This window comes from Amphiura filiformis, chromosome 11 (genome assembly GCF_039555335.1).
Source record: "Amphiura filiformis chromosome 11, Afil_fr2py, whole genome shotgun sequence".
NCBI lineage: Eukaryota > Metazoa > Echinodermata > Ophiuroidea > Amphilepidida > Amphiuridae > Amphiura > Amphiura filiformis.
Genome location: NC_092638.1, coordinates 14,175,888 through 14,464,245, shown reverse-complemented (window position 1 = coordinate 14,464,245; position 288,358 = coordinate 14,175,888). Strand labels below are relative to the sequence as shown.

General features: G+C 37.2%; 7 protein-coding genes across 8 annotated transcripts in view; 3 read left to right on the top strand and 4 right to left on the bottom strand.

Moving 5' to 3' along the window:
- LOC140163496 (chitinase-3-like protein 1) overlaps nt 1–5,619 on the top strand; it is a 24,551-nt gene extending 18,932 nt beyond the window's left edge. Inside the window, exons 8-10 of the mRNA XM_072186809.1 lie at nt 278–410; nt 4,569–4,751; nt 5,396–5,619. Coding sequence (XP_072042910.1) covers nt 278–410; nt 4,569–4,751; nt 5,396–5,619 — 540 coding nt within the window. The remainder of the gene's footprint in view (nt 1–277; nt 411–4,568; nt 4,752–5,395) is intronic.
- A 9,778-nt stretch (nt 5,620–15,397) lies between these two features.
- On the top strand, nt 15,398–37,667 carry LOC140163937 (probable tubulin polyglutamylase ttll-15). Its single transcript, XM_072187240.1, has 12 exons — nt 15,398–15,633; nt 21,979–22,155; nt 24,231–24,356; nt 27,064–27,145; nt 28,797–29,041; nt 30,812–30,890; nt 32,061–32,157; nt 34,100–34,169; nt 34,920–35,053; nt 36,210–36,294; nt 36,804–36,917; nt 37,032–37,667. The coding sequence occupies exons 1-12, from the start codon at nt 15,421–15,423 to the stop codon at nt 37,161–37,163; spliced, it is 1,554 nt and encodes a 517-aa protein (XP_072043341.1). The 5' UTR covers nt 15,398–15,420; the 3' UTR covers nt 37,164–37,667.
- Nucleotides 37,668–97,199: 59,532 nt separating this feature from the next.
- Nucleotides 97,200–135,045, bottom strand: LOC140164393 (uncharacterized). The gene is made up of 25 exons (XM_072187672.1): nt 134,879–135,045; nt 128,428–128,616; nt 127,382–127,699; nt 126,627–126,731; nt 124,557–124,637; nt 122,682–122,933; nt 120,276–120,407; nt 118,390–118,644; nt 116,223–116,327; nt 114,826–115,059; nt 113,564–113,668; nt 111,844–112,071; nt 110,555–110,665; nt 109,786–110,010; nt 108,832–108,933; nt 107,823–108,059; nt 106,756–106,869; nt 106,230–106,466; nt 104,909–105,016; nt 103,602–103,835; nt 102,408–102,515; nt 100,964–101,191; nt 99,924–100,052; nt 98,889–99,125; nt 97,200–98,525 (listed from the first exon to the last, which is right to left on the bottom strand). The coding sequence occupies exons 1-25, from the start codon at nt 134,958–134,960 to the stop codon at nt 98,299–98,301; spliced, it is 4,383 nt and encodes a 1,460-aa protein (XP_072043773.1). The 5' UTR covers nt 134,961–135,045; the 3' UTR covers nt 97,200–98,298.
- A 12,398-nt stretch (nt 135,046–147,443) lies between these two features.
- On the bottom strand, nt 147,444–228,075 carry LOC140164392 (chromosome transmission fidelity protein 18 homolog). The gene is made up of 22 exons (XM_072187671.1): nt 227,952–228,075; nt 222,885–223,214; nt 221,490–221,863; nt 220,622–220,708; nt 219,839–219,888; nt 216,097–216,226; nt 214,582–214,740; nt 213,315–213,445; nt 208,444–208,567; nt 201,780–201,895; nt 201,123–201,216; nt 200,100–200,198; nt 198,944–199,071; nt 197,391–197,566; nt 195,203–195,255; nt 193,136–193,456; nt 185,428–185,558; nt 183,244–183,328; nt 160,706–160,758; nt 157,113–157,233; nt 151,505–151,565; nt 147,444–149,960 (listed from the first exon to the last, which is right to left on the bottom strand). The coding sequence occupies exons 1-22, from the start codon at nt 228,013–228,015 to the stop codon at nt 149,827–149,829; spliced, it is 3,021 nt and encodes a 1,006-aa protein (XP_072043772.1). The 5' UTR covers nt 228,016–228,075; the 3' UTR covers nt 147,444–149,826.
- A 3,945-nt stretch (nt 228,076–232,020) lies between these two features.
- LOC140164390 (RNA pseudouridylate synthase domain-containing protein 1-like) lies at nt 232,021–249,194 on the top strand. Its single transcript, XM_072187669.1, has 9 exons — nt 232,021–232,155; nt 237,698–237,912; nt 239,759–239,882; nt 240,834–241,041; nt 241,792–242,004; nt 247,707–247,738; nt 248,160–248,699; nt 248,825–248,893; nt 249,019–249,194. The coding sequence occupies exons 1-8, from the start codon at nt 232,066–232,068 to the stop codon at nt 248,888–248,890; spliced, it is 1,488 nt and encodes a 495-aa protein (XP_072043770.1). The 5' UTR covers nt 232,021–232,065; the 3' UTR covers nt 248,891–248,893; nt 249,019–249,194.
- Nucleotides 249,195–252,399: 3,205 nt separating this feature from the next.
- On the bottom strand, nt 252,400–269,433 carry LOC140164391 (gamma-glutamyl hydrolase-like). Its single transcript, XM_072187670.1, has 8 exons — nt 269,254–269,433; nt 263,728–263,893; nt 262,816–262,903; nt 262,076–262,214; nt 257,911–258,017; nt 257,452–257,545; nt 256,256–256,399; nt 252,400–254,304 (listed from the first exon to the last, which is right to left on the bottom strand). The coding sequence occupies exons 1-8, from the start codon at nt 269,360–269,362 to the stop codon at nt 254,165–254,167; spliced, it is 987 nt and encodes a 328-aa protein (XP_072043771.1). The 5' UTR covers nt 269,363–269,433; the 3' UTR covers nt 252,400–254,164.
- A 6,280-nt stretch (nt 269,434–275,713) lies between these two features.
- On the bottom strand, nt 275,714–286,446 carry LOC140164389 (enoyl-CoA delta isomerase 1, mitochondrial-like). 2 transcript variants are annotated; one of them, XM_072187667.1, is made up of 8 exons: nt 286,021–286,440; nt 283,944–284,105; nt 282,776–282,903; nt 280,534–280,680; nt 279,321–279,419; nt 278,903–278,984; nt 277,673–277,789; nt 275,717–276,305 (listed from the first exon to the last, which is right to left on the bottom strand). In XM_072187667.1, exons 1-8 carry the CDS (start codon nt 286,028–286,030, stop codon nt 276,118–276,120), a joined length of 933 nt encoding a protein of 310 aa, XP_072043768.1. In that variant the 5' UTR covers nt 286,031–286,440; the 3' UTR covers nt 275,717–276,117. The 2 variants fall into 2 exon arrangements, with proteins under 2 accessions (XP_072043769.1, XP_072043768.1); XM_072187668.1 differs by lacking the exon at nt 283,944–284,105 and having other exon boundaries at nt 275,714–276,305; nt 286,021–286,446.
- Between the last annotated feature and the right edge of the window lie 1,912 nt (nt 286,447–288,358).

Below are 288,358 nucleotides of genomic sequence, written 5' to 3'. Positions count from 1 at the left end.
GTTATTTCACAGAGCAGTTCACAGGCATTAAGAGCAAGCAATTACTACTTTTTAGTAATATCGGCAAACCTGTCGTATGCTGAAGACGTCATTGAGTGCAAAGTCTTTTCACAGAGAACTTTTTATAAACCATAATGATGTTGTTCGCACGCGATGAGAGGTATCAAAATATCGCACTGCTCGGATGGTGGCGTAAAATTTTTACCAATGAAATGCCAGATTACGTCATAATTTATGGTGTATACTTAGTAGTAATTTGAATTCTTCTTTATTATAGGGTGTTATCATTTCTCAGTTGGGACTTCGTGGTGGTATGGTCTGGGCTTTGGATCTTGATGACTTCAAAGGAACATTCTGTGAACAAGGAACATGGCCATTGATGAAGAAAATGAACACTATGGTACTGGGAGGTAAATATCGCACATTATGTTTTTAACGTAAACGTTTTAGTTTGTAAAACACAATGTTGATAATTCAGTGGTGGCGGAAGCATTAACGTCTAGGGACGCATCGGCGGATCTAAACGAGTTTAGGGGGTCCGACTGGATAATGATCACCAAATCTGTCAGTGTGGCTGCAAAGCAACCATCGGGGGTGTCATAAAAACAATTGATGACCAAAATGTAGGGAGTCACAAGATGATTACAGATAGTATGATTATTTTATACCTGTTGTGGGGGTGGGGGGTCATAAACTTTTTGCTGCCGAAATAGGGGAGGTCGCAATTTTATTGAAGCCGACTTTTTGTAAATTTGGGACCCCCCTCCGAAGAAAATGATAGCATTATTTTTTGTTATTTTTGTCATGTTTTCAAAGATGTTCACCATGGAGGGCCTACGTATAAAATGCTATATAGAGCTAAGTCTACTTTAACATGGGACTACTTTGTCAAACTAAAAATAATAATAATAATAATAATAATAATAATAATAATAATAATAATAACAATAATAATAATAATAATAATAACAACACTAATAATAATAATTTTTCTTACATGACATAGGCCTACCTACCGTATTGTCTGTAATTTTTCCTAAAGAGGGACGTTTATTGGAAGTGAATTTTCAGTGAAAAAAACTTTAAAATCGGGTTAAATTTCCTGATGGTGCTCCTGTAGAAAGGAGAGATTTATGACCGGTAATAGGCTTGTCGGACATAAACACGTCGGACATAGCGCTATTTGCCGACTAATGTGGACGCGCTAAGGGATTAGCGGACAATATTTAATTCGATCGGACATAAGCCTAGATAAAATAAAACACAGCTTGAATTTCATCATTTGAAATGCCGGCAGAGATGGATTTTTCATAAAAGTATAGAGAAGATCGGTCCTTGAGTGCCATAGCATGTATGTCCACAGTATATTGGCAAACCCACAGCTACGTACCGGAGAAGATTAACATTTACTGCGGGGGATCATTAAAGAAGTTATATCCTCTGTAATCCTCTGTAATAATGACATTTTTGGGTAAAAATTGTGGTAAAAATCACATAAAAAGTACTTTTCAACCTATGACCTGAAGCCATATTGAAATGTTTTCGTTAATCCCACATCAAGAATATCCAGCGTTGTAAGCTCTATATACATCTGCAGTCCCAGAACAACGCCAAATATGGATTAAAAGACCTTTGACCTTGGATGTACAACAGCATGTTATGATCTAATGGGAAACTGTGCACATTTTGAATTTTTGAATTTTTACAAAATGTATGTGTTTCTGGCAAAAAAAACAAACATTTCCCCAAGATGTTCTTATTACATACCGTATGTTGGGAGTAAGGTATGGTCTACCAATAACCATAACGACAAAATCCTAGTTGAGCGCAAATATTTTTCCGTATCGCCAAAATCCGTAAAAACGGCATTTTTCACATTTGAAAAACTTGCAGTGTTGCCAGGTCCAAAATCAACATTTAAAAAACAAATCTCTAAACACAACTTCGTTAATAGATAGAACAAGGATAAGGCGTTTTTATGATATAATTTATTTATAATACCAACTTCTATATTAAGGCAACGACGCGCTCTTTTAAGGGCAATTTTCACTTTTTTAGCTCCAAAATAGGCGTAAAAAACACAAATTGGGCCGTTGTCAAAATGCATTTTTGTAACCTGCAACCAAAGTCCTTGCACCTCAGCAAGAAATTTTTTTCTGACTGTGGCCATCCCTACTAAATAGGCCTAAATATCTGATATTGCAGTTAATAACATTAAATGTCGGGTTATATAAAGATCATGGAAACGTTTTATAACGTTTTGTATGAAAAATACAACAATATTTTTCTAATGTTTTGAAAATGTTATTGTAAAATATTTTTTGCAAACATTTTTTGCCAAATATTTGTCAACCTTTTAATAACATTATGTTAGAAGTAGGTTATTAACAAAAAATTTGAATGTTATGAAAACGTTTTATACCCATTCTATGTCTTTTATATAACCCGACATTTCAACGTTTTCTGGCAACCTTTTCAAACCTTTCGCGAATGATGTTGTATAAAACGTTTTGTGTTTGCTGGGTCCATTATTATGGTTAAAGGAAGAAACAAACAGCGCTCACTTACACTTACACTTACGGTTTAATGGGAGGTGGATAGGCTAAAGTGCCTTTATAACCCCATATCTCTTCCAATGACTATCAAGTGCATTTTTGAAGGAGTTCATATTTTCTGCACTTATGACTTGCTGTGGGAGATTGTTCCATCCATTTACAGTTCTCTGGGAGGAAAAGTCCTGTCTACACTTGAGTGATTTGGTTAATCTTGGCTTGAATATTTTCATACTGTGCCCTCTTGTGTTGCTCTCATCAACAACTTGAAAGAATCTATCCTTGTCTGTATTTTCTAGACTTGTGAGGATTTTGAATGTCTCAATTAGATCTCCGCGGATTCTTCTCTGCTCCAGACTATATAGATTCAGCTCCTCCCGTCTCTCCTCGTAGCTCAGGTCTCTTAGTTCTGGCACTAGTTTTGTGGCACGTCTTTGCACTTTCTCCAAGGTTATGATGTCTTTCTTCAGCGTTGGGCTCCAAGCTTGTATGCAATACTCCAAGTGGGGTCTAATATATGTTTTGTAGAGTGTGGCGAAGCCTTCCTTGTCAATATACTTAAACGTTCTCCTGATGACCCTTAGACTGTTCATTGCCTTCTGCGATGCCTTGGCGCACTGCAAGCTTGATTTGCAGTCACTCGTAATGTAGACCCCCAGGTCTTTTTCTTGATCAATAACTTCCAAGCTTTGGTTTCCCATTATGTAATCAATCCTTGGATTGTTGCTTCCCATATGCATTACTTTGCCTTTGCTGGCATTAAATTTGAGTAACCACATTTCTGACCACTTCTGTAACTTGTCTACATCTGTCTGTAATTTAACTGCCTCTTCTGGTGAGCTGACAGAGGTGAACATCTTTGTATCATCCGCGAATAGCTGAATGCTGGACTCAACATGTTGGGGCAAGTCGTTTATATAGAGAATAAACAGGAGCGGCCCCATCACCGATCCTTGGGGAACACCACTCTCGACACTCTGCTTGTGATGAGTTACCATTACGTACTGAGACTGTCTGTGTTCTCTCTGTCAGAAATCCTTCTATCCACTTGAGCACTTTCCCCTCAAAGCCGTATGCCTGCAGCTTGCTTAGCAGCCTTTTATGTGGTACGGAGTCAAACGCCTTCTGGTAGTCTAGGAATATAATGTCTACACCTTCTTCTTGGGGTTTAGACACTTAAATTAACCTATACCACTTACACCAAACCGTAATGGATATATATATTGAAGAAAACAATCTATAGATAATGTTAAAAAATGTGCACAAAGAAACTCAGTTTTGTGATATGTTGAAGGTTCAGACAGTTGTCATGTTTAAAACTAGGCGGAACGATTCATAAACGGTTGGAGGACGGAATCTAGCTCACTGACGCACAGTGTCATCGCCCCGATATCTTCATGGTGGAAATCGCCATGGTAGGTTGAATCCACAGCCACGCATGGCCATTTTATTCCGACCTTATGAGACGCATAATTAGCCAAGTGACCTGACTAAGGCTACTGACAATAGCCGGGGTAATTTATTTCTCGCTGTGTGAGTAAGCTTGTATACGACATTGCGGTCAATGGTCATACTGCCTCCACTGGAGTAGTGAGTGCAGCTATAGCCTGCGCGCTGTAGTCCATACAGGACCAACGCAATATAAAATTAGAATTTTGGTCAGATTTTGAGTTCAAGACGCACGGCCTTTTCTCAAGACGCAAGCTAACGACTATCATATCTGTTCAATTACGTATTTTCAAGTGTATGAGACCAGATCTGGTTTCTTGAGACGAAATCATTTACGGGAGATATTCATCATTTTCTACCCCGGTATCCGAAGATTTTCGTCTGATATCAAAATCGTGCATAGCAATTCTCGTGTATCGATCCCGGGTATTTATTTTAGTATCTCTGCTGCACCAAATAATTATTAGCCAGGCGATGTCGGTGTGTGACGTACGCTGTAGTCATATAGCCTGGTTTAAAATAAACCCTATTAAAATACGCTGTTTCTTATTTTTCTGTTTCTTCTAGGTGGCCCCTGCTACGGCATTCCCGATGGTACAACGATTGAGTCAGCAAATTGCAACCCAGAATACTATCAATGCGATGGCGGAGTGATCAACCAGCTTCTACATTGCGCATCCCCTCTTGTTTTCAATGAGGAATCTAGCCGTTGCGACACCAAGGAGGACACACCATCATGTCAGCTAGAAGGTGGTTATAACAACACTCACATACGAAATTAAAAATCTGTTGATGAAATAATTAATTTGTCACCAATCAGGAAGGGGTATTGATAATCATTAAGGGCACACGATGTATTAGTGGTCGAGCAGCCTAAAAAAAATTTCATTATCCAAATCAATATATTAATGAAAAGTAACACTTTTGATGTTTGGCAAAAGGTCATTCTACAAATCATATACTTTGAAAACTTGCTTAATGTATTGTTTGTACGTTTTACAAAAGTCTTCTACACATTTACTATTAAATGATCAATGCAAATTTTGCCAAAGCTCACTACCATTCGCAAGATGCTTTGAACTACCAAATCAAATCGCAACAGTTGAAAATAGTTGCTAACCTTACAGAGATCCCGGTTAAAGGAAGAAACAAACAGCGCGCGTATATTGAAGAAAACAATCTATAGAAAATGTTAAAAAATTTGCACAAAGAAACTCGTGATAATATGTTGAAGGTTCTGACAGTTGACTGCAACATGTTTAGAACTAGGCGGAACGATTCATAAACGGTTGGAGGACGGAATCTAGCTCACTGACGTACGCTGTAGTCATATAGTCTGGTTTAAAATAAACCCTATTAAAATACGCTGTTTCTTATTTTTCTGTTTCTTCTAGGTGGCCCCTGCTACGGCATTCCCGATGGTGCAACGATTGAGTCAGCAAATTGCAACACAAAATACTATCAATGCTATGGCGGAGTGATCAACCAGCTTCTATATTGCGCATCCCCTCTTGTTTTCAATGAGGAATCTAGCCGTTGCGACACCAAGGAGGACACGCCATCATGTCAGCTAGGTGGTTATTTTAACACCCACACACATAAATTAAAAATCTGTTGATGAAATAATTAATTTGTCACCAATCAGGAGAGGGTACTTATAATCATCAAGGGCACACGATGTATTAGTGGTCGAGCAGCCTAAAAATCGATTTTCATTATCCAAATCAATATATTAATGAAAAATAACACTTTTCATGTTTGGCAAAAGTTCATTCTACAAATCATATACTTTGAAAACTTGCTTAATTTATTGTTGTTTGTACTTTTTACAAATGTGTTGTTGTTTCAGCCCTCTTTACAACATAACTCAAGAACCACATGCCCTACAAAGGTATATCTGTGATATTTTTGCATTCTTCTACACATTCGCTATAAAATAATCAATGCAAATTTTGCCAAAGCTCACTACCATTCGCAAGATGCTTTGAACTACCAAATCAAATCGCAACAGTTTAAAATAGTTGTTAACCTTAAATAGACCTATTTATAGCGATCCATGGCGATATTATGGTTAATGCGCCTGTCACACTACACCGAATAGGTCTTCCGTACAAGAAACGGATGGTATTTTAGTAAATCCGTTGTTGTTCGTCAATGATCGTTTTATGTTCTTTTTATGTCCTGCTATCATCCGCCAAATGCGTTTCGTGTTAGGTGATGTTCCATGTATGTACATGATCCACCAGTGGAGCTTCTGCGACCCCTACGCAGAACTTCCGATAGTGGATTATCTGCGCACGGTGGACGCAAGGAATCCACAGTCGGATTTTCTGCGCACGTGCACAGAAAATCCCCTCCGTTTATTACAATTCATGAGATGATTAAAACGTGCGCCGAAAATCCGACTGTGGATTCCCTGCGACCGTGCGCAGAATTAATCCACCGGAACTATATACGGAGGGGAGTTTCAGCGCACGTGCGCCAAAAATCCGTCAGTGGATTTCCTGCGACCGTGCGCAGAATTACTCCACCGGAACTATATATACGGAGGGGATTTTCAGTGCACGTGCGCAGACAATCCGACTGTGGATTCCTTGCGTCCATCGTGCGCAGATAATCCACTATCGGAAGTTCTGCGTAGGGGTCGCAGAAGCTCCACTGGTGGATAGCTTACATAACTCGTTAAGTCCGTCGGCAAGTTTTGTGCTTGCACAAAACTTGAAACGGAGTGTACCGAATACACATGTTCGGTATTTATCCGATGTGTGTTCGTTCATATTCGTTCTTTGTTCGTTGCACTCAGCCCGTGTTCGTTGCAAATACGTTCCTGTGAGGCCTTCACCACCGGATAGCATATTTTTGCATTCGGTGATGTACGTTGACCCAGACCATGTTAGTGTCACACTACACCGGATCGGTCTTCCGTATAAGAAACGGATGGTATTTTAGCAAATCCGTTAGTGTTCGTCAATGTTCGTTTTATGTTCTTCATATGTCCTGTTATTATCCGCCAAATGCGTTTCGTGTTAGGTGATGTTTGTTTAGTCCGTCGACAATACGTTTACCCTCTCCTGATTGGTGACAAATAAGTTTTGTAACTTGAAACGGAGTGTGCCGAATACACATGTTCGGAAGTTGTCCGATGTGTGTTCGTACTGTTCTGTATATATACCCTGGGTTTGTTCGTTATACTTTCGTTTATATACCGCAGGTGTTTGCAAGGTTTCGCAGGCGTTTGTGCCGGATGTAAGCCTATGGCGAACATGTGCATCGATCATGGGGGGGGGGGGGCTTTCTGAAGGGTGTGTGACGCAATATCATATTTCCCCAGTACTTTAGTGACTGACAAGTAGAAAAAAGGGGAAAGGAGAGAAAAAGAAAAGAAAGTGAGAAAAATTGAAGAGAGAAGAGAAGAGAAAAAGTTAAATTGCACTTAATTTAGTAGGCCTATGCATGTAAGTAGTATTGAGGGAGGGGCACTTTCTGAAGGGTAGAGGACGCAATATCAAATTCCTACCAGTTTTAGTGATTGACAAGAAAGAAAAGAGAAGAGAAAACATGGAAAAGGTTAAATTGTACGTTATTGAGTAGGCCCAGGATAGTATATAGCAAGCCCCCGAGTAAGCCTAAGTATAGGCATGTGATTATTATAGGCAGTGCTTAAATGTGGTTCCTTGGCCCAATAGCCTGTGAAAATTAATGCCGGCCCGTCGATATGTAGGGCCCGTGACATTTTGTCACCAAAGTCAATATTTAAGACGGACTTAGGTCTATTACTGACTTTAACATATCAATCCATGCATGCTGTACCTGAAATTACGAGTCTGAAGTCTTATATCTATAAGTGTCAGTGGATCAGTGTAACATTTTAAATTTTGCAAATTCAGTTCGGGCCTTCTTTGTTTTTTGTTTAAGGCAATAATAGTGTAAAAATGATGCACCAAAAACAATTTTCCAAATTTTCCATTTTTACACAATAGGACTAGGCCTAATAATGTAAATAGGCCCTACAATCCCCATGCAAATGGCTTCAATTGGACCTTCATTTTGAAAAATGGACAAGTCTTCCTTTTTGCTTCTGCTATGGACATCCACGTGTTATTTTTAAAACAATTGTTTATATTATACAATAATGGTGAAAACTTTTCAATGGCTTCAATTAGGCTTTCGTTTCACCAATTTGCGGCTGTTTCAAACTAAAATAGTACCCAATAATAGTGCTAAAATTGATCCAAAAATGACAAATGGCTTCAATTGGGCCTTCATTGTCCAAAGGTTTCTCACCTCTATTGCCCCCGGACGCTGGTTGCCCTGATATATCAGATTTGTAGCCCTTTTGTACTAGTACTTATTAGCCAATATTTGACCATTTTCGTCAAAGTTTTCCCCCTTAAAAGTTGTCTTTCCCCACTTTGTTCACCCTCTGAAAAAGTGCTTGCTACGTCACTGCCTCTAAATCCCTCTCATACACCCTCTCCTCCCCCACTTTTCTGATAGGGTGGACGTCCCTGTTGGTGCCACATGCCACGGATTCGCCGGTCATTTGTCGGACGTTGAACGATTGAATATAAAACGCCTGCAGGATTATTAGCGGCCACAACGCATAGAGAGACGAACGGGAATCGGACCCCCAAATCCGGACATTTGTCGGACGATGACCCCAAATCCGGTCATTTGTCGGACGTTGAACGATCGAATATAAGACGCCTGCAGGATTATTAGCGGCCACAACGCATAGAGAAACGAACGGGAATCGGACCCCAAATCCGGTCATTTGTCGGACGTTGAACGATCGGATATAAGACGCCTGCAGGATTATTAGCGGCCACAACGCATAGAGAGACGAACGGGAATCGGACCCAAAATCCCACCGAATCTTCTGCCGGACTGGTGATTTTTCCACCGAATGAAATATTTTTGTATTCGATGATGTACGTTGATCCAGTCCGTCGTAGTGTGACAGACCTATAAAGGAAGAAACAAACAGCGCGCGTATATTGAAGAAAACAATCTATAAATAATGTTAAAAATGTGCACAAAGAAAATCAGTTTTGTGATATGTTGACGGTTCTGACAGTTGACTGCAACATGTTTAAAAATAGGCGGAACGATTCATAAGCGGTTGGAGGACGGAATCTAGCTCACTGACGTACGCTGTAGTCATATAGCCTGGTCTAATATAATCCCTATTAAAATACGCTGTTTCTTATTTTTCTGTTTCTTCCAGGTGGCCCCTGCCACGGCAGACCCGATTTTGCAACGATTGAGTCAGCAAATTGCAACCCAGAATACTATCAATGCTATGGCGGAGTGATCAACCAGCTTCTATATTGCGCATCCCCTCTTGTTTTCAATGAGGAATCTAGCCGTTGCGACAGCAAGGAGGACACACCATCATGTCAGCTAGAAGGTGGTTATAACAACACTCACATACATAAATTAAAAATCTGTTGATGAAATAATTAATTTGTCACCAATCAGGAAGGGGTATTGATAATCATTAAGGGCACACGATGTATTAGTGGTCGAGCAGCCTAAAAATCGATTTTCATTATCCAAATCAATATATTAATGAAAAATAACACTTTTGATGTTTGGCAAAAGGTCATTCTACAAATCATATACTTTGAAAACTTGCTCAATTTATTGTTGTTTGTATGTTTTACATAGGTGTTGTTGTTTCAGCCCTCTTTACAACATAACTCAAGAACCACATGGCCTACAAAAGTATATCTGTGATATTTTTGCATTCTTCTACACATTTGCTATAAAATGATCAATGCAAATTTTGCCAAAGCTCACTACCATTCGCAAGATGCTTTGAACTACCAAATCAAAACCCAACAGTTTAAAATAGTTGCTAACCTTAAGGGGCTGTGCAACAAATATGAGCCCTGGGGAGGTTCAAATTGGGGGGGGAGAATTGTTTAGCGAGCCGGAAGGGGGGGCAAGCAATTTTTGGCAAGCCGAGAGGGGGGGGCAAGCGATTTTGGCACATATTCTTGGGCCGCCTTTTTAATAAAACGGTCTAAAAAGGCTTAGGAAAACAGTAAGGAAACGCTTAAATATGCAAATTTTCCTGCTCGCTGCGCTCGCAACGTACATCTAGACCATTCAAGATTTGCAAATTGGGATCCCAAAAATTTGGCATGTTCAAGGGGGGGCAAAGAAGTTTTGGCGGGCCGAGCGGGGGGGGCAAGCGATTTTTGGCGGGCCGGGGGAGCGATTTTTGGCGAGCCGTTTGAAAATTTTACCCCCGGTGGGGGGCTCATAATTATTGCACAGCCACAAAATAGACCTAATAGTATTCATAGAGATCCGTTAGTATGATTAAACAGGAAGAAACAAACAGCGCGCGTATATTGAAGAAAACAATCTATAGATAATGTTACAAAAAATTGCACAAAGAAACTCAGTTTTGTGATATGTTGAAGGTTCTGATAGTTGACTGCAACATGTTTAAAACTAGGCGGAACGATTCATAAACGGTTTCTAACGGACGGAATCTAGCCTACTGACGTACGCGGTAGTCATATAGCCCGGTCTAAAATAAACCCTATTAAAATACGCTGCTTCTTATTTTGCTGTTTCTTCTAGGTGGCCCCTGCTACGGCATTCCCGATGGTACAACGATTGAGTCAGCAAATTGCAACCCAAAATACTATCAATGCGATGGCGGAGCGATCAACCGGGTTCTACATTGCGCATCCCCTCTTGTTTTCAATGAGGAATCTAGCCGTTGCGACACCAAGGAGGACACACCATCATGTCAGCTAGAAGGTGGTTATTTCAACACTCACGCACATAAATTAAAAATCTGTTGATGAAATAATTAATTTGCCACCAATCAGGAAGGGGTATTGATAATCATATATTAATGGTCGAGCAGCCTAAAAATCGATTTTCATTATCCAAATCAATATATAAATAAAAAATAACACTTTTGATGTTTGGCAAAACAGTTAGGACGCTGGACAACCGATTGTTATTGTTCTGCAAGGCTCACTCTGTCATTTAATAAGGCAATACAAACGATCGAATTTGGTATTCAAATGAACAAAATTTTGAGTTACACCTTTTCAGTGTAAAATTTTTTTTCTCGGCCAAATGAAAAGCAATAATTTTCATTTTTTCTGTAAATGTCAGGAAAAACTGTAATGCTTGATACTATATATTTTTTCAAATCTTAGTGTTAAACTTAGTCGTGAAATTCAGTCATTTAGTGTAAGATTTTCGATTTTGATAGGCTTCAACTCTGCCCGCGAGCCTTTTTTTGGTTTTACATTTTAGCTTTTCAAAGTAATATAGTTCGCTAAAGAAGGATTTTTCCCAACTTTCTAACGCACATCACCGTGAGCGATATATCATAGTTTTGTCAGAATTTCCGTTTTGATTCCATAATTTTTGACTACCAGCTGAAAAATTTTCAAATCCACGCGTGATTTTTCATCTTCCTTTTCATTATATCCAAATGCCCCCTTCCAGGTCAAAAGCCAATGTACAACTTTCAGTAATTAGTATAACACAAATAACAATACTACATCCATTAGACCACCAAAAGGCTATTCAAATAATGTCTTTCCCTTCGACCCAGAATTGATGGTAAAGTGTCAAGTAACATTTGTAATCTTATAATCCCCTAGTTCAACTATTGTTATCTCTTTAGTAAGATGTACCGACCAATATTAGATCAATGAGGGAAACCTCAAAAGAGTATATATAGAGGCGAAAGTCAAGACAAATAATTCATTCTTCATTCTAGTTTCATCATTTTCACATCTGTATAATATATATAATGATCATGCAGTGCTAATAAACTTGTCGGAGCCAGAGTGGCCGTCATTAGATATTATTATTTCCAGCAGAACTTTGTCTACATGTCTTTTATTCGTCTTGTCTTCTAGTCTTCAAGTTTACCACAACTCAATCACTCAACTATATTTATGAAGTAACCCATAAATATATGAGTTACAGCGTCATATTCAGTAATAAATTTTACAGTTATCGAAAATCCAATCGAAAATAGAAATAACCTCAGAAACTAACAGTGTATCCCCAAAAATCCAGTTGGTGTTGTAACACAATTCTCGAAAATGTAGAGGAGACACAAAATGGTAACAGAAATGGTGAGCTCTCTAATTTCTCATACCTTGTGTGAAACGTTCATCAGATTCGGTTCACTATATTTTGAATTTTTCTACTATACCTCCCAGACGACATTTTTAGGACACAATAGACATCTTGTTTGTGGTTGATTATTTCAAATGTTCCATGTAAAGTATGACTAATCGGGGAACCAAATTTCACATTAAACCGTAGGTTATATTTAATTTGAATACTAGCCCAGTGTATTTCGGATTCGGACTAGCGGAGTGTCGGACTGAAAACTGTGTTTTCAGATTCGGACTAGCGGCGTGTCGGACTGTTGCAGTGGTTTTCATTATCGGACTAGCGCATGCTTTTTTCGGACTAGCGCCGTGCTTTTCATTTTCGGACTGACGTACCTCTAAGCATAGGGAATCTGTGTTGTCGGACTAGCGGCGTGTCGTACTAGCGGCGTGTCGGACTAGCGGTATGTCGGAGTGAGCGGTGCACCCCGAATTGATATTCAGGCGATAAATCTTTGGATACCGGGGTAGAAAATGATGAATATCTCCAGTAATTTTTTTGTTCTAAAGAAGCCATATTTATTTCCTTGCATTTAAACATACGTGTTGAAAGGATATGATAGTCGTTAGCTATTTTCCTAATTTCTATAATTGCACCGATTTTGCACACTTTGATAAACTTTTGCCGGAAACACTTCACAGGCGGATTTAGTGGTATGAACCCTAAACACATTCTTGCCTTCACCTGTTTTTGCAGTGAGTGTAGAGATTAAACACATAACAGCACTAGGCAGCCATTCGATAATGTAAATACCTTTATGCCTTACGTAATTGATACGCCCAGTCTGATGTACCGGTATTTCACACCTGCCAAACACAAGTCACCCTATTATGAAAACTGGACGTTGAATGTACACACTCATGAATATTGATTGGCAACATTTTCCAATATGTCAGCTCTCAAATCAGACATAATAGAACAATAAACCATTCAGTTCGCTGGCTGCTGACAATTTCACTCGCAAACCACCAACATTCGTAATAATTTTGCGTTGGAAAAGAAACCACGTGAATAGAGTGCCTTCACAAGAATATCTACTTTCTGGGAATATACCACTCCTCTCTACGTCATACATAAAATCGTCCTGTCCCATTTCCCTAATATGAAATTTAAAACAAAAAATGGAATCTCAGTTCGACAGAGGTGAGGTGGGCCTCGAACCCACGTCGCTGGATGCTGCTACATACAGAATACTCAAGTCCAGCGCGCTAATCCACTGGATCTCATTACGTATTGGTACATTGTAGCCGAATTTAATTTTAAACAATAAACATATAGGCTATAGGCAACTCCAACATCGATCCGGTATAGAATAGAAATACCACTATACATTATACATACATCGATTTTGAATTCGTGTATAGGTCCCCAAAGTTTCTTTCAGATATTAAAAGATTAGATTCAAGACGAAACAGTTTAGTTGGGACCAATGTAATTTTTTTTATAGATTTTTCATAATCTTTTCGGCATTTATTTTTGCTAAATTCAGAAAATATTTTGGCGTATTATAAAATTGAAATAAAATTCTCTGCCTTCTAAACGACACCAACTGTACCACAATTGGGTATCACGAATCGTTATGTAATTACCTATGTTGTGCAGTTAATATTCATGTATTGCTTTATACATAGGATGCTTCCGTTTTTACACAAAAAATATCTCATCGACCTCCCCCCACTCGGCTATTTCAAAAATGATAATCAGACTTCCTCAGAATATGCAATAATTAGCATTCATAACCTCATTAATAAACGCGATGCGTGCGATCCAATCATATTTTATTATTTGTGAAAACGCGAACGCAAATCGAGGTCATTAATTAGAGGTTAATAACTGCGCATCAGTTATTTGGAGGGCATTGTGGACAATCTAAACATTTTGCCTTTGGAACCGAGGAATATCCCGAGGGGCGTAGCCCCGAGAGATATTCCGAGGTCCAAAGCAAAATGTTTAGATTTTTCACAATGCCCGACATATAACCGATGCAAAGTTATTAACCTCATTCATAACTGTCACTTTGATCTTTTAACTTTACAAAATAACACAAAATGTCCTCAAAAGTTTGTAAAAAAAAACAATTTTTACATCTTCCCTTTCCCAAAATCGATCAGGCTAAAACAAAACGACCAATAACAAAAGTGCGTATCAGAATCTGTGCAAATATGGTAGCGCGCAATCCAAATACGCAGCCAGCGCGCGCGCAGTTCGTTGGACGCACAATACGGCGCACGCAGAAGTCAATTGTGTGCGACATTGGAACAATTACGCATTTTGCGGTCAATTGTGAGATATTAATGACCTCGATTTGCGTTCGCGTTTTCACAAATAATAAAATATGATTGGATCGCACGCATCGCGTTTATTAATGAGGTCATTAATATCTCACAATTGACCGCAAAATGCGTAATTGTTCCAATGTCGCACACAATTGACTTCTGCGTGCGCCGTATTGTGCGTCCAACGAACTGCGCGCGCGCTGGCTGCCGTATTTGGATTGCGCGCTACCATATTTGCACAGATTCTGATATGCACTTTTGTTATTGGTCGTTTTGTTTTAGCCTGATCGATTTGGGGAAAGGGAAGATGTAAAAATTGTTTATTTTTACAAACTTTTGAGGAAAAATTTGTGTTATTTTGTAAAGTTAAAAGATAAAAGTGACGATTATGAATGAGGTTAATAACTTTGCATCGGTTATATGTCGGGCATTATGAAAAATCTAAACATTTTGCTTTGGACCTCGGAATATCCTCGGGGCTGCGCCCTCGATATTCCTCGGTTCCAAAGGCAAAATGTTTAGATTTTTCACAATGCCTCCAAATAACCGATGCGCAGTTATTAACCTCTAATTAAATCAAGTGGGTTTTTACGCATTGTAAAAACCATTGGTCCGGTGAATTCCCAGTATTCCTTTTTGTGATGGATTTGTGTCTCGTTGCGCTCAAATGAGTTTTGTATATCCAAAATAATCGCATTATTGTATGGCGATAAAGTTCCGTATGATACATCCACTATAAACACGCCTGCCAATGAGATTCTATCTATTCGCACTTGCACGGTTCCGCCATTATGCACTATATGCAGGAGAGCCTCGAACTGGCAGCATACATGAAAGGAAGAATTACGTAACCTTACACAGAATGTTATATGACTGGTTCAATTTCCATCCATGTATGCTGCCAGTTCCAGGCTCTCCCCGCACCTCGTGCATAATGGCGGAACCGTGCAAGTGGCGAATAGACACTGTTTTGAATGCTCGGCCTACTGAATATCACTGCCATGAAAGACTCTGCAAAGTTGTTTCCTCTGCTCATCTGCATTGAGATCATTTTAATCATCTCTATGAACTTATTCTTGTACCGATGTTCACATGATCATGATGACGAGATAAGTCTTCCAGCAATCAACGACCCAGGCTACAAATATGGCCAACCGCTCTTCAGTTGGAAAATGAACAAGAACTACGTGAGTAGGCCTATACCACAAAAATGCCGTGCCAAGACAGTCTGAGCTTTGCTCGAGAACTCTAGCTTCGAATTTGAATATTTGTGACTAAAAGGGATCAGATATCAACGTTTGTGCAGTATTTTGTCATGTTTGTGGGACATGAGTGCACATCAGGCATATCGAATTGCATTCTGAATACGAGTAATCATTTAGATTTTTCGAAATTTGCGATATAAAATCTTTTAAATACAAAATATTAAAAATTGATATTTTTTATATATTTTTTATATTTAAGAGTCCTCGAAGTAAAATGTATAAATGTACTGAAAGTGTATGTAGGTGGGCGAAAAGACGACGATCATTTGAAAATGTTGACCTTTTGTATCATTTAGGATACACTTTTTCCCCCGAAAAACCTACATTTTTTAGGTTTTTTTTGGAAAAACTGTTTATTATCAATACGAAAGGTCAATTCCCAATTGATCGCCGGCTTTTCATCCCAGCTACATACACTTTAAGTACTTCTCATTAGATTTATAAAGGTCACTTTATCAATTTTCAATCATTTGCTATAAAATGTGTACTATTAGGTCTATATGAGTTTCAAAAAGCAAAATTATTTGATATCCGAAAGGGCATTCTTCGTATTTAAAATGCAATTCGATATGTCTGATGCGCTCTCATGTCCTACAAAAAATACTGTCCAAATGTTGCTACCAGAGCCCTTCAAGTGTTTTATTATTATTATTTTTATTTATTTTTATTTCCGCCATCTAAAATATCCGCTTATCCCTTTCCCGAAAAATCTAATTACCGTACCGGCGCACACCGACATCGCCTGGCTAATAATTACTTTGTCAGCAGAGACACTAAAATAAATACCCGGGATCGATACACGTGAATTTGCTATGCACGAGTTTGATATGAGAAGAAAATCTTTGGATACCGGGGTAGAAAATGATGAATATCTCCCGTAAATGATTTCGTATAAAGAAACCAGATGTGGTCCCTTGCACTTGAATATATATTTTGAACAGATATGATAGTCGTTAGCTTGCGTCTTGAGAAAGAACCGTGCGTCTTGAGTCAAAAACTGACAATAATTCTGATTTATATGTGCCGAATTATATAGCGCAGTGTATAGGCCAATCGTTGAGGTAGTCTAAGAGAATATGACCTATGGCGTACCAGTCGACCCACACATCAGCGAGGTCAGTAACCGGCTAATCGGGGCTATTGTCAGTAGCCTTAGTCAGATGTCCTTCGGCCCATTATGCGACTCAAAACTATTAAACAGGTCGATACAAAATGGCCATGCGTGGCGGTGGATTCAACCTACCATGGTGATTTCTGCCATGAAGATATCGGGGCGATGACACTGTGCGGCGTCGGAGACCCAGTTTAAAAATTAAAACACTTCTGATCCTAAACAAGAAGTGTGCGATTTCGCCAATTACAACAATTCGTTAGCGCTATAACTTGAATATTTTTTTCTGTACATCATTCTTGTTGCTTGACCTCAATTCTATGAAAAATACAAATTGTATGCCGTTTGAATGTTCTGATAGTGGTGGGGAGTATAATCCACAATACACTCTAGAAGTTATTTGCCGACCATTTGTTACAATGCACCAACTGTGACATCTTTACAGTGAAAGCATTTATAGAGGTTATCCACGTTACTCATGTGTGACTTCTAAGAAAAGGCGCTGATTCCCGTAGTATTCCTAATTCAAACCAATTCAATAGAGTACCGAAGTGTGACGGCATAAATTTTTTTTTTTTTTTTGCATTTCAGCATTTTCATGACCATAATTCAGTAGAACATGATGAAAAACATCCACAGTCCAAATTTGGTGGGAATCGGATCATGAGGGCCCGAGATATAGCCGCATGAATACCTAATTAGCCCCATTGAAATCAGTGTAAATTGGCCTGGTTCCAGTTATGAACCAGGTATTGTAAACTGTCATCATTCTTTTGTATACGTGTAACACGGGTGATAGAATGCAGTTTATACCCTTCAAGGCCGCATCATCCCACATTTAATTTTGGTGGGATAGTTGGGTAACCGTCGCGGCTAATGACTGCCATTGAGGAGCAGGAATGCGTGAAATTGGATTCGTCTATAGAGCACGGATAACCTCTATTAGAATTGCATCGATGATAAGGAACTCTGATGAGGAACAAAGAAAAACAATCTATCGTGTTCAAATACCCCTTACTGTAAATAGAAATCCCATCAAAAGTTTCAAGTCATTAGGAAAATGTGCCTGTAGACTCCGATGTCTTGCTGTAAATCAATAAAAATTAAATAAAAGTAGACATGGACAAATACATTTTCATCTCTTTACTAACAATTTTGTTAGGTCTGAGAGTGTTTAGCAATTTTTCTTTCTTGACTTTTAAAAAACAGGGTCCCTGGGTTTAATAATTGGGCAGACAGTAGCCATGGTATAGCTCAACTTACCGTACTTTGCCTAACCAGACAGTCCATGCCAAAATTGTTACTACACCTTTACATTTCATCGAATCTCTTTTTGATGTCTGTCATTTTGAACATCACACTTGAAAGATGTATGCTATGTAGAAACTTTATTTTGCAATTTCATGATTTGCATATTATTAGCATATTTGCAAGAAAAAACATGAAAATCAATAAATACCTATATTTTTCACAATTTCAATATTTTATTAGAAATTAAGCATGTAGGCCGTTTGTTATGACTTGATGAATGAAGCTGTTAAACAGATTTTGATATTTTTGCTTGTTTTTCCTTTTTTGCACAAAAAAGTAAAAAAATCAACATTATTTGGATGACCTATATTTTCTTTGAATATTTATCAAATTTCTTAATTTAGGTATAATACAGTGCAGAAAAAGATGTCAAAAAATCTGTTAAAACAGATTTCAATAAATTGTTCCATTTTCCATTTTGGGTTAAATACTCAATTTTCATGCGCGGGATATTTGAAACATAAAATGAAAACATGTCCATTGCACTTTTTCCTCGAGATGTACTATAATATCAAGGTCACGGATGTATTATAATCCTTCTTATCTTCACTGATCCATCAGATACCTATTGTTATGAATGATCAATGAAAAGGTTCAGAACTGGGCTACTAATGGTCTGTCAAGTATCTATAGTTATTTTCATGACTGTGTCAACTCAAAAATCATGCAAGGTCGAATGTAGGAAAAGTATGATCAGTTGAGCTGTATAGCTTCGAATTTGCACACGATATAGTACGCATATTTAGCATTCAAACTGACTAATTAATCGGACTGAATGACTAACTTATTTTTACACTGTACATTAGATAAATATCAGTATTGATTTATTATATATTCTATTCAGCAATATCTTCGGGCGACAAGAAAGAATTCGAAGGAGCCTATAATACACTGAGAACTTTACAGTGTTGTGAGTAAGACATAAAAACTGATTGGAATCAGCAATTTTCTCGGGTTATTTTCTCAGAACCATGACAACGAAGAGAGGTAGTAATCTGATATTATCATGTACCGAGGTGGGTGGACAGGATATGAAGACACATGAATAAAAAATAAATCGAGAAGCAAAAAAAAAAAGAGGAAAAAATAGAAGAAAAAAAACCACCATCCCAGAGCCCAGAAGCCTCGAACCGAGGCTAACCGCGAATGTGAAGTTATCGGTGAGCAAATTCGAAGCTAGGCTTTTCGAGCAAAATGCTACCCACGAATTTGTTCAACAAGGTCACCCTGCGAACATAGATGGAGAGATGATTCATCTTCATGTTTTGTTGAGAAGCGATGTTTTCAAACATGTAAACGAATGCAGCAATGCTGCAACACTCTAAGAAAAAAAGATTTTTGGGTGTCCTATATCAAGAGAACGAAGAAAGAACCCCAAAATGGCTCTTTCTGCCCTTCGCATTGAATTTTAAGATATTTGAAAAAATACAAAATTGTGGCCAAATTCATCAAAGAAAAGTTATTCTGAGCATTATTTTTTCCTAAACAATGACATTAAAATTATGAATTTCGTTCTTATTTCAACTGGTTTACAATGTAATTTGAATTTTGTTTAATACCATCATTCCTTCCCAAGAATATCAGCATTTGCTTGACATTTTCAGATACAGTGACTTTACAAGAATTGTTTTCTGTAACCTGATTGTTTTAAATAATATTTTCTTGTACAAAAGTTCTTTTGTTTCACAGTTTTTTCAGTTTGTATTCAACAAACAAAACGAAATAACAAATTGAAAATAAATGTGTAGTTTTATAATAGACCTATAGGCCTACACCTTCTCAGACCCATTCTCAGACCCATTCGCACAATCAATCAATCAATCAATCAATAAATAAATAAATAAATAAATAAATAAATAAATAAATAAATAAATAAATAAATAAATAAATAAATAAATAAATAAATAAATAAATAAATAAATAAATAAATAATAAATAAATAAATAAATACGCAAGGAATGTATTTATATAAGCTGGGCCTATTTTTGAAAACCTTAGTTCATAAATAATAGTGCATTGTGCCATTCGTCCCCATTGCTCTAAATGGATTGATTCAAAAAAGTTTATGGTACCCAACGTTCTACGGCTTTTTATAAAAAATATCGCGGGAAAAGACCAAAATTGAAAAGAAATGGTTTTTTGAATTTGAAAAGTATAAATCACGTTGGGTCTATTAAGGCTGTGCTAACACTATTCTTCGATGACTTTGACCACAATTTTTTATTTCTCCAAATATCTTAAAAATTCAAGAATCTAAGCTAATTGAACAGAATAGGCTACGTAAATCGCGTATTTATATAAGGACTTATTTTTGTCACTATCCTCACGTCGCGTCGGTGAACGGAGTCTCAAGTCCATCGCACTAGGTGCTCTATATTATTCGTCCATGGTAGAACCATTTCTGGTTCCACACATCCGTCCCTTCTCTCACCTATCATGCTTATTGTCGGAATTGTTCTGCCGGGAGGAGGAGCCAGTTAATTTTAGGATAAAAGTACTAATAGTGACAGATGTTGATTTTTGTCATTTTTATGAAAATTGCCCAATGTATTTTAAATAGTGAGTAGTATAATATTACCAAGATTTGAAGCTCAAGTTTGCATAATTAATTAGTTAATTAATTATGCAATTGACGGATGTTTATATATGACATTACCCGACGTTTTACATAGTGACGTATCCAAGATCCGTCACTATGTAAAACGCCGTTTACTCGGAAAAACAACTAAATTGTATGGCGTTTCCCCAGCATCCGTCACTATGCAAAAACATGATTTTTCAATCTGAACGTACGTAATTCAATATTGTTCATTGAAACCTGCGGGATATTCAATGGATCATTATTTTACTAAAAAATCATTTAAATACATTTTGAATGGTTCGAGTTGATTCGACAATTATTTAGAGACATTATTTCAAAACTTTCCAATATAAAAGGGATGGTTAAGTAATAAAAAATGGAAATATGATCCTTTTTAATGAGTAGGTTATTGAAAGATGATCAAAAGATGTTAAGAGGCGTTTAGAAGCGACTCCAAGTTGACAGATAATACAGTGTAAATTGGTAACAACTGAATACAACCAATGGTGTTTTGTAAAAAGACGTTACTTGTGTGACTAGCTATATCATGAGAGTGAGAACTAGTAACATCAGGAGTAAATAATCAAATACAATATGTCATGTATGTCGTGGGCACTCGTGGTGAGTCGGTTTTGAAAAAAAGCGTTTAATAAAAAGCGTAATGAACCAACGGATGTTTCGAAGCCCTTCCTTGATCCGACTTTCATGCGCAAGACATACTGACGGATGTGTGACGGATTCCCGTAGATCAACACAAGAGACCAGATTAACGTGCACGATATCGGCGCAAGTCATAGTGACGGATTTGTGACGGATGTTAGGGTGCAACATATTCACGTTTTTACACAGTGACGTATAACTTTGCAATCATTTTACTGATTTAAAAGCGAATAATTCTTCATGTGATAGATGTTTCAAGATACTTTAGATACTAGTTTTTTATAATACAGCAACCTTTGGAGGATTTTACTTGTTATTGTTCTATGGTTGATCACAAATTGGCATACACTTTGATAACTCAAAATTTTCTGGCGGAGTCCAACATCCGTTACAATGTATTGTGTAAAGTCAGTTGGGGACTAAGAGTCTGCTTCCCCTCATGAAACCCAGCCCGGAAAGAGGGGGGTAAACGTCTGACCGTATAAAAAGAGGAATTTTATTTAAGACCGTAGAATGGGGAGGCCCGGTTGGAGGAAGGGGTCAAAACAAATTGCGTCCAAAACGGTACATGGCTCATTTTGTTTGTCTGTTTGTTTGTTTTAAGCCTACAAGTTACAATATTATCAGTGATCGTCTTGGATATAAGATCAGAGAGGCAAATGGAAGGTTTTTTCAATGTAACGAGACGGCGAATACTGGGAGCCGGCCCGACTTTTGGTGTAGAAGATACCGACACTTTGTTCACTACCGAATCAGTAACTTCGAAGATGCGGATGTCAAGGTAAGCATACGGGCCGATTGTCTGATGTCTCTGCGTACTTGTGTATGGGCCGATATGTTGTTTGTCTCGGTCCCAGCCGGTTTGTGTTCCTGTTTAGTGACGAAGGAGCACAAATCGGCTGGGACCGAGACTAATATGTTGTCTGCGTACCCCGGCTGCGTACTTGTAATTTCCCGTTGTAGCCAAAGGCTGCGCTGCGTTTCCTGTGAGGCATTTGGGCTTTTTTCTTAGCTCAATTCTTTCCGGGGGTACTCACACATTTTGGGTGTGTGCAAATAAATACCAACACAACGCATTGAGCTCACGATTCGCTGTGACCGGTGCAAATAAATAACACAACGCAAATCTCACTATTAAAAGTGTTTTATTGGCGGGCACTGGTGTCGTTCTTTCATGACCTTTCACGCACATTTTAAGCTGTAAATCGCGTATGATAAAGGCTTTTGAACTGTTTTTTAAAATTTAAAATTGTTTTTTTTTTAATGTTTTTTTTTCTTTTTGTTTTGCCACTAGAAAAACGCCTTATGATAATTATGTAAGTTAAAATTACCATGATTTTGAAGCACTCATAAACATTGATACAAGTTTGGGACTTTGATAATTTAGCTTACATTGCAGAAAGTTAAAGACATAATTCCCACGCGATTTTAAGCGTCAATGCCTACTTATACAAATTATTTATTTTCCATGTTTAAAGGATCTGGAATGAGCGTTTCGACAGTATTTTTTGTGGGACATGAGAGCACATCAGACATATCAAATTGCATTCTGAATACGAAGAATATCTTTCTGATATCAAATAATTTTCATTTCTTGAAATTCACGATATAATAGTACAAATTTTAAAAGTAACAAAATTATTAAAATTTGATATTTTTCACATTACCCGGTATGTTATCATTATTGTTGTCCACTGTGCTGAGATACTATAGTCTCAGCCTTTGTCATTAATTAACCATTGCTGTGACATCACTAACCGTAGATTATTATTGGGCTATTTATTAAATAGGCGAGGTGATGTCCTAGATTTGTATCTAGGATTCAAACAAATTACAAGATGTTAATGATATTGAGACCATTTTTTATCAAACTTCCTGTTTTGACCCCCATAATTTGATGTCCAAAATATTCACTTTTGAATCCACTTGAATTCTGAAGCGTAAAAAATTGAACATTTCTTGCTTTTATTAAAGCAAAAAAAACAAACAAAAAACAAAAACAAAACAAAAACAGCTAAAATATCATACTGGCTCATACCGTAAATGGTTTGATCAAAACCCTGTACACTTTTGTGGATGGGGCTCTTCATATTTGCATGTTTTAAAAACGCTCGATAGTAAGCACTTATGCTAACTATCGAGTTTTGACGGTATGTGCTTTTTACAGTGCAGACATAATTCCCACGCGATTTTAAGCGTCAATGCCTACTTATACAAATTATTTATTTTCCATGTTTAAAGGATCTGGAATGAGCGTTTCGACAGTATTTTTTGTGGGACATGAGAGCACATCAGACATATCAAATTGCATTCTGAATACGAAGAATATCTTTCTGATATCAAATAATCATTTTTTGAAATTCACGATATAATACAAATTTTATGACAAATTATTAAAATTTGATATTTTTCACATTTTTTATATATAACAGTCCTCGAAGTAAATTTTCTAAATCTAATGATATATTCTTAAAGTGTATGTAGCTGGGAGGAAAAGCCGACGATCAATTGAAAATTTTGACCTATCATAATTGAAGATATGGATTTTTTTCCAAAAAGACCTATTTTTTTGGTGTTTTGGGGAAAATCCATATCTTCAATTCGAAAGGTCAAAATTTTCAATTGATCGTCAACCTTCCTCCCAGTTTACTTGGTACTGTTAAATATCAAAAATATCAATTTTAATCATTTGCCATAAAATTTGTATTACATTGCAAATTTCAAAAAATCAAAATTATTTGATATCACAAGGACATTCTTCATATTTAGAATGCAATTCGATATGTCTGATGTGCTCTAATGTCCCACAATAAATACTGTCCAAACGTTCATACCCCATCCCTTAATGTGATATAGTTTACAGATTACATACCTGGATTATACGAGCACGTGGGATATAAAGCAAACTTGGTATCGCGGGGCGGAAAATACATACCAAAAGGGTTCCATTTACCACGCCAGATCAAGGAGTTCTTGAAATACGTAAGTTATATTTTACCATTTTTTCCTTTTATATTAAGGTGGTTTTTATATTGAAAACTGCATTGTTCTAAGTTTTAGCACACTCAAAGAATATAAAATTAGGCATAAAATGATGCATCAACCAGTCTAATAGGACAAGGAGGGGGGGGGGGGAGGGGACTCCCACTTGTATTTCAAGTTGTATATCACCCTCGTCCAAAAAAAAAAAAAAAAAAAGGGTCTTCTTTTTCACGAGTTGGGCGCGATGCACGAGTATATCGCTCAAAACAGCAAAAATTGGGGAAAAAAGGTCACCTTGGAATTATGGCAACATTTGGGCCTCATAACCACTATATTGTTGGTCTAGAGTATATTAAGAGTATACATATTTAGAACGGCACATACTTGATAAATTCATATGTGAGGTCAAATTTGGGCCAAAACGGGGTTTTTTAACCCACATTTTTTCGGTCAACGTAACAAAAAAATTCTTGGGCCAAATTTTTTTAATTAATTTTTTAAAATATGATAAAAATATCTAGGAACGGTTTTTTTAAAATTTTGACCAAATTTACCAAAAACATTTGAAATTTGGGCGAAAATCAGGTTTTTTAAATTTTGTTTGAAAATTGAGCAATTTGTGAACTTGTCAACAAATTAATAATCGATCGATAAATCAATAATAGATAGACAAATCAATTAGGTCAAATACGAATTTAATATAGGGGGCACAGCAAATAATATAAATATATCTGCATATTCATGAAGGGTGTATGACGAACTAACGTCATAAAGTGGGTACTCAAAAAAGGTAGGGATTTCATTCTTCCTAAAGTTTCCGTAAAAAGTTTGATTGACATTTCGCAACTCCTTGTCCTATTAGACTGGTTGATGCATCACTTTATGCCTTAATTTTATATTCTTTCAGTGTGCTAAAACTTAGAACAATGCAGTTTTCAATATAAAAACCATCTTAATATAAGTAAAAAATGTCAGGGGTGGAGGAGCAGGAGGGCTGAGGATGATGCGGTAATGGTGCCTTTTGGCAAATGTTTTAAGCGTATATCTTCCTTACTATAGTCGTATGGCATTGGGCTGGTTTATATATGATATTGTTAATATTATACCTGAGCATAATTTAATAACAAACAAAAAATACAATATGGTATGTTCATGTCTTTTGGCACCGGTTGTGTCAAGTAAACATTCATAGAGACTAGTTTACTACTCACACACTCTAGCCCAGTCAAATTGAGACAATAAAAATCCAGACAGTGTAAAAGTGCATAATGTGCATAAATCCAAAATGGCCGCTTATGCAGGAGTGAAAGTGAAAGTTGGTCAAATCTTGTTAAAACCATACCAATGTATAGCTCTCATATTAAAGGATTCAGAAAAAAGTATATAAGAAAATACGCTTCTTAAGTTATAGGCAAAAAGATCAAAGGTCAAATTTTCGTGTCCACATGCGTCTACAAAAAAAAATGCTCCAATTCTAATCCAATTGGTCTAAAATTGTTCTTTGGCAAAATAAATCAAAAGGAGAAAGGTTGCATTGTTGGGATGTTTTGTTACATAGGTAACATCACAAAATTGGTCAAGGTAAACAGAGCACAATGGATTTAGATCGTTTTTGCCATGTTACCAAACCACCTGAGATATGGCAAACTGTTTTTTTAATGCTTTTGCAAGCGGAACAATCTGAGACCATTTTGTTTATCAAAATCAGAGAATATTTCAAGCGTTGCCTCTGTGGAATCCAAATTTTGACATTTGACCTTTCCCTATAACTCAAGAACTGTGCATCGGGGATGGGTCAAACTATACTTTTTATATACTTTATACTTTAAACTATACTTATTCTTTTCTAAATCATTATGATGAGGGGAATACATTGGTAAGGTTGTAACAAGATTTTACCAAAGCTTTGAAATTCAATCTCTGCGTAAGCGGCCATTTTGGATTTATGCAAATTGTTCTACTACTTGGAGTTTTGGGGACTTTTGATATATTTTTGTGTGAGTTTTTGGGAGATGGACACATGTGAAATGAATTCTGTTGCAATATGTGGTGGATGATTTCATAATTTGTCTGGGTTATTCATTGTGCACCTTTTATATAAACGCTATAAAAACGATCTAAATTTTATAAAGGATAACAAATTATACGGAAATGCTTAAATGTGCAAAATGTTCTTGCCCCTTGCGCTCTCCAAGCGGGTGTCGACTACAGAGGACAATTTCCAAATATTCTTTAAAAATTCCAAAATTTCAAGAATGTACAGTTTGAAAGAATTTTTGGTAGGCCGAGAGGGGGCAAACAATTTTTGGCAGGCAGAGAGTGAAGCAATTTTAGGCAAGCCGTTTGGGAATTTACCCCCACCCGCTCATAATTATTGCCTAATAATTGGTATCAAGATGGGTCCTCGTCGTGGTCTAATTTTGCGCAAAATGTTTAATTGTTGCCCCCCCCCTGAAATTCATGTTCCCCCCTCCAGAGAAAAAAATCCTAGTGCCGCAACTGGTGCACGTTTTTTTATTCCAAACATGTCGGCAGCACCAACCGCCCTTATACCACTATGCAAAGCAAACTTGAATACCCAGTCCAGGGGACAGGGTAGAGTGAATTGAAGCTGACCAATGGCGTGGCATTCGCTCAATCCGCCTTTCGCCATTGGGTTATATCATAATGCATTGCCTGTATAGTTCTCCATGATTTTCTTTTACAGTCATTATTGCCTGAGAACAAGGATAAAAGATGGGTTCAAAAACACCCATTGCACCGCGGAAACAGAGTGAAAGAATTTCACGGTATGTTATCATTATTGTTGTCCACTGTGCTGAGATACTATAGTCTCAGCCTTTGTCATTAATTAACCATTGCTGTGACATCACTAACCGTAGATTATTATTGGGCTATTTATTAAATAGGCAAGGTGATGTCCTAGATTTGTATCTAGGATTCAAACAAATTACAAGACGTTAATGATATTGAGACCATTTTTATTAAACTTCCTGTTTTGACCCCCATAATTTGATGTCCAAAATATTCACTTTTTAATCCACTTGGATTCTGAAGCGTAAAAAAATTGAACATTTCTCAAACAAACAAACAAACAAACAAAACAAAAACAGCTAAAATATCATACTGGCTCATACCGTAAAAACTCGATAGTTACTAATCGAGCGCGAAAACATGAAATTGTACCAAAGTCCGGCGCTTTACCAACTAAGCTAATTGGGCTAATGTATCGATGGTTTGATCAAAACCCTTTACACTTTTGTGGATGGGGCTCTTCATATTTGCATGTTTTAAAAACGCTCGATAGTAAGCACTTATGCTAACTATCGAGTTTTGACGGTATGTGCTTTTTGCAGTGCCAATTGGTAAAAAAGTCACCTATAATACGCCGTTTATCATAAATAGTTGGGAATAATGAAATGTGAGGCACAGCGTCCACACTAGGTAAATAGTTATTTTTTACAAAGGTATGTCCATTAATTAGGGCTCCAAAAGTTTGACAATGACCCAAAATTTCAAAATGGCTTCAAACTTATTTACAGGGTGTTTTCAGATAAAGCATTGTCTAAAAATGCTAAAAAGTAAATAGGAAACTCACAGGTCCTAATTCAGACCCAACATAAAAATGACCAACATAGCTGGGACATCAACGTAATATTTTTCCTTTATTTTCAGAAATAAGATGACTTAAAAATCATATTTGAATGTGATTTAATATCCTTGAAAAATGAAAAAAGTTGGAAAGAGTTCTTTATAATTTTAACAAACTTGCATTTTTATTTTTTCAACGCTGCAAAAAAAGTACCAAAATTCAACTTTCAATTTTTAAGATATTTGGTACAATATTGGATGTTTTTCAATTTAAAATAATTAATTTTTGAAATGTCCTTGTGTGATACCTTTAGATATATATCAGACTTGAATATTGGCAACTTTGTAATATTTATACTCAATTTTGCACTGTCTCACGTAATTTTGGTGACTCTTTGGTGTCCTAGTTACACGCGACATGTCAAAGTCTTTACTTTTAACTTTAAAATGTTGAATTGGCCAGGAAGAAATAAAACATAACATTAAACACTGTTTGCAGTGTTAAATCAATGTCAAAAGTCACATTTTCAACAAAATGATGTTGTTTATACACCGAAAATGACCAACATAACAATGTCAGCATGGCGGGACACCAAAATTGCCCATCAGCAAAAGCAAAATCATGAAACACAACAAAAATTATTATGACACCGACAACAATTATTAGAATACCAACGACAACAACTAAAGAAAAACATCATCATTATCATCATCACCATAATCACCATCATCATCATCATCATCATCATCATCATCATCATTAAGTCAAACAATAAGCTAGAATTTAATACATCTTTCCTTTAAACGTGTTTGTTCATTAAAAAAAAACACATATTCTTTATATTTCAGAACTAGATCTTCGCCCAGAAAGTATAATTCAGAAATTCATTGGGAATCCGTTTCTTATCGAAGGCCGCAAATTTAGCATTGGCGTTCATGTAGCGTTCTCTTCGGCCAGACCTTTAAGGGCATACGTACTCGATTCTGTTGTGAACTTACGATTTTGTCGTGAAGTATATACTCCTAATAATTTCACCGATTTTCGAAGTTATATAAGCGATGGATTGGAATTTGGTGTCAAATTGATCAGGCAGGTAAGCAAAGAGAGTATAAAAGCCATATATGTGACCGTACACGACGAATGAGCCGTAAATTCCTCCTCGGTCAATTTTGTTTTATATCGTGTTTTGAAAATATATATCATAAGCTTTAACATGGTATATCATTGGACTTCAAACAATATCTAGAAGCGGGGTTATAGTGTTGAACTTTGCTCCTTCAACAAAATGGTCGTTTTTTCGTTTCTACCCGTGTCTCTTTTTCCTCATTGCCGGTAATAATATCAAACAGTCATAATTGGCGGTCATTTCAAATCATCCCCAAGTCAACGAGGTTCAGGATTGTCCTTTCATTGTTAATTGTTGGTTATATATACATACCTGGACAAAATACAATGCTTTAACCGACCACTTGAACAGGATTTAGCCAAAGCAAACAAACACCAGAGCTGTTAAGAATGCTTATTATCTTCTTCAGCAATAGGATTATTGATTGGTGTTTGACTATCAAAATGAGATAGATGTCGCGCCAACTTTAGGTACCGATGAATACGACCTTCGTGTACATTTTACACTATAACTCAGAATACAATCTAGGACATGTACGGCTCATTCGTGCTGCACGGTTACATATAACGCTGGTTATTTATATGGTCGACAGTTGGTTGTACAAAGTTTGGCACAGCGCCTGATAATAATTTAAAATACATTAAATTACACGACGTTTCGGGTCTAAACCTTTTGCAAGTGTGAGCAAATGCAATGATACCTTACAGAAGCACAAAAATGTGTGTGACCATGAACAAAGGGAAGAAAAAAACATTGATAATGACCAAACACTTACATAATGAGATAAAGAAAGAACATGATGCAGTCATGTCTACAGTAGAATTCACCGCGACCTTTGCAGGACTTAAACCTCATTAAAAGCTATTAAACCAAGATAACACTCATTGAAAACAGCTCAACTGATTAAATCAGATCTTCTCTGGTTGTGCACATGTGTCTGTTTTATATGTGCGGTATCGCAATGAGCTGGTATTTATAGCTTCAGTTGGGTAACCGATTATAAAGGAAACGCAAGGAAACAATGGTATGTGGACCTTTGTTCACGAAATGAGACAATGGCCTGCTTTTTGTTAACCAGCATTCTTGAAAATGAGCAACATAATGATTGTTGACTTAACACGGTTTGGAAATAATTTCTTCATATTTTTGGTGTTATCTGTCGTTTACATATCCTTCCTGAAACACCAAAGTACGAATATTTCCAAACATCTAAATTAGCTAAAATTTAGGACATGTTACAAAACTATATTTTCTAGAATTTTAGAAGAGTACTTTTAATATTGGCCAGTTATTTTTCACACAGCGACGTTAACTAGGCAATGGACTATTACCTATAACATACACTAAAACACCAAAGTACGCATATTTCCAAACATCTAAATTAGCTAAAAATTTAGGACATGTTACAAAACTATATTTTCTAGAATTTTAGAAGAGTACTTTTAATATCGGCCGGTTATTTTTCACACAGCGACGTTAACTAGGCAAATCCCCATACTTCTAACGTAGGCTATTTGTAGAGGTCACGCGTCAATGGGAAGAGCACTGTGTATTGTGTATAGGAAAACGGACAGTAACTGCAGTATGACAAACCAAGCAAAAAGGTGAAGAACCCAGACTTTGTGCCTGACAGAACAGGCATATGTATAACAAAAGGCTCATTTTATGACCGTGCATGGCATGATGTCAAGAGTTGGGCTTTTCCCTCTAAACATATCACTTTTATTCTGGTTTCAGATGGATTCTTTGAAGAACTATAGCTTAAAGCAACAGTATTCAGCTAAGCAATCACTTGACGCATATTTTCATTTAGTAGGTACGTAGGATAAAATATTTACATTTTTTTTTTTTTTTTTTAATAATTACCGCGGATATTTACAGTCACATACAAGATTCCCGCACGAAATTACTTCAAAACATGTTTCTACTGAACCAACATTATTACCAGTTTTAGTAGCGCAAGCGTGAAGCGGATTTCGAGTTATCTTCACCTATCTTTCCTTTACTCTCTCTAAGTGTACAAGGGTAAAATGTCAATCTTTTATGGATTGCCTAAAGTGACCACTCCAATAGAGTGCGGAAATTTACTATTTTGAGAGTGAATTTCACTCCTTGCTCACTCTTGAATTTCACTCTTTCCAGAGTGGATTTTACTCTTTTAAGAGTGGATTTCACTCTGCAAAGAGCAAAATTCACTCTGGAAACAGTGAAATTCACTCTGGAAAGAGTGAATTTAACTCTTTTCAGAGTGAATTTCTTTCTTTCCAAAATGAATTTTACTCTTTCCAGAGTAAATTTCACTCTTTCCAGAGTGAATTTCACTGTTTCCAGAGTGAATTTTGCTCTTTGCAGAGTGATTTGCACTCTTTCCAGAGTGAATTTCATTCTTTCCAGAGTGAATTTCACTCTTTCCAGAGTGAATTTCACTCTTTCAAGAGTGAATTTTATTCTTACCAGAGTGAATTGCTCTCTTGTCAGAATGAATTTCATTCTTTCAAAAGTGAATTGCACTCTTTCCAGAGTGCATTGCACTCTCATACTGATACTGACAATCATCTCATTTCCGCATGATTACTCTTGCCATCGTTATTGGATAACTTTACCACCAAGTGCTTGCCGAAATATTTCAAGTTTGTTATTTTTCTTACAGTTTGATGAGCCCGTAATCGGCGGGCCTTATCACATCGCGTATTAATATCAATATATTCAATTTGGAGAATTGTCTTGTAGTCATCGCGCCAGAACTATTACAAATTATTAATTGAAGTCGTGTATTTTGTCTATTCTTTAACACGCAAAATATAGACCAGGCAGATCAACTATACAAAGGGTGTTTTGGCTTGAATCATAAGCGACTCGTAACAATGCAAAGAACATTGCCATCTTCCTATCTACCACGTAATGTGAAATCGACAGAATATTGGATCAATGTTCAACTTACAGGTTCTCAAATTGTTTTTCTGGTTCTTTTTTTCTTTTCTTCTAGGCGTCGACTCATCTACTATCAACATTCAGATTAGAGATGCTATACAAGATGTATTGGCCACCAAGAATGATCTTATTGGACAAAATGTTGATTTACGGTAGTATTCTTTTTTTGGTATTATTTTTTGGAATCCACCGTACAACCAATCGATTGATGGATCAAGGAATCAACCAATTAACTTTAATCAATTGAAACTCGCAGTTAACATGATTCATGGCGCCCCCGTGCAACAAATGTTATTTTAGTAACGGAAGTCTACCAGTGTTCACATTAACAAATAAGTACAGGGTGTCCCAAAATAAAGAGGCCCCTCATTGCGCCCTCTTATTCTCCTATTTCTGAAAAATTTAATCAAATATATTTTGGTATGTAAAAAAACCTTGAGTCGTTAGCTTTAATAAACCAAAACAATTTTATCAATCGGTTCACAACTTTTGAAGATATGCTCTTTTAAAGAAATGTACCCGTTTTTCACTCTGTCCACGGAGAAGGTTTGGCTACTTCAAAGATTGAAAAAGAGTACACATACCATGCATGAATATCAAACATTCCTCAATGATAACTTTATAAAATAACTTTATTTATGGAATGGGCTTTACCGGTGGGTTTATGGGCAATGGATTTTGTTGTTAATAGTGTCATTAATTTGTGGGTAAAATGGATGCCGAATGGGACTTCTTTTGCTTTACTTGCAATTACTTATTTTTTCTTGGTTATTTATGCCTTTTTGTTTTATTATGTTATTACTTTCTTACTTTGTTGTTTCTTGATTTCTTTTTTTATTTACAACATAAGTCATTTCTCTTTTTAGCCCTAAAAGGCTGTTTGGTTTGTCTTTGGTTCTTCTGAACTGAGTTTACTGTGCTGCTCTGCCCTCTACCTGGTTGCCTCCTTGGCGAATACAGGTTTCAGCCCCGGTCCTCATTGCATCCATTGCGTTGCGTACCATCCTTTGCGCCGGATACTTGCGAATGCACTCAGTAATACGTCTACGAAGATCTTAGATTTTGCCACAAAGGAAAAAAAGTGGTGTGAGGTCTGGTGATCATGCATGCCACTCCACAGCATGAGCCATCCCAACCACTCTGTTTGCTATCCGTGGACAGAGTGAAAAACGGGTACTTTTATTCAAAAGGGCATATCTTCAAAAGTTTTGAGCCGATTGAAATAATTGTTTTGGTTTATTAAAGCTAAAGATTTATGGTTTCTTTACATACCAAAATATATTTAATCAACTTTTCAGAAATAGGAGAAAAAGAGGGCGCAATGAGGGGCCTCTTTTTTTGGGACAACCTGTATAAATGCTTTAATGAGAGTTCTGTTGGCCAAATCGTAAGAGTTTAAATTGTGACCGTACACTACGAATCAGCCGTTAAGTCGTTATTTCGTGTTTAGAAAATATATATTATAAGTTTTAAAATGGTATAATTATCATTTGACTTCAAACGATATCCAGAAGCGGGGTTATGGTTTGCTGAACTCTGCTCCTTCAACAAAATGGTATACCTTCTTAGGTTCTACATGTGTCTCTTTTTCCACATTGCTGGTAATAAATATCAAACAGTCATAATTGGTAGTCACTTCAAATCATCCCCAAGTCAACGAGGTTCAGGAATGTCCTCTCATTGTTAATTGTTGGTAATACATACCTCGACAAAATACAACGCATTGTAACTTAAAACATGAACAAGATTTAGCCAAAGCAAACAAAGACTAGAGCTAATTAAGGATTCTATAGAAATAGGTAGAAGACTATTATCCTCTTCAGAAATAGAATTATTGATTGGTTTAAACGTTGTTTGACTCGCGCTATTAAATGAGAAACTTTTCGCACCAAATTGAGGTACCTATGCATATGAATACGACCTTCACGCACATTTTACACTGTAACTCAGAATACAATTTGCCGACTTTACGGGTCCCTCGTAGTGTACGGCCACAAATGTCTATATTGCATTTATGTTGTAGTCTAGTTATTTAATTTACTATGCATATTAACTGTTCTATCTTATTTGTTTCTCTGATTATTTTTCTATTAGATCTAGGTATTTTCAGTGGACAAGGTGGGACTTCATTTTAGACAGTGATTTGAAAATTCATCTTATGGAGGTAGTGTATAGAAATTTATTTTAACGTGGCTAATGTACCACTTTTTGGCTTCTACCTTTAAAAGTATGTAAGCTACATTGATACCGATGCCACTAATAGAACGAGAAGATTTGCCCCTTCATTTTGCATTCCACTTTTTTTCCATTTCTTCATAAAATGCAAAAAAAACCACAAAAAAATGCAATGGTTGTAGTACTCCCTTAAGGTATATTTTCTTTATTTTTTTACATGCACACTAGAGGTCTCTTTCCTTCTTTTTGCGGGCCCATGGTAACTTTTCTTAGCTTTTTACGGGCCTACTGTGGTCTTTGCTTTTACGGGTCCCTATCCGGTCTCTTTTCTCTACAAATTTCTTGAGGAATCAAGAACCTGTCTACATGTTGCATTAATCCTGGGGTAGTCCGCGCCATCACCTCAGTGTTATGCAAATAAATATTTCAAGGCTTATAATGGTTTCGACAAATTACAAATTTACGCACGCTTTTTTCGCATTGGCCCTTCAATGTTCATATTGATCATTGAGTTTTTCTAGCAGTTTAATCTGGAAGCAAAAGTTACTACTTTCAAGTTGCAGCTTCAATGTTCATACTTGCCGTTTTTATCTTGAAATTTGAAAATTTTCTACGCTTCGCGTGAGATTTGTTCAGAAAAACCTAATCAGAGAGCAAAAGACGCCACTTTCAAATTGCAAATTTTATCCACGCTATATATTCAAATAATACATTTAATAGCTTACCTTTGTCCTTGCAGGCCAATATTAACCCAGATATGAGTTGTAAAGGAATTCGCGCTGACCAACTTGATGGACAATTTTGCAATAATATAGTATATAATTTATTCCGTGCATTGGGCATCGCCAGCTTTTACGACTTCCACAAGGCAAGGTAAGAATTGGGCACTTGTGTAGTTTAGTCATGTAGCGCTATCGATGCCCGACAGGCACCAATGGTTCCTTCTATCATACCCTGCAGATGTAATATGCATTGAGTGCAATAATTAGAGGTTAGTAACTGCGCATCGGTTATTAGAGGGCATTGTGATAAATCTAAACATTTTGCCTTTGGAACCGAGGAATATACCAAGCAAAATAGACAATTAGATCTGTTCTATTTTGGAAAAATCGCGTTCCTAGCGACACGTTTGCGTAAAAGTTGGCAATCAGCATTTTTTTTTTTCAATTTGGGTATGCTGAACGCGAATCTGTTGTCTGTCAAACAAGATTTTGAGACCATGACCTTCAAAAAGACCCATAGGATCGCATAGGGGGCAATAACACTTTCAAACATGTCAAATTATGCGTCTGGCCCCACGGATACCAGAAATACAAAAATGTAATGTTTGTTCGTGTACGACCTACTCCAAAAGTAGTCGAAAGCGCTCAACCATTATAAATAGTGGGTCGCGATATAAGAAGTATTAGGATAAAACGTCACAGGTCAATTTTCTTGTTGTGTATGGGTCAAAAGTCAAAGTTGCTAAATTTACGTAAAAGATGAGGCAAGTTGTTCGCCTAGCTAAGAGGATTCAGAAAAAGAATAGTTTGCACTATCTGCGATCTCTAATTAGCATGTTACACAGCAAAGAGTCAAATGTCAAAAGATGGAATTTGTATTTCTTTTTCATCTATCTTCTGAACTTGACATCACAGATAGTAAAAAAAAATATTCTTTTCCAGAATCCTTGAACTTGAGGAACAGTTTGCATCCATTTTTACGAAAATCGGAGCAACTTAATTCTTCTTTCCTGTATAGCATACACATTGCCCTTGGGCCTGTTGAGCCTCATAACTTGGTTTACGTGTCCTACGTGCAATGTTACATTTATGTGATTCTTAGGTCATTATTATCTCAAATAGCAGTAATGAATGACAATAATAACTTTACACCATCTGTTTAATGGTCATTGTATGAAATCGTCTGGGTTTGTGTTGGGCCTCGGTATTTTTGTTTATCTCGGCCCAAAACAAACCCTCCGACTATCCGCAATGACCTCAAAACCGATAGCGCGCATTTTAACATTCTTTATGATTAATATTTCCAGCATTCCGTATGTGATAAGGAATAGTGATATATACGTAGAAAAAGACGTCTGCTATACATCCGTATGCAACTTATGCAAATCAAAGGTAGGCCTAATTAGCATAATTATTCGCTGGCGTAAACTGGGCGTACGCACAAAATACATACTTGCACGTATTCCCACGTACCCACAACGTGCACTGACATCTGCAATGTCACATCACATACCTATAACCCACTAACACATACGATATATGAGTAATGGCTATCTTAAATGTTAAAGCATTCCTTTTCCCAATTTTGAATTAAATATTGCTTTTGGTGTTTGAAGGGCCAGTGAATCCAAAGCGCACAAACTTGAGCAATTTTGGCCCATGATTTTGATCCGAAGCTCGCTGCTTTTCGCCCCCAAAAGGAGGATACACAGGACACTATTGCTTTATTTATCTAATTAGAATTTTCAAGGGGGACGTTCCCCTGGTAAAATTTATGGGGGAGGGGCGTGTCCCTTCCACCCTCTCCGCTTCCGCCGCCTATGTTTGACATTTAATTGGAAAACATGCACCCTATCAACATTGAGTGCATCAACATTCTTTGATTTGATTTCCTTATATAGGAATGTCAGCTTTGTTCTAAATGTCTATCAGACACCGAAAGAGACATCTTGAAGTCAGTGCTTTGGGAGCATTTAAGACGAGGGCAAACAAGACGCGTGTATCCTATTGCAACAGTAAGTATAAAGGATATAACTATTTTAGATAAACTGCGGTCCTCTTTAATTTATTTTGTCCATTATAAGACAAAATTGGCAAGCTAACATATTTTACATTTGACATTGTTTTAGGAACAACCCACTAAACCTGATGGAGATTCTCAAACATACAACTCTTCAAGGACAGATGACAATGCTCTAACGAGGGAGTGGCTACGACTGAAATGTGTACGAGATGTTCAATGGTGTAATAATATCAATTAATACGACAGGGGTATCTATTAAATAATTCACTTTCCATCTATCCAACCGTCCATTCGTCCATTATATTCCTCTATTAAAATTGCATCGTTTTTTAACTTCCATAACCACATGATATAAAGTTCGCATAAAGAGAATTTCAAGAATGAACCTTGATCGATGTTAAGTGATCTTAGATCCGTATTGTGACTGATTGATAACCACAAGATGATCTTAAAATCGGATAAATGGTTCAATTATCACGACCAATGCGTACATGGCAAAATAGTAAATGCCCGCTTTGGACCAAAATCCCCAGTACGAACTATGGCCGCCATCTTAACTGCTAAACAAACTTCATTTAAAGATTGCTGATGGCGTTTAATTCCCTGATATATATACTCAGGTAGAAATATAACGGCGTAACCCAATATAGCGACACAGCACATAACGTAAAGGGGGTACTCCCCTGCCCAATTTTGTGCCTATTTTTGCCTATTTTTGCATTTTCTCAAAAATTATAGCGTATTGGTGACAAGTAAGATATGCATATTATAGGGGCAACGACTACAACTACTGCACTGGAAATTTTATTTCAACACAGACAACAGTTGTGGAGTTACAGTCAAAATGAGGAAAACCAATATTTGATCAATAAATCAATAACTACTTGCCTTGAGTTGCTGAATTTTCAGTGCAGTATTTGTAGTCCTTGCGCCTATAATATACATATCTTACCTGTCACCAATGCGCTATCATTTTTGAGAAAAAGGCATAAAATTGGCCAGGGGTGTAGTACCCCCTTAACTGCTAAAAATAAAACAATTGCATAATACATTCCTGAAAAGGATCTAATGATTTGATTGACGTTTAATAAATACACCACATTTCGCCATACTGCATTTTAGAAACGCTTGCTGTTAGAATAAGAAAAATTTGGAATTTGGAATTAAGTGAAAATTAATTTTGTAAAAACTGTATTTTTTTAATGTAATTTTCACATTAGACCCGACAAAAGATTACCGTTTTGTTGTTATGATAATCTAATCTTTTGATTTCGTAAATAAAATTAGGGTCTAATGTGGATTTTGGATGCAAACTGGAACAATCCAATGCCTTGTCAAAAGCATTTGCTTCAAAATGGAGTTCGGATGCACTTCGCATAACAACTTCCGCCACTACGGGAAAGCACATGCACAATAGAGCACGCGGCCGATATCAAAATCGATTTTATGTATTGTGTATGTAGACCTATTCATAAGACCCTCGTATTAATTATCTCCATGCGATTGAGAATTCAACAATTTAAATAATGGTAGCTTTATTATAAATACACATTAATGTTTTAAGCAAATAAAATTCCAAAATATGATGTAGTAATGAAGTAGCGATTTATTAATATTATATGTTTAAATTTTCACGATGACACCATCAAGTCCTTCGTGGTCGAGCGGTCTAAGGCGCTGGTCGTTTGGTATACGTGATAGCCAAAGCGGTGGGGCCGTGAGTTCGAACCCCGCCTCTGCCAAACTTTAAAAGAAGTGAAATTAAAATTTTCTTTTTAAAAATTTCATATTGGGGAAATGTGACTGGGAGAATTTATGTATGGCGTGGAGTGGTGTGTTTAATAAAGTCATGAAAGTACGATTCTTCATTATCACCATCTTGATAATTATGTGAAGAAAGAAAAACGTTGAAGAAATTAAGGAAGTCCTCTAGGATCGACACCGATACGTCTGATGGCAGATCTGTGTCCGACGTTGATTCGATTCGACCTACGGGATCTATGTCCCCGGGGGGGGTACTCAGTACAAATGACCATACGGGGACGTGCCGGAAATATGGGTAGCATTTTCAGCCTTTTGGTATATCAATGACCCCTTTTCAAAGCCTATTTTGGAATATGAATGGGTCCTTTTTCAAAATTTTCAAAATTTTCGGAAAATAGCCCAATTTTTCCTTAATCTAGCCAAAATTGTCAAAATGTTCCCAAAATTTTGGGGAAATGTGTAAAAACTAAGACAATTTGGGTTAAATTCGGCCGAAAATTTTGACTTTTGGTATATCAATGGGTCCAAATTTCTTGAAAAATTGGTATATTTATGGGTCCACTTTCAAATTCTCAGCGGCACGTCCCTACCAAAACCAAACTTGAGTACCCCCCCCCCCCCGGCCTAGGTCCTGAAAAGTAATTCGATTATTGAATGGAAGTACGATGTACGCGTTCATAGACATTTGAATTCCTACTCAGAATTAGACTCGTTAACAGTGAAAAATCCAATTATTTTGGATGGTGTGTTATCCAATCTTTTTGGGCTATTCCATTTAAAATCCACATTCCCCCTGTGGAAGATTTTGGAAATATCTGCCATAGAGGAAGTATGAATTTCAGATGGAATGTACACATTAGCAGCTCCATTTGTAACTTACCCTCCCTCAGTGGAAGATTCAGGTTGAATCTTATTCAGAGGGTGTATGAAATTCAAATGGAGTTGCCTAATGTGCTCATTCCATTTGATATTCATACTCCCCCTGTTGAAGATATTTCCAAAATCTTCCACAGGGGAGTGTGGATTTTAAATGGAATAGCCCAATGGGCTAAAAGGTCTTAGTAATAACACTTTGTCTGTCAATACTGGTAAGAGTATATGGATTCCCGCTTGAAGTCTTTAGTTGTCGTATGGGAGTCTCCGAACTCGGGCTTGCCGACCCTGCAACCTTGATGTTTTTGTTGATACTGGGCCTCGGTATCAACAAAAACATCAAGGCCGCATGGCCGGCTATAGGCCCGAGGTCGGAGACTCCCATGCGGGAACTAAATACTGAATAATTCATGAATTAGAGAGACCAAGTTGGTCTACATGTATAGCGAAGGTAGTATCTTGAACTTTGATCAAGTTAGCGATTAACCGTAATATGGTGAGATTCGGCAGAAAATGTAACTGTAATTAAGCTTATTGTAAAGACATCTGTGGATTAAATTTATTATTAGCGAGATATTCAATAAACTTAACCGTGAACATTTGTCATAAATAATTGTACACTGAAACTGCATACCGTCTGTACCGTCTGGTGCGAATTGGAGCAAAGAATTAAAAGTACTAACCAAGTCAACAGATCAGAGAAATGGGGTTCCAAAGCACAAACCTCAAAGTCTAGGGGATTATAAAGGATTATCTATTCAAAACCACTCTGTCATGAAAGCCTCTTTGAAGTCGAAGTGAACGCGAAAATCTATAGTGAGAAATAGGCTGCTGAATTCAAGCGAGGGAGGGAGAGTTTGGAAGATGATCCAAGGTCCGAAACCCAAGATCTTCAACAACAGCAGATCAAGTGGACGCCATTCACTCTGTCATGAAAGCCTCTTTGAAGTCGAAGTGAACGCGAAAATCTATAGGGAGAAATGGGCTGCTGAATTCAAGCGAGGGAGGGAGAGTTTGGAAGATGATCCAAGGTCCGGAAACCCAAGATCTTCAACAACAGCAGATCAAGTGGACGCCATTCACTCTGTCATGAAAGCCTCTTTGAAGTCGAAGTGAACGCGAAAATCTATAGGGAGAAATGGGCTGCTGAATTCAAGCGAGGGAGGGAGAGTTTGGAAGATGATCCAAGGTCCGAAACCCAAGATCTTCAACTACAGCCGATCACGTGGCCGCGATCCACCCTGTCATGAAAGAGTCTTTGAAGTCGAAGTGAACGCGAAAATCTATAGGGAGAAATGGGCTGCTGAATTCAAGCGAGGGAGGGAGAGTTTGGAAGATGATCCAAGGTCCGGAAACCCAAGATCTTCAACAACAGCAGATCAAGTGGACGCCATTCACTCTGTCATGAAAGCCTCTTTGAAGTCGAAGTGAACGCGAAAATCTATGGGGAGAAATGGGCTGCTGAATTCAAGCGAGGGAGGAGAGTTTGGAAGATGATCCAAGGTCCGAAACCCAAGATCTTCAACAACAGCAGATCAAGTGGACGCCATTCACTCTGTCATGAAAGCCTCTTTGAAGTCGAAGTGAACGCGAGAATCTATAGGGAGAAATGGGCTGCTGAATTCAAGCGAGGTAGGGAGAGTTTGGAAGATGATCCAAGGTCCGGAAACCCAAGATCTTCAACAACAGCAGATCAAGTGGACGCCATTCACTATGTCATGAAAGCCTCTTTGAAGTCGAAGTGAACGCGAGAATCTATAGGGAGAAATGGGCTGCTGAATTCAAGCGAGGGAGGAGAGTTTGGAAGATGATCCAAGGTCCGGAAACCCAAGATCTTCAACAACAGCAGATCAAGTGGACGCCATTCACTCTGTCATGAAAGCCTCTTTGAAGTCGAAGTGAACGCGAAAATCTATAGGGAGAAATGGGCTGCTGAAATCATCCCGGTTTTTTTTTATTGGAGTGCCGCCATTACATCAATTCAAAGCTTAATCCTTTTGGAAATACTGGTTACCCAGTGGGCACAGGTTAGGATTTCGACGTTGAATCAACGTTGATATATAGTCGAAGCTTCAACCTAACCTGATTTCAACCTGATTTCAACCTAGAGGTTAGTTGAAATCAGGTGGAAATTTCGACTTTGATATCGATACAACGTTGAAATTTCAACCTGATTTCAACTAACCTCTAGGTTAAACTCAGGTTGAAGTCCATCAGGTTGAAGCCCATTTGCAAATACAACGTGATTGCAACCTGATAAACGTATAAATTGATTTTGACGTCGAAATTTCAACGTGATTTCAACGTCATTTCAACGTTGGGTGTGCCCACTGGGTTACCAGCGATTTAAATTTATGTACTATAACTTCAAAACTTGAGCTCACCCAGCATCGTGAGGAAAAATTGAATATATGAATACAAAACCCACCAAAGTCCATACTTTGGCCAAATTGAGTTAAGCATGGGAAATTGTTGCTATACATATGCCTGTTATATGTATGAAAGAACAACTCAAATTCATCCTCTGTGTCTATTGAGCATGTGAAAAATACCATGTATGAAAGAATCACCCAAGTCCATGATTTGAGTCTTGTAACACATTGATTGAAATCCAGTATGTATAAAAGTCCACTTGTAACGCATTCATTGCTGGAGAGTGACTTTTGAAAAAAAAATGGGCTTAATCAAGGAAAATGTATGGTTTATATTACATGGCAGTATGCTTATCAACATTATACATACCAGTGTGCTTTATTTTGTATTATCTTACTAGTGGTAATCTCATTCCAACATTGTTGTCTTTGATTATGATTCAAAAAACCACCCAAGTCCAGCATTTAAAATGAACTCCCGAATTCCCTGAAATGCTATATCGTCATACCTGATACAGTTTAACCCACTCATTTGCACGTAAAACTTACCATATTAACCATGTAAATCTAACTGAAGGAATTAAAATGATACACCGTTTTTTTTCTCAAAATCACTTCCCATGGACTTGGGTGGGTTTTGTATTCATGTATTCAATTGTTTGTTTGGTTTATCTTGATCATTGACCGTGTTTATAGTGAGACATCTTTCCGTTATTTAGATAAACTGCCGCGTAGTCTAGACTTGCAATGGTTAGTAATACATAAACAAATCAGTCCGGCTAGATACCGGTTAATCTGGCTCACTATAACCACGCTCAAAGGTCTATGGTGACAAGAAATATCAAAGTCTGCACAAAAAGTAACTCAGCTGTTATAAATACGCCTATAGCTTCAGAACTGCATTGTGCAACAAGCATTATGCATCCAGATCATAACAAATTAATAATTCCACTTCAACGCGTTCGTATGCAAGCCTTGTTGAACGCGTAGTTGAACGCGCAGTCGGCCGCGTTGTTGTACCACGGGCGCTCGCGCCTTAAAGTCAATGAACTTTACGATCAAAGGACTTTGGTGACGGAGTACCTCGCGGGTGAGTACCTTCACTGCTACTTCACTGCTGACACATGGGTACACCATGGATGCGGTTACTGTGCAGGTACTTCCGCTGAAGGGCCATTGAAGTACCCCCGACTATGGTGTGCCTATAAGTCACCTTCTCGGTACATCGCAGTTGACTCTTAGGTGACGCATATAAAACCAAATTTCTTCAAACAATTTTATAAGCTAAAAAAACATAGGAGAGTGACGGTATGTGCACACATGAATTATGTTTACCTAATGTATATTATTTTTTTATTTAGGGTCAAAGGTCATTAAGGGGTCACTTCCGGTCCAAGACGAAAAACATTCAAAATGTCCCTTCTGTCACAAATAACACGGCAGAGTGATACTATGTGCACACATGCATTGACATAAGCCAATGCCTATGGGATTTTCGTAGATTTTGGGGTCAAAGGTCATTAAGGGGTCACAACACGGCTGTGTTCGTGGTCTTAGACCACAGCTAAGTCTAGTTGTTTTGTGTCTCTGCTGTACCAAGTGAGGGGGATGTCATTTTCTTCGGCAGGGGTGTCATGAATATAACGGTGACCGGAGTCAATTTTTTACGAGCCCCCTATCGCGGGCTAATTTTTTACGACCCCCTGTCGCGGATCGAAAAATTTTATGACCCCCTTCCGCCTATAGAGACTCTCAAGACAAATTTATTTCCCGAAGTAAGGGGTGGTGCAATAATTATGTATACCCCGGGGTGAATTCTCAAAATGGTCTGCCAAAAATCGCTTGCCCCCCTTTGGCCGTGCCAAAAACCTTTGCCCCCCCTTTCGACGTGCCAAAAACCTTTGCCCCCCTTTTGACGTGCCAAAAATCTTTGCCCTCCCTTACACATGCAAGATTTTGGGGAACCAGAATTTAAAACCTTTATTTGTCTTAACATATAATGCGAGCGCAGCGAGCATGAAATTTTGCATATTTGAACGTGTTCGTAACGTTTTCCTGCGCCTTTTAGGGCGTAATATAGAAACAGGTGCCCAAAATATCTGTGCCAAAATTGCTTGCCCCCTTTGACCTGCCAAAAATCGCTTGACCCCCCTTTCGACCTGCCAAAAATGCTTGCCCCCCCTTTTGGCCTGCCAAAAATCTTTGCCCCCTATAATTCACCCCCCGGGCTACACATAATTATTGCACCACCCTAAGGCGCGGAGCGCGCCAAAAGTTTAGAGCGGAGTGCGCGAAACGCGTAAAAAATTGTGAGTCATCATCCCTTAATAATTCTATAACCCCCTATTTTGGTTGTTACAAAATTATAACCACCCACCCTATTTTTGGTCTCAAAATTCTATGACCCCCAGTATATTCATGACCCCCCTTCCGAAGAAATGACAGCCCCCTAATTATTAACCAGATGTCGGTGCACAGTGTCGACGTCCTATACGATAAATATAAATTTAATACTCCGTTGGTGAGCGACGGGCGAGTGGTATTTCACCGAACGCAAGAAAAGGAGTTCTATCTGATTGGCTAGCAATCGATCGCTTAGGTCGCTTAGTAGTCAACTACAAACTCAAAACTGAGCAATGTGTTCAATTCGATTGAAATCGATATTCTATTATTGCCGTAGATAAAGAGAGTGATAGTGTGTCAATAATGTGCATTGTATTGCAGCTGGATTCTACATGCATTCCTTTATATTATTATTTTCTCAAAGAGTTGAATATGATCACAATTTTTACCCAGGATTTCAATTTTTTACCCGCAAATTGCAGTTAAACATATCCACAGCAAAATACCGGTCCTCACTAATTAGTGTATTTAATTTCCAGTTAGTGTATTTAAGATAAAACCTGACAACAAATAAAATTTTCTTGCAATAGAAATATCATATGGGATACTGATATGGTAGGCCGCAACCGCCACAACGTGGAGCTGCTACGCGTAGCTGACTTTTTGCTCCGTGGAGCCAAATTGACCAATCATGATCATGTTAGAGTTTTTCATTACTCGGAGGTAAAACTGACCAATTAAGTACGACTTACTCATTACGTGAAGCGAATTTATTCATTAAGAATTTGCCTCGGACGAGCGTCACGTAGTTGCAAGATATCCTCGGTCACGAAAAATATAAAAAAAAAAGTAGTTTATGAAAAGTACGAACTGACTTATTATTAAGATGGACATGCACTCATAAGAAACTCATACAGTATTGTACATAACTATATAGCTAGGCAGAGTGGTGGTAAACTATGCACACAGTTCTGCGATCTGCAGTGTGTCGCCGGGAGCTAATTTGTATAACTTGCGCGGTGTCCCTGCGGAATTCGACCTTCAGCAAACTGCAAACCATCAGTTCGGATTTACTTTATATACTAGTAGTAGGCCATACATAGTTTTTACTGTAGTTACTGTCCGTTTTCCTATACACAATACTCAGTGCGCTCACCATTGACGCGTGACCTCTACAAATAGTGCATGTTAGAAGTATAGGTCATTGCCTAGTTGACGTCACTGTGTAAAAAATAACCGGCCAATATTTAAAGTATTCTCTGAAATTCTAGAAAATATAGTTTTGTAACATGTCCTAAATTTTTAGCTAATTTAGGTGTTTGGAAATATTGGTACTTTAGTGTTTTAGAAGGATATGTAAACGACAGATAACACCAAAAAATATGAAGAAATTATTTCTAAACCGTGTTAAGTCATTAAGCTTCTCATTTTCAAGAACGCTGGTTAACAATAAGCAGACTATTGTCTCATTTCGTAAACAAAAGCCCACAGTATTGTTACCTTGCGTTCGCTTTATAATCGTTCACCCAACTGAAACTCTAATACCAGCTCATTGCTCATTGCACAGGTAAAACAGACACAAGTGCAGTGTGTATTTAACCAGAGAAGATCTGATGTAACATAGTTGAGCTGTTTTCATTGAGTGTTATCTTGGTTTAATAGCTTTTAATGGGGTTTAAGTCCTTCAAAGGTCGTGGTGAATTCTACTGTAGACATGACTGCATCATGATTATTTTAATGTCATTAACATTCAACAATATGATCACCGTGAGAGTATGACAGTATCAGTACCGTGGGTGTCAGTGATCCTGGCCTGACACAGTAGACAAACAAACAAACACGCCACACACATGACACATGCATGCAAGGTAACATTGACTATTGTTACGAGTCGTACTTGACTCAAGGCCAAAATCACCTTTTTCCCGAACTCACACGAATGCACAACACAAATACACTGTTTGTTTAAGCTAACAAAATCTAAGTCTTTAATTGAAAACAGAGTATGATTGGTACATATAATAACAATATCGCATATACAATAATATCACACAATGACAGTTTTACTATATCAGTACTTAACCAGCTGTCTTCTTGTTGGTGATCCTAGAGTTCTTGCAATGTTCTGGACGACTGATGTAATATATCCTTATTCACTTGTCCTGCGAAAATCAGCGAAGTCCATAGTACACTTGCATTTATAAATCCTTGCGTATAAAATCCTCATACGAAAATGATGATGCTTCCTCCAATCTCCTTTGCGCTGCTATCTCCACAAATATATCTCCTTGCGATGCTTTCTCCACAAATATATCTCCTTGCACTGCTTTCTCCAAAAATGGTGTTTCTTTCACCAATCACTCTTTTCCCAGGGAACAGGTTTCTTTAACACAGCTCCGCTGTTTTTTGACAGATGCGTGGCCTTCACAAACCCAGCAAACTCCAGCAATTTGACAGAAGAACTTTTAATCCTTTGATGAGGAAGAGCACTTTTGTGTGCTCGCTGTCTTCTTCGTTGCTGTATTAAATTTAGCTCAATTATTGGCTATATAAACTGGTTAAAATGTACTTGTTTTTTTGAAGCACGAAGACCATCACACACATGTGGAATATCTCAATCTCCCATGGCATTCTGTCGCACATTTTCAGTCATAATAAAGGCTATGACCGCCTGTCAGATCTGTATCCAGATAATAATAATCGTAACATTCTTCGTAAAGTCCTTCACAATCCGCAGAAGACCCTCTATGTCTTACTTTGGTCAATTTTCGTAGCTTTGAAATAACCATATTTCCAGCTTGTCGGTGAAAATATCCAACCATCGCTCAGAGGCTGTTTTAAATAGCACTGTCGGAAACTCATGATCTCCCTGGCCACACTCAGTAATACTCCTTGAGTATCCTGATTTTAATTGGTTAACATTAAATACTCTCTTTTTGAGAGCTGTAGCTACATCCATTCACATTACAATCATATCGATACAGGTCTGCCTAGAATTATTGCAAACATGATGTTTTGAAGCAAATCTGGGATTTTCCCAATGTTCTAATAATAGACATTCACCTTTAACATTACATCAATTCCTGTGGGTTTTTCCCGTGATGTCATTCTTTCTTTATACAATCTCAGGGTTTTCCCCTTGACATAAATAGTCTTCATAAATGATGTTGTTATTGCATTCATCTGGGTTTTCCCCTAGATGTCATAATAAACAAACTATTGCATGATTAGAATGGTAACTTCCCCTATTTCATGAAATACAATTATACAGGGTGCATCACACTATACACTAATTAAACAATGGTATTGATCCTGTACAACTGGTCGTGGTTTATTTACAATCGATTCATTTAAAATCCCCATAGTAAACATTAATTTTGGCAAGAGTTTTCTCTCTCTGGAACGAGGATGCATCCACTGGCTCCGCGTAATGAAAAAATCTAACATGATTGGTCAATTTAGCTCCGCGAAGCGAAAAGTAAGCTACGCGTAGCAGCTCCCTGTTGTGGCGGTTACGGCCAGCCATATACTGATCATGCGAAAATCGTAAAACATAGAATAGAAACAGTGTGGCAGGCTCTCAAAATCTCAAATTGTATGCTTAGCCTGAGTCGCACGGCCTATCTCGAACAAAATCACCATGCGTAGCTGTTGAAAACGTGAGGATTCATCGTACTATCACGGCAATTTTAACACGAAGATATAGGGATGATGACGGTGTGCGGTGTGTACCATTGAGCGTGTTTATACTTCAAAGTGGCTGTATACGGAAAGATTATACTGCAAAAACAATTGATTTCGCAGTACTTGTAGGCTAAATACCGGATAATCTAGCTCACTATGAGCGTGTTTATTGTGAGCCAGATTATGCGGTATTTAGCTGGACTGCCACGCAGTCTATATTTGTTTATGTTTTACTAACCATTGCAAATCTAGACTACGCGGTAGTTTAGATAAATAACGGAAAGATTGTCTCACTATAAACACGCTCAATGAACCAGATTACCCGGTATTTAGCGTATTAGCGTATAAGTAGTGCGAAATCAATTGTTATTGCAGTATAATCTTCCCACATACATCCACTATATATACGCTCCATATTACACGCTCCTTGTGCCATGAAATGTATCTCATTTTACCCATGATCACTTTCCTCCTTGATTTTTAAACAGAATATTCACCCAACTATGAAATCAGGGTGTCCTTGTCAATTGTTACCGAATAATGAATGTGTATTTCTACAGAAATGAAATTCTATCTGTCATGTCTGTATACACTGTTTGGAATGCTCGGCCTAAATATCACCATGAAAATCTTAGCAAAGTTGTTTCGTCTGATCATCTGCATTGAGATCATTTCCATTATCGCTATGAAATTACTCTTGTATCGATATTCACATGATGAGACAAGTCTTTCAGCAATCAACTATCCAGGTTACAAAATTGGCCGACCGCACTTCAGTTGGAAAACAAAGATAATCGTGAGTATACACCACAAGGGTTACGGATCATGTCAGAAATTAATATTTTGTTCTGGGTCTGATTATTCGGACTGCACAAGGGTGAGCTATAGCTCGAGATACTTTATCTAAAATACATGTTTACATTACTATCTTACATTATTTTGCTGTATTTGGCCAGCTATATCATATTCATAGACACGTAATCTCTTAAATTAGCCGATTGAAATATGTCAATCTTTTCACAATTGATGATAGGAATCAATCTAGATAGATTGAAAAAATAGATTGAAATGTGTTTTTTGTTCCTTTGATTTTCACTTTAACTCTCTTTGTAGACTGATTTCAATATCTAATCAAGTGTTAAGACCGGTTCAAAGTGTATATTCGAAGCTTCGAATTCTTTTTGGTCGTCAAAATATATGCGGCTTCGAATATAAAACTATGAACCGGAGAAAGATATATTTCTACAGTTCACAGCGTTGCCCGACTGTTAACAAGTATTGCCCGTTGACCAAGGTAAGCAAAATTTAGAGAATTTCTTTAACAATTAGTGGGTTTTTAGCCTATCCCACAATTTTTTTAACGAAGTTAATAAAATCATAATACTAAAACTCAATTGAACTATTGTCATGATTTAATGTCTGTAATGGGTCTAAATAGGAGTCAAACTGATTTGCTTTTCGGGCATTTACGACGACCTGCCTGTAACCGGCGCGGAGGTTGACCCATACCTTCTTGCAGGTTTCAACTACAAAGCAAATCAAGAAATGAATGCGTCAATAGATGAATAAGTAAATAAATAAATAAATAAATATGTCAATAAATAAGTCAATGACTAACTAACTAACTAACTAACTAACTAACTAACTAACTAACTAACTAACTAACTAACTAACCAACCAACTAACCAACCAACCAACTAACCAACCAACCAACCAACCAACCAACCAACCAACCAACCAACCAACCAACCAACCAACCAACCAACCAACCAACCAACCAACCAACCAACCAACCAACCAACCAACCAACCAACCAACCAACTAACAACTAACCAACCAACCAACCAACCAACCAACCAACCAACCAACCAACCAACCAACCAACCAACCAACCCAACTAACCAACTAACCAACCAACCAACTAACCAACCAACTAACTAACTAACTAACTAACTAACTAACCAACTAACTAACTAACTAACTAACTAACTAACTAACTAACTAACTAACTAACTAACTAACTAACTAACTAACTAACTAACTAACTAACTAACTAACTAACTAACTAACTAACTAACTAACTAACTAACTAAGACATGATTGAAGCGACGACAAATATGACAGCCCTCACAAGTGTTATCTATGAGACCACCCACGGTGACCCACCAAATATATATCTATCGAGTTCAACAAAATTGAACTGAAGCAAATATATTTCTGGCTAATACTTTTTTCATTGGCTGATACCCACTTGAGATCAGTATCATCAAAGCAGCGTCAAAAGATACTTGTGTAGGCCCGCATTGCTATAGGGCCTAAGTGTGTTTTAATGTCTGATTCACAAATTATAGAAATAAACAATAATTCTTTTTAAAAGAACACACAATAGGGTACCAACGTTCGTGGTTTTGGTTGTTCTGCATAATTTATGAAGAGATTCATTGCAACGCGCTATATTTCCATTCCTACATGTTACTTATTTTGCATCCTTAATTATTAATTATAATTATATATTTGACTGATAACAACGCATTTCATCTTTATTCCGCCCAAAATAACATCATTTATAGGTGCCAAAAACGTCAAGAATTCCGCTATTGCGGAAAAGATGACAAAAATGGGTGAACCTCCGTGGCAAACGCATTTTTATATCAATAACCAATAACCCCCCCGCGACCCTCCCACATCCTCTGCCAGGGGCAGATGCATGGGGACCTGGATCAGGGGCCAAACATTATTTATGTCCGACAAACCGGGGTGGAGGCATAAATCTGAATTTTGAGTTCTGCATCAGTCGATTTACATAGAGCTACGTTAATATGGAAACATTCACTTGTACATTTTGTGGTTTATGTTTGTAAGCCTAAATATCATATTATTTGCATTACTTACCATCACTACAGCATTGGAATGCTATTGCCTGCCAGGCATTTTCCTTTTTCTGGACGTCTTTATATAGTCCCTTACTTTTATGTCATATTCGCTGTCGTAGTGCACGTTACAATATGACCGTTGCTAGGCCAACTGGATCACGCTTTCTTTGTTACGAACCACTGATCGAAATGATCACAACACAAAGCCTATGACATATCAAAATTCGGAACAGGTGTATGAGCCCAGGCTTGGAGCAGTAACCAATGGTTACTAACGTGCACTACGACAGCGAATAAAAATTTTATCAGCCATTTTGGAACTATCCAGGCGTATTTTGACAACTGTGCAGGTTAATTTTCATTGGGGATTTTTGAAATCATCGTTCGTCGAACGATATTCAGGTGACCTCAAGCCTTTCATATCTCACTATCAGTTGCGCGATATTTAATCCGATTCAACTCGGCGTGTCATCATATTTTATTCGTTGCCGTATATATTTTGACGTCACAAGAAGTTTTCGAAGCCGAATATTCGCCTTCGAATATTCACTATGAACCGACCCTTACTCCTAATGTACTGCCAAATGACATGCGTTGCATATGTTTGGCATGAGATTTAAAGCTGTTTTAGAGTGATTATCTTCAATCTTTTTTCAACTGGAAAGGACTTGTCCCTATTTTGGGACGGCAATAGATTAAAAAACAATGAAAATCAATCATATCTACTAAAAATTCAATCAAAACCCTAACTTTAATCGCTAAAAGATTGTAAAAGATTGAGAATCCCTCCTTTTGATTGAAAAAAAGTTTGAAACATCCAAATCACCCGACCGAACGATTTGTTCCTAATTCGGGACGGCGAGATTGAAAATTCAATATTTGTGATTGAATATTCAATCGGGCAATTTAAGAGAATACGGAGTATTATTATTTCCAATATATATTTGCCTGCCAACCTGTAGGCCTCATTTGAAATTCTAAGTCAAGCGGGAGGTGGGGGGGGAACTTATTTAAAAAATGAGTTGAGTAAAGATATAAAAAAAAAAGGCCTAGAAAACTTAAATATCAGGGAGGTATGTGGGGGACGGGGGACTTCGCGATAGCAAAGTTTGTACTGGAGACTGGGGTATCGATTTAAAATTCAGGATAATGACTCGAGAATTCTATAAAGGCCCTCATATCAGCTTTTGAATTTGCATACGATAGTCCACTGCATTTTTCGGATAAGCTCGTTTGATAGGTCAACTGTATCTTTGGAGCAAACTTGCTTATTTTGAATTTTGTACAGTTTAAAATTTAGTGAAGTGCGAGGAAATAGCAACATTTTTGATGCGATCACCACTTACTATTGTACTAGATTTCGATGTACTCTAGCCTCGAATGTGAAGCTATCGGTAAGCAAATAAAGGATAAGGATAATAGGCGGTACTAACATAAAAACACCCATTTTTTCATCATTTTCTTTACAATTCTCACCTTTTTCCTGTCACCTTTTTTTTTCAACAACGCCTTCCGTCTACCGACGGCCTTACATGAACCGACGGCTATGACGAGCGGGGGGGGGGGGGGCACCGGGCCCCCTGGCCCCCCCTGGCTACGCCCCCGTTTTGAAAAATGTAAACGAATGCTGCAATATGTGATGCGATCAGTCTGAAGTAAGCCCGGGTAAATTTTGGGTTTCTTAAATTGTCATGTTTAGCGTATCTAAGTCAAGCGGGGGGGGACTTGTTTAAAAATGGGTTGAGTAAAGATATTAAAAAAAGGCCTAGAAATCTTAAATATCAGGGAGGCCCTTCATCGGGGGGCATGTGGGGGGGGGGACCATTATCCACATTTTTAGTGAAAACCCCACGTTAAGACGACCTTTGGTTACAAAGTTAAACAATTTGAAAACCCCACGTCAACACGACCTTTGGTTATGAAGTTAAACAATTTGAAAGTTTAAAGTTAGAGTACTCTAATTGAGTCATTTGAGAAACCGACGTGTGGCCATATTTCTGCTTAATCAGCGTAAAATTTGCCAAATCTCGCGTGGGAGGGGGTGGGGCACTCTTCCACTGAAACACCCTTCTGTGTCGCGCATCCACCCATTCTCCGCCGCTCAAGTGATCTAACCGTGGCTCACCACTGTCGAAATTGTTCGTCCATGACGGGGAAGGCGGGGGAATTGGAGCCAGTAAATTTTAGGATAAGTAGATAGATACAGGAGAAATTGTGTGAAATAATAGACTAACAGACTGTTTTTCTTTATGAAATCCACTGGCAGGAGGCGGGGTGGGGTGGGGGTTGTTGGGGGTAAAGTCAGACCGGAAAAATAGTTGTAAAGCCAATGAGGGGGGATCAAAACAAATTACGTCGAACACATCAATTTGTAAGCGGTCTTTAGCAAAGTCATAGTTCATATCATAACCGTATGACAAACAGGCAGGATTTGCAATTTAAAGAAAATTGGCCATTGCTCATTCTAATGACGCTAGTATATGGACAATATATTAAGTGTGCTTTTTCATTTCATGACATAAAATTGGTAAGGAACACTTTAGGTTTTGACCTTTAAAACCTACATTTTGGTCAAAAATTATGCTGGGATAGGTCGTTTTCAACAGATTTGCCACATTCGCCTTGCTATAAACATTGAATTGCGTTACTGTTGACCTAATGACAGAAAGTGTTTTTAGGGAGAAATTTTAGCTTTCGTTCGATTTAAAATAAATTCTGATTGGATGAAGGAACACTTGAGGTGTTGACAAAATCCAATCACAGATGCCCATTTTCCAGCTAGAAGCTTCTCAGCTCTTACAATGCTATGCACTCAACCGTGTAATGTAATCAAATACTGTGCTCTTGGACGGAAATGTGTGCTCAGGTGTATCGAGGTGGAAACTTTGCATAGATGGTTTATAAGACAATCGTTTTTGTATATAAACATTTCCATGTTTCAAAAGCTCATTCTGTTCGTTTGTTTGTTTGCTTTAAGCCTACACATTTACTTGAATATAATATTATCAGTGATCGTCTTGGATATAAGATCAGAGAGGCAAATGGATCGTTTTTTCAATGTAACGAGACAGAGAACAGTGGGAGCCGGCCCGACTTTTGGTGCAGCATATACCGACTGAATGTACCCTACCGAATCAGTAACTTCGAAGATGCGGATATCAAGGTAAGCGTACGGGCCGATATGTTGCCTAACGTCTATGCGTGTTTTCCCGTTGAGCATGTTGAGTAAAAAAAGGCTTTACGGCTCTTTTCTTTCATGTCTTTCAGGGGGCACTCAACTTAAACTTTTGGGTGTTCGCCGCGCTTTGGGAACTAAGAACTGATTTTAGTGCAAAATGGCGGCTTATACTGAAATGTCAACATTTTTGGGGGTGTAGTGAACTAAAATTGAACCAAATCATAGGCTGCGGAGAGTCGAGCTAAAAAAATTCCAAATTTTCCAAATTTGAGCTAAAGAGCTACAATTCTCGTGTTTCACGATACGATGCGCCGCCAGCGGTTGCTTTTGGCAGTCAAATTTTCGACTCCAGAGTCGACATCGCCGTTTTAGCTGCTATTGAATTTTCATGCGAGTGTGATAATAAATATGTTGAAAACAGCTACACGAAGGATTCCCTGTGATCAATAGATAGAAAATAGATCTACTATAGTTGTAAATTGTTGTTTTAGTGTGCATTCGCATGTAATATCATTATAATGACATTTAAACCCACAATGATGCATGTTCCTGTATTGTATTCGTATTACGCGGGCTTTGGATGTCGACTCATTTTCCCATGATGCACTGCGTATTTTGGCCTCGAACAGGCAACCGCTGGAGGCGCATCGTATTGTGAAACGCGAGAATTAACGTGAACATCTATAATACAGGCTGAAAGTGTCTTCGTCATCACCGAAGTAATACCTTCCAGGGAAACAAAATCATCATCGGAGGTCATTAAAATTCATTATATATTTGTTTTCATTTACCATTCATTTATCATTTGTTTAACTTAGTTTTAACTTTATAAAAATAAATAAATAACTATTTCTATGAGTGTTTCGTCTTTAACTTCTTTGTCCCTTTTCATTTCTGTTTCTCGATAATTGAATAATTAACTATGTTTAAGTTATAAGTTTTTAATGCGATATAGGGATTAATCTAAGAGAATTAAGAAACATTCAAAAACATGCACTTTTTGAAGGAAAATAATGTGTTTCACATTCAACATGTTCAAGCTCAATAATTTTTAAAGTGTACACTGTTTACCGCGTTGTATTCACTCAATACAGTGTTTAGTTCTACACTGGTACACTGTTATAATGTACAGGTTTACATTCTAGTACAGCTGCTAAGCTTCCAAAACTGGAAATATTGTGCACTTTGTGCTAAAAGCATGGACATTTCCACATGTCTAGTAGTGCATGGCCCAATATTAAATTTGATACGTGTAGGCATTTTCGATTTGACCCTATTGACCGCCAGAGGTCAATGACCTTTTCGGTCAAAATAAAATCGTATTTTCGGATCATTATACAACTTTAATCCTGAAATACAAAACTAACATTATTTGGCCTATTATGCCCCTGTGACTTATCACACGAGGTTCATTTGTTTATCAATAGGTAAGTTAAACATGTTAAAATTCATGATTCTTTTGGAATTTCATACAAAGTTGGGACTTTGATAATTTAGCTTGCAATACCGAATGTTAAAGACAGAATTCTCACGCGCTTTTAGACGTTAATGCCAACTGCATTATGCAGCATCTAGCAAAAATTATTTAAAAAAAAACGAGTGACCATTGAAGATTTATTTTCCATGCTTGTGATTGTAGTTTACAGATTACATACCTGGATTATACGAGCACGTGGCATATAAAGAAAACTTGGTATCGCGGGGCGGAAAATACATACCAAAAGGATTTCATATACCAGAAGAGATCAAGGAGTTCTTGAAATACGTAAGTGCTGAAATAAAAATGCTATTAGTTCTCAAAACCTATTAACGGGGTGCCGGGAGAAATGTCCAAAGGGGCACAATTATTTACAAACCGTTCTGCTGACTGGCCGGCTCCCAGAAAGACTTAACCGCTTATGCAGGGGTGAAAGTTCAAAGCTGATCAAAACCATTCCAATGTATAGTCTGTCCATATAGAAGTACAAAGTAAATAGACTTCGGAAACTGGGGGTATGAGTATAATTATTTCAGTGCAATACTTCTTTGGCGCGCCAACTGCTGCGCGATTTGAGCACCACGCTCTTTACGCGTCGCGTCGCGCTCGCGTGTGACGCAAAGCATCGACCCCCGATGCCACAGGTTTGGTTTGTACTTCTAAGTGGACAGACTGTAGTGCTGTATATTTTGACCTGTCTTGACATATGGTTCTTGAGTTATAGGCAAAAAGTTAAAGGTCAAATTTTGGGGTCCACATGCGTCTACAAAAATGCTCCAATTTTAGTCCAACTGGTCTAAATTGTTCTTTGGCAAAAATAAATCAAAATGTGAAAATTGAACTGTTTTTGTATGTTTTGTTACATAGGTAATCTCACAAAATAGGTAAAGGTCACAATTTTTCAAGGTTTGTCCTTGTGGAATCTAAATTTTGACATTTTACCTTTTCCCCTATAATTCAAAATCTGTGTATCGGAGATAGGTCAAACTATACTTTTTCTCAAAAAAAATCTTCTGGAGAGAGGTATACATTGGTAAGGTTTTTAAGAAGATTTTGCCTCTGCATAAGGGGCCTACGTGGTCTTTGATATATTTTTGTGTGAGCTTTTGGGAAATGGACACATGTGAAATGGGTTCTGTTTGTTGCAATAAGTAGTGGGTGATTTCATAATTTTACTGGGCTAAAGAGGTTCTATAAGCTGCATATCCTATCAGCGACTGCTATACCTTGTTTAGGACTTTCAAAAGAAGTACCTGCATGTGCAACCATGACTGTTTCAAAATAGCCCGCCAAAGTCATGCAGGTAACTCCGAGGTCGTGCATTGAATTGGTTTGAATGAGGAATACTACGGGAACTAGCGCCTTTTGTTATAAGTCATGTCAGGCCCATTCTCCCATAAAGCGTCCAAGTTTGGTCTCGCAAATTGCAAAATTCCAACCACGAAGAATTCATGAAAATCATTCAGAATCGTAAACTTTAATAGTTTCAGAGCACAAAACAACGCATGGGTGATTTTTCAACAATACTTAATTTTGGAGCAATATTACTTGTACGCATTGTTGGTAACGTATCAGTGGTAACGTATCTGTGAAGCCTTTTCACACTTTTGTCTTAATCGTGCAAGTGTAAAAACTTACCGACTTAATACTCATACTTGATCAGTCATCACCCAAAGTACTAAAGTCTGGTATGGTATCTGGCTTCATTTATCACAGCGTTTTTTCCGAGGGGAGTAGAATTTAGGTAACGTATCTGTGACGACATGAACGTAACGTCAGGATTTTTTGCCATTAATAGACCTGATTTTTTTACTTTGAAACCATTGTGTTATGTACCACATATATAATATAACTATGGAGCCTGCTTGATCCATCACATATGAGAACATTCATATAGCTAGTTATTTTGACAGATTGATATCCATTAGAAATATGGTAACGTATCTGTGAACAATATTGGCGACATAGTCTCAAAGACCTGTTGGAAAAATTTAATAACCTGCGTTGTGATGTTTTATACTTTATAATTAGGGCATGATACCAGCCAATGAAAAGTACCTATAATCCATTATTATGCGCGCATGTATAGCGAACAGGGACACATTATACGGAACGCACCTTGGCTGGCGACATGGAGGAAAACAATGGATATGCATAATCAGCTTTATTGTTTCATACTTTCTAGGCATGTTAGAACCTCTAGCCCCACACATTTTAGAAAGCAACTCCTAAGTATTAGTTATATTAAAAAAAGTCATTTCTTTCTGACGAACACTTTTTGAACACTTTATCGGAGAATGTGCCCACACATGAGTAAAGTGGATAACCTCTATTCATGGGGCACCTTTCAGATAAAACCTTTAAAAACGCTCTACAATGTATAAAGAAAAGCAATACAGAAATGCGAAAAATTTTCTTGCTCGCTGCAGAGGACAAGTTCCAGTTTTCTTTAAAAAATAAGAAATTTGAGGAATGCACATTTTGAAAGAGTTTTTGGTAGGCTGGGAGGGGGCAAGTAATTTTGGCAGACGGGGGCACGTCGTTTGAGAATTTACCTCCCGGGCTCATAATTGTTGCACAGCTCCATATTTTATTGAAAAATTGGTATCGAGATGGGTCCACGTCCGGTGTCCACGTCCAGGACATGTCGGCGACACCTCCCTTAAAGTATACCACCATGCAAAGGAAACTTGAGTACCCTGTGGACAGGTTGGCCTGAAAGTGCCCAATGGCGCGCGATCGTTCAATCCGCCTTTCACAATGGGGATATATCATTGCGTGTACAGTTTTCCATGATTTTCTTTTATAGTCATTATTGCCCGAGAACAAGGATAAAAGATGGGTTCAAAAAAAACCACTGCACCGGGGAAACAGAGTGAAAGAATTTGACGGTATGTTATCATTATTGTTGTCCACTGTGCTGAGATACTATAGTCTCAGCATAATAAATTATTGCTGTGACATCACTAACAGTAGATTATTATCGGGCTAGTTTGGCGATTATCTTAGGAAATGTCCCAGATTTTTTTCTAGGGCATACTGCAGTTACTGTCCATTTTCCTATACACAATACACAGTGCTCTCACCATTGTCGTGTGACCCCTACAAACAGTGTATGTTAGAGGTATAGGGTATTGCCTAGTTAACGTCACTGTGTAAAAACTAACCGGCCAATATTTTTTGAACTCTCTGAAATTCTAGAAAATATAGTTTTGTAACATGTCCTAAATTTTTAGCTAATTTAGATGTTTGAAAATATTCGCAATTTTGTGTTTTAACAAGGAAGGGCACGGCATGGCCTGCAAAATTCCCTGTGTAAATGGAATGCAAATTTTAGTGACCATCACTCAATTTGTGGACCACTCTCTTCCGAAGGGCATTAAAACTAAACCACTTGACGGATATTTTTTGTACTTGCTGTCAATCAAGAATAATACATTACATGTAGGCTAAAAACTGAGTAGGTGGGGCATCTGCAAATGGTCATACCTCCTTGATATGTAAATTACAGATAACAGCAAAAACAACTCCAAATCTGTCCATAACTTTGGTCAGTGGGGAGAGTCAGGTGATTTTAAGAGGAACTATCTGTTATTTTTGAGAATAGTTTTGCCACGGTCAAAAATGGATTTTCTTTATACTTTTATATTTGATGGACCTTGACCTAAAACTAACACACATGGGAAAAATTCCCGAAAAATATCACCGTTGCCATGGTAACAGGCAAATTTCAATTTTAGGCCTATTTTCACAATTTTTGCATTTTTCAGCAGTCAAATTGTCAAGTTTTGAAACCAGTGTTACTAATATACACAATATATATATATACTGTTTTCTTTATAAGGTATGAATAGGTCAAACCTTAGATGCCGCATTGAAAGTATACAAATATTCACCAGATGTCAGGGTGGGTTATACCATTTATTTGAAATAGGGGTGTTTTTCAATTTTTTCAAAGTATGAAAATATACCAACTTTGTATAGCTCATAAACCATATGGTAGTGTTCTGATTTCAACATCGACCACAGCATGTTGAGATGATAGATTGGTCTTATGAAAAAGTTACATTTGAGCTTGGGGAAAACACATCTGTATATACAGTGTTGCCAGACATTTTCCTATTTTTCGAAATTCAACACAAATCTCACCTTAAGTTAAATGATGTGAAAATGAAACTTCACCCTTTCAAGGAACATTTATTAGAAAGAGAGTTTTTTTTTTTTTTTTTTGATCAGTTATAATGGTCAGTGTTGTTCTAAACCACATGGGTGTTGCCACAATTGGGGTTTAACTGTGAGGTGTGGATATTTTCAACTTTTTACAAGTCATAAAAATACCAAAATGCATTTCTATAATAAAGAAAGAAACATCGACCTCGTTATGTTGAGATGATATATTGGCCTTATGAAAAAGTTATTTTGATCTGGGGTGGGGGGTAAGACATCAGTTTATTCAGTGTTGCCAGATAAACAACATGGGTGTTGCCATAATTGGGGTTTAATTGTGAGGTGTGGATATTTTCAAATTTTTTACAAGTCATAAAAATGCCAAAATGCATTTCTATAATAAATAAAGAAACATCGACCTCGTCATGTTGAGATGATACATTGGCCTTATGAAAAAGTTATTTTGATCTGGGGGGTAAAACATCAGTTTATACAGTGTTGCCAGATATTTTCCTATTTTTTCAAAATTCAACACAAGTCTCACCCTAAGTTAAAAGATATGAAAATGAAACTTCACCTCAATACGGAACATATCTTTTTAGAAAGAAAGTTAATTTCATATTCAATTTGATCATCTGGGATGGCCAGTGTTATTCTAAGCCATATGGGTATTGCCATAGCTGGCGTTTAATATGACAATTTAGATATTTCCAGCTTTTTACAAGTCTTAAAAATAGTACACATCCTTAAAATTGTTGTGGAATGAACGCAATGTATTAAGGTTAAAAATTAACCTAAGAACACTTAGTATGTGAATTTAAATCAGTCTATGCCAGATATTATCACATATATTCAAAATTCAACGTATGTCTCACTTTAGGATTTATATTGTTTAAACCGCTGCCATGAATAAACCACATTGGATGATGCCACTATAAATGGAGTTAATAGTGAAATGTGGATACATTTTCAATTTTAAAATGACACGTTATTAAAGTTATAGCTATAGTATTCCAATTTTTCACAAAAAAACACCCAAAAAGCACCCAAATTTGTCCTAATTGGGCGCTGTTATGGGTACTTTTGCCCAAATGCGCCCAATTTGGCGTATTGTCTGCACTGAAAACCCACTAATCGATATACCAAAATTGCTAAGGTACCCCCAAAACAGTGGCACATCCCTGTATACCTATAATCAGGGAGAACCCCCTCTGGGGTCATGTCAGAGGTATACTGTGCCCAGTAGTCCCCTTTTTCTACTTGAAACGGATATTTCCTCAGACAACTTTGGTGATTTTTTATTTTGTTTTAACCCTGCAAGTTTCTGCAAAAGTGTTCATATAAATCTCCTTCAGTCTTGAAAGCTTAAAGGAAGTGTCCGGTAATCACAACATTAAGCCTTATTTGTTAGAAAAATAATTATCAAGCACGAATCACATGGTTTTATTTCAAACAAACTCATATTGACCATAAAAACAGCCGTCTCTGAACACGCGATATTCAAATTTCCCGCGTCGAAATGTTCTAGAGCAGTGACGTCATGGTTATTTTTGCTCATTTGTCGACAGGCTTCATTGACCTATTGGGACGTCATTGTTCTATACAATTTCGGAGCGGGAATTTTGAATATCGCGTGTTGAGAGATGGCTGTTTTTATTCGTTTTTATGGTTAATATGAGTTTGTTTGAAATAAAACCATGTGATTCGTGCTTGATAATTATTTTTCTAACAAATAAGGCTTAATGTTGTGATTACCGGACACTTCCTTTAATTTTAGTTAGCTGCTTCCTTTTCACAAGCTCACACAAATTCATGTCATCAATGAGCAGGGGATGCTTGAATGACAGAGAATTAGCAACAATATCATGCAACATTTCAATGGTAATTTCTTCTTCAGCATGACATTAAATGTCATACTTTCTATTCTCCTGCGAGCTCCTCTCGGGAAAAGTAACTGGACATTAATTTGTCTGGCTGTGAAAAGGTTCTGTGCATTATTGTCTTTGACTATTCTCATATCTTTCGAGATATTTGCTGGATCTAGTTTAATTGCCCATTTCTTCCCATATTTTTATAGTTGGTTTGTGTGCTTTAATAATATGGGGTAGGAGTAATTTAAACATTATCTTACTCGTATATGCATCTTTTTGTAATGTAACAATCTTATGTTATTTTAATTTATTTTAGCCTAGCTAGTATGTGTATATTGGTAAAAAATTATGGCTTTTATGTATATTTTAAAGTATACATGTTTGTTGTTTTCTGTGTTGCATTTCAAGGGTTGATCACCCACCTTTGCACAGTATTTTTTGTCGGACCTGAGAGCACATCAGACATACCAAATTGCATTTGAATACGAGGAATGTCCTTCTGATATAAAATAATTTTGATTTTTTGCGATACAATAAAAATTTTAGGGTAAATTATATATATTGAATTTATTTTATATTTTTTGACATATTACAATCCTCAAAGTTAACTTAATAAATCTAATGATGTGTATTTAAAGTGTATGTAGCTGGGATGAAATGCCGACCACTAATCAATTAATTAATGTTAATGGAAAAATTTGACCTTTCATAGTGAAGATATAGATTTTTTCCCAAAAGACCCACATTTTTAGGTGTTTTGGTGAAAATATCTATATCTTCAATACGAAAGGTCAAATTTTCATATGATGGACGGCTTTTCATTCCAGCTACATACACTTTAAGTACATATCACTAGATTTATACAATTTACTTTTGAGATCTTCAAAATATAAATTTTAATCATTTGCCATAAAATTTGTATTATATCGCAAATTTCAATATATGTCTGATGTCTCAGGTCCACAAAAAATATGTGAAAACGTCGGTATTTGAGCCCTTAAGACTTATAAAAATTTGAAAATATCCACATCTCACTATTAAACCCTAATTATGACAACACCCATTTATACAACTGATCAAATTTGAAAGTAAATTTCATTGTAATACACTTTCTTTGTGAAGGTGAAGTTTCATTTTTGCGTCATTTAACTTAAGGTGAGACTTGTGTTATATTTCGAAAAAATAGGAAAATATCTGGCAACACTGTATAAACATAAGTTTTCCCAAGCATAAGTGTAAATTTTTCATAAGACCAAATATGTATCATTTCAACATGGTGAAGTTGATGTTTCTCTTTCACATACTTTTTAAGGAATGCATGCCATGGTATTTTGGTATTTTTAAAACTTGTAAAAAGTTGAAAATATCCACATCTCGCTATTTAACCCTAATTATGGCAACACCCATGTGGTTTGGAACAACACTGACCATTTATACAACTGATCAAATTTAAGATGAAAGTAAATTTCTTTCTAATAAACTTAAATGTTCAACCTAAGGTGAGACTAGTGCTGAATTTCGAAAAAATAGGAAAATGTCTGGCAACACTGTATAAACAGATGTTTTCCCCCAAGCTCAAATGTAAATTTTTCATAAGACCGATGTATCATCTCAACATGATGAGGTTGATGTTTCATTTTCACATCTTTATTTTAGGAATGTATGCCATTGTATTTTGGTATTTTTAAGACCGAAAAATAGCTGAAAAAGCTGAAAAATATTCACATCTTACAATTAAACCCCAATTTTGGCAACACCCATGTGGTTTGGAACAACACTGACATAATAACTGATCAAATTTGATGTGAAATTTACTTTCTTTCTAATAAATGTTCCTCGAAAGGGTGAAAATTCATTTTCACATCATTTAACTTAAGGTGAGACTTATGCCGAATTTCGAAAAAATAGGAAAATGTCTGGCAACACTGTATAAACAGATGTTTTTTCCCCAAGCTCAAATGTAAATTTTTCATAAGACCAATGTATCATCTCAACATGCTGTGGTCGATGTTGAAATCAGAACACTACCATATGGTTTATGAGCTATACAAAGTTGGTATATTTTCATACTTTGAAAAATTGAAAAACACCCTATTTCAAATAAATGGTATAACCCACCCTGACATCTGGTGATTATTTTTATACTTTCAATGCGGCATCTAAGGTTTGACCTATTCATACCTTATAAAGAAAACAGTATATGGTCAATTCCAGCGAAAGCGGGACAAAATTCTCCCTATGTTAACTTTCCACTTTAAAATGTCATTAATAAAGGAAATCACGTTATTGATGGAGCATATCATGTCACGTCCAATGTGCTCTCTTTGTGCATATAGGCCTTTACTAGCAAGTCATACCAGGGGACAAGTTATGATAGCTTAAATGAATTGGCGTTACCCACGAATTCAAAGATAAAGCACCATATATGTCATTGAATGTCCTTCAATCAAAATGAAATTATTACCGTTAGAAAGACGTTTGCATGATCTCTCATCATATGTAAAACGATTGAATTCCACCAAAGTTTGTGGACTCTAGAGGCCATTAAGTCAATTTGGCTAATAATTTTGTTACCCGCGTATCAAAAATAAAATGATCGTTCTGAAAAATGTTAAGTGAATATGCCATAAATGACTATATCATGAAACGAAGTTTCGTTCTATAATTCTGAGGTCCAAGTGATTATTTTATGCAAATACGTTTTACCCATAAAATTCCATAAAATCAAATTTGACGTTACCCACGTATCAACTGTTACCCACGAGTCCAGCAAATATAATTGCCATAACTTAAATTAACATTTAATGACTTTGGACACTGAATTTAGTTTGACAAGCGCTTAAAATTGTAAATCGTAAAAATACGTTCACCGCTTTAAAAAGAATCTACGACGGTTTAAACTTTTGTTACCCACGAATCCCGAATAGATGCTAACCTTGAAAAATAAGGAGATTGTTTATTTTAAGTTTAAATCAGCACATATTCAAGCCATGGGTATGCTATAATTTTGACAGTACTTACAGTTTATACACCTAAGAAACGCAAACCCCAAACGGTACTATAGTACTTATAGCTTTACCCACGAATTCGGCGTTACCCACGAATCCAAAGATTTACTCGTAAATTATATGTTTCTTATGCATCTGAACATTTTGAAAACATGCGAAATAGGTTCCAAAACAGTCCTGTTTAATAGCGTCCTCTTGAAGGTATACTGAAGCTGCATCATGAAGTTTTGATTGATTATCCTAAATTACCATTTTTGGGTAAATGCAATTGGTTAGAGAAACGGGAATCATTGAAACACAATGGAGGAATAACCGCATGGTGGTTTCCAACCTTCTGTAATATTTTCTATTTGGCCGCTTAACAATACATACCTTCAAATATGTGTTACCCACGAAAATGTTGGTTACCCACGAATCCCTACTTAAATAATAGTTAACAGTGTATTGATAGTGTTTTAGTTCATAGGAACTGTCAAACACGAGTTAATAGAATATTGCTGCATGAAAATGTGGAATGATTTTACTAAAATAATAATATAAAACTGTTTGCTCTGTCTATTTGAATTTGGCAACTTCATTATTCTCAAAATTTTTATACCCAAAATGCCATAATGATCCATTCTAAATATTCCATGTAGTCTGTATTTTGATTAAAATTCATTTTAGTGCCATTGCAGCCTGAATTATTGACATACGGAAAAGTATTTTTTATTTTTATTTAAAAAAATTAATAGTAATTGCTATTTTCCAGACGCTGTTACCCACGAATCCATCCGAGATCAGCATTTATTCTAATCTTTCGAAATAATACAGTAATGTCAAATGACAGCCACTTTGGAAAGAGTTCGAAGAATTGACACAATCTTAACTGTACACCTGGTTCTTTCTTAAAATTTGTAATAACCAAAATATTTCTTTGTAGATATATGTAATAAAATTCTATTTTACGTTCAAAGTCTTCACCGATTTCTAGTGTATATGAGTCACACATAAAATATTGAAAGATATTAAAGAAAGTGAAATTTTATGGCGTACAACAGGTGAAAAATGCTTGAATTCGTGGGTAACATGCATATGCGCATTTAACACTTTATTTGGTCTAGCAAGAAAAGTTATTTTTCAATCCGATGGCACTTCCACCTGATGATTCACTAGACATGATCGTCTCATTTGATAAGTCTAGAATTGAAAAGGAAAACATTTTCAAAATGGCCCCCAGAGAGAATTTTGGCCCGCTTTGGCTGGAATTGACCATATATATATTGTGTATATTAGTAACACTGGCTTCAAAACTTGACAATTTGACTGCTGAAAAATGCAAAAATTGTGAAAATAGGCCTAAAATGGAAATTTGGCTGTTACCATGGCAACGGGGATATTTTCCCCAAATTTATTTCATGTCTGTTTGTTTGAGGTCAAGGTCCATCAAATATCAAAGTATAAAGGAATTCCATTTTTTGACCGTGGCAAACATTTTAAAAAAATTCTCCAAAATAACAGATAATGCCTTTTAAGTGTGTGATTATTTATTGGCAACTGACATATTTGGGCATAAGTGCAGCCAACCATTCAATGTGGAGGATGGACTAGACTTTATCGATTCATTTTTCTGGAGTAATTTCCTGTTAACCAGGTTTAAGTATTGCAAAGGTCGAATTATGTTTGCTGTGCAGCATAACTGCACTATGAGTGAAACAAAATTAGAAGAAAATGTTGAGACCATTTTTATCAAACTTAATTATGTTTTGACCCCAAAATTTGTAGTCCAAAATATTGACTTTTGAATCCACTTGGGTAATTCTGAAGCGTAAGAAGTGAACGTTTGCCTTTTCTGTTTTTAAAGCTAAACAACGGCTATAAATATCATACAGTTTCTTGCTGCAAGCAGGAGTTTCTTAATACTTGAGTTACTAAAAATGATTGCTTTTTGCAGTGCCAATTGGTAAAAACGTCGCCTATAATACATCATAAAGTTGGGAATAATGAAATGTGAGAGTTTATAAACAGATACGCAATAACGTTGCTAACATCATAAATTTGGGAATAATACATTGTGAAGGTTTGCAAACAGATTTATGCAATAACGTCGCCCACCTCATAATTAGTTGGGAATATTAATCGGTGGTTTGTCACAAAAACAACAACTATTATTATGACAACGACAACAACAATTAGAACAACGACAACAACTAAAGAAAATCATCATCATCATCATCATCATCATCATTATCATCATCATCATCATCATCATCATCATCATCATCATCATCATCATCATCGTCATCATCATCAACCATTTGTGAACGACAACAAAGAATCTATGTCAAACAATAAGCCAAATCGGCATTGGAAGTTTGCAATGCATTGTAGGACAGTTTTTGCAGTTTTGGGACATTTTGCCCTCAGACCTATTGGGAAAATTCAGAAAAAATGTTTTTTGTGCGTACAAAATGTAATCTAAAATGTTTTACAAGAATGAAATCAAGCCCAAAAAACATTATTATTGGATAAATTAATTATTTAAATATTTTTAATGATAACATTATGACACTAATAAATAAATTAATAATAATTACAGCAATTTCCCCGATATGTCAGAGGTCAAAGTGTCCCAAAACTGCTCTCAAAATCCGGAAGTTGCATTAATGGCGATTGGGCTTATTAGCTAGAATTGAATAGATATTTCTGTAATGTACATGTATAATGTATATGAAGGTATTGTAAAACATATTCTTTATATTTCAGAACTAGATCTTCACAAAGATAGTATCATCCAGAAATTCATTGGCAATCCGTTTCTTATCGACGGTCGCAAATTTAGCATTGGCGTTCAAGTAGCATTCACTTCGGCCAGACCATTAAGGGCATACGTGCTCGATTCTGTTGTGGAATTAAGATTTTGTCCTAAAGCATATACTCCTAATAATTTTACCGATTTAGGAAGTTATGTAAGCGATGGCATGGAATTCGGTGTCCAATTCGTCAGGCAGGTAAGCAAAGAGAGTAACGCTGACTGTCGTATAAAATCAATATACTATTACTAAAGTAATGATAAATTCATGGGTACATTATTTGTTTCCATCCGAAATATATGAAACCTTAATATCTAAAGTAATGAGAAATTCATATATACCTTATTTGTTTCCATCGAAATATATGAAACCCTTAATATACAGTAAGTCAAAGAGTAAAGGTACCAGTTATGTTCATTACTGTATATCCTAAAAAAGACAACACATATGTCAAAATTAAAACAAACAGCAAATATTCTTGAAGAGGTTCATTAGGTTTGTAGGAACTCATAAATATACATTTCATCTTGTCAAAACCAATTATGTTTACTGACCTGACAGTTTCGACCATCTTGGGCGATGACCATCTTCAGAGTGATGAAAACAATCAATCAGTGAACAATCTAAATTAGCGATTGTGGACCATTCCGTTCAACAAAATCATGTCATAAATTGGAAAGATGCCCAATTCCTTCAGAAAGAATGTAATTCGAGAGCCCGCCGTATCAGAGAAGCAATTTGAATAAGGAAGAGAGCACCGAACACTATGAACAGAGACGAGGGGCCCTTTATCTTAGTCACGTATACAATCCACTTCTGGGCGCTGGTGCAAAATTAAAAAACTAGATCAAAAAACATCACTCTAAAGATGGCCATCGCCCAAGATATCAGGTCAGTAAACAAAATTGGTTTTGACAAGATGAAATGTATATTTATAAAAAACAGCAAATACTTGTACTCTTTAGGTCTTATTTAAGACCTTATTTGTTTAAATTGGTTGAGAATTGGTGAACTAAAACTGAAGAAACGAAATCAAAAGTTGCACATGTGCTCAAATCAATGGAAGCACGGCGCTAGTTCTCTTGTTCGACAAAGCTTTGTGTACAAATCAATGGTGCAACTTTTGAATTGGCATTTTTCTTGAGTTTTTGGATCGCCGTGTCTTTATTTCATGAACGATTTCAACAAATGAGGTATTAAATTCGAGCTAAAAGATGCAGCTATTGGCTGCTGGTTCCAATTATGGCATAGCTGTCCTTTTTAGGATAAGGGGGTGAACATAACAGGTATCTTATTTCTTTGGCTTAATAATACGTATTACGTAATTATTGCACCGGTGGTAATTTCATAATCAAGATGTAATGATGATACTGCTGCTGCTGGTGGTGGTGCTAATGATCATGTTATGATCTATCAAGGGTTCAGTAGTTTCAAAAACACCTTTAAAAAATACTTCAAGCGATCTGGTTAAGTTAATGAAATGGTAATGATAGATCTTTAGAAAGTGAATTTGGACCCACCCAGGGGTTGGGGCCTGCCTAAGCAATATTAGTTACTTTTCTGGTGACTCTTTAATTTGATTTCGAGAAGAGAAGACATACCGAGCCAATACTAACAGCTAACCATCAACTGATGAAATGAAGTCTATTATTAAAACTTTGTACTATCAACATATATCTCTTATTTGTGTGAGGAAGGACCCATTCGCGTTGAAGTGAAGATGCAGCATTCAACAAAATACACATCACAAAACTTCATAACACGTATGCTAGACCTATGCTGTTGCCAGTATATGACAGCCTAATGTTTGTATAAGTTAATAAATATATTAACTTAGTTTCAAAAATGCCTCCTCTGGCCTCCATGGACCAGATCGTGTCACATAATATCAATGTATTTTATTCGGGCAATTCCCACTTGGTCCAATCCCATTTGGTCCAATCCCACTTGGTCCAATCCCATTTGGTCCAAATCCCACTTTGTCCAGACCCAGTTAGTCCAATCTCACTTAGTCCATGTCCCACTTGGGCCATGTCCCACTTAGTCCATGTCCCACTTAGCCAAGTCCCACTTAGGTCATTCCCACTAGGGCCATGTCCCACTTAGGCCATGTCCCACTTAGGCCATGTCCCACTAAGTCCATGTCCCACTAGGGCCATGTCCCACTTAGGCCATGTCCCACTAGGTCCATGTCCCACTAGGTCCATGTCCCACTAGGGCCATGTCCCACTTAGGCCATGTCCCACTAGGGCCATGTCCCACTTAGGCCATGTCCCACTAGGTCCATGTCCCACTAGGTCCATGTCCCACTAGGGCCATGTGTCCCACTAGGGCCATGTCCCACTTGGGCCATGTCCCACTAGGGCCATGTCCCACTAGGTCCATGTCCCACTAGGGCCATGTCCCACTTGGGCCATGTCCCACTAGGGCCATGTCCCACTTGGTCCATATCCCACTAGGGCCATGTGCCGACTATGGTTATAATATTTGTGTTTGGTCATTTTCAGTACTTGTTTTAGTTTTCATAGTAGGGGGGCTGATGCAAAAGTGGGTCCTAAATATTTTAATCCGTCTGTAGAGGCTCATTAAAAATCACCAAAATATTTTCTCGCAGAACATGAGTTTACACTATATTTTCTATGAGGTTGACATACATTTTTCATGGCCGAAAGGGGGCCCTGAAAATAATTTTAGGTCCCCTAACAAGTGTTTGTGAACGGAAAGATAGTCAATGTCTGTCTTAAGTTCTTCTGTTCTTTGGTATAGGATCACAGTCGTCTACGTATATCCAGTAATTGAGAAGTTGGTATATATAAATGTAAGATTGGATAAAGTTGCACTGAGAGTGGGTCCCATGACCATGCCATTTTTTTTTGAAAAAAGGTGTTGCAGTCAAGAACGAGACCTAAAAGATTTCTAAATTGTTCAGTTGGTGGTATGTTAAGGTCATGTTTTTTATGTTGGGCACCAGTTGCGTTGCATGTGTATTTTTCAAACAAATCACATGCTTTTACAGGTTTGGTACTATAACTTCAAAAGTTTACATTAGAACCCAACAAAAGTATATATATTCTGAGAGCCTATACTCAGACAATTTCAGAAACGATACAATGGGAGTCATTATACAGGGTGACCCATATAATATACAGGGTGTAACAAGCAAAATAAGGATGATAATATTAATTCAGTTAGGGGTGTCGCCCCTCGACGTACATTGATAATGTAAAGTTTTGACACATGTTTAATATAGTTAACTTAATTGCCCACCCAGCCATATTGAACGTTTAGCGGTGAAATACTTCAATTATGTAAATACAGGGGGGTCAAAAATCTCTCAATATTTATATAAATTTCTTCAAAACACCCCTTATCTGGCACTGGAGATGCAAATTTTCATGATTGAGGCATGTAACTAGATGTAAAATAAGCTCAACAATCCAGTTTTGAAAGTTAAAATAGAATTCGACAAAGCGTTTTCGTAAAAATGGACTTTTTGGATCAAAAGTGAGTATGAGGGCGCTCTTTCAGATTTGTCGCAAACTTTCTATATTTTACTAGTTTTTAGTTTACTGAAGTAAAGAGGATCACAACCAAGGACTGCTTGAGAAATTTGAGTCTTTTATCATGTTTCGTTTGTCCATAGCACCCTTTTCAATGTTGGCTACATTAAATCCCAAATACATAGAGGGCAACGAACTTTATTAATGTAGCAACAAGTAATTAGTAATTTTTAATTGTCTAATTAACAAATAAATACTGAGGCAATGAATGCTAAACATGATATCACTTGGCTGAGATCAAGTACAGAAACAAGTAGAAATCTATCAATAATGTTTATTGAAGATCATGTGGCGGAGGATCACCATTGTACAGCATTATGATCCTCCATCACATGATCCTCCACCACATGAGCCACCCCTGACTAGTTAGACTTAACGAGTTACAGTAATTAGTACAAATAAAAATCATAAATTTTTGTTTCAGAAATTGAAAGACCAATGTCTAAGGAAAAAAATAGTACTAAACAAGCTCATAATAAATATCAGATAAACAAGCTACATGCATGTAAACATGTCTTGATGAGTAAGAATGCAACAAAGCCACCCTTTTTAGGTGCCCAGTATAAAAAACACGACCTTAAAATTTTTTATTAAGGTTAAACAAAGTGTTGAAGGGCTTTACCTCCAGAAAAAGTATATTATTACCTTATACGTAAGAAAATATGTCTACTTATCATGTGAAATAAAAAATCCGGAAAAAATGTGTGAAAATGTGTTTTAGCCTATTTTTTAGCTCTTGTCAAGCGCTATTATTCGATTTGTTTACAAGCGCCAAGCAACTGTCGTCAAGGAGAGTGATTGACATCTTTATTATTAGAGAAGAATGGAATCTGTATAGTTCATGAATATTCATGTAGTATTTATACAACCTGTATCCCAGCCATTTTGCTTAGCTATCATAATCGTTCATATAAGACGCCCATATGATCCATGGTGTTAAACTGATATTCAGCAACTTTATATCTCTCGATCTTTGCGATCCGAAATATTGAATTTCAACTTTAGGCACATCTCTAGCAAGATAATTAAATACCTGTCACAAATAGAGGTCTTGAAATGTTACTTGCAACGTTAAAAATGTGAATAGAGAACAAATCGGGTTCAAACATGCTTCAAAAATATAGGTAATTGTCAACGCCTACTACCAGAATAGCCGGAAGAGGGCAGACTTCATAAGGGAGTGTTCATAATATATTTTAGTGGGGGACAAAGAATTTGGAACTTATTTCGGGAAATGTCCTGGGTTTTGGTTTTGTTTTTTTTTTTTATCTTCCTGTTCGGGTGTTTCGGTTGGCACATTTTCGGGGCATTTTCATGCACTTCACAGGAGTTTTTCGTGGCTTCTCTGTAGCTGCCGTGTGTCTTTTTCCCCACGTACAGGGTATAAATAATAAATGATAAATAATATATGAAAAAAAGAATCTGGAACTTCAACGTCAAAAAACAAAACAAAAACAAGACAAACTGTACCCTGCTAAAAATATCAACCCCTATCCTCTCTGAGAATAAAATAATAAGACTCCAACCTCACCTGCAAAAAAATATTTTTCGGGGCCGGATAATTTGGGATAAGTTCGGGCCTATTTTATTGCGACAATTTTCAAAATCTATAAGGTGAAATGTGTCGTGGGGATGTGCGGCAGATTTGGGGTGCATTTTCAGCCATTTAGTTTAGACTCTGTTGTATTTTTAGCCATGATTTTATTGACCCTCAGTGTCATGAAAATTAGGTTTAAGAAGGGTATTTTTCAATAATTTTCTCGAAAAAGTAAAAATTTGCGACTTTTTCAGTCCAAAAGTTGATACAATTTTGGGTCTGTTTTATTCAAATTTGGTTTAAAATCGCATCCTTACCCAACTTGAGAAGGTTCCCCCGGGGTGTGTGCAAATTTGCAATTTATAGGCCTACACTCATCATTAGTAGCCTAAGCCTAAAATCAAAGTGTTAATACCATTAACACTACCATGGCCCGTTTTGTCGTGATGACTGGCTTCCAAAATGTAGGCCTATTTTAAATTATAAATCTGGTCCCGCTAGAGGTGTGTTTTTACCCGCGGAGGTCTCTCCCTCGGGTTCGTGGATGTGCCACAGTTTTGGGGTAGGCCTACCTTTTCAACGACTATGATGGGTGGGTTTACAGCGAAGACCAACTTTTGGGCGCATTTTGGCAAAAGTGCCCTTAAAAAAGCGTCAAATTAGGCCAAATGTGGGTGACTTTGATCCCCGCGGTACAAATGTTTTGAAGAGACCCGCCCCGAGGTGTTTTTATAAAAAAAAATGGTCGGGCCTGCTAAAAAACCTCCCGGAATCAAGCATGGGTAGACATGCAAAATGCCTTGAGACCCCCCCCAACCCAGCGCCGGGACCTCCATGACATGATATTCTCCGCGAGTCCACCAGAAAATATAAAAATATAACATTTTGATAGGCCTACTAGGCCTAGGCCTATATTTGTCTGTAAACCTTTCTTGTAGTTGTAGGCTACCGCGTATGTCTACCGTGATGACAGTAGCGTAGCTGCCGGGGGGGGGGGGCAATTGCCAAAAATTGCCTATTTGGGCCCCCGCCCCCTAGTGCAAGGAAAAAAGGGGAAAGAGGGGGAAGATGAAAAAAAGAGAGGGTGAGAGGAGGGCAGAGAGATGGGGAATCCAAACGATATGCAATACAGCTCAATAGGCCTACCATATATTATTTATCAATAAGCCTGGCAAAATTGTCTATTTGGGCCCCCGCCCCCAGTGGGAAAATTTGGTGGATTTGGGCCCCGCCCCATAGGGCCTACAGTCTTGCCCCTCCTGGAAAAAATCCCAGCTACGCCGCTGCGTGATGATGTTGCAAAGTTGCGGAAGTTCATTCATAAATTTCCCATTTCCACTCGACAACAACAGGCCAGCACGCAGCGCGCAGTAGCTAATCCCCGAGCTAATCAGAGACATGTGCGTTTCTCTTTCAACAGAAAATATGTGACCATGTGACTGACACGATGTAGGCCTACGCTTCAAATAATTATGCTCTCGGCGTCGAAAGTATGAAAATGGAAAATATTTATAATGAACACTCCCTTATTTAGCCACACCTCTGTTCCTTTCTCGGGTTGCCTGGTATATATCAGCAAAATCCTACACCTATCGCCTTCCCTTGGTAAAATCCCTGATAAAAACTCGTGATATTGAAATTGAATTTCAGCGCCAGAACTTCCGTCATTCTAGCATCATGGATGGATATGCAGTGGCGCCGCTAGGGGGGGCAGTATTTCCCCAATATTTTTTCTTTCCCACTCAGTTTTTAGGCAAAATCCCCACAATTATGTAATTTTCCACTTTTTGCGGCAATTTAGTGCAATGATTTCCAAGTGCCCCGTCTCAAATTCACTTCCCCCATGCCCCGCGAAAAAATTCTGGTTCCGCCACTACGGGTATGGCCATAGCTAGGGGCTTTCCCACCCCACCCCAGTTGCCCTTGGTTATGCTGGACGTATGAGAAATTTAGAGCTTGTTCAATTCCACCAATTTTAGAAATTTTAAAGGTATATACAGTGTATATAGCCTATTAAAACGGATCACAGTCAAATAAAATATCGTAGGCCTAATAATTTTACCACTGGCATTTATTGAGCTGCTCACTTCTTGAAAAATATATGGTTTAATATTGATATTATACAATTGAGCTCCTTGTCAAGCTCCTCAGTACACATAGGAGAGTGACTAACTGAGCTCCCGCTATTTTCAGAAATGAAGGCCTGGCCTATTAAATGAATAATTAGGATTGAGGCAGCCTTTTGTTTCATTTTACAGAACTTTTTTTTAATCCCCCCAAAATTAGTGTTTTTTTTTAATGGGGAGTAGGCTTTTAAAACGAAATTCAAATTTGGCAATATTTTCCATTGCTTAACGAATTGATCTGCGTGAAAATGCCTAAACATGTGGCCAGAGCAGGATGAGTGGTATAAAAATCTTAACTTGTGAGAAAGGACGTAGGCCTATGGGGTTGTATGAGGCTGTGGATCACGAAATGCCCCTTTAATGTGTGCTAGGTAAAGTCATTCTTCCTCCCTTTCGACTTGCCAAAATTTATTCCCTCCCCGGCCCCGGCTTGCCAAAAATTGCTTTCTCGAAAGGCTGTGCAATCAGTACCGGTATTAGCCTACTAATTAGGCCTATAAGCCAAAATTTCCAAGCGACTCGCTAAAAATCGCTTGCCTCCCGTCTCGGCCAGCCAAAAATCGCTTGTCCGCACCCCTGGACTGCCAAATTTTGTGGCCCCCTCCCCTTGGCCTGCCAAAATGCCCCCACCCCTTTGCATATGCCTAGGCCTATATGCCAATTTTTGGGATCCCCAATTTCCATACCCATACCTTAAATGGATTTCTAAATATCTACCTGTTGCAAGCGCAGCAAGCATGAAAATGTGCACATTTTTTCGCGCCCTAACTACCCCCACATTTTCCCTCCCATGCACCAGGTTCATTGGCGCTAGATTTTAAGCTAGAAAATACCTAAATATTTTAAAATCCAAACTCAGCAACACCCGGCGGCAACACCACTTAAGAGCCCGTCGTACATGTCGTACGTAAACAGCGTGTGTAAAAAAAAAATGAGAGTGCCACTTTTGTCCAAAAAATTTCGAATTTTGGCCTTGAGCAGCGACAATCAGAGGTAAGAAAAACACAGTATGACGCAGCTTGAAATATAGAATCACTATATCAATTTTGAAGTTTGTACTTCAAAGCACAAGCCGAAACGAGGTGAAATGGTTCTAAAAAATATTGATTTCGCTGTATCTTTTTATCGCGAAACTAGACAATTTGACAGCAGCGAGTCGGAAAAATAGCAAATATCTCAATTTTCTGCTATCGAAATAAAAATTTAAATAGCACCTGCATATAGAAGAGGGTTTATAGAAATAATGTAGGTCAGAATTTTGTCTATGAAATCGTGCACGGAATTATTATTACTGGTTACAAAACGACATACAAGTGGAGGCCATTTTACTTCAAATTCGGCCAACATGTAAGCTTACTAAAACAAATCGAGACAAGCAATATCAAGAATGAATATGCACATTCTTTTATTGACTTGTTTGTAATGTGCGTCGTAGTTCCCAACAAAATCGCCACTTCCACTGAGAAATTATGGCCTTGTTCCCAAAAATCTTGATGCTCCGGATATTGAAAAAAAATTGAAATGTTTGAAAAGTACATTTCTTTTTGAGCCAAGTGGAAAATTCAAGCATAATAATAACCCTTACACTTTCAGCTTTTAGACGTAGTTTGCGTTTTCTCTCTACGATATTTATTTCCAGAAATAGATAATTTTAAAGGGGGCTACATGCAGTCTCATTCTGGATCGATCATTACAAAGTTTAGTATAACCTTAACCTGGAGTTTTCATAGGCTTTGCATGCTATACCTATTGCTTCAGATTAATAATGTTTCAGTATATTAGCTGTGACAACTATTATTTCTAGTGAGATATTAGGGTGGGACTGGTTTGTTAGCCTATAGTTTGTTTATAATGTCAGAAGCATCGTTCACATATATAGATTGTTTTGAGGGTATGGGTTTTAAGAAATAGTCATAACATGTGGAGATTTTGGATGTAGGTCCATTATGACTAATAATTAGTACCGTATATAATAGGATGTGCATGGAAGAGTAAGTTATCTGGAGGTGGTTTATGGACTTCTGGTAAAAAGCATGTGTAGTTTGTTCTAATATCAGAGTTATATGGGTCAAGAAAGGCCCCATCTTCGTTGATATATTTGGAGTTGTATATATCTACGAGTGTGTTATCCATGTTGAGCTTTATCATGCATTTGATGACTATATCGTGGATGTTATAGAGTTTATTGTAAAGAGCATTTCTTTCTTTTGTTGCAAGATTTGGTTGTGGTCATGTGAATCTTAGATGACAAATTTCATTTTTGGTTTTCAGAGTCTAATGGTACCCATTTTGATTCGAGTCTGAAAGGAGCAATTTTGTTTTTGTTTTCAGGCAACGAAAAAAGAAAACCCTGTTCTACAGGCCTGACCGACCCAGAGTTTGAACAAATTGGGAAAATATTTTTACAAATTTTGGTGATTTTTTTGGTTAGAAAAGGGTATCTTTTTTTCGTCACCTTATCGTGCATGATAGAAGATACTCTCATTTTTCTTGCAAAATTGGTGTGTGACGATGCGTTCGCACAATTTGCAAACCTTAAATGGTCTAGATAATATAATGCGAGCTATGCAAATTACATAGGCCTATGATAAAATGCCACTTTCGTATGATTATGCACATAATTATTATACAAGCCAAAGATCATAATTTATGGGTCATTTCTGTTCATAGTCTCCGGCATTATGTTGACAAACAGTCCTTTCTTCTCATTCAGTCTCCATCTCCTTCCTTTGTCCTACTGCTTCCTTTTCTTTACCTTCCTCTGTCTATTCTTCTCCCCTTTCATCCACCTTATTCTCCTCCTTCTACATCATCTCATTTTTTTCCTTTCTGTTCTTCTAAACCTTTTCATCTTTTTATGTACATCTGGGTCCAAATGGGATATGGCCTAAGTGGGACATGGCCCTAGTGGGACATGGCCTAAGTGGGACATGGACCTAGTGGGACATGGCCTAAGTGGGACATGGACCTGGTGGGACATGGCCCTAGTGGGACATGGACCTGGTGGGACATGGCCCTGGTGGGACATGGCCCTGGTGGGACATGGACCTAGTGGGACATGGACTAAGTGGGACATGGCCCTAGTGGGACATGGACCAAGTGGGACATGGCCCTAGTGGGATTGGCCGAAGTGGGATTGGACCAAATGGGATTGGACCAAGTGGGAACTGGACCAAGTGGGAATGGACCAAGTGGGGTTGGACCAAATGGGATTGGACGAAGTGGGATTGGACCAAGTGGGAATAATCCTTTTATTCTGGTTTCAGGTGGATTCTTTGAAGAACTATAGCTTGGAACAACAGTATTCAACTAAGCAATCACTTGACGCATATATTGATTTATTAGGTACGTGGGATTTAATGTTTATGTTAAAGCCATTACCGCGGTAGCCCGGTCAGTGAAACACTCGGAACAGGAGCTCTGGCAACATTTACACTCACTTACAAGATTTCCCCACGAAATCATTTTTTTCTGCTGGAACAACTTACCAGTTAAAGATCGAGCAAGTGCGTTATCATTTGTCTGCCATCAATAAACAACGGTATGGGAATTCAGTGTTGTCAATTAATTGAATTCTGAGAAACTCAGAATCCAGAAGTTTGCAGGTCACTGTGCCGTGAGCGAAGAGAAAGTAGTATTAATGGTTCTCTCCTGTGGCAGTCCAAGCACAGGAATGAACAAGAGGCCCCTAAGACGTATCACGTCAAAATGTTGGCATATTAGAGAGATTGCGATTTTCCAAACGTTAACACGTACGTTTTTACGTAGCTATGTATTGCAGTGAGGCCACATACTTTACCAACGCTCGTGTTGTGGCGCTATGTCCTATAGTCAGTCATCTGGTGATTTGTTTTGCATGAAATCAGCCCGGGGTAGTCGGTGGGATCAGGGATCAATAAAGGGATCTTAATCCTCTCTACGTCATACATAAATTCGCCCAGTCTCATGTCCCTAATATTAATTTTAAAAAAAAATGGAATTTCAGTTCGGCACAGGTGGGCCTCGAACCCACGCCGCTGCTACATAAAGAATACAGAAGTCCAGCGCACTAATCCACTGGACCACATGACAGTTCGGTAGCCATATTGAATTTTAAACATATAGGCTATAGGCAACTCCAACATTGATCGGGTATAGACCACTTGACATCACCACTCCATCATTGGCTGATGATTTCTGCCTGACAAACCCATTAACGTTTTATTAACCGCATCATCGACCATTGTTTTTCAATGGGTCTCAAATTAAAGTCTTCTTAATGCAGATCGTAATCCCTATCTGCAGGCACCCGGGAGGCACCCACACTTCCATTTTTTTCAGCGATGATGGAATACTGTAGGCCAATGTGTGTAATTCTCAATATTTTTTTAATATTCACCCTGAATAATTTGAACTGAGGAAGTAAGCATCAGTTTCTATTTTCATTGTTACACTTCTAGGCGGCAACTCATCTTTTATCACCATGCAGATTAGAGATGCTATACGAGACGTGTTGGCCACCAGAAATGATCTTATTGGACAAAATTGTGATTCACGGTAGTATTTTAATTTATTCTTTTTGAAATAATACTACCACTTGGAATAGAATTTTTTAAAACCCGCAGTAATTTATAGTGCGCTACGCACAGGCACAACGCCTACTACTACTACTACTACAAAGTTCTTAGGGCGCAATTCGCAAACTAGACGTTGATCCACAAGCCTCAGCACCCTATACAGATTGTCGCTGACCACTACGGCCCCATATCATTCCATTAACACAGGGACTTGCAGCTTCAAGAGCGCACACCCTAGACATTCCACAAATGATCTTCGAACCCCTTGACAACAAATGTCGTTTTAACAGAAGTCTATCAGTGTTCACATATAAACAAATGAGTATCACAACGGTTTGATGAGTACTGTTGGCCAAAAACGGAAGAGTTTAATGTCTCATTACATATATGTTGAAAAATGTTATTTAATTTACCATGCATATGAATTGCTTTATCTTATTTGTTTCTTCTTATTCTTCTACTTTTTTTCTATTAGATCTAGGTATTTTCAGTGGACAAGGTGGGACTTCATTTTAGACAGTGATTTGAAAATTCATCTTATTGAGGTAACGTACCCGGAATTTCTTGCAACGTGGCTGTGTACTCTAGACGTTGTTTCTTTCAAGAAATTGAGCTTATTTTTGATATGTATGTACTTTGTAATATTTTTATTACAAGCAAATTAAGAAAATCAAGATTTGCAAACATCAACTGCAATGATAACAATGATAATGATAATAATGATAACCACGCTATTCAAAAAGTACATCTAATAGCGCGCCTTTGTCCTTGCAGGTCAATATAAACCCAGCAATGAGTTGTACAGAACTTCGCGATGACCAACTTGACGGACAATTTTGCAATAATATAGTATATAATTTGTTCCGTGCATTGGGCATCGCCAGCTTTTATGACTTCCACAAGACAAGGTAAGAATTAGGCATCATGTTTAGTTTGGTCCTGTAGCGAGTTGTAATACATTGTATTAAGTGCAATAATTAATAGTTGCATCATTGTCTATTTATCAATAGTCAAAGTGAACTGAGTGCAATGCATTCGTCAAGATAATCGCACGCGCCGTGGAGTTATTGCATTTAACTCGAGAGCCGATAGGCTCGAGAGTTAAATGCAATAACTCCATGGCAAGTGCAATTATTTTGACGAATGCATTTGCACGAGTACATTATCCGTCATACACTTTGAGTGTATTAAAACAATAGGCAATATTAATTGCTGCATTCATTATATTAGTTTTAATATTAGGGAAAATATCTTACATTTTAAAAACACCGTCAGGGCATTGACCAGCTAGGTAGCATTTAACTGGTAAAGAAAATCAATCCCTGTATAAGTTAGCTATCAATGGTATCGATTGCGCCATACGTCATACTTTAGTAACTTATTCACGCATGGTTAATTGACTTTATGTTGTGATCATTTAATATCGTTCACCTGGAAACGATCGATTTATATCAGTCCCAGAACAACGCCAAATATGGATTAAAAGACCTTTGACCTTGGATGTACAACAGCATGTTATGATCTAATGGGAAACTGTGCACATCAACAAACACCATTTCTATCAAAAAGGCAACGTCTGATATAATTTGAAACCACATAAATTACTAGAGTTGGTTCTTCTCTTGGATTTGGACCAAGCTTTAGAATATCGAATGTTGCGTTTTGAAATAAAGAAATTTATCACCCATTGTAAAAGATATGGCCCATGTACCGAATACATGTACATACATTGGCTGACCTTGTGGATTTCCTGGCCCATCCATGCTAACCACATAAGGAGATTATACGATTAACCTAGTGCAGCTATTGTCATAGCAGGGTATTATTATGTAATACTCCTGATCCATATTTGGCGTTCTCTTGGACTGATAAGCCAAACTTTAGTCTGATAGCAGCGCACATTTTGTGATTCTTAATCAATTATCGTGCAAACCGGTGTTAGTTTCTTACACAGCCAGTTTGCCCGGTCCTGACATACAGTCTGGCCCGAGACTAGACAAAACTCTGTTCTGTGATTGGTTCAAAAATTCTTAATAATTAATAAATTATCCATGACGTCATGGACGTGTTGTTGTCCTTAACATCACTATACAGATAACATGGCGATATTGGTGCAATGGTGGCCCAATGTATGTATGTATTCTTAAATAAAAATGGATTCTTTTCTCTATTGCACTTTTTTACTCATCCTGTATGACGAAAGATTGTGCCTACATTTTGATTGTCAAATGAAAAGAATGCGCGCGCAGCACGCGAGAATTTTGAGTCACCAGCCCTTAACCCCCCTATTTTGGATGTTAAAAAATTATTACCCCCCTATATCTAAAATTATATGACCCCCAGTATATTCGTGTCTCCCCCCCCCCTCCAAAGAAAATGACAGCCCCCTAAGTCTACAGTATACGAAACTATATGCCTATTATGTGTTGAATATAATATATGTAAATGACAGAGTGGACGTGATAGAACTGGCCAAACACCTGCCTAATACCATGAATACTCCAGAGTCAGTTATAAACGCAACAATGTGCCTCACAAACATGTACCACGAATGACGTTTAAAATGCTGTTGCATATTTGCGAAGTACACCTTTTAATCTAAGAGAATTCGATGAAAAAGTTTCAAGTATTCAAATATAAATGGTGACTGTTTTGTCAATGACGGGAGTATGACGGGAGGGCTTTTGAATTCAACGTTACTAAAGCTCATGTTCGAAATTGCAATAAATATGCCCCCCCCCGGTCGCTGACATTGAAGACTCTGGTTACGCAGATAGTCTTATTTGTTTAGATGTAGGTTCAAGAGGATACATTACACCAGACAATATTCATCGTTTAAAAGAAATCTTGCAACTGTGCAATAACCCGACATCTTTCAGTATTTTTCATTCAAAACAAGAGCCTTCCTGGATTTGTCCACCGTTTTTAGAAATCTAATATTTTTATATTTTTAATCTGGGTGTCTGGTCTGTTTTTAGGCTGCTCTTTTTATACCCGCATGCGAAGCATGGACGGGTATATTGTTATCCTGTGGTTTCTTCTTCTCCTTCCATCAATCACATCATTCTGTCAAGGCTAGCGCTAAAACTATTCTGTCGGTCCGTGCCACGTCACTTCCGGTTGATGATGCGACTCACGGTCGAGTGAAAACATTCGATTTTTGTTGATGATTTCTGTCATTGGTGTTATGTAAATTTCGATCGCAAATAGTCAGTGGAATCAAACAACCGTTTCTAAGTCTTCAGAGTGGAAGAAACTTACTTGATTTACCGTTTATATACTGACAGACTTAAAATTAAATTCAATGGTCGAGTGTCGTTTTCTCCGAAATTGAGGGTCACTCCAGCAACATCGCTATGTAGCCTCCTTCACAGCCGGTTTCTGTTGTTCACAACAAACCGTGAGCCACATGCAGTTTGGGCCCGAGACTAGAGACAGCCCGGATGTCCGACCGACAGAATAAGGGCCCAAGGGCCCATATGTGGTACACTTATTGGCCCTACCCCGTAGATGTGCCTTTTGCCCATCTTGGCCCCAGAGGTCAAAGGTCACGGGCCCCAGGGGCCCAAATGTGAAAATACAAAGCATGCCATTTCTCATCAAATGAAGCAGCCTCAGGGCCCTGAGTTGGTACACTGATAGCCCCAGGGGTACTCTATATTTACAAATATACAAGAGCCCCATATGTTATATATTATGGGCCCCAGGGGCCCAGATGTTAAACTATTGTGCAACAGATTGACAAGCCTAGCTCTAAAAGTACAAGATCACTAGGGCTCATATGTGGCATATGTATGGGCCCTAAATTGTAGATGTGCCTTTTGCCCATTTTGGCCCCAGATGTACAAGGCTCTGGGCCCCAGGGTCCCAAATGTTAAAACAAAGGGCCGGTCGTTTCTCAGCAAATAAAGTAGGTACAGGGCTGAGATTTGGTACACAGATAGGTCTTTAGTATTATATTGTCATATGTATATATGACCCCCATATGTCACATAATATGGGCCCCAGGGCCCCAAACGCTAACACATAGGGCCGGCCGTTACTCTGTAAGTAAAGCAGCTACAATGCCCAGCTTGAGTCTACTGATAGAACTAGAGAATTATACTTCAACATATGTACATGAGCCTCATAAGTCAAATATTATGGGCCCCAGGGCCCCAAATGTTAAAACTAAGGGCCGGCCGTTTCTCATCAAATAAAGCAGCTTTAGGTCTCTGAGTTTGTACACAGATTGCAACTGATAATTATATTGTTATATGTACATGTGAGCCCCATATATCACATTATATGGGCCCCAGGGCCCCAAACGCTAAAACATAGGGCCGGCCGTTACACAGTAAATAAAGCAGCTACAGTGCCCAGCTTGAGTCTACTGATAGCACTAGAGAATTATAGTTCAACATATGTACATGGGCCTCATAAGTTAAATATTATCGGCCCCAGGGCCCCAAATTTTAAAAACAAAGGGCCGGCCGTTTCTCATCAAATAGAGCAGCTTCCGGGCTCATTATATTGTTTACTAACACCCACCCACCCCACACACATAGGACTAAACAGACAGATCCGTATTATAATATAGGTGATGGTAATTGGAAATACTAGTGTAAAGCGTTAAGGCTGTTCCAGTTAAATAACATACCCATTGGCTGTTCCATTTAATTAACACACTCCCTCTGAAATGGCCCCAAAAAAGGATGTTCCGTTTAATTTACATACTCCCTCTGAAATGGCTGTTCCATTTAATTTACATACTCCCTCTGGAATAGTTTCCCCCTAAATCATATTGCATAGCCTCACTGTGAGTAAGAGAGACTGACAAGCGCAACCTATAGAGAGTAAGAGAGACGACTCCCCTGGGAGGGGACTTTTTACAATTTCTTTATTTTAAGTGCTACGACAGTGCAACCTACATTCAATTAAAGCTTGCGACTTGGACTTTCACTTTTTACACATTTTCTGCCCAATTGGGCGACTTTTTACAATTTCTTTATTTTAAGTCCTCAGCAAATAAGGACTGTAAGTTTGGGTACACCGATAACATTCGGGTATAGCCGTATTTGTGTACAAATATATAGCCTTCTAGTTACTCTTCTGATTGCAATTTCATATTATATGCCTTTTTATTTAACATGTCTTATATTTGTGTGTGGCTATACTTATGTCTTGCGGGTCACTATCAACATGGGGGCACTGATCTAAACCTGTATAGACGAATCCAACGAGCCAAGTCATGGTCAGGATTTGGTCGGCCACGACGGGTCCCCGCATGCACCAAACTGGTGTAGTGACTGCCCAATTGGGTGGATTAAAGCCGCTTAAAATTCGATGTTACGATTCTTTTGTGTTGTACACTGTCATTATTCTTTTGTCCACGTGTAACACAGATGATAGAATGCAGTTTAAAATACCCTCCAAGGTCGCATCATTTCACATTTTAGGTGAGATGGAGCCGACGGGGACCAGACTTTGGCACCCATTAAGGTGTAGGAATGCGTGAAATTGGATTCGTCTATATCTTTGTTTTCCTTTTTATTGAATAAAAGTGATGTAAGATTGAATAGTGGGGATTCAAATCTTGGATTGTAATGACAAGCCAAGGGCCGAGGGTGCTCACCAATTGAATATATGAATACAAAACCCACCCAAGTCCATACGTTGGCCAAATTGAGTTAAGCATGGGAAATTGTTGCTATACATAAGCCTGTCATATGTATGAAAGAACAACTCAAATTCATCATCTGTGTCTATTGAGCATGTGAGAAATAGCATGTATGAAAGAACCACCCAATTCCGTGATTTAACCCTAACCCTACCCGAGGTTTTTTGGCTATCGGAAGGGAAAGAAGGAACGAAAAAGAGAGAAGATGAAGAAGAAAGTCACTTGGCACCCCTGGATTCGAACCTCGGACCCCTCGCATGCCACGCAGAAGATCCCCAGCATGTAGCTACACAGGTGACGTTGGCCCGGCCAACGATTCCCTGGGTATATATGACTTGGTCTGATTGCGTCATCAAGTCCCGTGGAATCCGTGCACGCAGAGCGGTTTCAATAGTGAGCTTTAGTGAGTCCTAGTTCTGTTAGGGTTAAGAAGGCATATAGGGAAAATATGCATGGTCATTAAAACCCTAACCCTACCCGAGGTTTTTTGGCTATCGGAAGGGAAAGAAGGAACGAAAAAGGAGAGAAGATGAAGAAGAAAGTCACTTGGCACCCCTGGATTCGAACCTCGGACCCCTCGCATGCCACGCAGAAGATCCCCAGCATGTAGCTACACAGGTGACGTTGGCCCGGCCAACGATTCCCTGGGTATATATGACTTGGTCTGATTGCGTCATCAAGTCCCGTGGAATCCGTGCACGCAGAGCGGTTTCAATAGTGAGCTTTAGTGAGTCCTAGTTCTGTTAGGGTTAAGAAGGCATATAGGGAAAATATGCATGGTCATTAAAACCCTAACCCTACCCGAGGTTTTTGGCTATCGGAAGGAAAGAAGGAACGAAAAAGGAGAGAAGATGAAGAAGAAAGTCACTTGGCACCCCGGGATTCGAACCTCGGACCCCTCGCATGCCACGCAGAAGATCCCCAGCATGTAGCTACACAGGTGACGTTGGCCCGGCCAACGATTCCCTGGGTATATATGACTTGGTCTGATTGCGTCATCAAGTCCCGTGGAATCCGTGCACGCAGAGCGGTTTCAATAGTGAGCTTTAGTGAGTCCTAGTTCTGTTAGGGTTAAGTCTTGTAACACATTGATTGAAATCCAGTATGTATAAAAGTCCACTTGTAACACATTCATTGCTGGAGAGTGACTTTTGAAAGAAAAATGGGTTTAATAAAGGAACATGTGTGGTTTATATTACATGGCAGAATGCTTATCAACATTATACATACCTGTGTGCTTTATTTTGTATTATCTTACTAGTGGTAATCTCATTCCAACGTTGTTGTCATTGTATATGATTCAAAAAACCACCCAAGTCCAAAATTTAAAATGAACACTACAAAGTCCCTGAAACGCTAATCGTCATACTTTATACAGTTTAATCCACTCATTTGCACGTAAAACTTACCATATTGACCAGGTAAATCTAACTTAAGGAATTAAAATGATACACAGGTTTTTCTCTCAAAATCACTTCCCATGGACTTGGGGGGGGTTGTATTCATGTATTCAATTGTATGTATGCCTAACACAATGCTGATGGTAATTGGATACATCCCATTGAATAACGCGTGGACATACTTTAATTGGCAACTCTGGCGTCTACTGGCAGCACTTGTGCAGGGCTCTGTCTACTTGTGCCCATCATACCATCTTTGGGGCGCCTGGCACTGTAATTTTTGCACCACACAATTTGTGAACCTGCACTGACTGTTTTGAGCTGTTTTGCCAGTTTATGGCATTTGTAATTTTTCTATAATTTCATCGAAATGTGATCTTAATTTCTACTTTATGTACACTGCTAGTACTATTACTACTACTAGTCACTACACATTGAACCAGTACTTAACATTACTGACCTACTTCACTGGATTATTGATCACTTTATCACACTCTTGGTGAGTTTTCTTCCACTTTATATTGAACCTAACTATATCTTCAACAAGGAACCATGCTTCTCAAGTACCTGTTAATTACCCTGATACTCTCAGGTGTGAGATGTCAACATTGTACTTTGTTGAACTCAAAGTCTTCTTCAACATTTTATGTCCTGAACAGGGTGGTTTCAGACCCAAACACTCAACACTCACCACTCTTGTTGATGTAACAGATTACATTTTAAATCACATTGATCGTGGTAGTTATGTGGGGCCATTTTTTAGACCTGAAAAAGGCCTTTGACACGGTCAATCACCCGATCTTGCTCTCGAGGCTTCAGAGTGTTGGTGTTTGTGGACTGGAACTACGCTGGTTCTCCTCATACTTGGGTGAAAGAAAACAGGCTACCAAAGTAGGTAATTCACTTTCTGAACTCGCACCTGTGACATTTGGGGTACCCAGGGGTCAATCCTGGGGCCTCTTTTATTTACAATATATATCAACAATCTCCCTACAGTTGTCAAGAATTGCAAAATAAACCTTTATGCTGATGATACTGCCATTTTCTTTGCCAGTAAAAACATTGATGAAGTAAATAATGTATTGAATTCTGGTATGCAAAGTGTTGCTAAATGGCTTCACCAACATAGGCTCACATTGAATGTTAATAAAACCAAAACTATGCTGTTTGGATCTGCTCGTAAACTTGCATCCTCTGGTCCTTTTACTGTTCATATCAAAGATCAGCCCCTTGAATGTGTCCCACATTTTAAGTATCTTGGCATTATTTTTGATCAGCGGTTAACTTGGGAACACCAAATTGATAAAATCTGCATGTCACTTTATAAATATATTGGTCTTTTTACCGTATCAGAAAGTTTTTAGCTGTTGACACCCTGAAGTTGTTGTATACATCTGTTGTTTTACCTAAAGTTGATTATTGTGATCTAATTTGGTCAAATGCAGGCTTAACTCTCCTGAACAGGTTGGATCGCCATCAAAAACGTCTCGGTAGAGCAATCATTGGTGTCCCAATGCGCACTCCAACTCATTTTGTCTTTGATTCCCTAAACTGGGAAACTTTTTCTGATCGTCGTAAATATCATATCTGTCTCAATGTTTTTAAATGTCTTGGGGGCTGGTACCCCCCTAACCTGTGCAATATTTTCACCAAGTGTATTGATGCTTATAGCAATCATACTCTCAGATCATCGACCGCTGGGAATCTGGTTATAAATAAGATGCGCACTGAGACTGGCAAGAGAACTTTCCTGTTCAGGGGGCTAAGGCCTGGAATGATCTTTCCCGAAACATCAAAAATCCCCTTCCTGTCAATGCAAATGTCTTCAAGAACATAATTATACTAACTTGCAATAATATCTCTTTTATGTAGCACATTGTAAATGTAATTATCATAACACGGAAAAACAGTGGCATGATCGACGGGAATTATATAAATAAACATTAATTTTCACCAGGAAATTAACGCCGTTTTTCCGCAAATATTTCTCACAGGAGGATGGCAATTTATTTCCGCATTTACGGCTCTAGCTACCTATGCCTATTTGGCGGGAGGAGATCATGATTTAAGGACTGCTTATGGGTTCGAATTTCAACCAGCCTAATCATGAAGCTCCTCCCCACAAGTGGTTATAGTATAGGTCCGTAAACCTGAGGTCCTGGGTTGATCCTCCCAGGCGGAAATATAACAGTCCACTTTTTTCCTTGTCTCCTTTATTATTTGCGACGGCGCACTTGATGAAAACTAATGTTTATTTATCTAATTCCCGTCTATCATGCCACTGTGTTTCCGTGTTATATTTCCTCACAGGGAGGATGGCAATTTATTTCTCGCATTTACGGCTCTAGCTACTATGGGCTATTTGCGGGAGGAGATAAGTTTAAGTGACCGCTTATGGGTTCGAATTTCAACCAGCCTAATCATGAAGCTCCCGTGGCCAAGTGGTTAAGGCATAGGTCTCGTAAACCTGAGGTCCTGGGTTCGATTCCCAGGCGGGATCACTTTTTCTCCTTGTCTCCTTTATTATTTGCGACGGCGAACCTGGTGAAAATTAATGTTTATTTATATAATACCCGTCGATCATGCCACTGTTTTTCCGTGTTATATATCCTCACAGGGAGGATGGCAATTTATTTCTCGCATTTACGGCTCTAGCTACTATGGGCTATTTGCGGGGAGGAGATAAGTTTAAGCGACCGCTTATGGGTTCGAATTTCAACCAGCCTAATCATGAAGAGCTCGCGTAGGGAAGTGGTTAAGGCATAGGTCTCGTAAACCTGAGGTCCTGGGTTCGATTCCCAGGCGGGATCACTTTTTTCTCCTTGTCTCCTTTATTATTTGCGACGGCGAACCTGGTGAAAATTAATGTTTAGTAATTATCATATGTTATTTAAATTTCTTGTACCTAGTATGTGTATAATTTTTCTGGTATTAATCTTATGACTTTTATGTATATTTTTAAATACTTTTAAATTCATGTTTGTTGTTTATCTGTGTTGTATCCTGGGCAACAAGGGAGAACAGTGCTGGTCACTGATTGCATGTCCCAGGTTAAAGAAGAAATAAATAAGTGATTTTCGACCCTCTGACGTAAAACTTAATTTTAATTTATCTTATTTTTTCTCATTGTTTCACCACATCGTCAGCCTGCTACGCTAAATGCCTAAGTCATTCTTACATGTTTCTCATTTGCAATTTTGATTTTCTGAGTAATAAACCCATAATTCATCAAATTTCAGCCGAATTTTTCATTAACTTGTGGAATACATCTCTTTTGTAACAATATTGGTGATAGCTGCTCTAAACTTTGAGAAATAAGTTTTCAAAACGGGTAAAGTTCTTTTTGGACTACTCTGTACATGAATGAATAGAAATCAGTCCAATATTCCGGTACATGATTTGCAAAAAGTTCACTAGTTGTTTCATATTCAATGCAAGTCAACCTCAGATCGACAAGATCCAAATGGTATTTTAAAAACAACATTTGCTAAATCATGTTTCATTCGTTAATGTCAATTTGTTGAAAGGGATGAAATCAAAACTCTACCGGCGGTCGACCGCTGGTTCCATCCGATGCCGTCTGGTTACAGCCGGTTTATATTGTTCTAAACAATGTAACGCGGTTGAACCGCCGGTCAACTGCCGCTCAAGTTTTTATTGCATCCCTAACTCAAAAACAAAGCAAATATGCATTCAGTTAAACATGGGTCATTTACCGTCATGTACAGGGTGTCCCAGAAAAAATTACCGGGCGAATGAATTAGGACATAAGTCCAGAAATAGACATCAGAATCCAAAAATCTAAAAATCAGTGTGTAGCCCATCTTATTCTACATTTTATACGCTAATTTTACTGGAATCGGTTGACCGATTGCGAAGAAATGAGCGATTACATATCACATGCCTCAATTCACTTCATTCCAAGTTTGAAAGAAAGATCATTCAACACAATGCGCACTAGTGGTTAACACTGTCAATGGACTTCATATTGTATTTGGTGAATTCCTTTTCATTCTTTTTAAACAATCTGTTTCTTTCAAAACATCTAATTAGGTTTTGTTCAAATTTGGAAACCTGTACGATATTGAAATGAAAGCTTACATGTAAGATGATGCTCGGTACTTGTAAATATCTTTTTTTCGTTAATGTTGATATAAATATTGCATAAAGAATTATTGTATGAAGAATTCCAGTTGGCTTAAAAAATTCTCACACACATTAATGTTTTTGGAATATTTCCAAGAAATTATAATGCAAAACATTAATATTGCGTGGTATTAAAAATCACACGTAAAACAGTAACTACTTGATCATTGTCATTCTTGGCTCAAATGTTCTTTGGAAAGTTAAAACATAACATATTTGCACAACCTAAAGAATTTAAGTTGGAAAGCTTCCAATTGCAGAAATCAAAGTTTTCTCGGACAAACTGTTATTTATCTTCAGTGAAATCATGAAAAACATACCACAGTCGGATTGTTAAATAGATAATGTGGACTACATTTAATGAGATACACAAACTTTAGGAAGCGGTGAGCGAGTATGAAAAAGCGCATGTTGATCAAACTAAACTTGGAATGAACTTCATTGATGCGCGCATTGTGTAATCGTTAATTTCTTCGCAACCAGTCAACCGAATCAAATAAAATTTCCGCATGTGATGCATAATAAAATAGGCTATGCGCTACATTTTAAAGTGTTTGATTCTTATGTCTATTTCTCGACTTACGTTCAATTTTATTCAATCGGTAATTTTTTCTGGGACACCCTGTACACGGAATAAGTGCAAAACGTTATGAACGTTTTAGTGGTTTTGGCCCTCCTGTATTTTTCGCCATTATCATGTCTTTTTGCTTGTAATAGAATAGAGGATTGGTTGGTTTCATTTTCGACATTCTTTATGCTTAATATTTTCAGCATTCCGTATGTTATAAGGGATAGTGATTTACACGTAGAAAAAGACATCTGTTATACGTCCGTATGCAACTTATGCAAATCAAAGGTATGACTAATTAGCATTATTTATCTTGACCTTCTGTAAACTGTGCGCATACGCACAAACTACCCGCACGTGCACCACACTGACATCTGCACTGTCCAACCTGGTCTCTCTAATAATCAATCTATCGCTCTGAACCCACATTCGTTAAGGTGGGAGCATCGCCAGTGACGGCGAAAGTATTAAACACTTGCCCACACGAAGGTTAGTTTTTGTATTTAATGGGCCAGTGCGCACAAAATTGTGCAACTGACCCTGTTTTGTAGGAAAACAGGGCAGCTATTGCTTTATTTATTTTATCTTCGATTATGATTTTCAGTTGGGGAGGGATGTCCTCCATGGAAAATATATGGGAGTAGGGCCTCCGCCCCTCGGAGTCCCCTCTTCCGCCGCCTATATTTGACATTGGAAAACACCCTATCAACATTGAGTGCATCAACATTCTTTGATTTGATTTCCTTGTACAGGAATGTGAGTTTTGCTCTAAATGTTTATCAGACACCGAAAGAGACATCTTGAAGTCAGTGCTTTGGGAGCATTTAAGACGAGGACAAACAAGACGCGTGTATCCTATTGCAACAGTAAGTATAATGGAATAGGCCCAATTCTAGGTAAACAGTGGCCAATTATCCGACAAAACTGACAGGCTAACATGTTTTACTGTTTGACATTGTTTTAGGAACAACCCACTAAACCTGATGGAGATTCTCGAACATACAAATCTTCAAGGACAGATGACAATGCACTAACGAGGGAGTGGCTACGACTGAAATGTGTGCGAGATATTCAATGGTGTAATAATATCAAGTAGTACGAGAGGGTGTCGATTGAACAATTCCCTTTACATGTATCCAACCGTCCATTACATTCCTCCATTAAAATTACATCGCTTTTTAACCTTACATAACTAGATGGTTTAAAGTTTGCATATAGAGAATTTTAGATAAGTACAGTGACTAATTAATAATCATATGATCTGAACACCAGGTCTGAAGATAAAAGTCAGGAGAAAAGCTTAACGAAGACATCGGCTTCTTCAGTTTTGGGATGAGAAGTATTCTTGTGTTTCACGACTAACGTCCCTTAATAGTGTTCATTTTTATGTTGGGAAGCCAGGGACATAGCAAGAGGACCCATCATGCCCATTCGTTAAAGTCTACCTCGAAATTCTTAGACGTCCAAGGTTGCATCATAGACGTCTAAGATTGCGTCTTAAACGCATAACATTGCATCTTAGAGGCCTAAGATTACATCTTGGACGTGTAAGGTTAGGTGTATTATCTTAAGTGTCTTTAGAAGGTATCCGTCATTCATATTGAACAAATTAAAGAAGTCTAGGATCAACACCGATACGTCTAATGGCAGATTGTGTCCGACGTTGATTCGGCTCGATCTATGTCCTGAAAAGTAACTCTGTTCATCAGCTCTGTTGAATTATGAAGATTTCGACGCAATAATGGAAGACCGATACACACTGGAGACTTTTCGTAGAAATTTGAATTCCCACTCAGATGACTCGGTTATACAGTAAGCTAAAAATTAAGGCATCATTTACGTTCAACAGGGTATATCCTATCCAAAGACAGATATGTCATAATTGGAACCAGCAGCCGATAGCCGTATCTTTTAGCTCGAATTTAAGACCTCATTCGTTAAAATTGTTCAAGAAATAAAAAGACACGACGATCCCAAAACCCAAGAAGATACCAATTTAAAAGTTGCAGTTTGCTCCTCTGCATGCCCTATTGATTTGTACAGAAAGCGTTCGCGAACTAGCGTCGTGCTTCCATTGATTAGCACGTTAAAGCCTTAATGTACGATCTTTTAAAATTTTTAGATTTTCTTTTTTTGTTCCAAAATGATAATATGCAATCATTATGAAGTTCCCAATAAACTTCACCTCTATCACTCGAAAGATCTCGCACTATTTGGATTAGGACAGCGAGTGCGGCCTCAGAGTTAGTCTCCTACGAGGCCAGTTTGGTTACGCTCCCTCCACATGTGGAGGCAGCGTAACCAATCTAGTTTTGTAGGAAACTACGGTTTACGATCGTGGCCGACATAAAATCATAATCTAAAAAATTATGATTTTATGTCGGACCAACAGAAAAATCGTTCCGTTTTACTACAAATAGGGCGAATTTGACAGTTTGCTCATAGATTTCAGTTGGAACATGTGTAAGTATTACAAATATGCCAAAAAAATCGGTTTTGAAAAAAATAAAGGTAAATTCTGAAAAAGATCGTAATGTACGATTTCCTTCAAATTTTAAATTTGTCATTATATACTCAAAATGCTGAAATAATACTTGTAATAATGATCTAAGTAACGTGAAAGAAACACTGCTTGTTATTTTGGCCGTAACACGCAGTTCTATGGGCGGACATAAAGTCATAATTTCTTGAATTATGACTTTATGTCGAACTTTGCTCTGTTTACCTACAAACACAACAAATTTGGCTGATTCCATTTAGGTGCAAGTTGTGACATGTGTAAACATTACAAATATGCAAAAAAATCAGGTTTGAAAAAAATTAACCAAATCCATATTATAAGATCGTACATTATGACTTTAACGCTTTAAAACCAGCGTCGTGCTTTCATTGATTAGAACACAAAAGTGCAACTTTTGATTTCGTTTCTTCATTAGGTTTTAGATCACCTTTTCTTTCATTCTCAATCAACATAGCAATTTCAACAAATAAGGTCTTAAATCAGAGCTAAAGAGTACAGGTATTGGTTGGTTGTTTTAATTTGGACATAATTGTCTTTATTTAGGATATACTGGTGTAAACACAACTAAGAATATGGAAACTTCACTGGATAATATAGAAAGAGTCCCAGCAAGTTTGCAGACATTACCACGACGTCACCTGTCGGCCTCTGAAAGTAAGTCTAAAAAATAGACATCTGGTGATGTGATCAGTATCATGTAAATTGTAAACACCCATCATACCGCCAGGTTTATAATGTTAATAAATTGTATTGCGTGTAGTCTCCATAGCAGAACGAAGATATTTCCAATAAGAGCACCAAAAACAAGAGTCCACATAGTGATTTTCAGAGTGATGTTTAATAATTGATGGGGTTTATAACTACTGGCGGGTATAAACACTTTAAAACGTCTTTGATAAAACAACACGTGAAATATTCACTAACGCTTCCACTCCCTATATAAGCGACTTCACTAGTATCTAGAACTCGTTTATAATAGCGGGTTACTGTTTACCCATGGTGGGATTCGGTAAGGGTGAAACGTAATCGTGTAGATCATTAAGCTTATATTGGCCAAATCTAGTAAAGATATCTGTGGATGAAGTGTATTATTGGCGAGATACCAAAAAAAAAAAAGGTAACAGAATAATTAGTCATAAATGATTGTGCATTGGAACTGCACTGCCGTCTGGTCTGAATTGGAGCAAAGAATTGCGTGCAAGTCGTTGGACTTCCAAGGAATCCACCTGCAGGTAGTCCCATTAATTGATAAAAATCAAGTGCTAATCAAGTCAATGAATAAAGATCTTTAATCGGCTCGAATGTACTGCTGGTATCTGATTATTAGATAATCGTAAATGTTATGAGCTTTTGATGTGAAAGTTCATCATTGTTTTAACTTACTAAAGAGTCGAAACTCCTTGTTGAAATATTTGCAGTCGATTGGAACACATATTTATTGTGTCAGATGTGTTGAGTCGACAAATGTACCCCGAAGTATATGTTGTAGTTGGTTGTTGTGTTAAGTTCAACATGGCAAGCTTTACCAGATCAGTAAAATTAATGTGTGTCTCTCTCTTTCCTTGTGTGACAAGTTGAACTTTGTTGTTTTGTAAAGTGAGAACCTCTAACTGAATTTCTGGCGTGATTCACAAAACCATGGCATCCGCGCTTGACGAGCTTCATCCATCTTCAACGCTCAGACGCTGATCTTAAGTAGCACTGTAAGACATTCTTGATCTCCATGGCAACACCCAGTAATACTCCCCGACTATCCTGATTGGTTAACATTGCACAGTTTTGGGCGCTGTCTTTCGAGCCCCTTACTTGAATTTGAATTGGATTTTGCTTCAATTTGTGGCTTTACTACATTTCTGTTGCATCTGGTTTAATTAAAGTACGCGTTTAGAATAAATAACACAATTCACTTGGTTTCGATTTTATTACTGGATGCTAATAAAGGTTTTTCAGCAGGAATTTACACTTGAAGTACGAAGTTCATGACTTTTTTTTTGCATGCTAGTAATACACAAAATTCCGTTTTGTTTTATTATTGTTTCTGATGTTTCTAGAATTGTTCTGGATTGATACACCCATAATTTAGTCGTATTTGACATTCGTTATAAACATTTAATAGGTGACCTAATGAAAATAAGTGCGTATATTCTCCGATAATATAGTTATCTTTAATCGAAATATAAGTTAATGCATTAATAAAAACGCCCAATACATCGTGACCTTTGTATCCTTAAACAAGTTAAAAGCCCCTTAAAACCTGATATACGGCGTCTTTTGTCTAAAAATGAGCTTAAATGCTTCTCAACTAGGTCAAATAATGGGTACACCTTGAAAAATTGGAACACTAATATTTTTACTTGCTAGTGGCTCTAAACACCCTCATGAACAATATATCCAAAAAGGCCAAAAAAGGGTAAACATGGTAATTTGCATATATCCAAAATGGCCGCTAAACAATCGTTAGCTTTAATAAACCAAAACAATTATTTCAATCGGCTCATAACTTTTGAAGATATGTCCTTTTAAAGAAATGTATCCGTTTTTCACTCTGTCCACGGAGGTTTGGCTACTTCAAAGATTGAAAAGGGCATATACCATGCATGAATATAAAACATTCCTCGATGATAACTTTATAAAATAACAACTTTATTTTAGGGAATGGGTTTTACAGGTGGGCTTATGGGTTATGGAATTTGTTTAGTGTCATTAATTTGGGCGAAATTGATGTGGGATGGGACTTATTTGCTATACTTGCAATTACTTATGTTTTTCTTGTTTCTTGAAAGAATTGTTTTGGTTTATTAAAGCTAACGATTTAAGGTTTCTTTACATACCAAAATATATTTGATCAACTTTTCAGAAATAGGAGAAAAAGAAGGCGCAATGTGGGGCCTCTTTTTTTGGGGACACCCTGTAGTTTCACTATACCTTTACATAACCCGAAATTTAAATTATATTAAAAGTTTTGACGTACAGGACGTTAGTCCAACACTCCACTAGTTTGACACGCCGCTAGTCCGAATCTGAAATGCACTGTACCAGTCCGACACGCCGATAGTCCGAATCTAAAATACACTCTGCCAGTCCGACACGCCGCTAGTCCGAAACTGAAAACCACTGCGCTAGTCCGAATCTGGAAAACAGCCCTTCAGTCCAACACTGGATCTAAAAATCACTGCGCAAGTCCGAATTTGAAAAACACTACACTAGTGCCGTGGTTTTCAGTTTCGGACTAGCGCTATTGTTTTTAGTTTCAGACTAGCGCAGTGTCGGAATAGCGCAGTGTATTTCGGATTCGGACTAGCGGCGTGTCGGACTGAAAAAGTTTTCAGATTCGGACTGCGGCGTGTCGGACTGTTGCAGTGGTTTTCATTTTCGGACTAGCGCATGCTTTTTTTGGAATAGCGAAGTAATTTGTGTAGTCGGACTAGCGGCGTGTCGGACTAGAGGCGTGACGGATTAGTGGCGTGACGGATTAGCGGCGTGTCGGACTAAGAGGTGCACTCCGGCCCTACGTCGGATATTGGTAGGGGAAGTTGGCAAACCGTCGGGGTCGTAGTAGTTTGCACGACATCGGCCAGACGATGAATTATTAACGTCTGGATGAAGACGTCCAAGTGACGGTCGGATAAATAGCCTTAATGTATTGGTCGATTTGTGACGTCATACTGGCGTCGATCCGGATCAGTGGCTTAGGAAGATGACCTTTGGCAATTTTTTGATGACCGATGGGGGGGGGGTGCTTGAGAAATTGTGGCAACTCTAAAGTACTATTTAAATTATAAAGAATTTAAGATTTAAATAGACATAGATTCTGATTTTATTTAATACCTTCTTTGTTATTTTAAATTTTCACAAGGGCATTTTTATCCAAATGCGCCCAACGTATTACCCCCCCCCCCCAAATCGATATACAAAATCGCTTAAAGGTACACCCAAAACCATGGCTCATCCCGTATACCCTTCAACCAAGACGAACCCGTCCGGCCAACGAGGGAACCGCGTTGAACAATCCATTAGTCACTATGCCCGAAAAATTCACGTCTTATTCAGCATGATCATGATTTCAAATGTCGTCTTTTATATTATTATATACAGACTCACGATTTAAGGGTTCTGATAGCGACGTTTGCACGTATTTTGGGGAACCTGAGAACACACCAAATTGCATTCTGAATACAAGAAATGTCATAATAATATCAAATAATTTTGAATTTTTAAAATTAGCGATATAACACATGTACAAATTATTAAAAATTGATATTTATGACATTTAGCAGTAAATCTTTGTAAATGATATGCACTAAAGCATATGTAGTTGGGATGAAAAGCCGACTATCAAACGAAAATGTTGACCTTTTGTATTGAAGATATACATGAACTTTCATGAAAGATCTAAGTTATTTGGGTCTTTGGGACAATTGTGTCAGGTCTCAAAAATACTATGCTAATGTGGGTATACGCTGGCGAAGTTACGTAATTAATCGGATTAACTACCATAGCAATAGGTACAAACAATTGTGAATATACCGCGCTGCACTACAAGCAGGTTGCACTCATCACCTGTCGTCAATCATATAATAGATTGAATACAATACAGCTCTTTTCAAAGAGACTAATCTTACAGGTGCAAGTGATTAGCATTTCTTTGACATCTATGGTTCAATGCAGAGGTACTGCATGAACGTAGTAGTGCAGCGCGATATAACCAAAAATTGTTTGTACCTATTGCTATGTTAGTGAATCCGATTATTATGTAACTTCGCCAGCGTATAACCGACCCTTAATGATGATAATTCATAACGTGTAAATGTCATCGATAGCTTTATTATTATTTACAGAAGTTCTGGTGTAAAAATCCAAAAGTTTTTCGGTACAATCCTGATGAATTTATTTACGGGTCATTGATAGCTGTTTAAGCTTTGGACTAGATTAGTTTCGACCTGTTGTGGGAGCACATTTAGCGGAAAGGGTGTTGATGCTGATGAAGCCCTCTTGACCAGTTCAAATCTGTTCCTCCTTGCGACAATACACCATAAAATCAAAGCAGAAAGCGCAAAAAGTATAAGTATCCCTGCTGTACCCATGGCGATAGTTATGATTGACTTGGTCGATAAATCTGCCCTCCCTGTAAAAGAAATATGGTTAAAAAAAGGAGAGAAAAAAGATTATTATGAATAAAGCGTGAAGGTGTCATACTTGTTTTATCAGGCCTTATATTAGATCTCAAAAACGGAATGACACATGATTTATATTATTGTGTTCAACAAGTAGTAAACTAATCATAATGTTCATGATCCGTGATTCGCGATGCGTCGACGTCCGGTTGGAGTCGGTTTCTATTGTTCTAAACAATGGAACGCAGTTCAACCGCTGGTAATCGCCGATCGAGTTTGAATTTATTCCTAAGAGAACAACCAACCAAAAGGAAATAAGAAAGTAACTCAGAGAGTCTTCTTATAATTTCAAAACTCAATCAATCTGTGCTTACTCAGATAATTATCATTTGCCAGGATGACAATACGGGCTTTGTTTGGAGAAATAACCGCTCCATTGTCAGGATTCTCAAGTTGAAGATAGAATGTTTCATTGCTTTCTCCTATCTCGTCATCTATAATTCTGACGGATACTTTCTCCTTTGTGTGCAACTGCGTAAATGTTATAGCACGTGATCGAAAAGGCTGGAAATCCTCATCAGCCTTGGCACTGTCTTCGTTCGTCACCAATCCTGCATTGAAATTTAAGGCAAAATTTTTAACATTTCAAACAAAAACATCCAAAGTCCAAATCTACACCCTCAGTCCCCCCAAAAAAACTATCGGTGTCGCAATACACTCCCTGGAAAAGAGATTCGGTTCAAAAGTTTGCGAAGTCGAAGGTTCGCTATATCGAAGGTCCGTTATGACAAATATAAAAATAATAAGGCTATATATTAATGTGAAATAAAGTTAGGTCAGGCGAATTATCCCAACCTTAATGCTAACCCATATTCAACATAGCGAGCCTTATTTCATATTCGACATGGTTGACCTTGGACACATCGAAGTTTATGCATATTCGACATAGCGAACTTTCCACACAGTGAGCAAAATTTTATTTTGGATATTTTATTTGCGACCCTTTTGCCATAGCGAGCCTTCAACAGAACGGGCGTATAATTCTACATTGGGCAACAAGCTTTGTATGAATAGCATTCAGAAATATTGTTATTTGCACGCTCTCAATAAGCCTTCTTTGAAATATGGCGGGCACAATAGAAGAGGGCGTACTTTGATGTGGGTAATCTTTTGTCAGCTGAGAAAGCATACAAAAGATTACCCAAAATCATAGTACGCCCTCTCCTTTTGTGGCCGCCATACTTAAAAAACCTTTTTTTTTAAATTAACTTTTTTAATAAAATTTAAATTAGCAGGCGCTTAGAGTAGCAGATATACAATCAAAAAGTGTACTTATTTATTATCAAGTTTGTTATGAAAGCTTTACAGTCGAAATTGTATAATGGTAGACCTGAAGAAAGAAAACTTACGAACTCTAGAAACCCCTTCAAGGTTTCCTGTTCGGTATACTATAACATCAACAATGCCACTGTTCTCTGCAACTGTGTAGTTAACGCTGTTTTGGTCTCTGGAAGGAGATGCTGAAAATGAGAAAAATCCTAAAAAGAGTATCAATACATAGTTATAATTAGTTCTAAACCTTTGGTTTTGGTCATTTTGTGCCATATGCTAGTTTTCGTCTCACCCCTTGGCGTATGTGTGTGTCCTTTTTAGCTGTTCGTATTCAACCGGAATAATGTTTTCATTGCTGGACTTTTGTTCCCTCGCAACCAACCAGGTAGACTAAATCCGTCAGTCTCCTAACCTATACGCACGGACGCTACACTGTCAAGGATTCACGGAGAAAAATCAGGTCTAGTTCACGAGAGTCCCTGTACAAGTTCCTACAACGGCCAGACAGGTAGACAACTCGAGGATAGACTAAGTCAAATGCCCCAGCCGCAAACTCTCTGCTGTTGCAACACATAGTAATATATCATCACACAACAACATTGACTGGGAATCCACAAAGGTTTTAGACAAGGTAGAGAGTATCCGCGTTTAGTGAGGGATGAGGCCATCCAAATCAAGACTAAATCGCGACCAAGGACTAGAAGTGCCATCCTATATACAACGCCCACCTTTAACCAAACGTCATCAATGGTCAGCAAAAGGGCAAGATGTGCGTCACCACAAAAGTTTTTTTTTCTTGCCTCCAATAGATATAGTCATCGGCGCCACTAGTTTTCTCCGATGAAAGCATCAGGCGAAATATCCGTATTCTACAATGTAATGAACATTATCTCTATTATACAGCCCCAGGTGTTTTGGAATAGTGGATGATGGGAATAAAGGAAAAGGTCTATAGTTTGTTTAGGGACAGGGTCCTCCGGCATCATACAACATATATATATTTCACCACATGTAAATGAATAAACTAAATAAAAATATAATAATAAGGCCACTCTTGAATTTGAATTGCCACTTTTTCTTTCACGCCTTTTTAATATGAAATGAAAAAAAATATTACCGTCATCGTCAACAATGGTAAAAGCCAAAGTATTATTTCCCGATATCTTCCCATCTGCCGAGATAATGCTCACAGTGAAGTCTTCTTCTTTACTCTCCAAGATGTCATTGTTATCAATGGGTATACGAAAGGATTGCTCGTTGGTCCCAGAGGGAAAGAAGAACGTTTTCACATTAAATCCTTTAAAATCTCCAGAATGTGTCGCAGTACCATCAGTGGTTTTCAAAGCTGTTTTGAAAGTAAGGAATTTAAAATTTTCAGTTAATTAAATCAGCATCACCAAAATGAACACTAACACCGCCGCGGTGAAATACAGCAACAACTCTAACATCACCACCGTTTGGTTTTCTTTGTATTTAAATAGATGGGTATTTTGTAAACATGTCAGCTAAACCAAAGACTTTTATTACATCTTCTCGCGTGTCAAACTATCAATGTTCCATCAATACTCTAAATATGTTTGATATTTAAACATAGTTATACTACATACTACGTCAGTACACTAAACTCCTCAACAAAAGTTTGGAAAGTTTTTTCAAGCATCTATATCTCAGATTATTTGTGACATGTTCATATCGTTTTTCATATCAATGACAACCACATTTGAAACAATCATCTTTTTCACGCCTGTGTACACGTCTTATGAATATAGTGGGGTCTCAAACCGAATGTGCCAAATTGACCATAATTCTGTGCAGCAAGCTGCAATCCCATATTTTCACAATCTGGGGACTAATGCAATCCTCCAAGATAACAATGCTCGCCCTCACAGAGCCAGGGTAGTCAACGACTACCTACAGAATATGGGAGTAGAGAGAATGGAATGGTCTGCCATCAGCCCAGACCTCAACCCGATTGAGTATACTTGTGAGATCTGCTTGGTCGTGCTGTACGTGTCAGTGTAGCCAGCGCAACAACATTGAATGACCTGCGACGAATCCTGGTTGAAGAATGGAATGCCATTCTACAGCAACATGTGACCAGGTTGGTGAGCAGCATGCATGGGAGGTGCCTGGCTGTTGTGGCTGTGTATGGTTTTCCACTATTGAGGTTTAATGACTAGTTTTGTTTGAATAATTGTCAATTTGGCACATTCTGTTTGAGACCCCACTACATTCACAAGACGTGTACTTAACCGTGAAAAAGGTGATTGTTTCAAATGTGGTGTCATTGTAAATGGAAATAATGTAGCTATCCATTGATATGAACATGTCCCAAATAATCTGAGATATAAATGCTTGAAAAAACTTTCCAAACTTTTGTTGAGGAGTTTATATATATAGTTATCCCCCAATCGGGCTACCTGTTGGTGATAACTCATTATCCTGATTATCTAATTATCCTCCACCCAAAAAGGCTTCCTGTTTGTGATCATTATCCGGATTATCATAAATCCTGATTAGCTTCTAAAGCGTTCTAAGAATTTAACTATACTACAACGTACAGACAGTTGCATTTGTAGTTGTTACTCCTGATCTGGATATTGTAACAGTCACATAACCAGGTGTAGATTCTAAAACTCGAGATGAAGCTGTGCTTAGCGAAAAACCACCTGCGTCAAGATATCAATACAAAAGTGTTAGAACTACAATCCAATACATGTAATACATATTATTCATTTTATAAATTGAATTGAAATTGTTAACAGATGACAAGAATTAATTAGCTATAAACCTCAACACATCACCAGGCAGGATTTATTCAAAGGACAAAAGGGGGCAATAATTGTGTTTTATGATTCTAATTTCATCTTCTGTTTGATATTTGTTTGCATTATATTGCCGTTGTTTATACAAAATTGTTTTGGTTAAACTTATTTTGCTTTCTTGCTTATGTCGTCACTTTGAACATTTCACTTAGTTGTTTCTTTGCTCATTTTGCATGTATTTTTTCCGTGCAATCCCTTTTGTGCAATGTTCATCGTATGCCTATTTAATTTTTATTATTTCTTAATGATGTATATATTTATATAATTCAATGGGCATTTTTGTTTTTTACGTACTGATGTTTTTAATTGTAAAGCGCCTTGTGGTCTTTGAAGTAATGCGCAATATAAGAATAAATTATTATTATTATTATTATTATTATTAAGACAACTTTCAAGACGAAACGTTAACAAAAATGATCAATGGGCTAATAAGGACGTACAACAAAAAAGGCCTAAAAATCTTAAATATCAGGGCAAGATGGGGCACAATGTCTCACAGACACTTCACAGGAGAGGGCAATTGCTTCCTTATTGCTCTATGGAGTCAAATGCTTTCTGGTAATCTATGAATCCAAGACAGAAGTTTAGTGGAAATTGTTGGAATTTTTTCTCAGTTTGTTTATAGCCTAACTCACATTCAAATGCTTAAAACAATCCCACAACACTGCAAAAAATATTGAGTAAAAAGGTCACACCTCAACAGTTGAGTAAAAATTTGAGTACAAAATTACTCAACATTGAGCTCATATAGGTCACAACTCAACAAATGAGTAAAAAATTACTCAACATGAGCTCAATGTGGCCTATATGAGCTCAATGTTGAGTAATTTTTTACTCAACTGTTGAGTTTTGAACTTTTTACTCAATGTTGAGTAAAATATTTCAGACTAGATTACATGAAAACGAATAACAATAAATACAATTACGTACTACTACTGTCGCTTATTGCAACTTCTGCCTCCTGTCGTACAGGATCTACGTATCCAAATCCCCTATCCACGGTAAGGTATAAAAAGAAAATCTCTTCTCCTTCCTCAAAATCGAGATCCCTGGTAATAGCAATCCTGAAATCACTAAGCTGCTGTCCGTGTTGGAAGTTAACCGTTACTACTTCCGGTTTGTAATCCGCAGGGAAAGACGCGCTTCCAGGAGATGTAGTTACAACTGAAATGAAAACAAAGGCTAGACAAATTAAAGGTAGGCAAGTAGATATCCCTGAAAATAGCTTATTCCCAAAATTTCAGTTGATTCCGATGTTGTGTTTGTGAGTTATGCATGATCTATATGTGTATTACACTACTCCATACCCAGCAAACACAAGACGCTTTTAAACGTTTTAAACGGGTTATATTTTGGGGTTTGGCTTTCGTACAAACGTTATCATGGTTATAACAATAAATGTCAGGTTATATAAGGATCATGAAAATGTTTTTAAAACGTTTAAATAACATTATGTTATTATCTTTTCCAGTAAGTTTCCAAAAAAATGTTTTTGAATGTTATGAAAACGTTTATATAACCCAACATTTAAACCTTTTTCAAGCATCCTTTTCTAACCTAACGAAAAACGTTTTGTGTTTGCTAGGTATGCCACTGTGTTGTAATTTAGTTCTGGTGTACCAGCACGTAATTCACATTTGAGCATTTGCGCTAAATGTATTAATCTGCAAGAAAATATTTGCACATAAACATTATGTTATATTACCAGTCGAATAAATATCTCAACTTTTTTTTATAGAAAAGTGGAGGGATGAGGCTGTGGATTACGAAATGCCCCTTTATATCCAATATTGAATAGTTTTATCTGTAAATCCCGAAATTTACTCACAATTTCATCATCTCGCTTGTTTGCTTTCTCAAAAGTGGTTTGGTTCTTTGCTTTTCGCAAATGATTCATACTCACAACGCCTACTCCACAGCAGGTCTTAAAATACTTAAATGCAGCACTTTAGTGTTGCGCACTAGTGATAGTGCCTTCTAAAACTATGACAGAATACATTTACGTGATTAGCAGTAATAAATAATTGAGGGAGGGGATCAACACCATGAACAGCTATAAACTTGGCCAGCTGGTTTCCCTCCAGATTGCCAGATCACTTAAACAAACAATAAGATCACTTTTGAGAAACTTGAAAAAAGCCATTATCCCAGATGGTGAAAGCTAAAGTTGCGAGTATGTTCTGAATTTGTTACTTATATTTTTTCTCAATAGATCATTTTTTATCAGTAAAGCTTACGTAAGTCAACATATCCATCAGTACTACCCTGCCGGACAATAGTACCAATAAGATCGCCAAGTCCTTCATCAACTGAATACGATAGCTCTTGAAAGCCAAATTGGCTGTCTGTAAGAAAATATAAATAATCGTCAAAATATAAAATAAAAATATCTAATTTACATTCAAAAGTTTGGATTAGGTATTGTTTTCTTTAGCATGCTGACAATGCTGAAGATCATGAAAATGGCAGGTGAAACAATGGCGTGTCTGGCTGAAAGAAAGAAGACAAGGTTGCTACGTCGGCACGCAAAATAGTTGGTGAAAGTGGTTTTCCAAGTAAAGTGTTGGATGCGAGCCGTTAGACCAATAGGCCTATAAAATAACGCCGTGTCAGACAAAAGTCTTTAAACATAGCAAAAGTTCCAAGTCAGCAGAAACATCTAAATCCAGCGATGCTGAGGTCTTCATCAGTGCTCGGGCTCCAGTAAAATTGAAATACTCTGAGACTCGTTTCTGATTAGAAAACATTAGCACGAACGTGTTTTTATAAACCTTGCGCGACTTGAGCGCCGTACGCTCAATTACTTGGAATGCCTCTACCATCTGGCAGATCTGCAGTAAACAACAACCGCAGAAGTGGCTCGTCTGCCGAGTTAGAAAAACACTTTCGTGCTAATGTTTTCTAATCAGGAACGAGTCTCCGAGTATTTTTACTTCACTGGGGCCTCAGCATCGCTGGATTTCGATGTTTTTGCTGACTTGGAACTTTTGCCATGTTTAAAGACTTTTGTCTAACATGGCGTTATTTTATAGCCCTATTGGTCTAACGGCTCGCATCCAATACTTTACTTGGAAAACCGCGTGCCTGGCTGGGCGCATGATGCTCCTAGACAACTCAAAGAAAAAAGAAAAAGAAATATTGTTCTTAGCTAAACGCACACATTCGGTAACCACCTTGATATGGGTATAAAATAGTGCAAAATCCCGGGGTCGCAATTATTAAATTCTCCTGAGTTTTTTGCTTGATCTCTATTTCGATCGCTTACATAAATAGTACAGAAGAGAACAAAAACTAACAAAATGTGAGCTGATACCACGAAGTGAGCGTAAAGTCGCAAGTTGATAGTTTCGAAACACCCTGGCTTCTACATGGTGAATGGGGGCACAATGAGCCATTCACGAAGGATATACTACTGACTTGTACAGGTGTGCGGCAAACAAAGAACATCAACTCGGTCAGTCAGGATGTCTTGAAACTACCAACTTGCGACTTTCTCGATCGTAGCAGGTCGTAGCAGGTCACAAATATGAAATAGGTCTAGAGAATAAAGCAACTTACTGTCATCATCAAGGATCGTCACATTTGCAACGCTCGTAAATTGTCCATTATTTGACTCAGCTGTTAAGTCTACCAAAAGCAGCTGAAAAACTTCGGGCAACTCAGGCTCATCGTCTCCTATGATCACCACATCAATAGAAAAGGTATCATCTTCAGGACGAAACATAACTGGTAAACCAAAGATTTCATCGTAGTCCTTTCCTCCAATAGCACTCCCAACATACTGAGTGAACACACCTGTAAGTAAATAATCACTGAGACATGATGTTTCTATAGGAGGAGCGGATGTACAATCAAAAACGTCACAACAACATATCATCATCTTGAAGAAATGAAATGAACTTTAACCTCGCTTTTGAAAACAACAAGAAATTACAATAACCTCATTGATGCGACCAAATTTTTACGTCACATACAGAAGTTATATTTCATCTTTATCATCTTTTAGTTTAAGTGATTATGATTAAAACATTCGAAAACAGTCTTTTTTGTTTTGAAATAAATTGACAGAAAACTGCGAACCTACCGTAGCTGTTGGATTCTTCTGTATCACCTCTCCTTTCTATTTTTACAGGAACTACGCTTGGTGATCCTGTATCTTCCAAACCTTCGTAGGATCTAAATTCGAATCCCACAAATGCTGTAAAAGGGATAAATATAGTTGGTATAATTGGTTTTTGCTCTTCTTTGTATATATTTTTTATGATTCCGTTGATTATTAATACTTTTGGCAAAGAGTGATAATCAACGGAAGGGGATCACTGCACCTGCTAGGAGTGAGTGACAACTTTTAAATTGGTATCAAAACATCCGCTGTGACTATCTGCATAATTTGCAATCAAAATAAATTCATAATTCAGTCAAAAATAACGGTGAGAACTTCGTTCCGTTGATTATAGCTTTTGGCAAAAAGTGACAATCAACGAAACGGGCTCACTGCACCTGCTAGGAGTGAGTGACAACTTTGAAATTGGTATTAAAACATCCGCTGTGACTATCTGCATAATGTTCAATCAAAATAAATTTCATAATTTACAATCAAAATAAATTCATAATTCATTCAGAAATAGTCGTGTGTTTCTTAATCGACAATGCGGATTCATTGCACCTGATGGGAGTGAGTGACACCTTGAAATTGTTATCAAAAGATGCGCTGTGACAATCTGCATTAATGTCCAATCAAAATAAATTTCATAATTCGCTTAAAAATAGCCGTGAGAACTTCATTTCGTTTCGTTCCGTTCCTTTTCGTTCCGTTCCGCTGAATATAATAAGCCCTTGGGTTTGCAAGACTTGCCCGTGTGGCGCGGAAGCTTGAAACATTATAAAAGTTGTTAATTCGGCTGCTACAAAAGGGCAAAAGTGCTGCTACAAACTAGACCTTTTGTGGATGTAGAATGTTCGATATAACATATCTTTGTTATTAATCTATTCCCACTCTATTTAAAGATAGCCGTGAGAACTTCATTTCGTTCCGTTCCGTTCCATTCCGCTAAATACAATAAGCCAACCCGAGCTCATGGTTTCGATTTTCTTCTCCAAAATACATGAAATGTATGTATGTATAAAAATGTTATTGATTTATGGTCTTACCATCATTATCAATAATGTGAATCATTATTTCATCTCTCTCCTTGTCGATTATATCGTTTGGATTGCTTATGCTTATACGAAACGTCTCGTCATCTTCAACCAACTCGTCGTCAAATGTCGATATGTTGTGTGTCTTCGTACTTTCACCCTCGTCAAATTCGATGACAGTGGCCGAGTGCACCTCAAAATCTGTTCCCGCGGTAGCTGCGTCCGGGCCATCACTATTAGTGTTCAAATCTGTGCAGTATCAAGAAATAGATTGATGAAGATGGATGAAGATTAGTGGCTGGCGTGCGCAAGTTGTTGAAATAGTGTATGAACCCGACCCCCTAAAATAGGGGGTTTGGTACCACTTGGGGTGGAGCTGTACTGCTTCCACAGATCATGAGGTAGGCCCTACAAAAAATACATGATAGCAATTGAACCGGAGTAGCTTTTGGGGGGAAAATATCATCGAACTTTACACAGGGTGGCATTTTAATCTTGCTCACATTGTGTTAAAGGCATATTCAGCAATTTGCTCATCAGGAGGCTCCGGAAGATCGAAAAAAATCATCAAAATTCAGATTCTGGCAGCTTAGTGTCAAAGATGTGCTAACGTAACTTGCTAGCGGTTAAGCCGAAGGTCGCGCATTAAAAGACCAAATAAAAGATTATAGTTGAATTTGTAATTTCTCTACTTAAGTATAGGAATTAGCTACATGTATTTGAATGGGGCTTCAACTTTGTCAATACAGCTGTTTTCCTTGTTTACTGTCATTTGTTTCACTTCAATAATTTAGGCAATTGATACAAAATTTGTATTTTTTAAAGTCAAGAAAGAAAGGACAAGAACAAGGACAGAAGATGAGATTAATGTTATTTAATTTCTATAAGGGTCCTAGGTTCTTAAAACAAAGATTTTCAGTGTTTGCGACCCTCACTTCAGTTGATAAAAATAAGCCTCATGCTCTGACAATATTAATTGAATTGAATTTGAAATTAAATGATAGGCCTATATACTACTTACAGACACGTTGTGTGAAATTTAACGATCCTTCCCTCATAATGATAGCAGTATAAATATCTCCTTCGCTGACAGAATCAGGTGATTGCACAAGGTATATTAGAGCTAGATATTGGAGAAATGGGCATAAAAATACACTAATCGCAATAGATATTCTTACAATTTGTTATCCATACGACATGCGTTCAAAGCAATACGACTGGGTTGCAGTTAGATCGTCGGATGTATTTCATAGTTCTACGTCTTCACCTTCTGGGATCGGTATAATCAGTAAATAATATAATATTATGCTTTGGTCAATTTTTTCATATTTAGATGGTGAAAAAATAATTTATGATTATGAACCACAGTATTCGGTTTGGAGCAAAAATTATGGCGAACTAATTGTGGTCTGTTTATTGAAAATAGACAACAAGTCACTGAAACATATGTTTGTTCTATTGTATTAGGCAAAATACTAGTATATAATTCTCGATCATGAGATGGTGTTGATCTTCAGCGTCAGCATAATTTTTGTGAACCAACACGTTCACGCGACCTACCAAATCTTGTCTAGTGACGACCGTATACGTAATCCGTGATTGGCCACAGGCCTGATTGGCCAATTCTCAAAAGCTGTGTTTGCGCTGTAAGCGTGTGGTCTTTGCGTGGTACGTATTTATTTGTGCGTACCCAAGTTGACTCTCATATCGAGAGTTAGATAATTTGCCTGTACCATCTATGACAGGGTAAATTTGAATTATATCGGAAAATACACAATAAAAAGCAACAGTAGTTTTAGGACTAAAATTGAGAGTAGGATTTGACGATTTCTATTATCGGGAAAAATGCCAAATCTTTTACGTAAATCGGAACTTTTATAATGTTTATAGACAAAACAACTTATTGTTGGCTACGTTGGCAGTGTTCTGAGCAGTAGGGACACAACAATTAAAGAGAAAATGCCTGCAAACTTACCATCGTCGTTTTCAATTGTAATCAAAGTCTCACTTTTATCAGAATCAACGTCACTATCGGCATTTACGATTCGAACCAGGAACGTCTCGTTGGGTTCCACAAGGAAATCATTAATGATCCGAATCCTTGCAACTGTTGTATCCTTATTTGGCTCGAAATAGGCTCTAATGATTTGAGGCGTGTAGTCCTCATCTAGTGTTGCTGTAAGACTTATGAGCTCCAAATCTGTTAATATAACAACAAACAGACTAGTGATGTGGCTTAAATGGCAAAACGATAATATGATCAAAGAAGCTTGTTGCAGTGGAATAAAAACATGCCGCATTTATCAGTATTGTGATATCGGTTTGTTATAATGAAATAAAGCGACCTAATGCTTCTCCCTCGCAGGCCGTGTACACAGTATAAGACAATGCGAAACACAATAAATGAGAGGATCGGAAATAAATTCGATAAATTAATAATAATTACCTTCACCCTTTTGCTCGGATTTAAGTCAAGCAATAGCATCGTGGTTTCTTTTGATTGGACCATTAAAAGATAACTTTTGATTTCTTTCCTTTGGATTTCGATCACCGTTTCTTTAATTCTCAACCGATTTCAACAATTAAGGTCTAAAATTTGAAATCTTAAATCGAGGAAATGTATATTGACTGCTGGTTTTAATTTTGACATCTGTATCATTATTCAGAATATACAAGGGTGAACATTACTGGTAATTTAATTTTGCTGTCTTCATCAAATTGTCCTCGAAAAATTCAAAACTTACCAACCCAAGCTAAACGATCGATGAACCCAGTGTTATCTCGAATGATAACGACTTCAACAAATCCTTCCCTTTCTAATACCATAATACTTTCTTGCTCCATTGACACCGTCGCTGTCAGAAACAAAATAAATATGAAAATATAAAAAATAGATTTAGTAGTTATGGGAATTATATAATTAAATGTTTCTACCGTCATACATATCTGTCATTTTTAGCAACAATAATATGATGCTGAAGTTGATTTATAAGGAATACATAAAATACTATTTACTATGAAGTTCAATGGCATTTTATATATGTTCTTTATCATGCAGTTATTGTTGCCTACATGTATGCACGCAACACAGGGGCACTCGCAATAGGCAATTGACTCCTACTGGTAGCGCTGTGTTGTAGATATAGGAGATAAACTAGTTAGCGTCATATATCAAAAAGTATAAAAGCTATGATTTTAGTACTTGCTCTAAGTTTTAATTACTTATTCTTTTCAAAATATCTGAATTTTCAACCCGGCACAAACTTTAATAATGGGGGACCATACATTTGTATGAGAAAGAAATCCTACCATTATATCCAAATTCCCGTGTTATTCCAATGCACATTTTGCTTCACCGAGCCGCCCTGACTTGGTCGTATTTGGAAGAGGGGTGTCACGAAACCGTAATAGGTACAAATTTAGTACTTTCTGTCAATCAAGTATGGTTTATTCTCTACACGTCAATCTTTAAATCATTAGCATAGTTCTTATAATAACGGGGACCGCCTTGATGAGTAAATGACAGCAAACCATTTAAAATACCCCAAAACTCGGTCAGTGGAGCTCCACCCGTACATGTCAATAGCGTCATTATCGATTGGATTAGTCGACCGTAGCGGACAATTCGATCGCTCATTGGATTAATATTATCACGTGATAAGAAATGTGCATTGGACAATCGATTACTATGGTTTAGTACTGCATATCTCGCGGTTTCATCTTCACTAAGCGGGTTTATGGCTGGAAAGATCACGGTGAATTTGCCGTGGACATAACTGCACTATGTGGTGGGTCACTCACATGTAAAGCTATGTAAAGTAAATGTGTTATGTGCGCGGTCAATGGTCCCATTTTCAGGCTCTCCGGCAGTTTCGAACTTGAAGACATGTAGTTTGGGATAAATCCACAGTTGTTTAGCCTCACTTTCTTGAAACTGCAGCTGAAATTACATATTTAATAATGAGCGTGTGGTGCAATAGAGAAAGCACACACAAATAAACACCAATTTGGCGGGCTAATAACTACAACTCACCATCGTCGTCAGCAATTGTAAGTGTCGCTGTGGCTAATCCATTAACGAACATCCCTGAAATAGACACCTGGAAATCTTCGCTTGCTTCTATTGCTGTGTCGTTTACTATAGGAACCTCAACAATTTGAAATGCATCTCCCGGCTCAAAAGAAACCGTTCTTGTGAATGGTGGAAAGTCCGAAACCAAGCTTGCGTCATCTAGGCCGCCTATTGCAGAACTGGTGATAACTTCAAAGTTGTAATTAAAATATGTGAAATTGATGAGTAATTAAAGTTTGCACATGGTACCTACTATATACGGGTTGTTATTTTCTCAACTGGAACCTAAAAACTGCGTATACGAAACGTTTTGAAGCTAAATTTGACACTGTATAAAATATAAACGAGTTATTTGATAAGTTAAATATTGGCCAATGAGGTATGGGAAAGGTTGTGGTGATATCGGCCGTAAAAGAACAATAGAACTCAAAAACAGTATTGTTCAATGTTGCCCCGCAGGATTACAAATAAACAATATCGCTCCAAAAACAATACCAAACAAGCTCAAACTATAAATAAGTCCGCGATAGAGAGCAGGGCCTGAAGAATGAGGGAAATTATGGAGTACATGCAAATTAAAAAAGATGATGGGCTGTCCCCACAAAATATATATTGGAACTCCATTTCATTAAGGTTTGTATTGCTTTCTTGGCCTGCGGGGTACTTATATTGGAACTCCATTAGTAGCAAGTCCTCACTATAAGGAAGTTTCCGACCTCAGCCCTACCGGGCTTGCTGCCATGATGTGTTTTGTTGATACTGGGTCCAGCCCATTAGGGCATAAAAATCAAGGCCGCAAGCCCGGTAGGGCCGAGGCCCAGAAACTCCCATAGCGAGCACTTGCTACTAATGGAGTTCAAATACGGCCCGCAGGCCAAGAAAGCAAGAGTAACCTTAATGTAACGTTGACCAACAGAGGGCGTCAAGGTCTACTCAATTCCAGTAGAGAAAAAAAATCTGCATATAGGTACTGTATGTGTGCCTACATCATACCATGGAAACATGGCATGTTGCCTCAAGGGATTGACGCTAAGTCAGGTACCGCGTGAGCAAACTCAAAAATAGCGCAAATAGCGCGAGCGTACACAAAAGAAACTTCGCACGTAAGATAAGCGATGTCGCCAGGCCTGTATGCTGTACCGGCGTCAGCTGAATTCGAGTACGCTTAGAGGGCACAGGCATGGAAAATTCCAATCTGTGTATTAATAATCTAACGCCTACATACCTTAGGCAAACAGTACATGTGCGTACGTGTTGCATCGGAAGCGTTTATTTATTAAACTCATGTGTCCAAATGGTAAAGTTTGTTCGGCTTTAATACATAAGGCAAAACTTATTCGGCTTTTGTTACTACGCGAGTCAATAAAGTCCCAACTTAGCCTGGCTTGAGCATTTTTGTTTGAGCCTGGTCCCATCAGGACCCAAGCGTGTCTCCATACGGAGCAACCGTTTAAACAAACAAACAAACAAACTCGCGCTCGCGTAAATTCACATAAGCGAGCATCAGTCACGCATTACGCACACCTGTGCCCAAGTACGTGTATATCAATACGGTGTTGAGAGTCTCAGGCCTATAACTCTTCTCGCCTTTAGTATAAGCCGAACAAACTTTAGGGGATTTGCGCACACCCTGCTTTACACGTATAATTTGTTTAAATAAAGGAATTCTATAAACTATTACCTAACTCTCCTGCTACGTCCTGATAACCAACGTTGTCGATTTGAACTGCTATAAAACCATCTGTCTCAATGCCCATGAATACAGGGCCACTTAATTCAAAAGATGCTGTAAAGGGAATAAATAAATAAATAAATAAATAAATAAATAAATAAATAAATAAATAAATAAATAAATAAATATAAACAGAAGTAATGCAAAAAATAAATTATTATGCCACTGGCAGTTTCATCCATGATGGAATCATCAGGCATACTGGTCTTAAAACTACAGTACAAGCACACAAATATATAAATACAATCGACATAAACTGCTTGAACTTAAGCTACAATAGTCCATCATAAAATGATTGTATTTATATATGTGTGTGCTTGTACTGTAGTTTTAAAACCAGTATGCCTGATGATTCCATAATGGATGAAACTGCCAGTTGCATAAAAATTTAATTTTTGCATTACTTCTGTTCATACTTACGCTCTCCTTTACGGATCGAGCACTTTGTTTACTGGCAAGTCAGCCTTATCTACTTCGTAAATAAATAAATAAATAAATAAATAAATAAATAAATAAATAAATAAATAAATAAATAAATAAATAAATAAATAAATAAATAAATAAATAAATAAATTAATTAATTAATTAATAAATAAAAAACGAATGAATAAATTCATTAATTAATAAACAAGTAAATAAATACATAAATAAATAAGCAAATAAATAAACAATAGAAGTTTGTCAGACTTGACATGAGTCAAGGTCAATAAAAGACAGAGCCTGAAAGTTTATAGAAAATGTTTCAGCAATCTGGTGACAAAGACGAGGAAGATATACTAGCTAGGTTGCCAGAAGGATTGATATTGCTTATAGTCAAGGGGAGGGGGCAAGGGGATAGGTGTCCGCCCACCCCCAAATAAAAATCGACAGAGGCCAAAGAGTGCCACTTTGCGAGCGTTGCAGGTGCCAAAAATTACCTGTTTGCAAAAATTGCGAGCGTAGCGAGGAAACAAAAAGGTTCATGTTTTGAACATAGTCAAAAAGTCCAACATTTTGGGAAAAGATGCACTTTTTGGAAAACAAATGTTCACTTTTTTCAAAATCCGCCCACAAATAAATCCTGGATAGACCCTTTAATTGGACACACTTACATGAAAACCATAACCTGCAATCGGAGAACCATTTCAGTTCAGCATGTTTGGACCACCACACAACAGTACGTTGAAAAAAAAAGTTTTTTGCACAAATGGAATCGTAATAAATTATCTTACGTTCGTCGTCTATTATGTCGATCCCAGCGATGACCGGTGGGTCGACTTCAATTACCACAGCAAATACTTCGGTAGGTTCTATGTCATCGTCGTCCGTTACTTGTATCGTTATGGTTTGCCATATCTCGTCTGCCGGGAAAGTGACAGTTGTTTCGCCCGGCATTAGCCACGGATAGTCGACATCAGCAGTAGCGTCCACAAAACCTACACCTATCATAAGGTCTGTCCTTATAGCTAAAAATGGAAAGACACATAGCTGAGTATAACCATAAGTTAACAGAAAACTAAATAAACTAAATCTACCTATATATCTTAACTTAGCGGTTGCCGTTAAGCAGAAATGACCCCTAAATAACCTTTGACCCCAATTTGGAATTTAACTTTTGTGCATCAGCTATAAGGTCAATGTATATGCAATTCGCAACTCTGCACTACTTATGCGAGAAATAACATTTTAGGTTATCTGGTAAATGACCACAAGTAACCCCTTAACAGTTAAGGTCAATGCATAGGTGCAAGTCCCAGCTCTGTACTACAGAATTTGTAGGAGAAATAGCATATTCAAGATATTTCGTAAATGATCGGAAGTGACCCCCTTAATGAACTTGTACCCCACACTGGAGTTTAACTATGGTGCACCAGCTAAGGTCAATGCATGTCCCAACTTTGTACTACTTAATTTGCGCGAGAAGTAGCATTTTGAATGTATTTCGTAAATGACCGGAAATAAAACTTATGTGTATACTACTAGAGATAATGCATGTGTGCAAGTCTAGCTCTCTGTTTAGAAATTTGTGTAAGACATTACCATTTAAGCTGAAATCATGTTTTTGACCCCTATGAAACTTCCGTGACCTTTTATGTTTTTTATGAATCCAAGTGTGTGAAAATATTGTACCAAGTTATCATGGTTATTCTTAGGAGAAGAAGCATTTTTGTAAAAATCACATTTTTAGGCGATATTACCCGACAAGTTAAATGTAAAAGCTAGGTTAGTGGAGCTTTTGCCCAAGTTTGATATAAAATTGGAATGATTGAGCCCATATTTATTGATCAAGCTATGAGTTTTAAAATATTGGACGAGACGTAGTTGAGTCCAATATTTTAAAACCCATAGCAAGACAATAAATATTGAGTATAAAGCATCTAATTTTATCATTATTGTATTATATTTTGGATCCAATATTTGCACACACTTGGATTCATCAAAGCATAATAACGGTCATAATAATAGAAATCAAAACAGACGCAACAGAATGAAATATCGACGTCAAACATGATGCGACCTACATGCTCAAATCCTAGTATAGTAACACGAAGTGATGCGCCCCTGTACTGTGGATATGCTAAACCCTGAAAAATACGATTCAATTTATAGGCCAACAATTCCCACTTACTGATGGAGGTTTCTTCAGCTGTGTATGACTGTCGTTGTATTCGTAGGTCCACTTGCCCCACTCCTTCAATGACTTCATAGACATCAGGAACGAAAACATACGTGGCTGAAAATAAGGCATTTCCGGATTGCAGTGGTGGCGCCACGGGGACAGGGGAGGCAAATGCCCCTAGTCAGAACTCTCCCCCATTTTCCCCCAGTAAAAACTCAAAATTACGAAAATTGCCACTTTTTGCAGCAATATTGCGTAAAATTGGTTGATTTTGCCCCTCTGTTATTCATGTTCCCCCCCTAAAAAAATTCCTGGCGCCGCCACTGCAGGATTGTGGGTACTGGAATTTACTTTACCTTTATTTCAGGTACATTTTGTTACATATGCACGCAGAATCTCGTGTGGCGGCATATGTTATGGAAAGGAAATAGAGCTATAAACTCTTACCAATTGTCCACACCTACACCAGCCAATTACCATTGAGGCCTATTGATCTTGACCTATTTTGATATGTTACCTAGTAGGTAACGAAATATCCAAGATGGTGCAATCCTATCATTATTTGAATTGTTTTATCAAAACGAACACTTTGACATCTCTTTTGGCAAAATCGGAGTACTTTGATGTTTTTGACCCCCATAGAGCCTAAAACGTGACCTTTGACCCTTTCGGTTATAATTCCAGAACGTTACGTCCTAGATAGTCCAAACTATTCAATAAAAACTATAAACGGTTCAATAGCCAATTGAAAACCTTTTTATATGGACATTCATAAACCGATCAGCGATCGTTATTTTGAGCTTGTCGCCAGACGGTTTGTTTAGTGACGAAGGAGCACAAACCGACTGATTTGGTGCTTGCAAGGCGCCCTCCAAAATAATATATTCTTCTGCATGTGTCTTCCCTGGGTTTGGAGCCAGATCAATAGATGAGTTGACCTCAACGTTTACCAACAAAGGCAAGGGACTGGTATATCCATATGCTTGAGTGAACCCCATGCACCCACTACACTGTTCAATTAGCCTTATTATTGTGATGTGGCGGGGTCAACTCATCTATATTGTTGACTGTAATACGCCCGTAGAGTTATTTGCTTTGGTAGCGTGCGTATAAGAAGCCCAAACCACTTCAGACGTTAGTCCAGGATGGGCTTGGTGCCACCATCTCTCTAATGGCTCTGTTCTGATTGTATAAGCACTTTATTGAACATTTCAGGATCTAGGTTGGCTTGGTGATTCTGTCCATATAGATGAGGAACAGAAGGGGTGAAAGGACGCACCCTGACAGACACCATATTCCACAGGGAACTATACTATCTTGAAAGTCCCGGTACGGCCTGACTCATAGTGTCAAATAGAAAACACTAAAAACATTGTACTAAACATTGCACACCCTCACCACCCCCACCAGGCGAAACGAACCATTATGGAAAGGTTTCTTTACAAAAACGATTCTCGTATACACCATCATGCGCACAGTTTCTACTTCGATACACATGAGCACACATTTTCCGCCAAGAGCTTCCAAGCAGAGAACCACAAGCAGTAAATTTCTCCACCACAGTCTTTGATTACACTACATGATTGAGTGCATAGCAATGCGGGGCTTCTGGCTGAAAATGGGCCTCTTTGATTGGTTTTTGTCGAAACCTCAAGTGTTCCCTTCATCCAATCAGATTTTTTTAAATTTCAAACTAAAGCTAACACTTCCCCCTAAAAACACTTTCAGTCACTAGGTCAACAGATAACGCAATTCAATGTTATAGCAAGGCGAATGTGTAAAATCTGTTGAAAACTACCTATCCAAGCACATTTTTGACCAAACTGTAGGTTTTAAAAGTCAAAACCTCAAGTGTTCCTTACAATATATTTTTCAATTTTTATGTCATTAAATAAAAAAGCACACTTATATTGTCCATATACTAGAGTCACTAGAATGAGCAATGGTCAATTCTCTTTTAATTGCAAATCTTGTGCAAAAAGTTAAAATTTTAGCCTGTTTTGTCATACGGTTGTTAATTCAATGAACTGTGACTTTTAAAAAAGAGCGCTTACAAATTGATATGAAAACAATGTAATAAACACAAATTACTTCACAAAAATAGTCAAGATTAAAATAAATTGTAAGAAGAATTTAAAAGAAATTTTAATCTTTATGAGAAACACTTGTCACTTACGATCGTTGTCCATGATACCCAGAGTCATGGAAGCTGATGCCCCGCCATGATTAGTAGTGATACCAAATTTGGCATACTCGTCACCCTCTACTATTGTGTCCTCGCAGATATCGATTGTGACAACTTGGGTTGTATCGGTTGTATCAAACTCCACATAAGAATCCCCGGCAATATCATCATTGGTTGTGCAAACCGAACCTCCTATAGCCAAACCATTTACGAAATTGCTGCCTGCCGTTGGCTCGACGCTTAGTTCTGAAATAAATGGGGGGGGGGGGGTACAACATATCAATCAATCAATCAATCAATCAATCAATCAATCAATCAATCAATCAATCAATCAATCAATCCACTTAAATGGTTGAATGATGGCAAAGATTTTGAAATAAATATTACAAATACGGTGACCCAATCGACAGCGCCACCCTCCACTTTACCTCATCAAAACCTGAGACAAGAATACCAAGGTTGGTTGTAACCCTGGAATTAAAACCATGACTATGCCCCTCGGCTTCGTCTCGGCTTTCTTCTCGGGGCATAGTCATGGTCATGGATCACCATGGGCCTAAATATTAACTGTGATCCTCATAGCAGTCAATATTGGTACAGTATATCTATTATACCAACTTTACAAACTATATGTACGGAAGCAAATTTAATACTATGTAGTTTCTATCACGTGTTGTTTGGAAAAGGGACTTCTAAGGCTATAGGTCATCATAGGTTAGGTTATAAGGTCACCTGGTTGAAGTCAAATTTAGGCATCCATTTTGAACAACATTTTCATGTCATAATGAGCCATCAATTTTAATATTTTGTTTAAATTATCTTTTACTGGATACATATATTCAAGTGGCATATGGTGCATATAACAACATGCATTGGGATCTAAATTGTAAATGATGAGTACAGTTTGGGTATCTAGTTGAAATGGATTGGACAAAGTTAAAATAGTTACCAAAATCACAAAAGTGAAACTTACGAAAAAAACTACCCAATCTGGTGGTATTGGTGATGAGAAATGCAGTGCTTTTTTCCAACATTACTAAATTTTGTTCAAGGAAACTTCTTACCTATGTCTAAATTAGTTAGTGGAAAATATAAAATATAGCTCAATAACGAAAATAGAAGTATTTTAATCAATTCAGTTTTTTTTTATTGGCATGAAGCATTAAAATCACCGCCAAGTTCATGAAGTCATTAAATAAATCAGGAACCACTTATTCCCATTTCATATATCAACATTATTTCTCTAATGTGTGAGCAACGCGAATGCAAAATGAAGTGAATTTAAAAAGATAAGGTGCTTGAATGTAGTTAACAATTCAAACACTAGCAACAAAGGTTTGCCTTTTGCTCATAATAAAACGATTACTGAAATAAGGTTCCTTAGACCTTAATGTTTATGCGCTGTGAATTTGTTTCCTATGATATTTTATTTTCAGAAAAAGATTTTTAAAAATCAGTTAAAAAATGAAGCTAGTTGCATCAAATCTAAGGACAGATTTTGTCAAAACAGAGCGTAACCTTAAACATGTGCAATTTAGCCATCATCCTTCATTAAACTGACCAATGCTCTCGTGAGCGGCCACGGATTCGACTTACGCAATGGATCCAACTTTGTTCGATCTTTGATCGACATTCTATATAGATGTTTGATCGATCAGAAATTATTTATGTAAGATCAGTTAAGTGATTATTGTTAATGTTATACCATTTAATCTTTTATAAATGACTATTGTTAATTGTTATAACATAACTATAATTTTTGTTTAATACAATGTTACCCATAATTCTGATTAATTAGTTAAAGTCTTAATAATAAGTATCAAAGCAGCAGGAACGGTCGATCCCTAGATCGAACAGGTTTGGCTGCAGTGCCTTACCGACAGTTGAGCATGTTGGATTATTGGTACTCCCTCCAGTTCTAACCAAGGTTACATCAACATCTCCTTCGCTTTCTAAAACTGTGGACTGAGATGGGACAAACTCTATCTTGATCTGCTTTGAATCAGGAACTGGATTGGAAAGGGGGAAAAACGTGTAAAGGGAGCTTTTATCACGATTGCATTACTAAAAAATATACCCAATAACGAATGATCTGCATAATTTTACTTGCCTGGACACTTATTATCCATTACTATGTAATCTGAATCCGATTCATCCTTTCTTCTTTTTACGCGGTAGCAGTGGCGTACCTAAGGGAGCAAGGTGTGTGTGTGTGTGGGGGGGGGCTTTAAAGATCTGCAGTAACGGGGCCTCTCTGATGGAAGTGGGCAGTGAATTCCAGTGGCGAGGACCGTACACTGAGAACCCAGAGGATGATTTAAGGAAGCCCCATCATGCACTGCAAACGTGTTATCACCAGAGTTTCAACTGCCACTTCACTTTTCAAATCCCATTGAATTCTGTGCAAAAGATGTTGTTTAAGAATTGTGCGTGTGTCATTATTACTTAGTCGATTTCAGATCTAAAGTGATGTATGCATGAAGGATAGTCACACCTTCTGTAGGTAACATAAAATGTGAAATCGACCAGCATTGTGAATGCGTTTTTATTGTAAATATATCAGTCCAAATTCAAATTTAACCATGGCCGTCAATGCAATGTGCGAGCAGTGTTGTCATGTTCACTCACACAGCTGTGCTAACCGCAAGTCAACACAGTGGCGTGGTGGGAAGTACTAAATCATCCTCTGCTGAGAACCCACGGTCACCTGCAGATCTTTTGGTCTTGGGAATAGCAAGTCTGGTAACGTCTTTGAAGGAGCGAAGATTACGTTTGCTGGAATGGGTGTTATACATAGAAATTAGCTCAGACAAGTAGGTAGGGGTACTGTTATTAATACACTGATACATGAGAACATAACATTTTGAAGTATTTTGAAGTTAACTCGCTGCTTGTGAAGACGGGTGAGATCCCGGGGTGAGATAAGGTGATATATGATCGCGCCTACGAATACCGAAAATCAAGCGAGCAGCTTTGTTTTGAATACCCTTTTCCGTTATTTACATTTGAATAGGAGAACCCTAACCTTAATGAAATATGGTTTTGCGGGACACCCCGTACAGTATACGGCCCCTATTCAAATGTTAACTACGGTTAAATAATTTGCACCCGGGCACCGTACCGGGGGGTCGAATTGCTGTTGGTTAAAATTTTGTCCCTTTGTATGAAAATGAATCTGGTATTATCGAAGGATTAATATTGAATCACACTAAATCAAGAGCCGAGCCGTGTAATAAATTCGGCATCACATAACGCAAATGATTCTGAACTGAAATTAATTCTTTTGAATTAAGAAATCGGATATTAACATTTGCACAGTATTTTTGTGGAAGCTGAGAGTACACCGGATATATCCAATTGCATCCCGAATACGAAGAATGTCCTGATATCAAGATTTATTGAAATTCGCAATATGATGTTTTCCTGGGCCCTTAAGGGAAGGGGTATGAACGTTTGGACAGTATTTATTGTGGGACATTAGAGCACATCAGACATATCGAATTGCATTCTGAATACGAAGAATGGCCTTCTGATATCAAATAATTTTGATTTTTTGAAATTCGCAATGTAATACACATTTTATGGCAAATCATTAAAAATTGATATTTTGATATTTAACAGTACTCAAGTAAACTTAATAAATCTGATGATTTCTACCTAAAGTGTATGTAGCTGGGAATGAAAAGCCGACGATCAAATGAAAATTTTGACCTTTCGTATTGAAGATATGGAACAAAAATTATGTCTTCTTGGGAAAAAAATCCATATCTTCAATACGAAAGGTCAAAATTTTCAATTGATCGTCGGCTTTTCCTCCCAGCTACATACACTTTAAGACTATATCATTATATTTATAAAATTTACTTCGAGGACTGTTATATCTCAAAATGTGAAAAATATCAAATTTTAATAATTTGTCATAAAATTTGTATTATATCGTGAATTTCATAAAATGAAAATTATTGGATATCAGAAAGACATTCTTATTATTCAGAATGCAATTCGATAGGTCTGATGTCTCATGTCCCACAAAAAATGCTGTCGAAACGCTCAAAACGCTCATTCCAGTTCCCTTATTAAATGTTGGTACTATTTTTTTCTTTTAATCTTGTGATTGCATACTCCGCAGCCAAAGGTTGATGATAGCATAGAGCACCCAAGTGGGCTCTTTTTAAGTGTAAATGCCTTTCTAGTACCGCGTGGCGAAAAACACGCTGTCATATATATACCAGCAAGCATGACAAGCATCTTGCCTCTCGTTTAAAGTAACTAAGAATACTTACTTGGTAGTCCGTAAACGTCAATTTCACACAGGTCAAGCACAGTGCCAGTAGGATCAACGATATACACTAGATTTCCATATGTGTTAGATGGACAGTGCCTATAGATTCGTGGTTCTTCAGCCTCTCCCGCAGTGATAGGGACTCCACATTTTATGTTCTTGCCAATTTCAGCAGTAGATGGGAATGTATTTGCCCAAACATCCGCCTGACCACATGAACCTACGCTGACTTGAGCGCCGCTTATGGTATTATCTGGTAATCGTAATAATATTTCATACAAAAACAAATTATCTGAATTATTTATAAATTTGAGCCACATTGGGGTGAGTGAAAAGAGCGTGGTCATAATTTAATGTGATGCAGCGGCCATATTAGGGCGAGTGACAGTGGCGTAGCTGGGGGAGCCATTTAGGGACTCAATCGTGTTTCACCGTTTGACAACGATGCGTCCGTGTCGTCTGCGTGGTTTACTTCGCGCCGGAAGCCGAGTTGTTAATAAACGGTGATGAACAGCGGTGAAACATGATTGTATGAGTCCATTTCAGCAACGAAAACAAGCTAAAGATCGTCTAATTCACATGATCATTTCTGTCAGTTAGTCATTGTTACTCAACTTTATACTTACAAGAGGATCAGTGATTTCACTGTTGATATCAGCGATAAAACTACAGAATTAAACGGCAATTGTTTAAGGCATACTCAACGTAATATAATGCAGAGCCGAGTAATCTAACCACTGCGTGCATCACACTCAATTCTTCAAATGTACAAAACATTTTAGTAAAGTAGAAAACCTTGGCTTTATTACAACTTTACCTTTAAAAAGCCTACTTCAAACCGGCCCAATGATATCAAAGTTGAATTATCATAATTGCCATATCTGGTAGAATGTATCCCCTCTACACACTATCAAAGGGCAAAAGGAAACAAAGTCTACAAAGAGCTACAAAGAACAGCTTATTTTGTCAAACATGCAAAGGCTGTTGGGAGACACTAGCAATATGCTATTCTGCATTACATATCAAATCCTTTTATTGAAAATGTCAACTTAAGTTATTTAGCAAAATGCATGTACAATGTATAGTGAAGCTCATAACCTTGAATGAACGAGAGTCCAGTGCAGCTTACATGCAAGCTCATATTACACCAATCCACTAACAGCTACTAACCTATGTCTGCAGTCATCTGTTTCTGCATACAACGCAAGCGCGTTGCGAATGCATGTGTTGGAGGCTAGTAGCTGCTAGTCACTGAAAATTCAGCGAGTAGCTAGTAGTTCCACCAAAACTTTTACTATAATTTAGATTCGCGACCCTGATATTTGACCTATCATGATGTATTTGACATTGTTAGTTCCAGAAATAGTACAAGAATACTCCTGGGACTGGTGAGTTAAAATGGATGGCGCTAGTCCACGTACGGATAGAAGAAAGAGTTAACTTTTGGTCAAAACAGTGCACTGACACAGTAAACTCACAGAAAAGAAGTAAAAAACTTGGCACTTAAAAATTTCACGCGACTTAACAAAATAAGCTGTGGACTTATAAATAGTCTAGCAGCATGGAGAATATTCTTAGCTCCATTTTGGTACCAGGTGAGGCCTATACAATCCAAAATGTTCATGCTGTGTTGAATTAAACAAAAAATGACCCCATTTTGGCAACTTTTGTGGATGAATTGCAATGGGACATTTCGTGCTGGACAGTTCTTGTCTAAAGGTTGACAAAGGATTTGATATGAGTCATAAACCGTATGGAGAAAAATCGTCTGCACCGCAGCCGCATGAAATGAATGGATGCCATTAACTACAATGTATCTTCACCAAATTGATGAGCCCTATAACGCCTTGGAATTATCATTTACAGAAATCCTTACCGTTATTCCAAATTTGAACACCAAGCACTTCCTTTACCTGTCCGAGATCTATAAGCACTCCAGATGGATTGTTAGATGCATCTACAATGTAAAAAAATCGCAATAATTATAATGATCGATGTGACTGATGAGATAAGTCTGTCACTTTTAAATTTTTTGAATAGGTCCGCGAAAGAAATAAAATCTCGAAAATATCAAATAATAACACTGACTACAGTACTGTATGCCAGTGACGTAGATTTCCGTTTGACATTGGGGTGGGTGTGTGTGTGGGGGGATGGGGGTTGGAAAAACAATTCTTAAAGTATAGTAAATCAAGCACCTTTTGTCGACAAGTTTATAGTACAAATGCGCGCGAATGATTGTATGGATCATCCTCCTATCAAAATACCCCCCCCATTGTTCCGAGGAATAGGGTCGTAAATGCTCGCTTGGTACCCACTCAAAATTAAGATTTTCCAATTCCATCACCTTAAGACGCAAAACCCCTTTGCACAAATTTCCCAAGCAGGTTGTAGTGGGACCATCCAGCACACTATGAATTACAGGAGTAATAAGGATTATCATGGTTACACGAGTAGGTATCCATTATACGAGGATGTATCCATACAAACTGCAGCATCGACACTCATAGATTTTGCATATGATGACCTTGAAATGACATGTTTTGAATCATCACCATTGGTGTACTAATTTCCATTCATTATTTTAATCCTCGAAGTAAGCCTTGTAAATCTAATGATATATACTGATATAATCATTAGATTTACAAAAAGCCGACCATCATTTGAAAATGTTGACCTTTCTTGTTGACGATATACATTACCCCTCCCCATAGTGGGGTTTGAAGGGTGGCTTCCCACAGGGCTGTCAACTTTTTGGAATTGCTTGGCGTGAGACAGAGGCGTACCGGGATTTGCCGACTCCAATGTTCATTTTGTACCATGATTATTTGAGCCACGGGGCTCGAGAATGTGAAAAAGGGGGGGGGGGGTTAGGAGCAACAAATTATTCATGACGATGCGTGAGATTTTACTCATTTTCTCGCTTTTTGCGTGAGATTTACTACCTAGGCGTGAGATTATACTACCTTGGCGTGAGAAAGTGACCCAATGCGTGAGACTCACGGCCAATGCGTGAGAGTTGACAGCCCTGCTTCCCATGAACCTGATTGATGTATTTTCTACACTGCATGTATTTCTTCGTACTAGTTCCTAGTACACGAATTTTGTTGTTCCCAAAACAAAATATTGTCCCATGGTTGGGGGAAAGGTCATTAAACTTTTAAATATTAAATCATACTGCAGTTACTGTTCATTTTCCTATACACAATACACAGTGCTCTCACCATTGAGGTGTGACATCTACAAACAGTGTATGTTAGAGATATAGGGCATATCCTAGTTAACGTCACTGTGTGAAAAAGAACCGACCAATATTTATTGTACTCTCTGAAATTCTAGGAAATATAGTTTTGTAACATGTCCTAAATTTCTAGCTAATTTTAATATTTGGAAATATTCGCACTTTGGTGTTTTAGTAAGTAGGGCACGGCATGGCCTGCAAAATTCCCTGTGTAAATCGAATGCAACTTTTGGTGACCACCACTCACTTGTAGACAGCTCTCTTCCGAAGGGCATTAAAGGTAAACCACTTGACGGATATTTTTTTTACTTGATGTCAATCAAGAATAATGTATACATTACTTGTAGGCTAAAAACTAAGTATGTGGGGCATCTGCAAATATTCGTACCTACCTCACTGTTGTAAATGACAGATAACAGCAAAAACAGCTCCCATCTAACATCTATCCATAACTTTGGTCAGTGCAGCGAGTTAGGGGATTTCAAGTGGGTGATTATTGATTGGCAAGTACCATATTTGGGCATAAGTGCAGTCCACCATTCAATGTGGAGGATAGACTTGACTTTATCGATTGATTTAGCTGGAATAGTTTCCTGTTAACCAGGTTTCATGTTTGTTGTGCATTATAACTGCACTATGTATTACTTCTACAACTTTTGCATCTTAATTCCCGTGACTATTTTATATCCCGGTTATAATACGTACCTGTAACACCTACGCAAGTAGTCTTATCACCATCTGTCAATACAGGCTTTAGCATACCCGCATCATTCAAAACTTTGGCGCCAGATGCAATTGAATCCATAAATTCTATACAAAGTGAGGAAGCAAAACATCATATTAATGTTTTAAAAGTGTTGTTAAGGCACAGGTCTCATAAACGTTATCTTTTCCATGTTATCCGATTCATTTTGATTCAAATATATGTCATTTTGACAAGATTCTTTTATGTCACATCGGAAAAGGCATACTTGTCAAATTTGAATAGAATCTGTTAATTTGTGAGGCGTTTATCTTAAGAGTAGACTATAGGTCAACATCAATATGACTCAATTGGCAATGACATAATTATTTTGCTGTATTACCTAGGCAATAAGTCATTCTAGGTGGTTCAAACTATTCTTTATTAGAAGGAACCATTTGCGATCATTTTCATCAAAATTAGAGCATATTTCTATTTCAACCCCTGTGGAGTTCTTAACCTTCGACTTTCTTGTAAAAACTTTGACTTTGGATATACACCCTTCAGGACCTGAGCTCAATATAGCCCTAAAATACAGTCCTGAAACTGTCCATTTGTGAAAAAAAAGGAAAATAGCGCAAAATCATGCTAAAAAGCTCTAATTGGGCTGAAAATAACAAATAATGACTGTGTAAATTTCAGGAATAAAAAAGAGGAAATCAGCTAAAAAGAGGAAAGTTTCAGATCTGAAAATATATCAGGATATGCAACAACTTACCACTACACACTTGCCAGTCAGCAAGTCCCCACAGGCCAAGAAAACGAACTACCAGTGGATCGGGATCACTGAGAGATACAAATGGTTCATTATCCTTTTTACCGGCATTTATTGTTGCAGAACCATCGGGGAAGTTCTCCAGTTGCACGAACAAATCCGTAAAAGATCCAGGAACTATATTAACGGTTTCACTAGACACGGATGACATCGTATCCGTCGGTGATACTGGTGTGAAAGTGGGACCTCCTATGAAGCGTGTGATGGTGGCTGAGTTGCCAAAGGCACCTGGATGAATTGGTTGAGCATTTGTACCTAACACTGTCGTAAAATAAATTTAGATGAAGAGAAATAAATAAAGACTGACACTAATGTATATGACTTCCCAAACTTTTTTCGTAAGAAAAATATAGACGAATCCAATTTCACACATTCCTAGACCTCAATGTCAGCCATAGCTGGGTCCCCGTCGGCTCAACCTCACCTAACATGTATAATGATGCGACCTTGGAGGGTATTTTAAACTGCATTATATCACCCGTGTTACACGTAGACAAAAGAATGATGACCGTTTACAACACAAAATAATCATAACATCGATTTTGCGCGGCTTTAATCCACCCAATTGGGCAGTCACAACACCAGTTTGGTGTTGCGGGGTCCCAGTAATGGCCGACCAAATCCTGACCATGACTCTGCTTGTTGGATTCATTTATAACTTGATAACTGAAGACGCATTACTTCATTTCATTAGCATACTGCCTTTCCACCTTGTATCATGCCCCACGGTATAGGTGGTGCGCTTTGTGGGACGGGGGATAAGCCCCGGGGTAAAATTAGGGGGCGGGAAAAGGCTAGGAAGGGGCGAAAGAAAAACAAGAAGAGGCAAAAAGAATTTTTAAAGCAAAAAGGGCTGGCAAACATGACAATTGTCCTAATGTTTAAAAAATGGAACTATATAATTATGTTGATAGCTTTTTTTTTGAGGCTGTTGAAAGGGGCGACAAATTTCACCAAATAATAAAAAAAAACATGAAATAATCACTTACCAATGTCGTAGTAATTTTCGGCAGGAAGTTCATTTAGGTTTTCCACATATGATTCTAACAGGTTGATGGTAACAGGCAGAAGCGTGCCGTGTGGGTTCACGCTAATATTCATAAGCATATTAGCCACGATTATTGTAGGGATTGCATCTGGGGCGTTGTTAATAGCCGAAGTTGTCAGCGTTATACATGCTAAGATAACATTAAAAAAACAAACAAGAAGCATTCTATTAGCATCATGAGCCTGGGGGTACCGCCCCCAACTGGCTACACCAGTGGGTATGTATGAACGAGAAGTTGCGTACTAACTAATACAATTTTTTTGTTCCAATTTTATTTTTGGTAATTTTATTTGTGAATAAAATGGCCAATGAAATGGTGATTTTTAATCAGTCAATTACTAACAGGAGAAGCTCGAAGGAGTAATCCATAAAAGCCTCAAAATATCAAAGGCGATTCCTATTTACAAGAAGGGATTTTGGATTTGGATATGGTCGAATCACTTAACTTATAGCTGTAAGTCAACACGTGTTGTATTATTGAAAGAAATCAACCCATCATGCAGTTATTGTTAACTACATGTATGCACACAACACAGGGGCACTCAAAATAGGCAATTGACCCCTACTGGTAGCGCTGTGTTGTAGATATAGGAGATGAACTAGTTAGCGTCATATATGAAAAAGTATAAAGCTATGATTTTAGTACTTGTTCTATGTTTTAATTACTTATTCTTTTCAAAATATTTGAATTTTCAACCCGGTACAAGCTTTAATAACGGGGGACCATGCATTTGTATGAGAAAGAAATATACCATCTATATCCAAACTCCCGTGTTATTCCAATGCACATTTTATAACACCGGGCCGCCTTGGCTTGGTCGCATTTGTAAGAGGAGTGTCACGAAACCGTAATAGGTACAAATTTAGTACTTTCTGTCAATCAAGTATGGTTTATTCTCTACATGTCAATGTTTAAATCATTAGCATAGTCCTTATAATAACGGGGGACCGCCTTGATGAGTAAATGACAGCAAACCAGTGAAAAATACCCCCAAACCTCAGTCAGTGGAGCTCCGCCCGTCATTATCGATTGGATTAGTCGACCGTATAGCGGACAATTCGATCGCTCATTGGATTAATATTATCACGTGGTAGTAAATTTGCATTGGACAATCGATTACTATAATGGTTTAGTACTGCATATCTCGGTTTAATCTTCACTAAGCGGGTTTATGGCTGGAAAGATCACGGTGAATTTGCCGTGGACATAACTGCACTATGCACCCTATTTTTGGGCATATCAAAGGTTTTTGTTACTATTGATGATAACATCCTACTCTACAAATTAGACCATTATGCCAATGGCTTCCACGGAAAAGTATGTTTTATGGTCATGTATTTTCCTTGTTTGAGGCTTATTAAGGGAACGTTCATAAATACCTTGGTGGGGGGGCTGGAAAATTTGTAGGGGGTCAAAAAGTTTTGACCTTCCAAAAAGGGGGGTCAAAAAGTTTTTAACGTGGCAAAAGGGGGGTCAAGAAAGTTTTGACACCCATAAAGGGGGGTCTAAAAGTTCAATACAAATTTGTGCGCGCTACGCGCATATTGTCACAATAAAGCCCTTTTCATCCCGATCATAGGTGTAAATAAATACAAATTTTTTGCGCGCTACGCGCGCACATCCAGTAAAGCATTTTTTTAAAGCTCCGCTATATATGTATGTAAAGCAACTGCAATTGTTTTTCGTCTGTGCCCCAAAATTTTATTTGCCCCCACACCACACCAAGAAAGCTGGATCCACCCCTGATACATCCGTGCAATAACTTTTGAGACCTTATTTGAAAGCAATTTATTCATATTTTATGATGTCCTGACAATTTAGGCCTATTATAGACATAAGGCCTGTAAGAGTGACACTGATAAATGAGAAATTTATTGAGGATCTGTTTGCTTGAATTTGTAACAAGGTTCAAACTGTATAAGTTTAATCCACTATACTAGTAAAATAAAGCATTACTTATAGTGGAAACAAGTGCGGATTATATTAAGTACTAGTATACCTTCATTATGTGTGTGTGTGTGTGGGGGGGTAAAAAGTTTGGGTGTATACAAAGGGGGGGGTCAAAAAGTTTTCAGTCCATAAAGAGGGGGGTTCTAAAAGTTTAACATACAGACAGAGGGGGGGGTCAAAAAGTTTTGACATACCGAAATCAAAATTTTCCAGCCCCCCCTACCAAAGTATTTATGAACGTTCCCTAACCCTATCACGAAAAGTCTTACAAAATCAAAAACCACTGCGCATGCATCCCACGGGATACCATGACGCACTCACCCTGCATGCATAATACGCACGGGTTTGTTGGTTGGGCTAGCGAAACCCTCGTGGCTACCGGTCGGTGATCTTGTGCTTGTAACGCGAGGGGTTTACGGTTCGAATCCCGGGAGTACCATGGCTTCTTATTTCATCCCCGGGGGGCACTCAACTTTGGAGGTGACGCGTATGTAGGGCTGTTAAGACCCCTTTTTTCAGCATCGCTGTCACCCAAAGACCCCATATTTTTTACGAACACATGCTCTGTCACCCGAAGACCCCATATTTTTCCATTTGATCTGTCACCCAAAGACCCTTACAAGTTCAATTTGAACAGCAACTTTCATTTATCACTGATTTTGTTACTTATTTTGAAAAAACAATGAAATTTGAAGCCATTTAGAACTAGAAATTCAATTTTCGAGGTTTTTGCGGCGCTGTTTCGGCTCTCACTCAAAGATTCCATTTGAAAAAAAGGTCATGTTCTCACCCAATGACCCCATATTTTTTACATTTTGCTGTCACCGAATGCCAAAAATCATGCTCTCACCCAATGGCCCCATATTTTTTACGTTTTGCTCTCACCGAATGCCCCTTAGTGTGAAAGTGCCAGCCCTACACCTATATCCATTTCATATTAAAGTGCCCCCCCCCCCGGGATTTCATCGTCTCTCCTTTTTGTTCCTTTCCATTCCGATAGCAAAAAACCATTGTCCGTGTTAGGGTTTATTAAAGATTATTTAAAGGAGGATTTCGTGATCCTAGCATCCTCTTTTATGACATTTTTCAGTAGATATCCACGAAAAAGCTGATTCCCAAAATTTCAGTTGATACCGATTTTGCGTTTGCGAGTTATGCATGATTAATGTGTATTACACTGCTCCATAGGCCACTGTTGTAATTTCGTTCTGGTATACCAGAACGAAATTCAAATTTGACGATATTGCTAAACAAATTAATCTGCAAGAAATTGTTGGTACATAAACATTATGTAGCCAGAGGTTTCCAGTGGTATAAAAATATCAGGGGGAGGGTTGTAGTAGTAGGGACTTGAAGGGTTAAGACTTCATACCAAAGAAAGCGAAATTTTAGTATGTCAGTCAAGTAAACATTTCAAAATAAGTAACTAACCCCCTTAAATAAAAAAAAAAAGGGGCTATTGTATTACAAATCTGTAAAATGCGTTGGAAGCAGAATTTATTTCTGCGCATTTTGACACCTCATTTGATACAATAGCCCAGAAAACAATAAAACACCGGTCAATTTAATGTAGTGAGGTCCAGATTTGAAAGTTGCACTTACATACAAACTTCCATTACATTGAATACAAAATCAATACAATTTACTGCAACTTTCAAATCTTGGGTTACATTGATTTAAATTTACGCTGTGACGTCAATATTTAGTCAATTGCTGCAAATGAGGTGTCAAAATGTGCAGAAATAAATTCTGCTTCCAACGCATTTTACAGATTTGCAATACAATCACCCGTTTTTGAATAATGGTCAATATTTATGGGGGGTTAGTTACTTTTTTTGATATGTTTATAACAGAAATACGGTTTCAAAGTCCTAATTTGACACAAGTGTTCCAACTATTTATGACCGGGATTGTAGCTGAAGTTCAAAGTATTCTGTGCAGCTACTTCTGTTCAAACAGTCATCAAAATTCAGTTTTTGCGCCTTTTTTTAATTTTTTTATAGTAGAAATGTATCATCAAACACAAAATATTGCGGAAACTTTAAAATGATCTTGTTTCAGCTAATTTTCACTGGAATTTTTGGAACAAAAAATAGAATTTTGCTCCATTTTCTATCCGATGAACCCCTTTTTCCATACCTCCTTTTCATTTTGTTTGTACCCAACCCTTTTTTTAAACGTTTTGTAACGATAGGCCCCTACTTCGTGACGCAGGTAGGCACAAATCCGTCACTTCTAAAGTTGAGTACCCCCTCCCACCACTGAATGGGCCTTTAATCAAAGATACTAAAAATAAAGTTTACAGAAAGATATGCACAGAAACCGCTTGTCTGGATTTTAAAGATGATTAATATATATTACAGCGCTTTGGGTCCTCTAAGATCTGGAGAAAGGCGCTTTATAAATCCAAAATTTATAATTTATTATATTATTATATATTATACGGTTATCAAATTTCATTTGTTAAAATCAGGGAGGTAAATAACATGACACTAGGTGGTTATTTTGCCACCCAGTAAATTATTTTCCCAGATTTGAGGGCAAGAATAAATCAAAATGCCTACACAGTAAATTGTCCTCATTTACCTCCCTGAATGAAATAAGCTACTTTTTCTCCCGCCCTTTCTGCATAGATGGTTATAACAAACACTTCCCACTGCAATCGAAGGTCCCGGGTTCAACCATCTCAAAATTCCACCCAGTGATTGCTTTTTTCAAACTCTTATACTTCTATCACGTCTTTATTTTGCCCATGAAGACAAATCAGTCAATAAAATAGCTAATATTCTAACTCTTCCTACCATACGGTATAACTTTCGGTCTAGCGAGTCTTATCGGGCCTACATGTTATATGACAAGCAAATCGTAATAATACTAGCGCCCTCACACCCTTCCAAATTTTAAGGATTTTAAGGCGTTATCTCCTTACCCGGGTCTCTCCTTATGCGACCCATACACGATCAATTTGATTGATCAATATCAAAGACCCTAGACACACAAGTGGATACAAAATCTACCATTGTGCATTGTAGGGCCTACACGAACACAATAATGATGTTATTGTCCAACCGTCAATCAAATCAAACTAGATTAGATCTCTTCAATAATATTGAAGAGAAATATTATTTTGTATTCTTTTGTCCTGCATCTAGGGTCCCCAATCAATCAAACTGATCGGTGTATGGGCCGCATTACTAGGGGGCTGTGCAATAATTATCTGCACCCGAACAAAAGGGCAAGAGGAAAACAGTTCTTGGCAGGGCAAAAAGGGTAGGTGAAGCACTTTTTGGCACATCTAGGGGAAAGTGAAAAACGGTGGGACAAGATATTGTTGGCACACATTTATGGGTAGGTGTAAACTTGGGCAAAGATGTTCTGGCAAGCCGAGAGTGGGGTCAATTTTTGGGGTGCCAAAAAAGCGGAGGGCAAGGATTGGGTACAACTGGCGAGAGAAGGCAAACATTTCATTTTTGGCAGGCTATTTTGAAATTTACCCACCCTAGTGGGTCAGATAATTATTATTGCACATTCAAATATAATTCTTTGCTTGAAATCCCTAGGACACGTTGGACCGTCGTTATTCAACCATCAAATGTCTTGTATCCAAAACTTTGCTTGAGTAAACTGAACTAAACATTTCGGGGGCGAAGACAAAAAAAATCCCGCTTGCATCATTTTCACCCGCGGTAAAATCGGTGGAATATATAAATACACCGGTGTTTTAAGGAGACGGTACATGTACAGTCTTCGAGCTTCTAAAACAGGCTTTATTGGGACAATTGGCGCACAAACTATTATGGCCCATGCTCGGGGGTAATTTTGGTGCAAAACGGGCTCCCTAGCTGTCCCTTTTCTTTTCCTTCCCGATTTTCTCTTTCATTTTTTGTCGGGGTACTCTCTTTCATTTTTGTCAGGGGCATTCTGTCTCCCTTAATACCTACCCCTGCTGGTTACGCCGCAACTGCTAGTAGCATTCTTAAAGGAGGATTTCGTGATCCTAGCATCCTCTTTTTATGACATTTTTCGGTAGATATCCACGAAAAAAGCTTATTTCCAAAATTTCAGTTGATTCCGATTTTGCGTTTGCGAGTTATGCATGATTATGTGTATTACACTGCTCCATAGACAATGCGTTGTAATTTCGTTCTGGTGCACCAGAACGAAATTCAAATTTGGCGATATTTTTGCTAAACGAATTAATCTGCAAGAAATATTTGGTACATAAACATTATGTAGCCAGAGGTATCCAGTGGTGTAAAAATCTGAACTTTTTTTGGGAAAAGTGGGGGATGAGGCTGTGGATCACGAAATGCCCCTTTAAATGACGATTTTTTTTTTACTTTGACCACATTTTGTTGTCTTATGCTTTCTTATAGGTTAAGCATTAATAATATTATTAGCCGAACTATTCCCGGGAAATATTCCCACCACCATGACTTACATGCTGAGCGTGATGCTGAGCAACTACTCCAGTTCCCTATGAATATCGTAATTCCGATGAGGAATGGTACAATAATAGCCATGGCATTTATATATCCTTAACTACATGATATGTTCCAAGATTCGATGTTGGCGATAAAGCATACTCAATCCATAAAACTACTTTCAGATATTAGTTGAGCGACCATAAATGATATTCTAATCCACTACACACCAGCCGTTATAGGTGTAAGTTTTACATAAGATGGACAGACAATACATTGAACTTGAACTTTCAGTTGAAGGTTCCAATTGGGCGACTTACTATAATACCAGGTATCTAACCTGAAAGTTGACCGCACACGGTACGTACGATTGTTTGCAGTGGCGTAGCGTTGTTCGTCATGTTGGGAGTGGGACACCGAGCATGATGGAGGGTGGGGGGACTGGGGGAGCACCGGGCCTGACTGATGGAGGAGGTTGGGTGTGCCCCCGTGCCCCTATGACGCTCCGCCACTGCCGGGCACCAGTGGTCGATGTTATCATTTTCCTTTTTTTTTCTAACAATTATACTTTTTTCAATTCTACACGGATAACTGGACAATACCAACACTTATATTTATTTGCAATAAAATGTATTTATTTACTACTGTCTGTTCAATTAGCTTAGATTCTTGAATTTTTAAGATATTTGAAAAAATAACAAATTCTGGCCATAGTCATCAAAGAAAAGTGTTAGCACAGCCTTAGACCTAACGTGATTTATACTTCTCCTCCATTTCTTTTGAAATTTGCCTCATTTTAGGCAGTTACTTGGGTCCACCGAAAGGGTTCGCGACCTTTTTACAAATCGAAATTTAGCAAAAGAATCTGTCCACCAATCTGTCCTGCCATTTCAATTGTTATACCGTTCTGGTTATTGGATAGGTTCTATAGGTACGTGATGATGGTCCACCGGTTTTTGTTACACGAAATTATATGGCGCATATAATTTTATGCATAACATTATTCTGAGCATTATTTTTTTCCTAAACAATGACATTAAAATTATGGATTTCGTTTTTATTTCAACTGGTTTACAATGTAAATTGAGTTTTGTTTAATACCACCATTCCTTCCCAAGAATATCAGCATTCGCTTGAGATAGATTTTCAGATACAGTGACTTTACAAAATTTGTTTTCTGTAACCTGATTATTTTAAATAATATTTTCTTGTACAAAAGTTCTTTTGTTTCACAGTTTTTTCAGTTTGTATTCAACAAACAAAACGAAATAACAAATTGAAAATAAATGTGTAGTTTTATAATAGGCCTATAGACCTACGTCTTCTCAGACCCATTCGCACAATAAATAAATAAGTAAATAAATAGGCAAGGAATGTATTTATATAAGCTGGGCCTATTTTAGAAAACCTTAGTTCATAAATAATAACGTAATGTTTCAACAGGCGGGTTTCAACACAAATAGAGGCCTTGCATGTGACGTATCATCCCGTAAATATGTCGGACTACTCAAATGCATTCAACACTTTGAAAAGCATGATTGCAATCTACCGTGACAGTTCGTCTCACACACATAACCCTGCACTACGATCAAATAGGTTGATGACAACATTTGATTGAATGGACTGCACTCCGCCATAACTACGGTGAAGGACACCGGTTCAAATCCTTTGTTTGGAGCCAATCGATAAAAGAATGCAGGGCCTCTATTCGCTGTTGTAGTGCACGTTAGTAACCATTGGTTACTGCTCCAAGCCTGGGCTAATACACCTGTTCCGAATTTTGATATGCCATAGGCTTTGTGTTGTGATCATTTCGATCAGTGGTTCGTAACAAAGAAAGCGTGATCCAGTTGACCTGGCAACGGTCATATTGTAACGTGCACTACGACAGCGAATAGGCATACTGGCAAATATTTTGCTGGACAATACTTCCTGATGCGGATGGTCAAATAAATACTATATCTGCGCATTGTGACATTCGTCCCCATTGCTCTAAATGGATTGATTCAAAAAAGTTTATGGTACCCGACGTCCTACGGCTTTTTATAAAAATATCGCGGGAAAAGACCAAAATTGAAAAGAAATGGGGTTTTAAATTGAACTTTAGAATTTGAAAAGTATAAATCACGTTAGGTCTAAGGCTGTGCTAACACTTTTCTTTGATGACTTTGACCACAAAATTTAATTTTTTCAAATATCCTAAAAATTCAAGAATCTAAGCTAATTGAACAGACAGTAATAAATATTATATTGGTATAAATATGAATTGGTTCCCTTGTACAATCGGTCTTACGATAACGATTAAAAAGAGAACTAAACACAGCTGTGGGCATAGACGACTGTCTATTTTGTAATAATTATACGTTAAGCCCTGTTCTTTTGTTCCATTAGCCATTATATTTTTTTTGCTCAAAGGCTGATCAACTGAGTCGATTATTTCACGTGGACAACCGATCAAACTATAATAGAGGACATTCTTACCCTTTTGTATGCATATTATATTTAAATAAACTCCTCAACAAAAGTTTGGAAAGGTTTTTTCAAGCTTACATTCGGTGTTAGTTTTGGTCACGTGTTTCCTATTATCCTGCCTAAGCTCTTGACTGAAGTTCATTATCGATATCTTTGTACCCTTTATTAGAAACTTGACCAACTCACCTACTGCATAAGCGGCCATTTTGGATTTATGCAAATTTGGTACTGTTCCACTACTTGGGACTTTTGGGGACTTTTAATGTTCTTTAATATACTTTCTGAAATGGTAATTAAATGGTTTCTGTGAAAAATAGTGGTGGGTAATATTAGTGACCTAATTGGCTAGAGCGTCTTGCTAGTCATCGCCAGCGAAGTGTTTCGTGTAATCCGATTATCGCCATGCCAACTGGATCACGCTTTTGAATTCTGCACCACGATCGAAATGATCGCAATACAAATGTCTATGACATGTGCTACCAATTCTAAAAGGTGCGTGATCCAGTTACCAAGGAGTTTGTAACCACTTCGCTGGCGAATTCGCTGTCGAAGTAACGTAATAATCGGATTAATTACCAAAGCAATGGATGAATACAATTTTTTAATATATCGCCTTGCACTACAACGTTCACGCGGTACCTATGCATTGAACCATATCATTCTGGTCACTCGCACCTGTAAGATTTATTCAAGAGAGGTATTGTATCCAATCTATGATTGCATACATACACATGAGTGCAACCTGCTTGTAGTGCAGGGCGATATAGTCAAAATTGTATTCATCCATTGCAATGGTAGTTAATTCGACAGCGAATACCGTAAAAACTCGATAGTTAGCATATGCTTACTATCGAGCGCTTTTGAAAACATGAAATTGTACTAATGTCCGACGCGTTATCAACTGAGCTAATGGGGTTTAGACACACATTTGCAGGTCTACTTGTCCGTATAACTATGGGTATCGATGATTTGCTCAAAATCCTTTACACCTTTATGGGTGGGGCTCTTCATGTTTGCATGTTTTAAAAGCGCTCGATAGTAAGCACATAATTATGCTAACTATCGAGTTTTTACGGTATGAAGGTCCCCGGTATGAATCCGGCCAGATGCACTGGGGTTTTTTTTCAACGTTTATGTGCACTGGATTAAGCATTACTCGGTGGTCACTCGATAGTTGGCCCAACAATAACAAAATATTCTTGATCCTTCACACAGCTCAAAGAGTTTACCATGGATAAGTTCTGTAGATTTAGTCCATTGACTATGGTCAGTGACCATTGTTGAAGAGAAGGCCCATGGAGTACATTGTATATTCAATATTTTTGACAAAAGGAGTTGTTCTTATCAATTTGTAGCGATGTACTTTTGATTATTTACATAGCTTCTCCAAATCACTGTGCATACATCCATCCCAAAATCTGATTGCTATTATATGGGTGAATGGACAACAAATATTAAGTCTTTATTGGGCGAATTTTCGTGTGTCCACCAGTAATGATTTGTTCAACTTCAATATGTGCCACACAATTTGAAGGTCATTACAAGGCCATCATAGGTCATCCGATGTCAAATTATAACAACTGTTAAGGGGAGTTAATAGTTGGAATTTCCTTTTCCCATTTTCCTAATGTTTAGGCTACTTGCAAATTTATCCTATAATGATGGAACTTGATGTTTTTATTTTGAGGTCATTCGAGGCCAAATTAGTAAGCATGATTGGATTTTCACTACAAAAGTGAAATTTTTACCAATTTATCCTGTTGTAATAAAATCATGTTATAGGTCATCTGTATCAGATCAAATAAGCAGGTTGTTTTTGGATAACAAGGTCAAATAAATAATTTTTAAAATTTCCTTGCAAATTGCAACGGCCAAGGGGACCGTTTCGGTTACGAATCACATAACCCATTTGGCTTGCCAAAATATTCCTCCGTCCCATTTTCCCCGCCCCGGGTTCATAATTATTGCACAAAAAGATCGATTTGGACTTGTCGGTGGATATTGATATAAGCTACAATATAAACTGCACATCGTCATCATCCCTATATCTTCGTGTCAAAAATTGCCGTGATAGTACAGCGACTCCTCTCGTTTTTCAACAGCTACGCATCGCGATTTTGTTCGAGATAGGCCGAGCGACTCAGGCTAAGCATACCATGACTATCATATGAGATACACACAGAGTTTCTATATTCTACACATTATTACGATTTGTGCATGCTCTAGTACCCCATATGTTTCCAGTACACTCACTCGAAAAGCAGTACACTTATTAGCGGGGCCTTGCAGCTTGCTGTGGATATCTTTTACTGCATTTTTTATGTAAAGATTTTGAAATCCAATGTAAAAATTGTGATATATTTAATTTTGAGAATTACAATTCTACTTTATAGGTATAAATGAACACGTTTAGCCCATTCAGTTAAGTTCCAGGTGCAAGCCCTATAACACAATGCATATGTAAACTTTCTTTATCTGTGTCAATAATAGAATATTGATTTCAACGGAGTATTGAGCTGTATGGAAAAAATATTTATAATACAGGGTGTTGACACTGTGAACCGTAGTATGAAAGCTGCACTACAGATATTAAACCTGAAGGTCTCGATAGTTAATGAGCGTGTTTATAGTGGCTGTATACGCAGAGAGTTGATATTCTTGAGAGGGCACTCTATTCACGTGGTTTCTTTTCCAACGCTAAAAGATCACGAATTTTGGTGGTTTGCAAATGAAAAGTGTGCGCACTATCGATTGATTACGTAACTGTTATGAATAATTTATTAGGTTTTTCAATGCAATCGCCTCTACCCATTAATACGTATGATCTGTTTTATCAAAGTACTTGGAACAGCAATCCGGTGAGTTCACTGAACTACGCCCTAATACTGATGGAGTTTTAATGGCGTTAATCCTCTCCATACACAGATGAACAAATACAATAGATGAAGGTCAACACGTATGACCTCCTATGTGACATGTTATATGTGATGTACAAAACCTGAATATCATAAAGATCAGTATTCGTTTGTGCATATGAACTGCACATTTACGTTGCTAAATATTACTCATCATATATAATGACAAATATTGGTATTATGACAATACGGTATATACATTGTATATAAAAACGACTAATAGATCCTACTATCATGGCGTCATATCCCGTATGTTTCTTAAAATTCATTCATATTTGAGACAAATTGCTGTGCCCATTTTATAGGTGCACAGGTAGATCCGTGTTCTTTTAATTTTCATTTCCTTTTAATGAAAGAATTAAGGTTTTCCACTGCACGGGGCCACAAGGGTGATACTAATTTTAATGCTATATTTTCAAAACGAATACGTGTTCCCGATTGGCTCTATAGCGATTTCACAAAAAGGGTATTTCTAGTACAATGCAGCGTCGGACTCTAGCTGAGAGCATAGCCTAAGTCATTATAGACTCCAAAAAGGGCTCTCTATACACAAATGAACAAACACAAAGGAGGGTAGTCTCCTCCGTGACCAGCTTGATTTCGATGGAGCGAAACCAAATTGGCTGCAGAGGAGACGGGTAATTTTGCCATGCAAATGAGGTGAGTGTCATAGCCCTGTGTATACGGAAAGATTTATGCAATAACTATTGATATCGGCTCACTATACGCCGTAGAAGTGACGTAGTTAATCGGATTAACTACCATAGCAATAGATGAATACAATTTGGGCTATGTCGCCCCGCACTACAACGTTCATGCGGTACCGATGCATTGAACCATAGATGTCAAAGAAATGCTAATCACTTGCACCTGTAAGATTAGTCTCTTTGAAAAGAGCGGTATTGTATTCAATCTATTATATGATTGAAGACAGGTGATGAGTGTAACCTGCCGCAGTGCAGCGCGGTATATTCAAAAATTGTATTCATCTATTCAGCATCGAAGTGGTTACGTAATTCTCTTGGTTACCGGATCACGCTATTTTGATATGCCTTCAAGTGCCATATACTTTGTGTGGTGATTGTTTCGATCGCGGTTCATAACTCAAGCGCGTGATCCCGTTGACATAGTAACATTACGTAACTTCGATACTGAATTGCTATGATAGTTAATCCGATTATGACATCACTTCTACGGCGTATAAACAGGCTCAAGCTGTGTTCACACATGCACTTATTACCGGTAATATTTTATCTAGGCTTATGTCCGATCGAATTAAATATTTCCGGTAATCCCTTAGCGCGTCCACATTTGTCGGCAATAGCGCTATACGCTGTCGAAGTTACGTAATAATCGGATTAACTACCATAGCAATAGGTGAATCGTGATGATTACTTGCACCGGTAAGCCTATTACCGGTCATAAATCCCTCCTTTCTACATGAGTATCATCAGAAAATTTAACCCGATTTTAAATTTTTTCACTGAAAATTCACTTTCAATAAACGCCCCTCTTTAGAAAAAATTAGGTATGTCATGTAAGAAAAATGCAAATTCACAAGTTCCAAAATTCAGACCAATTTTGTATTTATGTAGGTTCTATTATTATTATTATTGTTATTATTATTATTATTATTTTAGTTTGACAAAGTAGTCCCATTTTACAGTAGACTTAGCTCTATATCGCATTTATACATGTAGGCCCTACATGGTGGACTTATATGAAAAAATGACAAAAATAAAAAAATAACAATGACTCCCATTATCATGCTATTTTTTTCTTGGGGGTCCCAAATTTACAAAAAGTCGGCTTCAATAAAATTGCGACCTCCCCTATTTCGTCAGCAAAGATTTTATGACCCCCACCGTTTGCAACCCCCCCCTACAGGCATCAGTCTTTTGGAATAAAATAAACACACTATCTGTAGTCATGTTGTGTTGTGACTCCCTACATTTTGGTCATCAAAAATATTTTATGACAACCCCTATTTTTCTTTCCGTATATTTGGGACCCCCCTAATCATCTTATAAAATCCAATTACATGCCTTTCTGTTATCATGCTTATGGCTTAATAAATGTCATCTCCATCTATTTCCAGGGCAATACTGCCCCCCCCTGAGCCCTCTGGAGGGTTTACATTTGCTACCCCCCTAGAAACTCGTGTAGGTCATCCCAATAAGGATGGTCAATTGCTCCTGCGCCTGAACTTTTTACCCGATCATGGAGGCTTTTTTTAATCCCATAAATACTTTCCGTGTCTCTCCAAATTTTGAGGATAGCCAATGTTCCCTTGTCATTCCAATTGACCCCTCTATTGCGTTTATTTATATTAATATTTGCAGCTGCAGCCATGACATCACGCAGTAAATTACTCTGCTCAGTGGCCGGCGTAGATTTCTTTTTGACATTGGGGGGATGGAGTTGGGAAAAAAAAAAATTCAAGTATAGTCAATCCAGCACCTTTTGGCGACAGAAGAAGTTTTTGGTTCATGAAATAATGGTGTAAAAGTAGAATAAATGTGAGCGAAGCGCGCGAAAATTTGCACTTTTGGGGCCAAAAATGGGCAAATATGAGGTTAATTTGGTCAGAAACCCATTATCAGGCGTCAACATGGGGTGGGGTGGGGGTGATTGTATGGACCATCCCCCCTGGCAAAATATTGCCCCCCGGATCTACGCATATGACTCTGCTTAAAATTTTGCGCGAGTGATATACTCACAGTTATATCCGACAGCCCAATAGTGCTGCATGTCCACACGTAATTACTATTACCGGACGTAACGTTTCGATCGGTCTTAACAGCTCTTAAACCTGGTCATCTTCAGCCTTAAATTTTCGGATTTAACAGGCCTGGGATTTAAAGCACATTACGTCGGATATAGTAATTTTTTTTATATCCGACGCTCATTCACACTGCCACTTAGGCCTATATCCGATACTATTACCGACGTAATTTAAGTCCGACTGTGTGAACAAATTGTCGGATTTAAAGCACATTACGTCGGATATAGTTATATCCGACGCTAATTCACACTGCCACTTATATCCGATACTATTACCGACGTAATTTAAAGGGGCATTTCGTGATCCACAGCCTCATCCCCCACTTTTCTCAAAAAAGTTGAGATTTTTATATCACTGGAAACCTCTGGCTACATAATGTTTATGTACAAAATATTTCTTGCAGATTAATTCGTTTTGCAAAGATATCGTGAAATTTGAATTTCATTCTGGTGCACCAGAACGAAATTACAACGCATTGTCTATGGATCAGTGTAATACACATAATCATGCATAACTCGCAAACGCAAAATCAGGATCAACTGAGATTTTGGGAATAGGCTTTTTTCGTGGATATGTTCTGAAAAATGTCATAAAAAGAGGATGCTAGGATCACGAAATCCTCCTTTAAGACCGGTAATAAGTGATTTAAGTCCGACTGTGTGAACACGACTTCAATGATTTTATTATGTGTCAACCTTGAGGTTAGTAACCCCGTATTATAAAGTAAGTTGCCCAAGTGGAACCATCCCACAAAAGTTCAAGTTGTCTTGCTTTGTCTTTGACGTCAAGTCACGTTTATGAAACAACACGTCTGTCAATGTAAGAGTCAAGGTTCAAGGTTTGACCATGGTTTTGTTGACAAAATGCTAAAAAATTGAAGTTGCTTTTTCAATGAAAAAATACTTTTCGTGTAGAATCTGAAGTCAGAAATGCAAAAGATGCAACCGTTTTCCTGATATGATGGAATTTATACCTGTAGTAGGTGCATGTTGTATTATTTGTACAATTATGAAAAATAGGTAATTTTTGACAAAATTGTCAAAAAGATGCATTTTGCCACTACAATACTAAATAGAGCTTTTTGACCATCAGATTCATAAAATACAGACAATTTTACCCTATAATAAATGTCACAAAGTAAACCCCATACCAATGTAGGAAGTTATGCTCTGCAAAAACGATTAATTGTCAGGTCTGTAGCTCTTTTCGTTCTTTTTTACACATGCCAGAAAATTAAGGGGTTGGGGTAACATTTTTTATTTTTTAATGTTTTTGAGTCTAGAAATTATACAAATTTGTTATTGAATTGTTTCTTATTAAAAACTGCATAAAATGAGTGGTAACTGAAGCTTCTATACCCTTCCAATAAAATGATATCATGGTTCAAAGTTCAATTTATGTCTGAAACAGCAATTTTTTGTGTTAACTTTTGTCACATTTATCTTCATGTTTGAGTACCTCCTTTGTGCAAACTATGCAATATGTAATAGAAAAACCTGCTGAATTCATATTTTATTCATATCATAATTCATATTTTATGACTTATATTGAATTAATGCTGTACAGTACAGGCCATCTTAATGTATATTTAGGGATCTCCATCTTAATGTATATTAATGTATATTTAGGGATCTGTGGGTGTACAAAAACTGACAATAGAAAATTTTGTTACCAAAAGATGGCTTTTGGGGGGCAAAATTGGCCAAAAATGTTATTTTTCCGCTCAATGATACAAAATACAGCTTTTTAACTGCCAAAATCATACAATACAGACAATTTGTCACTAGAAATGTCTCAATCCAAGATTGCCAATGTTTAGTTTCACCCCTCTGCCCGCTAAACCACGGTCAAATCTTGAACCTCGTCGTAACAGAATAAAGTGACAGAATGGTGAAAGTAGCACCATTTTGAAAATTGCCAAATTGCTAGGATTTTATATGCAAAGGGTAACGCAAGGGTAGTGAGATGACCTGTTTATCCATGATTGGACAGGCACTTGATGCACATAATTTATCGTACTCATAATAACATCATGGAATGGTGTGGGCTTGATGCAAATAATTTATAGCAAGGGGTAATTTATGTTCATGAAATTTGTGACCGTACACCACGAATGAGCCGTAAAGGTCCTCAATTGTATTCTGAGTTACAGTGTAAAATGGGCATGAAGGTCATATTCATAGGTACCTCAATTTGGTGCTACGTGTATCTCATTAAATGAGGTACACGTAGCACCAAATTGAGGTACCTATGAATACGACCTTCATGCCCATTTTACACTGTAACTCAGAATACAATTGAGGACATTTACGGCTCATTCGTGGTGTACGGTCACATTTATAGTCCGATACTAATCATATGTGAATTGAAAATGCGCAACCTCCACCAAATGGCGCTCAAGGCATGATATAACTAGAAACGTCGCGGTTTTCGACGCAAGGCGTCAACTGGGATGCCTCCACCATGGGGCGATTTAAATTTATTATAAATCCTTGGATACCACCAATACACGAGGGTACCCATAATGCAGCATTGACCCAAGTTTGGTTGCATTAGGAATTAAACTGTTCATGAAAACTGTTCATACTTTGACCTCAGATGACCCCAAAATGACCTTCCAAAATTTAACTCTAAATGTTGACTGTACCCACCAAGTTTCATGCCCATATGACAGTTTTACTAATTTGACATCAGATGATCCCTGGGTAGCCCCAGATGACCCCAAAATGACCTTCCAAAAATTTGGCTCTAAATGTTGACTGTATCCACCAAGTTCCCTGCCCATATGATAGTTTGTACCAATTTGACCTCAGATGACCTCCGAAATGACCTTCCAAAAATTTGGCCCTGAATGTTGACTGTACCCACCAAGTTCCATGCCCATACAACAGTTTTCACTAATTTGACCTCAGATGACCCCAAAATGACCTTCCAAAAATTTGGCTCTAAAGTTTCCTGCCCATATGATAGTTTGTACTAATTTGACCTCAGATGACCCCAGGATGACCTCTGATGACCTTCCAAAAATTTGGCCCTGAATGTTGACTGTACCCACCAAGTTCCATGCCCATACGAGTTTTTACTAATTTGACCTCAGATGACCCCTGGGTGACCCCAGATGACCCCAAAATGACCTTCAAAAAATTTGGCTCTAAATGTTGACTGTACCCACCAAGTTTCATGCCTATAGGATTTGAACTGTTCATGAGACCAAATTTACAAGTTGACCTCAAATGACCTTTGACCTCAGTATATGACCTTCAAACCCACACAAAAAAAAGTATCCAGAGTTTCTGACCATGACCCACCTATCCTGAAAATCTGAAGTCAATCCGCCCATCCATGCCCGAGATACAGCATCCGGACGGAAGTACGGACATTGCAAAAACAGTATGCCTCGTGGTGGAGGCATAAAATTGTCCTTTCACTACAAAATGAAATTAACTTGCATTATGTACATTTACAACATAGTCTATACATGAACAACGCTCATTTTCTGATTAAAACAAAACAAACAATTTGATAAAAACCGGACAAATGTTATATTTTATGTGTTTGACCCCTATATGAGTATATGGAGCCCAAATTTCAACCGTTCAACCTAATAACAATTAGCCACAGATAGGTCAAACTATATACTTCAGGGATGAAAGTCTACTTTTGACAAAAAGCCTGAAAACCGTGTGAAAATGACCAGAATGAAAACGGGCTGAAAATTAAAAATTAAATAAAAATTTTGTAAATCTGGACTACAAAAAAGTGTGAATCTGACAAAAGCCTGAAAACATACATCCCTAATACTCTCTGAATCTGTGACCAGAGGAAGTTTTGACCCTATTTGACCCAGTGGGATGCCCACTGATCACCTGTCATCTCTTAAAGCTAATAATGTACGATCTTTTTAAATTTTTCTTTTTTTCTTCCAAAATGATAATATGCAATCATTATGAAAGTTCCCAATACATTTGGATGCAAAAAACATTGGGAATTTGCAAAGAAACAACATCATAAACTTCACCTCTATTACTCGAAATATCTCGCACTATTTTGACAAGGACGGCGAGTGCGGCCTCAGAGTTAGTCTCCTGCGCATCCAGTTTGGTTGTGTAACCAAACTGGTTTTGTAGCAGACTACGATTTGCGAGTCGTTCCGACATATTATCATAATCTAATCTAAAAATTATGATAATACGTCGGCCGTCGGGCCAACAGAAAATCATCCCGTTTTACTACAAATAGGGCGAATTTGACAGTTTGCTCATAGATTTAAGTTGGAACATGTGTAAGTATTACAAATATGCCAAAAAATCGGTTTTGAAAAAAATAAAGGTATATTCTGAACAAAGGATCTTACATTAAGGCTTTAACATGTTAGGCATCAACTGTACACAAGAAAATGTTAGTCATATGCAACTTTACACTAAACTTCAGTTCAGCTCATTTTATTTGTATCAACATTACAAAGTATAAAGTGGAAAAAAACCAATAGGCACCTACTCTCTGATCCACACAGCCTCATCCCCCAAACTTATTCAAATAAACAAAAAACAAAATTTATACCATCTGAAACTAAAATTATGTTCTTTGCATATATTTTTTTTTACAGAATCAGTCTTTTGACAGTGCCCCATTTGTATTTTTGTGCTGTTGATGTGACAACCTGAAATTACAACACAATGACCTACATGTATGGGACACTATAATACATGACTACTTATGCGTAACTTGCACATTCATTGGGAGGATCGACTGAAATTTTGGAAATAAGTTTTTTTTGCTGGATATCTACCTTGAAAGAGACAAGGTCAAAAGTTGCAGTTTTGGTCTAAGTCACAAAATTCACACTTTATTGCCAGTTTTATCAGGGCAATCTTATCTGTTTTCATATGACAATCAGGGGCGTATCCAGATTTCTTGGTCAGGGGGGTGGCAAAATAAAATTTTGGGGGCACAGACGAAAAAAATTGCAGTTGCATCATACAATACATAGAGACTGTATGTCTTCGAGCTTCCCGAAAGGGCCTTATTGGGATGATGTGGTATTTTACATTATTTTTGCCCATTATCCAGCTAAAAAAGGGCTTTATTGTTACAATGTGCGCACGTAGCGTGGACAATTTTTGTATTTTACACTATTTTGGCCCTGAATTTTGCTAGAATAGAGGCTCCTTGCCCTTTTTCGTTTCCTTTGCCCTCCAGATTTTCTTTTTTTCATTTTTTGTCAGAGGGGCACTTTTTCTTTCATTTTTTTGTCAGGGGGGGCACTCTCCCCCCACCCCCCCCCTGACCCCCGCTGGCTACGCTACTGATGACAATGTCTATTATTTTAAATTTGGGACCAATAGAGTTTAATAACTACGCATCGGTTATTTCGAGGGCATTGTGAAAAATCTGTACATTTTGCCGAGGAACATCCTGAGGGGTGTAGCCCCTTAATATTTTCTCAGGTCTAAAGCAAAATGTACAGATTTTTCACAATGCCTGACATATATGTATAACTGATGCAAACTTATTAACTTAATGAATTCAGACATAACCATCGTTTTTAACTCATCACTCAACCAAATCTCAAGATTTCATTCTCTGAAATTTGTTGAAAAATAAACAATTTTTATCACAACTTATATTTCACCCTTCAAAAAATTAAACCGGTTAAAATGGACTAGCCAATTACAGCAGTGTGCAATCACGCCATGTGCAAATACGGTAGTTGCGTGCGTGTGAAGTGTCCCAGCACAACAGATGCACAGACGAAAGTCACTCTACCCCAATTCCTCGCTATGTCACACGCAGTGGTCATTGATGGATACAACATGCAACATCAAGGGAATGGTCGAAAAGTTCAATATCGTCCGAAAACTAAAGTCTGTTAGTGTTAGTCTTTTTTAAGAATTCAATATACATCTGTCAAATTTAAGTATTTTCTGAAGTTATATATTGACGCTCGACACTAATTGCTTTGAAAAGACTTCAAATGGAAAAAATATTCCAAATCTGAAAGGCATGTTATGAAGAAAATATGCATCAGTTTATCAGTTTTGATGTTTAATTTGAGTACAATGAGTATCTACAGTGTATATTTGTACAGTGTATACACTATGTGACAAGAAGCCTTCCATTGTAGACTAAACATATGCAGACCTGCCAACCTACTGAAGTCAGAATGAGGGACATTGAAACCAAAACCTTGTTCATGTACACAAACCAGGTGTACCGACAAATTCTAATAAGACTTGAAGTGTGCAATACTTATAGAATTCAGGGAAGGTTTTGCAGGTCTAAATTTTATCACAATATAGACTAAAGAGAATGCTATAGCAAAATTTTAAAGTGAAATTTGCATCATTTACTGCTGTTTTACATTTAAATTTGCCATCACTGGAATTTTCAGAAAGCAGGACTGTCCCTCACTTTCACTTTGGAAAACCCCAAATGAGGGACAGTCTCTCAAAATGAGGGACAGTTGGCAGGTCTGCATATGGGTTGGAAGTTTAAACATTTCACATTTATGTTTAAAGGAGGAGGTGGGGGTTAGTTAATTCTGATCTAGGAGAGTGATTTTTAGCTCTCCTTAGTTGACCAATCTCTCCTTACATTCTATTGTAAATGCTCTTAACAGCACTCCTTGAAGGCTCCAGAAGGTTAATGCTCTCCTGGAAATTCCAAAAGACAGCCCTGATGTTCCTTAGCATATCTCATAAAATTTAGGTTGCATTGCATGCATAGTACAACAAATACATGTACCAAGGATGCTGCTTTATTTTCATGATTACTCTCTCTGCTCCTGTCTTCATTAAAGAAGATCCTGGATCCGAATATTTTGACGGACTGCATTGCTGAAACCTTCATTGAATTTGTACCATAGTTTACTAGTTCTCAGTTGTGTCTTCTCTTTCTGCTTGCTTTGGGGTGCGGCTGAGGTGGATCCTGCAGAAATAAGAAATATGAACCTTTTTTAACAAATCGAAATTCCACATCCATATTCAAGGCTTCCAATTCTAGGAAAATCAGGAAATATTGATATTTTACTGAAACTTATTGAAACTTTACTGAATTCACACGACCAAATAAAATAATCTAGCAGATGACAAGAATGCAATCAAGTGGCAGTAGAAAATGATATTCTATGAAAATGAGCATTTTGGTGCAAATTTGTATCACAAATATGGGCCTATGAGAGGACTATTAAAGGGTGGTCTTAACCCTGAAATTATGGAAACTTTTGGGCCTCATAACTTCTAAATTGTTAACCTAAAGTATATAAAAGTATACATATTTCATGGAAATTACTTATGAATCCATCTGTGAGGCGAAATTTGGGCAGAAATGCTCAGTTTTGGAGAAACGCCCAAAAAACAGGTTTTTGGCCCACATTTTTTTTTCAGTCGCCGTAAAAAAAAGTTTCTTGAGTAAAAATTCGTTTTAGAAGTTAGAGGCCAAAAGATTCCATAATTCCAATTGAGCAATTACAAAACATCTATCTTACTGTTACATCAATTTTGCTGTTCTCAGTAATTTTTAATTTACTGTTTGATTTGCCCCATGTTTCCCTCCACCTCATGTTTATGTCCACTTTGAGTCCAATCAGAGCAAATTTTAAATTTGACTCCAGATGACCTTAACCTCAAATGACCTTTTCTTGGTTTTTTAATGTTCTCTCCCTCATCCTCACATTTATGTACATCAACTTTGAGACCAATCAGAGCAAATTAGACCCCTAGATGATATTTGACCTCAAATTACTTCCACTTGATTTTGAACATGCTCCTTGTCTCCTTCACCAACTTAAACAAATTTTAATTTTAAAATTTCACCCCTAGATAAGCTTCGACTTCTTTGCTCGTCTGATGCCCCCTACCCAGGTTATCACCCAGTAAGATTGACATAGAACTCTGCCATTTCAAAGCAGAGTAATTCCCTCTTTGTACCCTAGATGACCTTTGACCTCAGATATCTCCACTCACCTGATGTTCCCCTGCCCAAAGATTATTATCACCAGGTTTGGTTGGCATAAGTATAGAAGCAGAGATATATGAGCGATCATAAACACTTTTAGGGTCACACCCCCCACATACACAACTGATTGCAAAGTACAAGTGGTCCTTCCAGCCATACTGACGGCCCTCAACTAGCACACTCCCCTTATTTGAACCACCTGTTGACGTTTACAATTAACTTACACCTGCTTAAGGAATTTTATTTACTCTTATGATTGATAGTGGATTTATTTTACCCAATTTTTCGGCTTTAAATGGATGGAAACCCTTCCTGACAGTTGTTACTAATATTATTTCTTCATTTTTATTGAAGATTAACCAAATTAAAATTACCAAAATCGTATGGCTTCAATATGACACCTGTCATTGCCTCACTCTTACATTTATTCACCGACTACTTGATTCACTCACTCATCACCAAACCTCACACAAACACGCTCCTACTCATAGATCCCAGACAAATTAACAACTAACCTTCTTTATTTTGCTGTGCAGCCTTGGTAGGAATAAGTCTCCCAAAAAAGTCACGAGCCGGCTGGAATTAAACAAAAATATTCATGATTACAATTAATAATTACTTGGATTTTCCTTATATTAACATTTAAGCAAATTTGTCTTCCTTACTTTTCTAGCTTGTTTAAAGAACAAGTAATGTTAAACAAAACTGATGTAATTCTACAGATGTGAGAGTGTAAAATCAACATGATTGTGGAATGAACCCAGATTCTCTATTGAGAGCTACTCCAATATCAGCTGTTTACCCGGGGTACTTGAATTCTGGCCAGGTACCCTTGCTCGATCCCAAAAAAGTAAACTAACACTACTAGTCTTGAGACTCTCACAAGGAATAATGAAATTCACTGCCAGTGGTATAATTTCTATGCACTCAGGTGGGATGGGACCACAGGCACCCAGGCTAAGGGGCACCTAGCCTTAATCAAGGTTTCCTCCTTACTTTTTATCTATTCATGCAGTATCATATACTGGACTCCCTCAGATTTTTAGTCAGGTCAGAATTTTATGTAGGATGCTGGCAACATGAGCTTAGGGAGGAAGTATACCTTGTGGGTATGGTGTGCATTTTGCTCTCGAAAACACTACCCCTGCAGTGCACAGTATGCCTGGGGTAAAGTATGATAAGAAAGTCCACTATCTAGCAATTCAAATGTCAAATAGATGTTCAAAGTTTAAGATGGTAAATAATTATTTTGATAAAATAAAAACTTTTGGAAAGGAATAGACATTTTTGGAAGATGCCAAAGCTTCCATGAATTTTACATTCACTAACTATGGACGCCAAAGGACTTGAAGCAAGTCTAAGGGGCACCCAGTCCTGGATACTCTTTCGATATGATAATACTTTGTTTGTATGGGTTAGGAAAGAAATGCAAACCTTTACCACCATGCATAGAATTACGCTTTACTTGGGTGCCTCTTTCAATACAAACATGCCTTGCCGCCTCAATGGTAGGTACTTCACCGAATTTTGCTGTGTTACCTAGGTAACGAAACATCCTAGATGGTGCAATGCATTCCTTATTTGAATTGATTTATCAAAATGTCCATTTTGACACCTCTTTTGTCAAAATCAGAGCACTTTGATGTTTTTGACCCTAGTAGAGCCAAAAATGTGACCTTTGACTTTTTCATTAATAACTCATGAATGGTACGTCCTAGATAGGTCAAACTATACATTTTCTGAATCCTTAGACTAGAGGAATACATTGGAATGGTTTTTATCACAATTTGAAAAAGTTTGAAATTTGACCCGGTGTTATTGGGTATGTCATTATGGCTTCAATACCAGCATTGATTTGCTCTGCACCATGCACACCTTCACGGGCACCCGATCTACTCTCGACCCCAAGGACCTTGACCAAAAGTTAAAGCACTGTTTTCAGTTATTTCACTATTTTCATTTTCTGTAAATGATTCAGAAACAGGGTCCAAAAGATTCAGAAACAGGCTCCAAAACACTGAAAAAGTCACCTAATAAAACCCACTAAGTGGAATTAACAAAAACCCTAACATTTTTCATGCCTTTAAATAGCTTAAACAACAGGCAAAAAAATGAATAAAAATAAAGCAAACAAACTAAATGAAAGGCAAAAAATCAATCTATCAAGTGCGGTAAAATATTTCCAATAAATATCCACCTGTCAAATTTATTTTGCTGACATTGAACTTTTACCATGTTCAAGGACATGTCTGACAAACACTACAGTTTATATTTTACAGATCATTACCGAGTGTTTGTGATTTTCCTTGAACCGTAACCTAATCGCAGTGCCTTTTGCTGACATTGAACTTTTACCATGTTCAAGGACATGTCTGACAAACACTACAGTTTATATTTTACAGATCATTACCGAGTGATTGTGATTTTCCATGAACCTTATCCTAATCGCAGTGCCTTTTTTTCAGGCAGAACAATGTATTATGTTCCACCCACACAGTGGCCTTTACCAAGCAGTACCATGTTATTCACTATATCTGATTATTCAGTTTGCCCATCTTTAATCCCTAATCAATTCATACATTTTACAGGTCATTGCATTCCAGAAAATACAGCACTAATTTTGTTAAATTAAAAAATATTATCTTGTTAGTTTTCCAAAATGAAACATAGCTAAATCCTAATTCTTTAATTTGTTCTAACTGGCAATATGAAAAAGGAAAATTTTAAGATTTTTGCAACTTGAGGGGAAATGGGCCAAAAACATGAAATTTTACGTTTTCAAGCATTTTTTTTGTAGTCTCGAAAAAAAATAAAAGTCTAACTCTAAGCATTCAAAATCTTGATTATCATAATTTTAATATTTTATGTTATTTTTAATTATTGGTTATGAAAAGGATTAGAAAATGTGTTTTCCAAAAATCAGAATGCATAACTTGAAATTAGTCTTTGTTCAATTCCTACTTTTGGCCTTTATTTTCACAAATTGACTAAAAATAAAAATGACTTTCATTGCCAGTTAGAAAAGGATTAGGATTTAGCTGTTTCATTTGACAAAACAAGGTAATATTTCTTTAAACCAAAAATTATTTTCTGGAATAGGGAGTAGTAGTTAGTTCCCAACAGCATAATGATTGGCGAGCCATCAACAGGATTGCAACTAATCCTTTTCCAAAGGTATACCGTAAAACCTTGTCTACAAGCATATAGAGTGCTTTTGATGAAAGCTAAATTAATCCAGACGCTGTCTATCGACAAAATCATAATATTATGTAGTTTGAGCAAATTAATTAACAATACAAACACATACAGTACTCAGGGGTGTGATTAAAATCCTGAAATAAATAAAAAAACCTGAAAAATAGCGTGCGTAAAACTGGGCTAAAACAGACAAAATCGGGCTGAAAATTGCGGAAATTTTGGTCACAAAAAATCCTGAAATCAGGAAAAATCCTGATAAATCACACCCCTGAGTACTATTTATTGTAGGACCAATCTATTGTATTTGCATATTTACGGCTGTCTCGTTTTAATTTAGCTTTCATCAAAAACACACTATATATGCTTGTAGATGAGGTTTTTTAAAAGCTATTACTGCATTTGATCTAAGTAGCAACCCAGGCTCTTACATCAGGGGTGTGAGTGACCTCTATTGAAAAAAGAGGAACTTGGTTCAAAAAAGAGGAAAAGCACTGAAATATGCTCAAAATGGGCTGAAAATGAAAGAAAAAGCTAAAATTTTGCCTCAAGGAAATCTCCAAAATAGAGGAATTCAGCTTAAAAGAGGAGATTTCACACCCCTGTTACATGTACGTTTAGTCATCTGTAAGGGGCACTTAATAATTACCAAAGTCAACCTGGATATTGTTATTTTCACAATAGCAGCTTGGAATGTGAAAATAAATGTAGTGCAAAAATTTGACCTTTTACAGTTTGAGAATAAAAGAGTATTTTGTCTTTTGACTATATCCAATAATAGTGTCATAATGGATGGGCTAGCCAATATATTTTTAACTACAATAGAAATCACCAAGGCTTTAGTTGCAAACATGTTATTGATGAACAGTTTGCCCACAAATCACTAGACTAACTAGATGGACCGCGGTTCTCGGATGTTGCGGTTTTCGACGCAAAGCGTCGACCGTGATGCCTCCACCAAAGGGAGTGATGTGGCACTCACAAGTTGATACAAAGCTTCAAGCCTACAAGAGGAGACTGAATTTGACCTTAGATGACACCTGGATGACCCCAAAACAACCTTCCAATGACTCCTGGGTGACCCCGGATGACCCCAAAATGACCGCCCGAAAAATTGGCTCTAAATGTTGACTGTACCCTCCATGTTTTATGCCCATAGAGTAGTTTTTACTAATTTGACCTCAGATGACCCCTGGTGACCCCATAATTACCTTCCAAAAAGTTGGCTCTAAATGTTGACTGTTCCCACCAAGTTTCATGCCCATACAATATTTTTTACTAATTTGACCTCAGATGACCCCTGGTGACCCCAAAATGACCTTCCACAACTTTGGCTCTAAATGTTGACTGTATCCACCAAATTTCATGCCCATACGACAGTTTTTACTATTTTGACCTCAGATGACCCCTGGATGACCCCGAAATGACCTTCCAAAAATTTGGCTCTAAATATTGAATGTACCCACCAAATGTCATGCCCATACAACAGTTTTTACTAATTTGACCTCAGATGACCCCTAGGTGACCCCAAAATGACCTTCAAAAATTTTGGCTCTAAATGTTGACTGTACCTACCAAGTTTCATGGCCATATGACTATTTTTGCTAATTTGACCTCAAATGACCCCTGCATGACCTCAGAAGACCTTGACCCACTAACCAATACAAACTTGTTCTGTCTGGGGTCAAGATGCACCCACCCACCAAGTTTGAGGAGCGTGCGACCCCTAGTCTCCGAGAAGAGGTAAATAAGGAAAATGGGCCCCCTGACCTCAAATGACCTTTTACCTCAGTATATGACCTTGAACCACACCCAAAAAAAAGTAGCCAGAGTTTTTGACCATGACCCACCTATCCTGAAAATCCGCCCATCCATGCCCGAGATATCGCATCCGGACGGAAGCACGGACATTGCAAAAACAGTATGCCTTGCGGTAGAGGCATAAAAATCTACAAAATCTGTACAGGGTGGGTTTTATTTCGTTGCCTACTTTACAATTTTTTAAATTGAGAATTGAATTGAAGGTTAACTAACATGTTGGTTTGCATGTTTGATTTTTTAGCATCCTCACATATTAAAGATGAGTGACCTGATTGACAGCCTCATCCCCCAATTTTTCCTATCAAAATAGAGATTTTGGCATCAGAAGAAAGGTCATATCTTCCTCACTAATCCCAGTGAAATTTTAGAACTAAAACTGATATATTCCGTTTAGATGTTATGAACGAAGAAGTGATACCCTCATCCCCAAATGTGGTATACCATACATACTCTTCTATGGGCCATATGTGTGAAACACATTTTACAACTAATATCAAAATGACTAGTGCAATTTACCTTCAAATTTTATGTTGGTACAGGCCTTAATGCGAGGTACAATTTTTTCGGAGAAGAGCAGGTAGGGCAAATACTTGATTATATTTCTACATGTTCATACTACATACTCTGAAAATTTTAGAAAATTAGCATGGGTCAGTTTTTTTAAAATCACAATTGTGACACGATCAAGAGGAATGAGTCGGATATTGGCAAAAACAGTGTTCAAATTCTTTTATTTATATTGTTTTCAGCCATTGATAAATTGCTCATAACTTGGTAACCAGATTTCCGATTTTGATGGGGTTTGCATCAAAATGTTGCATTCATAAACTTCCAGAAAATGATGTAAAAAACTTCTAATTGAAAATTGCCGACATGTGACTCATTCCCCTTGATCATGTCACATTTTTGTTCCTAAAATGGGGGTTATAGCGCCCTCAACAGGCACTCTCTCCATAGGGCTACAGGTAAAGACCAGTTATAGAAAAATATATACCTACCTTTAAATGAGAATGAAAGGACTGCCTTATTCAAATATCCACAGTGAAGGCATATAATTTTTCATACATAACTGATAGACAAGAATAGTGATTTGATAGAATTACTTACCTTATCTTCCACTACTATCTTCTTTGGTTGTAGCTTTTCCTTATGCCTTGGTACAGCAGGTTCTGTAGGCTTATCTTTGGAAGCCTGCTTCTTTGTTTGCTGCTTACTACTTGCTTGCTCTCTATATATTACATACAAAAACACAGACAGAAAAAATGGTTAACTATATTGGTGTTTTTGGCTTCCTTAGGCCCCCCCCAAAAAAAGGTTCGTCTCAAAGCTTGCTTGCGCGCGCGTTTGTAAAATCCCACGATTTGACAAAAAACAAATGCGGAAATGTTTTTTATTTCAAAATTTTTTTTTTTTAGTTTTTTCCAGAAAAAATCGGCGAAAATCAGACTTTTTTCTCCAAATACCATGAAAAAAGTCGGGAATAAAAAAAAAAAAAAAAAAAAAAATCGCATTTCGCATTTGTTTTTAAATTTCTCGTGAGCTTTGAGACAAACCTTTTTTTTTTTGCTTATCAGGGGCTTCTTAAAAAAAAAAGAAGAACTTGGATAAGGATAATTCAATGAGCAGAGTGCATTGAGCACTCCCACTTCGCTGTCACCCAAAGACCCCTTATTTTTTACGAACACAGACACGTAGACACAGCCCATTCGAACACGGACCGAGTTCTCGCACACAACCTCATTTACGCACAGAAATAATGCACTTTATTTTGAGGTAGTTATAACAAATACCTTCTCGAAACAAGTTTGTAGGAATAAAAATTTGGTGAAAATGAAACCTGTCTTTATTTTGAATGTATATTTTATATATATATATCAACCAAGTTTTTGGCAGGTGAAAATGGGTCTTTTGTTGTACTTGACTTTGCCTTTGAGAAATTCTTTGTAAGTGTCTTTTGAATGAAGACATGTATCTATTGTATTTATCCACTTCAAGGCTAACCATCTACAAAATAATTATAAGCAGTTTACAGGGCACAATTGTATTGTGTAGTTTGAAATTCTGATCTTAATGCAGTGCATTCATCAGAATCCCTAGACTGTGAAGACCCCCCCCCCCCAAAAAAAATTAATCTGGTAATTCAATCATCAGGTCAGGAGCTGCTCAATTCATCATCTGTAACTACTGTCTGTATTCATTCCAATAAGCGCCCAGGGCGCTTAACAAAGTCATTTTGCGTGGGCGCTTATTTTTTTACCTGGTTTACCTAATTTTTTCGTAAGGGGCGTTTATTAGAGACAAATTGACGTAGGTTATAAAAGGGTCCCGAGATGTTCTAGTAGCAGAAAATGTATTGCAAGTTTACACAGGACTTGTAGTCCTTCAGCTATTTCACTGTATCGACGTCTATCTGTCACTTCAACATTAATGGTACCCTTTAGCAAATTGAAAATACCCTGGGTGGGCACTTATTGGGGCATGGGCGCTTATTGGAATGAATACGCTAATTTAGTCCACTTTTGACACTTCAATAGGGAAATATACAATTTGGAAATGGCAACAAATCTGTTGATTGACAAAATAAACTTCACCATTTTTGCAAGTTAGGAGCCAAAATCCAGCATTTTTATAAAGTTCCACAAATTTCCATTTAAAGTTGTTTGTTTCAACTTTCCTTCTCTTTTTCATGTTTTAAAAAATCAACCAATTTCTTTTCAAAGTAGGTTTATCAATCAGGTATGCAACTCACTATAAACAACATGTGCTTGAAATACTCCATTTCGGATGCACCATCTTAAGAGAATCAGGGGGTGCCTGACAACTAGGAATGGCAGGGTACCAATGGGACCATATTGTAGCATACAGGGTTGCTTGATTTAACTCATTTTGATTTAAATCACATGATTTTTTTTCTCCAAAAATCACTGATTTAAAATCAACTTAATTTATTACCATTTTTGATAAATATGTTAATTTCTTTCTTAAATTGACTGTTTTACTTCATTCCTATTGCTTCAACCACTTTTGGATAGAATTGAAATACCCCTATGATATAATTTAATCTTAAAATTAGAAATTCATCTTTAAGGTGCACAATTCAACAGTTTTTTTTCCCATGATTTTACCTTTTTTTTTTTCTTTGAAATTTTCACATGTAAAAACACATTTTGATTTTTTTGTAAATATCTGAAAAGATTGATCAGTATGTCTAGCATTCCACTGGTGTCTTTTGACTTTATTATGGGGTATAGCAGTTCTTGGAATTAAAAAAAAATGATTTAAATCTAAAATCTTATTCAAATCAAATAAATCAATTTATTTTTTTTTAATTTAAAAAAAAAATCCCCAATCGCCAAGTTTTGCGAGGTGAAAATGGATCTTTTGTTGTACCGGGTACTTGACCTCAATTTTCTGAAAGTTTGGGTTGTCTTTTGAATGATGACATGTATCTACTGTACTTATTGACAACGCTAAGCATCTACAAAAGAATTATAAACAGTTTACAATTACAGAGCAGTTATTGTATTTAGTACATTGAAATTCCGATCTCAATGCCCCATTCATCAGAATTCCTAGACCGTGGGGAAAAGAAATCACCCAGAACCTGGTAGAAGCAAATTCAATCTATCAGGTCAGTACGGAGCTACTCAATTCATCATCCGTAACTTATTTTAGTCTTCTTTTGACACTTCAATAGGGAAATATACAATTTGGAAATGACAACAACAATTACTGACAAAATAAACTTCACTATTTTTGTAATTAACTCAGGAGCCAAAGTTCAATAGGGCAGTCACAAAATTCAGTATTTTTAAGTTCCATACCATGAAATTCCATTTAAAATTTTTTCTACTTTCCTTCTCTTTTTCATGTTTTAAAAAATCAGCCAATTCAAACTAGGTTTATGCAAACTAGGTTTATGCAAATAATTATGCCACTCACTCACTAATTGTGCTTCGAAATTTAGGATGCACCATCTTTAAAGAATCAGGGGGTGTCTGCTACAACAACATATAGGAATGGCAGGCGTACCAATGGGACCATATTGTAGCTTTAATGGACAATGGTTAGTGTTCCTCAACCACCTATAGCTCAGACCTGCTGACCAAAAATATTTTTAAGCTTCTGGGAGAAAAAAAAATGAAAGAAACACTATATACTTACTAGTGTAGATATTCAACACTGGGCGGCAATGTTGATGGACACAGGGCCGTCGCTAGAGGGGGGGGGGGTATGACACCCCCAATACATAATTTTGTCTGCAAAATTTGACTGCTGTCGGCAAAACCGTGTGACTGTCGGCCAATGTAGTCAAAGGTTTGTGTGATTGTCGGCAAATTGTAAAAGAGCCATATAACAGATTAATGTGTTACGAAATTGTGTTGTTGTAACGTAATATACATACTGTGAATGGTATAGTAGTTAGCCTACTAGTTAAAAAAAAATTGAAAATTTGAAACTTTTTAGATTTCTGAGCGCCGTCCTGGCTAAAAAAAATTTGGGTCAACAAATTACAAAAAATTTCTGTCGGCAAACCATACTGTAACACCCCCCAAATCATATTGGTCTATAGCGACACCCCTGGATGGACAGGAAATGAAATAAACTCAAATCTTCTTGCTGGCCTAAGTGCTGGTATTTTGGAATAGGGATTAATATTTTAAATCTACTCATCTCTGGCTTCAGCCAGTTGTACTTACTTGTTATTTGCTCTAGCATTCTTCTCTGTTCTTCTCATCTTTTCTAATGATATCTACAATGCAAAACATAAACAAAAATTAACTATAATTAACTATAAATTATAAATTGAGAGAGCGAAGGAAATTGACCTAAAGAGGCAGTATGGGTATGTTCAGTCCTTAAGATCCCCTCTCCAGCAGTCCTTTGAGGTGTGACTAAACTTTCACAATCAAAGTAGGCGGGGGGGGGGGGATGTCTAGGATTGAAATTACAAGGAACTGAAAATCTATTGGCTCAAAATAAGCTGAATTTACATAATTTTCCAGAATATGAGAGGGGTACGTACCCTCCTTCCAATTTGAGCAAAACTTGGTTCCAAAGACCCCAAATTGTAAAACTTCATCCAAAATATTTGAAATTTGGGTAAAAATCAGGTTTTTTTTATGACTTTTTTGAAAACTGAGCATTTTTTGACCATTTTTTGGTTCCAATTTCTAAACAAAAAAAAAATAAACAAAAAAATAAAAATAAAACGGTTTGAGATATTTTTATCTAGTTTTTAAAAATAAAAAAAACAATTTACCAAAGAATTTTTTGTCTGAAAATTTGTGGATTTTCTCCCAAAATGAGAACTTACAGATGAATTTATCCAGTCTTTGCCATTCTAAAATGTATACTAAAACTAGAAACCGCCGTTCCATAGAACGGGTACAAGCCGACTTTTGAACTTTGACCCCTATAACTTGACCCCTGGGTCACGGATGGGGTCAACTGCTCGTGCATTGTGCTTAGGATGTCATAAGAAATATTCCTGGTGAATTTTAGCTTAATCGGAACTTATACATGGATTTTGATTTTTTTTAAATTTTTGATTGACCTTTTGACCCCCTTAGTGACCTTTGACCTCAATGAAAAAAACACCTTATGTACACCAACAAAATGCATTGTTCTAATTTTAATTAAAAAATTCTTCTATGTTTAGTTGTTGAGATAAAAATTCTGAAATGTTTTAGCTAAAAACAGGAAGTGACCCCTTAATGACCTTTGACCCCCAAAATAAAAATACCATGCATACATCAGGTAACACTGATTCATGTATGATGGTTATATTACTCTGGTCTGTTTACATTTTGAGATAAAAAATTTTTGAACATTTTGGTTTTTGACCGGAAGTAACCATTTAATGACCTTTGACCCCAAAACTGTAGGCATCCTAAAGACCCTGGCTAGTAGCAATGCATGTGTGCTAATGGCGACTCTCTGCTATATAATTTGTAAAGAGTGATTTTTTGAATATTTTTAGCTTTCAGACCGGAAATGACCCCTTAATGACCTTTGACCTCGATTCTTTTTGACAAGTTTTAAGCACTGCCACATGCTGATTCATATGCATGAGTCACATGATCATTGCATGTAATTTGTGGAAGGAGTAGCATTTTTTGTGAAATCACATTTTTGACGATTATATCTAGGTCAAAGGTCACAGCAAGGTCAAAGTCAAATGGAAGGTTTGGCCTAGCCCAGTGGTCTTTTGGGTCAAGTTTGGTTGAAATCTGTCAATCCCTTGCGGAGCTAGATGCAGTTGATTGGTTGCCAGAAGAAACTAGAGTCAACAGACGCTGAATACAAGCCGCGATTTGACCCCTATAACTTGACCCCTGGGTCACGGATGGGGTCAACTGCTCTTGCATTGTGCTTAGGATGTCATAAGAAATATTCCTGGTGAATTTCAGCTTAATCGGAACTTATACATGGATTTTGATTTTTTGAAAATTTTTGATTGACCTTTTGACCCCCTTAATGACCTTTGACCTCAATGGAAAAAAAACCTAATGTACACCGACAAAATGCATTGTTCCAGTTTTAATTAAAAAATTCTACTATGTTCAGTTGTCGAGATAAAAATTCTTGAAGTTATTTAGTTAAAAACAGGAAGTGACCCGTTAATGACCTTTGACCCCCAAAATAAAAATAATATGCATACATCAGGTAACACTGATTCATGTATGATGGTTATATTACTCTGGTCTGTTTACATTTTGAGATAAAAATGTTTTGAACTTTTTGGTTTTTGACCGGAAGTAACCCCTTAATGACCTTTGACCCCAAACCTGTAGGCATCCTAAAGACCCTGGCTAGTAGCAATGCATGTGTGCTAATGGCGACTCTCTGCTATATATTTTGTAAAGACAGTGATTTTTTGAATATTTTTAGCTTTCAGACCGGAAATGACCCCTTAATGACCTTTGACCTCAATTCTTTTTAGGAAGTTTTAAGCACTGCCACATGTTGATTCATATGCATGAGTCACATGATCATTGCATGAAAGTTGTGGAAGGAGTAGCATTTTTTGTGAAGGCGCATTTTTGGCCATTAGCGCTAGGTCAAAGGTCACAGCGAGGTCAAAGTCAAATGGAAGGTTTGGCCTAGCCCAATGGTCATTTGGGTCAACTTTGGTTGAAATCTGTCAATCCCTTGCGGAGCTACATGCAGTTGATTGCGGTTGCCAGAAGAAAGAAAGAAGAAAGAAGAAGAACTAGACTAAGCTGTGGTCTAACCCACGAACACAGCCGTGTTGTTACCCCTAATGACCTTTGACCCCAAAATATATGAAAACGGCCATAGACATTGGCTAATGTCAATGCATGGGTGCATGTGGCACCACTTTGCTATGTTACTTGTGGCAGAAGGGCATTTTGAAGGTTTTTCGTCTCAGACCGGAAGTGACCCCTTAATGACATTTGACCCTAAATAAAAAATACCACATATGAATTGGGTACCCACAATTCATGTGTGAACATACTCGTTACTGTCCAATGTTTTTCTTAGCAAATAAAAAAATTTGACGGTTTTTCGTTTTATACCGGAAGTGACCCCTTAATGACATTTGACCCCAAATAAAAAAATACCACATATGAATTGGGTACCCACAATTCATGTGTGAACATACTGTTACTGTCCTATGTTTTTCTTAGCAAATAAAAAAATTTGAAGGTTTTTCGTTTTATACCGGAAGTGACCCCTTAATGACCTTTGACCCAAAATCTGTGAGGACCCTATAGACACTGGATAATAACAATGCATGTGTGCAAGTGGTGTCACTGTCCTACGTAATCTGTGAGAGAAGAAGCATTTTTAGTTGAAATCACGTTTTTGACCCCTATGACCTCTGCGTGACCTTTGACCCCACGAGTTTCATATGACATGTAGGGGCATGGTCAATGATGGTTGTGACCAAGTAAGGTCAAAATCGGTGTAAGCATGTAAGTGCTAGAGCAAATGAAGTGGTCGGCAGAAAGAAGAAAGAAGAAAAGAAGAAAGAAGAAAGAACAAATAAGAAAAAAGACACAGCCGTGACTAACGTCACGGCTGTGTAAAGAATGAGAAGAGACAGCACAAGCCGACGTGTGACGTCGGCTTGTAAGAAGAAGAACAAGAGCTATATAGAAATTGTCATGCGAGACATGACACACAAGCCGACCTGTTAATGGGTCAAGTTTGAGCAATTTAGAAATTTGACCTTTGACCCATAAACTTTGACCTTTGGGGTCATAAATAATTTTAACATGTTTAGAATGTCGTAAGAATAATTCCTGTTGAATTTGAGCTCGATTGGACCAATTTCGAAATTTGACCTTTGACCCTATAACTTGACCCTTGGGTCACGGATGGGGTCAACTGCTCTTGCATTGTGCTTAGGATGTCATAAGAAAGATTCCTGGTGAATTTCAGCTTAATCGGAACTTATACATGGATTTTGATTTTTTAAAAGTTTTGATTGACCTTTTGACCCCCTTAATGACCTTTGACCTCAATGAAGAATAAACCTTATGTACACCGACAAAATGCATTGTTCCAATTTTAATTAAAAAATTCTAACATGTTTAGTTCTCGAGATAAAAATTCTTGAAGTTATTCAGCTAAAAACAGGAAGTGACCCCTTAATGACCTTTGACCCCCAAAATAAAAATACCATGCATACATCAGTGAACACTAATTCATGTATGATGGTTATATTATTCTGGTCTGTTTATCTTTTGAGATAAAATTTTTTTGAATATTTTTGATAATTTTGGTTTTTGACCGGAAGTAACCCCTTAATGACATTTGACCCCAAAACTGTAGGCATCCTAAAGACCCTGGCTATTAGCGATGCATGTGTGCTAATGGCGACTCTCTGCTATGTAATTTGTAAAGACAGTGACTTTTTGAATATTTTTTACAAATTTTTCAGACTTTTACCGGAAATGACCCCTTAATGACCTTTGACCTCAAATCTGTTTACAAGTTTTGAGCACTGGTTAACGTTGATTTATATGCATGAGTCACGTGATCATTGCATGTAATTTGTGGAAGGAGTAGCATTTTTTGTGAAATCAACATTTTTGACCATAAGGTCAAGGTCAAAGGTCACAGCCAGGTCAAAGTCAAATGGAAGGTTTTGCCTAACCCAGTGGTCATTTGGGTCAAATATGGTTGAAATCTGTCAATGCCTGGCGGAGCTAGAGAATTTTGATTGGTTGCCAGAAGAAAGAAAGAAGAAAGAAGAAAGAATTGGAAGAAGACAGAACAAGCCGACGTTCGTCGTCGGCTTGTAAGAAGAAGAAAGAATTGGAAGAAGACAGAACAAGCCGACGTTCCGTCGTCGGCTTGTAATTATATGCTTTAGACCAACAATTTTGTAATTACGAGGCTAAAAAGTTTCCATAAATCCAGGGTTAAGACCACCCTTAAGACACTTTCATACCAAATATGAGCAAATCTAATAGGTAGGGTGCCAAAATTATTGAATTGGGCTGGAATGACTTGGATCTGTTTTGGGCTCTCTCAACTACAATCCCCGAAATATGTCTTGAAACATTAAGAGCCACTGTCTGTAAGATTCAGACTCTTGTGATTCAAGTGCATCATAAATTTTCTTTAAAAAAAATAGGATGATGCAACATTGTTCCAAGAAAATAACCCCAAGGTTTTAGCTTCCTCGCTCATTTCGTATGTCCGCAACAAAATAATGAAATTTTGTCCCCAAAAACATCGTTAAATGGTTTATCATTTAGCAATGACTACAAAATTGTGTGCCAACATTGGCCCAGTAAATAGAAAACAGTTTTTGAATCCTTCTATGGGTGTCATTACAATTACACAAAAAAATGGTTGGGTTACCATTGGCGCGTCGTAATAAACAAGTTTAAAATATTAGTGAAAAGCGCCCTCGTGTTGTTTTCTGTGGCTTGAAACTCGTTGTGCCATTAAGCACCCATATAAAAGCAAGCTGAAATGGATAAACTAATTATTTAGAAGCAAATGCAAAATTGATGGGCGCTCATTGGCGCTAGAAGAAAATTGGGGTCAAAGGTCAAATTTTCTTATTTTGTGCCATTTTCATGCCTCATTAATTTTATGCCCCAAGGTCAAAGAACATTAAAAGTGGTGTTCAGTAGTAAAGAAACTATAACTCTAATAAAAGAAACAGAAACAAGCTTAGGTCCTGTTGGTTTAGTATTTTTAATGATTTTCTAAATATCATCCTAAAGCCTAGTAAATAGTAAATAATAGACCAAATAGGGGTTCCATCAATATTCAAGCATCCACAACAGGACGTGCCAACAGGTACCCATGGTGTTTTTGGGTGGGTGCGGCGTGCCGCACCCACCCTGCCGCACCCACCCTGTATGCTCTGACTATTGACCTACTTTTTCACATGCCGCAGTGTTGAGAAAATATTCGTGCGGTTATATCCCAAACACCCACAGAGGTGATAGTTTACTGGCGAGTTTTGTAATTATTACTTGATTTTGATATGTAAGTAATACGATAAAAGTAAGTCATAGGCAGTAATGTGTTTGTATTAAAAGAAATAACAAAAATAATTATTTAAGTAATAGAAATACTATTTGGAAATTGCAGCAAGATTTGCAGATGTTTTTATTTGAACAGTACCAGTTCACCAGTTTTGCTAGTTTTCCTAATCTTTGGGCTAAATTAATAGCATCGTGAAGGTCATATATATCATTTTATACTGACAGCTTCGGCATGTAGAAATACAGCTTGTATGTGCATTGTGTGCAGTGTGTACATAGGCTATTTACTTTTCAAATCTTTGATGCTTGTATAAGGTATTATAGACAAATTATTAGAATGCATGTGTACCAGTAGAAATGGCCCAGGTTGAATAAAATAAATAAACATATGAATGAATATTTTATTCCCTGGATTATTTTTGTTGGGACAATATAATGATATAGTTTGACGCTTTGAAATACAGTTATGTTAATCATAATAAAGTTACAAAGTTAAAAAATAATATCGAAATATTGTAAAATCAAACATTTCCCCTCATAAGTTGCAATACAACATATTGAGGAAATTGATATGACAGATTTTTAAACTTTGATATGGAAAGATACCCCAGCCCTGTTGTCGCACCAGAGAAGATGAGCAGAAGTCTTTCTATCTGATGATAAAAAAAACCTCTAGGTATGATTACGAAAATGTTTTTAAAATAACTATTATCTACAAAAGTTTTATAACCATGTTTTATATAAAATGTTAACATAAAACGTCTTGTGTTATGATGTGAAGGGTTAATATAAAAACAGGGAAAATCTGTTCCAACTGACCAGCAGAGAACAAAGGATAAGCAATAGATCAGATTAAAATCAGGGAAAATATGACACAACCTCCAATGGTAGGAATAACAAACGCATAAACGTATAAAGTTAAAAACTCTTTTTACTTTGTTTATACGTTTCGTGTTATTCCCCTATTGGAAATCGATGTTGTGTCATATTTTCCCTGTTTTTAATTGTAAACTTGACTTACTCATTCTTTCATTTCTCTTGACAATTTTTCATTTGCCCACCCTATTCCTTTTAAAGGAATTTTTATTACTTCATTCACCATATTTAAGTGCTGTTATTTACATTCATGTAGAAATTAGTTTGGGCTCATGTTGGCGCAAGGATATTTTAGGGGTCAAAGGTTAATCCAAAACCATAAAATGCTGCTTTATGATAGTTCGTGCAACAGCTTGCAACCAATATGCAATCTTCAAGCATCCACTACTAGATGTGCCAAAGAGTACCCATAATGTTTTTAGTTCAATCAGTTTATCTAAGTGCTGTTAATTGCATTTATGTAGAAATTAGTATGGGTTCATGTTGGCGCAAGGATATTTTTAAGGTCAAAAGGTTAATCCAAAACCATAAAATGCTACTTTTTGATAGTTCCTGCAACTAATACGCAATCTTCAAGCGTCAACTACTATATGTGTCAAAAAGTACCCATAATGTTTTTACTAAGTGCAGTTTATCTAAGTGCTGTTACTTGCATTTATGTAGAAATTTATTTGGGTTCATGTTGGCGCAAGGATATTTTAAAGGTCAAAGGTCAAGAGCAAGTCAAGAGCAATTTTTTTGCCAGTTTGTGCAACTGTGAAAATGTGCGCAAACATTGTCCCAATTTCTACCACAAATGGAGTGTATTGTTGTTGAAGTCATAACAATGGGATGCTCATGGCGCAGTGATATTTAAGAATATAACACTTTAATTTTGTTGAATGCAGAATGTGTATAAATCGAAACTTTTACCCTGCATTTTCAGATCATGTGACCATATCCACAACAAACCAAGTTGAAGGTACACATTTTAAGTTTTCATGGTTTACAAAAATATTTAGGAACTCAAAAATATTATAAGCCTGCACATGTTATAAACTTTGATTCATTGCAGTCAAAATGCAATATTGATCTTCATAGCTTGTAACTTCTGCATTTTAAATAAAAATGCAGAAGTTGGTCACATACTTGTAATATTTGGCTCTTTAAATATTCACAATCATATGTCAATATTATCCCAAGGACTTTTATGAAAAAATGTAATAAATCAAGTTGGCATAGGTTATAGGTAGTGAAAAAATTATGGGATCTTGTTGTCATTGAAATTACCAACACTCAAAGAATGCAATTTGTCATATTTTGAGTTTTTTGTATTGACCTTTGTTTGACCCTCAGAATATCATTGCGCCAACATAAGCCCAAACATATTCCTACAGATACGCAAGTAACAGCTCTTGGATAAACTAAATGAAGTTATAACACCATGGGTACTTGTTGGCGCATCGAGAAATGGATACTTGAAGATTGCATATTGGTCGCACAAACTAACATAAAAGTAGCATTTTGTGATTTTGAAGTGACCTTTTGACCCTTAAAATATCCTTGCGCCAACATGAGCCCACACCTATTTCCACAGAAATGCAAGCAACAGCACTTGAATAAACTAACTAAAGTTAAAACACCATGGGTACTTGTTGGCACATCTAGTAGAGGACGCTTAAAGTTCGCATATAGTACGGCATGGCATATTATTTACTGTTTACTTGCCTTAAGATGATATTTAGAAAATCATAAAAAATACTAAACCAACAGGACCCAAGCTTTTTACTGCTTCTTTTAGTAGAGTTAGTTTGTTTACCACTGAACACCACTTTTTCTGTTCTTCGACCTTGGTGCATGAAATTAACGAGGCGTGAAAATGGCTCAAAATTAGAAAATTTGACCTTTGACCTCCATTTTCTTCTTGCGCCAACGAGAACCCATCAATTTTGCATTTGCATTTGATTCTAAATAATTAGTTTATCCATTTCAACTTGCTTTTTTCATGGGTGCTTAATGGCGAAATGAGTTTTAAGGCACATAAAACAGCACGAGGGCGCTTTTCACTAATATTTTAATCTTGATTATTATGACGCGCCAATGGTAACCCAACCATGTTTTTGTGTCATTGTAATGATACCCATAAAAGGATTCAAAAATGTTTTCTTTTCACTGGGCCAGCGTTGGCGCTAATTTTCTAGTGGCTGCTAATTGATAAACCATTTAACGATGTTTATGAGGCCAAAATTTCAATGATTTTTTTCGGACAAACGAAATGAGCGAGGAAGCTAAAATTTTTGGGGTAGTTTCTGGGACTGATGTTGTATCATCCTATTTTTTTAAAAGAAAATCCATGACGCACTTGAATCACAAAGTCCCAATTCGGTCCCATTCTTACCGACAATGGCTGTTAAAGCGTCTTTAGGGGAAAAAAAATCCCCCCACTCCCCGTGCAATGTTGAGACATGCAAATGTGTTCAGCGTGTCTCCAAAGTGTCGCAACATTGAATGATGGAAGGTGGGAAAGGGAAAAATGTTAATTGATGGCCCAGCTGTCTTCTAATTCCAAATATTGAACATTTTTATCCACATTAACAAGAATTTGTCTTTAAAAAAGACAAGTTCACGGATCAGGTGTATAGTAAATGTACTTTGAGCTACTTTGGTCTAACATTTAATATTCATATCTAACCTACTCTGCACTTATTCGACAAAAAATAAGTGATATGAGGCTTAATAATGACACCTGCGTCTTGACTCTGGAAAACAATATTTTTTAAAAACCTCATTTTGCATTTAGTTTTTTAAGCCCCCTCAGGAGCCACCTACAGGATCTCATTTTGCATTTAAGTTTTTATTGTGTTGCAAAGTAGCAAAACTTTCTGTATATGGCGCAATTTGTGCCTGGAAAAGGCTATCCCCTCTTACAACCTATCGACAGATCTGATTTCTATAATGAGGTGTCACCGGGTTTGCAAGAGATAATAATACCAAATCTAAACACCATGAAATACACCACATCACGACCAAGCTCACATTGGGCGCCCCATTCCTTTTTTTTCAAAGGAATTTTGATTAAGCTACCTATACAGCTTATTGCTAGCTTTTGTCAGGGTCATGGTCCTGTTTTTATGAACTGAACACCAATATTATACAGGTTTATACACATGGGTTATCAGAGTCAATAAACATTCAATTAACTATAGATAATGGACTTAGTTTTGTGCAATGTAGTAATTTTCTGAAGTAAATCGCCTACTGCATAGTTTTCTATACAGATGATGTTTATTTTGTGATCAGGCCTGGCCATGACATGGTAACCAATCAGTTATGTGTATTGTCACCATGTGATGGCTATAAGCCAATTACAAACATGTTTATAAAAAAGGCTAAAAAATTCCTACATTTAACAGACTCTTCCCCGGCCAAGGGCTAAATAGTAAGTTGTTAGTGGGGCAAGATTAGATAATGGCATACACATTTAGGTATGAGATATTAGGAATTATTTCCTAGTCTCTTTAACTACAAGGTTGGTGGGCCATATAGCTATTCAAGACACAGGGTATGTAAGGGATAAACTGTGCATATGAGATGTGGGTGCAAGTGGCATCATTTCACTGCCGTGAAAAAAATACATGTTTGATTTCATTAAAGATGCCTAAAGCGTTCCAAGGACATATTTCGGGGATTGTAGGTCATCAAAGCAATTACTTTTACTGTACAGGCCTATGTACAAACTACAAAGTGTGTTATGGTCAAGTTGACTTATTATAATTGAGCAGCCCATCTACAGTCAGCTGAAAGAAAGGTATTACGACCCCTCTACACATGATTAAATGTGACACGATCTGTCTCCATGGGGGCCAAAGGCAGCAAATTTGAAACAGAGATAAATGTAAAAATATGGAGGAAAAAACAATAAAATACATAAGAAAATAGACATCAAAAACTTCATAACTTTAGAACCAAGTATGCTAGACCTTTGGTGTTTTCAGATAAATGATAGCTTATTGTATGTATAATGTAATAATTACAGTAGTAAGTCAATTGCCTCCTTTGGCCCCATGGACCAGATCGTGTCACAAATACACTTGACATGAAATATGAACTTATTTTGAAGTAAATCTTTTTTATTTTAAGTAATTGCCTTTAACACTGTGCACTCTTAAAGTCCTGTCTTTTGGCCGCTAACATTTAAAAGTAGAATAGCTGATTTTAAAATTGCGGATAAGTAACAGCCCGCCTGTTGGAGCATATGAGACCTTAAAAATGCAACCTCAAATCTGAAAAGGGCAGTGCCAGTTTGACCTCAAAATATAACAAGTATGGGAATCATGGCTTGTTAGGCAAATGAAAATGGCCTTGGACTGCAAGATCTGGACATCTCTAGATCTATTATTAGAGATAACAATAGAGGAAGGTCTGGTATTCATCAAGGTTTCCCTTAATGAATGGAATAGTAATGGATCATTGATTTTATAGTCCATGGATGAGTGATTGCCAACTCAAACAACCACAATACTTTTCTTTGCAATTTTCTCTAAACTGTTCAGATTTACTTGACAATCACAAATGGCATCGTACTATTTGACAGCTTTTTTAAATGAGTGATTCCTCGTTCAATATGAGCACAATCATGTATGAAAGTACTTATTTGGTTCAAATTCTCAGTTACCTACAGCATTGGCAGGGACACTGTATGATACGGTCCCTGATATGATACACCTGATGAATTTGCCAAGTCCTGTTTCAATCACTGAAGTATTATGATCAAATTTGGTTTGACCAGAGAAGATGAGAATTCTCTGGTTTGACCAAGCAACTTGGTCAAATGGAAAGGTCATCTTGAAGTGTTTTTTTGACAAAAATGCCTCAAAGTATGTGTTTTGATTTAATAACTATTTTTAGTTCATAAGTGATACTTGCTCCTAAAATAACAAGTACCGTCGGATCCGTAGCGGTCGCTGCGGGACAAGGAATTCAAAGTTAAATTTCAGTGTTCGGAAAAAAAAAATTTCAAAAAAAAAATTTCAAAAAAAAAATTTCGGGAAAAAAAAAAATTTTTGGAAAAAAAAATTTCAAAAAAAAAAAATTTCGGAAAAAAATTTTTCAAAAAAAAAATTTCGGAAAAAGAAAACATTTCGGAAAATTTTTTTTTCCAAAAAAAAAATTTCTGAAAAAAATCAAAAAAAAATTTCAATTTCCCTTAATTCTCTTCAAAAAAATCCCAATTTCCTTAATTCTCTTCAATTTCCCTTGACTTCCCTCATTTTCACCTCATTTTTCCTTTTTTCGGGACGAATCTCTTTTCCAGTATGGGGCCTGTATAGGCCCTCCCCCTCACCAAGTATCATAGCCATGCGACAAACAAGGCAGACGTAACAGCATTTTTTAGCGTTTGTTACTAACGGACTAACGGACGGACGGACTAACAGACGGAGAGACATGGTGACTTATAGAGCTGCTACCCGCAGCTAAAAAGTAGGGTTAATGCGAGCGCAGCCCACTGGGGGTGGTTTAAAGGGGGCAGCACCCCTGGAAAATGTGTTTATAATTTAGGCTCAAAATCATAAATTTTCATGGATTCTGAAGTCCTGTTTGAAGCATTTTCCATCAAATAATTATGCAACATTGGGCAAATATTTGGAAACACACTATTTGTACCAACAATTCAAAATTACAAAAAAAAATATGTTTTATTATTTTTTATACACATTTTCCTTGCACATCAGACATATCGAATTGCATTCGAATACTGAAGAATGTCATTCTGATATCAAATAATTTTGATTTTTTGAAATTAGCAATCTAATACACATTTTATGGCAAATGATTAAAAATTGATATTTTTGATATTTAACAGTACTCGAAGTAAACTTTATAAATTTGATGATTTATACTTAAGGTGTATGTATGTAGGTGGGATGAAAAGCCGACTATCAATTGAAAATTTTGACCTTTCGTATTGAAGATATGGATTTTTTTCCCAAAACACCAAAAAAATTAGGTCTTTTTGGGAAAAAAATCCATACCTTCAATATGAAAGGTCAAAATTTTCAATTGATCGTCGGCTTTTCCTCCCAGCTACATACGCTTTAAAAATATGTCATTAGATTTACAGAATTTACTTGAGGACTGTTATATATCAAAATGTGAAAAATATCAAATTTTAATAATTTGTCATAAAATTTGTATTATATCGTGAATTTCAAAAATTAAAATTATTTGATATATCAGAAAGACATTCTTCGTATTCAGAATGCAATTCGATATGTCTGATGTGCTCTCATGTCCCACAAAAAATACTGCCGAAATGCTCATTCCAGATCCCTTAATAGAGCTTGACATCAACACATATTTTAATTTTGTATATTAAACACACAAAAAACTTTTTTTAAATAATTAAACATCATTAGCTCTAGGTCCAGGGACACTCCCAAAATTTTTAAAAAAATCCATTTGAGTGGAAACAAAAATCGGGAAAATATCAGGCCTGTTAATTGCTGAATTACACCTTACAGTGAATGAAGAACATAACAAATATTGGATTTAGTTTTAATTACAATTCAAAATGCTTTCTTTTATACGTTGGCTATTCTGAGCAGTTGACAAAGGCTCAAATCGACCATACCATGCGTTCAGTGGAGCAAAAACTTAATTTATTTTGCACTTGAAAGGCTGTGATAAGCGGCCGAGGACAATGGCGATTGCTGTCATGGTTAATATCCGAAATAATACCTAATTAGCCTCTGAGATCAGGGTTGCCAAAAGATTTCAGCCCGAATCGCGGGTCAAATAATCGAAAAGTCGCCCAATTTTTCTCTTTACCATTGGTTTCTATGGGGCAGGAAACTATCGGAAGTCACAGGAGCCAATGTTGAAAAGTCGCCCAAATTTTTTCTTAACCATTGGTTTCAATGGGACAGGAAATTGTCAAAAGTCGCGGGGAAAATCTTCAAAAGTCGCCCAATTGGGCTACCAAATTGCGGGTTTGGCAACCCTGTCTGAGATGAAAATACCCTATTATATAGTCCCCCTAAACAAGCTGGTGTACCTGTAACATTTGATATTACTGTCAGCAGGGGTTGGACAGGTGCTGCAAGGATTCACCAATTCCATGATTTTTTTGTTTTTAAAAGCTTTTATTTTGAAAAGTATCAAAACATTCTTTGACTTGCAGTAAATATGATGACCTATGAACTGTTTAAATATTTTATGTTACTTTACAGAATAATGGAATCATTCTAATTGAAGGGTGGTCTTAAGGGATCTAAAATGAGCGTTTATTGCGTTTCGACAGTATTTTTTGTAGTACATGAGAGCACCTCAGACCTATCGAATTGCATTCTGAATCTGAAGCATGTCTTTCTGATATCAAATAATTTTATTTTTGAAAATCACAATATAATACAAATTTTATGACAAATTATAAAAATTTGATATTTTTCAATTTTTGATATATAACAGTCCTCAAGTAAATTATATAAATAATGATATATTCTTAAAGTGTATGTAGCAGGGAGGAAAAGCCGACGGTCAATTGAAAATTTTGACCATTCATATTGAAGATATGGATTTTTTTCCCAAAAAGACCTATTTTTTTTTGGTGTTTTGGGAAAAAAATCCATATCTTCAATAATGAAAAGGTCAAAATTTTCAATTGATCGTCGGCTTTTCATCCCACCTACATACACTTTAAGTATAAATCATCAGATTTATAAAGTTTACTTCAAGTACTGTTAAATATCAAAAATATCAAATTTTAATGATTTGCCATAAAATGTGTATTAAATTGCAAATTTCAAAAAATCAAAATTATTTGATATCAGAATGACATTCTTTGTATTCAGAATGCAATTCGATATGTCTTATGTTCTCTGATGTCCCAAAATAAATACTGTCCAAACGTTCATACCCCAGCCCTTAACCTTGAAGTTATGGAATTTGTGGGGTAAATTGTTGGTCCAAAGTATATAAAAGTATACATATTTAGAATTGACATGACTTGATGAATCCATCTGTGAGGCCAAAATTGGGCAAAAATGCTCCAGCCTTTTTAAAATGATTTTTGGACAAAATTGAGCATTTTCTAACCATTTTTGGTGCAAATTTCCCACGTTTGATCAAAATTAAAAACAAAAAATCATTCCTAGATATTTTAAAAATTAATGAAAATTTTTTTAATACTCAAGAAATTATTTGTTTCGGTGGCTGAAAAAAATGGGCCAAAAAACCCTGTTTTTTTTGGATTTTCTCCAAAACTGAGCATTTTTGCCCAAATTTGGCCTCACAGATTCATTAAGTCATTTCCATTCTAAATATGTATACTTTTATATACTTTAGACCAACAATTTATAAAAGTTATGAGGCCCAAAAGTTTCCATAATTCCAGGGTTAAGACCACCCTTAATCCATAAAATTATTAAGTCTGTGTGAAATCATGGGCAATAAGGTTGCATGTCTCACCCAAAAACGTAGTCTACTGTAGTAGACCAGTTTAATTTATCATTCCCTAATCTCTCTGACCTGACCATGGAAAACTCATCATTCCTATTCTGATTCAACAGCTCAGCTATCCATGAGAAAACTGTTGTTACCTCATTTTAAAAAATGCAGTCTTGATTGTTTATGCAACAGCGCGTATTATTTGTATAAGGTCCAATGTACACGCTTGACGTCGCGCACGGTTATGCTGTCAAAGGAAATCTGAATAAAACTTTACCTGACCCAGATAAAGCTACCCCACGTGGGTTGGGTTCAGTGAACAGTGGGTTGGGCTAATGCATAAACATGTATGCTTGCCTATCTGTTATTGGTTAAGATTTACCACTCACATTGATTTTTACTTCATTAACATTCATCTCAGATTGGAGATGAAAGAGGTTGAGTCTATGTGTTAAGATATGGTGGGTCACACAGGTCATATCCAACTACCGCAGTCCTTTTTTCTCTGGGCAGGGCAGTCACTGGAGATGTGATGTGTTTCGTCATAGATTTTTTAAACCATTTAAAAATGGTTTCATGCATGGAAACGTATGAATTGTTTATCAACAAAAAAGGAATGCAGCTCAGTCTACCAAAAATGGAGCAGCCGTAACATGAAAACGCTTTCTTCACACTTTAAGTTAGGTTTATTCGGAAATATATACCTATTGTAGAAAGTTTGGTGCAAATGCCATTTTGTTGATAATACAAAATCTCCCAGTTCAATTGGACAACTTTGAGATTTATGCCTCAATATATATGTAACATATGTGTAGGGGGAGCTCCATAGGATTGTACACAAAATTGTGAAAATATAGCACAAAATTGCACATATATCATCCTGGATTGTAGATCTACCTCATAGTAGATCAACTGCAACAAAAGATGTACCTAATGAATTACCTAATTAAATGTTAATTAAGACAGTTTCCCCTATTTGTTACTGTACAAAGTGTGCATACTATAATCCGACATTTCTAAATGGATTATCTTTTGCCTGATCCGAGTCACCCTGTTTATTCAAAGGTACACATATGTTTAAGGAAATTGATGAGGAATTCAATTGTGCTATTAGTTTAAGTGCCAGAAATGGAGGAAAAAAGTTTTGATTGAAATGTCATAAAAATTGTGAAATTATTTTACAACTTTTGACCACCCTGTATTTTGACCAACCCAAGGGATACCAAACTCTTTCTTCCCAATTTGTTAGAAGGACCCATGTAATGTCTTTCTGAATCCATATTTATTTTGAGCTTCATAGCTTTCAGAAAAAGAAAATATGGGGTTCACCATGACAAGAAAGATGCTAATTTTGTTGTTGTTCCACCCTGTATATTTCTTCCCTGGACCAAATAAAGCACATTAGAAATGTATGAGTACTTTAACTATACTTTATGGGTAATAAGAACATAATTATAGTGTACTTTAAATGTGCTTATTTTTCATATCCTGGAAAAACATTGTGCTTTAAAGGTACTTTAAATGTGCTTTATATGACTTTAATTATACTTTATTAATATTTTGATAAATATGTGAAATTTTTTATGCTTTAACTATACTTTATTTGGACTTAGTTTTTTTCCAGTGTCAGTGAGTATACTTGAATTGTACTTATTTTGGACTTAACCAAATTGTGAACATCAGTGTGTACTTTAAACATACTTTATCAGTACTTTATTTATACTTTACCTGGGCTGATTTTCCTGGTAGTATTGTCAGCAGTGTAAGAGTACTTAAAATGTGCTTTTCAGTGTACTTTAAATGTACTTTAATGTGGTCATGTGATGTTTACATGTACAAGTCACATGACTACATTCTTCTAGATTTGAAAAATACCAACGGCCATCTTGTGGCAGTTGTGCTAAGGTTGTATATTGCAATGGATATACTATTCATATTTATATAAATTGAAGGACTTAAAGGCTTAATGTACGATTTCATTCAAATTTAAATTTTTCATTATATACTCAAAATGCTGAAATAATACTAGTAATAATTATCGGGAATGGTTTCTGTTAATTTTGAGCTGATATAACGAGGTAAAGTGAAAGAAACACTGCTTGTTATTTTGGCCGTTTAACACGCAGTTCTATGGGAGGACATAAAGTCATAATTCTTTGAATTATGACTTTATGTCGAACTTTGCTCTGTTTACCTACAAACACAAGAAATTTGGCTGATTCCATTTAGGTGCAAGTTGTGACATGTGTAAACATTACAAATATTCCAAAAAATCAGGTTTGAAAAAAATTAACCAAATTCATATTATAAGATCGTACATTATGACTTTAATGGACTTACAAATACAGGCTTGTTTACAGGAGATAGTTACTGGTAATATATGCTTGTGAACACAATTATGTTACCAATACTTTGAGAAGCTCAATAAATGTGGTAAGCTGATCAGGGCTGTCAACTTGTCAACTTGTTTGGTATAAAGTACAATTAAAGTACAGTACTTTAAATGTGCTTGTTTGGTATAAAGTACAATTAAAGTATAGTACTTTAAATGTGCTTTTTTCAGTATGCTTTAAATGTACTTTTCTGGTCATTGTGCTTTATTTGTACTTTAAAGGTACTTTATCGTCATTCTAAATGTCGCACATTGGAGTGTTGTTTAGAAAGCATATTTAAAGTACAGTGCTTTAAATATACTTGTTTTGGTCCAGGGTTACCCACCCTGTATTATGATGTCATATACTTTGTTGATTTGGCATCCTTGTAATATACGCTTTCCAGAAATATATACATTTGATGGTCTAAATAAAATGTATTCATTAAAAATTGTGTTGAAGTGAATCAAATTTGGTGATATTTTTCTCATTTTACATCATATGACACAAAAGATGACCAATTCATGACATACTACGACCTATAATTGTTGACTCAAGTTGCATTTTATCAGGGGTGTGATTGGTGCTTTAAGAAAAATCCCCAAGGCAATGAAATTATGAAGCGGAGCTTTTAAGCCTGTTGCGACCGGGGTTCCAGGGGTCAAATGCAAAAATGAGAAACTGTTAAAATACTTCACTTTATAGTATAAAAACATTTATTATCTGTGAATACATACTTCCACCATCCTCGTATTTCAGCATACAGTCACACCACTGGCATTTACAGTAGCCGCGTTTGTTGACTTTCTTAAAATAATCCCTGAAATAAGCTTTCTTGGTGCTCCCGCACCAACCAAGTCAACAATGTCTTGCTCTTCCTCCAGCCAACTAAATTTCCAAGCATTTTTGAGACCTTCATCCACAGAGAGATCCCTGTCTCTGTCAATATATTGATCCATTATTTGCATGCAATTCTTTCACATGGGCGATCTCAATCAAACATGGCCGACAGTATTCGCGATCGCGGAAATACGCACTACAAAGACAGGCATTATAGCACGGGATTATGAACTTCGCACGTGCAAACGGAGATGATATCGTGACACATAGCCTCGTTACCAAGTTTGACTAGCCAAAGGACATGCTGCGATAATGCACCACAGTAACGGCGCACCGCGGCGCATACGGCAGGCAAAAGCTGCAAATGAGATTATTTTGCGAGCATAAACTAACAAGAAATTCTTTAAAAAGATCGTCACCCCTGTTTTATGTATTTAAATTTTTGTTTTGTTTTTTGGACCTATGGGCCACAATATATGGTGAGCCTCATACAGTGTTATTACTATCTTATTCATGTGATTTCATAGGGAACAGGTCATGTGGCGCAGTAGCTTGAGCATTGGACTTATGATCGTAAGGTTGTGGGTTCGAACCCCATCTCGGCCATTGCCACCACTCAATAGACCCAAGAGTAATCACTGTACCGTCCAAAAATGGACCATCAGGCTATGATGTTTCCAAATAGACGTAAAAGTTGGTCGAAATTGACCTTGTGTCAGCTTGGCGTGATGGCACTTAATCGCTCCCGCCGAGTTCCTCAGGGTGTTTCATAAGACAGACAGACAGGTTAGCTGGCCAACCTGCACCATACATTACATTCAAGTCAAATTTGTGAATATTATATCAAATGTGTAGATCCATACAGAAAGGTTGAAATAATCAAAACTAAAAACAAGCATTTTTTTGACATTCTTGCTCACTAAAAGAGGGGTGTGAGTCATCACATATAAACAGCTGAAAATAGCTAGCAAACAAATGTAATTTTGAAAGATCCTATACTTTTGCACAAAGCATGTGTACAAAACAAGCTGTAAATCAAAACCAAAAAAGCTGAACCGACACCCCTGTTAAACAAGAGCACCAATGGCGCTGTGGCCCTGCGCTTTTTCGTAACAGTGAAAGTAATTGTTCTTGGAGTCGATTGTGCAATGTGACAGATCACATTCAATGGGTACATCTCATTTGCAGAGCATATACATGTAAGAATACATCAATCAATTTAGGGAATTACTATTTAGCGACATGAATCAAATCGGGTGGAATTGGATAGAAATGGGTCCAAGTGGACCGAAACTGATCAAAATATATAGGCCAATGTCAAAAATAGTGTTGTCTGTTTATACTAATTTGATCTCAGTTGACCCCAGGTGACCCTGTAAACGTAGGCCCTACCTACCATGTTTCATGCTCATATATTCAGTTTTTACTAATTTGACTTTAAATGACCCCTGGATGACCTCAGGTGACCCTGAAATGACCTTCCCAAAATTGGGCTCTAAATGGCGACTGTACCCGCCAAGATTCATGCCCATCCGACAGTTTTTACTAAGTTGACCTCAGATGACCCCTGGTGACCCCAAAATGACCTCCAAAAGGTTTAACTCCAAATGTTGACTGTACCCACCAAGTTTCATGCTCATCCGACAGTTTTTACTAATTTGACCTCAAATGACCCCTAGTGACCCCAAAATGACCTTCCAAAAATTTTGACTGAATATGTTGACTGTACCCACCAAGTTTCATACCCATATGACAGTTTTTACGAATTAGACCTCAGATGACCCCAAAATGTGACTGCAAATGTTGACTGCATCCACCAAGTTTCATGTCCGTCCAAATTTTTTTTACTAATTTGACCTCAGATGACCCCTGGTGACCCAAAATGACCTTCCACAAATTTGACTCCAAATGTTGACTGTACCCACAAAGTTTCATGCCCATGTGACAGCTGTTACTAAATTGACCTCAGATGACCCATGGTGACCCTGAAATGACCATCCAAAAATGTGACTCTAAATGTTGACTGTAGGCCCTACCTACCATGTTTCATGCTCATATAACAGTTTTTACTAATTTGACTTTAAATGACCCCTGGATGACATCAGGTGACCCTGAAATGACCTTCCCAAAATTAAGCTCTAAATGGCGACTGTACCAGCCAAGATTCATGCCCATCCGACAGTTTTTACTAAGTTGACAGTTTTTACTAATTTGACCTCAAATGACCCCTGGTGACCCCGAAATGACCTTCCCAAAATTTGGCATTATATGTTGACTGCACCCACCAAGTTTCATGCCCATACGACAGTTTTTACTAATTTGACCTCAGATGACGACCCCTGGTGACCCTGAAATAACCTTCCAAAAATTTGACTCCAAATGTTGACTGTAGCTACCAAGTTTCATGCCCATCCAACAGTTTTTACTAATTTGACCTCAGATGACCCCTGGTGACCCCGAAATGACCTAAACAAAAATTGGCTATAAATGTTCAGTGTACCCATCAAGTTTCATACCCATGCGATAGTTTTTACTAATTTGACCTCAGATGACCCCTGGTGACCCCGAATTGACCTTCCAAAAATTTGACTCCAAATGTTGACTGTACCCACCCCAGTTTCATGCCCTTACGACAGTTGTTACTAATTTCCAAAAGCAATTGGGTCAAATTATTATTTTTTTTTTGGTAACTTTTTCTGATCTTGGGGAATATTTTTGTGATTTCCCTCCCGTCCACCCCCCTCCCCCACCCCGGCTGTCATTGATTGCTTGACATTCCTTTTGATTTCTCTCAAAAACTTAGCTCATGATTAATATTGCACAGCCTAGAGTAAAATTATAAAACATTAAACTTTGCAACTTTCAATCAACATGATCAATGATTTCTGAAACCACTAATTTCAGTCACATTTGAATTCAATAATTATGTACATTTATTTCAACTTTTCTATTTCTGCCACCCCCCTTATGAATTATTCATTCATAACTGTGATGACCTTGGGACCGTCCAATCAGAATCAACATGATCAATCAATGCGCCGTAAGGTCATGACCTCTGTGTGGTGAAACCAAAATAAACAGTCAAAAATGGCGAGATTGGTCGGCACAGTCGATGAATAAACAGTGGTCTTGAATTTCTTAAGAAGTCCTGGCCTAAAAACTATGTTATTTTTCAGGAAAAAACATATTAATCTTTGATATTCTGAAGTATAAAATTGTTGGGCAAAGTGGAACATCATTTATTTAGACTGTTTTTGCTATGGAAAAATACGAAAAATTTTCAATTTTGCGAAGAGGGGTAAATCAAATTGAAAATATAATTTCTCCTCATGCAGAATCATGTCCACAATATGGTTTAATTGACCGTTTCTAACAATTAAATCTACAAAGAGCGTGATGAAATACGAAGAGCTTGCATGACTTTCGGTCCGTGTTCAGAAACAGGTGCACTTGACTTGCCAAAGAAAAATAGTGCAATCCGTCTATTTCCATCATCTTCTCGCAACTTAAATTATACAGACCAAAATAACCTCTAGCACACGCAGGGAACCAAGCAAAGGGATTGAAATTGCTCGTTTCTCATGACGATTTCGGACTTTTCTTTCATAAAATAACTACTTTCCCCACCTCATTTCAACCCAATATGGAGTGCAATCGATTGAAAAATAACTTATAGAAAGTTAGAACTCAATTTTAAAAGCACATATCGCACATAGAAATAACCTTAGCATAAAAAAGCACCATCGGAACTGGCCGAAAAATGAAGCAAAATACAGCGTCCACTTAGCGCGATCACGATGGCTCGTCAAGCAAGCTTGGAGCCAAAAACCGACCATTCCATAAAATGGCCACTTAAAATTGATTTCAAATTGATTTGGCTAAAAAAGCAATCTCAAAGCGTCTGTGCACTTTTGTTTTTCTTAGCCCATCCATTTCAGCTCCAGCTTTGTTTGATTTCCTTTTTTGGGGGCTGTAAATTGTGAAATTCTGAGAAATATTTTGAAGAAATACACTTGATTCGATACTCCCATAGTTTAGGTATAAAACAATTGATATTTGCATTACTTCAATTATGTACATGAACCACTTATGCTGTGTACTTTTGAACACTTGATAATAACTAATTCAAAATTAAGTTTCAAAAAAATCTTAAAAAAAAAAACAAACCCCGCATTCAACATGTTTGAAACTGCCAAGGGCTTTGAGACATAGCATTATATTTTTAGCCTTAAGTAAGTCACATACCTCTCTGGCAATGAGTTGCTTGGATGCATAGGTCATCTGCTTCACTGGAGGAGCACCACTAAACCGAACAACTTCTTCAATATTCCTATAGTAAAAAAACAATGGGGGATATACGTTATGTTCCTGGATTAAGACAGAGAGATGTGCCAAACTTAAGGTCTATACATTTCTAAAGTTATTGCGGTAGGAATTCAATTTCACAACCCTCTGTGTTTACATAAAAAGCACTATTGTAAAATTTGATGAGGACACCCTCAATTCTTTTTTCTTCAAAATTATGATTTTTACACGACTGCAATGTACTTTAATGAACTAAGGCCTAAAAAAAATTGGCGTAACATTAAAAAAATTAGTGTAGGTAGGTAGGGACGTTTTTTTTTCAATTTTAAAGCTGTAAATTGCATTTGATAAAGGCCTTGGAACTTTTTTTCTCTTTAAAAAAAAAATTCAAATACCCTGTGAAAATTTAAGGAAGTCTCCGGCAATCACAACATTATATCTTAACTCATATTGACTATAAACTAATAAAAAACAGCCGTTTCCCAACACCCAATATATTCAAAATTCCTGGGCGCCGATTGCCGGAAACGTCCTTCAAGACCTTAGCTGCTGTACTTCTGAGATTATCATGTAATTTGGCCTGTGTACAGAATTTTATCTAAATGAGGATTACTCTGTCATGAGTGACGTCATATTGAATACCCGATATTGGTTTTAAAATCTTAAATGCTATGAGTGAAATTTGACCACCTACTTATTCAGCAATATTTTTTGTCAATTTTTGTCGCATGTAGATATATATAAAATTATTCTCTAAAATATATTGTGCATTTTCTTTTGTTGATGACACGAAAGATGGTCTTCTTATTTCAACATTTCTAACGTATCATACCAGTTATTTATGAGGAGAGGTCAAATTTGGAACAATTTGCCATTTTCAGTTTGCTTTGCCAAGAACTTGTGTAGTTTCAAAACAAAGTTGAAAACACATTTGTTCCAAAATGCTTTTAATTGACTAGATGTATTTCATGAACTATACAACAATGATTAACTGTCTTTGCATAGTTATAGTATGTGACTAGATTTAGTCCACTCAGGCTAATGTTGGCAAATACGAAACTGAGACATAGCCAGAATGATAGGTTAGGGTTATAGTTTGTTTGTTTAAATGGTCGCTCCGTGTGGAGACACGCTTGGGACCTGATGGGACCAGGCTCAAACAAAATGTGCAAGCCAGGCTAAAAAGCCTACATATATTGTATATAAGCATGCTGGCCTGTATGGAAAGAGAAGCGAGAAACAGATTTGAAAACAAAGAACAAGGAGTCACAGTTACTATGAATGTTGTAACTTTGCAACCAAATACCAGTTATAAGCATGGGGTTTAGATAGAAAGATAATTTTTTACTTCATAGAATAATAACTCAATTTTGAAAACATATGGCTTTAAACTGAGTAGACTGGATTGGATTACATGTTTGTATTATTGTACATGGGTTGTTTTTTGCAAACGCAATGAGTCTCTTGACAGATACAGGTAATTATTATTAATTATTATTTATATAAGGCTTTTTATCGATACAATAAAAACACATTGTTATTGTCCAACAAGAGTACCCCTATGTGAACAATATTAAAAATAATATTGTGCGACTCAAAAATAATATTGTATCGCTTACGCCATCGCGTGTCTTCATGGTCGGGGTACCTGACAGCACCAACACGCATCACAATACAACAACAGGGCTACCATACCGGCTCACAGGAGATTTTATAAACTAACCACAAACTTAACTTGCGGCAATTCTGAACGATGAATTACCTAGGAAATATAATCCACATCAACAAATAAACCCAGGTATATTTTCCGAATTTGTCTTTGGAGAAGGAAAGAGCAGAAAACAAGAAGGTCAAAAGGTAAGCTTACATTAATTACAACAGGCCTACGCATTTGTTAGGCCCGGTGCCAATGTAAGCTTCTTTTTTTTTACCGTAGAGAGAAAGCCTGATATAAATAATAATAATAATAATAATATTGAATGGCTTTTTTCCGTGTGATACAAGAATATATTCCACAAGATAAAAAAATATTGCACTCGTCTACGACTCATGCAATATTTTTCTATTGCGTGCTTCTTGTATCACGCGCAAATAACTTTTATATTATATAAATGTAATACTTACGGATCTAGCACATAGTTGTATTGTCCTTCTACACTTCGTTCTTGGTGATAGGTAAGGTTATATCCTATCATGGTGTCAATCAACTCAGCAAGTTGCTTCTTCTCTTGTGAGCTAAATAACTGGGTATTTACCTGATAACAAATAAACAATTCAACTTAGTCAAAATAAGTTGCGATGAAATTTTCAAAACTTATATTCTTATACTTAAACAGATAATTTATAATGATATAAACTGAGCTCAAAAAGAAACTTATAATTTTTTACAACTTGTGAATCACAAGGTCATATCTTAAAATACTGTCAATCAAAATGAACCAAAATTACACACAGGATTACCTTAATACTCTACTCAAAACACATGTCAGTAACCAAGCAGTTGTCCAACTGACACAACAGCAAAATGCACTGTCATGGGACAGCTTCCTAGACTTCCTTCACTTTCACAGCCCAACATTTGGCACCCAGGACAAAAAATCTGTCAGAATGCACACAAGATCCTTGCACAGATGATAAAACGGTGCTGCTTTCCATACACTTTTTTCATGAAACAGGGCTGGGCTGTGAATGTGGTCCAGGAAGCTGTCCCATGTCAGTGCATTTTGCTGTTGTGTCAGTTGGATAACTGCTTGGTTACTGACATGTGTTAAGAGTAGAGTATTGAAGTAAATCTGTGTGTAATTTTGGTTCAATTTGATGGACAGGATTTCAAGATATGACCTTGTGAAAAATTATAAGTTTCTTTTTGAGCTCAGTTTATTTTCACAAATTTGAAGTATTAATCACACAATTCTTGTAGTAGTTGGATAATATTTGTTTTAAACATTTTGTATTATCTTCTTCTTTTTAGTCGGTATCGACAGATTATTATTATTCTGCCGGTCCATGTCACGTCACTTCCGGTTGATGATGTTCGAGTGAAAACAAGTTCCTGATTCGATTTTTGTTGATGATTTCTGTCATTGGTGTTATGTAAATTTCGACCGCAAATAGTCAGTGGAATCAAACAAGCGTTTCTAAGTCTTCATAGTGGAAGAAACTTACTTGATTTACCAAACTTAAAATTAAATTCCATGGTCGAGTGTCGTTTTTTCCGAAATTGAATGTCACTCCAACAACATCGCTATGGCCTCCTTCACAGTCGGTTTCTGTTGTTCATAACAAACCGTGAGCAACATTAGTGTGGTTGTTGAAGATGAAAAACAGGTGCAACCCGGAAAAAATTGGTACAAAGCTGATTTTTGCACCGAAGAAGCAGAAGGTATCATAGAATATCATATCCAAAGTCCACCAAAATCCACTTTGGGGAATTTTTTAATCCAAGATGGCATAAAATGGCTGCCACAACATATAATTAGCTGTATCTCAGCTTCTGAAGCAGATATGATGATGATTTTAGTGTCTTTGAATAGGTTTAAGAGGTCAGGGAATTCAAATTTGCACAAGTCTAACACACTGATGTCTTCATTCACACTGTAATCCAAGATGGCCGCCAAAATGGCCGCCGTCACATATGATTAGATATATCTCCGCTTCTGAAGCAGATATAATGATGATTTTAGTGTCCTTGAATATATTTCATAGGTCAAAGAATTCAAATTTGTACTATTTTAAAACACTGATGTCTTTATTCACACAGGAATCCAAGATGGCCACCAAAATGGCCACCACCACATGGTATAATTAGGTATATTTTGGCTTCTGAAGCAGATAGGACAATGATTTTAGAGTCTTTGAATAGGTGTCAGGTGACACAGAATTCAATTTCTTCCAAGTCTTCACTCACACTGTAACTCAAGATATCCCTCACCCCACCCCGGTGCAATGGAAAGCTGTTAGGGGTATATATAGTCACATTCCTTGTACTGATGAACCCTGCGCCATTTGTAGGCTGCAACCTGGTTTCGACATATTCTAATGACAGTGGAATAAATGTCAAGCTCTTTGAGGTTGTTTACAGCATAAAGCACTATATAAATATCTACATTTATTTATTATATATCAGCTTCTGAAGCAAAGTAGCTAGCTGTCTTTTGGACTCATCTGCACTCGGACTGTCAAACACCTCGAGGCTCTGTATTATTTAACAGGGGTATACATAAAAAGTTTTATACAAAAGTTTAGTATATTCCCAAATTATATAGCTTTCTGCTAGCTGTTTTCATGCTTTGTTTTTGTTTTTCCATCTCTTTTTATGTGTGGTGACTCACACCCCTGGTTTTAAAAAGCTTATAATTAAAATTCTTCTGTAGATGGTAGTCGCATGGCACAGTTTGGACATTGCATAGAAGATAATCATGGATTTTGATCTGAAGCTGAGGTTAAAAGGGAAGACAAACTATTTTATTTCATAGAGCTAATGGGGGTTCTGTCTTCTCTTAGAACCCCAAAATGCTACTTTAGATAGTTACGTGTCCTTAAAGAAAATTGATTTTGTATATATGCAAAGCAGAAACCAGCCCATAGATCTTTGTGTACATGACCTATCCAACGAGCCAAGTCATGGTCAGAATTTGGTCGACCATGACCGGTCCCCGCATGCACCAAACTGGTGTAGTGACTGCCCAATTGGGTGGATTAAAGCCGCTTAAAATTCGATGTTAGATTCTTTTGTGTTGTAAACTGTCATTATTCTTTTGTCTACGTGTAACACAGGTGATAGAATGCAGTTTAAAATACCCTCCAAGGCTGCATCATTTCACATTTTAGGTGAGATGGAACCGACGGGGACCCAACTTTGGCAGCCATTAAGGTGTAAGAATGCGTGAAATTGGAATCGTCTATAGTATCACCACTAGTCACTTTTCCCCATGCAGGGAAGAACTACTAACCCAACTCTGCCCTGTTTTATGCTCAAACGTTCCCTTGATTCCCTCCAAATCAATATTTTTGGAAGGATATAAGTAAACGCCAAAGAACTGACTATGATATACCCATATGGATTATAATTCTTCCCCATATGACACTTGATGAATTCACCTATCCTGAAGAGCAGTCACTCAGGCTGAAAATGCATCAATGACCATCTATTTTATTCTCAAAAGGGTTTTAGATAAATACGAAATTGAATTCTCGTCACCTAAAACCTGTTCAAATACTCTAATATCATTGTCATATCTGCTTCAGAAGCCAAAATATACATAATTAGGCCTATATCATGTGGTGGTGGCCATGTTGGCGGCCATCTTGGATTCCTGTGTGAATGAAGATATCAGTGTTTTAGATTAGAACAAATTTGAATTCTTTAACCTCTGAAATATATTACACTAACATCATCATCATCCGCAGCGAACTTCAGAAGCGGAGATATATCTAATCATATGCAGTGCTATTTTGACGGCCATCTTGGATTCCAGTGTAAATGAAGACATAAGGGTCAGTCCATATCAAAACAGATTGAGTGTACACCCACCCTCTTGGATTTTGCTCTCCTTTGGCTCAGGGGTACCTTTCATGGATCCCTAGGTGAGGTCACAAGAAAAAATTCAAATTCCATTTCGCTTCTTGAATGGCGGGCAATCAAAGTTTGGCGACCTCGACCAAAATTGGGAATTTAAGGGTCCAAATGACAAAGTGCTCTCTTTGAGGGCACTTTTTCTTAATTGAATCAGTTGTGACCCTCTTTTTGAATGTGGTCACTCACTGGCTGTGTCTGAAATACCTAATGCCAAAAAAGATAGATTTGAATTTCGTTGGGATTTCAGAGGGGTCAAAATCAGCACTTCGTACTGTTCAATCAAATTATCTTGATTTTGAAGGACCCATGATAATGTCACAGTGCACTTATAGGTCCTAATTATGTTCAGAATGGATTAACCATATGCCAATGTCTATGAGCAATTCAAAAAGAGAAATTTCTAGACCCCTACAGAATTTTAGGCCACCCCTAAAGTGGTTCAGCCACAAATGGCACTTAAAATCGGCAAATTTTGACCCCTAATAACTTTAGGTGTACACCAGATATGAATTTCTAGTCTTTTGCATCTGAAAGAATGTAGTTTAATATTACTAGGAACATAAGATTTGTTTTGTATTTTTGTGTTTTAGTATTAAGTTGACGCTTTCAAAATGGTCATTTTTGCCTATATACCATGCATACAGGATACGGTACAAAATGCCAATTTTAGTATGATATTTTTTATATTTTGATCACTTTATAGCCATTTGTATTATTTATCCTGATATTTCAAGTTGCTCTTGAGTCAAGTAATAAGAAAAACTACTTTCTAATCCTCTGTATGGATTTTAAGGGGTCAAAAATGCACTTCCTGGCAACGCGATGCACATGCAAAGTACAGGTTATGGGGTCAAATTTTCAGAATGCTCCCAATTATGTCAAGTAATATATCAAATTACTCGTATGGTCATGAGGATTCCAAAATGTATAGTTTGTTATGTGTCAGACCTTTCAGGAGAGAAATAAGACAAAAAATGTTCATAGGTCAACGACCTTTTTGAATTCTGACCATAGTTATCAACGTCTGATTTTGGTAATTTTGGTGTCTAATTATATATGTTTTCTTGCATGAGAAATACAACTAAGCAAATTAAAAAACTATACAAGGAACCGATGACCCTCTTTTGCAATATGTCTGCCAAAAGCGTCCATATTGTAATAAGGAGGTCATTGGTTCCTTAATACAGGATTTTGTTATGTAATATGTATTTCTCATGCAAGAAAACATAATTAGACACCAAAATCGGACGTTGTTAACTATGTAATAACAGGATAAATAAGACAATGATCAAAAATAAATAAAGGGTATGTTGAAATTGACATTTTGTACCCATAACCTGTACATTATTAGTCAAAAATTGGGATTTTTGGGACCATCAACTTAGTATCAAAACACAAAAAATACAAAACAAAACTTATGTTCCTAGTAATATTAAACTACATTCTTTCAGATGCAAAAGACTAGAAATTCATATCTGGTGTACACCTAAAGTTATTAGGTGTCAAAATTTGCCGATTTTAAGCGCCATTTGTTGCTGAACCACTTTAGGGGCCTAAAATTCTGTAGGGGGTCTAGAAATTTCTCTTTTTTTGAGTATTGCTCATAGACATTGGCACATGGTTAATCCATTCTGAACATAATTAGGACCTATAAGTGCACTGTGACATTATCATGGGTCCTTCAAAATCAAAGATAATTTGATTGAACAGTACGAAGTGCTGATTTTGACCCCCTGAAATCCCAACGAAATTCAAATCAATCTTTTTGGCATTAGGCATTTCAGACACAGCCAGTGTGTGATTTATTGTTGTGAGTCGGTAAATTACCGGTTAATTTACATGTTAAATTACCGGTAATTTACCGCCATCTTAATTTACCGTGGTAAAATATGGTAAAATAAGTAAATTAAGTAAATTATGAAAAAAAAAGGATTTTTTTATTAAAAATTCTAATAATATTGTTTTTGTTTGTTTGTTTTATAGTAGATGCCATTTTGGTTTGCAATATTTGCACAACTTACTTGAAATAATGATTTTGTAGACCCCTGCTACCTATATAACTGCCCATACTTTTACTATAATATAGTGTACAATATACATGTACTGTGCATTCAGCTGATCAGCATGTTCTTGTGACTTGCATACTTGTATATTTATTAATTAGCACTCATGATCATAAGAAAGAAATGAAACAATAACACCTCAAAACTTTCACATATTAAAATCTTATAATTTAAACCTGGCTAATGAAATGATGAAAGCACTGAAAGCAGCACCCCCTCCCAAGCCCCCTCAATGGTGCTTCCAAATTGTGAGGGGTTGATCTTGACAATCTCACAAGCTTTCTATGTTTTAAAAACATTTAAAAGGAACTGTACAACTCAAGGTAAAATGTCCCATATTTTTTGTCACAAATATGAGTGAGCTTTTGACTGAAGATTTTGATTTCACATCATTCAGAATATAAATGCTATGTCTCTGTTTTACCAAAGTGTTCCCTGTGTACATGTATTTTGGGCAAAACATCATCATTCTACGTAAGTTGAAGTTAGCATCCTGGAAGTATACATTTGACAAGTTTACTTTTAACTAGATCCAAATACGTGTATGAAGGACTAGGATCATTACCATCAGTCATGAGTGCAAATTTCAATGAACACAGCCTGACACAAGCGTGACAATTTGTTTGCGTACAGTGTACACTACATGATGTATGCCAGCGTATGCAACTGTGTGTCTGTAAGTTAACTCGGTATTGGTTTAGTATTGTATCCAAGGTTGTGGGTTCGCGTTGCTGTTTGAAATATGCGAAATACGATAACGTTGGATCAAATACAAGCTTTGTGTTCATTCAATTGATTTGAAATTCCTAGTATTATAACTATTCTACCACGAAAATGATGAAAACATGCAATGTGATTGTATAATACTGAATGTAGTTTTCTCAGATGGTATAGTCCAGTGCCGAGTGGCTAGACAGGCTCTGTATCCATGTATTGTTATGAGAGAAAACATTGAAACACTTGCTAAAAATGTACGTTAATACTACACAACTTTTGTTTCACTTCTTACAACTTCAGCTTTATTCATGAAGCTAATTTTCATCTGGAAAGGTATATTCAATGAAACAGGACTGTGTTCAAGTATCTATAGCTCTTACATGTAATATGAAAAGAATTGAATTTTTATCGTCCATTTTAACTCTTTTTTATAATTTACTTAATTTACTTATTTTACCATTTTTTACCGGTAATTTACCGTAATTTACCGGTAATTTACCGCCATTTTTAATTTACCGGTAAATTAACAACACTGGAGTGACCACATTCAAAAAGAGGGTCACAACTGATTTAATTAAGAAGAAAATGCCTCTCAAAGAGAGCGCTTTGTCATTTGGACACCTTAAATTCCCAATTTTGGTCGAGGTCGCCAAACTTAGATGGCCTGCCATTCGGAAACGAAATTGAATTTGAAATTTTTTCTTGTGACCTCACCTAGGGGTCCATGAAAGGTACCCCTGAGCCAAAGGAGAGCAAAATCCAAGAGGGTGGGTGTACACTCAATCTGTTTTGATATGGACTGACCCATAAGTGTGTTAGATTTGTACAAATTTGAATTCTCTGACCTCTTAAACCTATTCAAAGACACTAGAATCATCATCATATCTGCTTCAGAAGCGGAGATATATCTATTCATATGTGGTGGCGGCCATTTTGGCGGCCATCTTGGATTACAGTGTGAACGAAGACATCAGTGTGTTAGACTTGTGCAAATTTGAATTCCAGACCTCTTAAACCTATTCAAAGACACTAAAATCATCATCATATGCTTCAGAAGCTGAGATACAGCTAATTATATGTTGTGGCAGCCATTTTGGCGGCCATCTTGGATAAAAAGAATTCCCCAAAGTGGATTTTGGTGGACTTTGGATATGATATTCTATGATACCTTCTGCTTCTTCGGTGCAAAAATCAGCTTTGTACCAATTTTTTCCGGGTCAAAATGTCCAACGACCATACTACATGCAGTTTGGGCCCGAGACTAGAGATAGCCCGGATGTTGGACCGACAGAATACACAAACTTTTTAGGTCTTGGTCTTATTCGCCTTAACAATGTTTTGCAAGATTATACTTAATATACAAAGCATGCAGCTACAACTTTCTTCCAATGACGGAATGTGTTGAATGCAAGAAATTTTGATCTTCTCAATTTTGGAAATATTTTGTCAACCGTGACGGTAGAAGTCAACTTACCGGTCTAAATGATGGCTGAATTATGAGCAGTAGATGGGATAAAATATCCATGATGAGTGTGCGTGGGTTGAGATTAGAAGCTATGCGTGGTGTCACCTCACTCAGTAGGGTTGTTATGAGGTTGCTGGTTCGACTCTGTTTTGTGGTCACTTCATACTGTGTGTTTGGATACTTAATTTGTGGCTTGGATAGGGATGCAAACAACATGTGAAATGTGACCGGCGTGAAGGGCAGGTAACGCATGAAGATGTAGTTCTGCTTGTGGTTAATTTCTGTCTGTAGTAGATCGGAAAATCCTAGCCACTCATAGGAGAGATTTACCTGCGGGATAGATGACACATTGGTTAATCATTGTGAATTTGGAATAATAAGTTAATTTGATTTGATTTAAAAAGTTTAGCAAAAACATTTTGCTTTTCAAAGGTACCGTAACATTCATTTAAACATTTGGTACAATTTTATCATATTTCAATTCTTTAGTCAAAAATCAAAATGTCACGCAACAGATTTTCAGTAAAACATTTAATATCATCGGGACATTACCCATATTCAGAATGCAATTTGATATAATATGCCTAATATGCTCTCATGTCCCACAAAAAAAAAAAACACTGTGCAACTGCATGCAAACGTTGCTATCCGATCCCTTAAGGGGGGTCGATCTTTTGTGCGTAATTATAGAGGGCCAGGGGATTCACTCTATCATTAAAAAAATTATTTGAAGTCAAAGAGCCCTAGGAATAAAAACTGTAGTGTAATTCACGCCAGATGCAATTTCTTTATACGACAAAAATTAATTTAAATCTAGCCTGAATCCGTAAATATGGTACCTCTCGCCCTTTTTTGAGTCAAGGCTATTTTTACCATTATGCAGCGAACCATTCTTGAAGCTATTTCACATACATGTACAAAACATTCTAGAGAAAGAATGAGGACATATAGTGTTGAAATATCTTATGTTGATTTCGAATGATAATGTCATGAAGTCGTAAATTTTAAGGTCAAATTCCTAAACCGAAACAAAACATTGCGACGCAGATAATTCCCGACTTACGCAATTTCATCATCACATCAGTGTCTTTATTATTTGTTTGAAACCTTTCCCAAACGTTCGTACTATTTATGCTTAAAACGGATAATCTATCTTTACAAAACGCGTCTTTTTTAGTAAACAAAAGGCTAAAGATGGCATTATGAGATTTATCTTTTATCATTACACCCCATCGCTCAACTGCCACGGTGGCGGCGGTAAGCGCTAGACGCGTAATCGAAGGAAGTTTAGAATCTCTGGTTCGAGTCCCAACGAAGCCCGTGGAAACTTTTTTTTCTTCAAAATTCATGATCGCATTCCGAAATGAGTCACTTGTCGGATAATCATGTATCGTATCCTTAAAGGGGCACAGAGATATTCGGAACATTTAGTTTGAATAACATAAATAGATCAAATTAATAACCATTAAACTCACAATATTTTGAGGAAACGCCTCAAGTAAAAAATGTTTGCAAGTCTCCATTGACCTATCCTTGCACCGTCTGCCTAATTCATTGCACTGTATCGATATGGGTACACATTATAACTATGCATGCAATAAGGCCCCCCTCAAAAAGAAAGTCTGTATCAGACACCCGCACGCATTGCTATGCGAATTCCAATTTAGAGCGTAGCGCTACGTGTTGGCCGTAATTTGTTGTTGATATTTTCAGTATTGTATTGCGATCCAAAGAAAGTGTCTTTCTTTTTTTTGTACACATTTCACCATGATTGTAAGAGTTAAAATTCTAAAAAAAAAGGAGGTTTACTCCGAAACTGGGTTTTACATCTAAGTGCAGATAGGGGTATATTATAATTTTTACTATGTTTCTGTTTTTGAATACTACAAAGTATATAAACATTGTGCCTTGACTGTAAAAAAAACAAAAACAAAAATATAGCACTTTTTTACCAAATGTGTTTGATGGACTTTTTTTTTTTTTTTTGATAAGTGTGATATAATGCGAGTTATTTATCTTATCAAAACAAGATTATGATAAAATAATGGCAATTTGAATCTACATGTAACTACTTACAGCTTCCAAATGAGGATCCTTGAACCTGACATCTAAGAAGTTTTCAAACACACCTGGGATGGAAAAAATAATTTAAAACTGATAACAATGACATGTACACATACAGGAAAAGGGAAGTTATATGCAATGTAAGGCGTGGGTATGCTTTCTTCTGTACCGCGCTACGTGTGCGTGTGTTTATCGCGGAGCCACTAGCGTTCAAAGTCAGAGATGCCAGTCAGTTTCACTCAAAAAACCTGAAACTGGTCAGAAAATCTGAAAAAGCGCGTGAATGCAGGCCAAAAAGCCCCAAAACAGGCTGAAAATAAATAAAATCGAGGGAATTTGAACTCACAAAAAACATGAATTCAGGTTAAAACCTGAAAACTGGCATCTCTGATAGTGTTCCAGTTTGGCCATGAAATACTTAATTTACCTGTAATGAGAATGACAAAGGTGCAATTAAATCTCAGTTGTAAGTTGGTTGGTGCTCAAGGGGCAGGGGCAAGATTTATCAGGGGGGCTGCCCCCCTTTGAAACAGTTGTCAGGGGTGGGACAAAGCTTTAAAAATTTGATGTAAAGTACATGCTTGTTTGAGTTCCGCATGTAAATACCAACAAACGCATGTTAAGGGCTACATACGCAAACATGAACGTTCAAGCTCAAAGACACACAAAATTGTTTGATATAGTGCTCCTGCCAATAAGGGAGTGTTCATAAATACTTTGGTGGGGAGGGATTGGAAAAGTGGAAATCCCTGACATCAAACTTTTTCAGATCCCCCTTTAAAAAGTGTGGATTTTTATTATCCCCCCCTTTATGGTCTAAAATTTGTTTGATCCCCTCCCGTCATGTTCTAAAAAAGAAACCAAAAATGTATGTTATTAATTCATTAGCTAATAAAACTCACTGGAGTTCCAGTGCTACATCCAAATTGTAAAGTGTGCATATTTTGTTGATTAGAAGCTTGAGAGTACACAATCATATATTTCCGCACACAAATTTTAGAACATGACGGGAGGGGATCAAATTTTAAGGACTGAATGTTTTTTGAGCTCTCTTTTTAGAACCCAAATTTTGTTTGATCCGCCCTATATTTTCCAACCCCCTACCAAAGTATGAACACCCCCTAAATGCATGAGGAGCACAATTTTGGTCTCCATGCAAGACAAACCAAGATGGCACATTTACTGTATCATTACACATGGGGTAATTTTGAGTCTTCGGGTCTCATCTCTTTGGCTGTATTGTCTGTCCATGTTTAGAGTATACATCACTAATTCATTACATCTCTATGTGGTGTCATCAAGCAAAATCAGTCTCGGGCATATTCAATTTTCAGTATGTTACATGATTGTATAAAGCATTTGCCATGCTACATTTTACAGAAAACCCCATTGAAATTGAACATTTAGTTACAAAGAATTGAACAGTTGAAGTGTTTCTAAAACAATATGCAACAAAAGAAATTATTGTTTGTGTTTGGCTGCAGAGAAGATTTACAAGCAGTCCCATGATACAACTGAAATATCCAGGTACTTGAGAACCAGTCTACTAGAAATTTCAAATGAATTAATACAGCTGTCAAAAGCTTGATGATTCTCTGCGTACACTGTGCGATGAACGCCCGCGTGTGCGTAACGCGGAAGCGAATCCAACCTTGCCAACTCACTCCTGATTGGTTAGTATTTTCATTATTGTATCCATGGTCGTATGCTCGCGTTGTACTTTGAAATACGCGACATACTGAAATCGGTCGCATCGCTGTACAGCTGTTGGCAGCTGTGTCCATTAAATTGAAATTTTTACTTTTAGTATACCGATTTCTTGTACTTTCAGACTTTTATTCCTCATTCAAATGTGGGTCGATTCAAATGTGGGTTGATTCAAATGTAGAGCTCATTTGAACAGGGTACCGATGTTCTTTTCAGGGATCATCTCAAAACGCTTATCGACCCAGGTTTTGGACATATTTTTGAGTGTTTGAAAATCGCGTCTTTGGAACGGGAATCAACAGTGAGCAATTGTGTGACACTCTGTGATTACTAGACTGGTTCTCAAGTACCCGGATGTTTCAGTTGTATCATGGGACTGCTCATAAATCTTCTCTGGTTTGGCTGTATCTGAAAATCAATACCTCTGATTTTAGTCTGATTTTGATTGATTACATCACACATGATGAAACAAATAAATATTGATGATACTAACCCTGCAGAAGCTTCTCATAATCTCCTTCTGCTTGCACCTCTTGTAGGATGTTATAGTACCTTGCTGATAGTGATGTATTACTAGCTTCTTCAGCTACGCCTCCAGTGGTGTTACCACCATGGATGGGATTGGGTACAATTCCCTCATGAACATCATGGGGGTTGGCATACTGCTTCCTATATTGAGAAAATAAAACAGTTCAGAAATATACACAGCTGATCTGAAAATTAGCAATTCTGAATATCATCCCCTGGCATTGACTTGTCCCAGGGAAGGATAACAGATGGTAGACAGTTGAAGAGCTTTGTTGCAAAACCCCTTACATCCACTTGAGCAATTTTGAGTCTGGGATACTGGTCTAATCATTTGATGCAACAGCTGCTTTTGTATATTAAGGGGAACCTCACCTAAGCTTCCCAAATTAAGCTACCGTAAAAAAAAAAAAAACCCACTCCCTGCTAGCCCCAGCTTATTGTTCCTACCTTGCTTCCTACATACTTTAATGGACATTTACTTTTTTCTCTTTTACACTCGGCTGTTGAATTTACCATCAACGTATGGTGCAATAAGTCTCTCCAAATAAGGTCAAAATTATTACATCAGCAGACAGGCTGAAAATAATCCATTACACACTGCAGGTAGACATCTCTTCTTAATTTGTGATCCAATTAGGCCAAATAAAATAATGGCTTGTCTCAAAGCTCACGAGTGGTTTGAAAACAAATGCGAAATGCAATTTTTTTTTTTTTTTTTATTCCTGACTTTTTTCATGGTATTTGGAGAAAAAAAAAATCTGATTTTCACCGAATTTTTCTAAAAAAAAAAAAATAAAAAAAAAAAAATCCGCATTTCTTTTTTACCAAATCTCACGATTTTACAAATGCGTGCGCGAGCTTTGAGACAAACCTTTTTTTTTGGCCTTAGCAACCAATTGTATCAGAACTTTTGGGCAATCTACCCACCTAATTAATGGTTTGGCTTATAACTGGTGAAAATTATTCGGTTTTTGTTACTGCGTGCGTCAATAAGTCCCAACTTACGCTCGCATAAGTTGACATAAATGTGCACCTGTCACATATTTCGCAACAGACAACTGGCATAAGTGCTCCATTCAACTGCTTCCATGCCATTCTATATCGATACATTATGTAATAAGTCTCATTTCTTTTGCCAATTGTCAGCCGAACAAACTCACAAAAATAATATGTGTGGTTTGTTTCCGATTCTTGAAAGTTGTTTGAGTTTTTTAAAAAATGGGCTATTCCAATTGAAATTCGCACTACCCCTGTGGAAGATTTTTGAAATATCCAGGGGAGCATGTTTTTCATATATAAAATGGTCAGGATTAATCATTTTGAAACCCATACTCCCTCTGTATTATGGTTTTACCTATATCTTCCACAAATGGATTGAGTCTTTCAAATGGAAGTTACCCAATTGTCTATTCTATTTGAAACTTATACTCCCTCTGTGGAAGAGTTTAGCTAAATCTTCTAATTTTAGTGTGAATTTCAAATGGAATAGCCCAATCTCTAGTTACCGTATGTTCTTACCTTTGTTGTTTTGGTAGCTGAAAAATATCCTGCCAGACAGTGAACAGGCCTTTATGTTTGTCCTTTTGCCCAACACTCAAAGAATGCACTAGCCTCAATGTCAGTTGTGTGCCTTGGCTGTGTAAAAACTACACATACGACAGATTTGGTTTAAAATCGTAAAAAGTGTTGCTTAGGAGACAAAAAACAACACTGTTTTACGGGCTCGACCAACCCAGATTTTCCATTTTAATATAATTTTTTATTCAGTTTTACTAAAATCATGTAAAATCAGCCTTTTTTGGCAAAATTGATTGATTATGACTGTTTTTGAAAAATTCAAAACATATTTCAAAATATCTTTGCAAAAAAAAAATCAAATTTTTGCCAGATTTTTGAAGTTTGTGGTGATTATATATATTTGGGCCATTTTAGACTCCAGAAAAACAAAACCCCACCCGACCAACCATACTTGCAAATTGAAAAGTCAAGGAGAAAAAAATAACCACAGGCACCAAAGGCAATTGCCTTGGGTGTCCCATGTCTTTGCCTTGGTGCCCCTCAAAATGTATACTTTAGCATGTGATTGCCTTGGTGCCCCTCAGGTCCACCCATAAAACCGGGTTGCTTTTATTCACTGCCTTACCCACAAGTGTATCAAATCTAAAGATGCAAGATGCACTTATTAATAGTTTCCTTACATGGGATTTATGGAAATTTATGCTGAACTGTTGGCTATAACACAAGGGGGAAAATAAGGGACTCAGATCCATGAGCAACATTATGTACAAATTGCAGTACATAGGGTTTTGCTAAGAACCAGTGACAATTTCTTGTGTATCAGGGGAACATTTTTAACAACTTTGGTTTGCGTAGATTTGAATTATCCCTTGCATATAGTATAAGAAGGGTTTACACAGAACAGACTGCAATATTAATTCTTATTTACTTGCCAGTCCTAGTACAATTTGGTTAATAATAGTAGCCCTTGTGCCCCTTTTACAGATTACTTACAATTGGCAACTTCATGGTGGACAAAATTTCATTTTTTCCTGCTTCATTTGATCGGTGCTAAACTATTTGTGAAGTATAAAGCTGAATTAAAGACCACTTTCATTTTCACTTCATTATCAGTTAATTTTTGCCTTTTTATGAATTCTTTTCAGAATCTGCCTACCTGTAATGTATTAAGACATGACCGTATATCATTGTCTGCCTTTGAACATAGCGCCATAAGTGATGTCATATCTGCCCTCAAGGCATTGTTCTTGGCAATCTGTGAGCAAAAATAATGAGATAAACAATTATTAATATCCGCAGCTATGTGCCTTCACAATAATGAGTTTATATTATTCCTCCTTCATTGTAAGGACTGGATGAGACAAAAAACATGTTGAATGGGTCATCAAAAGTTATGTGTTACTGTTCATGACCTTTCTGTCTTACTTTTTAATATTTGACTATATGAGTTCTTGCCAGTTTGTGCCATTTTTGCTGACAAAAAATGAACCCTGATTAATACTGTCCATAATTAAATGGGCATTTCGTGATCCACAGCCTAATCCCCCACTTTTTTCAAAAAAGTTGTGATTTTTATACCACTGGAAACCTCTGGCTACGTAATATTTATGTTCCAAAGATTAATTCGTTTTATAGAAAAAATATCGTCAAATTTAAATTTCATTACGAAATTACAACAGTGGCCTATGGAGAAGTGTAATACACATAATCATGCATAACTCGCAAACGCAAAATCGGAATCAACTGCAATTTTGGGAAAAAGCTTTTTTCATTGATATCTATTGAAAAATGTCATAAAAAGAGGATGCTAGGATCACAAAATCCTCCTTTAACTTCCAAATCCTTAAAAAATGCAGGAATTTCATTTGTGAAGATAAAACGTTTCAAATGAAATTTCTGTTTTGATATCGTTTGTTTGTTTTAGCACACTACTTTTGCCAAATTTGAAATTCTAAATTTCTGATTTTGTCCAAAGTGGAACAAATCATGACACATTATGATAAAATAATATCTTGTAGTCTTGATGCAAGTCTTCTAGTCTAGGTCATGACACATATGATAAAATAATTACCTGTTGTAGTCTTGATGCAAGTCTAGGTCATGACACATGTGATAAAAAAGATACCTGTTGTAGTCTTGATGCAAGTCTAGGTCATGACACATACGATAAAATAATTACCTGTTGTAGTCTTGATGCAAGTCTAGATGATAAGGTCTGTGGGAAATGTGTGACAAATGCTAATTGCCTCAGTTGTCTTAGTGCTGGAACATACCTAGAATGAGTACAAATCATACAAGCAGGGTCACAAACTTGTCTAAAACAGATTAGATATCAGCACTCCCAATGGTATAACTAAGGTCCGATATTCGAAGCTTGGCTAGTGATTAGGCTTCCTAAGCCAGTAGGCTAGCCCTACCATATTAGTTTCAACTCCAGAAAAGGTTTTGTTTCCCAGAATTTTGATACACTGAATTTTAAACAGTTCCTTCTCAAGTTTATAATTTAATTATTTATTTATAGCATTCGGCCAAGACCAGGCAAAGAAAGCCCAACCGAATATGACGGGACAGGGATATGGGAAGAGGTCCAACTTTAGAAGCAGGAGGAAAACCGGAGCACCCTGAGAAAAACCTGCGAAGACGAGCATGGACCGGCAACCAAACTCACATGTGGCAATGCAGGGAATTGACCACTGACCAAATACTTTTTTTATAGCACATAGTTAGTAGTGGCTTTACATGTAGCTGGTGCACAAAAGTTATATTCCGATTTGGGGTCAAAGGTCATTCAGGGGTGTGGCAATTGTTCTAATGAGCCAATGTGTTTTGTACTTACGGGTCATTGCATATACAGATGATTGGCCTCATTAGTAATGATTGCTTCTTTTTCTTCTTGCTATTAGGGTTGCCATCTATACACTTGATCATGTTGAGTAATACATTTATAGCAGGCTGCAACAACAAGAAAAATGATTAAAAATTCATCAATATTCACATTTTTGCATTTTTCGAACAAGCATAGATGTGCTCGACTGAAGTGGACAAATGGCAAATGTGTAAGCCATCTGAAATGAAGAGTGTTAGAATAATGTATGTTCGTACTTTTATTACTTGTTTTTTTCCCTTATTTCATGACCAAAGATGTCGAAATTCAGCATGGTATAGCACTAGCAGTATATTCAGAGGATAGGGGATTGTACTTACCAAATTTATTCCATTAACTGCCCATGCCCCTATAATTTGTAAGCACCCACCCAATGACTTTAGAACAAGCACGCTGTCATATTATTAACTGCCCATGCAAATCTGGATCATGGTCTGAAACATGGCACACTGATGATGGATGACTAAAAAAATAAGCGCCCACCCAAAATGACTTTATTAATCACCCTGGGTGGTTAATATGGTACATGTTTTTTGCAGTAGACATGATATATGATATACCTTGGATCAAATTAGCCTATTAATAATGGTTGATCATTTTGTGGTGTAATTAGACTAAATATTGTTCAGAAAAGCACTGATCCACCGTCAGAAGAACAGTGAGAATGATCAAAGAAGGCCAAAGCCAAAGTATTCAGTACTAATTCATTAGATTTGTCAAGCAAAATGTTAACATGTACAGCAATAAAATTGTTTGGATGTTAAGTAGGATGCGTAATGGGGATACGCATCCTGCACAAGAACAAATAAAGACAATGGGGAAAGATTGCTCGCTACGAGAGGAAACTGAATATATTAAATAAGAAAGAATGAACAGTTTACCGATCTAGAGATCGGAAGGTCGTAGGTTCGATTCCCAGGTAGAACAACATGGCGGCGGTATGAAGCACGCGAGGGTGTCACCGTCCGGAATAAACGTTAAATTGACTGTCTAAATAATCACCAGAATCAGAAATATTGATACTGTCGACGATTTAGCAGTTTCGAACACACTGATCAAAATTTCAATGAAATGGATACCAGAAGAAGAAAAAATCAAGGTGGAAATGATACGGCGGGTGATTCAAACAGCGGCGGTAGTAATGTGAGTACTGCACGTAACACTAGCGCTAAACAAAACGCAGCTGATCCAAGGCCGACTACAAGTAAATATTTCGCCGATGATTCCCGTAGTGCTAATGCCCAGCCTACTGGCAACGATAGTGCAAAGGATCAGGACGTAAACGTATACATTAAACGATCGCTAGAAACCCTTATTACTGGACAGAATGAACTGAAGAAGGAACTGAATGATATTAAAGCTGCCGTGAATTTCCAAGGTGAGGAAATTAAAGACATAAAAAAGGAAACAAAACGCCTGGACATAATAGCAAAAAATCAGAAAGAAAAGATCGTATCAAATACAAGCAAAATCGCCGAGCTGCATGATCACATTAATAAGCTTGAAAGACATTCACGAAGAAGTAACATACGGATAATAGGGTACCCGAAAAAAGGGGAAAATGTCTTTGAGATAGTGGATACCATTTTGAAGGAGCAATTTGACAGAGGAGACATTGAAATAGAACGTGCTCATAGAGATGGAAAGTTTCAATCACGGTGTAAATCGACACATCTTGGTCAAATTTCTCCGGTATCAAGATAAAATGGACATTATGAACGAAAAGAAGGAGAAACTTAAGTATGAAAATTATCACATGGTAGAGGACCTAACGGTCAAGGATTTAAAGGAGAAAAAGGCGTTCTCTGAACGAGTAAAATTACTGTATAAGAAGAAAATTTATTTCGGTTTGTCGCTGGTTACTGGAGGGACAAAAAGGAAACAAGGCGCCTTTTATGCAGATGATACATACGGTCGAGATTATGGAGAATATACAGGCCCAATACACAGGAATTGCCGGCACACTGAACAACGAGACCATAGGGATGATCAGCGAGACCTTGGTGATGATCAACCAACTGGAAACGAGTTAGAATGATAGCTGCACCCCATGATAGACTAATCTTAACACATTATTATAGACACAATACTGTTTACAAGTATAATGAAAGACAGTTTGATAGCGGAGTTCCGCATCAATAAGTGAATCTCAACACCATAACTGAAAGTTTAAAGCGCAAACAATGAAAATAAACAAACATTAAATATTAAGAACTATTGAAAGAACTTTGCTATAAAAGCAAGGTGAACTCTTGAACTGATTGGTGAACATTTTGTAATATTTTCGGATGGGTAGACACCGCTAAACTGATCAAGTAGATCAGGATTTATCTTTTGATTACATTTTTGTTATTTCAAATCTCGTTATTATTTAATATTATTATTTTTATTATTTGTACTTCTTATTTATGTCGTGTATAAATGTTGCATCTCTGAATGTCCGTGGGTTGAGAAATGTAAAAAACGTAAAGCAATCTTTATGTATATGAAGAAGAAAAAAATAGACATTATATTCCTTCAGGAAACACATTGCTGTAAAACTTTAGAAAAACAGTGGAAAGGAGAATGGTCAAGTAATATTGTTTTTAGTCATGGAACAAACGACAGTAAAGGTGTAGCTATTTTAGTAAATCCAACAATTACATGTACGTTTGACCAAGTGATAAGTGACTCGGAAGGAAGATTCATTTTAGCAAAAGTTAGTATCGAAAAAAAACCTTTTACCTTTTAAATGTGTACGCTCCCAATAATGACAAAGATCAAGTTATCTTTTATGATCAGTTAAGCAATATTATAGAAAAACATGTAATTAAAGAATACTTGATTATAGGAGGCGATATGAATTTAGCTATGGATATCACTTTGGATAGAAAATCTAAAAATAATACTATTAAGGATGAGCATAAGAATGGCCGAATTTCCCTCAAACGTCTTCTTTTTAAAAACAATTAGACAAAAATAGACATTTTTCGTACAAGAAACCCTACCAAAATAGCTTACACATGGTCAACACGTAATCGCAATTCTGCATCAAGGATTGATTATTGGTTTATACCTCAGTCGCTTAAAATGAATATAGTAGATTGTAATATTGTACCAAGTATTATGTCCGATCACCAAACAATTATTATGAAGATTTCTTTGAGTGATACCGAGCCTCGTGGGCCGGGTTTTTGGAAGTTCAATAATAGTCTTCTAGAAGATGTTGATTATCATAATTTAATTAAAAGTGTCATTTCAGATGTTAAACGTGAATATGCTAACTTAAATGATCAACAATTTTGGGAATTTATGAAGTTCAAATTACGTATGGAAACCATATCATATTCAACCACAAAAAATCGAGAAAGAAATGCACGTGAAAGATCTTTGAATAAAAGATTAATTGATCTTGAAGAAAAGATACATAATGAACTTCAAGAAGAAATTGTACACGAGTATGCCGAAGTGAAGAAAAACTTAGAGGAAATATATAAATACAAAGTTAATGGTAGTATTGTGAGATCAAGAGACAGGTATTATGATGAAGGAGAAAAAAGCTCTAAATATTTTTTGAACTTGGAAAAAAAGAAATGTTTCAAAAAAAGGGAATTGATGAATTACTTGTAAATAATGTCCTTAAAACAACATCAAAAGATATTCTTGGTGAAATCAAAGTCTTTTATGAAGATCTTTTCTCAAGTAAACAAGATGGTGAAGGTTATGAAGATATTGAGGAATATTTAAATCAAATTGAGATTCCCAAGCTTTCTCCACAACAGCAAGAGCTCTGTGAAAAGCGTTTGACTTAATTTGGACGAATGTTACAAAACCTTAAAAGATATGTCTAAAAATAAATCTCCTGGGAGTGATGGTTTCTCTAGTGAGTTTTACCTATGTTTCTGGGATTTGCTTGGAAATATTTTAGTTGACTCTTTAAATTTTGGTTACTTAAATGGTCAACTTTCAACAACGCAATCACAAGCAATAATTTCTCTTCTACCTAAGCCTGGAAAAGATCCAAAGCTTATCAAAATTGGCGTCCAATATCATTATTAAATATCGATTACAAAATAGGTACAAAGGCAATTGCTAAACGAATGGAAGGTGTACTACCAAGTATTATAGGTAATCATCAAACAGCCTTTGTCAAAGGTAGATATATTGGAGAAAATATTCGTTTAGTTGAAGATATTCTGCAGTACACAAATGATAACCACATTCCTGGTATGTTACTTTTTGCCGATTTGGAGAAAGCTTTTGATTCTGTTGAATGGAGTTTTCTTATGGCAACCTTGAAAAAATTTAATTTTGGTCCAAACCTGCTTTCATGGGTAAAATGTTTTTATTCAAATATTAAAAGTTGTGTAATAAATAAGGGTTTTCTACTGGTTGGTTTGATCTGACACGAGGTGTTCGTCAAGGATGCCCGTTATCAACAGCATTATTCGTGTGTGTGATAGAAATGTTGGCTTTAATAACTTTGAAATGTAAGGATATTAATGGCATAGAACTCCCAAGTGGGGTGGAGCTTAAGTGCTCCTTTTTTGCAGATGATGCAACCTTTTTTCTATCCGATTCAAAATCTGTGGAGAATCTTGTAAGAGAAATAGATAAGTTTGGAAGGTTGTCTGGTTTGAAGATAAATTTGGAGAAAACAGAATTGATGAAGATAGGAAGTCTTAGACACTGTAATGATTATGTTTATGGTATTAAACCAACTAAGGAACCTGTAAAAATATTGGGCTTATTTGTTGGTTATGATAGTAAAAAATGTAATGAGTATAATATTCAACCAAGACTCACAAAATTAAAGGACAAATTAGATATTTGGAGACAAAGAGATCTAACACTTAGAGGAAAGGTCTTATTAGTAAAAAGTATTGGTATTTCACAAATGACTTATTTAATGTCCACAGATTATGTGAGTGGAAATGTGTTATCTGATGTTCAAAAGATACTGTATAACTTCTTATGGAGTGGAAAACCAGAAAAAATCAAACGTTCTGTTTTAATTGCACCAAAAGAAAGCGGAGGAATAGAGATGGTAAATATATTCAATACAGACAAAGCATTAAAGATAATGTGGCTAAAAAGAGTTTTGAGTGAAGGTTATGCACCGTGGAAAGATGTCCCAAAGTATTTCTTTAATAGAATGGGAGGTCTGGAGTTCCTGTTACAATGTAATGTTGATGATTCTGTTTTTCCTGCAAATTTCCCCCAGTTTTACAAAGAAGTCATTTTAAGCTGGCAAAGTTTTAAACAATGTAATAACAAAGAAACAATCAATTTGGAAGATGTATTGCATATGCCACTAAGTTATAACAAGTTGTTTTCAAAAGATGTAAACAAGTCTCTTAATAGAGCTCGAACAAGACTAATAAAGATTAAAGATATATTAGATGATAAAGGTTCATTTTATTCATACGAAAAGCTTTGTGAAAAATATGGACGATGTATTGATTTTGTAACATATTACGGTGTTATAAATAGTTTACCAAGGGAATGGAAATTAGAAATAAAGAAACTTTCTGAAACAGATATGGGAAAACTTAAAAGTATTGAAAAAAATATTTCGTTAGAAGTAAAGAAGTTAACAACTCGTGATGTATCTAAACAATTTAACATGTCACAATCAACAAAACCAGTAAATCAGAATTATTATGATCGTTTGTTTGATCATTTGGGTAATCTAAATTGGGAATACATTTGGACATTACCTTTTCAAATTACCACTGAAGAAAGAATGAGATTTTTTCAATATAAAATCCTTCATCGAATAATTCCAAGCAATAGTTATTTAAAGCTTATTAATCTGAAAGAGAACGAAAATTGTCATTTATGTCAAAATAAAGAAACAATTGATCACATGTTCTGGGAATGCCATCAAATAAACCCATTTTGGATGGAGATAGAGACATGGTTAAATGGAAAGATACAGACTCGAATACATCTATGTTATAAAGATATAATTTTGGGACTGGAAGGACATTCAAGGTTCAAAGTGCTTAACTATATTATTCTGAGTGCTAAGTATTATTTATTTAGGAACAGGTTTTCAAATGAGAAACCATATATCGCCACGTTCTCACATTTTTAAGTAAAAAATTGAAGAAGAAAAAGCTTGTTTTCAGAGAATAAATAGATTGAATATCTTTCGTATGAAATGGGAAGGTTTTGTGTAAGAAAATAATGTAACAACAAAGTAATTATATATAAATATAACATATTAATTATTATTGTCTTTCTCATGTGCCCACGGACAAACAAAGTATTTAAACGAATTTAAAAATATGCATAATATTGTATTGTACTAGTGATATAAGAGATGCTTTTGTATTTTGTGTGTGTTGTTTTTATTCTTTCTATCTTTTGTTTATTTTTTCTCAAGTTATTTGTCTTTTGTCCTGTTTAATCTAAAAGCAAAATGAATAAAAAAAAAAAAAAAAAAAGGTTCGATTCCCATGTCGGCACATTCACTTGCTTTTATTTCAAGTTGGGAAATTGTGTGCCGGTTGGGATTTGTATTTATTTGTTGTCATGTTTAATTGCAACACTCTTGAATTGGTAAACTGTTCATTCTTTCTTGTTTGGATGTTGTTAAACCATGCATCCCTGCTATTGACAAGTGACTTACTGTAGGAGCGCCATCTATTTCATCAATAACTAGACAGTTGGGTCTATTGTCTGGTGTCAGCACCGATTTCATTTGAATAGCATTCCCTAGCCTCGTACGGAAAACCTCCTGACTTCTGTCATCACTGCAAAAATTGAAAAAAGACAGCTATTTTAATCTGGAAACTCTTGTACAATCCATGCAGACTTTTAAAAGACTAGCCTCAAGTTCATTGTTAAGTAATTTGACCTTTCAGTATTGGCCACATTGTGTGATGAATGAAGATCCCAATTGCTCAAACACTAGTGGCCACAAGACATCTTTATTTGCAATTTATAACTCAAACAAAGATTCCTGTAATTGATTGGCCAATAATTATTGACTATTTTTGCTATTTTAAGCAACCTAAGTTGTATAAAACTATCACATGATGAGCAGCTATGGTCACATCCAGCTACACACATGTGTAAGATACTTATTTTGGTGACATCCCGCTATCTCTAAGGTCCGCTATCTCTAAGGTTCGCTATCTCTAAGGTTCGCTATCACTAACGTGTAAAGTCTATGGAGACAGAATTCCGCTATCTCTAATAGAGAAAAAGGTTCGCTATACCTAAAAAAAGGTCCGCTACTTCTAAGGTTCGATATCACTAATTTAAAATAAGGTTCGCTAGTTCTAAGGTTCGATATCACTAATTTTAAATAAGGTTCGCTATCACTAATTTAAAATACGGTTCGCTATCACTAATTATGAATAAGGTCCGCTATCACTAATTTATTGAAGGTTCGCTATCTCTAAGGTTCGTTATCACTAATTCCAATAAAGGTTCGCTATACCTAAGGTTCGCTATCACTAATTTTGAATAAGGTTCGCTATCCCTAATTAATTAAGGTTCGCTATCTCTAAGGTTCGTTATCACTAATTTCGATTAGGGTTCGCTATACCTAAGGTTCGTTATCACTAATTTTAAATAAGGTCCGCTATCTCTAATTTTAAAAAAGGTCCGCTATCTCTAATGTTAAAAAAGGTCCGCTATCTCTAATTTTAAAAAAGGTCCGCTATCTCTAATTTCAAATAAGGTCCGCTATCTCTAATTTCAAATAAGGTCCGCTATCTCTAATTTTAAATAGCGCCCGCTATTCCTAATTTTAGATAAAGCCCACTATACATCTCTAATTTTCAATAAAGTTCGCTCTTTCTAATTTAAATTAGCCCACTATCTCTGACTTAAAAATTATTTTAAATAAAGCGGGAAAGGCGCCCTCGAGTTGAATTGTTTATACGGGTGAAAATATACACATAAAGTACACAAACTCTTTAAAAAAAAGCCGTTTCTTAAACACACTAAAACTAAATTACAAGATAAAGTAGTCAATAGATAGAGAATTTTGTCACGCATATTTTCATGGCCTGCTACTATAAAATTGATGTGGGAGTTACCACCTGTTGATGGAAGCAGCAGGCTGCGGTCTTCGGATGGCTGGTAAAGCTGCCGATCTGAAGCCTGATGTGTTATTGATGTAACTGCTTTATGGTAGGATGTTCCAAATGACACTGACCCCAAAGTGACCCCTTTTGTTGGGAAAAAATCCTTGTTTTCCTTTCCATCACATGTTGTTTGGAAGATATAAATTGCATAAAGGACCCCCTGTTCTGATTTTGATGATATCAATGATATATTTAAAGATGGAAGTAACTCGACGTATGACCTAAAAATGCGACCCCTATTTAGCACCTAAAATCTGTGGAAAGTGTTTTTTTTTGGGTGGTATGTACCATTTAAGGAGCATTTCCATGCGTTTTCGTGTCATTATCTATTTAAAATGCACGTGCAAAAATGAGGACATCCACAAGCGCGTGCATGGACGCCACAGTTTTTCGCTGTACGTGCGTTTCAGCCGGGAATAGGCCTACATTCATTTCCAATTTAATAACAGCTCCGATTTTGGAAGAAGCTAGAAACCTTTTAATATGAGTAAAGAAGGGTTTAAACATATAGAAAACAATGTTTATTGGTGTTTAAATTACAAAGAGACTTTTCAATGTTATTGTTAGCTGTTTTAACTATTTTTTTTTTGTAATTTAAACTCAAGTTTTGGCGTTCGATTTTGATTAAATTGCATAAAAATTAAGTTTTTTTTTAAATAATTCATATAGGTTTCTAGTTTGCTCTATCTATACCAATGTTTAGTGTGTTCCAAATTATTACTAATAATCAAAGTTGAATTTATATTAAAATTTAATTTCAAATAGTCAATCATCACATTTGCTTATTGGACAAAACAGGTTAAATCCGATGCTGGATGGGTGGGATAGGCCTGTTTGTGTTTCAATTTTTGATGATAGTACTTTGTAAAAGATGTTCAAACGACTTTTATTCCTAACATCTATTGATATCTTCATGAAAATTGCAAATCAGCAACTATAATGCGTTGAATTCGCCAGCGTGTCTAAAGTATATATAAAAGAAAATAACCCAAAAATTAATGATTGTGAAGCAGTTTCCGGCAAAAGTTTATCACGCCTATAGACGAATCCAACGAGCCAAGTCATGGTCAGGATTTGGTCGGCCATCTTTGGTTTCCCGCTAGCACCAACCTGGGGTTTTGAGCACCCGATTGTGCAAATAAAGCCCCTAACACCTAGAGAAGATGCAAGACGAGGAGGGTTAATAGAATAATAATATACAATAGAGGTAATCCTGTCGCATCTATTCATATACTTAGTCCTTTTGTTCATCCATTTGTACATCTATGAATAGATGCGACGGGATTACCTGCGGAATTATCTCTATTGTATTATTCTATTAACCCTCCTCGACCTTCTCTAGGTGTAAGGCGGCTTTTATTTGCACAACTGTTGGAACTGTATTGTGTTGTAAACTTCTTTTGTCTACCTGTGTTTTCGCGGAAGGTGTAAAACGGGTGATGGAATGCAGTTTAAAATTTCCGCCAAGGCCGAATCATTTCACATTTTGGATGCATTGTAGCCGACGGGGACCCAAATAAAGGCTGCTAGTCAGGTGTAGGGGTGCGTGTATTTGGATTCGTCTATAGTCCCAACTTTGCATAAAATCGTGTTTTACAGATCTTGTGAATGTGATCTCTATAAATTTGAAAATAAAATGCGAAAATTTGAGCAATGTTTACGATTATGTGCGCATGAACATACGAGTTCAAAACGTGGTTAGCAGTCAGATGTAGGGTCTAAATACGGGCAAATCTGTCGCTAATTTTCTTAAAAAGTAGGCCTATACCTAAAAATGTGGTGTCATTTTCAGATATGCGGAATTTTGTTCTGATTTATGATATCAACAATATTATTATAAAGTTGGAGGTAACTCGACTAATGTCCTAAAACGCGACCCCCTACTTCTTAGGGGGACACAACATATATCCCCAACACCTGAGCGCAACGCGATCGGCTATCAATTATAGGCCTATACTGGTACGCGACGGTGAACTGATTCAAATCTCTTTCTGGGTTGTTCGGACCGGACCAGTATAATGTAGTAATGCATTACTAGCGATCTTGCAAACTTTATCATGTTTATTAAAATAAAATTACTGATCATAGCGAACCTTACAGTAAATTAGAAATAACGGGTCCTATTTTAAATTAGATGGGCCTAGTTATAGCGGCCTTATTTTTAATTAGAGATAGCGGGCTTTATTTTAAAATAGCTAATTTTATTTTCAATTACAGATATGAAGCGAGCTTTATATAAAATTAGAGATAGCTAACCCTATTTGGAATTACAGACAACTAACCTTATTTGAAATTAGTGATAGCGAACCTTATTTAAATTTAGAGATAGCGAACCTTATTTAAAATTAGAGATAGCGAACCTTATTTAAAATTAGAGATAGCGAACCTTATTTAAAATTAGATATAGCTTAACCTTATTTAAAATTAGAGATAGTGAACCTTATTATAAATTAGAGATAGCGAACCTTGTTTGAAATTAGAGATAGCGAACCTTATTTAAAATTAGTGATAGCGAACCTTAGAGCTAGCGCACCTTCGAGATAGCGAACCTTAGAGATAGCGGACCTTATTTGAAATTAGAGATAGCGAACCTTAGGGATACCGGGATTGTTAAAATTAGAGATAGCGGACCTTATTTTAAATTAGTGATAGCGAACCTTAGAGATAGCGAACCTTCAATAAATTAGTGATAGCGGACCTTTTTAAAATTAGAGATAGCGGACCTTATTTAAAATTAGTGATAACGAACCTTAGGTATAGCGAACCCTAATCGAAATTAGTGATAACGAACCTTAGAGATAGCGGACCTTTTTCGTAATTAGTGATAAGGAACCTTAGAGATAGCGAACCTTAGAGATAGCGAACCTTAGAGATAGCGAACCGTAACCCTTATTTTGTCTTCAATAAATTACAGATGAAACATACCAAATATTATTTGTATTAAACACCCCTTCTATAAATGATACCCCCTCCAATTTTTCAATGCAAAATTGACAAAAATTTATATGCCATATATCATGTGAGTAAGCTTAAAACTTGCATCAGTCATGTCAGTGACAATCACTAAATTGCATGGACAAAACCTTTTTTGACTCAAACTTCCATCCAGTTCAGTGCCAAATTATGGTAGAATTTCACTAATTTGAGATCACATTCTTGTTTGATAATGCACTTACAGATGTAATTTCATTGTATTTACCACAAAAATATCATGTTCCGCGCAATTCCGTCTTGATTTTTTCACTGAAAATTCACTTCTATTCTAATAAACGCACACCCTCTTGGAAAAATGTAAGGCACGGGCCGTTTATTATAAACAATATATGGTAGGTATATATGAATCGCTTTTTTAAGGTGAAAGTACTTTTTTCTATTTATGTAAATACACAACATATATAATTACCTTGCATTCATTTCCACTACATTATAACCTGCGGGCCTAGCTATTACATGAGCTAATGTTGTTATACCTAGACCTGATGGGCTACACAGCAAAGCTACCGTAAATACTGGCCTTTTGTGCTCATCTAGTTCCTGGGAAAGTAAAAGACAAACAGCTCATTGTTATTGGTACACATCAACTACTACTACAACCTTTTCAGAACCTGACTATTTCCAAATTGTTAGAGCCATACTGCGGAAGGTAAGCATGTTGCCTATGGGGGTGGAAGATAAGAGGTGAGTAAGCACGGTGGCTCAGAGGGCACGGTGGCTCAGTGGTTACGGCCTTTGACTCATAATCTGAGAGCTTGCTTGACGTGCGTGGGTTCGAATCCCCGTCCCGCCACCGTGTTGCGCCCTTGGGCAAGGCGCTTTACCTTGCTTGCCTCACCCCACCCAGGTGCAATGGGAAGCTGTTAGGGATAGTCACATTCGTTGTACTGATGGACCCTGCGCCACTTGTAGGCTGCAAACGTAGTTCCGACACATTCTAATGACGGCGGAATAAATGTAAAGCGCTTTGAGGCTGTTTACGGCATAAAGCGCTATATAAATATCTGCATTTATTTACATAAGCGAACTCAAAACAGCGGAAATAGCACCCGTGTACACAAGGAGAGTCTGTGCATAAGCGCTGACAACTTGATGAGTGTTCTGTGACGCTCATATGAGTGATGTCACCAGGTCTGAGCTCTATCCCAGCCAGCGTCAGCTGAATTTGAGTACGCTTAGAGCACAGGCATGGAACATTCCAATCTACGTGTTTTTAATCTATGGTTAGAGCAGTTGCAACTACATTTTAAATACATAAAATCGCTGATGTTGGTCACTTAATGTTAAGACACACTGTTTTAATATAATCGTCTGTACAAAACATGCTAACTAATTAACCTTAACTTATACTCGATCACTAACTGCAATGTACTACATTTGAAAAGCAATGGGCAATGGCTGAATTTTACAATGCAACACTCATCGCTTTTGCACTTATACTTATCACAGCGACCGTGATGCAGACAATGAAATATTCATAATACCATAAAATACATTTAGGACATCCATTGCTGTTAATAATTATTGCTTTCAATTAATTCATCTCCAAAAGCTAGAAAATGATTGGTTGACAGATTCCTGTAACAGGAGACATCGCTCAGAATTGAAATTTCTTCAACTCATAAAAGCAACATCCTTTGTGATCGAGTATAAATTCAGTTTAAGACGTGACTTACTTCAATGACACTCTGCTGCTGTTGCCATTTGTTTTTGAAATTTGGCTGTTTGTTTTTCTTCTCTTCTTGCTTCTTGGTTTTGTTTGATACTATCTTTTCTTTGTTAAACACCACTTGGTCCCAAAGTTTCAACCAAAACAGTAAATTCCGATTTACACCCTAAAATACAAATAAATATAAAAAAGAATCTGGCGTTACATATGGAATATACCAAAATGAGGACAGTATAAGACTTCACATCAATTGGGCTTTTCCTTTTAAAATCCACACTACCCCTGTGGAAAATTTAGCTAAAGTCTAGAGGGAGTATGAGTTTTGAATAGAATAGATAATTGAGTAACTTCCATTTGAAATATTCACTTCACTTGTGGAAGATATAACCATAATACAGGGGAGTATGGGTTTCAAAATGATTAACTCTGACCAATTACAGTTGAAAAACATACTCCCCCTCTGTGGAAGATATTTCCAAAATCTTCAACAAGGGTAGTGTGGATTTCAACTGGAATAGCCCATTGCTCACCAGATACTAGGGCTATTGTCAACAAGGCTGTTGACAAAGCAATTTGCCTGATTGTCGACAAGCATGGACTACTTGTCGACAAGGACAAGTCATTAAAAATATTAGAGATAAGCTTAAGATCAGCATTATTTACCATGAAATAACTTCTAGGTACACAAAAAAGTAATAATTGAGCATAAGATTATAATGATATGGTGGATTAATTTTGTAGTGGCAAGTTACCGATTTGATTATGTATTTGACGGTAATATTTTTTATGTTGACAACATGTCGACATAATTACATGTCGATGACATCACTAGTACCAACCGCTGCGGAACATTGCATGAATACTTACATCATCACTAAGCAGTTCAGTGTATCTGTGTGGTGCGTATTTATCCACCCAGAGACATTGCATGAATACTTACATCATCACTAAGCAGTTCAGTGTATCTATGTGGTGCATATTTATCCACCCAGAGACATTGCATGAATACTTACATCATCACTAAGCAGTTCAGTGTATCTGTGTGGTGCATATTTATCCACCCAGAGACATTGCATGAATACTTACATCATCACTAAGCAGTTCAGTGTATCTATGTGGTGCATATTTATCCACCCAGAGACATTGCATGAATACTTACATCATCACTAAGCAGTTCAGTGTACCTGTGTGGTGCGTATTTATCCACCCAGAGACATTGCATGAATACTTACATCACCTCTAAGCAGTTCAGTGTACCTGTGTGGTGCGTATTTATCCACCCAGAGACATTGCATGAATACTTACATCATCACTAAGCAGTTCAGTGTATCTGTGTGGTGCATATTTATCCACCCAGAGACATTGCATGAATACTTACATCATCACTAAGCAGTTCAGTGTATCTATGTGGTGCATATTTATCCACCCAGACATTGCATGAATACTTACATCATCACTAAGCAGTTCAGTGTATCTATGTGGTGCATATTTATCCACCCAGAGACATTGCATGAATACTTACATCATCACTAAGCAGTTCAGTGTATCTATGTGGTGCATATTTATCCACCCAGAGACCAGGCTCTTTCCTCTTCACACTTCTTTCTTCCTCATCACTGTCATCATCTGAATGCATCTCTTCCACTGCATTCCTGAAAAAAAAAACCCACAAGAATAACAATTAAATTGTGTATAAAACATTCTGTAATAAAAATGTAATCTTTCTTACTCTTTCAGAAATCGACCCATAATTGTTTTGTTTTTTGGCAATATTTACAATATTATTTTCTCTTGTGGGGTAGTTGCCAACTGTGTTTGTTTTAATAATAATGTGAATCAAATATTGCTCAGAGGATAAGTAACCAATCCCTATTTCACAGCACTTAAGGGATCTGGAATGAGCGTTTTGAGCATTTCAACAGTATTTTTTTTGGGACATGAGAGCACATCAAACATATCAAATTGCATTCTTAATACGAAGAATATCTTTCTGATATCAAATAATGTTCATTTTTGAAATTCACAATATAATACAAATTTTATGACAAATTATTAAAATTTGATATTTTTCACATTTTTGATATAACAGTCCTCGAGTAAATTTTATAATTCTAATGATATATTCTTAAAGTGCATGTAGCTGGGAGGAAAAGCCGACGATCAATTGAAAAGTTTGACCTTTCATATTGAAGATATGGATTTTTTTCCCAAAAAGACCTAATGTTTTTTGGTATTTTAGGAAAAAAATCCATATCTTCAATACGAAAAGTCAAAATTTTCAATTGATCGTCTGCTTTTCATCCCACCTACATACACTTTAAGTATAAATCATCAGATTTATAAAGTTTACTTGAGTACTGTTAAATATCAAAAATATCAATTTTAATCATTTGCCATAAAATGTGTATTACATTGCTAATTTCAAAAAATCAAAATTATTTGATATCAGAAGGACATTCTTCGATTCAGAATTCAATTTGATATGTCTGATGTGCTCTAATGTCCCACAATAAATACTGTCCAAAGGTTCATACCCCACCCCTTAAGCCAAAAAAAAATGTTTGCTTGTCCATAAATCACTTTCAGAAGTTGAGTCTGTCGGTCGGAAAGTTTTTTTCCTTCTTCTTATATCTTTTATTCAAGTACCAAAAGTATAATGTGAAGTACTTGTTTGTATGTAAAACACTCACTGACCAAAGAATTTCCACCAAAGACAAATTCAAGCGTGAGGTAAACCCTACTTTATTTGACATGTATGTATATCTGGCAGACTTAAAATACTGCATATTTAAGTTTAACAGTGTTTTACTTGTGTAGACGTCGATTATGATAGTATGACTGGACATGGTGAAACATGCAGGAAATGGTATTTCAGTCGAGAAGTTCATGACAATATTGGAAAAATGGAAAAAAACAAAACTGTTTTTTTAAAAAAAAAAAAAGTTCTCCGGTCGGGACTGCTGGTCGGATGAGGACAAGCAAACGACTTTTTTTTTGGCCTTACAGATTCAGTGTGGAAGATTAAAAGGTCATGTCTTCCACAGGGGTGTATGGATTTCAACTGAACAGCCCAATGTATTGACAATACAAACTTGTCAATCATGTTTTAACTATTTCTAATATTGTTTCAAAAGATAAGGACTTTCTAAAAATCTGGAAAAAAAAACCCCACAAGAATAACAATTAAATTGTGTATAAAACATTCTGTAATAAAAATGTAATCTTTCTTACTCTATCAGAAATCGACCCATAATTGTTTTGTTTTTGTTTTTTGGCAATATTTACAATATTATTTTCTCTTGTGGGGTAGTTGCCAACTGTGTTTGTGTTTTAATAATAATGTGAATCAAATATTGCTCAGAGGATAAGTAACCAATCCCTATTTCACAGCACTTAAGGGATCTGGAATGAGCGTTTTGAGCATTTCAACAGTATTTTTTGTGGGACATGAGAGCACATCAAACATATCAAATTGCATTCTGAATATGAAGAATGTCTTTCTGATATCAAATAATTTTCATTTTTTGAAATTCACAATATAATACAAATTTTATGACAAATTATTAAAATTTGATATTTTTCACATTTTTGATATAACAGTCCTCGAAGTAAATTTTATAAATCTAATGATATATTCTTAAAGTGTATGTAGCTGGGAGGAAAAGCCGACAATCAATTGAAAAGTTTGACCTTTCATATTGAAGATATGGATTTTTTCCCAAAAGACCTAATGTTTTTGGTATTTTAGGAAAAAATCCATATCTTCAATACGAAAAGTCAAAATTTTCAATTGATCGTCTGCTTTTCATCCCACCTACATACACTTTAAGTATAAATCATCAGATTTATAAAGTTTACTTGAGTACTGTTAAATATCAAAAATATCAATTTTAATCATTTGCCATAAAATGTGTATTACATTGCGAATTTCAAAAATCAAAATTATTTGATATCAGAAGGACATTCTTCGTATTCAGAATTCAATTTGATATGTCTGATGTGCTCTAATGTCCCACAATAAATACTGTCCAAAGGTTCATACCCCACCCCTTAAGCCAAAAAAATGTTTGCTTGTCCATAAATCACTTTCAGAAGTTGAGTCTGTCGGTCGGAAAGTTTTTTTCCTTCTTCTTATATCTTTTATTCAAGTACCAAAAGTATAATGTGAAGTACTTGTTTGTATGTAAAACACTCACTGACCAAAGAATTTCCACCAAAGACAAATTCAAGCGTGAGGTAAACCCTACTTTATTTGACATGTATGTATATCTGGCAGACTTAAAATACTGCATATTTAAGTTTAACAGTGTTTTACTTGTGTAGACGTCGAGTATGATAGTACGACTGGACATGGTGAAACATGCAGGAAATGGTATTTTAGTCGAGAAGTTCATGACAATTTTGGGAAAATTGAAAAAAAAAAAACTGTTTTTTTTTCAAAAAAAAGTTCTCCGGTCGGGACTGCCGGTCGGATGAGGACAAGCAAACGACTTTTTTTGGCCTTACAGATTCAGTGTGGAAGATTAAAAGGTCATGTCTTCCACAGGGGTGTATGGATTTCAACTGGAACAGCCCAATGTATTGACAATACAAACTTGTCAATCATGTTTTAACTATTTCTAATATTGTTTCAAAAGATAAGGACTTTCTAAAAATCTTCCTTGTGATGACTTCCACCAGTCTTCCATACTGTTTCAACAAATGACAAATAAGGCCAAAACAAAATTGTTTGCTTGGGTCCGTCGGTCGGGAAAAGTTTTTTTTTTCTTTTCCTTTTTTTTCTTCTTACATTTTTTTTCAAGTAGGCCTACCAAAAGTATAATGTGAAGTATGTATGTAAAACACTCACACTAAACTCTTTCCAACAAAGACAAATTCAAGGTGAATCTTAATATATTTGACATGTGCATGTCCGGCAGACTTGGGGAATTAAACTAAGCAGGAAATGGTATTTTACAACATCACTTTTATATCTTCACTTTTTCAGACAAAAAGTTCTTGACATTTTTGGAAAAATTGTAAAGAAAAACTTTTTTCAAAAAAAAAGTTATACGGTTGGGACTTCCGAGATGGTTTGCCTAAGCACAGGATTAAAATCATATACATACATTTCTTTCTGTTTTAATTTTACCCTCATATCCTCAAACATGAGTCTACAATCTATTGCTATTGACAGTAAAGACAAGCTGCAGAATAGCCGCCTGGTCTGGTCAGGTCCAGGGAAACTATCCGACCGTGTTACAGTTCATAGATTTAATACTCACTTGATTTGAGATGAAAGCCTTTCAGCCTCCCTGATAATTTGTTGATGTTTCTGTAATTTTAAGTTGGTAAATAGAGATATTGAATGGTAAAAGCAAGGTTCATCTATCAATAATAACAAGGTTCATCAATATTTCCTGCTCAAGTTATCCTGCATAATTACAGCAAATATTATCATATATCATGAAGCAGGCTTTACCAAATTTGCAGGGGAGCTTTTAATTGTTCTCCTTGAGTGCTACAGGAGAGCACTTGGAGAGCATACTGTACTGTATATATGTGGTTATTATTGACACACCAAAAGGTAGGCAAGCAATAAAAAGCTCTCCTCGACTTTATTTGAGGGGAGTGATGGGGAGCAATCGCTCTAGCTCTCCTCAAACATCAAAGCCTGATGAAGGTTCGGTGGAATCTACACATTGTAGGTCTCTACCTTAACCCATCATAAGCCCAAATCCATTGCAACTATATGTATCCTACGGATGAGTTGCAATTGGATTTGAAGTTCAGGATTGGGAACTTATTTGTATGATGCGTTGTAACACCAGAGATGCCACCCAGTTTCACTCAAAAAACATGAAACTGGTGAGAAACCCTGAAAAAGCATACATGTGAATGTGGGCCAACAAGCCTCAAAACGGGCAGAAAATAAAAATGCGGGAATTTAGCCTCATAAAAACCTGAATTTAGGTTCAAATCTAAAAAGTAGCACCTCTGTAACACTTTGTGAAAGCCACCCAGACCATACATTGATGACTACACATAAACACTAACAGTCAACTTACTTCTCTTTCTATCTGCAGTTTAAGAGTTCCCATGGATGTTGCCAGCAGCTGTAAAGGCATTGGTTTGAAGACGCTTTTCTTCCCACCCTGCAAAAATATGCCAAAGAAACAGGATGATAGTAGCATGTTGTGCATAATAATTATATCCAATGTTTTTGTGGCACCTTCAGACACAGTATAAACAAATTCTTGTTAAAGCTAGCTTGTTGCTTTTTGGAGTACCAATTTTTATTTAATCAAGCCAGGGTTTCTCACTATTAAAGGCTGCCGACAAGCCAGATCCAGCCTGCCAACTAATTGTGGTTGGCATCTAGAAAAACTCTGAAAGTAATTAAATAAACAGCTAACAAAGGTGTATTTGCCCCTGAAACAAAGATCTGTTAATTGGATTTGGCTCCCCATAGCCCCCAAGCGAATATAATTGAGAAACCTTATTTACTTGTTCAAAACTGCAAAATGGCAGATTATAAAATTCCTTCCATTGCTCTGCTTTTCTTTTTGAGTGTGGACAATTAACTTGCGGCTCTTGCACATTCCATCCTTCACTTGCTATAGTATAGTGCTTGCAAGCTTTCTTGAAAGTGGCTTACATTGCTTGCAGGCCTACATGTATAAAAATGTTCATTTCCCAGGAATGTAGACAAATTTCCCTTCAACATATCAGAATTTCCCACCATGTTTTATGTATTTCTTTATCCAAAAAAAGCATAATTTCCTCCAAATTACAAAATTTCAGGGAATGAGATTCCTGATTTCCCCATTTTTTCCAGGCTTGATTACATCTTTGAGAGATAAAACAAAAACCTTGCACCAAAATTTCCTTTATGATTGAGCAACACAAAAATGCATCCTTGGCATAAAGATTTACCTCTCTATCACCAGAGATTTTCTCAACTTTACTCAGGTACACACGGCGGCCATCTTGGTTAGTCACCGCCACAAATGCACCTGCTGGTTGCCTAGTCAGAACTCGTTGCTTGCGAATAGAATTTCTCCTGAAATCTAAACCAGACGGGACAATTGGCTGCACTGATGTCTTGCTTGTAGTGTTCTGTTTACGAGTACGAAGCATCTGGACTTTGAGAAGAGCTTTCTCATCAGCTGTTGGCGATGATGGAGGCGTTATCTCAAAGTCATCTGCAGGGTCTTTGGTTTCGCTAACTTTGTTGCTCTTTTTCACTTCTTCCTTATTCTTTGTTTTATCTTGGGAGTAGAGCTTACGTGCCCTTTTTGGTTGAGGACCTGATTGGAAGGAAAAAAGAACAATTAGGTACCGGTAAAGTAAATTATGCAATGCATAAAATATGGTATGGTTTCTAAAAAATTTTCTTTTAAAAACCAGGACAGACTGCAGCCAATAGCCAATTACCATAACATAATGCCCAAACAGTTGCAATGTGGAGGCCAAAGTGGGTGGGGATCTATACCTAGTGCTATATTAAAAAGTAGTTCTGCCCTCTTTTTCAAGCTGTGAGTTGCAGAGACCCCCATCAACTTCTTTTTATGTTGCAGAGATCCCCAATTTGATGTTCCCAGAGCCTTTGTCCAAATAAGTTCAAGTTAGCTTCAAAGTCGGCAAATTTTGGCTCCAAGCCCATAATTCCAAGAATATTTGGAACTTTTCGCCAATTACTGGTTCTGGTGACCATATATTTAATTTTATATATATGCTCCATAGCCTGCATCTTTGAAATCTAGGCAGCACTTACCTAATACATGTATCTACCAAAAATTGCTTGAGCCCTAAAACGCATGCGGGCCAAAAAGTAGCACAAAATTGCACAATCTTGCACGACATATTAAATCTCTAACATCACACATTGTTTGTAGGACCTCTTGAAATTCAAACATTCTTGTGAATTGGAGCACAGTAAAGTTAAACAGTAGTCACTACCTGTCCCTTAACCACAATCCAAATCCTAATCCTTATTCTTACCCTACCACGTCATTCTAGAGGTCTTGCCCATTGATCACATAATGTATGTACATGCATTTATACCGGGAATTCAAATTCAAATGAATGCAGCTTTCAACAGCTGTACTCGATCCAACCGCGATCGTATATTGCGTATTTCAAACTACAACGCGAACGCACAACCGTGGATACAATGCTAACCAATCACGCATGCATTGGCATGGTTGGATTCACTTCCGCCTTACGCACAGTCGCGCACGCTGGCGTACACCGCGCAGTGTACACACAAAATCATCACACTATTGAAAGCTGTGTTCATTAAATTGGAATTCCCACTATAGCACTCACTTGAAATGGGTGCATCAATTACTAGTTCATTATCACTGTCAGAGAGTGCACCAAACAATTCTTCTATGTCTCTCTTTTTAGACTTTTTCTCTTGTCCTTGATTGGTAGTCGACAATACATCAGCTGTGCTTGCAGCTTCTGCTTGAATAAACCCATCTGCATCAGCAAGCAGGTCATCAGGAATATCCCATTCATCGTCATGTGGTTGCGCTTTACTGTTGGTCACTGATGACGCATTGCCTGACTGCAAACTGTTTTTACTGATATTTTTCTGCTTGGCACTTGTTTGGGATGGTAACTTCTTTATGGGCTGTGATGACTGGTAGAAATCTATAGAAAATTAATCAAACATGTCATCATTAATTAGTCCATACCATGTGTATGTGCACTTTCTGTTTCTCTCTTTCACTATATACAATGTAGTCAAAGAGAGACACAAAAAGTGCACATGTACATGTACAAACAGTGGCGTAGCGTCATAGGGGCACGGGGGGCATTTGCCACCCAATCGATTGCAAAATTTTAAAAATCCCATCTATGTAGGAAAATTGCCAAAAAACGGTGGATCTGGATCTGGATGCTGTACTCCGATTAAGCAGGACAAGCCTACATCACATCAGAGGGTGATGTGCCCCCAATCAGACCCGGTGCCCCCAATCATGGTCGGTGCCCCCCCAATCGGATTACCCATGCTACGCCACTGCATACAAATTTTACTCTGTGTAGCGTACACAATGAGCAGGCTACTCTGATTCTCTCACTGTCGTAATTCGTTTCAGCGGAGGCACCAATTTGGCAAAAATGTAAACTGTGTACGGTACTGTAACCTTGTAAGTTGTAACTGTAATTTTAAGAACCATTTCTGCTTATTCCTATCCTATCTTCTTCTTACGTAGCCTCCCTCATATGTATTTAGTATTAGCACACTGCGTACAGACAAGAGTACTTATTTTTACTCTGGAACCTAGAGTAGATGAGTGTATTTTTGAAGTACAGTCAACAGTACCGGGATGATCCCCTGCTCTTTTCGGCTCAATTCAAATAGCCTGTGACGTTCTTTAACATGCACACTACATTAATGTGAGAAAATATATCCGGGACCAACAGCTTAAAGTGCCCTCCGAAGCACTAAGCAAGTAGAGTGAAGTGCCTTGCTCAAGGACACAAAGAGCCAGCCGAGCTCAGGCGGACCTGGGATTCGAACCATTGACCCTTGGATTCACAATCCAACGCCTTAACCGCTCCCCTCTATCACATGTTTCATTCACCCAATTCAATTACTGGTTAGTTCAATACCCCTATCCATTCTTAATATATGTGACAAAATGTTTGGAAAAAAAATGAAAAAATGAAACACCACCACCTTTTCCTATACCACAATTCTTGACGCATGACCTTTGCTCCCCCATGCCCCCCCCCCAAAAAAAAATTCCTAATTCATAAAATAACATGCCATTTTGATTTGTTCAGATATGACGGTAATGTCGGGTTTCAATGTTGGTATTTTTCTGTGACTCAATTTTAAACAAAGCCCTCTAATTTCCCACATGACCTCAAATCAAAGTTAAAATAGATCATCATCATCACTGATCATACTGTACATGTACATACATTGATGGTGCGCAGTTTATTATCAAATTAACCTCACTTCATGCACAATTGCACATGATGCACTTCCATGTTTACGCAGTGATCTGTTTACGCATACTTGCGTACGCGATCGCGATATAACTACGTACATTACGACTACGTATTACTATGATGACTCAGCAGGCTCACGCATTATCATTGACTGCGTATTTATAAAAGCTTAAATTAAAAAGCTTACATGTACGCATATTACGTCTACTTAGAATGTCAATGACTTAATTTTTACAATCATTTATCGTAATCACCGAGAAAGAAAACAGAGCGTACCAGTCAAAGTCCCTGTGCGCGATTGTATGCGGCGAGTTCTCGCATATTCATGAGGGCCGATTGTTCGATCGTGCTGTGTCTACGAGCTACTAAGGGGCTGTGCAATAATTATCAGCCCCAGGGGGGGCTAAATTTCGAACGGCTCGCCAAAAAATCGCTTGTTCCCCCTCTCGCCCGCCAAAAATCGCTTGCCCCCTCTCAGCCCGCCAAAAATTCTTTTGCCCCCCTTGAACATGCCAAATTTTTGGGATCCCAAATTCCAATCTTTAAATGGTCTATGTATGTTATGGCGCAGCAGCAGGAAAATTTGCATATTTAAGCGCTTCCGTTACCATTTTCCGAAGCCTTTTTAGAGCATTTTATTAAAAAGGCGCCCCGTGAATGCGTGCCAAAATCGCTTGCCTCCCCTCTCGGCTTGCCAAAATTGCTTGCCCCCCTTTGGCTCGCCAAAATTTCTTGCCCCCAATTTTACCCTCCCCAGCAGGGCTCATAATTATTGCACAGCCCCTAACAATCACGCCAGCGTTTGGCGTACTTTCGCGATTACGCGATAGACCATGAAAATATGCAGTAGTTGCGTAATAATTTCGTCTACTGCACGTCATGGTACAATTTGCTCGAGAACTCTAGCTTCGAATTTGCACACGATAGTTACGCATTCGATGCTAGAGTACTTTACTATGGTTTTTCGGTCGGACAGCGGTTCAATTTTTTACACGGAGGTTATTTATTCTGTTAATGTTGAAATTTGAATGAAAGTTATTTCGATGAGTCAACTGTATCTTTTGAGCAAGATTTGCGATTTTGGACAGTCTAAAATTTTTGCTGAAGTGTAATTTTAGCAACATTTTTGATGCAATCGCCTGTCGAGATCGGCTGTGTTTACTTCTGACCTTCCATTGCTTTACACGGTGTCATGCTTCAGCGAATCCGACTAGATTTTGAATGCAACGGTCTTTAGCCTAGAATGTGAAGCTATCGGTGAGCAAATTCTTGGCTAGAGTTCTCGAGCAAGGTACAATCGGCCCTCATAATCGGATGATGCAGATCATGCAGAGACTTTGACTAGTGGTACGCTCTCTGTTCATGCTAGTGTTTTCTTTCTCCTCGGTGATCGTATATTTATATAGTTCACCACATAAACTTGTATGGCTCAAAATTCGGACCGCTCGCCATCAAGTTGACTACTTTCTGTGTTTTGAAATTTGTTTTAATGATCCCCGATTTCCGGTCGATTATTTTAGCTGTGTCATGTCACGTGCATGACGCTAGTGGGTACCAGCCAAACTTCAGAAAAAAAAATCACGATCGCCGATAACGATGTGATATGGGACTTACATAGGATTACACAGAGATATTTCTTGCCAAAATTTGACCATTTCTAGGTAGCTTGGCCCTAACCAGTGTTGTTTGTAAAATAATGGAACACATCATCCATTCCCATGTTATGAAGCATTTGGAAAAATTCAACATACTTGTGGATTCACAACATGGTTTTAGAAGCAAACGATCTACTGAAACTCAGCTGATATTGACAGTGGATGACATTGCCAGAACCTTGGAGAAAGGTGAGACTATCCACATGGCTATCTTAGATTTCTCCAAGGCGTTTGACAAGGTGCCGCATTTAACGACTACTGGGCAAACTAAATCATTATGGCATAAGAGGAAATTTGCTGGACTGGATGAAGAATTTTCTTACCATACGCACTCCAGAGAGTAGCATGCGAGGGAAATTTGTCAACTCCGAAACCAGTCCTGTCAGGGGTACCGAGGGGACAGTTTTGGGCCCGCTGCTCTTTCTTCTGTTCATAAATGATCTCCCAGATAATATACAAAATAATGTCCGTCTCTTCGCTGACGACTGTTTGGTGTACTCAAATATCTCCTCAGAGGAAGACATGGATTCCTTGCAAGATGACCTTAAACAGCTTGAGAAATGGCAGTCAACATGGAAGATGAGTTTCAATCCCACCAAGTGTTCCATTATGGAGATATCGCATAAAAGCAACCTCCACACAGAGACTACATCTTCTGTGGCCAAAAACTCCAGGTTCCTAACTCTCATCCATACTTAGGAGTACAGCTTGATGACAGGCTAAATGGGGCTGAACAAGAAGACAACACAGTGAAGAAGGCAAATCGTACTTAGGATGGGCATGATTAGAAGAAATCTGTGGTTCTGCCCAAAGGAGGTAAAGACAACTGCTTACATCACCTTAGTTCGACCCAAACTTGAATATGCAAGCTGTGCATGGGATCCCTACAAAGCGGGACAAATCAAGAAAATAGAAGGGGTTCAGAGAAAAGCAGCTCGCTTCTGCATGAGGAACTACAAGAGGGAAGCAAGCGTCACCAAGATGATAGCGGAGCTTGGTTGGGAAACACTTTCGAGCAGCGGAGGGAAAGTGCTCACTAAATATGTTACACAAAATTCAAGACAACTTGGTTGGTATAAACAAGGAGACGATATTAAGCCTTCGCAAATAACTGCCACTAGGACTAGGAAGCAGAAAGCAGAAGTGCCGTTTGCAAGAAAAGATGTTTTTAAATATTCATTTTTTCCAAGAACATTGAAGAAATGGAACTCCATGGGAGAAGACACGGTAAACTTAAAGCAGAATGATGACACTGTAAATTTAAAGCAAAATGATGACACTGTAAACTTCCAGCAAAATGGGGACACTGTAGACACAATAGACTTCAAGCAGAATGATGACACTGACGCAGACTTAAAACAAAACGATGGCACACCTGCAATTTAAATGCGCGCAACCCACACAAGTTAGCGACTTGCGGAAAACCGCCCTGCTGACTAAACATTCAGAAGGTTCTTGTCTGCGTTATATGAAAAAGGACAGTCTTAAGTAAGTAAATGTGCAACGCTTTTGATGTTTTGGGAGACTGGGAGGGATCAGAACAAAAAAATGATGGAGCCTATTCTTGACTGTGTAATATTCCTTCAACCAGCTACCGTGCGGTAACAGTCTTATACGATGGACAGATAGTATCAGTTTGTGAATGCGGACATCGTATAAGTTCATTGTACTATATTTATATTGTTTAAAACACAGATTACAGAACACTTCGACTTCAACACACATGACACAGGCTGCAGCAAATTAATCATTCATACATGTACATACACACCTTCTTCTAGATCTCGAAGAGCATCAAGCTCATCTGCAAATGCATCTTCAAAGTCGTCATCCATTCTGCTAATAGGTAACTTAGGTAAGCTTCAAATACATGTGAATACGTACGATCATAAGCTTACTGCAGTGTTGACAAAACTTTCGCGGGAACCTACGATCATCCTAGTACGCATGCGTCCAAAACAAGTTATATTTGTGTTTCTATATTATATAATAAGATACAGAGACAATACCCGGGGGTCACTCACATATCATGGAGCCTACGCATCCGCGTTAATAAAAACGTCGAAAAAGGGTCGGATTTTGGCCATCAGGCGTCGACGACGTTTTTGCAAATAAGGGGTTGATTTCCCAGTATTTCGACATAAAGGGTATCCATTTTGAGCATCGATCATCGCCATTTAGGGTGTTATTTCTGGCCCTTCAGTTGAAAAATTCCCATCGCCATTGTGCGATAACCCGGCTCCCAGCATATTTTTCTGCCTCCGCAGGAGGTAGTATGCTTTGAAATTTACACCTAAAATGCCGCACATTGCGCGGCATGTAGGCCGATTGTACAAATTTATATTCTGACAAGTACTCTAATTTCCGCCCAATATCGAGAGCCCAATATATATCCCCCACCTCTTTGCGCCATACATAAATTCGCCTATCGCCATTTCCGAATGTTCAAAAAGGTAATCACGCTTCCTCAGCATGTGCAATAAATTAGCATTAAAATTAATCTTATTCTATAGGGATTCTAGAAACGCCTAGCACGTGGCGCCAATGGCGTGGGTCTATCAAGTTAATGAATTATGCATTAGAATATTTTCAAACTCATATGTTGTATAATTGAAGACCGAATTAAAAAGACTAGCTTGCGTATGCCGTCCTGTAAACCAGACCAAAAATGCCATACTGCGCAGGTCAGCAACCAATCACGGCGCGCCTTTGTCATGACGTCAGACGCAAACTAGTCTTTTTTTAATTCGGTCTTTAATTATAGGTTGTAGCCTCAGCGCTCATCAGCAGCCACACCACCTCAATGCCTTCGGTGTGATCAGCAGCTTTATCGTTGAAGACAAGTTGGAAAACCGTTATGCTGTGGCAATGGGAATACACCTCAAACAAGGTTTAATTTCATGATTACATGAAACCTGATTATTAATGCAAAAACTTTGGCTGGAGAAGTTGAAGCTGACGTTCATGGCGACACTTTGGATGTGATAATTTGACATCATGGATTGTTTTGTGCAAAATTGGAGGTATTTTTGTGCCACGGCGAGTCAGCAGACCGACTGGCATGCATGCTAGGCTCGACTAGGCCACAATCATGATCCGATGCATTTGAACTGCAATGTATGGTATGATACGCCTAGTCGCGCCTATGGCCGGCTTCATTGCTGCCCGGGCATTGCTGATCAAATACATGTACTAAAGTATTGCAATTTTATTGCGTTGATATAATTCGGAATAATTCGTTTTAAAGTATTTGCTTCCCCAATTCCCATGCGTGGTTGTGTTTTATGTTCTACTGAGTACTGTTGCAATATTTTTGCATGCATACCCATGACCGTTTCAAGACTTTGACTGAGAAATTTGCTTTTTGTTTGTTAAGATAAAAATCAAAAATCAAATGCAAGAATCATCTTTCCCCACACAATACTTCTTACAAACAAGGTGTTGATATTGGCCCTTTCGATGCAAGACAAAGCACAAATGAAGGAAACAAAACAAAACAATGTTTTTTATTTTTATTCAATTACACATACAAAAGAGTAATGACCTATAAAAAGACCCCCTAAATATAATAATATTAATATTATTTTAGTCCTGAATACAAAATATAATAAACAAGCATTAAAAAATCTGAAACGTTACAATCGTAATTTTCAGTCAAAAAATCCACGAGAAATGACTCTTGATAGGGGCCTACAACTTAGGCATATATGCATTTAAAAACAGAAACGGCTGCCTGCATCTGGAACTCTTCATATCTGAAAGTTTGAAGGTCTTATTTCATACATCAGAATTATCTGCAAGATTGCAAGATGGCTTTAGGTGACCGTGGCCCTATTGGCTAATGCACAAATTTAGATTTTCTTTCTATTTAAATAATATGTTAAAGCTTATGCCCTGTAGATTACATTCGGTTCTTGAGATATGGCCTGTCAAAATGGTGCGAACCCAAAACAAAAAATTGGCAACAACTTTCTTTTTATTTTCTATATTTTTGACAAGTCCAGTTGCCAGATGATTTTCTAATTACATGTATGAATTATGCAAAGTAAAGATTTCAGATACAATTAAAAGAGCTATAGTAGGCCTACTGAGGCATGGTACATGGGTAGAACACACACTGTAGACCTACTACAAAATTACGGTTGCGTTTTGGCAAATTTCAATTTGCATAATTAATTTGGGCCACTTATTAGAAAAGTTGATTAGGGCCCTAATTAATTATGCAAATGGAAATTTGCATGGAAAAAGGCATTCATGGGTTTTATATCTTATTTTGTAGCCGATCTGAACATTCTACTTTGTACAATTCTTGCATATATAATTAGAAAATAAGGCCTACCTGACATCATTGCATATCAAAAATAAAAGAAATTTGTTGCCAACTTCTTGGTTTCGCGCCATTTTGACAGGCCATATATTTTGGTAACCGAATATCCGATTAAAATAAAATTTTCAGTCTTGTAATCAGGAGAGAATGGGCTCACATATTTCAATCAGACAAAAATCTATATCCAATAGCGTTACCTTAAAGCTAGCATTATAAGTGTCTCCTTAACTAATAACAAAAGGTGCCCACTGGTATCTTGGAGGCATTGTCTTTTTTAAAGACATTTCTTGTTTAAATAACTTTTCATTCATAAATTACATACAATTACTAAAATCGCTGCAACATGATGCATAGTGTGGGTACACCCCATTGCTATTTCATGCACATTATATTTGATCAGCGATACAAGAGGAACTGTAGAAGAGGTTGACTTGCAAAAAAAATTTGGATCGTGCAAATATTATGTTACAATATAACAATAATGATGTCAACAAAACATGGTCATTTCCTTCATCGCGAAAACATCTTTTCGCGGTAGTTGAATTTTGCAAAAATAACAAAATAACCAAATAATTAGATGATTAGTAGTGCATGTTATTAGGTAGTAATTGTAGTTCTTTATGAAGCAGGTCGATCGCGGTAAGTCGTCTTTTACCCAGTAATTTGGCTCACCATACTAGTAAGTTTTGGGTGTCGAATTCGGCATACTTCAATATCTACCGTGCACACCAGTACTAAAAATACATTTCCGGGCCGTGTTTCTAAAGTCAGATGCCCATAAGTGCAATTTGGACCCACAAAAATCAAATTGGAACAAACAAATTTTAACTAAATGGGATCTGAATGGGTCCAGTATAAAAAAGTGTACCCGGTTATTTGAGAGCAAATTTGTGAACCCTGGGCACCAAGCCCGGGATGCAAAGTAGGCCTAGGCCTATGTTTTGATATTCCTTTGTCCGACTTTAATAGATATAGGCCTACTAGTATACAGTCTTGTGAAAGAATACGGTATTAATCTTGTTGACTTTCAGTGTATAGCGTAAACTTTTGAAGAGAAAAATACTGAAATAAAGCCATTCCAGACAAAAAAGATTAAAATGAGTAACATGATCGTTCATTTACACAAAATATTGAATAATACGCCATTTAGGGTACAGTTTTGGTTAAAACGCCATTTAGGGGATGATTTTGGTTAATCACGCCATTAAGGGTTTGAAATATGTAGAGTTACGCCGTTTAGGGTGCAAATTAACCAGCACTGATTACGCCACTTAGGGTCCTGTTTTGGGATTGATTAACAAGCATGAGTAGCTCCATTATATGTGAGTGACCCCCCCGGGAGACAATATTGTTAAAATAATCAGTACATATTTTTTTATTATAACTGTGTATCTATTAATTATATTAATACGCATAAATATATTGGTATTCTTTTATAATGGTCCAAAATTTGTTACAAAAACCAGCATTAACTTTGAATCTAAAATAGAAACACATATTACCAAAACAAAGATGTCAGCGCCCATGGTACAATATTTTCGTTGAACACAACCATTACATGATTGACAACAGTGTGGTAGCAACTGGGAAGTGGGAACAGGGCCTAGGGTTTTGGAACAGATTTTGGAAGAATGCAGAGCTCAGTCATGTAAAGGATTCTTGCAAATGTAAGAATGTAATTGTATATTCCTGTTCGTTTGGCTTCACTTCACCTGATGAAGTGAAGCGTTCCGTTGACGTTGTTCAATACAGTAGTCAGTATCATGACATGAGTCAGACACAGACTTTAAGGTACATATTTCGAGGTGCATAACAAACACCAAATTGGTGTCATAACAAACACCAAATTGGTGTATCTGTCGTATGACCTTTCACATGCATGCATTCTTTTGTCGAAAGTGACATGGTCTTTCAATTCGTGCCGAGTGTCTGACCTTGGTACCCTGAGTAAAGACAGGTAAAGATAGTCACTTGTGCTGAGCATGAAATTGGTCACTTATCGCTCACTGTTCAAAATGTGACATCTACACCAATTACAATTACAGTCCCCGAAACTGTCTACTTTTTAGCCGACCTCAATTCCGAAACATTTAGTGATAGTTAAAAATGCGATCCCCAACCCTTTGGTTACCTTTGGACGAATTTTTCGAAATCTCTGCGGAGTCTCCGTGTCTGAAATTCCCCGGTACAAACATCGAAAATGTCGCAATTCTCAGTTCTCGGTGATGATACTATATCCGCATCGCTGTTTTCATACATGAATATGCATATATCTCTGACCCCTGTAAGGTCAAAAACGTGGCGTTGATTTCAACCAATCCGATCCACCGTTTAATAAGCAGCTTGATACTGACGTCATATCTGAGGTGACCAGGAGGCAGGAGCTACCATTTTGGTAAACTGAACTCGACTCGTGCGTTCTTTTGGTTCACATAAATCGAACAAAATTTTCAATAACGGGTAATAGTATGATTTCAATTTTTTATTAATGAAGTTACTTATAGTTTTGAGGAATGACAAAGTTGTTTTTGGAAACTTAGATGTTTGTTTCAACTGATGATGTAGGATCGCAAGGTGAGTGAATTCGTGAAGAGATTTGCTTGTTTGAGCATGGAAGAAAGAGATGAGAAGGAACCACAACGACTTCGATCGGCCAAGTTTTAATCCGCATATCTATTGACGCATGAAAAGAAAAGCTATCAACGGTACTTACTTTCATGTATGATCCATTTACCGCGACCGATGCTTGGCGAAATCATTACTGGAAAAAAACTATAACAAACCCATCCAAGAACAAACAAACGCTACCCAGAAGTAAGATTATGGAATTTCACTGATGCTCTGAACATGTATAGTAGCTTTGTTTTGGGATCTACAGTCAAACTGTTTTCTTGATCGTGTTGTGTAGAAAATGTCCTTTAAAAAAAATCGAAAAGGTCATCAAAATCGGCCGGTTTTTTGCCGAGTTTCATCTTTAGCAAATAAGGTAAGATTTTGGTGACTTTTTCGATGAAAAATAGATGCAAAATGTTCTTAAATAATGTACAATGTTCCGGTTGAGTCCGGTACATGAAACCTGTTTAATTTAATAGTTTATATGTGTATAATCGTAACTAGCTAACTCGTTTCAGTGCCAAAGACTGCCAACTCTGAGAAAAAAGTCATCAAAGTTCGGGAAAATTGGGCGAAATGGAAGAAAAAGATGTAGGCCATCAATGACCGATGATCACGTCACCAGAAAAAATCCTATAGAGTGCTTGCACGGAAGGTCATTAGTTCAAATCATTCTTCAGACACGCTCCAGAAGACATGCAAATACATGGAGTACAATACCAATCACCTATTTAACGCGGGGTATTGATCAAAGTAAATCCTCATGAATAACAATGTCAATTAAATGTCGGTAAAGGGAGTGGACAAAGTGAATGCGTTCGTTGTGGTTCCTTCTTATCTCTTTCTTCCATGGTTTGAGTGATAGCAGGATACGGGATGTAGGCTAGTCCTCTGTGTTTGACCGGCTCCGACGTCTCAATTCACGACGTCTCAATTCGTACCTGCAGCAATACTGCGTATTGCTGTATGGAACCAGATATATGACCTTGGCAGACTTGACTATGCTTCAGTGATCATGAAAGGATCTGCCCCAATAATCCCAAGCTATTGTCTGAAACTGCACCTCGGAAGATGTATGGTAACAACTCAGTCCTCAAATGATAGTCATATAACGACCAAAAGATAAATGACTGACTATCATTGAGGACTGAGTTCCGCAGTCTAGACATGAGTATGGTCATGTTCAACATGTCTTAGGTAACCCAGGCAAACCTTTAGTTAACACATTTGCTAGTCAGTCAAATTCGCCGACAATGTCAATGCATTTTTACATAGAAATTTAAAACAAGTGTCCGAAGAAAGAAACCTACATAAATATGTTTTCTATACTTCACTTGACCCAAATATATGATTTTTTATGGTGATAAGTCACTCGCACATGGAATTTTAGAGGGATTTGGATAGCATTTCCATTAACGCGGCTGTGTACTCTAGCCATTGTTTCTTTCTCAAAATTGAGTTTTTATGATATGTTTGTACCTTGTTATGTTTTTTATAAATACAAGGAATGAAAATCCAGATTTGTAAACTCCAACTGCAATATTTTAAGGATTTTATTTCACTATTCCACTCGTGTTTGAAATTGAAAAGGAAAGAAAATCTTTGTTGTACCAGCAAGGTACACGCAAGAATAACTCATCGCGTTATGTGTCGCGCAATTTGTTAACGCACAAATACGCTGACGTATATCGCTGACGCTTATCTGCTTGCGCCGGCGCATCTTATGGAAACACCACGGAAGCACTGATTTCACAAAAACCTAGTGGTCAAATGGCTCCGTTTTAGCTGATAAAATGTGGGTTTTTTCAAGTTCTTTCCCCGATTTAAATATCAAGTTATGAATGGATTTCGCTCAAACTTCTCAAGGGGCTGTGGATTTACCCGATGTTCACGTAATATAAGTTTCAAAACGAAAACTGTCGCATTCTCCTGTGAGATTCGATGAAAGTGCAAAATGTGACCACTTTAAACTTCAACGCCATTATTTCAATGTTCATTTTCTCGGTAAATGACGATTTAAGTACACGATAACTCAATAAATACAGCATCTATAGGTAAGCAAATATGATTATCGTAAAAAGCATGATCGACTCAAGAAACGGTTTTCTCATTTTTTTATATTTTGGTCTATTTCCGATTTTGGGCATCATTTTGTGCAAATAGGCGTTTTGAATTTTAAAAGTTCATTTTGATGCCTTATATGGTCAATATCTCAAAAATTAAGGCCAATATCAAAAAAATAAAAAACCGTTTTTGGAATGGAGCCTCAAGATTGAGCTAAAACAAAATAAAATATTTTGGAAAGAGTGTTTTTTGTTATGATGTACCTAACAAATATTGCCAAAAACTCACTTTTTGTGATTTTCTTCAAAATTGTTGTTTTTACCCCAAATCTGTATTTATATTAAGATTTATTGATGTCTTGCCTTCATAAAAATGTATACTTTTATATGTTTTGCGCGAATAATTACAAAGTTATTGCACTTTTACTACATGCATGTCTGAGAGTACACAGCCACCTTAAAAAAAGCTGCTATCATAATGAGACTAAGATCTAGAAACACCCCCGAAATGCCGTTTTGGGGAATTTTGCTAGCTGAAACTTTTTGATGAAAGTCAATCTTTGACAAGATGTAACTTTGCTACGGAAAGTGCTATGAAAAAATGGTTTTCAGTTTTGGCTTTGTTTACTCAAGGGCTTTAATTTGATATATAAAATGATGCAGTTTGATGGCAAATTTAAATTCACCTAGCATACCTACATGTCTTACATGACCATACTGAACAACGCTTCAGGTGAAGTGAAGCCAAACGAACAGGAATGATGTTGGTATTGCTAGTACGGTACATACACCAATTCACCAGTAGTACATGTATATGATGCATGTACAGATTTACAGATCACACACAGTATGGTATACTACATGTATATGACAGCGATATTTTCTTCCTGAAAGCATGGAAAGTGCATGTTCACCTGTATTCAACTGTAATACTGGCCGACTAATCGCATAAACCACGACAGTGTCACGCGATGCTACGCAGATTGAACGGCGAATGAGTTGTTGATGTGATGATGTGTTTCAACTAGCCAATTTATTTATTTATTACATCTTCTTTAGGGATATCAGTGAAACACTGTTTTCCATGGGTGCCCAGGCTGCCCCAGGCCGGGGTCAAACAAAATACATCAAAAGGTTAAAACATTACATATGAAATATACAAATGCTTAAAAGTACATAGAGAAATAAAGCAAAATACAACAATACATTATTAATATATACTAGGGCTAGTGTAAAAAAGCAAATGTTAAGAAATAGGCCTAATCTGTTTGAAAATTGAAACACTAGCAGGAAGAGGTTGTTTGGCCATGACAGGCAGATTATTAAAAGTTACCACCCCCCTAGAGATAAATTTTCTTTCATCTGAGTTGTTTCTACATAAAATTTGAACCAGATTTCCTTAAGAGCCAGCTCTCGTACTAAATATGACTGTCAGAAACTGAGTTGAAAATATTGCACAAATTGGAAGGAAGTTTTTGAGCAAGGCTTTATTTGTATACCAAAATGTTGAGATGTGCTGAACGCCGATCAGAAAGTTTTTGCCAATCCAAACCTGACTTCATGTTTACACCATAAACTATGCTCACATGATGTGCACCAAAATAAAACTGCTAAAATTTCACAAAAGATGCTAGAGCATATAAAGGGCATTTCGTGATCCACACCCTCATCCACCCACTTTTCTCCAAAAAAAAAGGTGAGATTTTTATCACTGGCATGACTGGAAAGGGACATACATGTACTACTATTCAGGCGGCGAATGGCATGATTGAGCGGGCAACTTGTGAAACCGCCCGGCCGTATGGCATTTTCCATATACTTGGTTAGTTTTGTGGGGTTCATTATCGAACCCCAATGGTTTAGCTTGTATTTATATTATTTATTAACATACATGTATATCCTTGACAAGATTGGTACAAGTCTAACCATCAGAAGCGGCATAATGGAGAGAAAGCTGAAGTACTTTGGCCATATTGTCAGGAAACATGGAGGTGTAGAAAAACAGATTTTGCAAGGGGCCATGGAAGGCAACGAGGAAGAGGACGCCCACCAACATCTTGGACTAATGACGTGAAGCTGGTTTCTAACCAGGGAATGCAAGGTGCAACACACTTGGCATCGGATCGAGTGAGATGGCGTACTCTTGTGAAGACCACAGCAGCGCTACACAGCGCCACCTGACACAGAGAGAGAGAGATAGGCCTATTTGTTTGTGATATTTCAAGCGCTTTAAAATTTCAAAATAATCCCATTCAATTACATGGTTGACGATGGAAATTTACTGAATTTAGAGAATGCATGTCATTCACCACCTGCTACTATTTCAGTACCAGCTCATAGTGCATCATTTAAAAAGTTTTTCTGATCCCAAAAATTCCACTGGAGGGCAAGCAAATATATTTTTGCCTAATTATTACACAGGCCATAATATTTATAACCATGAAAATGTAAATATGTACCGGTATTCCGGTAACCATTTAAAATAAGTTGCTTTATTTTCTGTAAAATTTTCAGAATAGTCAGAGAATGAATTTGGACGCAGCCACGGCACAAGCGCCACCAACGGCAGAACTCAAGATAATTTACCAAAGTCAAAATTTCATAGTAGTGGACAAGAACTTTGATGTGAAGATAAACAGTGATGATGAAAGTGACCAAGTAACCGTAGCAACACAGCTTGTTGAGAGGTTTCCAGACAATGTTGATGATACTATTCATCACAAATTCAGGTTTGTATGCAAGACATGTTGAAATAATTAGTATTATTGTCTGATAAGGCCAAGTAAAATAATAACACATATGTGAGTGGACGCGGCGAATCAGCCGTAAACTCGGCAAATTGTATTCTGAGTTAAAGTATAAAATGTATGTGAAGGTCGATTCATAGGTGTATCAATTAGCTAAGATAAGTATCTTATCAAACGCTGTTTAAATCAATCAATAATACTACTGCTGAAGAGGATAATAAGCTTCTACCTATTTCTATAGAATAGTTCTTGTCTTTGTTTGCTTTGGAATCCTGTTCAAGTGATAGATAACAAAGCATTGTATTTTGTCTAGGTATGCATAATCAACAATGAACAATGAGAGGATATTTCTGAACCTCGTTGACTTGGGGATGATTTGAAATGACCGCCAATTATGACTGTTGGATATTTATTACCAGAAATGTAGAAAAAGAGACACATGTAGAACCGATAAAAATACAATTTTGTCGAAGGAACAGAGTTCAACAAATCATAACCCCGCTTTTGGATATCGTTTGAAGTCAAATGATATACCATTTTAAAGCTTATGGTATATATTTTCTAAACACGAAATAAAACAAAATTGACCGGGCCGACTTTACGGCTGATTCGCCGCGTCCAGTCACATATTGTCTAAACATTCTCAAAATTGACCATTGTAATTGCAAAGGCTTTGTCAACATTATCATAAAAATGGGGAGGCTCTAACATTTTTGTTATTTCCCCAAAGCCTTACCCCTTGAAGAGAGTGTTTGAAACATGTTTATAAATCATAACCAAACTAACTGAAAGTGGGTATGACACAAATTTACTTGGCCTAATGTAACCCCAGTGGTGGCAGGGGGATTTTTTTTTTTGGGGGAGCATTGGGGGTAAAGTGAATTTCAGGGGGGGCAAAATCAACAAATATTATAAAATTGCCGCAAAAGTGGAAATTTATGTAATTTTTGTTTTTTGCCTCAAAAGTGGGGGGCAAACTGGGAAATGCCCCTTGCTCCTAGCACCACCACTGTGTAACCCAGGTTATCTTACCTGCCTGGAGGGGAGATATAATGCTGCATAGGCTCTTATGTAAGGGACTGTGCAATAATTATGAGGCCTGGGGGAGGGTAAAATTGGGGGAGGGATTTTGGTCAGCTGAGGGGGGGGGCAAGCAATTTTTGGGGGGGCAAAGATTTTATGGTAGACCAAAGTGGAGGAGGCAAGCCACATTGACCCCCATTTTTCAACTCCTTCTCACCTAACCTCTTTGTTTTTCTCTTAATTATTATTTTTTCTCTAAATTGATCAAATCTTTGTAATTTCCTCCAAAATGTTCACATTTCAGCAATTTATGCTATAACAAAATTGTCCAGATCTCACAACATCCACATCAGACATCACCTATTTTCAGTGACCTCTTTAGTATTGATTGACCTCGCTGGATTCTTTCAATTTACTAAGTTATGTTATCAGACTTGTACATTGTTCGGACTATTCAAGCAGTGCATGCAGCTCTTGGCATTTTGCAGTCACCTGACTCTTTCATTTTGTCTTTGAAATATCAGATTTGTGCATCCTTTAGACTATTCAACCAGTTCTATGGTGGCGCCACAGGAGGGATGAGGGGGAAAATGCCCCAGACAGATAGACAGAACTGTTGCCCCCTCCCCCACTAAAAACCCAATATTACGAAATTTCACCTCTTGTTTTGTTGATTTTGCCCCCCCTGAAATTTACTTTGCCCCCTCAATGCCCCCCCCCCCCGGAAAAAATTCCTGGTGCCACCACTGGTTCTTGGCATATTGCTGTCACTGGAGTCTCTTTCATTTTATCTTTGAAATATCAGATTTGTGCATCGTTTAGACTACTCAACTAGTGGAGCTCTTTGTATTGCCCTCAATAAGAAGGCATCTGCTGTGGCTGGTGACAAATTCAAAAACAGGGAAGTCATCAAGGAATATTTAGCTCTGGTAAGAAGCTTTAATTTACTGATATTCGGACTTTCTGTAATTAGTACAGTATGCAATTTGGGCACACATGTTATACCTCTTTTCTTTAAAACATGCATGGACTTGATGATCAAATTGAGCTTTTTCAGAACAGTCAAGTATTGTACATTTTATTTATCAATTTGAATTGTTAAAATCACGAGAGAGGCTATAATAGTATTAGAGACTGCCTTTATCTGGGCATCAATATGTCTGGAGAGTTGACCCCTAACATAGTGGGTGTCAAATAAAAACCATTATAATCTCAATGGCTCTTGATAAATTTTCACATGGTTTCGATAACTTTTCCCTCAAAAACATACTTATAGCCATAATGTATGGTTTCCATGAAAGTTTAGTTTTGTTATTCTTTACTCAAAATGCTAGATGCTGATTCCATTTAGTTGGGACATATGTAGACATTACAAATATGCCCCAAAAAAATCAGGTTTGAAAAGTAGAGCTATGAGTTTTAAAATATTGGACGAGACGTAGTCGAGTCCAATATTTAAAACTCATAGCTTGACCAATAAATATTGGGCGTAAAGCATCCAATTTTGTCATTATTATGTTTTGGATCCAATATTTTTACACACTTGGATTCAACAAAACATAATAATGGATCAACACTTATTCAACAGGATCCACCAATCTGCAGAATTCTTGTAATGGTCATTTTTGACAAACATCTTAAATGTTTTTCTATTAATTTTTATGGAGTGAAATTCAGTGAATGCTTATCTTGGTCCCGAATCTTGGTACTTTTGCTGATAAGATGAAATGTAATGGCGGTACCCATGTCCACCAAGTGAATGCACCTAGATGTTCTCCATGATGAATTCATATTTGAATCGATAATTCAATCCTTAAATCATTACTAAACACTGAGGACTACAAAAAGTGAATTTGAGTGTTTATCCTACTTTTTTGCAGGTTAGAGGTCATGTGTCAGAGGTCAGTATTACTATAGACAAACCAGTTTATCCAAATCCAGAAGAAGGATTGGCCCATATGATGTGTGTTGCTGATGACCCACCTGTGGACATTAAGACAAAGAGTGCAACAACAGAGCTTGAAGTGTTACAGTTGGGAATGTATGATGGAGAACCAGCAACCAAAGTGAAACTTTGTCCTAAAACAGGTGATTATGATTACCAAAACACATTTACCGGCAACCATTGGAAATCTGTTCACCTGAGGGGGTTGAAGGTATATGGGGATGTGCCACCATTTTGGGGGTACCTTCATCGATTTCGGTATACCGATGTATGTATTTTCAGTGGAGGCCATGGGCACATTTGGTCAAAAGTGCCTGTAAAAAATTTATTTTTTTAAATATTTCTTGAATGATCTTTCTTCTCTATAGTATAGGCCTACATAGTTTTGAATACTTTTACTATTTTAGGATGAATTGCTTGCAATTTCAAAATTAATATTTTCCATGTTATTGATACTCAATTTCAGATTTGTGTACGATATAGTGATTGTTTGTTTCAAAAGATTGACAAGACAAGAAGGGCAAAACTACTTTTTCCTGGGGAAGGACAGATTAAAATGTTAACCCCATGAGAACTACCTGCTGATTGGCCAGAAAGAAGTTTCCATTATCAATTGGACCAATTAGCAATATTGTTAGAATAATTTGACCACACAAAAAATTGGAGTGAATTGTTTGCAAAGCTCCATTCTGATTGGTGATTAAAGTAAAGATATCATGTAATTGACCAATCAGAGGCAATGTTAGATCGGCAGGTAGTGCTCGGGGGGTTAATAATCGCTTGCCTTCATTACACATCGGAGGGGGGGTACATTTTATGAGGCTACATCAATCCTCAGGCATTGACTTTCCCGAGATTAACATTTATTTATAGCTTTTCTGTTTTTCCTGTAGGTCGCAGACACCAACTTCGTGTACACTGCCAATCTATAGGCTACCCAATTGTTGGGGACTATACATATAGCTTCCGTCAAGATGTTAAACCATACCGAATGATGCTGCATTCGTTTAAGCTTACCATACCAATACCAAATGAACTTATAGATGTCATTGCAACTGACCCATTTACAACAGAGCTGGACTCAAAATGGCAGCCACTTGTAGCCAGTAGGTAACACATGTATGTTACTTCTAACTGTATATATGCATTCTTGAAGGAAAGATGCAGAAAAGCTCAATGGAATGGAAACTCTAGGAATAAACTGACAAAAATGTTTCCAAGGAAAAAGCAATATTTTCAAAGAAAGTGTTGTGAAAACTGCAAATTGAGGAAGCAAGGGTTGATTTCACAAAGAGTAAGACATGTGATGCGATCAAGCCAAATCAGTCGGAACTCGGAAATATTGATTTGAGATATAGCCAAACAAAGAACACATTTCCTTATATCTTTGGAACTGGTTGGTTCAATTTCAATAGGGTTTCTTCAAAATGCAACTTTGTAAATGGTTTTTACTATCCTATAAGAAACTGAAAATTTAATATTCCCAAGTTCCGACTGATTTTTGCTTAATCGCATCACATATGTCCCAAACCTTTGAGTTATTAGGTCTACATACTTTTGTATGTATGGATTTTACGTTTCATATGGACATCCATTCCATTAAGGGATAACAACATTTGCACAATATTTGTTGTGAGATATGAGAGTACATCAAATTGCATTCTGAATAAAAGGAATGTCCTTCTGATATCAAATAATTTAGATTTTTTGAAATTCACTATAGAAATACAAATATTATGGCAAATTATTATTATTAAAAATGTTTAACAGTCTTGGAAGTAATCAAATGATATGTAAAAATTGTAGGTCTTTGGGGGGAAAATCTACAATACAAAAGGTCAAATGGACAGCTTTTCCTCCCAGCTACAAACGTTTTAAGTACATATCATTAGATTAGTCTACTTTGTGGACTGTTAAATAGCAATATAAAAAATATAAATTTTTGTTAATTTGCTCTATCAGGACATTCCTCGTATTCAGAATGCAATTTGATGTGCTCTGAGGTCTCACAAAATATACTTTGCAAACATGTTGCTATCTGATTACTTAACACCTTGAAAATTGCAATCAGCATATATTCCAATATCTAATATTCTAGCTAAATATTGCTATCTTTAAAGTGTATTTCACTGTCAAGTATGCCATGGAAATAGTAGTTGAGAAGGAATCACAACCAGCCATCATCAAAGTTCCAAACACATTGCCGACATGTACATTCACGTTGCTATTGTTATATCATAATCCTCGGGCGATTGTCATCGGTGACGTAATATTTCTATGACATGACATTTTCAATTCTAAGGCTGCAGTCAAGCGACCATTGCTTATGGATTAACAAGGCCTTGTGAGCAGGAAAGGGCTGGAAATACGAATGCATTATGGGATAACATAGCCAAAAATAATGCCTTGTGGGAAGGATGTATTACCAAAATCAGAAATAGAAAGTCATATATTTGAAACATTTAGCGGCAAATTTACCTATAGGGGAGGTCTGGGGAACATACATGTATGAAGGCAATTTGATATAATTGATTTTGCGTTTGTCTTAAGATAGAATCTGTTCCAATTTTCCAAAAACAACCGGAAAAACTTGTTTATAGATTTACATTTTAATTAAATTTGGGGTCAGCGAAAATACAATTATCCTTACAAAAGGTAAAACTTTTTTTAAAGTGCCTTTAATCGAATATACAACGTATTTTGATTAAATTTCCCAATATTTGTGTTGTTTTGACTTCCCTGCACATGAAAATACAGAATCTTGTTGCAAATGTTTATAGAATCCAGTCTAAATAAACGTTAAAAGTGTGCTTTATAAACCAAGGTCACAACAACCGGTTCAAAATTTGTTTGCTCGCAAAGATTTAACGCTATGAACTTCCAGTTATGCTACCAAATCACGCTGATGGCGGCAATATGAATGTCCTCAAAAGGGAATTTGTTGAGTCCTCTTCCTTTGTAATGAAGAATATAGATAAGAGGGATTAGTCACAGGCAATCGATTTTGTTGTGATTCCTTCTCATCTACTATTTCCATGCACATACCCATAGAACCCAGATATGGAAGTACCCCTCCATCAGACTTTCAGTCATGCAGTTTTGAGCTCTTAGTGGTGCCCATTGTACAGGGGCTATTTTAACGTGCCTCACTGTCACGTACGTGTCAAGGTAAAATATTCGTACAGTGACAATTAACAATCCGTGTAGCTATGCTTTAATAGTAGACAATGGTAGAGCCTTTCTTACGGTCACATTCAGGTAAAAATGTCAATTTTTTTACACAGCCGTGACGTTAGTCACGGCTGTGTCTTTTTTCTTACAGGTTCTTCTTTACACAGCCGTGACGTTAGTCACGGCTGTGTCTTTTTTCTTACAGGTTCTTTCTTTCTTTCTTTCTTCTTCTTTCTTCTTCTTCTGTCAACCATTACATTTGCTCTAGCACTCACATGCTTACATCGATTTTGACCTAACTTCGTCACAATGATCATTGACCTTGCCCCTACATGTCACATGAAACTCGTGGGGTCAAAGATCATGTTGGGGTCACAGGGGTCAAAAACGTGATTTCAACACAAAATGCACCATCTCCTACAAATTACGTAGGACAGTGACGCAACTTGCACACATGCATTGTAATTACCCAGTGTCTATAAGGTGTACACATATTTGGGGTCAAAGGTCATTAAGGGGTCACTTCCGGCATAAAACGGAATACCTTCAATTTTTTTTTATCAGCTCAGGAAAACATAGGACAGTAACGGTATGTTCACATTTGAATTGCAATTACCCAATGTACATGTGGTATTTTTTTATTTGGGGTCAAAAGGTCATTAAGGGGTCACTTCCGGTTTAAAACAAAATACCTTTAAAATGCATCTTCTCCCACAAATTACGTAGGACATTGACACCACTTGCACACATGCATTGTTATTAACCAGTGTCAATGTGGTGTACACAGATTTTGGGTCAAAGGTCATTAAGTGGTCACTTCCGGTATAAATCGAAATATCTTCAACAAATTGTATAAACTAAGAAAAACATAGGAGAGTGATGATATGTTCACACATGAATTGTGTTTACCCAATGTATATATGGTATTTTTTTATTTGGGGTCAAAGGTCATTAAGGGGTCATTTCCGGTATAAAACGAAATACCTTTAAAATGCATCTTCTCCCACAAATTACGTAGGACAGTGATGCCACTTGCACACATGCATTGTTATTAACCAGTGTCAATGTGGTGTACACAGATTTTGGGTCAAAGGTCATTAAGTGGTCACTTCCCGTATAAATCGAAATATCTTCAAAAAATTGTATAAACTAAGAAAAACATAGGAGAGTGATGATATGTTCACACATGAATTGTGTTTACCCAATGTATATATGGTATTTTTTTATTTGGGGTCAAAGGTCATTAAGGGGTCATTCCCGGTATAAAACGAAATACCTTTAAAATGCATCTTCTCCCACAAATTACGTAGGACAGTGATGCCACTTACACACATGCATTGCTATTACCCAGTGTCTATGGGGTGTACACAGATTTGAGGTCAAAGGTCATTAAGGTGTCACTTCCGGTATAAAACGAAATAACTTCAAAAAACGTTATCAGCCAAGAAAAATATAGCACAGAGACGGTACATTCACTCATGAATTGATGTTACTCAGTGTATACGTGGTATTTTTTATTTGGGGTAAAAGGTCATTAAGGGGTCACTTCCGGTCTGAGACATAAAAGCCTTCAAAATGCCCTTCTGCCATAAATAACATGGCAAAGTGATGCCACGTGCACACATACGTTGACATTAGCCAATGTTTATGGGATTTTCATATATTTTGGGGTCAAATGTCATTAAGGGGTCAAAAAACGGCTGTGTTCGTGGTCTTAGACCACAGCTAAGTCTAGTTCTTTCTTTCTTCTTCTTCTGTCAACCATTACATTTGCTCTAGCACTCACATGCTTACATCGATTTTGACCTAACTTGGTCACAATGATCATTGACCATGCCCCTACATGTCACATGAAACTCGTGGGGTCAAAGGTCACGCAGAAGTCACAGGGGTCAAAAAACGTGATTTCAACTAAAAATGCATCTTCTCCTACAACTTACGTAGGACAGCGACCCCACTTGCACACATGCATTGTTATTACCCAGTGTCTATGTGGTGTACACAAATTTGGGGTCAAAGGTCATTAAGGGTCACTTCCGGTATAAAACGAAATATCTTAAAAAATTTGTATAAGCTAAGTAAAACATAGCACAGTAACGGTATGTTCACATATGATCTGCAGTCACCCAATGTATATGTGGTATTTTTTTTCTTGGGGTCAAAGCTCATTAAGGGGTCACTTCCGGTATAAAAAGAAATACCTTTAAAATGCATCTTCTTCCACAAATTATGTGCGACAGAGACGCCACTTGCACACATGTATTGATATTACCCAGTGTCTATGGGGTGTACACAAATTTGGGGTCAAAGGTCATTAAGGGGTCACTTCCGGTAAAAAACGAAATATTTTTAAAAATTTGTATAAGCTAAGTAAAACATGAGACAGTAACGGTATGTTCACACGTGATCTGCAGTCACCCAATGTATATGTGGTATTTTTTTATTTGGGGTCAAATCTCATTAAGGGGTCACTTCCGGTATAAAACGAAATACCTTCAAAAATTTTTATTAGATAAGTAAAACATGGGACAGTAACGGTATGTTCACACATGATCTGCAGTCACCCAATGTATATGTGGTATTTTTTTATTTGGGGTCAAATCTCATTAAGGGGTCACTTCCGGTATAAAACGAAATACCTTTAAAATGCATCTTCTTCCACAGATTCTGTAGGACAGTGACGCCACTTGCACACATGCATTGTTATTATCCAGTGTCTATGGGGTGTACACAGATTTGGGGTCAAAGGTCATTAAGGGGTCACTTCCGGTATAAAACGAAAATCTTTAAAATGCTTCTTCTTCCACTAATTACGTAGGACAGTGACGCCACTTGCACACATGCATTGTTATAACACAGTGTCTATATGGTGTACACATATTTGGGGTTAAAGGTCAGTAAGGGGTTACTTCCGGTATAAAACGATATACCTTCAAAATATCCCTTCTGCCACAAAAAGCATAGCAAAGTGATGCCACGTGGACACGTGCATTGACATTAACCAATGTCTATGGGGTTTTCATACATTTTGGGGTCAAAGGTGATTAAGGGGTCACAACACGGCTGTGTTCGTGGTCTTAGACCACAGCTAAGTCTAGTTATTTTTGAAACGCACTCTACTTCATCAACACTTTTATCTCATTGCACGAACGTGACAGTGAGGCACGTTAAAATAGCCCCTGCCGTTGTACATGGAACTATCGTATTTGTGTTAGCTACCAATTTATTTTCTGTCAATTTGGTTCAAGTTTTGTGACATAAATTATGTTACAACATTGCCACACTGTAGGGATTAGAAACTCAGCTATGTGATGTTCCAGTACACAATTCCAGTATCAGGAACTGTAAAAGCTACATAAGTAGTAAGAGAAGGGAAACAGACGTTCGACTCGAAAACTTTGAACGTTCGACCTTGAAACTTCAAACGTTCAAAGTTTCAGCCATCGACGTTCGACCTTGGAACTTCAAACGTTCAACACTCGAAGTTCAAGCGCTCAACGTCGGACGTTTGAGCGTTCGACTCGTTACGATCAACTAGTGTGAAGGTCGTTCATCGAAATACCGGCGTATCTCTATAAAAGCGAGCGGTACGAATATATAAAGTTAACGACTCTCGACAGTTTCATTTTATTTAGAGTATTCGTACGAAGGAGTATCATGATGGAAGAAGTAAGAAAGAAATACAATTATACTACCTATGGAAGAGATTAACTAAAGATAAATCGTTCAAGGATTTTATGAGAACGGTAAGTGAATTATTTTTGTATTAAATTTATTTTACGGATATAAATTTCTACGATTAATTTCGATGTTTAATAAATTCATTCGGGACAGGTATTATTTTTGTTATTATTATTATTAATATTAATTTTTAATATTATATTTTTTTTAATTTATAGAAAGAAAAACAGCGAAGAAGAAGGGAAGTTGAAGTTATTCTTCCAAAGATGAAGAAGATGTAACCGTGGAACTCCAACAAGTGTACAATTAAACAGAAAATTTATTGATTAAAAAAAAAAGACTAACTTTCGACATAATGATCTATTTGGCAATCTACCTTATTCTATTCTAATCTGGTTTTTTTCCATAGACAGCTGATAACGAAACCCCTGACACATTGGATACAGGAGAACAGGAAGAAGAAATGGACACCCTGACACATTGGATACAGGAGAACAGGAAGAAGAAATGGACACCCCCGACACATTGGATACGGGAGAACAGGAAGAAGAAATGGACACCCCCGACACATTGGATATGGGAGAACAGGAAGAAATGGACACCCCGACACATTGGATACGGGAGAACAGGAAGAAGAAATGGACACCCTGACACATTGGATACGGGAGAACAGGAAGAAGAAATGGACACCCCCGACACATTGGATACGGGAGAACAGGATGAAGAAATGGACACCCCCGACACATTGGATACGGCAGAACAGGAAGAAGAAATGGACACCCTGACACATTGGATACGGGAGAACAGGAAGAAGAAATGGACACCCCCGACACATTGGATATGGGAGAACAGGAAGAAGAAATGGACACTTGACCCCGACACATTGGTCACGGGAGAACAAGAAATGGTGAGAATGGTAGAGAGAATCCAGCTAGAATTTCGTCAAAACGTAAGCATATAATTAAATGGAAAATTTACCGATTTAAAAAATATATATATATAACTAACTTACGACATAATGACCTATTCGTCATTTTACCTTTTTTTTTTTTATTCTAATTTTTTTTTCCTTAGCCTACCGATGACGCTTCATTGAATATAGGAAATGGAGGTGGAGAAGACGGGAACAACGCTACATAAAATGTGAGTTTATTTAAAGTTTTGATCTCGCAAAACCTAATAAACAACATTAATAATACATCATACAGATAGCAAGCAATACATGTAATTAATCATTCGCTATTTTTTTAATTAATATTTATTTACAGATAATAGACGAAGCGGCAAAAATTGCAGACATAAATGCGGCTCCACCACCTGGATTTGACGAGGATTTTTGCGTGTGGTTACAAAATAATTCGGATAGCGATTGGTTTTGAGATGAATTTCTCAATCCTAACAATTTTATATTACGTAATTAGTTTTCTTTTTTTCTTTTTTTTAATTATACATGTAGTATTGTAAATAATTTTTAGAAAAAAAAATGTACCGTAATGTAAATAAATTTTAAAAACATTGTACCGTAATGTAAATAAATTTGGAAAAAAAAATAAATAAATAAATCAAAATGTAAATAAAAGAAATAGAGAAAGAGAGAGAGAGAAAAAATGATTACCGACTCCTATTTATTCAGTCTGAATGTGTATGTTCTAGGTAGGGTTTACCGTACGTACGTGGGTGTGTGTGAGGGTATGTGGAAACTATATGGGTGGGGGGGTAAAGGTATATAAGGGTGTGGTCCAAGGTGTAAATGGCGGTGTGAGTCAGGGTGTGTACAACCGACGAGATCGATGCTTGGACACGATGTGACGATTGTAACCCGTATTTCAAATTGTTCATGTGTTACCAGAACCATAAAAAAGACGGTTCAGCTATCAAGCTGTACGGTAACATCTGTAAACAATACTACAAGTGTGCTAAATGCGATAGTCATCAACAAAAATTACCATGTAAAAGGTAAAAAACATGATTGTACAGACATGTGGTGTCGCATCTGTCAAAATAACTAATTTCCCGAGGGACACAAGTGTTACATCAAACCTTGCGAAATATAAAAGGAGAACCAAAAAAGAAGATACAGCTTTCTGTTACATTTTTTTTGACGTGGAAAATCGACAAGAAACCGGTATTCATAAACTTTACCTCTGCGTCGCCCAGAAATCGTGTGGTTCACACGCCGACCGAGCTCTCCAAGAACCTTGCGACGTTTGCGGCGAGGATAAAGAGATGATCTTCAAAGGGGACAATTGTATAGAGCAGTTTTGTCTCAAGCTCTTCAAAAGGGGAAAACCACCGACACCCGATATACTTTGCGCACAACATGAAAGGGTACGATGGGTATTTCATCCTGCAGTTCCTTTTCGACAAAGGTGTCAAACCGAACGTGATCATGAACGGCGCCAAGATCATGTCCATCTTCGTACCCGGACCTAATATCACGTTCAAAGATAGCTTGAATTTCTTTCCGATGCTTCTCTCTAAACTTCCGAAAGCGTTCGGCGTCCAAGAGTTATGCAAAGGACACTTCCCTCACCTGTTCAACACGGAGCGAAATGAAGGTTACGTGAGAGAGTTACCGCCAGTCGAATTCTTTGACCCCAAGGGAATGTCGGAAACTGGTAAGGAACAGTTCATAGCCTGGCACGCGATGGAAAAAGGGATTGGTGTGAGACTTACAAGACGAGCTCCTGAAATACTGCGTTAGTGACGTCGCTATTCTTCGTCGGTGTTCCATGAAATTTAGGGAGATGTTCATGAACGTGACGAAAACCAGTTTAGAAGATCCGGGGGTAGACCCTTTGGACAAACCTCTCACCATCGCTTCCGCATGTAACCTCGTATTACGCCGCAACAACAGAAACCATCGCGATCATCCCTCCCAATGGCTACGGAGCCGGCTAGAACTTTTCGCACGACACTATACGCTGGTTGAACTATGAAGGATGATAGAGTTAATCAGCACGCCATGAACAGGGGCGAGGTACGTCTGCAAAATAGAGTGACTGCGGATGGCGTCTGTTTCGAGACGCCTAAGATCTACTCTTATCTTGGATGCGTGTTTCACGGATGTAAAACTTGTTTCGATGAGGACACTATCAACCCCATATCGAAGAAACCCATGGCCGAGCTTTACAGGATGACGCTCTTCAGAAAGAGACAACTAGCGATCAACTACCCCGGGTACGTCATCGTGGAACTGTGGGAACATGAATGGAAGGAGATTTGGCAGAATCTTTCAAATGAAGAGAAGGACAGGATCAATTTTCCGAACCAATTAGAACCTCTATGGTGGCCGCACCGAGGCAACCAGACTCTTCACCAGGTCAAAGACGGAGAAACCATCAGATACTTTGACTTTACTAGGTAGGTCGATTCACTACCAGCGAAAAACGGGAGGATGTGGGAAATGAAATATGAAATATATACCTCTGTTACCGTCCAGAATGACGCCTCGGCCCGTTTGTACATTTCTCATGTGTCGTGGTATTGAATAGGGAATATAACGAACCTAGAAGGATCGACTCGAAGAAATACTTTGTCATTTCCAGACATTTTTTTAATCTGTACATAATAAGTAATTACTCTATGTTCGTTTTTATAGAGATTTCGATGAACGACCTTCACGCTAGGTGATCGTAATGAGTCTATGTCCGACGTTGAGCGCTTGAACTTCGAGCGTTGAGCGTTCAAAGGTCGAAGGTTGAAACTTTGAACGTTTGAAGTTTCAAGGTCGAACGTTCAAAGTTTTCGAGTCGAACGTCTGTATCCCTTCTCTGACTACTTACATAAGATATACGAAAAGTGTTTGGCTGGCCTCCACTGACCACACCAAATTTGAACATTTTATCTTTTACTGTACCAAATAATATTTGAAGAGCTTTGTTTCAAAACCCCTTACATCCACTTTTGGCGAAATTGAGTTATTGGCATAATATTATAGTATGGGTAAAGATACACATTTTGGTGGTTGTTTGACCTTCATACTACCTTCCCTTCCGGAGTTATCGCATATTTCCTGTTTGGGAAATCTTAGGGAATTTTCGGAAATCTGAACTTAAAATGAATATAGAATTGTTTTGTTTTAATTTTTTTGATGTATAATGGTAGCCTGGGATGTTCTTTACCTATTAAAACCAAAAGGAACTGTTTTTGGGTCACTATGTTTGAAAAAATCATTTTAATTAACAAAAGGTGTAGCTTCGGAAATACCAAAAAAATGCCATTTTCCCGAATTTAATTAAAAATTTATAATTAAAAAAGTAAATGAGATATTTCAATTTTTCTTTTTGATTTTCAAACAAATGGGCTCAAATTTGATTGCAAAGGTGGTTTCCAGAAAAGGGGTAAATTTATTTTGTTGCAAAACCCCTTACATCCACAAAAGGTGCGAAATAATAAAATAAATAGGAAGGCTTGAAAATTATCCCAAACCTATTCTTTTAGTTTCTATTCATCAACACTTTATCCAACCCCAAATTGAATCAAATCGAACAAGAAATACTTGCACAATTAAAAAAAGCTGTTTTTCTCAAAATGTCAAAAGTGGATGTAAGGGGTTTTGCAACAAAGCTCTTAATTTATCTACCCTGATTTTGAAATTCCAGCTTTTTTCTTCACAATTTCTACATTTTCAAAAATAATTTTGAAAGTTTTTAGAACTGGATTAGCTTGCAAACTTTGTTATATGGTGAGAAATTAACACAGCAAATCGTCACCCTGCTACGATAAATGCCTGATTTAAGACATTTTTTGTAATTTCGAGAACAAAGTACAAAATATGGTTCAAGCATGCATCAGTTTCGTAATCATCCTAATTCGAATTATTCCCTTTAATTTGTATCATTATCATTTTGTCTTGTACAAAGATTGGTGAATAAATATGTTTAAATGCATGATTGAACCATATTTTGTACTCTGTTCACAAAATTACAAAAAAATGACTTGGGCAAAATTGATAATTATAAACAACATTATTTCAAAACATGATGTCACAGTTTACTGTTATTATTATTATGTATATTCTATAGATGAATAAAATAAGGTTATCACTTCAGAGAAATTCATATTGTTCTGACCTTAATTAATAAACAATTGAATTTTCAAAACACCAAATCTCTGGGGGAACTCACTAAAAATGGGTGACGGGGATGTGCGGCCACATTGACCCCCATTTTTCAACTCCCTCTAACCCAATGACCCCCTTTTTTGTTTTACTGAACTCCCTTTCACCCAATGACCCCCTTTTTGTTTTCCTGTCACCAAAAGACCCCCTTTTTTTCATTTTTTTTCTTCAAATTTGTCAAAATTTGTATCAACTTTTATATTTTGATCGAAAAATTTTCCCAGTCTCACTAAATGACTCCCCTTTTTTGGTAAGATTTTCACCAGTCTCACGGAAAGACCCCTTTTTTTGCTAGCTACTCGATCATCTAGGAAGGAAAATAAGAGTAAAGGACCATTCCTGATGGAAATAAATTCCACTTAGAGCAGGTCTAACTCTTTTGTACATACAGACCCTGGAGTTTCAAAGAGCTTGCATTGGCTCTACAGGGTGTCTTTTGCACTCGAAACCACAAAATCGTATCTTCATGGAGTTACGATAATGTAGTTTTGGTTTTTTATTAAAATGGCAATTTTAGAGTTAAGATACTCTTCCCCTGAGCCCTTGTAATGTTGTACACACTTCAACCAATGTGTTTGTGTGCACATTTTAATTAAAACTCTTTTGCAAATTTCTGCTTTAATTTTAATATAAATGCATTATCGGTTTGGAATTATGACATTTACTCATCAGGCCAAAACCTGGTCAGGTCAGGCAAACCTCTAAGGACACTTAAATATTATTTTAACAAGATTAGTACTGATCAATATAAAATAGCTCATTATGCTAATGAAATGAAATGATTAGTTTCCCGTCACACTTTTTTCATTGAAATAGGAGGTCATGATTTCATTATTCATTATTTTGGAAAATGTCATTATTGTCAAAACTTTCATTTACATGGCTATATATTGTGATGAAAGACCATCTCAAAACAGGCATTAATGCTTAGATCATCACAGATATTTTGCATCAGTTTGAGAAAAGATGTGAATTTGTTTTTATTAAAATGCAAAGAAATTTGCAATATTTGTAATCACTAGAAACATGATGAGGTAATCCTTAAATTTCCATTTATTTACCACATCCTCTACCCCTACAACTAAGAAAAAATGCTGATTATGATCAGCAGGGGATGTTAGACATTTTGAGAGTTTCAATTTTGATTATTTCCATCTCAATTTTCAGATAATTGACTTTTTTATAAAACTAATAAAAGTTTTGGTCAAATTGAAAAGGTGATGCGGCCGGGTGACGGGGAACTAATAATATCATTACGTAGGCCTTATCCATAGCAACCTTCTGTCGCTTTGTTACCGAATACCGCTGCAAGTTTGAAAGAAGTAACATTGTTCATAAGACACTACATCTGCAGTGTATACTGGAGTGAAGTTGTAGATCAAATGCTTTCTTTCCTCTTCTTCACTGCTGAATTTATGCGAGTTCTTACGAGCTGTTGGAAACAGTAAAGGAAAGAAACAAATTATTTTCTGTGCACAAACACTGTAAAGATATTGGAATACTTAATGTCGCTAAGCAGAAAATATTACAAGGAGCCAAAATAACAAACAGTCATGTAACTTGATGACATCAGAAATATTTATTATTTGGCAAAAAAAAACCCACATTGTACCGGTATAATTTTAGCCAAAAGCCCCACAAAATGGATCTTCCACAACAATGAAAATGTTCAACTTCAACATAATTAACGTGGTGCCTTCCTCTCTGTTCATGGTCTTTGTCCCCCTCTTTCTGATCTCCATGGCTTCCCTTACTTCTCTCAGGCTGGACCTTCAGACCATAGAGAGGAAGGCACTTATTTCCTAAGACATGTATGTGACCCACTTTTAAAGACTGGAGATAAGACCACACATGACCGGAAGTCAGTTTCCCGGGAAAATGGATCAGATGTTCACATCCTCCGACGAGATGGACGAAATATTAGTATTGAAGTAAAAACTTACTGTTTTTTTCCAGCAAAAAATACCAATTGATTTGAAGTGCAAGCCTGATGAGTGATGAATTTATTCACTGATGTAACACTGATGAGTAAATTTACTAAGATTTGAATTAAATCTCTTACTGGAACTTACTTACTTTTACAACTTATTACATCTGATATACCATCAGTTCACCAACTCACCAACTTGGATGGTCCCAGCTGGTCATGTGGTCAACGTAGCAAGTTGCCTGCCTAAGCTAGCGCTCCAGTAAAAGATTTAATTCAAAACCAGGCCCGTAGCCAGGATTTGTTTTGTGGGGGGTGCTGATTTTGAAAAAGTTGACTTAGGGGAGGGGAATTTTGTGAAAAGTTGACTTTCTTCCTATACTTCTCCGTAGTCCACTTGCCCATTGTGCATACTCTTAAAACTCTGATTTAATTAATGTGTGCACAATTGATAGATTTTCACGTCTGATCTGATCTTTTTAGTCACCGTACTCCCTCTGTTTTTTGGCTTCACAAGTGGACTAATTACTTTGCATTGCAGTTAACATGTTTAACATGGTTGTCTATGGATGAGATTGTCGGATTTCTGGCCTACTAAAATAAAATTGGCCATGATGTATTGCATCTTTAAATGGATCTGGCTTGTGATTGGTCGCCCAGATCTCATTATGGTTTAAATCCTCCGGGCACGAGCCATTACCATTGATAACTACATCGTACGTACACAACTGTGCGGCGCGTGGTGTACTAGGTGTATGAGCGCGTCTTGTACGTCCAGGCTTTGTGCATGCGGTATAATGTTAAATTGGATGGTAAACAACTTATGATTAACAGAGTGTGTTCCCGGTGTGTGTTCCCGGTGTGTGTTAGGGAAGTCCCCGGGCAAAGTCTGGCTCTACATGCAAAGTACATAGTCGATTTTTAACTCGGGCTTTCGCGATTATTAAACTGGTTGATTCTAAAATCAGAATTGTTCAGTATTGAAGTGTCATTATAATATATTGCATTCAATAATATTATAAGCCTTTACTCTCACTAATATATAATTATATAAACTTTTTCATAACCATTTACTAGCATTTTGATAAAAATATCAGTATAATTTCGAGTTCAACTGAATGCGTTCATCGTGATTAATACCATATCTTTATTGATCAAAACTTGACTATGGCATAGTCTACTTTCTTCCCCAAATTTGGACCTTTTTGGACCAAAAAAGCTTTAAAAAATCTGATTTTTTTGGTCGCTACACTCAAAAATTCTTAAATTTTGGAATTTTTTGTATACTTTTGTAAATTTGGGGGGGGGGTGCGTCGCATCCTCCTGGCTTTGTATACTTTTGCAAATTTGGGGGGTGCATCGCATCCTCCTGGCTATGGGCCTGTTCAAAACTTTGTGATTTTAATGACTGAGAATCTTTACTTTTTTTTACTAATTAGTTTACAATAGAACTTACCTTCATTAACAAAGAAGTTAGCAAAGTATTGCACAGCTTGGATGGCTTCTAGTGAATGGTTGAGTCTGAATTCCTTGTGTGGATTCCATTCAAATTGATTCTTCTCAGCATGCCACATAATGGCATATATGGGGTAATTGTAGGCTGGAATGGGAAAAGTATTTGAGTTATTACGTCAATCATGAATTGTGTCTTTTAGGAAACTATTGCTGGGGGAGGGGATTGCAGGTTATAATGTTTTATGTGTGGGGGACTCAGGGTTCGAATTAGGCTGTATCGCATAGCAGTTTGCTCCATATTTTGAAGTAACTGCTACCCAATTTTGCATTTGTATAGCACTTTTTTAGTGCTTTAGTACATGGAAGTATCCTGATTATGATGAATTAGCCAAAAACTGCTACGCAAAATTTTGAAACGAATTCGAACCCTGGTGAGGGTGAAATATAGTAACGCAACCAAAGACAGAAAGATCTGATTTTTAGGCACACAACCGAGGACGTGCTAGCGTGTTGCAAACAACGTAAAAATGCACAAGACCATTTCTCATAGGGTCAAGTCTATAGAGCACACCAAAATATAGAGCTCTACGGTCATGTCTCAGTTGGATAGTAATAACTAAAAAGTCAGATGGGTCCTTGGTTTGGAGCTTAGCTTCAGCTGTGCAAGGTCCTCAGTTAGATAAGAAAAGTTGTAGGCCTTGTATACAGATCTTAACGTATTGTAGGGTCGGCTATGTACAAATGTATGTGTGTTTTAATTAACAAGGTCCAAGGAAATGAAATGCACTTTTCACATTACTGGGGACTCAAGCATTAACTCGGTTATGTTTTAACAAACAGGGCCTTTAACTAGAACTGTTAAAACAGGGCCTTTAACTAGAACTGTTAAAACAGGGCCTTTAACTAGAACTGTTAAAACAGGGCATTTAACTAGAACTGTTAAAACAGGGCCTTTAACTAGAACTGTTAAAACAGGGCCTTTAACTAGAACTGTTAAAACAGGGCCTTTAACTAGAACTGTTAAAACAGGGCATTTAACTAGAACTGTTAAAACAGGGCCTTTAACTAGAACTGTTAAAACAGGGCCTTCAACTAGAACTGTTAAAACAGGGCCTTTAACTAGAACTGTTAAAAACTAGTTATGATGGTTGCATACAATGTCATTGTTTGATATGATAGTGACTCTCTTTTACACACCTTCCATTGTAGAGATGAATTCTACACCATTTTCATCAACATTTGTTGAGAGAATTCTGTAGAAATTCTTCAATTCTTCACTCTTTGTAAAATTCTGGAAAGAAAAATATGGCAATTATTGAAGAACACTATAAAATTCAGTATCACATGTGCATGTTACCAGTTGCACAAAGAAGCAATGGGCACATTTATAGAATTCCTCATATATAGGACCATATCATACATTCATTTATAAACACACCCCTACCCACTTAAAAAAATTGGTTTTTTTACGCCTTATGCATATGGTATGTGTCTTCATATTGATGTCCAATTTTAGTCTTTATCAGATTCCTGACAAATCTGAATTTTGATTAATTTTAGCCTGGGTGTTCTTGTGTGATTCAACAAATCCCTGAAAATTCCATTTTATAAGACTAATTAGTTTGTTTCTAATTGAAAGATAAATGAGCTACTTACTGTTGGTGAAATGCCCCAATGGTGATAATTGAATGTCATGCTGACTGTAGTTAATGTTTTCAAAATCTCATTTGGTATATCCTTCATAAGGTGACTTGATTTATAGTCTGAAATTGTAAAAGTAATTCTCAAGAATTAGGTAGGAACCCAAGTGTTAATTCTTGGGGGGAAGGGGAATCCATCATCATCAGTCGGCTGCGGAGCAGGCGACTACAAGCTTTCTCCAACTATTGGGATCTTGGGCAAGCGAAACAATTTTGTTTGGCTGCAACATCCCTTCAGTATCTCCCAGGAGGTGCTGGACATACTGTAAGTACAGTGTGCGCGGCCGTCCCGGTTTCCTCTTCCCATGTGGTGGTATATAAAGGGCATATTCTTTCACAGGCTCGTCGTCTTCAAGACGCAGTATATGGCCGAGAAATTTGAGTTGATGAATCTTGACTCTGGCGGAGTGGTGTTGGTCAGATTGTAGATGGTTTCATTTGGAATCCGATCCACACGCTTGATGTTTAACATGACTCTTTAGCAAGATGTTGCAAAGGCATTGATTTTGTTTTCCATGTCCTTGTCCTCACACCCGTACAGAAAGACAGTAACACAAGTTGTCTCAAACAGCTTGATTTTTGTTTCGATTGGCAGGGATGGGCTTCTCCAAAGGCGTTCCAGTTTCCAGAAAGCTGCCCAGGCTAGTGTTTTTCTTCTTTTTAGGTGTCCAGCACTAGAGCCCATCTTGGAACCCAAGTACTTAAAGTCTGTGACATGGTTGATGGTACTACCATAAACTTCAAGTGCTGGTTGGGCGTTACAGTTTGCAGTCATATATTCTGTCTTAGGTGCGCTGATGACAAGGCCTAGATCTGCTGCTGCAGTTGCAGTCCTAGTAAGCTGCGACTGGGCCCGGGCTGTGGAAGATTCCAACAGGGCAATATCATCAGCAAAATCCAGGTCATTCAGCATCCTAGCAGGATACCTGCTTGACCGACGTGGGTAGGTAACAATTCCAGCGTCAATTCTAGAAGTTGGTTCTTCAGAAGGTAATCTACCAGGATAATGAACAGGAATGGTGCTAACACATCACCCTGAAGCACTCCAGTTGTTACTTGGAAAGGCTCTGAGATACTTCCATCTACCATAACGGCACTATTGGAGTCCTTGTAGAGCACCTGGATGGCATTTACCACAACCTTTGGTATTCCATATGCCGCAGCACTGAAAACATGACGGACCTGTTGATGGAGTCGAAGGCTTTTTTGAAGTCCACAAAAGTGACGGTTAAGGGAAGTCGGTACTCCTTGAAGCCTTCCATGATCCTCCTCAAAATGTGTATTTGCTGAGCACAGCTGCGACCTGATCTAAAGCCAGCCTGGTTGCTTCTCAGTAGAGGATCAACGTGAGGTCGGATCCTGTTCAAAAGGATCTTGTTGTACACTTTTGCGGCAATGGACATTAGCGAAATACCACGGTAGTTTGTCATGAGAGAGAGGTCGCCTTTTTTTGGTAGAGGAATGATGACATTTGTGACCCATTGACGTGGCGGTGTCAGCGTTGAGAATACTTCCATGCAGAATTTGAGAATCATATCAATCATGCTATCCCCTCCTCCCTGAAGTGCTTCAGCAGTTATAGCACAGTCCAATGCTGCTGCCTTGTTGGTCCTCATGGCTGCTATTGCTTTGACTACTTCTTCACGAGTTGGGGGCTCAGTGATGATAGGAAGATCTTCAACAGCTGGTGCAGGAAGTTCTGAAGCTGCTGTGCCACTGTCGTTGTTAAGGAGTGAGCTAAAATATTCCTTCCATTCTTCAAGCAGTTCATGGTCACTGGTTGGGGCTGTGCCATCCCTCTTTTGACTTTCACCCCTTTCCTTGAGTTCTTCCCAGAAAGCGAGTGTATGATTTTCCAGGTGGTGGTGTAATTCCCCATCTCGTCGGCCAGCTTCAGGTCTTCCATCTGCTTATTGAGGGTAGCAAGCTCGTCAGCTTTATAAGAGTTGTTAAGGCTGGTGTTCAAGTTCCTCCATCTTTCTCTAGCTTGACGAGACTTTGAAATGGAGTACCGCTTTTTGGCTTCATCCCTTTCAAGTTTAAGTCTGATGGTTGAATCTGATACCCAACTTGGCAGTCCGCATGGCTCTTGCTTTCCAATAACTTTGTCAGCAACTTCACGAACCGCTGTCTCATACCTATCAGAGATGGGTGTGGCATCATCCATGCTCAAGACCTGGAATCTGTTTGATAGCTCCAGCTGAAATTCCTCCTTTGTATCAGGATCTTGCAACTTCTTCCAGTTGAATTTTGGTCTCTTGCAAGGTTTTCCTTTGGTTGTTCGCAGACTGGCAGCTAGACGGACACTCACAATACGATGATCGGAGTCCACTTCCACTGAGTTGTATGCTCGACAGTTGCGAAGAGAATTTACCCACTTGCTGTTTATTAGAATGTGATCTAACTGTGCATGGGTTGATCCAGCTGGATGGGTCCAAGTCCAGAGACGGTTCCTGGGTTGGGGGAATCTCATCTGGGCTGGTCTGAGATTGTACTCCTGGCGCTCACCATTGTCATTTGTTGAATCATGGTAACAGTATGGACCAATGACCCAAGGATGGGAAAGATGACTATATCTGCTCCTATTCTGGCATTAAAATCGCCGAGGATGAGATGGATGTTGTGCCTTTTCATACCATCCAGGTGGTCAGATAGTGATGAATAGAATTCCTCCTTGTCAGAAGATGTTGAGCACTCAGTGGGTGCATATACAACAGTGATGCTAAGCTGTGGGTTACCATGGAATGTTAAAAATAGTATCCTCTCGGAAACAGCTTCAACACTCTTAAGACATCTGTGAATGTGCTTGGACATGACCAGACCCACTCCTCCATGTCTTTGCTTGGTAGCAGAACTGCATATTAAAACCCAGTTCCTATCGTCTGACCAAAGTTCATCAGTTGGGCTTGGTGTAATGAGACGATGTTCTTGAATTCCGGCAATATGTCAATACCTGCATCAGCACAGCCCATGAATAGCTGATGGATTTTCCCTTAGCCTTCCCTTGTTGATTAAACAGTACGGACATTATAAGTAGATATTACAAGAGGTTTGAAGGTAGACAGGCGACAATAATCAGGGCCAACAGTTCGTGATGGTGTGCCGAGTTCCCGCTGGTCCGTCATGGAGTCAACAGTAGACTGCCGCTCATCTACCCTCGGTATTTTTGAAGATTTGCTTGTAGTTTTCGTAATCGCGGGTTTTGCTGGGAATTATTTTAGTCCAGTCCCAACAGCTTTACGGGTGATCAGCCCTGTTTCAGCTTCTTTTCTGGACACACAGCAGCCGAGATCTACCAATATGTAGTAGTTCGCCCCTGATCTGGAACATGTTGGCCAGTGTTGGAAGGTTGACCAATGATGACATGTTCAACACCAGCCTAATGACCGTTGAGAAGTAAATCTTCCTCTTCCGCTCTTTGGCCCATGATGAAAATTAGAAGCCATTGAGATAGGCTACTCCAATATGAAGAGAATCACTACCGTCCTTGACCCCTTAGAATACTCAGAAAAATGAAGATGGAGCTTGATGCTCATGGCATGAGACCTTGGAAATAAACTAGCCCTACCAGAAAAACAGCACCTGATCTTACTGCACTGTTCTCCAGCAGTTTAAGGACAAAGTCCGGCCGGAACATAACTCACAAGTGCTCTTGAAAGACCTGGTATTAAACCTAACCAAACAAATGCCATGAACACCAAGATATGAGTAACTAGAAGGAGAAAGAACGGAGCAATATCTCATCATGATTGTGTCGCTGGCTGTACTGTCTACATCGTTAAAAAACAAATGGCCAAGACATTTGAACATACTGGCCGTTGAACCTGATGGTTTCCTCCCCCCTAAAGCTGGCATGTTCGGCAACTGAGCTAGGGCGGCAGAGGGCACTCATTCCCTCACTCTGGTAAAATACCAGACCGGGAACCCCCCCAATATTTTCTCCCGTCCCAGTTTTCCCCACTTTTAACCAAAATTAAAAAAATTTTACTTTTTGCAGCAATTTTCCCCCATGACATTCACTCCCCATGCCCCCCCAAAAAAAAAAGAAATCATGGTGCTGCCACTGAGAGTAAGATAATAGAGTGGTGGATACAATATGTGATCTTGCGTCAGATTCCTACCTTTGCTTATATTGAGGGGATAACTGATATCTATGGCTCTTGTTGAAGTGCGCAAATCTTTGCCAGCTGTTAACATGCTGAGGATCTCAAATCCAAAGCAGCTTCCCCAGATAGGGAAATAATCCCCAGCATCATAACTCTGTGAACAAAAATATCAGTTTGAAATTATTGTTTAAACATAATATTATAGACTGGGATATTCTTGGAATCTTTATAGCACCTGCAACATTGTTATTTAATGCTATTTGAGAGACCACTTTTGTCATTTTTTATGTTTCCTGGTTGTTCATCCGTCCATCATTCCGTCCATCCATCTGAGGTTGTGAGTGCATTTTCTCAGCATTTTTCCTGGAAAGGCGTATAGTGATGTGATTTGGTGGAGGAGTTGCAATTAGCGGTTTCCAAATTAGGTTTTCATCGCAAAATATGATAATTTGGTATAGCTAATTTGCATAAATTTGATTACATTCCCCCCAGCTCCAAGTGAAATTGTACTGGTTAAAATGATGCGTGCCAAGGTTGAGGCATTGCAGCATATGCTTCACGTCTAGAACCGTGCAACTTGAAAACCTCAAAATTCTTCTTTGAATGATGGAGTGCATGCATGAGCTTCCTTCTGATGCAATCATTTAAAGGTATATGCCAAGTATATTGTATGGGTACAATGCAAGCTCATGATCTACAAGCTCGACATGATCTGCATATTGAAGGAAAATAAATCTGTCTGTACATGTACCTACCTTCATTGCCATGTCATAGAAATACCTTGCTGCACGTCCATAACCAGAATCTAAAAGGTCAAGTTGTCCACCACCTGGCAACAGTAATCTGTAAATGGTTTCAAGAAATGAATATTCATTGTTATCAGTGCAGTGACCCCTTTGTAGCTATATAGTCAGAGCAGGTGTGGCATCATGGAGATGTGCCGCAGACTTTCATATGCTGACTTTCTCTATACCTATTTTGTGCTGTTTTCGGAACCAACAGAGAGCACCCAAAATGAGCCCAAATGGGTGCATTGGTCCAACCATTGATATACCAAAATTTCTGAAAAGGTACATCCCCGTATACCTTTACAACCAGGGAGTGACCCCCTCTTGTCATGAGCAATAAATAAAGGTGAATGATAAAGGTGAAGACAAACATGAAATAAAAACCATTAGTGTGGGTGAAATGGTGAATATACAGGTTAATATATAGCTGCATCCCTCTGATAGCAGGCAGATCGTTTCCCAGAAGTCCCCCCCCCCACCTATAGAAAATGAAAACAAACGTTTTTGACATATTCTTTGGCAATTTTGAACCACATTTTTAAACACAAAGAGTGAGGGGGTTATTCTTTAATTGTTTAATGGGTCGATCCAGGCGGACACACACTTGGGTCTAGCCCCTCAAGCTCCCCCAGAATACCCAATAGAGTTGTATTTGACCTAAAGTTAGGGTGAACAAGTGAAGCGCAAGCTGAATTTTGTTTTATGATTGTCCTTCCCTTTCAAAAACCTGAATTTGCTCTTGTTCCAGGTTGCATTCATTAGTAATTGGTCTTCATTGAAAAGTATGAAAGCAATTTTTTAAGCACTTTCCAAGCAGGACAAATAAACTGTAGGCCTATTACATAAAAACTGACAAAAACAAGAAAGAAACACACATACCCATTGACAGAGTTGAATATCTTGTTGTAATACAGTTGTGTTTGATTGACAAGCACTGGCGCCACTCTTGCACCAGCTGACTCTATGTACTTGACATAGGAAGCAGCGAGGTAAGCATCTCCATGCTTTATAAGTTGATCATTCCACTCAGTTTGGGATAATATACCTACATAGAAAAAAGTATCAGTACTGTGGTTGTAGAAATTGCATCATATTATGTTAAGATCATTAAGGGGTCGAGCTGTATTGTCTCAAATATCTCCGAAATGGGAGAAAACTGCAATGTTTGCTGTGAAATTTTGCCTAGCAATATCTATCTCAGGTGCAAAATTTATGGTGCACATGCAAGATTGAAGTCTTTAGATTAATATTTTAGCAATCTTAATATTATTAGTTGATAGGAAATTCTTCAAATATGCCTGTACATATAACGACGCATAACAGCCCACGCAGTTTTTTATAGGTGAACTCTTTTCGAGCAGTCCGTGTTGGACGATGACCCTATCTTTTGCTGAGGTATTTACAGGACCTTGAAATAAGAATTATGATAGATATTTGTGACTTCGGAATGCGACGAAGGCATGTTCGAAGCTCGTCAACATACAAACTTCTACCTGATTTTACAGTCTCGTCGACCACTGTCTGGCGCATGTTATTTTGTTACTCTAAATTCAACAAAATTCCATTTTTTAGGCAAAAGACTTCTGGAGATACCATCCTGCATGTCCGTGTTCGATTTATGGTAATACAATTAACCAATTTTGAAATATCAATATTTTCAGATTCACGGAAGCCATATTTTGTACATTTTCGACAGTAACGAGTTAACGCCAATTTTGGTACAAGTTTGTCAGTTTTGCCGAAGTTATTTATCCGGTTAACTAACGAATATCAAGGTTCATAGGCGAGCTAATAGCGCTATGTTATTATATTACTTTTACTTACGATCTTCATAATGATTCCATTTGAGAACGAATATAACTCCTTATAGGTCTTCAACTTTGTCTTCACACGACTAGCCATATTTGATGGAGTGTTGCCAGGCAAGTCAAAAGCAAATTGGGACAAATCGGCACTAAATATGGCCCGTAACTACATCAACATATCACCCAAATGTCCATGTTATTTAGGGTACAATGTTAATGTAAATACATTGTAATATACAATTTTAAAACATTGTTGAAAATGTTCTAACATGCGTATGCGCGATTCTTTCTCCCGTTTGAGTTTTAATGTATACCTAGTATAAGATATTGACAGTCAATTCATAAGAAGCCCAAAGTTAATACTAACACTGCAGCGCTGGCAATACGACCAATTCTGTAAAACGATCGGGAAAACGATATGACAAGAATCGTTCCGCTTGATTTATCAGGTCTATAAAGGTGACAAAGGAACAGGTCTCTAGTTTGATTCCACAACCATTCAAACCGATCTCATGTTTTATTGTATTATCATGTATTAAAATGAGGATGGCTATGTCATAAATGGACCGGAACAATATAACCGTATACTACCACCTGTGTTGAAGGACAGTTCTAAGATACAGGGTGTTCCAGAATGATCTATACCGTGTTTGAAAAATTAATCAACAGTGTATTTAATTTTAGTACCGGTACATGGAATACAATAGAGAGCTTGCGAAATGACGTTACTTTAACTTTAACTTTAACGTCTAGAGGATTACAGAGGATTATGTATTCAAAACCACCTTGGTTTTGAATACATAATCCTCTATAATCCTCTAGACGTTAAAGTTAAAGTTAAAGTAACGTCATTTCGCAAGCTCTCTAATGACATAAATGTCACCTACTTATTGTGTTACTTTCATTTCAAAAACTTGATTCGTTTTGGCGTGATATTGATATTCTTAAACTGGACAAAATTGCACGTGTGTAACTTACAGCACAGGCTTCATAAGCACCAGACATTGACCTGCTTTATCACTATCGCCCAGACGTAGACGTACTTTGCAATATAGTGTAGAAATCATTCAGTTGTCAAAGGAGATACACCAAATTTGGCACAAATGTAGAGCTTGAAACACTGAATAATTCTTAATATTGATTTAAGTGACCTTTTTCATGTGTTTTCAATATTAGTCCCGATATTTGTGCTGAATTTAAAAAAAAAAATTTTACGATCAATTTTACGCCAAAAATGTAATTTTATAGAGGGTATAACTTGTTTAAGAAAAACTTGCTGCAAATGTAATCTTCACCTTTTCCTAGTTGTGTGTTTGCCAATAGGGACATAAATACATGCTGTGGCACAAGGACGAATCTTCTCTATAATATTTTTATAATAGGCCCCTAAATCAATCTCTGCCGGCATTTCAAATGATGAAACTCATACACCGCAATCATTATTTTCGAAACTGCCGCCAAAGACGACACATGCAGTATTAGGTCAATCAAGCTTAACAAATCCTTTATACCATGCATGCTAGTAATCGATAGATCATAACAAAATTAGCTGCAAAACTTTTTCCAAATAACTTTGTGCTGAACGGTTATTCATTATTTTCATAATAGATTGTATTGTCAAAACTTAAACTTCACCATTGTACGCAATATTCTGTAATTTATTTTAGAAACATTCGATCTTTAAAATCTTAAATTACCAAGAAAGCTAAATATATGTAATATTTAGAACTCAAAACAATACGACTGATAACAATGCTACCTACAAAATTCAACTTTCCCGGTATGGATCTTTCTGGGACACCCATGCAGCTTAAGATGACAGCGAGACAGGTTTCTCTAGATCGATTACACGGCCATTCATACCTATTACCTGTTTTAGGGAACAAAAAAAAAAATCGATAACGTCTTATAAACGAAACCAGTTTCGTGTAAGGGTAGGGGGTAAAAATACTCGATTACGTTTGTACAAAAACATCGGTCTGAAGAATGTGTCATTATTATTATTATGTCAAAATTTCCAACATTTCATTATTACGTTTCTGGCATGGAGGGAGGGGGTCGGCTGAGAAACGAAACTAGTTACGTTTATTGGACGTCATCGATCTTTTGGTTTGTTCCCTTATTGTAACCTTATAGAAGCCATACTTTTCACGCCGTACTGATTACCCTCTGTACGGAATGTTACATCACAATCTTGATCGACTTGACAACAGGCACACCCCGGTACAAATAATTGTAAATGGTGGAAAGTCGTATTTATGACAAAATGATTAAAAAGTGATACTTTTAGGTATTATTCTGTTAGTTTCTGTTTGGCAAATCATAAATACTCACGTGTTTTGGTCAAAATGGCAATAATCTTTTTTCTACCCCTACCCACCTGAAATAGCTAAACACAACCCTTAAATTCACGTCTTGATTGCCACACTTTATTTGAGTAGGTACGCTGATATTAATAATCAAGAAACACTTATCCCTATCCATTTGGGTTTATGCCAAAGACATATTTTTAATTGGCCTATTTAAAATAAATGGACACATTTTAGCTACCGGTACTCAGCCCAGGACTAAGAATAGAGCATCATAGCTTGAAAATTGTGTTGACGATCAGCGAAGCTTGATGCGAGTAAATACTCAGGGGCAGGGGGTTCACTTAGGACATCGAAAAAGGGTCAATTTAAAAGGGCGGGGGGTTCACTTGGGACATCGAAAAAGTGTCAATTTAACCTGCTGGCATCACCGATGTTACACCATTTTATTGTTTTAAGGGCCGTTCATACTACGCCGCAATTGCTTTGCTTTGCGTTGCGTTGCCGTACTGCATCCTACTGCAAAATGCTGCATTGTGATATCACAATAAAGTTAAATACATTTTAACTTGAAATGTGACGAGTTGTCTTGAGTTGCGGCAAAAAGTAATCGATGTATCTGCAACACACCGCGATAATTGCAGCGTAGTATAAACAGACCTTTACACAACTTAAAAGGGCATTTCGTGATCCACAGCCTCATCCCCCCACTTTTCTCAAAAAAAGTTGAGATTTTTATATCACTGGAATACTCTGGCTACATAATGTTTATGTACAAAATATTTCTTGCAGATTAATTCGTTTAGCAAAGATATCGCGAAATTTGAATTTCGTTCTGGTGCACCAGAACGAAATTACAACGTATTGTCTATGGAGCAGTGTAATACACATAATCATGCATAACTCGCAAACGCAAAATCGGAATCAACTGAAATTTTGGGAATATGCTTTTTTCGTGGATACAGTATGTACTGAAAAATGTCAAAAAAGAGGATGCTAGGATCATGAAATACTCCTTTAAGGGGTAAAATTTCAAATATCTTATGCCAAGGGGTGAAATTTGCTACCCCTGAAAATGTCATTAAGGGTTAAATTTTGTAGATACTTTGACAAGCATTGGTACTACCTTAGTATGGGCCTGCAGTAATTTCTATAGTTTTCAGCAGAGAACTTTAGCGGTCTGCCAATTTGGCGCAGTTTATGGCGTATATATGGAAGTATGGTTCTGGATAATTGAATCACGTCATCATCACATCGGCACCTTGTTTGCTGGTCCATCGCGTGACCTAGTTTTTTTTACGCGATAATCAGACCGAGCAGACGAACACCGCTGAAGTAATTTGCTGAATGGTATAGTCAAAACTTGGCTACTGGAACTGGAAAGATACATATAGTAACTATGCCTGGTCAAGCACCCTCACAGACCCGAACGTAGTGAGGGTGCTTGGTACAATGTATATCCGCCATGTTTCAAATACATGGATGGCCAGCATAATGGCCTGCAAATTTAAGCTTTATCTCTCATGCCAGAGGTTAAAATAAAACGATCCCTAACTAATTATCAAAAGATCGTAATTTTAATTTCTTGAAACGCGCCTGCGAAACGATTTGTTTACAAGTAACAATCCTTGTTCCGACACCGATACCGTTCATTCGGCATAATTCGGCTTCATTCGGCAAACCACGTGATCACTCAGGTGAACTAGGATTGGACGATCGATTGCGTTAAATTTTATCCAGGTTACCAGGCCATGCTAATGTCGATACTCGCGTCTTGGAAATATTTTTCAACCACGTTGCAAAATGATCGGAAATACACCATCAAGGCGACTCGATCGGTAAGCATCATTGAAACTAAGCAATATTTAGTATTTCTTTTGATTTTTTCGATAAAATTGTAGTTTACAGTTTTGATTAGTTTGATGAGAGTGGATTTAAAAACCAGTCCACTAGTAGACGTTGTAATTGACAGTTTGACAGTTCCGCCGGAGGATAATGTGAATCCATAAGATGTGGCGATCAATTTCAAAATTAAAATCTTTCCTTTGGGGCGATTTCCATTTCTTGCTATCATTTAACGCTTGAAAGCATCAATACTAAAGATAGGCTATCAGTCGCTTGTGCAGATATATGTTAACATTGGATTCAATTTCTTGTTTATTGTTCACTGTATGGAAAAGCCTGTTCTGTTGTATCTTGTAGGTAGTATTTCCCACGTATAGATAGTATTAACATGGCAGCAGTAACTGAGTAAGCTTAACATTAAAATGAGAAAAAGCAAGACTTCTTACCAATGATGGGTCTATCATTCACCACTGTTCCTCTCGCATCACAATGCAGGAACAAAGCTCCTATTAATATCACCAGGCTGATCACTATCAAATTATCACGTATAATCATGGTAACACTTTCCCTGGCTTCACGTTGTCCTGTCCGATGTCTTGATTTTATTTATTTTGATGACGGGCTGTCTGTAAGGCCAAGTAAAAAAAGAAACAAGTTTCTCGTCCGGACTTTTTTCAAAAAAGGAGGAGGCAGGGCTTTGCTATTTACTATTTTTCAGTTTTTTGCTATTTTTTTCAAGATGGCCGCCATGCTAAATATGGCTGTACAATGTATATTTAATCACCGATATTGTGCTATTTGAGTATACTGATGCAAGTATGACAAAATAAATGATTTGTATCATTTTTAGCCAACTTGCTAAGCATATTTCAAAATTCAGAAACAGTGAAAATGTACATTTGTTCACCTTCACAATATTCGATATACTAAATTTCCTGGTTTACATCGGTTTGAAATAAATACCGAAACCAATACCGAACATTTTTTTTAAAATTTTTAAATGTTTTTCCTACCCTTACACAAACTCTAACCCACCCCCAAACCTTACTACATTATACACCCACCCAAGCCCAACTAACCTTTAACCTAATCCAAAACCCTTGCCCTTACCCCCAAAAGGGAATTAGGGGAGAAATTGATTTCACCCGAAAATCGGACCTATACATGTATTTAATGTTTTAAAATGCATAAATGTGGTAACGTTTTAATTACTTTATTTTGCCTCATTTCATCGAAATTGTTATTTTTATCGCTAACAAAATAAAAGAGAAACCTTTCAAATAATTTTGAAAATTTTAAATTTTTTCCTAAAATTCTAAAATACCAAAAAATACATTCGAGTGCAAAAGCTTTTTTTTCTGGTAAGAATTTTTTTTCTTACATGGAACAGCTTTTTTCTTGCAGGTTAGAAATTTGATAAATAGGTCATCATAATAAAAATGCATGCATGGGCCTATTTATCAAATTTCTAACCTGCAAGAAAAAGCTGTTGAATGTAAGAAAAAAATTCTTAGTTTTTCTTACCCAGAAGAAAAAAGCTTTTGCACTTGAATGTATTTTTTGTGTTTTTTAGAATTTTAGAATTTTTTTTAAATTTCCAAAATGTGAACGGTTTCTCCTTCCTATAATTAGCCATAAAAGTGCCATTTTGATGAGATGAGGCTAAAAATAAAGTAATTGAAACTTACATGCATTTACTAAGTTTAAAAGCTAAATATAGGTCCGATTTTGGGGTAAAATCAATTTCACCCCTAATTCTCTTTGGGGGGTTGGGGCAAGGGTGTTTGGCTAGTTGGGCTTGTATACATGTAGTAAGGTTTGGGATGGGTTAGAGTTTGTGCAAGGGTAGGAAAAACAGTTTAAAAACTTTTGAAATTTTTTTTTTAATTAAAAAAAAAAAAAAAAAAAAATCGATTTTTTTTTTTTTTTTTTTTTTTTGAATAGTAAATAGTAAATAAAAGGAGGCGGCGGCCAAAAAGGAGGCGGGCGGGGACGAGAAACATGTATTTTATTTTACTTGGCCTAACTGTAACATGCCATTTCCGGGTTGATTACGCAATCACAACAGGTATAGCAAGCCAAATGCTCCGTAATTTGAAAAACTAGATTTTCACAGATAGGTCTATGGGGGGGGGCACTTAACTTTAGAAATGACGGGGTATGTGCCTACCAGCGTCGCGAAGTTGGATCCTATCGGTACAAAACGTTGTTTAAAAAAAAAGGGGGTCATCATTGGGTACAAACAAAATAACAGGAGGAAAAGGTTGTCATTGGGTATATTTCAAAAATTGTCCGACGGGTAGAAGTTTAAAAACATCAAGTTTTGAGAGTGTCCGCATTATTTTGTGACATTTTATGATTCTACTAGTATAAAAAGGGGGTCATTGGGTAGCTTCTCGTCCACCTAAAAAAGGGGAGTCTTTGGGTAGCCGCACCTAAAAAAAAGGGGTCATCGGGTATGTTTTCTAACAAAAAGGAGTCATCTGGTATTTTTTGACTTCAAAAAAGGGGGCCTATGGACAGTTACCATATAATGCATGTGCCGTAAAAAACAGTGATTTCTAAGAGTGACGTATTAAAAATTGCTTGTCCCAGCCCCCTCTCCACCCTTTTGGCCTGCCATGCCAGTCATTTTTCTGTACAATTAATACTTGTGATTATGTGATATTCATATCATAAAATTATGATAACACAAACCAAAGTTAGAAGAAACATTAGCTAAAAAGAGTTAATATTATATTCATGATCTGTACCTAGTGACTTCAGATCATGGATATAAGCTGATACATTACCTACATATATACTAAACATTTGCTGTGCAATAATTATGCCCCCCCACCTCCAGATAAAATTTACAAACGGCATGTGCCAAAAAGTGTTTGCCAGGCTCTCAGACTGCCAAAATTTACTTCCCCCAGCCTACCAAAATATCCGACCCCCTCATGCACATACCAAATATTTGGGTTCCCAATATGCAAACCTTAAAGAGGCATTTCGTGAACCACAGCCTCATCCCCCCCGGGCATCCCCCCACTTTTCCCAAAACAAGTTGAGATTTTTATACTACTGGAAACCTCTGGCTACATAATGTTTACGTACAAAAAATATCTTTAATACAGATGAACTTGTTCAGCAAAAATATTGTCAAATTTGGATCACATTCTGGCAGTGGGGATTTTTTTCTTCACTGAGTCAGTTATTTATCATGATTTTACACCAGACATGATCTTCAGTACAGAATTCAATTTATTTATCAATAGTTACAATCATTCCTACGGCCGCATCACAAATACTGACGTATTCGACATTTTAAACATTTTTGAAAAAATTGGTATGTTAGTTTGCTATGTTCTACTCTATATATTCACCAAAAATCATGCCTCAAAGTGGCTTAATTAGTAAGATATTAATTAATTTAATTATGACGTATTTACAAAACCTTGAAATGTCTGCATCACACAACGACGTATTTGCCGATCACCTATACTGCGCAAGCCCAGTATATCGTATCTGCAATTTTAAGAATTTGCCGTTTCACATACTGACGTATTTGCGCGACGTATTTGCGCGACTCTGTCAATACACGGCAAAATTGCTGTTTTGTCCTTTTCACATACTGACGTATTTGCGCAACTGTTTCACATACTAACGTATTTGCGCGACGTATTTGTCATTTGAACGGGGAAATTGACATTAGTCCTTTTCACATAGTGACGTATTTTATTTAATATTGATTTTTTGCAGAATAAGTTATGCTCTGATAGTGATAAGTGAATTATATTGAAAATATGGTATATTTGCAATACTGTTAAACTGGTTTTAATCGACAATAATATTTTAATCTTGATTATGCAGCAAATAAAAATCGCTAGATTTTCAAGTTCGATTTTCTCGAAATGCGTATTTTGCAAATACGTCAGTATGTGATACGGCCGATTATGTTACATACAATGCATATTTGTTCCATTAATCGCCCACGGCACTTAACAGTCATTTTGGGTAGGCATTTACTTTTTATAATGTTTACATACTTGTATACATAAAAATAGTCCAAAATATTGATTTCATGTTTAGACTGTTCCATATTTCGATGTGTAGTTGGATCCTGGACATAATGATGGAGGGCCATATATCAGTGTAGTAAAGTCGCTTTGTGGGCGCATATAGCAGCATGGGTGGTAAACTGAACAAATACGGTATATCATTTCTATGCCTATAAAAATATTCTTTGAACATTATTATGGTAATTAATCAAACTTATTTCTCATAATTATCTGTGGTTCCATCTTCTTTTATTTTAAAGTACAACATACTTTAACCAGATGCTTATTTTGTAAAGTAATTTCAATGACAAATTTAAATGCATGATTCTCTTGCTCTCAATTCAGTAATCCCAATGGAGCCTTGTTAGCGAATACAGGTAAATTGTGGTCTTTGGGTGACCTTCAATAATAAAAACAGCATATTAATACATCAATCCGGGAAGCATTTACTGTATTTGGCCCTCTATTGACAGAACCACAGATGTACCAGTGCGGGAAATTTAAATTTGTTCAATCAATTCATGATTGTATATTAAAAATCACTGTTGTGTACAATTCTGTATTGCATACTATAAACAAGTAATTGATGGAACCCCCCGCCTTGGAACACCACAGTTTTTATGTCGCAAACACCGCCGTAATGGCCTTGTCGGATCGGTGTATAAAAAATAAAAACACTTGGCTGTTTACTGAAGTATCTTTGGGTGCATGAGAGCATAACTGAACATTAGAAAAAAATTCGGACAGAACTGGTCATTGCATTAGGGGTGGTGCAATAATTATGTGTACCGGGGGGGGTACCTTCGACGTGCCAAAAAACCTTTGCCCCCCCCCCTTTGACGTGCCAAAAAATCTTTGCCCCCCTTACACATGCAAGATTTTTGGGAACCCCAATTTAAAACCTTAACATATAATGCGAGCGCAGCGAGCAGGAAATTTTGCATATTTGAACGTGTTTGTAACGTTTTCCTACACCTTTTTAGGGCGTAATATAGAAACGGTGCCCAAAATATCTGTGCCAAAAATTGCTTGCCCCTCCTTTCGACCTGCCAAAAATCGCTTGACCCCCCCCTTTCGACCTGCCAAAAATGCTTGCCCCCCCTTTTGGCCTGCCAAAAATCTTTGCCCCCCCCTATAATTCACCACTCCGGGGGTACACATAATTATTGCACCACCCCTTAAAGTATGGTGCTTAAAACAATAGGCAGCACAGTAACTTTTTTTGGGGGGAGGGGGAATTTTGACATTATTTCTTGTCAAATGATATCAACAGTATGGCCAGCCGAGAGGGGGGGGGGCAAGCGATTTTTGGCACACATTCATGGGGAGCCTTTTAAAAATAACACTCTAAAAAGGCTTAAGAAAACAGTACGGACACGCTTTAATATGCAAATTTTCCTGCTCGCTCTGCTCGCAACATATATCTAGACCATTTAAAGTTTGCAAATTGGGATCCAAAAAATTTGGCATGTGCAAGGGGGGGGGGGAAATATTTTTTGGGGGCAAAGAATTTTTGGGGGCCGATCTTTGGCAGGCTGAGGGGGGGGGGGGCAAGCGATTTTTGGCGGGCCGTTCAGAAATTTTACCCCCCCCCCCCCGGGGGGGAAAATAATTATTGCACAGCCCCTAATTAATTAAGATTTGTGTCCAGCTTATTTACTGTAGATGTCAGTTATACTACATAAAATATTCTAAAAGTGCAATCGAAATAAAAATCCTTTTACAAGGAAGAGCTTGGCCATTAGATTACCCAAACTTAAGGGCTCTGGTATAAGCGTTTGGACAGTATTTTTTGTGGGACATGTATGAGAATACATCATAGACATATCGAATTGCATTCCTTGTGATATCAAATAATTTTGATTTTTTGAAATTTGCAATATAATGCTCTCATGTCTCACAAAAAATACTGTCCAAATGCTCAAACCCCATCCCTTAATGAAATATATCAAACAATGAATACAAAGAACATACTACACACCACAGGGACTCGTACTGTAGCTGGTAGGCCTACAGTATTTGGTTATGTGAAGTCAGCACTGGTAAATGACATGTATGGAGAATAGTGTAGTTTGGAATTGATGGATCTCTGAAATTGGGCTATTCCATTTAAAATCCACACTACCCCTGTGGAGATTTTGGAAGTATCTTCCACAGAAGGAGTATGAATTTCAAATGGAATGGGCACACTTATTAAAGCAGCTCCATTTGAATGTCATGCACCCTTTGAGTAAGATTCAACCTTCCGTGCAGAGGGAGGGAGAGGGGGAGTTTCAAATGGAGCTGCCTAACATGTTCATTCCATTTGAAATTCCTACTCCCCCTGTGGAAGCTATTTCCAAAATCTTCCACAGGGGGGGGGGTGTGGATTTTAAATGGAATAGCCCAATGTTTCCTTCACATGTTTATGTCCAGAATTGATATTTAAGTTAATCTTACAGCATTTATATTAGAGTCCAAGTTTACCGTTTTCTAAAATCGACTTTCCGTGTTGTAATCTGTGTTGTAAAATTTGTAAATCCGTGTCATGAATAAAGCTTAAAATGTATAAACAATGATATTAATGTCACAATAAAGTGTTCAATGTCGCGATCAATATGCTCTGATTGGAATATTCTCACGATAATGGACAGACTATTACGATGTTTGGAGGGATATTCGCTACTTGCACGGTTCCGCCATTATGCACTATGTGCGGGGAGAACCTCGAACTGGCAGCATACATGAATGGGAATTGAACTAGTCATATAACATTCTGTGTAAGGTTACATAATTCTTCCTTTCATGTATGCTGCCAGTTCGAGGCTCTCCCCGCATATAGTGCATAATGGCGGAACCGTGCAAGTAGCGAATAGGGGGTTCATGCCTTGGCAATATACTTTTATTTCGGTATTATTGAACAGTATTTTTATCATAAAAATTGACATACACAGCTCATGATTGTTTTTAACATTTTTATTTCTCTTATCTTTTAACAATTTTGTCACATCATACAAAATGTCATTTTCTGTGTTGTACCTCTTATTCCGTGATTTTCTTCCGTTTTCCGTAAAACGGAAAACTTCGGACTCTAATTTATATAAAAATAGTTGGTTGTCTCGTAATTGTACTATTTTGTTCCAACAGATTTGAACTACATCCATTACTTCACCTGTTTTTCCTTTTTTTACAGCCATGCTTGCATTGCTTTGGCATGACTATTGGCCATAAAATATCATGAATGTAATGTTAAAAAAATAAGAATACAATCAGCATTTCTTATCATTGCTAACTATGTGTGGCCTTTTTAGTGCCTCTTGCTTTAGACAAAGTTTCCATGTAGCGACCTATGTTTTTCTGAACACCGCCACTGCTCATAAACATGCTCATTAGATCACATTCAGTTTCACGGTTCTTGTTAAATTTTTCTATCGCTTGATTTCGTAACATCTGTTTGGTCAGTTCCCGTGCCATGTCTAGGAAAGAAGAAGCAATGAGAAATACATAATGGTCAATTACTTTAATATAATAATTTGATACAACTGAAGAGTAATTTTCCATGATTGGTGTAAACTGATTTGGCGAAATTATGTTGGAATCTAATAGAATGGGTATACTTTGTACTATCATTTTCTTCAGAAGGAGGAATCCCAAATTTACAAAAAGTCGGCGTCAATCAAATTGTGACCTCCCCTATTTTGGCAATAACAATTTTATGACCCCCCACCACCGATACACCTTATCCCCTAAACAGGCTAAAATTGTATTGAAATCAGTCTTTTTGAATAAAATTAAACACATATCTGTGGTCATCAAAAATGGTATGCCCCCCTCCCCCCTATTTTTCTTTCCAAAAATTTATTACCTCCCATATATTTGGGACACCCCCCCCCCTTTCCGAAGAAAATGATAACCCCTCTTAGTTTATAATTGGCAAAAATTAATAGGAATTTAATACTCTGTGCATCAATAAAATCCCAACTTACACTTGCGTAAATTTAAATACATGTAACTATGTGCCAGTCACACATTATGCAAATCCAAACTAGTAAAGGTGCTGCTCTCAAATGCACATGTGCCATTCTAACTTGATTGATTCTACAGTAGAAAATCAAGCTTGTCTTATCGGGTTTTTTTTAGTATTATCAGAGCTTGTATTAATGAGTTTCCACTGTATATATCACTCCACGATTTTGTGAGTTTTTGCCAAACAAACAATGCAATTTTTGCCAAAGCTCACTACCATTTGCAAGATGCTGTGAACTACCAAATCGCAACAGTTTAAAATAGTTGCTATTTGCTGACCTTATACATGTATGTATTTATCAATGAAGTACACCAAAGAGTATCTACTCCACTATATCTCTGTGTGTACATCTGCATGTAATACATAGTGCTAAAAAATGGGCAAACCTAATGCTCACACTTAATATGCAAATTATAATTCAATTTCGAGCTCTTGTTGACAAACACTATTTGAGGTACACTATTTGCCATCCATGAGTGACCAAGGCCCGTACGCAGAAATTTTTTTTGGGGGGTGCTGATTTTGAAAAAAGTGGACCTTTTTTCAAGGGGTGTGATTTTGTGAAAAGTGGACTTTCTTCCCAAAATTTGGGCCTTTTTGGACAAAAAAAGCATAAAAACAAGACTTTTTTTTGCTCGCTACACTCACAAATTCTAAAATTTTGGGACTTTTGGTATACTTTTGCAAATTTGGGGAGGTACTGCCGCCGTCCCGCACCCGCTGTGTACGGGCCTGGATTTACCATAGTAGTCTCATAGTCTTTTGAGTCAGTACTCTTTGGGAAAAACACCGACCAGTTCAACAGAAATAACCTACCTGGTATTTTTAGCCATTTTTGCATTTCCTCCCTAGCAATACTTTCTATACTCTCTTGGGGAACAACTTTGTCTACCAAGCCAACGGACTGAGCTTCTTCTGGATTGAACATTGTACCTACACCATATAGAACAAAAATACATTCTAAGACAGGTCTGATATATATTTGCATATGTGTAATACCATAAACGTTTGCCTAATGGTGCACCTGGGCTCCTTTGCCTTGGAGTAAATTTCATGTACAAATAGAGAGCTCCCTCCTCTAAAATTCCCAACAAGAATTAAGAGTATTTGCTGGGGATTTTTATGGGAGAGCACTTTTAGTTTGTGTCTAAAATCCAGTTATGTCAAGGGAGCCCATAGCACCATTAGGCAAATGTTTACGGTATGCTTATGCTGCTAAGGTTTGGCCATATGTAAACAGCCAAAGTTGGCTAAGAAAAAATGTGAATGTGTTGTGGTTGGTTTTCCACAAGATGCTAGCTTCACTATCAGTCCCTTTCTAATTTTGAACCAAACAAATGAGGTATAAAAAAAAATCACTATTTCATTCATTCCTGTGCCCATATCGCCAATGCATCAATCGCTAATGAGGTTGATGTTATAATGAACATATATTCTGCAGATTCCTGCATGGAATGCATAAAGATGACCTGTTATACATTAAAGAATGCACATCCATTTTTATGACAATGATTATAAAAGATATTCCAGTGATTCTGAAGTTTGATTACCGTCATTTCTTGACAAAGGAAGGCAGTCATTGGTCCTAAAATTTGTTGAAAACAGCAATGTTTTGTTGCCCTCCTGAACATTTCACATTTTTCAGATACAATGTTTTGTCATTACATTGAGGATAAAGACAGATTACAAGAAGTGACAAGTGCAAATAAACAGTGGCATAGCTATAGGGGCAAGGGAGGGCATGTGCCCTGTGTACAGTCTCAGGGGGCACCAAATTGATCCAGATCAATTCTGCTCCCCCAAGTCAAAATTTGTACATGCTTCTGACACATTTTTCAACACAAATAGTCATTTGAAAGACCATTTTAAGACCTAAATAAGAACTTGATTATATGGGCCAAATAAATGTTATTTTTGCACATTTTCATGAGCAATTGTTTTAGAAACGGAGGGACCAATCTGTATCCTTGCCCTAACCCCGGCTACGCCACTGCAAATAAAACAAATGAATGAAACACAGTACACAGAATGTGATATCATTATTACCTAGTTGTAAAGCTACTTCTGCTTGCCTTTGTCCTATGGTACTAACCATCATATCTTTAAGCCACTGTGTTGCAACCATTCCCTGTGGGTATGATTAAATAAAATAAGATTTTAATTAAGTTTCCAAAAGTTGAACTGACTTTCGTGCAAAAACTAACCTAATTTAGTTTTGGCTATATTTTCTTGATTTGGATGGCTTTCCTCACTAAACGCCAATGGCGATCAAGGGCTGGACCGCTGCAGTCATCTTCTTTATCTTTAGCAGTCAAGTTAGCTGAATCGAAAATGCATTAGACTATGGTGCAAGAGGTTGCGGGTTCAAACCCTGGCGGTGGTTTAATACACTCTCGTGGAAAATTGAGTTTTGAAGACTACATGAATGACAGAATAAGAGAGAAAATAATTTGGTTATACTTACAAGTTTGACTTCATTCAGTCCTGTAGTATATTTGCCAGCAGCCATGATTCTGTAGTCACATGCCATAGCCATAAGACAACCACCTGCTGGACTGTTACCCTACATAAAAAAATATGAAGTCAACCTGCCTATCCATTCAAGAGATACAGCATCCGGAGGTACGGACATTGCAAAAACAATATATCCTTGCGGTGGATGCATAAAAAGTATTAGCAATACGTTTATTAACAGCATATTGTACTGACAAGAAACATATGATATCACTGACTAGTTAGTGTTCTTGTGTCAAGCATGTCACGTCAGTAATTTGCGAGTAATTTATACCAGTCATTGTCCTTGATGACATTGCACATCCCAGTTCCAGCAGTGCAAACTCTGCTCAGCTGACTCTAGCAGGTCTGCTGGGCAATATGGGGCATTGACTTGACACGCTGGTTTACGCCACTCATACTCGGCTGTTCCTAGCCTGAAAGTAGGATGGCGTGCCCAATCTCTGATGATGATTTAATTATATCTCTGAGGGAAGCGTGACCGTTGAGATCCCTTAAAACCGGTTTAACCCACCAGAGTCTGGTCCTAAAGTCCAGAGACCTCAGAGAATTGTTTGATGCCTATACCCAAGACAAGGAGATATGCAGTTCAAGAACCTAAGACACCTTCAAAGAGGCATATAATGGAGTGCTCATCTGTATAAGGGTGAAATAAGGCTCCGAAGGTGACTGAGCTGGTGCTCTACCAATGAATTACTTCTCATAATTATATTCATCATATACCATTTTAGCCTGTTAATTCAATGGCCTTCCCCTAGAATTTCCTACAGCCCTGATGGATATTGTTAACTTATAAGTCATGCCTCTGAATAGGAATGGGAATAATTTGACATAATTTGGCATATTTTGTTCATCAAGCCTTTGACGGTGCCGTCATATTTGCAATACACTCCCCTGAATAAACTTGACATTGCTTCCCTATTGTATAAAATGTCTACATTTTACTACATATATACGCTGTCGTAATGCACGTTAGAATATCACCGTTGCTAGGTCAACTGGATCATGCTTTCTTTGTTATGAACTGCTGATTGAAATGATCACAACACAAGGCCTATGGCAATATGGCATATCATTATTCAGAACAGGTGTATGAGCCCAGGCTTGGAGCAGTAACCAATGGTTACTATAAACATGCACTACAACAATGAATTGGCACTCACATTTATTGCAGCAATTAGCACAAGAGGTGATCCATAGAGTTTGAGCCACAAGTTCTGGAGTTGAATCCAAAACTTCCGTATGTAATCTGAATCCCTCTGGTACAACTCTGTAATATCCAAGCCTGCTGTAAATATACCAGGGTTTGCCTGAAATTACAATTACATAAGTAATTATGTTAATAAAATTAAAATGAGGTACATTGTGATGTAAGATAATATAGGGTCCACAACTTATAAGTTCCCCCCTAAATACAATTTTAAATAAATTGAAAAATATTTGACAAAATGCGTAAAAAGGTATGGGTAGCTGTATTTGTTTTACACACATGGACCAAATTACAGCGTCACACATTATTGCGTTCAGTCACAATGGTTCATTATGTAAAAAAAAGAGACTGTTTTAAACAGTGTTAAAAGTTGCATCTGAGTCCATAGGAGTCAGCTTGCAAACAATACAGTAGGCCAGGTCTATTCATGTGTTTTTTAAAGAAAACCTGACTGCTATGGACTCACGAGCAACTTTTAAAACAACCTCTTTTCTTACACAATTAACCATTGTGACTGAACGCAATGTCGTGTGACACTATAAATTGGTCCACATATGTAAAACAAATAAGGCTGATATCTTTTTACATTTTTACATTTCGTAAAATATTTTTTGACTTATTAGAATCAGGGGGGAACTTATAAGTTGTGGACCGTATATGTTTTGACAATGTTGTTCTTGGTTATATGTCAGTTTGCTTCACTGACTTGGTTACTGAGCTAATGCTTGTTATCAATAAACATCTGAGGTGCATTGGCATAGCCAGTTGGGGCCGGTGCCCCCCACCCCCCTTATCTTGACCATTGATCATAGGCCTTTAGTACATGATGGACCTGTGGGGGACAAATTGAGGTCAACAAAAGACAATTTTGTGTGCATTTCTTATGCATGGTGAAGAAACAAATTATACATGTCAGTGGTGTAGCCAAGGGGGCCAGGCAAAGGGGGCAGCTTCTCCCTTGTGATGAGAAGTCTCCCCCCCCCCCCGCAGGCCATTTTTGTACTTGTTAGCCCATTTTTACCATTTTCGTCAAAGTTTGCCCCCCCCTTGAAAGTTGCCTCCCCTTTTGCCCACCTTCTGAAAAAGTGCTGGCTACACCACTGCATGTTGCCTAAATCTGTGTGTATACATTGCCGCATAAGTTAATAGTATATAAACGTGTGTTGAAAATGTTTTGGAAAAGTTTTGCTCCTTAACATGCCTACTTTTGAGATTTTGAGCACACTGGGCAAAGAAAATTGAGTTCAATAATTCACAACTTCCCCCCCCCCCATGGTTCCGAAAACCTGGCTGCGCAATACACATGCTGAGGTATATCAGAGAAGATGTAAGGAAGAGGAGGTTGATCCAGCTATCCTCAAACAAACTATGTGTGAGACCGCTCATTCAAAGTAAATGATGAATCACCCTATTTAGCCGCTTAACAATAGAATACTACAATGGGGTTTGAACCCGGAACGGGTGTGTTACACGCAACTACTTTTAGGGATAGGTCATAGATTGCATGTCATCGTACCATGCATACCATACAAGCAGGCCCTGTCATCCAGTCAGATTTCAGATAAAATATGACTGAAGTTCCATGATAAATTACAATTTTCGTCGCTTGTTGTCACTTTCAGCCTCTATCATTTGTGATAGAGGATGTTGGCAATTATCAGAATATCTTTATTAGGTTTACAGGAAATGACCGGAAAATACATAAAAACTTGAAAATAGAAATGATCAACAATCATCAATTCTCTAAAAAATCCTAAAAATTTCTTCTTTAGAAATGTATAATATTAACAAAAAAGGCGGACTTGGGGGGAAATTTTACAACACTCGATTTCTTTCTTGTATTATCCACTTGTGGTATCCCATCCAAGCAGGAGGTCCTTAATACACACGTTTCATACTTTTCAACAAACTCTCTATAGAAACATTCGAAATATTTCCAATTCTGGAGTGAAAATCGGTCGACCATGAGCGGTCTCACACATCACATCAAAGGCTACTGCAAGTGGACGTCTAACTACTTGAGAAAAAAGGACTATGAATAGGTGTAACCGGATTACCTACGGGATTATCTCAAGTATATAATTCCATTAACCCTCCTCTTCCTTACATCTTCTCTGGGTATATGTATTTATATTAGAACCATCCTAGCACAATAACAAATTACATGTTGCAAATAACCTCAAGTACAAACTTACCGATGTTAATATGGCACCTCTGTAGGACTCATTGTTTTCCAAGTTTTCAAGTGCTAAGTTTAGTTCCATCATCATATCTGAGTTCAGGCTATTAACTGGTTTACGATCCATACGTACCCATGCTAGACCTATGTGATGGGAAAAACAGCGTAGTCATTTGGCATATGTGACCAGTGCAGCTCTGACAAAACCAGGTCCAAGTCACAGTTTTGACATTTCATGATTTGAATTAAAATGGAAGCACCATCAACAAGCTTTAAAATGATACCATTATTATACAAATAGCATCAATACTTTTCAAGATATGGATAATTTTGTAAAATGATACTTTGATATTTTGGCCAAATTACTACTGAGTAATGGGCCAATTAGTTTCCTGCCTTACACATGATTGGATATACCGGGATTATGATAGTTCAACAGTTGTTTATTGAAACCTCTTTTATTTTCAAGGATTTGAAAGTCCACTTACATGTAGTTCCACAGTCAAATACCACCAAATTAAGAATTCCAAAATTTGATATTTTTTTATGGGAATGTCATCTTTAAAAGCCTATTACTCAAAAACATATCTGGCGACTTGTTCTGGGTTTTTTTGGAGCTGGTCACATATGTATAGCAAACTTGATCCCGATACTCACAGGGGTAACAAATACACATACATGTGTTATTTGTAGCAGCAACATCTGAACAGCATAGCTGAATATAAACAATGTGTAGGCCTATCATGGTATTAAAGCAATAATTGTGATATTTCCATAAGAAAAGGAATTGTATTTATTTTCCACGAAATTTTAGTTTTCACTGCACTGTCATTAACATGCCCCCTTTTAATTTTGAAAAAAATTGCTGTTTAATTCCAGCGCATATATTTGCTGTACATTTACAGTTTTATGCGCATTGCATACCGGTATAGTGTTCAACCATAATAATTCAGCAACATATCCTCAGTACTTTGTCTTGAGTTTTGCAGGGTATATTAATTACCGGTACTAAACTACATTATTCAAGTAAAAATTTTGAAAAACGTAAACGAACGTCCTCCTCAACCAATGTTACAGTGTTGCTTTAAGTGACTGAGGTCTTGCCGTTTGAGGTGAGTGATTGTGCACCTTGAGGCGAAAGTTTATTTAGGGTTTGATCCACAAAGGGTATTTAAGAGTGATACCTTCTACACTAGAATCTCTTTCTACTTGTACATAGTTGGCTCTTTCAGTAAACCATCTGTTTACTTGTGTTTGAACTCCCGATACTGAGGTTGAAGACAGTAAAATCCTTGATGATCTCAGATTTTTGATACAACAAGGAATGACCCTTGAAAACATCAGACCTGAAACAAATAAAAGTATGCATGTATAATTATGTAGATGAATGTTTTATATTTTTACGGTTTCAGTCATCCTGGAGACAATCTTGTTGCTTCATAGTCTTTTGCTCTCAACTTGAAGTTGAATTACATGTAACTTTTATGTGATGAGACAGCAGTGTGCATTTGATCAATTTGCACTCCAGAATTGTTGAAAAATATGAAACATGTGGGTTAAGGACTGCTGCTTGAAGCTTGGATTGCATGAATACCACATGAGGATACTACAAAAGGAAAATAGTTTTGTAAAATATTATAAAAAATCTGGGTATTTCCATAAGGTGACTTTTTCAATATCGCCCTCATTAAATGTCAAAGTAGACCTACATTGTAATGCCAATCTGCAATCAAACAATTTAGGCCGCAATGCATGCAATTAATCAATAGACAATAGGGTCACTTGCACCGGGAATAGTTGTTGAAACTCAACGGTATACATTGCGCTTGTTGCAAGTCCGTGTGTTGTGCAGTACATTTTGTATTCAGTGTCTGCAGCTGCAAGTATACGTGTATGTGGTTCGTGGCCGTCATACTCTAGTTCCAGTAACTGTAACTCGGTATCTTTATTTAACATTATGACATAATCGGATAATGTCAGTAGGCCTATGTTGAAGGATCCAAATGGAATCTTTGGAGGACAGAAGACTCAAGACAGATTTGATAGACACTTATAAATTCCTTCATGGGTATTACAAGACTGATGCTGACAAGTTCTTCTCCCTCCCCCACAAAAGTCTCAGAGGCCATTCCATGAAATTATTCCAAAGGCGTTCCAAAACACAACTTGCAAACCACTTCTACTCAAACAGGGTGGTAAAGCATTGGAACCAATTACCAGAGCAAGTAGTGACTGCACCCACTGTGGCATCTTTTAAGAAGAATTTGAGAGTCGATCCTGCCGATAGGAATGAAGGACTAATCTACCAAGTATACCAAGTAAGTAAGTATAGGACCGAAGACATGCAGGCAGGTCACATCATACTAGACGTTCGCCTTTCGTATCTCTTTCCTTGTTGGAAAGGTATAACGTTGAGGAGATAGGAACATGTACAGAAGATCCGGGACCTACTCTGCCATTTTTGGTAACGGTACATGAACACGGTCTTTTGTGCCTATGTAAATTAGTCATTGTGTAAAGCTGTGTTAGACTTGTGTTTATACCCAGACTGAATCATTGTCGCTAACTACACAAGTTATGTGTGCAATTTTAGAGAACGTTGACCGACAGACGGTGTCAATATAGGCCTACGTGTCGCCTTTGAAAAACAGCGAATCATGCGCATGCTCAGCAGGCAAATACGACGGCGATTTAGTACACTGACCATGCGTGCGATTCAGGTTTCTCCAAAAGCGATTGAGTATAAATGCATCTTTAGAAATGACCGGCGATTGTGTGTTCTCAAGTGGGTTTTATCATGTTAATTAGTGACCTCGATCAAGCATTGAAATGCTGTCATTTTTTGTACTGGATCGTTCAAGCATCTCCAACAATTTTTTCAATGTAAGTGCCTCTGGCCCTAGTAGAAGTAAAAACGGATACTATGGCCAGAGTTCTAGGGCTACATCATACCTCAGCCTCACATCCAGAAGTGGACTTTGCTGAGTATCAGCGTAGATGTAGATGTAGGTCTAGTCATACTCATGCTGGTCACTGGTGGTTTAATACGTTACGTTGAGCATCGATTATTTACCAGGATTCTCCCCTGCTATAACAATCGATACGGCAATATTGATGTCTATAGACATACCTCTTAGACATACCTTAGATGCCACACCTTCACCTTCTTCTGAGATGATAATAGTGTGGCAGGGTTTGGGGGGCTTTTTTGCCCATATGGTTAGATAACCCGGCCTCACTATACAAGATATATTAACTTACCTGGTAACATGTTTCCACTCTTTTAGATACAATTTCTCGAAGCTTACTTCATCAGATTCGCCTACTTCTCCGACTAATAACAGAGAGTTGATATTCTTGAGAGGGCACTCTATTCACGTGGTTTCCTTTCCAACGCTAAAAGATCACGAATTTTCTTGGTTTGCAAATGAAAAGTGTCCGCACTATCGATTGATTACGTAACTGTTATGAATAATTTATTAGGTTTTTCAATGCAATCGCCTCGACCCATTAATACATATTATCTGTATTATCAAAGTACTTGGAATAGCAATCCGGTGAGTTCACTGAACTACGCCCTAATACTGATGGAGTTTTAATGGCGTTTAATGGCGCTAATCCTCTCCATACACAGATGAACAAATACAATAGATGAAGGTCAACACGTATGACCTCCTATGTGACATGTTATATGTGATATACAAAAACCTGAATATCATAAAGATCAGTATTCGTTTGTGCATATGAACTGCACATTTACGTTGCTAGATATTACTCATTACATTACGTTTGGGAATTGGAAAGAACCTTCTGATAAATCATGCATGACTCAATTACAAATCTCTACATCCCTTTCTTCTTGTCTATTGATATTTTGAATAGTGTTTATCTTTCCCTAATAGATAGCGCCCTGATCGATTCTTCCTGCATATCAATATGCTTCATTTACATTACATTACAGAGATCGGACACTAATCCCTACCATAACAAACCATGTATAGACTCTACATGCAAATACAGGTGATATAACAGGTCTATATTACAAGTTTAGATTAGTAAACTATGATCTATTTGCAAGTATTATATTGATTGAGCAGGAAAGATTTGATACTATTTTTTTGTATAGTAGTCTAGTTGCCGGCGTGCGTTATTTCTCTCTGCAACCATAATGGGCCACAATGCGATAACACATAGTACATACATGTAATTAATAGGCCTATGAGGCTAGATATAACACGAGTTTATTACCATTATTATTTCCTCTTACTTAATAAAATAAAAAGAAATCGATAGAATTAAAATTCTATAACGGTTTACCTGGGGTTCGAACCCACAACCTTTGTATCCATAGTCGAATGCCTACACGACTGTGCTATGATTCGTTGTGCCAGAAAGGTGTTTGTTTATGATACTTATTGATTACGGAATAAACTGCATACACACAATATACTATTACTAGTATAATAAATACGAATATAATCCTAACCCTAACCCTAACCCTAACCCCTAACCCTAACCCCTAACCCTAACCCCTAACCCCTAACCCCTAACCCTAACCCCTAACCCTAAGACCTTAACCCTAAGACCCTAACCCTGACAATAATGAACCTTGCCTCGGACTATGCGGTTAGTGATATATTGCGGCCCATTATGGTTGCAGAAAGAAATTATTTATGTCCTCTTTTGCACAATTACTGTATTTTTGTGGGACCTGAATTTCAAATTTTTATGATGATGACATAGACTCGCTTGCCAGTCCTATATACGCCGTACCTATGTATATTGAGGACTGGCTTACGCCATTTTGGATGTCAAGGGGAAATACACACTTAACGATTTGCGCCGGTTAGAAACTTGAAAAAAAATCTTTAAAATGTCATCAATGTATATAAATGTGGTACCAACTGTATTGTGCTTGATAATTTAAGACTCGGTTGAAACAAAATTAAGGATCGAAAGCATTTAAGTGTCCAAAAGGCAAAATTATCGTCAAAGTTCTGCCGAAATCGGCACCCTTGCGAAGGGTTCAGAATTCGAATCGGGAACGAAAATATCCGATCTTTGCGATCAAAAACACAAAATTACAACTTTAAACATACTATTGGCAAAAGACATTATTACCAAACAATATAGAATAGAAAATTTCACATCATTTTCTCAAAATAATGAAAAAATGTGCTCACTAGACATCGAAAAAGTACGCAATCCAATTCCCGTTCAAACGCGTGGGAAACTGAAAGTGCATAATCGTGACTAATGATGACATGTATGATGCAAACTCATAGGTGTTGTGCGTTTGGCAAGTTGGGAGAGGTGGGGGTTCAAAATGACCCCATAGGATTATAAAATTGCTCAAATACCTCTTTCAAATATATCAAATTATTTACATAAATAAACAAAAACAAATAAATAAATAAATAAAATAAATAAATAAATAAATATATAAATAAATAAATAAATAAATAAATAAACGAAAAAAATTGAACAAATTTTAGCGTAGCATTAAAATCATAAACATAACCATTGCTGGCAGGAGGACTCGAACCAACGATATTGATATAAGCAGTCTGATGCTCTACCATTGAGCTAAATGACAGCA

What these genes read in the sequence shown, in the direction of transcription:
- LOC140164393 (XM_072187672.1), bottom strand. Translation starts at nt 134,960, where the DNA reads ATGGCTATTATTGTACCATTCCTCATCGGAATTACGATATTCATAGGG. An exon ending in TACAATTGAAAACGACGATG is followed by an intron (nt 108,934 to 109,785) that starts GTAAGTTTGCAG and finishes TCCAATATCTAG; the next exon opens with CTCTAATATACCTTGTGCAA. An exon ending in TGAAGGGGTTTCTAGAGTTC is followed by an intron (nt 99,126 to 99,923) that starts GTAAGTTTTCTT and finishes ATTTCAATGCAG; the next exon opens with GATTGGTGACGAACGAAGAC.
- LOC140163937 (XM_072187240.1), top strand. Translation starts at nt 15,421, where the DNA reads ATGCTCGGCCTACTGAATATCACTGCCATGAAAGACTCTGCAAAGTTG. An exon ending in TCGAAGATGCGGATGTCAAG is followed by an intron (nt 22,156 to 24,230) that starts GTAAGCATACGG and finishes AATGTGATATAG; the next exon opens with TTTACAGATTACATACCTGG. An exon ending in GCAACTTATGCAAATCAAAG is followed by an intron (nt 36,295 to 36,803) that starts GTAGGCCTAATT and finishes TTCCTTATATAG; the next exon opens with GAATGTCAGCTTTGTTCTAA.
- LOC140164391 (XM_072187670.1), bottom strand. Translation starts at nt 269,362, where the DNA reads ATGATTATACGTGATAATTTGATAGTGATCAGCCTGGTGATATTAATA. An exon ending in TCTATGACATGGCAATGAAG is followed by an intron (nt 262,215 to 262,815) that starts GTAGGTACATGT and finishes TTTTGTTCACAG; the next exon opens with AGTTATGATGCTGGGGATTA. An exon ending in TAACTTCTTTGTTAATGAAG is followed by an intron (nt 254,305 to 256,255) that starts GTAAGTTCTATT and finishes TGTTTCCAACAG; the next exon opens with CTCGTAAGAACTCGCATAAA.
- LOC140164390 (XM_072187669.1), top strand. Translation starts at nt 232,066, where the DNA reads ATGATTGACAACAGTGTGGTAGCAACTGGGAAGTGGGAACAGGGCCTA. An exon ending in AGAATGCAGAGCTCAGTCAT is followed by an intron (nt 232,156 to 237,697) that starts GTAAAGGATTCT and finishes TAAAATTTTCAG; the next exon opens with AATAGTCAGAGAATGAATTT. An exon ending in ATGGCAGCCACTTGTAGCCA is followed by an intron (nt 242,005 to 247,706) that starts GTAGGTAACACA and finishes TTTTATTTAGAG; the next exon opens with TATTCGTACGAAGGAGTATC.
- LOC140164392 (XM_072187671.1), bottom strand. Translation starts at nt 228,015, where the DNA reads ATGGATGACGACTTTGAAGATGCATTTGCAGATGAGCTTGATGCTCTT. An exon ending in CAGCTACCAAAACAACAAAG is followed by an intron (nt 197,567 to 198,943) that starts GTAAGAACATAC and finishes TTCTCAATATAG; the next exon opens with GAAGCAGTATGCCAACCCCC. An exon ending in AGCAACTCATTGCCAGAGAG is followed by an intron (nt 160,759 to 183,243) that starts GTATGTGACTTA and finishes TTTGCATTGTAG; the next exon opens with ATATCATTAGAAAAGATGAG.
- LOC140164389 (XM_072187667.1), bottom strand. An exon ending in TGCTAATTGCTGCAATAAAT is followed by an intron (nt 279,420 to 280,533) that starts GTGAGTGCCAAT and finishes TTTTTTATGTAG; the next exon opens with GGTAACAGTCCAGCAGGTGG. An exon ending in AAAATGGCTAAAAATACCAG is followed by an intron (nt 276,306 to 277,672) that starts GTAGGTTATTTC and finishes CTTCTTTCCTAG; the next exon opens with ACATGGCACGGGAACTGACC.